This window comes from Salvelinus alpinus, chromosome 11, assembly GCF_045679555.1.
Source record: "Salvelinus alpinus chromosome 11, SLU_Salpinus.1, whole genome shotgun sequence".
NCBI classification, from domain to species: domain Eukaryota; kingdom Metazoa; phylum Chordata; class Actinopteri; order Salmoniformes; family Salmonidae; genus Salvelinus; species Salvelinus alpinus.
In genome coordinates this window covers 41014002-41302359 of record NC_092096.1, presented here as the reverse complement: position 1 = coordinate 41302359, position 288358 = coordinate 41014002, and the positions used below count along the sequence as shown (strand labels likewise).

Below are 288358 nucleotides of genomic sequence, written 5' to 3'. Positions count from 1 at the left end.
TGCGGTTCATATGATTTATACCGAACACTCCACAGCGCGCTATAATAAACAAATAAAGTCATCACCAGCCATCAACGCGGCTTGGGTATAAATAGGAGCTTATTAAAAGTTAATAACCACATACATAACCACATATTCTCCCTTTACAATAAATAACAAACTCAATTTCCTCACCGTTAATGGCGAGAGAGCGGCTCCTTAAGCAAGACAAATGAAGGGTTTGCAGCGCACAGTAACAACATTAACTGGCTAATTAAGCATCAATAGAGGGATGCTGCCACTTCTCACAATAATTACCCAATGTGGTTTAATGAAAAGGTTAACTATGTGGAAGGAATAGGACGTCTGAGATGTCTGTGTCTCTGTGCAAGGCGGGGACGGTTGGTTCCCAACAAACACCTTTCCCTATTTGTCTCCCTGTTAACCAGGCCCAGTTAGAGTTATATTATCCAGTATTTCTCCTATTGTATCTTTCTTAATGGATATTATATCCAATATCCACTTCACAGATGAGTGCACTATTACAATGGAGAGAGAAATAGAGTCTCTCTTACAGTATGTGTCCCCTAGCAGAGAAACTGGCCATAGGGCAGTTCTTGCATATTCCAGATGGGCTGGTCCATCTTTAGCCCAGTGGGCCTGACTAAATTGTGCAAAATGATCATTAATCAGTCCGGGCCATGAGAGGGAAAAAATTGGCCGCTGTGGGGGTCTCTAGGAAAAAAATGGGCCGGTGTCTTAGGAATGCCCGGACCGATTTCTGGTTTCAGTCTGTCCCAGGCCCCTAGTATCACTGAGACGTCTGGGATATTCACAGAAGCAAAACTAACATATAAGCTTGAACTCCAGTAAAACTCTAGCATAATATTATTCATACAATAACTCCAAAACCACAATATTACATACAGTGCTGAGCAACACGATTTCCCTCTTTTAGTTCGTGAGAAAGCCTTACTATGAATTCTCAGTTTGACTACCTAAATCTTAGAAACACATCAGAAACAGCACCCTTGATCTCTAGTCTAGACTAAAGTAACACGAGGTCTCTTGCTTCTAGTAACATCTATGTCCATAGGCTCCTCAGGCAATACCCTATTGGTCTTGACTCAATATCATCCTCATAAATGATTACATTAATACCCCAGGTAGACCAAAATAACCCGGGGCGACACATCACACCAAACCACACATACCCATTACATATGACCTGTTGGTCAGCTTATACATTCCGAATATACATCTTCTAGATCTGAATACTCATTGAGGGACTCATCTTAAAGCGAGAGTGAATGAGCTCTCAGCTCAACTCCTGTGTAACTGTGAAAGAGGCGTGTCAGGGCTGGACCAGAGAGTGGACATACACAGGGAACACAGACCGTTATAGTACTGTAGTAGCAACTCCTGCTGCTCTATGAAAATACCAATTAACTATAGGAACCATGCTGTGAGGTGTAGATGGATATCCTGTATGAGAACATTTGCATACACTAAGGCCTTAACTATTCCATTAATTGATCATGCAAATACCTTTGAGGGTGCCAAATCGCAGACATAATCTGGCAGGGTTGCTAGCTAGCTGCACTACCCTAGCGTTGTCCTTTCATATGTGACAGAGGAGACACAGAAACCTTACATCCATTCTGTTTCCTCACCCCGCGACCCCCAGAATGTGAGTGTACACATTTTGGGGTTTCATATGAAACCTGTTTTCTACATTTTCCCACGTTGCATCTGTGACATGCTTGTGAACAGGGTTTATATGAACAGAGGTCACCCTCCCTCTAGGTTATATGCTTCCCACAACCCCATTGGTCCTATGAAAGCTGGGGAATATGGGGAATATGGGATGGAGCACAGGTGGGTGGATGGTGATATAATCTAAAGGACAGGGAGACAGTGTGGTTGACCATCCGCCAATGTCCTATAAGCTAGTCAGTGTATCTCATCTTTATGGATCCCCAGCAATCAAAAGTATCATAACCGTTGTGAACGACATCAAAAGTAGTAGTCGATTTCAGGGGCAGTGTAACCTGTCTGTGTTCTAAGTCTAAATTCCCATTTCTGACGCTCTTTTAATTGGAAATGTCTTGAGATTTGAAGAATGAAAAACGAAATACATCTGAGATTACCTTTAGACTAAAGAAGTGTAAAATCCACAAATGCAATCAGAAACAGAGGATTATTTAAGAAACAAAGAGTATACCTGCCAACGGCAGATTTCAAAGACCTTTCTACATACACCCACTGTATGTGCCACAGTGTGCCAGGGCCACATTTTATTTATTTAAGAAACACTGCTACTGAAGAAGATCAAGATGTGAAAAACAAATCATAGTTTAATAATGCAACTCTTTGCATTTGTACATAATTGTATAAGAGTTAATTATTTAGTAAACGAACTGACAAAAAAGTCCATTAGTGTTTTTCAACAAGAAACAAGAAATTACTCTGAGCATACGGGTTAGTTTAGGGGTGATATTTTATTGGTGACGAGTTAAAAAATGTATGAAACAAAAATATTTATATTTTTTTCAAAGTCGGAGAGAATGCAAATCTTTGATGATGAGGCCTAAATGGATGGTGTCTTTTTAAAAATGGATGTGCTGCACAAAGCATTCCCTTAGCAAGTCTTTGAGAGCTTTTTGTCATGAATTTGTTATGAAAATGTTGGTTGACAAATAGGAAAACATAAATATTAAAAGCATTTACAACATTTTACTTTATGAGTTGACACATTTAATATGCTGACTAAAAGCTTGCCACGATTCTCAATTACTCTCCCTCCCTCGCTGTGTGTTAGCTAGAATCTTAAAGATGCATTCCGCGTGCACAGACTCACTCACTTTGAAAAACATTCTTGTAGCGTAAGGGTTCATAAATACGCTTGCATTACGTAGATAAGATGCTGCTTTGCATATAATACAGACTCAAAACATGCACTCACTGCGTTCATCAAACTGCACGGCTTATTAGCATGGAAGTAGCATTAAGCTTTAATACAGAGAACCCCTAAGAGGCCTAAACACAAACCAACGTCTAATTCCTCACAAACAGGCACAAAGCAAGACAGCACACAAAAGGCAGCCGACACACAAGATTACCATTCATATGCTCTCAAACGCTATACACACACACACATGCTACGCTTCTGACGGAAGAATAAGAAGAAATAAAGAAACTAAGCAGATGTTGACTGAAAATATTGATATGCAAATGTTGGTCTATTATTCTTCTGTATGTGCAATAATAAAAGAAAAACAGACTGAAGATAGAACTTTGTACAGTAAAATATGACAAAAATGTGTTGTTTTCTAAGAGTGTGTTCACAAAATTGCTGGGAAGTTCAGCATTATTTTATTATGTCTGAATTAAAATGTTCACTACGTTGCTCGTGTTATACTGGGAATACAGGAGCTTACATCTGAAACAGCAGGGAATTCCACCACCTGACTTTACTCTTTTACATTCTCGACACACTCAAAAACAAGCTACCACTTTACAGAAACAGAGGGCTTGTCAAAAAAGAGAGCGGGAACGATAAATAGCGGTGCGACCGCGGTGATTGAACGTTGTTTTCTGAAGATCATAGTCCCAAAATCACACCTGACATTTCAAACACTGAAAGCTACCCACATATAGTCAGTCTCTCTCTCTCCTCCGTCTCTCTCTCTCCAGGGTGCTGGGTTATTAATGAGTCAGACACATAAAAAGCATCTGTGTGGACTGGCAGTGTCAGCCATCAAAAAGTCTGTTTTGAACCATCTCTGTGCATGTTAGAGAATTATTCTCTTTTATAAGGACAAGAGACAATCAGTGATTGCCAGGGCTTTCAAATGACCAGACCTTGAAGCCTCATTCGCAGACACACTGTATGAATATTGTATGCAAAGTGTAGGAAGTTTGGTTGCCTACAGGGAGAGGCGTGAAGACTGGAAGACGTTGGTGTTCGTAATGACTGTTTGCTAAGAAAAGAGTGTGTGTTTTGTGGTACAGAGTGTGTGTGTGTGTGTGACATATTATATTTCCTGTAATTAATTGGATAGACCGATACAACAGCCACAGGTGAATTTTGTTTACGGTTGTTATCATATGTTTACCACCAGATTATACTGAAACACAGACAGTTAAGGAACTATACTTTTAAAAGGAGGCTCACACAATAGTAACAGAACTTTACCACAACAGGTGAGACTTTCCTGCCACCGACACAAACAGAGACACACATTACATTATACACAGACCTCTCGCTTTGTGATCTTCCCAGTGCCTCCCTGGACTGGTAACAAATAATTGGGGAACTCTGAAAAGGGTTTTGATGCACCTCTCCTGTCAGAGCAACAGTGACAGCGGCAGCCCAGCATCATCTCCCCTCCACCAAACACACAGACCTTTTCACCTCCAACACTCTAAAACAGCATACAGGAAACCCTTTGAATAAGTAATACTCCAGAGTTTCACACAACTTCCAGCAAGGTGTGCCAGCGGAAAAACCTATTGAGCAAACAATGTTGATGTGGGAGAGGATAGATACTATATGTGGAGGATGCCTTAGTGAATAACAGATGGAGCACAATGGCTTCAAGAAGAGAATATGCTGAGGCCTGCAACTCTAGCAGGTCAAATCTGTGTACAGTACTGTCAAGAGGGGTGTCTGCCTGTTGCACAAACAGTGTGAGATGTCCAGGCGGTGGTACAAGTGCCTCAAATTAAATTCAACACCATTTAGTTTCTGTCTTTCCCACTGAACCAAAGATAAATCCTCTGTAAGGCCATGCTATCATCTCTAGTCTACGATGATAAAGTAGATCCTACCTTGTCTCGATATATGCATGTTGCCAGAAATCCTCTTTCCCATCGTTAACATTAACATTATACCCTCTTGGAGGATGACCAATGACCAGAATGCGCCTAAAGTACACGCAACGTAGCGCAGGGGAGCAGATATTTCACTCCACTCCGAGACAGCTGTGAGCTTGATGGGCGCCGGGAATGGGGCCATTTTAGTAGTTGATGTGTCCATTGCTGGCCGATATGTAATACTCGGCTACAGTCGGGGCCCGAACATGACAGAAAATCATTAGCCTCTATAGGCTGTTAACTGTCACATGAATGATTGAAGAAGCAACGAGGCATCCAGTTTTGTGTGGCAGTTAAACGTCTGTCCTTCCAAAAGGGACCCCGCCGAGACCTATGACGAAGCAGCTTGGAGGAGGGCCACTCTCACCTTCAGACAGGGAAACCTGGTCTGCCATACTACATGGTGATCAGGGGGATCGAGAGGGTCAAGTAGAGCATATGGCATCTGGTTTATACATGAGCTTGAGTCTCTTTAAATACAAGCTGATGGGTAAAGCAAAAGGCCAGCCTGAGACAGTGAGACCAGACACCAGTGTCTGTTCAGTGATCAGAAAGCCTGGCCGGGTTGGTTTCTATGTACCATAACTGACATACATAGAATGGTAATTCACCAAACAAACATTCGACTCAATCTGATACCAACTGAACTGTAGAAAATGATTAAAATAAAAAAAGGGGCCCTCAACAGGAAAAACAGAATGTCTCATTTTCCACCTGGAAGGAGATAATAGGTTTGAATCAACGCTAAAAAGCAGAGCCTGTTTTTCTGCACTTGTCTCTATGTCTGAGATGGCAGGGCCAGGTTCCTGGGGTTCCAACCAGATTAAAATCTCCTCTGACATTGAGCACAGCCAGCTATCATTTCAATGCAGTCTCGGCCCTCAGTCCAGATGAGCTCCTCTGCTCTCAATGGTTTTATAAACCCCTTCAACTGAGATGACATTCATCACCTTGTTTAGCCACTATGTAACATATACTGTGGCGAACTGGCGGTGGGGCTATTTTCCACAGAGCAGAGTGAAGCACAATCTCCATAGGATTCCCCAGTGTCCTCTCAGCTCTCTGTGAGAAGGGCCTAGCTGCTTCACAGACATGCAGACTGAGGGTCTCTTGGGGAGGCCCAGCCTGTCAAAGAGGACTGACTACAGAGACCATTATTTAAGATAACTCTGCCTTTCCCTTTTCACCAGGCTCTCTCCATTCATTAAGGTCGTTACTGTTAAATGGTTTTTTTCTCACCCAAAGACTAAGAAATACAAGGAAGGGGAAAAGGTAGGAAATTGTCAAATTATAGATTAAGCCTCTGCTGCTTCAATTATTTGCTTCATTTCATAATAACATGTGGTTAATTATTCAAGGAGGTTAATTATAACTAGGTTAATGACATTCTAATAAAACGGACTGAGACATTTTGCTCTAGTTTATATTACACTTAGATAAATGAACTAAATATTTTCTGCAATTAAATCTTTAATTGTTATAAATATCTTACAACCGTGAAACTTGACAGCATGCATGCTGAAGCCACATGCCGAAGCCATTTGAAATGCCAATTTAAAAAAAGATATGTCTCTCAGGCATCTTTTAAAAGCCAACAACAATAGTAACAACAGATGCCTCTCTGGGAGTACAGTATACTCAGTCCCGCTCCCTCTGGTGTGTGGCCAATTCATTTCTAGAAGTGGATCTGAAATTACACACAATGCACTTGGGGTGGGTGGGTGGGTGTGTGTATGTATCTCTGTCTGTGTGACAAACAAGCGCTCGTTCGTTCAGTGTATTCGCGTGGCACTGCAGCCCTACGGGGCATGATTACCAGACCCAGAGTGATCTTTCAGTTCTCTGCCTGACACACTCCTGCCACCCCCCCCCCCCCCCCCCCTTCCTTCACAGTTTATTTTAATTTTATATTGCCAGTATGTTTTATTTACTCCTAGTGGCGCGTCCATCTCTGTAATGTATCTGCCTGCCAGGCAGATAAATAAAGCTGTTTTTCTTTTTACAGTGCCCGTGCCGTTTACAGCTAATGTGTCTTCATCCCCACTGCTATTTATCAGCATCTCTAGACGTCCGCTGACTGGATGAGAGGAGGCCCAATGCTCTATTTCATGACAACTATTTCTGCGCTGAGGTGAATATGGTGGATGTAGTGTTGTAGTGTCAGGGCAGTTTTCACTCTAGATCAGTACCTTCACAACAACGGACCAGGTTTGGAGCATTGGCTGTCATAGCTTCGGTGGCTAAAAGTTTGGCTTCTCCGCTGTGATAGTGGCTGAAGTTATGAACCAACTTGCTAAATTGAAACGTCTTTCTAAGTCGTATTACGTTATACCGTAAAGTCTAACTTCGTTTCCCCTGATAGAGGCACAGGAGACTAACCACACTGGGTAGAATATTCCTAATATTCCCCTCCCGCTGGAGTTCATGCAGACCTGGTTTCAACCACCTTATTAAAACAAAAAATGAGAGAGAGAAAACGTTACGTTGTAATTCATGACACTTGTGCGCGTCCTCGAATTCCTTCTTCAAACACTTGTCTTTCCTTGCCATAATGGATGTCAGATCCTCTGATGTAGCTCGAGTAGGAGCCTCTCACACCGAATAAGGTCTCACTCTTTCCCGCATTTGAAGCGATCACTCAATGCGATTCTGTGTTGTTTGACATCAAAAGGGGGAAGGAAGACACCGTCATCACCTGCCGAGAGCTCCAAACGGTTGAAGCTAAAATATCTTCAAATCACTTGTCCAAGACATTTCCCCCTATTAAAGCTGACTCCATGCAGGCTTAAAGACTGAGACAGGCCCTTTAGATGAGCTAACCAAGACGCAGTGTTACAGATGGGAGATCATACAGTAGGCCAGGCAATACTTTAGAACAGCCTGCAGTGGCACGATGCCATTTAAAGAGAAACAGTTATAATGCCAAGAAGAGGACCTGATGCTGCCGATACACAAGATGACAACAGAGCTCCTTATAAAATCCCCCATCACTGGAAAGCTGGGAGATGTCAAACTTAAAGTCAGGGAAATCACTGGCAATCAGGCTAAACCTGGGATAGAGAATCCCTGCTATGAAATCTCACTCTGTCAACCAAAGAGTGCAGATTGTTTGAGAACACAGGCAGATTGAAATATGTTATTGATGTCCAGTACATGGGCATTGTGTGATAAGATTAAACAAAATCGTTCTTGGTTTTATCAAGTAGTTCCACAGGAGAGATTAGAGAGATACTGTAGCACCACATACATACACGTACCAGTATTATATCATGTATCACACAGCTCCCAGTAAAAGGATGTGAACGATGATAACCAAGAGAACTCCTGTATATTTTAGTCTTTGTCTCATCTCCTCCCTGAGGTTCCCTCACCACCGTCTACCATGGGACACTGACTGCTCTGCTCTGTCTCTAGCTCTCCTAATGGAAGAATTAACACTTCTTGTTAAGGTTGGCTGTTAACATAACCAGCCGAGGTATTGTCGTCTTGTTCCCAAATTAGAGTCAGACAGAAATGCTTCAACATCCCGGCACTCTGAAGAGAGAGAGTGTGTATCTGTGCGTGTGTGTGTGTGTTATTCCTAACAATGCGGCTGTGGGACCCGGCAGGGGGATGCTGGAGTGCTTGCTAGGTGTTTTTTGGGGGTGAGTTTGTAATCTCGGCAGATCATGTTTTCCACCCCTCAGATGAAGCAAAGCAGCTTTGGCAGCGGCGCGTTTCATCTCAGACACTGGGGTCCAAAACAAAGAGAAAGTGATTGATTGGATGATGAATTATTTAGAGACAGAGGGCTGTGGAATGAACAGGCAGGAGCGTAGAGCAGGCAGGCAGACCGGTTCATCTCTCCTTAAAGATTGGATTACAACCAAAAGTTGGCCTTAATTGTACTAATGTGTGTCATCACAAATTTGCAGAAATCAAATATTGATGTGGACGTGGGGACACAGCTGTGGCTGTGCGGCGCTGGGCTGTGACAGGACTAGAGAGGCGTTGTCATGAGGATATGCTGTACCACAGAAATAGTGACACACATGCACACGCACACACCATCTTCTCCCAGCTATGCACACCTGCCTTCCCTCACTTTCACAACAGCACATATAAATAAATATTTGCCTGTAAACTTTTAGAAAGTGGAACGAAATATAAACCTCAACATTGTTGATGTGGTTTAATAACAGTAGAAAACAACTGACATCAAGCAAACATGAGAAAAGTACCATACCCCCACCACTGTTAATTCCTCGTTCAACCACAGGGGGCGCTGATGTAATGTGTTTGCCAAGAGAGAGAGAGGGAACAAGGACTACCAGGCATGGCTACTGAGATGAGCACAGCTTCCTTTTTTTTCAATATCCCCTCCTCATGAAATTTCATTTTGGATTGTAAATGTACAGTAATTTACTATCATAAATGTGTAATAGGCCCCTGAATCCAATGACATTGTGCTGGCTAATCAACTCATTTGAAAATGAATATAGATCTATTAAGTGGGAAGCTCAGCATTTCTGCGTAGTTAGAGAGAGTGGCGTGCCGTCAAACATGGGCACCACTTTTTAACTCTAATCTGTGGCCCCAATTCCATTCCTACAGATTTTTTTATACAGATGATGAATGAGATTAAATGTATTTTAAATACTGATTTGTTTTGTCATTCCGATCTGATCTGTAATTGACTTTAAGAATAGAGGAATTAGATGAGAGTGTAGATGAGGCTCATTTCAGCTCATTTACACAATATGAATGCAAGGGAAGTTAATGACACTTTTAGGAAAATTCATGTAGAAACAAGCAAGGGGAGGAAATAAATTAAATTGCGCCATGAAATTCAAACAATCTGAACCCGCTGAGCTTCTGAAATCCACAAAAACATACAACACACCACGATGTCTGCGTTTTATCTGTGAGAGACAGGGCCTGAGGCGCTACCTACAAACACTTAATCAAAGTTCAACTCATGTCAGAAAGTGACTCTAAGGGTGGGAAACGGATAGAGTACAGCATGCAAATGACAAATGCTGACACTGACTGTGTGTGCTCGCACTTGCCTGTGCACTTGCCTTTGTGCGTATGTGTGTGTGTGCTGTGTGTGCACCTGTACTGTCTCCACCTTCTAGATGGTAGCGGGGTGAACATGCCGTGGCACGGGTGGCTGAGGTCCTTGATGATCTTCTTGGCCTTCCAGTGACACCGGGTGCTGTAGATGTCCTGGAGGGCAGACAGTTTGGCCCCGGTGATGCGTTCGGCTGACTGCACCACCCTCTGGAGAACCCTGCGGTTGCGGACGGTGCAATTGCCCTACCAGGCGGTGATGCAGCCCAACAGGATGCTCTCAATGGTGCATCTGTAGAAATTTCTGAGGGTCTTAGGGGCCAAGTTGAATTTCTTTAACCTCTTGAGGTTGACCATTTCATGTTTCGATGTGGATGGACGCATGCTCTCTCTGCTGTCTCCTGTAGTCCACGATCAGCTCCTTCCTTTTGAGGATGTTGAGGGAGAGGTTATTTTCCTGGCACCACTCCGCCAGGGCTCTCACCTCCTCCCTGTAGGCTGTCTCGTCATTGTTGGTAATCAGGCCTACCACTGTAACGTCGTCAGCTAACTTGATGATTGAGTTGGAGACGTGTGTGGCCACGCAGTCATGGGTGAACAGGGAGTACAGAAGGGGGCTGACCTCACACCACACACACAGTGGTCTGAGCACCGTGCTTCGGCTCTGAGAATCACAAGTTCGCACCCAGTGCTGGGCAATCGTTTTATTTCTTCTCTTCTCTACTTCTGCTGCATTCCTTTTACACTCCCCTACATATGTATTTGGACAGTGAAGCTAAAACCTTTAATTTGGCTCTATACTCCGGCATTTTGGATTTGAGATCAAATGTTTTTTATGAGGCGACAGTACAGAATGTGACCTTTTATTTGAGGGGGTTTCCATACATTTGTTTTACTGTTTAGAAATGAATGCACTTTATGTATCTAGTCCACCCATTAGAAGGTGTCTTAAGTACTGTATCATTAAATTTAGTCAAAAGTTTAGTATTTGGTCCCATATTCATAGCACACAATAGGTAACAGATTTTACATGCGAATGTTCTAAAATTCGCATAAAGAAAATATGCGCATTTTCAAACCAGTGGTGTGTTTCCACCAAATGAACTTCTCGCGGATAAAACAAAATCAGTGAATGATGAAGTAGTGCACACAACATTTCCTTTTCCATCGCATTTTCTACTCTACCGATAGTTTTGTCACAAAAATTGTTGTGTTAAATAGCAATTGTGCCTATACGTACGCTTTAGCCAACAGCTCGCAGATACAGTGCAGGTAGGATGTGTGGGTAGGCTAGTTTACATGATGAGCCTATTATGGGTAAGAGTGAGTATATTTGTATTTGTTAAACGGCAGTCAAGCATCGATCACCATGTCACCAGAATAAGACCCTCAATATTTATTGGAAAGGAGCATCAAGATCACTGTGCACTTTCACCAACCTGTAATGTTCATCATAAAGTGCCTTCAGAAAGTATTCACACACCTTGACTTTTACCACATTTTGTTGTGTTACAGGCTGAATTTAAAATGGATTACATTGAGATTGTGTGTAGGCCAGTGACAATACCCCATAACCTCAAAGTCAAATTGTTTTAAGATTTTTTTCTTAAAAATTAATAAAAATGAAAAGTCACATAATAAATTACATGGACTCACTCTGCACAACATGATTTTTGAATGACAACTTCATCTCTGTACCCCACACATACCATGACCTGTAAGGTCCCTCAGTTGAGCAGTGAATTTCAAACACAGATTCAAGCACAAATACCAGGGAGGTTTCCCAATGCCTCGCAAAAGGCACCTATTGGGAGATGAAAAAAATAAATAAGCAGACATTGAATATCCCTTTGAACATGGTGAAGTTATTAATTACACTTTGGATGGTGTATCAATACACCCAGTCACTACAAAGATACAAGTGTCCTTCCTAACTCGTTGCCTGACAGGAAGGAAACACATCAGGGATTTCACCATGAGACTAATGGTGACTTTAAAACAGTTACATAGTTTAATGGCTGTGATAGGAGAAAACTGAGAATGGATCAACAACATTGTAGTCACTCCTCAATACTAACCTAAAAGAAGGAAGCCTGTACAGAATCCAAATATTTCAAAACATGCATCCTGTTTGCAATAAGGCACTAAAGTGAAACTGAAACAAATGTGGAAAACTTTATGTCCTGAATACAAAGTGTTATGTTTGGGGCAAAACCAACACAACACATCACTGAGTACCACTCTTCATAATTTCAAGCATGGTGGTGGCTGCATCCTAATAATGGTATGCTTTCATCGGCAACGACTTGGGAGGGTTTTTTTTGAAGAAAAAGAAACGGAATAGAGCTGAGCAAAGGCAAAATCATTGAGGAAAACCTTGTTCTGTCTGCTTTCCAACAGACACTGGGAGACAAATTCACCTTTACACAGGACAATAACCTAAAACACAAGGCCAAATATACACTGAGTGACAAAACATTAGAAACTGCTCTTTCCATGACATACTGTAGACTGATCAGGTGAATCCAGGTCAAAGCTATGATCCCGTATTGATGTCACTTGTTAAATCCAAGTGAAGGAGACAGGTTAAAGAAAGACTTGAGACAATAATTGAGACATGGATTGTGTACTGTATGTGTGCCATTCAGAGGGTGAATGGGCAAGCCAAAATATTGAAGTGCCTTTAAACAGGGTATGGCAGTAGGTGCCAGGCGTACAGGTATGAGTGTGTCAAGAACTGCAACGCTGCAGGGTTTTTCACGCTCAACAGTTTCCTGTGTGTATCACGAATGGTCCACGACCCAAAAAAACATCCAGCCACGAACACCCACTCAAACTACTCTGCACCCAGAACACCACCGACCCCAGCCCCTAGCACCGGAGCACGCGCTGCTTCAGGCTTTGGAGGGACCAAGAGAAGATAGATGTTGAAGATGGCCAGGAAGCCATTGGCAGCTTTCCACGACCCAATGAACATCCAGCCAACTTGACACAACTGTGGGAAGCATTGGAGTCAACATGGGCCAGCATCCCTGTGGAATGCTTTCAACACCTGCAGAGTCCATGCCTCGACAAATTGAGGCTGTTCTGAGGGAAAAGGGGGGTGCAACTCAATATTAGGAAGGTGTTCCTAATATTTTGTACACTCAGTGTACACTGGAGATGCTTACCAAGACGACATTGAATGTTCCCGAGTGGCCTAGTTACATTTTTGACTGAAAATCGGCTTGAAAATCTAGGGCAAGACTTGAAAATGGCTGTCTAGCAATGATCAACAACCAATTTGACAGAGCTTGAAGAATTAAAAAAATAATCATGTGCAAATATTGTACAATCCAGGTGTACAAAGCTCTTAAGAGACATACCCAGAAAGACTCATAGCTGTAATCACTGCCAAAGGTGATTCCAACATGTATTGACTCAGGGGTGTGAATACTTATTTAAATTCGTTTTTTCTGTATTTCATTTAAAATAAATTTGCTAAAATGGTAAATAAAAAATTGGTAATGGTAAATAATGCATCGTATCATTTTGGAGTCACTTTTATTGGAAATAAAAATAGAATATGTTTCTGAACCCTTCTACATTAGCCTAATGTGGATGCTACCATGATTACGGATAATCATACATGAATCATGAATAATGATGAGTGGGAAAGATGCACAAAGATCACGCCCCCAAAACATGTTAACCGCTCACCATTACCAATAACAGGGAGATTAGGATTTTCTTGGGGTGATGATATTTATGCATCTGTAACTTTCTCACGCATCATTATTCACGATTCATTCAGTATTATCCGTAATCATGGTAGCTTCCAAATGAATGTAGACGTGTTCAGAAAATCTTATTTACAATAAAAGTGACTCTAAAATTACATAATACATTCTTTACCATTCATTTCTATTAGGCACAACATAATCCGAAACACAACCAAAGCAAACTGCAAATGCCTCCAACCAGTTTGTAGAGTCACAAGCTTTATGTAGTCATTGCATGCTAGAAATATGGCACTAAATACAAAAAACATTTGACTAAATTGAAAAAACTATAAGTGAATTTTTCCAAATACTTATGATGCCTTCAAATGGGAAAACGAGATACATAGAGTGCTTTAATTTATAAACGGTAAGACAAATATGTAAAAGGTGACAGTCTGTACTGTCGCCTAATCAAACATTTGATTTCAAATCCAAAACGCTGGAGTATAGAGTAAAATTAAAGGGTTTAGCTTCACTGTCCACACAAATACGTAGGGGAGTGTATGTAATGTGCAGTTGCATGCAGTGGTAGCACTATACATGTCTCTATCTGTCCATCTCTCTCTCTCTCTCTCTGACTGGGTTTGAGGGAGAAGTAATTTATCAGGACTAGTGGCGGTGGGGACAGGGAAGGGGCGGAGTGGGTTGCTTGGCAGGGGGGCTGGCTGGCTCTGCCTGGATGGGAGGGAGAGAGGGAGGCTCAAGTCAAGCTGGATGTTGTAAAGTCATTGTAATTAAGTTCAAGCTCCAAGACAAACGTGCCTTTAAGGTTAGAATGTCTTTCCCCACTTTCTTCAAAAGTCCTTTTCAACTTGATTTGCTTGTGAAATCACATTCGACACCAAATATTATCCAATAACTGTCACGATCGTTGAAAAGAGTAGACCAAGGCACAGCGTGCTTAGAGTTCCACATCATTTTAATAAACTGAAACTCACTGAACAAAAACAACAAACAACCAACCAACCGAACCGTGAAGCTATACAACTAGCGCTGACAGGCAACTAAACATAGACAAGATCCCACAAACACAAATGAGGAAATGGCTACCTAAATATGAGCCCCAATCAGAGACAACGATAAACAGCTGTCTCTGATTGGGAACCATATCAGGCCAACATAGACATACAAAAAACCTAGATGACCCACCCTAGTCACTATCACGCCCCAACCAACACAGAGAATAAACAGCTTACTATGGTCAGGGCGTGACAATAACTATGAATATGGATTTAACAGTAAACTTAGACACCGGGAAAAGTGTGCAAGACTTCCGTACTCCCTTGCTTCCTGTATAATCTGATCAGTTAAATTCCTTTACGCAAACAAAAAAAAGCAATACATTCATAATTGAAGTCCCATCATTTTCGCTCTCTCTCTTCCTCCGTCCCTCCCTCTCTCCCACATGGTATTCCTCTCTGGCCATGATATGAGGTTGAGGTGTTGCGATAGCCTCCACCTCGGCCCTTCCACAGAGCTGGAGCAGGCTGGAGGCCCCTCCTCATGGAAACTCTGTCCAGACGTGGCCAGCCTCTGGCCGGGCTCCAGCGCAGGGCGGCCTGGCTTCTGTTGTGTGCGTCATTGTGCTGAGCATTCCCAGGTGTGTGGGGAATTTATACATCTCAACCCTGCCGTGCCCCATCGCTACAGTTCCCCTGCACCCTGTTTCCCACTCATGTATTTATGTTTAATTCAATAGGGACATAACGTCCAACACATTGACACATTGAATAAACAATCATCTGATGTGTTGCGCTTGCACCATAGCGCATAATCCCCGTGGGTGGAGTTTTTCCTGACCACACTATAGTCACTCAAGTTCTATGGCCTGTAGTTTCTCCTGGTCTGGTGATGTGTTCAGGGAAAACTCTAGGCTTTATCCATAAGAAGTGATGTAGCAGGGAAAGAAACAGAGCGTAGGCGCCAGTGAAGATGAACTACAGGAGTTAACCTTCCACTGCAGTGTGAATGACATGTCATCTACTCATCCAGACTGGAATGCCGCTGGCCAGATGCGGCAGGGTAGAGTCTTCCATGATCACGCTGGTTAGGAAGTTACTGGTCCCACAGGGAACAAAGACCAACAGATGATACTTGAGGGATGGAAAGCAGCAACCCCTGGGAACGTGTATGGTTGGACAAGCCAGTTGGTAATGGCTAAAGACAGTTTATGTACATGTCACGTAGCCAACATGTTTATGTAATGTTGAATCAATAAAGCTCCTGTTTGAAATGCATATTGCATTGTTTATTCTCATGACCAGATGTTGATGTTCTCACTGTAGTTATTGTTCTGTGTGCCCTTTGGGTGGTCAGGACTCCTATTGTTTATTAGCTGGTAGAAGTGGAGGGAAACACAAGTAAATGATTAGATGGGAGAAGAGAGTGTGTGTGTGTGTGTGTGTGTGTGTGTGTGTGTGTGTGTGTGTGTGTGTGTGTGTGTGTGTGTGTGTGTGTGTGTGTGTGTGTGTGTGTGTGTGTGTGTGTGTGTGTGTGTGTGTGTGTGTGTGGGTGTGTGTGTGTGAGTGAGTGAGTGAGTGTCTCCGTGTGAGAGAGAGCACGTACAGCTATGTTACAAATGAAAACATTTCAGATTTGCCTGTATATCATAAATATAGTAAACATAGCCAGCCTATAAATATGCTTACATAACAAGACTAAACCATAGATTTATTTTTGCTTCAAAATGTTCCTCACAATTGTTACAGCGAAGACTGCATTTCAACTAGGAGGGTACTGTACCATATCTTTGAACAACCAAACAAGTCAAGTGAAGTGCCTGCAGTATTTTAAGTACTTTATCCTTAGAGCTTCATTGGCCTCGAATACAAAAAAAGCCCTGACGAGAATGCAAATGAATTCTTCAACATGCCATTCAAATCACCTCAGAAAAGCAAAATACATTTAGCGGCCTTTTCAAAATGCCAGACTGGCAGCTGGTGGTTTATAACACTGTTAAAAGAAGAAAAAAAACATATTTTTTAAAGACAGAAGAGGGGAGATGTATTTTTGAAGCTCCTTGCTAAGGCACCACGTTGGGATTCCGTGCGCACATCATATTGTTTAGAGTGCATTAGCAGCCAGTGACACAGCCTCCTCGCTCTAGTTTTCTTGTTGTCGGGTGGAGTGTCCTGAGGCGATAACAGCAGCGATCCCCCCCACCCCTCTTCATTCAGCGATACGCGGGGGCCTAATTTTCCATCAGCAAAGCATGAAATCAGGGGAGAATGCCACACACACACAACAAGCCGCCTTTCGCAAGAGCCACTTCGCCTTCCTGACACGCACGCACACGCCGTACTCTCTAAATAAACTTGAATTCTTGCGTGTGGAAGTCAAGTGGGTGCGTGGCTGACAATCACAGTCTTACTACTGAAGAGCCATGTGTCGGGTTATGAAACAGGCTCTCCAGACTTTCTGTGTAATAGGCAATGCTGTCTCTACTGTATGTCTGTCTGTCGCTAGGTCTAAACAGACACAGTGAAACTACTGTACAACTATAGCATGAAACCTGTGAGTAGATATGATAAGGCCTCAACTGGGATTTTGAAGATGATAACGTCAGTCAAACAGACGGAAACTGAGGGACTAGCATCTATGGCTTTAATGCACAAACATGCACGAGCACACGCACGCACACACACACACACACACACTTCTCTTCAATCTAATGACAAACAAGACCTTTTGAGGACAGTTACTCATAACCGACAAACACTGCTGCAAAGAGTCTGTGGCAAGCGCACACACGCACACACACACACACACACAGATCTTACTGCATTGACTGACAAAGACACTCTGTAATATGGATGACAAGAACAAAGCACACATAACAAAACTCACGCCATGGTAAGACGATTTCCTGTTCAATAATGAATCGCCATCAGCATCAACACTCACTGCTGTGTGAAAAAAGAACCACCACGCTCTCTCTCTCTCAGAGAACAAAACTTCTATATTTAATCTGCACTGCGAACAGCACGCATGCAAAGTCAAAACAAAATGGTTGGCCAAGTTCTGTGGCATGCAAATCATCCAGCATCCGGACGACAGATACAAAAAGCTTATCCTCCTAGTCTTTCGTTTTATGATTGACAGGATTTCTAAAATGTGTAGATTATAAATATTTATAATTGAGTTGATATCTGCTGTATTTCTTCTTTTTTTCTCTTGTTTGATTGAACATGGTAGAAAAGGCATAGGAAAGCGCTTTAATTTATGGAGCACAATACTGATGCATGCAGTCTGTACTGTCTATCAGCACATAAATAAAACCATCCCTGAGTGCAGCCGTAGCTTAGTTCTTCACCACAGCTAATAAGGGATAGTTTATTTTAGTTGGTGGAGTTTGGAGTCCTCCCCCCTCCTCCTCCTCTCTCTCTCTCCATCCCTCCCTCCTTCCCAACAGCCTCCCTCTGTGGTAGTGTCCTGTACACTGAGGAGGTCACAGTGAAGTCACCAGGGGCTCTCAAAGTCCCTTTTATGGGAGGAGACAGTTGGGAACACTGGCCGGATCTCAGAGAATTACCCAGGAACACCAGTGAACTCAAGCATGTTTGGGACTGCGGCCCAGATACTAAACGGCAAACATGGACAGGACTGTAAAGTATTGTACGGTGAGCTAACTTAGCTATTCGCTACCACACACACAGCGAGGCATATTTACCACCAGTCTGTCCCCTTGGCCAGATGTGTTGCATAACTGGTGTGATTTAACAAGAAAACACACACACACACACACCACCACCATCCAACAACCGTTTCCAGTATCAGCCCCTACGTCCTCTCTCGCTCTACTTCCATTTCAGGAGCGTTATTCCCCAACAGTGGGCTCCATTCGCCTGAGAATGCTGCTGTGGGGTGAGGAATTTGGACGTGACCACAATGGCTTCATTATTCTGCTGCTGTGCATTTGGAGGTAGGAGAGGAGAGGCAGGAGTAGAGAGTTAGGAGAGTTGAGGGAGGAGAGGCATGAGCAGGTCTCATGTCAGCTGCTCTGTCTTGTTACACACCAAGACAGACCTCCAGATTGGGGATAAAATGGTGCCGCATGTCAGATGGAGAGCGTATGTGTGTGTGTTGGGGGGTGAGAGAGACACATCCTTGTCTCTTTGCTCAGATGAACAAATGTCACCACAAAAGTGCCCTCCACTTCTAAAAGCCACTACTTTGGGAAATGTCACATTTTGTAGTTATTGGCTTTATTCTGACTACCAGGTAACTATAGAAATTAAAATAGCACTAACAAAAGACAATACTATGGTATACTGTTGACTTTTGCTTTTGATCAATCTGTAAGGCTGTGGAGACTGCCATACTGAGACTGCCATACTGAGATTGTCATACTGAGATTGTCATACTGAGATTGTCATACTGAGACTGTCATACTGAGATTGTCATACTGAGACTGTCATACTGAGACTGTCATACTGAGACTGTCATACTGAGACTGTCATACTGAGATTGCCATACTGAGATTGCCATACTGAGACTGCCATACTGAGATTGCCATACTGAGACTGCCATACTGAGGCTGTTTAAGAGACCATGTGTAGAGTCTAGGACCAACTGGACCTCTCAGAATGTGAAATAACTTTATTTGGCCTTTGATTGCATTGCAACACATGAGCTCACCTCATTCTGTATCAATGCTGTCCCGTAACCTTCACATCAAAAAGGCCATCTAGAAAGATCAAGCCAGGCGGGCAACATACCATGTGATGCCTTCTAACTCCAAAAAGTCCCTAAAACCTAACCCAGACCAGACCTCCAACACCATCTCATCAATTTCACTCTTTGATATTTCATCGCGGGGTAAAACTGGAGTGGCTGCAGCGCTGAGTTGACTACAGACAAAACAAAAAGCCTTACAATTGATTGAAGTTCAGTCAGGCATTGTCAACATCATAAACCGCACTCTGATAGTAAAACAAAACAATAAAACAGATCTAGCTTGTGATGCCGACAAGAAAAGAAAAAATACCATATGATAAACCATGGAAATATAACACTGTAGGATTTATTTCATAGCCATACTGTAAACTCAATGCAATCCAACAGAGTATTAGAATTTAAAGCAAGCATGAAATACAAACCCTTCAAGCTGATGAAATTCTACAATCAAGCAGGCCAAGTAAATTATGTGGCGACAGGGGGCCCACAGCAATTAGCATGCAGGCTAGTGTTAGTGCAATTATGGAAAACAGACGGTTGGATCACAAGGGCCAGGGACAGGAAGGAAAGGACCACTATTTCCATATTATTCCAGGGGCCACAGTATGTGTAGGGATGTGTGTGTGTGTGTGTGTGTGTGTGTGTGTGTGTGTGTGTGTGTGTGTGTGTGTGTGTGTGTGTGTGTGTGTGTGTGTGTGTGTGTGTGTGTGTGTGTGTGTGTGTGTGTGTGTGTGTGTGTCTATACTAGGTGGCGGTCATGGAGGTGTCTAAGTGTGTTTTTTGCATTCATCTGTATGTGGGCTTCATGGGGATTTCAAGGTTAATAAGAACTCAACTTTGTATTTTGAGAGTGAGCCGTGGTGAGAAGGCTGGTGAGCTAGCCAAACCATTGAGAAGAAAATAAATAGAAAAAATGCAATGTTCCTCATAAAAACACTCGAGTTGCTTGGGGGAATCACAAAACATTTACGGGTAAACAACCCCAGAGCGAAAACACTTCTGGGAAAATATGAGACGAGACACATTTGGGCAAATCTCTCAGGTGTAGCCAAGCCATCAAAGCCTCCATGCCTGTATGTATGTTAGACATGGCAGAAGGACCACCTGGAGACGAGAAATGACACTCATTTGAGAGTAAATTACCCAAACAAGCATGCCAGGGACTGGCATTTAGTCTCTTGATGTTTCCCAGGGGAGTTAAATGTGAACGCCTCTAATTCAAAACAGGGAGGAAGGCAATACCAACACAGCACAACACAAACACATCAGCAGTACACACCAAGACAAGAAGAGAGGCCTATTGGGATACAGCAGAGAAAACAGCCTTGACTGTCAACTGGCTGCATGCTACACTGCTCAAAGAAGCGTCAGCCCCCCCCCCCCCCCCCGTATATAAAACAGGTATTTTGACATTACACTACAGTAGCTCTATATGAAGCCTAATCCACTTGTCCAGTACAAGTCTCTCCACTTGTACAGAACTGACAAGGCTTGGGTGACTTCCCCAGTAGTAGTACACAACAGCCTACAACCCTGCACTGTACATACTCATTGTGTCCAGCACATTAAGGTGGACAGGCGGCATATCTAAACCCTACACCCCCCGTTTGCCTGTTACTTGTGCCTTTGTCAGATCTCCCATCTGGCCGTGTGGGTTTAGACCTAGGGCTTCACACGCTGTTCGTGTTTCAGCATCCAGCAGCAGCTGGTAGATAGAGGTCTTGTACACACACACACTGGTTTTAATGGCATAAGCCGTTACAGAGAAAGGGCCCTACGCATCTAACGTCTAATCTTGTCACTCCTACTGTAGGAAGCCACTCATTTATCAGCTCTCTCTCACACACACACACACACATGACAAGACTAGCTCATTGTTATAAAAAAGTACTCATAGATGGCAGTGCAACAGAGAGGGGGCAAAGCAGGAGTGACACCTTGGCATTTTGTCACAGGATCAAATAGAGGAGAGAGATGTGACTGAGTCAGTGGCTCTGTCTGCTTTGAAAAGCTCCCATCAGACACACACAAACACAAGACAACAGTAGATCATTGTTATAAACAGATACCCTGGCAGGGCCACAAAGAAGAGCCAGGGGCAAAGCAGGAGTGACACCTTGGCATTCTGTCATAAGATCAAATGGAGGAGAAGGATGGGACTGTGACTCTTTGAAGATCTCCCATCAGCCACACACGTACACGTGAGCATGCAGTCAAGCATGCACGCACGCACACACACACACACACACACACGGGCGGGTGTGCGCGCGCAAACACATACACACTGGAACAGCTTAAGGTGTGTCACCTCGCCTGAACCTCTCCTGTTGTCTCCGTTCACAACAAAACAGCAGGCTCTCTGTGTGGAGAACAAACCCAGACATATGCTTCTCTGTTAGGGTGGATGAGCAATGGTGTCATGTGCAAGAGAAGGGGAGATTCAGAGAAGTGTAAAAAATAGATGCAGATGCATCATAAATGTACACTCATGTACAGTGCACAAATAAATACATTACTGTTTTGAAATAAATTTATTGTCAGATGAATGGATTTGCATATCCCTGTCAGATTTGCTAATTGTATCCTTTTACATGTATTTCTGATTTGAGCAACACCTTGTTAATTTGCTCACTTACCAATATTCTGACAACTGAAATCACTGAATTACTGGGTTCAAATTCAAAATCACCATATCAAATGCCTGTACTGGTATGTAATGGTACATACGGACCCACCATCACACCTCCTCCATGCTTCACGGTGGGAACTACACATGTGGAGATCATCCGTTGACCAACTCTGCGTCTCACAAAGATATGCCGGTTAGAACCAAAAATCTCAAATTTGGACTCATCAGACCAAAGGACAGATTTCCACCAGTCTAATGTCCATTGCTCGTGTTTCTTGGCCCAAGCAAGTCTCTTCTTATTATTGCTTCTCCTTTAGTAGTGGTTTCTTTGCAGCAATTTGACCACGAGGGCCTGATTCACGCAGTCTACTCTGAACAGTTGATGTTGAGATGTGTCTGTGAAGCATTTATTTGGGCTGCAATCTGAGGTGCAGTTAACTCTAATGCACTTATTCTCTGCAGCAGAGGTAGCTCTGGGTCTTCATTTCCTGTGGCGGTCCTCATTAGAGACAGTTTCATCATAGCGCTTGATGGATTTTGCAACTGCACTTGAAGAAAATGTCAAAGTTCTTGAAATGTTCTGCATTGACTGACCTTGATGTCTTAAAGTAATGATGGACTGCTGTTTCTCTTTGCTTATTTGAGCTGTTCTTGACATAATATGGCCAAATAGGGCTATCTTCTGTATACCACCCCTACCTTGTCACAACACAACTGATTGGCTCAAACGCATTAAGAAAGAAATACATTCCATAAATTAACTTTTAACAAGGCACAAATGCATCCCAGGTGACTATCTCATGAAGCTGGTTGAGAGAATGCTAAGAGTGTGCAAAGCTGTCAAGGCAAAGGGTGGCTACTTTGAAGAATCTCAAATAGAAAATATATTTTGAATTGTTTAACACTTTTTTGGTTACTACATGATTCCATATGTGTTATTTCATAGTTTTGATGGCTTCACTATTCTACAATGTAGAAAATAGTAAAAATGAGTGAGTAGGTGTGTCCAAACCTTTGACTGGTACTGTATACACACACACAGAGACAGAGACACACAGAGACAGAAGCACAGAGAGAGCGAGAGAGAGAGAGAGAGAGAGAGAGAGAGAGAGAGAGGAGAGAAGGGGGGAATGGGAGGGGTTTTTAGGAAGGACAGTAGGTTCATTAGCCGTAACCTCTCAGAGCCCCTCAGACAGAGATAAGGAAGGAGAGAACAGATGAAGTGTCACAAGATGAAAGAGCCTCCATGTCTCCTCTGACTGAAATAACACTCTTCAAAGTGACATGTTCCAGAGAGAGAGAGCGCGAGTGAGAGAGATGAGCTACAGTACCCACCCCACTGTTCTATTGAGCAATACAAATAAATTAAATTCGAAGGGCTTTATTGGTATGGGAAACATATGTTTACATTGCCAAAGCAAGTGAAATAGATAAACAACAAACATTACACTCAAAAAATGTCATTATGTCTATATACAGTGCCGTAACGATGTGCAAATTGTTAAAGTACTGTACAAAAGGGAAAATAAATAAACATAAATATAGGTTATATTTACAATGTTTGTTCTTCACTGGTTGCCCTTTTCTTGTGGCAACAGGTCAGAAATCTTGCTGCTGTGATGGCACACTGTGGTATTTCACCGAATAGATATGGAAGTTTAGCAAAATTTGATTTGTTTTCGAATTTCTTGTGGGTCTGTGTAATCTGAGGGAAATGTGTCTCTAATATGGTCATACATTTGGCAGGAGGTTAGGAAGTGCAGCTCAGCTTCCACCTCATTTTGTGGGCAGTGTGCACAGCCGGTCTTCTCTTGGGAGCCAGGTCTGCCTACGGCGGCCTCTCTCAATAGCTCACTGAGTCTGTACATAGACAAAGCTTTCCTTAATTTTGGGTCAGTCACAGTGGTCAGCTATTCCGCCACTGTGTACTCTCTGTTTAGGGCCAAATAGCATTCCAGTTTGCTCTGTTTTTTGGTAATTTCTTTCCAATGTGTCAAGTAATTATATTTCTGTTTTCTCATGATTTGGTTGGGTCTAATTCTGTTGCTGTCCTGGGCTCTGTGTGGTCTGTGTGTTTGTGACAGAGCGCCAGGACCAGCTTGGTTAGTGGACTCTTCCCCATTATCTCTATGTAGGTAATGGCTTTGTTATGAAAGGTTTGTAAATCACTTCCTTTTAGGTGGTTGTAGAATTGAACGACTCTTTTCTGGATTTTAATAATTAGTGGGTATCGGCCTAATTCTGCTCCGCATGCATTATTTGGTGTTTTACTGAGCATATTGGGGCGGCAGGTAGCCTAGTGGTTAGAGCGTTGGGCCAGTAACCGAAAGGTTGCTAGATTGAATCCCCGAGCTGGTAAAAATCTGTCGTTCTGCTCATGAACAAGGCAGTTAACCCACTGTGCCGTCATTGTAAATAAGAATTTGTTCTTAACTGACTTGCCTAGTTAAATAAAGGTTCAATAATTTTTTTAAATTCTAGCAGTCTCAATTTGGTGTTCGTCCCATTTTGTGAACTCTTGGTTGGTGAGCGTACCCCAGACCTCACAACCATAAAGGACAATGGGTTCTATAACTGATTCAATGTATTTTTTTGATGGATCCTATTTGGTATGTCAAATTTGATGTTCCTTTTGATGGCGTAGAAGGCCCTTCTTGCCTTGTCTCTCAGTTCAGAGGAAGTTACCTGTGGCACTGATACGTAGGCATTTGGAAAGTATTCAGACCCCTTGACTTTTTCCACATTTTGTTACGTTACAGACTTATTATAAAATTGATTAAATATTTCCCCCCCCCCTCATCCATCTACACACAATACCCCATAATGACAAAGCAAAAACAGGTTGGTAGAAATATTAGCAAATTTATAAAAAACTGAAATAGCACATTTAAATAGGTACTCAGACCCGTTACTCAGTACTTTGTTTGAAGCAACTTTGGCAGCGATTACAGCCTTGAGTCTTGGGTATGACACTACAAGCTCGGCACACCTGTATTTGGGGAGTTTCTTCCATTCTTCTCTGCAGATCCTCTCAAGCTCTGTCAGGTATTTTCAGGTTTCTGCAGAGATGTTCGATCAGGTTCAAGTCCGGGCTCTGGCTGGGCCACTGAAGGACATTGAGACTTGTTCCGAAGCCACTCCTGCGTTGTCATGGCTATGTGTTTAGGGTCGTTGTCCTGTTGTAAGGTGAACCTTTGTTCTTGGGGACCTTCAATGCTGCACACATTCTTTGGTACCCTTCCCCAGATCTGTGCCTCGACACAATCCTGTCTCGGAGCTCTAGAGACAATTCCTTCGACCTCATGGCTTCGTTTTTGCTCTGACATGTACTATCAACTGTGGGACCTAATGTAGACAGGTGTGTGCCTTTACAAATCATTTACAATCAATTGAATTTAACACAGGTGGACTCCAATGAAGTTGTAGAAACATCTCAAGGATGATCAATGGAAACAGGATGCAATTGTGCTCAATTTCAAGTCTCATAGCAAAGGGTCTGAATACTTATGGAAATAAGGTATCTTTTTTTTGCTAACATTTCTAAAAAAAACTGGTTTGCTTTGTCATTATGTGGTATTGTGTGTAGATTAATGAGGAAAAACTATTATTTAATACATTTTAGAATAAGGCTATAATGTAACAAAATGTGTAAAAAATTAATAGGTCTGAATACTTTCCGAATGCACTGTACAAAAGTACTCAGGCACTACATGCTAGTTTTTTGTGTGCTCTAGGGCAACGGTGTCTAGATGGAATTTGTATTTGTGGTCCTGGCAACTGGACCTTTTTGTAGAACACCATCGGTTGTGTCTTCCTGAGATTTACTCGGGAGCTTCCGAGTGGCGCAGCAGTCTAAGGCACTGCATCTCAGTACAAGAGGCGTCACTACAGTCCCTGGTTCGAATCCAGGCTGAATCACATCCGGCCATGATTGGGAGTCCCATAGGACAGGTTTGGCCAGGTTAGGCCGTCATTGTAAATAAGAATTTGTTCTTAACCAACTTTCCTCGTTAAATAAAAGGTGAAATAAATAAATACATTTACTGTCAGGGACCAGGTCTGATATAATCTGTGCAGAAGACCTAGGTGCTGATGTAGGTCCTCCTTGGTTGGGGACAGAAGCACCAGATCATCAGCAAAGAGTAGACATTTGACTTCAGATTTTCGTAGGGTGAGGCAATATCATACAACCTGATTTGTAGCCAAGGCAAATGTGACATCCAACTAGCCTTGTGACACTATGCCAGGAAAATAATAGCGGTCCATTCCAGATATTTGCAGCCTGTGCTTAAGTCTTCCCCACAGGAAAGATTACATTGACAATAAGACTCATCATCACAGAGATAGTCAGTGACAGGGCACAGGACCTGCTGTTGTAGCATGTATCTAGCGGTCTATTCTCCACTAGAGGAAAGACAACATGTGCAGTACTGTTGGCAGGCAAGTTCTTTTTATCTGGGCTGTATCATACTGTATTGAGGATCTTATTGTTTCAAGTGTTACGTAATATCATTAACAACTCTGTACTGCTTTTTCCAAAACAGGAAACAATTCCCCATGTACACACATGGGAAAAACAAAAAGTTGGTTTGGAGTCGACAATGACACAGGGGTGGTGTACGGATTATTTTGGAGAAATTCAATTGGACTTTGAGCATGAGAAGTCCCATGAAGATTGTAAACATTAGCGCTTTGGGATGGAAAAGTACATGAGTGTAAACAGATGACCAACTGAAAACTCAGAGGGATTATTTTGTGCCTTGGATCACTGCTTAACTACATGAACTTCCCTTCTTAAAAATGACTTTTTCCGTTTCAGGGTTTGGCCGAGGAAGCAAAGCGGTGGACTGCTCTCGCACATATTCTTCTCCCAGCTAGGATGAAGAAAGCAGCCCATTCACCCACTCAGAGTATTTTAATTAGACTAGAGTGCATGTGAACTGGAAAACGTCTAAGGTTACACCACAAACACAATACAGCGGGGTAAACACAGAGACAGGGCCGGACCACAGGGTGCTATTGTCAAATATAATTTGTATGAAATTAAACTATAATCAATATTGGATCAGGTACAGTGGGGTAGACTACTAGACAGTCATAATATGGCTATGTCCTTGAGTCCACATAACAACCCTTGTTTTCTTCCATCCAGACCAGCGTATCATAAACAACGCATGGGCATAGAAACAAAGGGTTTTCCACTAACAAATCTTTCCACCGAGACCTGACACTAGTGTTAGTAGCTATTTACATACTGAGAACGCACTGGCGGAGATTTGCATAATGTTTTTTGTAGCCGGGTGCTCAGGGGAGCAGCATTGTAACATATTGGTGCTTAATGAACTCTGAATTTTTTTTATTTTCCACATAGTAAATTAAGAAATGCATTATAGCTGTTAAAGCAATCTGGAGGGAAATCGGAAGCCTTCCACTGCTAAACTACGCTTGATCAGTAATAAATTACATTACACTTATTTGCTTTAATTCATGCTAATTTCACCCAATTAATGTATCACAGTGGTTCTGAGAGAAGGCCGCCACAAGAGGTTTAATTATTTATCCGATTTCTGTATGTTCATGTGTGTGTTTTCCTGTTTGCATATCTGTGTGTGTGTGTATGGCGGCTTCTTTCACTGAGTTTATGCATGACTGTCTGTGTGCTATTATGAATGTATACGTAGAAGTGAGTTTTATCCGTGCACAGGGCGTTTCTAGGATTAGAAGACATTGGGGATTTAGCCCAAAGCCAGTAGGGGGGTCCTGGGGCATTCTCCCACTGCAGAAAAACAGTATTTCTACTGCATGAATTTGGTGCACTTTGAGATGAACATTGAGAGACAATATCTACTAAGTTTTTTTTGGTGACCAACTTATTTTGTTTGTCAGTTTTACAATGGGGGGGTTAAACAGGTACAGGTATAATATTCAGACAAATATCAATTCATATCTTCAGTTATCATATTTCCACAAATATTATAATACAATACATTCAGGTAACTTACACCTTCCACAGCAGACACTGCCAGTATGTAATTACATTAGCTACTGTGGGAAAGGGGGATACCTAGTTAGTTGTCAACTGAATGTATTCAACTGAAATGTGTCTTCCCATTTAACCCAACCCCTCTGAATCAGAGAGGTGAGGGGGCTGCCTTAAATCGACATCCACATCTTCAGCACCGGGGAACAGTGGGTTAACTGCCTTGCTCAGGGGCAGAACGACAGATTTTTACCTTGTCAGCTCTGGGATTTGATCCAGCAACCTTCCGGTTACCGGCCCAACGCTCTAACCACTAGGATACCTACCGGGATCTCTACTCTAAAACACTCCATACTTCTGGAACACATAAATGCAGCAGAAAAAGAAACGGCCCTTTTTCAGGACCCTGTCTTACAAAGATAATTCGTAAATATCCAAATAACTTCACAGATCCTCATTGTAAAGGGTTTAAACACTGTTTCCCATGCTTGTTCAATGAACCATAAACAATTAATGAACATGCACCTGTAGAACGGTCGTTAACACACTAACAGCTCACAGACGGTAGGCAATTAAGGTCACAGTTATGAAAACTTAGGACACTGAAGAGGCCTTTCTACTGACTCTGAAAAACACCAAAAGAAAGATGCCCAGGGTCCCTGCTCATCTGCGTGAACGTGCCTTAGGCATGCTGCAAGGAAGCATGAGGACTGCAGATGTGGCCAGGGCAATAAATTGCCATGTCCGTACTGTGAGACGCTGAAGACAGCGCTACAGGACGGACAGCTGATCGTCCTCGCAGTGGCAGGTCACGTGTAACAACACCTGCACAGGATCGGTACATCCGAACATCACACCTGCGGGACAGGTACAGGATGGCAACAACAACTGCCCGAGTTACACCAGGAACGCACAATCCCTCCATCAGTGCTCAGACTGGGTGATGCCCACTCCCCTATAGGTTTAGGCTTCGTGCCATGGATCATCACTGGAGGCTTCGTGCCATGGATCATCACTGGAGGCTTCATGCCATGGATCATCACTGGAGTGGAGAGACACACAGGAGGCCTGGCTCTGGGAGAAGGCACAGGACTCACCAGGCTGGGAAGACATGCAGGAGGGTTAGGGCTTAACACAGGCACAGGACTCACCAGGCTGGGGAGACATGCAGGAGACCTCTTCCTTGGCCGAGGCACCGGATACACTGGGCCGTGGAGGCGCACTGGCGGTCTCGAGCGCAGAGCTAGCACAACTCGTCCTGGCTGGATACCCCCTGTAGCCCGGCAAGTGCGGGGAGCTGGAACGGGCCGCACTGGGCTGTGCTGGCGAACCAGGGACACCGTGCGTAGGGCTGGTGCAGTATAACCCGGGCCGAGGAGACGCACTGGAGGCCAGATGCGCTGAGCCGGCACCATCCCTCCTGGCTCGATGCCAACTCTAGCACGGCAACTGCGGGGAGCTTGCAGAGAGCGCACTGGGCTATGAGAGCGCACTGGAGACACACGGCGCAGAGCCGCATAACCTGGTGCCTGACTAGTCACTCTCTCCCCACGGTAAGCACGGGGAGTTGGCTCAGGTCTATAACCTGACTCGGCCAATCTCCCCGTGTGCCTCCCCCCCAAAAATTGGGGCTGCCTCTCGTGCACGCCTTGTTTAGCCAACTCCTCGTAGCGTCTCCGCTCCGCTTTAGCTGCCTCCAGCTCCTCCTTAGGACGACGATATTCTCCTGCATGTGCCCAGGGTCCCTTGCCATCCAAGATTTCCTCCCATGTCCACTCCTCCAAGAAACACTGCTTGGTCTTTTTGTGGTGGGATCTTCTGTAACGATCGTCCTGGGAAGAATGAGACCAAGGCGCAGCGTTCTTTGAGTTACACATAATTTTAATCACGATGTGAAACTACGATACAACAAAACAATAAAGAATACGACGACCGAACAGCTACGTCGTGCAACGTAGCGGCACACAAACAAAGAACAAGATCCCACACAGAAAGAGGGAAAAGGGCAGCCTAAGTATGGTTCTCAATCAGAGACAACGATAGACAGCTGCCTCTGATTGAGAACCACACCCGGCCAAACACATAGAAATAAACCACATAGAACCAAGACATAGAATGCCCACCCCAACTCACGCCCTGACCAAACCAAAATAGAGACATAAAAAGGATCTCTAAGGTCAGGGCGTGACAATGACTTATCAAGAACATCCTTACGTCAAAAGTTTGGACACACCTACTCATTCAAGGGTTTTTCTTTATTTTTACTATTTTATACATTGTACAACAATAGTGAAGACATCAAAACTATGAAATAAAACATATGGAATCATGTAGTAACCAAAAAAATGTTAAACAAATAAAAAAACATTTTAGATTCACTCTTCACTCTGCAGTCCAACTCATCCCAAACCATCTCAATTGGGTTGAGGTCGGGTGATTGTGGAGGTCAGGTGTGTCACGGCCGTCATAGGGAGGAGATCAAGGCCCAGCGTGGTATGCGTACATTCTCTTTATTATAAGAATGAACACTGAACAAAACTAACAAAACGAACCGTGAAGCTATACAAAGAGTGCTGAACAGGCAACTACACATAGACAAGAACCCACAAAACCAAAAGGGAAAATGGCAACCTAAATATGATCCCCAATCAGAGACAACGATAAACAGCTACCTCTGATTGGAAACCAATTCAGGCCACCATAGACCTACATATACCTAGACAAACCAAAACCATATACAAAACCCTAGACAATACAAAAACAAGCATACCCACCCTCGTCACACCCTGACCTAACCAAAATAATAAAGAAAACATAGATAACTAAGGTCAGGGCGTGACAAGGTGATTGATGCAGCACTCCATCACTCTACTTTTTGGTCAAATAGCCCTTACGCAGCCTGGAGGTGAGTTGGGTCATTGTCCTGTTGAAAAAGAAATGATAGTACCACTAAGCGCAAACCCGATGGGTTGGCGTATAGCTGCAGAATGCTCTGGTAGCCATGCTGGTTAAGTGTGCCTTGAATTCTAAACAAATCACAGACAGTGTCACCAGCCAAGCACCCCCACACCATCACACCACCTTCATGCTTCCCGGTGGGAACCACACATGCGGAGATCATCCGCTCACCTACTCTGTGTTTCACGAAGACACGGCGGTTGGAAACCAAAAATCTCACATTTGGAAAAGCAGACCAAAAGGACAGATTTCCACTGGTCTAATGTCCATTGCTCGTGTTTCCTGGCCCAAGCAAGTCTCTTCTTATTATTGGTGTCCTTTAGTAGTGGTTTCTTTGCAGCAATTCGACCATGAGGGCCTGATTCACGCAGTCTACTCTGAAAAGTTGATGTTGAGATGTGTCTGTTACTTGAACTCTGTGAAGCATTTATTTGGCCTACAATTTCTGAGGCTGGTAACTATAATGAACTAGGTAACTCTGGGTCTTCCTTTCCTGTGGCGTTCCTCATGAGATCCAGTTTAATCATTGATGGTTTTTGCAACTGCACTTGAAGAAATTTTCTGCATTGACTGACCTTCATGTCTTAAAGTAATGATGGACTGTCGTTTCTCTTTGCTTATTTGAGCTGTTCTTGCCATAATATGTACTTGGTCTTTTACCAAATAGAGCTATCTTCTGTATACCTTCTCTACCTTGTCAAAACACAACTGATTGGCTCAAATGCATTAAGGAAAGAAATTCCACAAATTAACTTTTAACAAGGCACACCTGTTAATTCAAATGCATTTCAGGTGACTACCTCATGAAGCTGGTTGAGAGAATGCCAAGCGTGTGCAAAGCTGTCATCAACACAAAGAGTGGCTACTTCAAAAATCACAAATATAAAATATATTATGACTTGTTTAAACATTTTTGGTTACTACATGATTCCATGTGTGTTATTTCATAGTTTTGATGTCTTCACTATTATTCTACAATGTAGAAAATAAGTATTACACATGCACTACATTACCAAAAGTATGTGGAAACCTGCTTGTCGAACATCTCATTCCAAAATTATGGGCATTAATAAGGAGTTGGTCCCCCTTTGTTGCTATGACAGCCTCCACTCTTCTGGGAAGGCGTTCCACTAGATGTTGGAATATTGCTGCGGTGACTTGCTTTCAGTCAGCCACAAGAGCATTAGTGAGGTCGGGCACTGATGTTGGGCGATCAGGCCTGGCTCGCAGTTGATGTTCCAATTCATCACATAGGTGTTCGGTGGGGTTGAGTTCAGGGCTTTGTTCAGGCTGGTCAAGTTCTTCCACATATCGATCTCGACAAACCATTTCTGTACGGATCTCGCTTTGTATACTTTTCGAATGCACTGTATATACTTATATGTACTTTCACTTAAGAAAAATATAAAAACGCAAGATGTAAAGTGTTGGTCCCATGTTTCATTGAGGTGAAATAAAATATCCCAGAAATGTTCCATATGCACAAAAAGTTGGCATGCGAGGCTGGTTGGACGTACTGACAAATTCTCTAAAACAACGTTGGAGGTGGCTTATGGTAGACACATGACCATAAAATTCTCTGGCAACAGCTCTGGAGAACATTCCTGCAGTCAGCATGCCAATTCCACGCTCCCTCAAAACTTGAGACATCTGCGGCATTGTGATGTGACAAATTGGACATTTTAGAATGGCCTTTATTGTCCCCAGCACGAGGTGCAATTGTGTAATGATCATGCTGTTTAATCAGCTTCTTGATATGCCACACCTGTCAGGTGGACATATTATCCTATAATGCTCACTAACAGGGATGTAATCACTTTTGTGCCATTTTGTTTTTAGAAATTAGCATTTTGTGCATATGGAACATTTCTGGGATCTTTTACTTCCTCTCATGAAACCAACCCTTTACATGTTGCGTTTATATTTTCATCCAGTGTAAATACTGCATTGTGCAAGTGATGTGCAGGTATGGAAGCTTGCATCAGACATACAGCCTGAAATAAAAATAACTACAATAATTATTGGGCCATCAAAACATCCGGGGATTCAGCCCCGAAAATCCCAGGCCTAACGACGCCACTGTCAGTGTATGAAAGTGTGTTAATGTGAATGTGTGTGTGTATGTGCGTCTGTGTATGTGTGTGAAAGAGACAGCTCAATCCCCTGGGTGACGGAGCCTTGTAAACAGAGTCCTGATTGTCTTTGTGTGGCCTGGCTTTGCTCTCCTGTACTCTGTGTGAGGACTGGAGGCTGCAGCAGCACAGACAGGAGATCTTCCTTCCTTCCCCAGCTAGCAGCAGCAGGATGAGTCATTGTTTACAGGCCTTTCCATTCTGCTATCCTATCAAACAACAGTGACGCCACTTTTCCATTGAATCACAACCTTTGCATGTCGCAACATGACACTAAGCCGGACCTACATTTCCTCTATAAAAGGAGACTGTCTCGCTCTCTCACGGGCCTCTCGACAATCCTGCTGTCCGCAGGAATCTGTCATTGGTATTTTTACCAGCTGCTGTATAATACAGTAGAAATATGCCAATAAAAGGGGAACATGTCAAGCACTTTAAAAGGTGAAGAAGAATATCAACAAAGTGTAAACACATTTTTTTAAATTATTTGACTTTTATTTAACTAGGCAAGTAAGTTAAGAACAAATTCTTATTTTCAATGACGGCCTAGGAACAGTGGGTTAACTGCCTTGTTCAGGGGCAGGACGACAGATTTTTACCTTGTCAGCTCGGGGATTTGATCTTGCAACCTTTCGGTTACTAGTCCAATGCTCTAACCACTTGGCTACCTGCCATCCCATAATATTTCAAACCGACAAAAAAACATTCAGAAATCAAAACATATTAGGGCAAAATGTTACAGGTCTTTCAGGACAAAACATTTTTACCACTTCAGAAAGCATCAAGTAAATAAAAACATACACCTCACTGGAACGTTAAATGGAATCACAGGTTGCCGGGTAATGTTCTCAGAGAATGTTGGCAACACCCCTGGAAAAAGTTACTACTGAATTAGCCTTTTGTTTCACTACCGGCCACAGAGAATACACTTCTACCTCAGAAAAATGCAATCTATGGCCTGATAGACTACAGACATACGTAGATAACTGGTAGGGGTAGGGATTTTTTATATATATATATAATAAAAAAAACATGTTTCCTTTTGTTATAATAGTTGTTATGGGGGAGGGGGGATTGTGGGTGAAAAATTGAAAGTTTGTTTCCTTTTCTATCTTTGTGTGTGCGGTGCCGTTTGGGGGGTGTTCACGTCCCCTGACTTTTTCCGCATTTTGTTGCGTTGCAGACTTGTTCTTGAATGGATTAGGTTGTTTTTTATTTGATCCGTCTTGGAGTGGGGCTGTGGCGTGGCGGGGAGCAGGGGGGCGGGGAGTCTGGGTGCTTTCCAGGTGCTCTGTATATTCATGTCTGTCAAGTTATTGTTTAATGCCAAATGTAATTCAATTGCATTGATGTTATATCGTAAAAGGAAACAATAAAAACTATAATAAAAACATTTAAATGCAATCCAACAAGGAACTGTATGGCTTACTACTGTATATCAGATTTTGACAAAACCACAACAGTGCAATATCAAGAATCTCAAGCACTGCATAGAACATTATTAAAAACTGCACAGGCATTTAAGAAAAGATGCCCAAGAATCACACCTAGGCCTTGTTAGCGGTCTGTGTCAGAAGTTTGATAAGGAATTAACTGTACTTTGTTTTCCCCCTGCTACAGTAGGCCTTCCCCTTTGGAGAGGCACCGGTAAGTATCCGTTCCCGCCATGCAGATATTAAAAAGCTTAACCAGAGATAGTTTTCAAGTAAATTAGAGAAAACAAAATCTCCTGATTAGTCAATTAAGTGGCACATTAGCCAGAGAGTTAATTAAAAGATAGGGCCATAGTCTTTAAGGATACGTCGCTAAGGCAAGAGGAGTGTTTAAACAGGAGATTGAACAAATGCTGCTTATTAAAAACTTACAGTGAATCACTTGACATCTAACACATCTTGCACCTAGAGCTACACAAACAGATTGTCACACGGTGCCAGTCCCTGGATTCCACTATGTAAATCTTTGGGACGGGAGAAAGCGAGGAGATGTAGAAGAGAAGTGCCATGCGTCACACCATGCTGGCACGTCAAGATGTTAAAGCCTCCTACAATCAGGGGCTTAGTGTGGCTGCCACAGCAACCGATGAGGAAAAACACCCAGCTCTTACTGTTCACTATGCGTTGACTCTTCTAATTGCTGAAATTAACGCTTGTAACATTAAGGAACACACAAACATATCTCTGGACTGGCGACAAATCTCAGCTGCAGATGCTTATCCAAAAGTATTTTGCTTTGCATAAAGGCATAGCTTGTGCATAAACAAGGCTGTGGGATGCTATGTTTGTAACCAGACAGAAGCATTCATAAGAACATTCAGAGAAAAGGGAATATTACACCCTCATACCTTCTTAAGCAATTCTTAATGCAAAAAGGCAGGAGTTGAGGCAGAGTGCCCCGAGAGTTAACAGTAAGGTACACTAAAACATCACAGTTCAGTGGGTGTATGTCTGTCAGAAAGACTGAGCCCTGAGAGTTAAGAGTTAGGTACACTAAAACATCACAGTTCACTGCACTGTGTTGCCGCCTCAGCATCACGTTCAATCCGGAACAATGCGACAGCTGACAGCTTGCGTCGGGGAGCATCACGCTAAAACTGAATTATTTCTGCCACGTGTTAATTTATTAACAACCACACATGCTCTAATGTAGGCAAATTTGAATATACATTTTTAACCTGGAAGTCGAATCATGAATATTCTTGCCAGGCAGACATGAGGAAAATTTCTCTTTGTTATGTGCGTTTGAATTTTGAAGGATGGGGTGAGGGAAAAAAGGGGAGAAAGACACACATTTGTGTGAATGTCCACAGGGCACATCTTCTTTAAGGGCACAACTTCTTTAAGGGCAGATATCAACACTTCATCACCTGGAACATATCTGAAACCTTCTCCGCCCCACAATACGGTCTCCGCAGCTGCAGCTTTTTGTCTAAAAGAAGCATGCACCAGGTTTTAAACTAACTGGTTTGTTTTGAAGGGTCAGGACTTTACAGCAAACATATAGAATACTTTAAGATGAGGTACTGATTAACAGATGATAAAATACACAGTTGAAAAAGAGATGACGGCATGAAAGACCAATATTTGAAGTATCTTAACGTAGAAACTAGTTTTAACGCTTGCAGAGCACTGACAAACAATCAAACAAGAGGCTGGGTCACAGAGTTCACATTAACATAATTATGATGCAGTACTACTAATGGGGGCCATAGAACACTGTATATATTCATCAAGTATGTTGTGACAAAAAGGTCTGTCCCAAGTGTGAAGGCAGCAGGTGTTTCGATACACATACACCTGCAAAGTTTCTTACATATTATTATTCCCCTAGGTTACACATGCATGAAACCTGCAGATTCCTTCTTCAGATTATGGGGCTGACTTCACCATCACAAACAAAGCCATTGTGTGTAACAGTGACAGGTTGTTACTGAATGGTTGGTAAACAAGGATGTAAACAGAGATGTACTGGTTGACTTCGGATGAGACAATTAAGAGGTTGACAAGGAAACAAACACATCAAGGCGATGCATCTGTGAGTTGAGCAAGAGTCTCAGGTATAGAATACTACCTGTGTGCCTACAGTAGGTGGTATCTGTGTTACAGCGAGACTGAAAGACTAGAAACACATTGTTAAAAGTGCTATATGAAACGACTCAATAGGTATACGCCGATTGATCAATTATCAATGAATCTCAACTAAAACCATAATAGGCATTTATTCATCTCTGTACTGCCTTTCTGAATGTGCAGCCACATTGCTGTGTGTGTGTGTGTGTGCTTTCCTCTGTGTATATGAGACTTCACTTGTCAGTCATGTTAACTCAATGCGAAGAGGGCTGCTCCAAGCGGAAATTTGAGTCCTATAGCAGCACAGAGCTGGTAGTATTAAGACCTTCTATCCATCCGCCCATGTTTTTTTCTGCATGGAAGGAGGTAAACTACGCTCTCTTAACTACCAGCCTGTGTATAGTCGCTCCGCTGGGCTTATTCGGGGGGGTTAACGCCAGCCTGGTGTGTATCTACGCAAGCACACACAAAAGTTTTTGTTATTACACACCATTAGATATGATGTTCCACCTCCTGTCAGGATTCTAAAAGCCTGATAGCATTGTTGCATAGTGATAATTATGTCTTCTCCCATATAAAACTAACATTCATGTTACTATGTAGATTCTTTGTAGAACCTACATAGTAACATGAACGTTAATTATTTCTACATTCTGCCTGTTTACTATTGAATAAAAACGTGAGCAAAGTAATGCGTGATCTGAATAGGCTACGTAATAAAGTGAAGATTGTATTTTTAAGAACAATCTTAAAAAGAAGCCATTGTCTGTGTTTAGTTTAGTTTATTAGGCTCCCCATTAGCTACTGCGCACGGAGCAGCTACTTTTCCTCGGGTCCACATAAAACATACATGACAAAGTACAGAAGAGTTATAGACAAGAACATCGTAAGATATTAAATTCAAAATAAAAAATAAAATACGAGTTCTATATTGGAAGGACACCAAGAGAAACTATTTTATTTTATTTTAAATTTTACACAATATGCATACACTACATGACCAAAAGTATGTGGACACCTCATTCCAAAATCATAGGCATTAATATGGAGTTTGTCCCTCCTTTGCTGCTATAACATTCCTCCACTCTTCCGAGAAGGCTTTCCACTAGATGTTGGAACATTGCTGCCGGGACTTGCTTCCATTCAGCCACAAGAGCATTAGTGAGGTCGGGCACTGATGTTGGGCGATTAGGCCTTGCTCGCAGTCGGCGTTCCAATTCATCCCAAAGGTGTTCGATGGGGTTGAAGTCGGGGCTCTGTGCAGGCCAGTCAACTTCTTCCACACCTTTCGACAAACCATTTTTGTATGGACCTCGCTTTGTACACGAGGGCATTGTCATGAAACAGGAAAGTGCCTTCCCCTGTTGCCACAAAGTTGGAAGCACAGAATCGTATAGAATGTCATTGTATGCTGTAGCGTTACAATTTCTCTTCACTGGAACTAAGGGGCCTAGCTCGAACCATGAAAAACACCCCAAGACCATTATTTCTCCTCCACCAAACTTTACAGTTGGCACTATGCATTGGAGCAGGTAGCGTTCTCCTGGAATCCGCCAGATTACTTTTTGTAAATCCTCAGCAATCTACACACAATACCGCATAATGACAAAGCAAAACCAGAAATACCTTAGTCATAAGTATTCAGACCCTTTGCTATGAGACTCGAAATTGAACTCAAGTGCATCCTGTTTCCATTGATCATCCATGAGATATTTCTACAACTTGATTAGAGTTCACCTGTGGTAAATTCTATTGTTTGGACATGATTTGGAAAGGCACACACCTGTATATATTAAGGTGCCCACAGTTGACAGTGCATGTCAGAACAAAAAACCAAGCCATGAGGTCTAAGAAATTGTCCGTAGATCTCAGAGACAGGATTGTTTCGAGGCACAGATCTGTGGAAGGTACCAAAAATGTCTGCTGCATTGAAGGTCCCCAAGAACACAGTGGCCTCCATCATTCTTAAATGGAAGAAATTTGGAACCACCAAGACTCTTCCTAGAGCCAAACTGAGCAATCGGGGGAGAAGGGACTTGGTCAGGGAGGTGACCAAGAACCCAATGGCTCTGACAGAGCTCTAGAGGTCCTCTGTGGAGATGGGAGAACCTTCCAGAAGGCCAACCATCTCTGTAGCACTCTACCAATCAGGCATTTATGGTTGAGTGGCCAGATGGAAGCCACTCCTCAGTAAAAGGCACATGACAGCCTGCTTGGAGTTTGCCAAAGTCTATATTTATTTACACATTTGCAAAAAAAGTTCAGCTTCTTCAACTTGTTCAATGGTCACACCCTTTACTCACAACTCCAGGTGAGGTTTAGGTCTAAGAGAATGCATTGAACCAAATACAATGCTTTTGGTTTTAGATGTATTTAAGACCAGTTTATTGTTCATTACCCATTTGGACACGGACTGTACCTCCTTGCTAAGAGTCTCAATGAATTCACTGGCTGTAGGTGCTGATGTGTAGAGTGTGCAATCAGTAGCATACATTACTGTAAAACTTCCATTAATAGCCAAGACATGGATTTGCTTAAATCATTGAACACAACAGGCGCTTAGAGACAGGCTTCTATTTAAGCCAGGCGTCTATTTCCTTAATGCACAAAGCTTTTGCTTATTTGCATAGTTCATTGTTGAATTCCAGCATTTTTATTTTACCAGGTAAATTCACTGAAAACACATTAATTTACAGCAACAACCTGGGGCATATTTACAGCAGAGAGGGGGAAGCTTAGGTGGCCATTATGGTATGAGGGCTAGATTGGGAATTTAGCCAGGACACCGGGGTTAACATCCCTACTCTTATGTTACGTGCCATGGGATTGTTAGTGACCACAGAGTGTCAGGACACCCGTTTAACGTCCCATCCGAAAGATGGCACCTTACAAAGGACAATGGCCCCCCAACACCACTTCCTGGTCTCCCATCAAGGTACCGACCAGGACCTACCCTGCTTACCTTCAGAGGAAAGCCAGCTGTGGGATGCAGGGTGGTATGCTGCTGACCTGACATCTTTGACTGTGCATTTAAGTTCTTACTTTCGCCACTAGAGGGCGATCTGATGATTTCTAGGGGTCTGTACTCCCCAGTTGACTGTTTTTGTGCTTGCCAGTGGGCTAGCAGTTCTCAGCTGTTAGCAGCCAATGGCTAGCAGTTTCTCACTGGCAAGAAAAACTGATTATTGCTGCCATTACTGAATGATTTAATGTAACAAATCAAACAAACTTTGTAACCATTTCATGGTAACATCGTAAACAATTAATTTAAACCCAGTGTTTATTTAAAACAGTCATTTATTACCTCAAACGTGGGCCAATACCGGGCTATTAGAAAGTAACTGGCAGCTATTTGAGACTGCGTTTAATTTACGTTTTACAGGTGTCATTTGTAAAAAGAGAGAACAGTGACGGCCCAAGGCAACTGCCCTGAGGGATACCGCACTGTACATATCTGATATTAGTGTCTGCATTAGTTAGTTACGTACCTTTGACAAGCATGGCAGCATTACCTGGTTGTAAATAACCTGAGTATAATGAAGCAAGCACTCAGCGTTCCAAACTGTCAATCCCAACGAGATGACTGGAGGCCAGTTGGAGCCGTTCATTTAAGTCATGTAAGAGCAAAAAAATCAAACCAGCGACCCGGGGAGAAAATACAACACATCCACATCAGTAAATGACAGGTAACAATGGTGACATCTAATTTATAGTTCAAGGACCGTGTACAAGCAAACAAACAGGCAGTTCTGTTCCACACGTCCTTCTCAATTTGCCTCTCCCACGGTCCATTACCTTTGGAAAGGAAAAAAAGTTGAAAGTGTACAACTTTAGTATGATGTCTCACTTGCAGTGCAGAGGCCTGAGCCTGCAGCCCACCAGTCTTAAACACCCCCCAAACAAAGGAAACAAGCTGACAGGTCTTGACACAAATGGTCCATTTACATGCATGCTTACTTACAGATACAACCCACAGAGGGTGGGGTGGGGGGCTAGAAGGCTGTAACGGGTGGGGGGCACTTTGTGCAATCGAGCGGAAATTATTTGAAAACATCTCAATGTGTCTACCCTATTTCCTTCCATCCCTCCTTGCTTTCTTTCCTTCATTTCAATCTCTCAGGCAGGTGTTGTCAGTCCCCACTTCACAGAGTCAAGTGGCAGAAACTTTGAACCTCTGCTCCCCATTCATCTGGCAGGTTTTGGGCTCAGCTCGTGATCTTTGTAAGCGCATGGCGCTTGTTGTCTTCAGCGCCTCCAGGTAACAGAAAGATTAAGCACAGTGAGATGCCCTCGTACAGCAGCAAAGCTTTAGTGAAGGGGGTCTTCAAATATTTAGGGTATGAGTGGAACGACACATTGCTGCGCAAAATTAAAAAAAAAGAATACAAATCTAACCATTTACATTTAATTCCTGGGTGTCTGTTTTGTAGTTAACTGTGGTTTAGAAAAATTGCATTTTTGTAAAAGATAATACATTTGTTTGTAAAGTATGACAGTGATATCCTGTGTGAGATGATGGTGGAATATTTAATGTTAAATATAAATATAAATTACATCATTAAATGCACATACATCAAATCGCTACTATATTAAAAAAGGTTCAGATATCTAGCCATTTTTTTTATAAATAATCATCCATCAAAATGATAATAAAAAAACGGCAAACTTTCTAATCTCAAACATCCCTTTAACGCGACTTCTCCACAATATTTTCATCAATATAATTTTCATGTGTGCAGACTCAAGCCATATTCTCAAGCATTTTCATAACAAGCAAATAAACATCACGTGGTTTCACCGTTCTGGCCCTGTGTCAGAGTCAATTAACTTCTCCAGGTAATGACCCCATTTGCATAGTAAACCGGGCCCGTGTGTGAACCCTAATGGGGCCAGTACCTGAGGAGATTAATTTAGAGTGACATGACTTGAACTCCATTCTTTTTTCCCCCCTCCATCTTGCTTACCCCCTCCGAAAGATCTGCCTCATATTATTTTTATACCGCGCTACAAGCCCAAATAGCGGGAGTCCTTCAAACTTTGACACAGGCTCTGAGAAGAAAGGACGTTGCTTGCATTATGCATCATCACATGTGATGTTCGGAGCAGGTGCATCACTGGGCTGCATGGTGTTCCTAGCCATGGCGGAGAATAAAAAAATACCCAAGCTTCATAAGTGAAATGGAACATGAGATGTGTCTTTTTACCAAACATGCTGCGTCTCTGTTCTAGGTAACGAGGTTTAATTCGCACGGGCTGAAAGGACAGCAGTACAAAAGCACAAACACACTAACGCTAAACATAATGAAGAGTACTATAACTGGACCATTTGGAAGACACGGTCCTATGCGGCAAATTGCCATGTAATGCAACCACCCTCTTGTTCCTATCAAATTACTTGTATTAGTTATAATTATCAGTATGGTTAATATTATCAATATGTGACTGAAGCCTACCTCTAATGTGAAAATGAGGCAACTAAACACCATTAAAAGCCCCATCCCTTTATGCAATAAAAAGTGACAGTATAAATTTGTTCTCATGGCTAAGGGCAGCAGACATTCATTTTCTGAGTGACAATTCCATCCCACCCAGAAAGAAGAGAGAAAGGAGACAGCGCAAGAGAGAGAGGAAGAGAAAGGAGGGGTGGTAAGGCACTTTGACTTATTTAATATTGAGAGATGACCCCAGGTCCAAGAAGCACCAAATTTCAAGACCGAAAACAGAAACAATGGATGTGTCTTAATTGTGACATTACAGGCACTCACACAGCCAGGAACAGAGGGGGACTGATTAAAAGGACGGGAAAGGTGGGTGACTTTGTGAAAAGGTCATCGCACACTTACACACCTGGGGTTTTCACATATTTTCCTCTCAAAAAAGAGAAAGAGAAAAAAAAAGAGTGAAAGAACTCCTATGTGATTATAGAGAAAGGAAAGGCGTTTCGGGGGCCGGGGACAATATTTTACAATGCATTAGTGAAATAAGATGGTAATTTCCTGGGCAGAGTGTATCCAGGCAGAAAATGACAAAAGGGAAGGATCCTCCCTATCTCTGTTAGCTTGCAGCCATCATCACCCAATCGCCAGGTGGGCTAGGCGCGGGGGTTAATTGAGAGGTTAACAGGAGGTTGTCAGTCAAAGGTCAGGGCATTGCTCTCCATGGTCCCTGCTGACCTCGCCGAGTGTTGGTGGCCGTGTTTCCGTGTACCCTCCGCTGCGTCGACGTGAGAGGCTCTCTAATAGAGAGTAGAGCAGAGGGGAGCCACACTGAGCCGTACTACATAGACGACCTATTGTCTATGAGTGATGAATTGTGGTGAAGATGAAAAAGGACGGTAGCGTAACAGGCAGTGTATCATAGGTTCTCTGGTCAGTGCTGTAGTCATACTACTGACCCCCCACATTACACACCGGTGTCATTTGTTACACTATACATTGATTAAACAAATATTCTAATATGCAATTTGAGGGATTATAGCACCTGCCAATTCATAAGTATTTTGGAAAGCAGACAGTACAATTACAGTACACCAGCTAATAGAGTTGGTCAAAGAGAGCACACACAAAGAGACCCCCACACATTGACTGCTGCCCACCAAAAAAGGATGTACATATGCCATATAGTGCAATTGGAAAGACACCTTGACTTTTCCCACATTAAGTTACAGCCATATTCTAAAATGGATTAAATTGTATTTTTCCTCAATCTACACACAATACCACAAAATGACAAAAAAAGTTTTTTATGCAAATGCATTTTAAAAATGAAACACCACATTTACATAAGTATTCAGACCCTTTACTCAGTACTTTCTTGAAGCACCTTTGGCAGCGATTACAGCCTCGAGTCTTCTTGGATATGACGCTACAAGTTGGTACACCTGTATTTGGGGATTTTCCCATTCTTCTCTGTAGATCCTCTCAAGCTCTGTCAGGTTGGACGGGGAGCGTCGCTGCACAGCTATTTTCAGGTCTCTGCAGAGATGTTCAATCGGGTTCAAGTCTGGGCTTTGGCTCGGCCACTCAAGGACATTGAGACTTGTCCCAAAGTCACTCCTGCGTTGTCTTGGCTGTGTGCTTAGAATCATTGTCCTGTTGGAAGGTGAACCTTCGCCCCAGTCTGAGGTCCTGAGCGCTCTGAAGCAGGTTTTCATCAAGGATCTCTGTACTTTGCTCTGTTCATCTTTGCCTCTATCCTGACTAGTCTCCCAGTCCCTGCTGCTGAAAAACATCCCCACAGCATGATGCTGCCACCACCATGCTTCACCTTAGGGATGGTGCCTTTTAGTGAGGCTTCCTTCTGGCCACTCTACCATAAAGGCCTACTTGGTGGAATGCTGCAGATATGGTTGTCCTTCTGGAAGGTTCACCCACTGACAGGAACTCTGGAGCTCTGTCAGTGACCATTGGGTTCTTGGTCACCTCCCTGACCAAGGGCCTTCTCCCCCAATTGCTCAGTTTGGCCAGGCGGTCAGCTCTAGGAGTCGTCTTGGTGGTTCCAAAGTCCTTTCATTTAATAATGGAGGCCAATGTAGTCTTGGGGACCTTCAATTCTGCATACATTTCTGTGACAACACAATCCTGTCTCGGAGCTTTACGGACAATGCCTTCGACCTCACGGCTTGGTTTTTGCTCTGACATGCACTGTAAACTGTGGGACCTTATATAGACTGGTGTGTGCCCTTCCAAATCATGTCCAATCAATTGAATTGACCATAGGTGAACTCTAATCAAGTTGTAGAAACATCAAGGATGATAATGGAAACAGGATGCACCTGAGCTCAATTGAGAGTCTCATAGCAAAGGGTCTGAATACTTACGTAAATAAGGTGTTTTTTTATTTTGAATACATTTGCAAAAAATTCTAAAAACCTGTTTTCGCTTTGTCATTAACATTTAACATTTAACATTTAAGTCATTTAGCAGACGCTCTTATCCAGAGCGACTTACAAATTGGTGCATTCACCTTATGATATCCAGTGGAACAACCACTTTACAATAGTGCATCTAACTCTTTTAAGGGGGGGGGGGTTAGAAGGATTACTTTATCCTATCCTAGGTATTCCTTAAAGAGGTGGGGTTTCAGGTGTCTCCGGAAGGTGGTGATTGACTCCGCTGACCTGGCGTCGTGAGGGAGTTTGTTCCACCATTGGGGTGCCAGAGCAGCGAACAGTTTTGACTGGGCTGAGCGGGAACTGTACTTCCTCAGAGGTAGGGAGGCGAGCAGGCCAGAGGTGGATGAACGCAGTGCCCTTGTTTGGGTGTAGGGCCTGATCAGAGCCTGAAGGTACGGAGGTGCCGTTCCCCTCACAGCTCCGTAGGCAAGCACCATGGTCTTGTAGCGGATGCGAGCTTCAACTGGAAGCCAGTGGAGAGAGCGGAGGAGCGGGGTGACGTGAGAGAACTTGGGAAAGTTGAACACCAGACGGGCTGCGGCGTTCTGGATGAGTTGTAGGGGTTTAATGGCACAGGCAGGGAGCCCAGCCAACAGCGAGTTGCAGTAATCCAGACGGGAGATGACAAGTGCCTGGATTAGGACCTGCGCCGCTTCCTGCGTGAGGCAGGGTCGTACTCTGCGAATGTTGTAGAGCATGAACCTACAGGAACGGGTCACCGCCTTGATGTTAGTTGAGAACGACAGGGTGTTGTCCAGGATCACGCCAAGGTTCTTAGCACTCTGGGAGGAGGACACAATGGAGTTGTCAACCGTGATGGCGAGATCATGGAACGGGCAGTCCTTCCCCGGGAGGAAGAGCAGCTCCGTCTTGCCGAGGTTCAGCTTGAGGTGGTGATCCGTCATCCACACTGATATGTCTGCCAGACATGCAGAGATGCGATTCACCACCTGGTTATCAGAGGGGGGAAAGGAGAAGATTAATTGTGTGTCGTCTGCATAGCAATGATAGGAGAGACCATGTGAGGATATGACAGAGCCAAGTGACTTGGTGTATAGCGAGAATAGGAGAGGGCCTAGAACAGAGCCCTGGGGGACACCAGTGGTGAGAGCACGTGGTGCGGAGACAGATTCTCGCCACGCCACCTGGTAGGAGCGACCTGTCAGGTAGGACGCAATCCAAGCGTGGGCCGCGCCGGAGATGCCCAGCTCGGAGAGGGTGGAGAGGAGGATCTGATGGTTCACAGTATCAAAGGCAGCCGATAAGTCTAGAAGGATGAGAGCAGAGGAGAGAGAGTTAGCTTTAGCAGTGCGGAGCGCCTCCGTGACACAGAGAAGAGCAGTCTCAGTTGAATGACTAGTCTTGAAACCTGACTGATTTGGATCAAGAAGGTCATTCTGAGAGAGATAGCAGGAGAGCTGGCCAAGGACGGCACGTTCAAGAGTTTTGGAGAGAAAAGAAAGAAGGGATACTGGTCTGTAGTTGTTGACATCGGAGGGATCGAGTGTAGGTTTTTTCAGAAGGGGTGCAACTCTCGCTCTCTTGAAGACGGAAGGGACGTAGCCAGCGGTCAAGGATGAGTTGATGAGCGAGGTGAGGTAAGGGAGAAGGTCTCCGGAAATGGTCTGGAGAAGAGAGGAGGGGATAGGGTCAAGCGGGCAGGTTGTTGGGCGGCCGGCCGTCACAAGACGCGAGATTTCATCTGGAATGATTTCAATCATTATGGGGTAGTGTGTGTAGATTGATGAGGAAAAACATTTAATCCATTTTAGAATAAGGCTGTAAAGTAACAAAATGTTAAAAAGTGAAGGTGTCTAAATGCACTGTATGTATTACATACTGGTAGCTTACGAGCAGATCGTTTTGTGCTTTAGCCATGTGTTCATCCTGTTAATCTCATGCCAATGCTATGTATGGCATGACAAGGAGTGCCAAAACAGTTGGCTAAAGCGCCAAAGGATCTGCTTCCATGCCAGGAATTGTTACAAAATGACTCATAGCAAATCTGAAGACAAGCGATAAAAAGTAAATTTACAATGTTCATACTTACTTTTATATTTTTTATTATTTCAGACATGATTCTGAATTAATGTACAACAACCTACAAACTGTGTTGTATGCTAAATGCAGTGAAAAGAGGTATTCTAGAAGATGGAAAAGGTGAAGACGGTACAGTATATCATATACACAACTAGTGGACAGAATATAAAAACATACTACAGTTAGAGAGAAAAAGATAAATACATGGAAATACTATGTCTTCACATTATCTATAGTGTTGTTCCTGTTCATAGGCCTGTATATCCAGAAGAAAATATCCAGAGAAAGACCGTGTTAGTTAATCATACGAATGTTAAGAGGTCTGCGGCTTAGTTTCATACAGAGTGCGACGGAACACTATCTGCTGCGGAGGTGTCCTTCCAACTCCTTTAAACATAATGACAATCCACCATTAGAGAAGCAGGCCTAAGATTTGACAGCACATTATCTTTGATGGTGTGAAGTGAAGGAACATTAGCATTTAGAAAAGCAACACACTAATGAGTCCCTGTGTTAAGTATCACTAAAACAACATCAAAGCAAATCTTTGAGAATGAGAAAATGATTCACCAAACTCAACTTGATACACAGAATTAAGAAGAGAAAAAATCTGCTGGGGAAAAAATGTTGTGCATTAGTTTAGGATTCCCTTCTCCTCTGAATCTGACAGTCCAGAATATTTCCTTATTGTGTTGCGAGTCATTCACTTGTAATCCAAAAGCCGCTTATGGCAAACAGGGTCAGCCATGTTTTAATTCCTTATCACTTTCTGTTACTAAAGAGTGCATTTGAACAAGTAATACTGAGGCAGTATCCCAAATACATGCTAAATAACATCACAACTAACAGTCGTACCGTACAGTATGTAATCAAAGTGGAGTGTAAGACTGAGCAAATAATTGATTGACAACAATATAAAACAATGATTGTAGGGAACAAAATGTTATGACAATGATACAATGTTGCGCAATTCACCAGTCGGAAAAATTTCTTATCGCTTGTATATTCCAGGAAGCCAGTATTCCAATGTATATCCAGTAAATTCACGGCTTGAAAGACTGACAGGTGAAAACCATGGTGAGAGTCTTCAGGATAGACTAAAACCATTATTTCCAACAATATGGCTTTAACATTGCGTGAGGGCACACGCTACAGTATAACTCAAATGTGCATTAATCATTAGTTATATCAGGCCAACAATCAGACAAGAATAATACTACTCATATCTGGAGTGAACTGCTGACGGTAGGCCTAAATCAAAATCTCCTCTGATCTAATAACAGCAATGGCAGCATACTCCAAAGCCTGACAACCCAGATGTCCTTGAACGCCATGTTAACCCTATAGTTAACCCTGCATGTCATCCATCAATTTTTCCCAAAAGAGATTTGTTGATACAGGTAGATATTTTGGTATTAGCAGAAGTCTCTCGTGGACAGACTACGTAACAGAAATGGTTCCGTAACATCTGCCAAAAGACACTGGGATGCGACGACAAGCAACAGAGATTTTAGTTGTGGGTGTCCGAGATTAGCATTGGTTATACATAATGGAGCTCCATTTGTGCAGTTTTGTAACTCAAGCACACTTGAATCCGAAAGACAACTAAAATGTGCCCTACAAAGCACGTACATTATTTACATAATATAAATGTTACAGACCAAAAACTGATATCTGGATTAAATACATTGTTAAACAGAAAAGGTATACACTAATCTACCCGATTTAGTGCTGATCTTCAAACTTTCTTTACATGAAGCTTTCCAATATTTCTTTACATGAAGCGTTTCAATACGTATCGTTTTGCAAACTACAGTAGATATGGACTATAACTACGGCTGTTCTGTTGTTACACATTGTTCACGAATGTGTGTCTCGTAGTTCTTATACCTCTAATTGAAGGGTTATTAATACGAGTAGGAAAAACACATCCCAAAAACATCAAAGTTATTACAGTGTCATACAGTACTGACTAAACACACTAAAAGGCTGCTAAATATCAAGGTAAAACATGTATTCCTTTGGTTTAGTGTCAGGAATTGACATTTTGGTAGTGAAAAAGAAGAAAACTTTCAAGGCAAAGATGTCAGTCGGACAGTATTCCTGAAATGATAGAGATGATCTTCCTATCCAATAAGGCATCTAAGATAATACTTTTTAAAGAGATGATTAACATATTGGTCAACATTAAACACACACTTTGGTAAATAAAAAAGTGTTCATATAGCATGGTTATACTTGTGGTACGTAACAAAAGCATTTATAAAACTATTTTTGGCCCCTGCTTGGCCATTTTGGCAGAGAGGCCCAGTGTAGATGAATAGATCTCTCTGTGTGGGCTTATCGAAGGCACGCACTTGTACACACCTATGCTAACACACACACCTAATTAGCACACACACACACTTTTCCGCTCTCCTTCCCTCTCTGCTGGAGCGTAAAGTACAGGTAGCAGTAGCACTACGGCCAACATTCCCAATCCCATCCCCATCATGGTCCTTCCTATGTGGGGAAGCAGATGCCGCAGCACTCCATGCAGATCTCCAGGCAGTCAGAGGACTCGCAGCAGGCGTCCATGATGCCACAGTCCATGTCGTCGCAGGGGCAGTTGCAGTCGTCTCCCATGTCCTCAGCGCAGCAGCAGCAGCAGCAGGTCTCCGAGGTGCAGGTGCCACAGCTAGCCTGGGCCACCACCATGTTGCACAGGGTCAGGAACTCACAGAACAGACAGGCCAGGATGCAGTGGACACAGCAGTCTGGGTCCAACACACACCATGTCCATAGAGACGGGTGGAGGATGAAGGATGATGAAAAAGGATGAAGGATGGATGAAAAACACAGAAAACCACACAAAGCATGATCAAATACAAAGAAAACAAACCGAAAACAAGAACAAAAGTCTTAAAAGCCAATGGGGGGAAAAAATCTGATTAAAACCCCTGCCTGGAACAGAGCGAGTTAATCCCTGGTCTTTTGTAATCAGAAGCCTTGAGCAGGGCTCAGGCAGTTATACAGTCACAAATCAGACTGGCCAATTACTTTGACACGTACAGTATGATAACGTCCTTACAGTAAATAAGTAAAGATAAGACTATCACTATTGACTGACAAAACAGATGAAACCACAGAATGAACTGGAACAACAGTAGTATATTCAATAGTAGAATATTGTATCTCCATGGATAAAACTGTGTGTGTGTGTGTGTGTGTGTGTGTGTGTGCGTGTATTCAGGTGCATAAGAGAGAGTGTAAGCTGAGTAGAAGTTGCAGACTAAGCAGGGAGGAGGAAGGAGAGCCAAATGGAATCAGGGAAAATTCCAAAGGGACTGAATTCCACTTTTGGGTTTTGATTAGCAGCTTTCTAAATAATTGGGGCATTATCATGCAAATGCACAGACTTGATTACGTAAAGCTGATTAGCAAAGTCCGAATTCTTCTCCCTGGCAAATTGTTGTGCTAATGCTGCCGTTTCTCTCGTCACTGATTAACATTTAACCTCTGTAGACCTTTTAACGTGTCTGGGGAGCATGACGCCAAATCACTGTTGTTTTCCAATGAACGGATGGAGAACCCTCTTCTCTATTTCACCAATAAGACAGCTGTTTTATTTTATGGAATTTATTATTACGTTTTTTTGTTCTGTGGTGTTAAAACATTTTACGGAATGTAAGTGATGTCATGCACTAACATCCGTTACATGAAAGTCAGGTGGTACACAGTAAAAAAATAAAATAAAATTAAAATTAAAAAAGTTTTTTAAGACAGATGGACAGATTTAGGCAAAACAATAAATAAGTAAAGAACAGGTAGAATTAAAATAATCAAAAGCACATGCAAGCATTTTAAACAATGTTAGTTGAAATGAATAGATAGACATCTTTGTAATAAGTCATGGGTACTAAATCACAGATCTCCTCTGCCATGCCGTTTTCTGGACCATGCAAGGAGCCGTGAAGGTTCTCCCCACCACACTAGAGGTCGACCGATTATGACTTTTCAACGCAGATTATTGGAGGACCAAAAAAAGCCGATACCGATTAAAATCGGCCAATTTCTACATATATATTTGTAATAATGACAATTACAACAATACTGAATGAACAATGAGTACTTATTTTAACTTAATATAATACATAAATCAAATCAATTTAATCTCAAATAAATAATGAAACACGTTCGTTTTGGTTTAAATAATGCAAAAACAAAGTGTTGGAGAAGAAAGCAAAAGTGCAATATGTGCCATGTAAAAAAGCTAAACGTTTAAGTTCCTTGCTCAGAACATGAGAACATATGAAAGTTGGTGGTTCCTTTTAACATGAGTCTTCAATATTCCCAGTTAAAAAGTTTTAGGTTGTAGTTATTATAGGACTACTTCTCTCTATACCATTTGTATTTCATAGACCTTTGACTATTGGATGTTCTTATAGGCACTATAGTATTGCCAGCCTAATCTCGGGCGTTGATAGGCTTGAAGTCATAAACAGAGCTGTGCTTCAAGCATTGCGAAAAGCTGCTGGAAAACGGAGGACAGTGCGGTTTGAATGAATGCTTGAGCCTGCTGCTGCCTACCACAGCTCAGTCAGACTGCTCTATCAAATATAAAATCATAGACTTAGTTATAATATAATAAACACACAGAAATACGAGCGTTAGGTCATTAATATGGTCAAATCCGGAAATTATCATTTCGAAAACCAAACGTTTATTCTTTCAGTGAAATACAGAACCGTTCCGTATTTTATCGAACGGGTGGCAACCCTAAGTCTAAATATTGCTGTTACATTGCACAACCTTCAATGTTATGTCATAATTATGTAAAATTCTGGCAAATTAATTACAGTCTTTGTTAGGAAGAAATGGTCTTCACACAGTGCGCAACGAGCCAGGCGGCCCAAACTGCTGCATATACCCGGACTCTGCTTACACTGAACGCAAGGGAAGTGACACAATTTCAGGCACCGCATTGATTATACGCAACGCAGGACAAGCTAGTTAAACTAGCAATATCATCAACCATGTGTAGTTAACTAGTGATTATATTAAGATTGATAGTTTTTTTTATAAGATAAGTGTAACGCTAGCTAGCAACTTACCATGGCTCCTTGCTGCCTGCACTCGCGTAACAGGTGGTCAGCCTACCATGCAGTCTCCTTGTGGATTGCAATACAATCGGCCATACTCTGCGTCCAAAAATGCAGATTATCGATTGCTATGAAAATGTGAAAAATCGTCCCTAATTAAATTGGCCATTCCGATTAATCGGTCGACCTCTACACCACACCCTCCGGCCAGAGCATGCACCTCTACCCACACTGTAGTCAAGGCCCAGCAGAGCTTTGGAGATGCAAGACATGGATATGGATAGAAAAATGCCAGTACAAACAGTGTCTTTGCATAACTTTCATCAGACGTTCTCAGCCTGTCAGAAAGACGGGGTTCCTTTTTGACTGGGTTTGAGGAAGAGAGCAGGAAGGGAAGGAGAAGGAAAAGAGGAAAGGATGGGACGGGCTGAGGAACGCTGAATGCTCATTTGATTAATCAAAGTTGGTTTTCTTCCCGTTCCCTCACACAGGCAGGCCATAAAGCTTGACCAGTAGCGCTGTATCGGACACAAATCAGAGAATGCCAACATGAAGCGATACAAGCGGGTTCCCCAAGATGTTTGAACGCTGATTATCATAGGAAACTACAACGGAGACACTTTAGAACAAATGTATCATATTTCCGCATTTGAAACGATGATTGTTATTGAAAAAAACATTCATATAATTATTGTGCACCGTATTCTAGAACTTAAAACTCTGTACTACTAGAGAAAGCGAAGAGCAGAACTTTGCCAATGTCAAATGATGAAACCTCAAAGCATCTAAAACCTTGAAAGACGCTTTACGATAATTAAGCTAGTACCAGCACAGTACACTATGTTCTGATACAAAATGATCTAAATAATGTCCATAGCATCAAGCAGTTGGGGCATCTTAGTTAGCGATTCACTTGGATGTATAATTCAACAGCAGCGATTAGTGAAAACCTTACAGAAGGGGGCGAGGGGGGCTGGGTCATGTACACAAGAACGCCAGACATCTCTCCTACCACAAAGAAAAATACGGCACAAATTGACACACACAGTGAGAGAGCGTTCATGTTTAATGTCAGGCCGCGGCGAAGATGCCCAGATTTTGGAGGGCCAAAAACAGCGGCGAGTGCCTCAGAGGAAATAGTTTGAGACATCTGGAAAAAACTCCAAAGGGAGCAGCATGACATAAAACAAGCTGGAATGGGTGCACACCATCGAGCCAAGCGAAAACATTCAAATGAAGAGAGACTGTTGGGTGAAGGGCCAGTATACTGCCTAGCTGCCTGCCAGGCACAGGGAGGGAGAGAGGGAGGGTGAGAGATAGCGATTGAGAGGAGAGGCCCACCCCATGCAGTAGTCTTTAGAGTGCAAGTCCATAATGCATGAATGAGGGTCAAACTTGTGGCTACGGGAAATATACAGACAAACCAAGATGTGAAGTTGGCGCAAAGAAAGCATTCCAAATTAGTCACCACAAAGGCCTTAAAAAGTATTGAATGTGCCTTAAAAAGGAGCTCAAATCATAATTGATTATACAACAAATAAAAACCACAAAAGGCCCCAACCGAACCCCAGCCTGACTAAAAGACGAGCGGTAAACGACTCTTCAGTCAGTAGCGTATACAGAACTGTTATCACAGCTTCATTTCAGTGCCAGAGAACATGTGCCAAGAATGCTCTGCTCTAGAATCCCCTGAGCTAGGTTCTCTTCCAGTGGAGCTTTATTCTTCTAGTGTTCATAGGGGCTGTTTAGTAGCTAATTTCACAGGCAAACAGATTATGGTAATCCATGTAAACATTAAAACACAACAGCTTGCAGTTTTCCGCCGGGAAATAAATACTTGAGTGTGAACATATTGATTTAGAAAACACAAGTCGAAAAATAACCAACACAAAAGCTGTAATGAGACTTATTGAACTGTTGCTGCTATTTTTCTTTGCCAATTAAGACGTGGAAGAAAAACATGACGCCTGTGGAATACATCATTGGTGAATATTTAACTTGTATCATACCTTTTATTTATAGGGAACTCTATAACTTGTTAGCCTTAGCCCTACCATCAATCTGCTGCATATTTCAAATAGCTTAACCTTGGTGAAGACAAACAATCTCAAATTCCCCAATTCATATAAAAACACACTTTACAGTGAGCTCCAAAAGTATTTTGTTGTTTTGGCTCTGTACTCCAGCACTTTGGATTTGAAACTATACAATGACTATGAGGTTAAAGTGCAGACTCAACTTTCATTTGAGGGTATCATTCTGGACTATCCATAATCATGGTAACCTCCACACTAATGAAGACATGTTTAGAAACATCATAGTCTTATTTACAATAAAAGTGACTCCAAAATAACAAAATACATTATTTACCATTAATTTCTATTGGGCACAAAACAATCTGAAACACAACCAAAACAAACAGCAAATGCATCAAGCAAGTCTGTAGGAGTCACAAGCTTGATGTAATCATTGCATGCTATGAATATGGGACCAAATACTAAACTTTTGACTACTTTAATACACATAGCTGAATTTTGTCCCAATACTTTTGGTCCCCTGCACAAAAAGTGCTGTAATTTCTAAACGGTTCACCAAATATGGACGAAAATACCCTCAAATTAAAGCTGGCAGTCTGCACTTTAACCCCAGCCATTATATCATTTGAAATCCAGAGTGCTGGAGTACAGAGCCAACATAATAAAAAATGTGTCACTGTCCCAATACTTTTAGAGCTCACTGTAATACATATTTCACACTAATCATATCTTATTTTTTCTCCCTCTTCCTCTATAAGACAAAGTAAAAGACAAAGCGAGCGGAGTCAGAGACGAGGCGATGATAAGCAGGGAGCAGCAGGCAGGTCAGATAATGGATAGCAGATAACAGATAGCAGACAGCTGTTACAAGGTAAAAAGAGGACGCGTGTGTGAATCCCAGACAGACGGAGCCAATGTTAATGAGGAGCCACAGTAAGGCTGGAGACTGGAGGACAGACATAGACCCATGCAGAGGGGAGGGAGGGAGGTATGGAAGGAGGGATGACACTTGGCAGGCACCCTGGGCGGCTCAGCCTCATTAGAAGGTCACACCTTACTGACCATTAGTCATTCAGAACACCAATCACCTTCATTACTGCACTCACCTCCGCACAACACCTGAGAAAACGATGGCTCCCCCTGAATTCTAAAATACATCCTTTCGGTTGTTGTTGAGGAAAATAAAGCCATAGGAAGCAGGTCTTGACCAAATGAAAGTACGCTTTCATCATTAAAATAAGAGAACCGAGAGAATCTGTCCATTTTTGACTGTCTATTCTGTCCTCTCGACAAATGGAATGTTAATGGTGGAAGACCTGCACTAAAGGTGTTGATGAAGTGCTAGCGGAAAGTCAAGCCAAGCAGATGAGGGATGTGTGTTCATTGTGTGATTATTAGTCTGTGAGTGACTCTAATGACCTTAAGTTGGAGCACAGTACTTACCTCCTAGTGAGAGAGTGTGTTCTATATAAGACAGAGTATGTGTGTGTACAGTCGGCGCCCAGTACTTATAACTCACCCTCTGGTAACGTCCCAGGCTTGTGAGATCCGGTGGAGCTTCCCTTACTCCGTCTGCTGCTGTCGCTGTTGACCGACAGGCTGGAACGAAGTTGGCTCTGCATCTTCTGGGAGACGCCGGGCGATGGGTGCTGCTTCCTGTGCTGCTCCGCCCCACAGGAACATTGCCGGCGGATTCCATTGCCGTTACTCAGGCCGGTGGAGGATTGGTGGCCATTTTGACTCCTGTCAGAAGCAGCATCTTCTCCCTCGTCGGGCTCTCCCTGCGCAGAGGCGGTTGGCTGGGGCAGCGGCTGAGGTTGAGCTGGATGGGAAAAGTTATTTTTAAAATGTCACACTCCTCTCTTTTCAGTTAGAGAGCACTTATTGTGCTTTCAGCATGTTTGACTGAGAACATGCCATTTATTCTCTACTAAGGTTTTACAGCTAGATTCTGGGTATGAGAAGGATGTTTAGAACGTTCAAGGTACTGACTGTCTTTGTTATGTTGGGTGCTCATGACAAGTATCAAATAAGTCACTTAAGATCACTTTTTTTGTAACCCTCAAGATTTCTTGTTTGATACCATCAGAACAGATACGGGAATCGAGGCTAAACCTTCAATAACTGTCCTTTTTTTGTACTGCCATCATGGAACCTTAACAAATAAAGGAGAACTGAAGAAGAGGATTACAACCCTCACACAGCCAAATGATCACACAGTACGGTATCCCTGTAGGTGAACAGTGAGTGAACAAGCATTTTCTTGGAGAAGCACCCAGGTGAGTTAAGAGAAAGACTGATGCTGCATTCCTGCCCCTGCTACAGTAGAGTAGTGATTTCCCTTCCCCATTCTCAAAGCTCTGGCTCTTTACATTCTTACAGTCGCTCCACGTGTGACAGGCAGCAGCCAGCCATGAAGAGTCAACCACCGAACGAATGAATGTCGTGCCATCTGATAAAATAAAGGGAGCGGTGACATTTCCAGAGGAAGAAGGGGAAGAGACTCCTGCACATCCAGCTCTACAGGGAGATAACTCCTGCATTACCTTCCATCTGCATCAGAAAGGAGAGAGAAGTAGCAGCACGGTGACTTATTGATCTCTGTTGAATTATTCATCTCTTTTTTTTCTTTTTCACTAACTCTGCATTTTAGGGTGCGAGTGCTGTACAAGCGGCGGCCCGTACGGCAATACGACGCTCACAGGGGAACTTTGTTGGTGACAGCCACACGATGTAGTGTTGATTTGTAGAGTGCTACTACTGTACCTGAACTTCTCCAAGTCAAAGTGGATGTGCCAAACAGCGATCTGCATACGCCTGTTCTTTCGTTCTTTCTTTCCTGTCTGCTCACCAACTAGTGCAATTATTGTTAACAAGAGAAAGGAAAATCGAGTTCTAGCCCACCTCTTTTTTACAACACACTCTCAGCACCCAGGGAGACCTCTCTGACGAGAATGTAGATGTAAAACAATGCAATTAAAAACAGACACTGCTTTGTCTCCTCGTACAGTGGTCCGCACGCCGCCTCTATAAACAAATATAGACTTTTGGGATCAGATTTCTATGCAATTTGAATTAGACAACTGGTTGGCACAAAGGAGAATTCATTATGCTCCGACTTAAACCCAGGTTGATGGATTTGACAGCTTTTTACGTGACATTGTTAGTAAACTATGGATGGCTTACAAGAAGATTCAACAATTGCTTATTTTCTTAAGCAAATATCCACATGTAACTTGTGAGATATCAACTTTGTTCTTATATAGTGAACATCAACAATCTATTCTGTAATAAGACACATTTTAACAGTGGAATTCAGAATCAGCAACAAACAAACCATACTATAACTAGTACAAAAGTTATCTTAATCTGGCCTCCCGAGTGGTGCAGCGGTCTAAGGCACTGCACCGCGTCACGACAGCCTCGGGTTTGATCCCAGGCTGTGTCACAGCCAGCCGTGACCGGGAGACCCATGAGGCAGCGCACATTTGGCCCAGCTTCGTCCGGTTTAGGGGAGGGTTTGGCCGGCCGGGATTTCCTTGTCTCATCGTGCTCTAGCAACTCCTTGTGGCGGGCCGAGCGCCTGCAAGCTGACCTTGGTCGTCAGTTGGACGGTGTTTCCTCCGACACATTGGTGCGGCTGAGTTAAGCGAGCAGTGTGTCAAGAAGCAGTGCGGCTTGGCAGGGTCGTGTTTCGGACGACTCATGGCTCTCGACCTGTGCATCTCCCAAGTCCGTAGGAGAATTGCAGCAAAGAGACAAGACTAACTACCAATTGGATACCACAAAACTGGAGGGTAAAAGTTTTATTTTTTTAATCATTAAAAAATATATAATAAGTTCTCTTAAGCTCAATACCCTTTACTGGCGTAGCCTACTGGGTAGGTACAAACACAGTATGTAGGCAGGACTATGTGCCTATGAAATAAATTACCCATAGCAGCTTGTGTAATAAAGCAGTCTCTTTTCTCATACAGAGGTCATGGAGGCATCCACAAACGACCAACCCACAGTCTGTCTATTCTCTGCCTCAGCCAGCATAATTACCTTCCCCTTTGAAGAAAGTCAAGCTTTCAATTTACAAAGTATAAATAGTTATTAGGAAACCACTGCATAAAAAAAGCAGCGGTTCGAATTTCCGACACACTAGAAAGCCTAGAAAGTGGTTCAAGTGTGAGCCTACGAAGACACATTTCCAGGGACAGGTTCCGAGTCTCTCGTGGAGACCGAGTTTTATTTTTTTCCAGTGAAAGCAATGGGAGACGAAGATGAATGGACAGGAACAGGGTAATATTCATAATCATTGATCACGGTAATGATGATCCTGCCAAAGATGATGGCATGATGAACCATGTAACCACACTGAACCAAGCCAGCTAGTAGAATGTAAAATATACTGTATAACTCCTTCTGGTAATAATAGAGAAATAGAACTAGCAGCAATAGACAATAACAGTTAAACATCAACTTGGATAACAACTGTATACTCTATAGATTGGGTATACAATATAAATGCCTATGTAATATAAATGCACTGCAAAGTCAGTGTTCCTATCCGGACAAGGAAACATATCTCCCATAAAAAAAAGGAACAACTCCCGCTAGTTGAAATAATCATAAGCGATTAAAATTGAACAGTTGTGTGGTTTACCACAAAAACTTGTTCGGAGCTGGTGGACGTACACAACCTGACAGATCGCATTAAAACACCATGTTTAGGAGAGGAGAAGAAAGAAAAAAACACTTCCAATTGGACTTCTAACCACCCTATTTCTAACACATCAACAACTGTTGAGAGTGTACATCTGTAGTTGAATAATACATGGAGTATTCCTCTACACAGGCTGTCAAACATATCAGATGGAACTGGGGGGTGAGTGGTTCTTGACTGTCTAAGCAGCATCCCAATTTGGTCCCTTGTATCTGACAGGCTCAAATATCTCGGGAGCATTTTTAAAAAGGCCAGTGTTTGATGGATTCATGAAGAACACACAAATATAATTGCCATTTGTCACCAAGTCTTCAGTGAGTAGTACGCGACGCCATGGGGACCGTAGCGCCATTGCGCCTAGAGAGCGCTACGGTCTGTGTGCGGGATCACTCTGTATGTAAAACTGTGTATAAACACCTACTTTTTTTTTTATGTGGCAGAAAATAGGTCCTATAGGAAGAATTCAAAATTGCACCCAGAAGACACAAGGAGTATATCACACGGACCCAACAGGAAGACAGAGGAATATGTATGAACATCAACTCAAATGTGCTGCATAAACAAGAATTCTAAAATAGTTCAGGTACCGGAAATATAACTAAGAGGTCAAAACAGGGCAGCTTTGAAATTGTAATTTGCACATTACTACACTATAAGTCATAGGTAAGGCAGGAGCTGGATAGGAGTGCAAAAACTAGAGCGGTGTTTCTATGGCTCAATCCTTTTTAATATTAATGGGGGGAGAGAGAGCAAGTTCTGTTTGCAGAGACCTATTAGGATGCCTATCATAAGTAACATACAGTTAGTTATTCAAATGTCACATGTCAGCAGGCTAAACAGATCCATCCAGCCCCATCTCCTAATAGCTAGCTAGATACACCATGCTTGTGGTTAGTGAGTCAAAATGCACTGTGGAAAGTGGAATACTCACAGGAAAAATAATACAAATATGATAAACAAGATGTAAACTAATCCAACAGGAGCATCTTTCAAAAACACTGAAAGACATTTAAAATGGTAATTCTTCCAGTCTTCCACTTGTTTGTTTATCTTTGTACTCTTTACATATGTACATATTATTAACATGTCTCCTGTACATGTTCTGGCCTTATACCTGGTTGATCAAAATGCTAATTTGTGAATGTGCCAATGACCTAGCAGCGGTCTCATCATCCCCTAAACAGCCTGGGGTGGCGTTTCCCCTCCTAACAAACACCCCTGTAATGTCTGGCTAGCTGGGCTGCTCAATCCAAAGGGATATATTTTCTCATTAGAAATTATACATCTCCCATTCCCATATTTATAGACGCAAAACCAGGGGAATTATATGTAGAGAAGGGGGGGGTAGCACCATGAACGTTATTACAAAGGCTCTGATTTAAATTTTCTTTCGGCATATCAAAGCTCATTTACAGTTTGACCTTCCAACTCTGTGACAAGGACTTCCTTTATTGTGTCGAAGGACAGGTTGCTGGAAGGGACAAGCAATGTCAGAATCATCATGAATTGTCCTTTCGACTATCCCAACTCAACACAACCCAGGCTGTGATCATTGTACATGCGAGTATCTGGAGTAAAAATAGCATTTTAATTGCATTCAAATTGATTAAATAAAAAAAATCTAGCGTGAAAATGTTGGAGTGTTAGGGTGCTGTAGCTTAGAATAGCCTGGATAAGCTAGTCCAACTAGCCTAGTCAAACTGTAATGGAGACTGACTAGCATTCACCAAAAAAATGTAGTATAGCAGGAAGACATTCAGGCTGTGATCGGCTTGTATAAACGCATCCTTAGTCGTCACAGCTCAAAGCTTGTAGACTGGATATGTCTTTTTGAGTGTAATTGTATCAGGGACTTCATTGGTTGATTATAATATAATATTTATAAAACAAAAACAAAACTTTTTAACTAAGAAGTAATTAGGGAAAATGTATCTTGCTTCAACAGAATAAAACATGTGACAATCACACAATGACTCTGTGGTGGTTGTCTTGGTAATGTCAGATCACTCCTATACTAAAAAAAGTAACCTTCCAACTGATCACAGCTCTATTCATCTTAGCCTAGTGGCGATGGGCCATCTGTGCCTGTTGAGGGAACTAAATTACTTTCTCTGATAGGATACTCTATCAGCAGGATGTGACATGTGATATGACAGAAGTGTTAACTCTATTAGCCCCCCTATCCCCTATTCTGATGGTATTGTATAATATAGAATCTAATTCCTGGAGAAACACCCATATCTACACTCATGTCTTATTTTCCTGCCGTTTTGAATGAGGAATAAGTCACTATTACTCAGCTCTTTTTCACCGTGGCACACTTAATTCTCTGTGACAAATTATCATTCAAATTTTGGTCTTCAAATGTAACCTGCTGTCGTGATCTGACACTTGAGTGTTTTAATATTCTGAGCCATCCTCTCTTTCCCTTGTTTCCAGTCTCTTTCCTTCCTTATTTTAGACTGCCTCGCTCTCACGCTCTTGATAACAATGGCAAGGAAAGCAGGGCGTCTGGGATTTACTAATTTCAAATTTGGTAATTTCGCCACTGATTGAGGGGAAAAAAAATAACCCCTTCGGACCTTGTTCTGCTTAATTACATTTTACAGTGGAGAAGGCAACTTGAAAGACAAGAGCTTGATTCGACGACCTGAACCTTTCAGGCGCTCTTGGGGGAGGTGGAGCCTATCATCAATTATCCTTCGATTTCAAAACGGAACATTTGGTGAGATGAATGTCTGACTGCTATCTAAATCATTAAAAACACCCAATGAGCTGCCTTTTTCTCTTAAATTAATCACATTCAGAGGAAAATCATTCACATTGTGCAAATGCCAAAAGTGTACAGGCATTGAAGTTCTTCTCTTTCCCCCTCTTGTGTTGTGTAGAATTTGGTGTGCTGCTAATTTGAGTGGTGCTAATGTAGCATAACAGAACAGATCAAGGGCATCCACCACAGCCTTAAAACCTGAGCGCAGCAGAATTACACTTTTCTCCCTCCTTTTCATCTAAGATAGAAAAAAAAGACCTGCGCTGTGATTCTGTCTTAAGCTTTATCAAATCCCCATTTTTTCCCCCAATCTGTTTCCATCTGAGAGCAAAAGAGGAATGTAGTAAAATCAAATGTAAAAAAGTCTTCACAAGTTTGAGAAAGTGCACATCTTGCACAGATTTAGGCTTTACACAGGCAGCTACCACATTTTCTAGAAAGAACAATGATGACGTGACTCAGAGCAGGCCTAGGGGAGCTGCCAGACTCCATAGTCGCAGAGTGCTCCACCCTCTCTCTGACGACTCAAAACCAAAACAAAGCAACAGAGAAGTGGAGTGAAGAGAGGGGGGGGGCAGGGGTGAGGAGAAGGGGGAGTATTTTCAATTTCAGTTGAAATCGATGACTCACAGATTCCACCAATTTCAAAATCTCTTTGCTGAAGTTAGCTACAAGTTCCACAGGAAACTGACTTGTTTGAAATTCAAAACGGGGCACAATGCATCTGGAGGGAGGGCATTACTGTACTAACAGCACCTGAGAGGACAAATCATTTTCAAATTAACACACAGTCGACAACAACAAAAAACTAGGCAAAACTGAGCAGTCCAAAACAGCCAGCCAGTATAGGGTCTGTATAGGGCAGTCAGTCTATAAAAAATATCTATAGACATGGTTCCTCTATTTGCTCAGTATCAATCTGAGCATTAACCAGAGCTAATGGGACAGCTGTGGGTCAATGGTCTTTGTCTTCATAGGTGCCAATCAGGGCCTTAAGCTGTGTGATCAGACTAGGGGACAGAGGTGCTAGTCTGCCTCTGAGTGGGTTTTTAACGGAGACGGCCGTATTGATTTCAGCTCTAGCCGGGGAGCGCCGTCTGCACTGTGTCTGAATGGAGCCAGCCCAGCCAGGTCCCCAGTCACAGTCCAGTGATCAGAGCCCTGACAGAATGACCTACCAGAGAGGTGGTGAACCTGCAAACACCGTGGGGGCAACATCACTCGAGATCTCTGTAATAGAAAAGGGTTTTAACCTTAATGTCGGAGCCAAAACCCTGTTAGAGGCCAAGTAATCCCCCCTGCACCGCTCTCATTTGAAGTGGGCCCCTGTGTGTGTGTGTGTGTGTGTGTGTGTGTGTGTGTGTGTGTGTGTGTGTGTGTGTGTGTGTGAGAGAGAGACTTTCCCTCTCTCTGCTCCAAGGCACTACCCCTGTGCTGTGTTGTGGGGTTGGTTTGGTTTGGGAGCCAACAGAGTGGAGCTGCACTAGGGCATTACTGTTCAGGGAATGCAGCAGAGCCTTTGTAGTAGAGTTGATACAGTGGAGCTCTGTGCACACCTGCTCTGACTGCTCCAAGAAGACAGGTAAACTAGGGAATGCGATCTAGGCCTGTGTGTTTTACTATTATTAGAAAAACTGACAATAATTTGAATTTGTTTGAATACTCAAATCCTCCCTCCAACAGTGCAAAACAATCAATCTTTCATTCTCCATAGTCTTTGTTTCTTTTGTTCTCCATAGCCAATAACCTTGTGTGTTTGAATTATGACGGTGATATCTGATATCCACACATTAGAAATACTTGTGTATGAAATTTCAGTACATAAATGGAGGTGTGCATACACTGCCTTCGGAAAGTATTCAGACCCCTTGACTTATTCCACTTTGTTACATTACAGCCTTAATTTAAAATGGATTAAATAAATAAAAATCCTCAGCAATCTACACACAATACCCCATGATGACAAAGCGAAAAGAGGTTGGTAGAATTTTTTGATAATTTATTACAAATAAAACAGAAATAGCTTATTTACATAAGTATTCAGAACCTTTGCTATGAGACTCGAAATTGAGCTCAGGTGCATCCTGTTTACATTGATCATCCTTGAGATGTGTCTACAACTTGGAGTCCACCTGTGGTAAATTCAATTGATCGGACATGATTTGGAAAGGCACACACACACCTGTCGATATAAAAGGTCCCACAGTTGACAGTGCATGTCACGGAGCAAAGTACAGAGAGATCCTTGATGAAAACCTGCTCCAGAGCACTCAGGACCTCAAGACTGGGACAAATGTTCACCTTCCAACAGGAAAACGACACTGAGCACACAGCCAAGACAACGCAGGAGTGGCTTCGGGACAAGTCTCTGAATGTCCTTGAGTGGCCCAGGCAGAGCCCGGACTTGAACCTGATCTAACATCTCTGAAGAGACCTGAAAATAGCTGTTCTGCAAACCTCCCCATCTAACCAGATAGCATGAGAGGATCTGCAGAGAAGAACGGGCGAAACTCCCCAAATACAGGTGTGCCAAGCTTCATACCCAAGATGACTCGAGGCTGTAATCGCTGCCAAAGGTGCTTCAACAAAGTACTGAGTAAAGGGTCTGAATACTTATGTAAATGTGATATTTTTTTTCCTTCATTTTATTATTAGCAAAAATGTCTACAAACTTGTTTTTGCTTTGTCATTATGGGGTATCGTGTGTAGATTGATGAGGGGGAAAAACAATGTACGCATTTTAGAATAAGGCTGTAACCTAACAAAATGTGGAAAAAGTCAAGGGGTCTTAATACTTTCCGAAGGCACTGTATCTAATCATTTCACTTAAGTATTTTCAATCTCTTTTTTTGTTTAAAACATCCACAATGAATAGGCTTCAACACTTCTGGAAACGCTAATTGGAATGCTTGAAATTTCCCAGATGAAATCCATCTACAGCAAGACAATGAGGAAATAATTACCACAGAGGTAGAATTACATTGGCCATTTTAATCAACCCGTGCTACCATTTCACCCTATTTATACTGTTTTTGATTCCATGACCCACTGGTAAGTAATCACTTGAAAATTACGCCTCTGTTTTTAAATGGGCTCTTGCTTTAGACACATTTTTTCAGTATAGACGGGGGTCTACTGGATTACAATAAAGATTTAGCTCTTGGATAACAACAACCATCACGCTGTTCTTTTTGGCAGAAATACTAGCACAAAAAAAAACTGATAGAGACTTTTTTTATTATATATATATAAACGTTTCTGAAGTTCACAGGACCTTACCCTGTATACTAACTAGGGTGTTACATTTTGCATGTGGGTCTAACTCATCTTTACACAACACTATTCAAAACAATGACGATACCTGTATGTCTCACTATTCTGCATTCATTTCATAGATGCTATATTGAGGCATCAATAAGCAAGAAGAGAGCTCTTCTGCGACATCCACCAGCGGAGCAATAATTCATCGACATATATCTAACATTGGAAGTGTCAAAAATTAAACTTCCTAAAGGTCATTTCTGCACCCGGGTAATAACCTTGAAGCTTCCAGAGTAAAAGCACAATCAGGGATTCACACAAAGGCCACACTAATGTCTTTCTTTTCAAGGCGACAGCCATGTCATTTGACCTCACGTCTCTTTATCCACGGCGAGAGCACTTCAACTATTTGACAATCACAGTGAATAATGTGTCGATTAAACACCTAAAACTGGCGTTAGATCATGGCAATTTATTTAAGGCCCGGGCCTGCAGAGCCAAAGCCCAGTCTGGAGGAGATATCAGCGGAGTGTATTCCTCTAGGGGCCGAGCCACACAAGACCCTGCTAGCTGCCACATACTGGGGACTTATAGTTGAAGGGCTCTAACAAGAAACAGTGACCTGAAGATACATGCCCTTTAAACTTTGCATATTAAAAAAGGTCAGAAATAACTTGAGCTAAATAAACACAAGTTTAACTGTTAAAGAGTAACTTTAATGAAATAACATTTTTTTCCAGCGAAAACCAGATGTTTCCGGCTAAGTTGTAGTGAAACACGTCAATTCCGGTCTTCATTTTAACAGTTTACTGCAAAAGTGATATTTTGGTCTTTTTAGTAGAAAATCTAGCTCTTTTTGCCCTTAGCGGATCAACTCTACCTTGAGAAGGTTCCAATATGTCATCTCAATGGAAGGGTTCAGTATGAAATACACTCCCTTCTAGATGTGCTGAGTGGTACCACCTCAAGGCTTACTGTAAAAGCAGATGACAGCGCGCCTTATTTGGCAATGGTCTTGGTAAGTGGAGTGTGCCAATATATCTTGCATGACGCTTCCTTGACTACTGACGTTACAAAATTCAAAAGGCAGTAAGGCACGTTTCCACATGACCAAATTCAACATTTCTGCTTACCGTTTCATACACATCTATGTGCTTTTACGAAAATAAAAAAAATGTAGGCTATGAGAATTATACGTTTATATTTGTAGCTACATCCACCGTCCAAAGACAGATGACAATGGTGGTCATGCCAACTATTTTCCCCAATCTCTATAACTGGCACAGTCTGCTTAAACAGCTCATAGTTAGTTCACTGGTTGTGAGTTCTAATCCCACAAGGGGCAGATATTTTTCCTGTGCCCAAACACTTTTAATTCTGAAAAGTGAAACCATACCTGTGAGGGGTCGCCCTGATAGTAGTTGTAGATTTTTATACAGTACCCAAGACCAATCTGAGAGTTAATTTGACCATTGGAAAAAGAGCTACTTCAATATTGCAAATTGTATTGAGACCCTAATTTTCACTTTGAAGGTGAGGATTGCACTTTTCTTCCCACAGCAAGAACGCAATAAATGTGAGTCCACGTTTCATAATTTTTTTTGTGCCCCATGGGGGATTTGAACTTACACCACAGGTGGCAATAGATAAAGAACTCAGCGCCTTACCACTGTGAGCCAACTGTCCAGAGGCTAATATACTCGCAATGCACAGAATTGTATTATCAGAGTTTGCCAGTGGACTTCTGGTAAGTATGTTTTAGTGAGAAAGTGTTGGGATCAGGTACAACTAAGTTTACCCACCCACAAAATTAATATTTAGGAGCATTCCCCCCCACCCACTTCTCGCCTGAATGCATTCTTTTTGGGGGGAAGGGGTTGGGCAAAGGTTGAAATTGGGGCTAAAGTTCCCCTTTAAGACAAAACGTTCAAATAACAAGCGCCAGCTTTTCTGTTTTGATTCAGGCTAATAAAAAACAACAGCCCAAGACAAATCACATGCAGCCTAGGGCACACAACAAGTTGGAAATCGGACAGAGGGATGAAAGAAAAAAGGAATAAATTGGCACTGTGTGGTCAGTCAGATGATTTCCTGTTTCAGTAAGTGAGGGCTTCATTAGAATCAACCAGACCAGTTCAGTGTTCATCAGCTCCTCGCCCTGGATATCCAACATTGCATTCTGTAAGCTAACTGTATATTCAAAAGATGTCCATTCAATCTGCTAAACAGAACCTCTATACACAGATTACGTTTTTATAATTATTTGAAGTGACTAAGACATGTTCCTGTACCTTTCCCTCAAAAGGAGATTTGTCGTGTCCCTCACTTTCATATTCCCCAAACACCCAGTCTGTGGGGGGTAACTACAACTACTACATTAAAACTGTTGTCACAGACTTCTTTATTTTTAGATGAAAGTGATGCATTTTACTTGCCAGTAGTGCATTACATACATTACATTAAAAAAAATTATTTCAGCTTTATTTAACCAGGTAGGCCAGCTGAGAACAAGTTCTCATTTACAACTGCGACCTGGCCAAGATAAAGCAAAGCAGTGCAACAAAAAACAACAGAGTTACACATAGGATAAACAAAAGTAGTCAATAACACAATATAGAAATCTATATAGTGTGTGCAAATGGACTAAGGAGGTGAGGCAATAAATAGGCCATAGTAGCGAAGTAATTACAATTTAGCAAATTAACACTGGAGTGATAGATGTTCAGATGATGATGTGCAAGTAGAAATACTGGTGTGCAAAAGAGCAAAACAATTAATAAAAACATGGGGATGAGGTAGGTAGTTTGGTGGGCTATTTACAGATGTGCTATGTACAGCTGCAGCGATCGGTAAACTGCTCAGATAGCTGATGCTTAAAGTTAGTGAGGGAGACATAAGTCTCTAACTTCAGCGATTTTTGCAATTCGTTCCAGTCATTGGAACAGGCAGCCAAAGGTGGTGTTGGCTTTGGGGATGACCAGTGAGATATACCTGCTGGATCGCGTGCTACGGGTGGGTGTTATGGTGACCAGCGAGCTGAGATAAGGCAGAGCTTCACCTAGCAAAGACATAGATGACCTGGAGCAGGTGGGTCTGACGACGAATATGTAGAGAGGGCCAGCCGACGAGAGCATGCAGGTCGCAGTGGTGGGTGGTACATGGGGCTTGTGACAAAACGGATGGCACTGTGAGAGACTGCATCCAATTTGTTGAGTAGAGTGTTGGAGGCTATTTTGTAAATGACATCGCCGAAGTCGAGGATCGGTAGGATGGTCAGTTTTACGAGGGTATGTTTGGCAGCGTGAGTGAAGGAGGCTTTGTTGTGAAATAGGAAGCCAATTCTAGATTTAATTTTGGATTGGAGATGCTTAATACGAGTCTGGAAGGAGAGTTTACGGTCTAGCCAGACACCTAAGAATATGTGGACAACTACAAATACCAAGTCAGAACCGTCCAGAGTAGTGATGCTAGTCAGGCGGGCGGGTGCGGGCAGCAATCGGTTGAAGAGCATGCATTTAGTTTCACTAGCGTTTAAGAGCAGTTGGAGGCCACGGAAGGAGTGTTGTATGGCATTGAAGCTCGTTTGGAAGTTTGTGAACTTTTTTGGGGTAGGGTGCAGCATTCGGAATTTTTGAAAAGAGTGCCCAAAGTAAACTGCCTGCTACTCCGGCCCACAAGCTAGGATATGCATATAATTACAGATAGATTTGGATAGAAAACTCGAAAGTTTCCAAAAAACTGTTAAAATAATGTCTGAGTATAACAGAACTGAAATTGCAGGCGAAAACCTGTGGAAAATCCATCCAGGAAGTGCTATTATTTTGAAATTGATGTTTTTCCATTGAAAGCCTATCCACCATTTAAAGGGATAGGACCCAGATTCCATTCCCTATGGCTTCCACTAGCTGTGAACTCTTTAGACATTGTTTCAGGCCTTTATTCTGAAAAATGAGGGAGAATGAGCAGTTTCAATGAGAGGCCAGTGGAATTTCCCAATTGGTGCGCAATCCCGAGAGCGCGCTTTCTTGTTTTTCTTTTATATTGACGACGCTATTGTCCGGTTGAAATATCGATTATTTAGGCTAAAAACAACAGAGGATTGATTATAAACATCGTTTGCTGATTTGTAGGGATCCAGATTCTGCAGCTCTTTCAGGACGTCAGCTGTCTGGATTTGGGTGAAGGAGAAGCAGGGGGGGGCTTGGGCCAGTTGCTGCGGGGGGTGCAGAGCTGTTGGCCAGGGTTGGGGTAGCCAGGTGGAAAGTGTGGCCAACCATCATCCAAAATTCCATAACCATCACAACCCTACCTACACCTGCTAGCTACAGTAGCTAACCTTGGTTTGACAAGTTCTTGCTTCGAAATCCTTTTTCGAAGCTGCTCCGGTAAACAAACCAATGGCAAGTCATTAGCGTAAGACCGAAAAGGCGCCCAGGAAAAGTTGAACATCCTAGAAACAAAGAGCTACTGTGTCAGAATGTAAACAATCCTCTAACCACAACTACATGGATGGAAGCTATCGGGTTGTTGTTGCTATTAGCGTTGCCGGAAACCACACTCTCCTTATGGAGTGGCAAACACAAGAGGGGTTTAGAGGAGTTAGAGTTGCTGCTTTTTCTGATTCTACTGCTGTACTATTCAGACCTGTAATGTGGATAATCAAGTCTGTTTCAAAACGGTAAATCTTCAGGTAATGAGATTTTCTTTTGCCAAGAGGCCAAAGCAGTGTGATTTAAGTGTAAAATATTGCTTCTGCAAACTCCGCAGGTTAAATGACAAGCAGTAAGAGGCATTGTGAGTGGGTTAATAGTGACACTTGAAGACAAGAGATTGGTTGGTAGTGAATTGGCAGAACATTCTGGATAGAACAGAACAGGTTGTTTCTATTATCACAGTTCTAACTCAGTAGGACTCAGAGTTGTAAATAGGGTGTGACATGTACTTTCCATTCCCCCCAAAAAAGTGAGAACTTTCCAATCAATTTATTTTAGTTTCCCCTATTATTTCTGCTGAACAAAAGGGCACAATGATGCATGAGGAAGCGTTTACATTGCTTAACCCTTTACACTCGTGGGAATTGAAATGTTTTACAGAAGAAATATGAAATGCATAACCATTGTAGCAGTTGAAAGGGAAGAGTTTGGCGATAATGGGACAATTATTACACTAAAAGGTGAGGATACAACAGTTCACCAGACAAGACTGAATCCAACCATTACACTTGATTTTCTATACATGTTGCCGCATTTTTTGATAATGAAATCGGAAAATACACTGGAGACATTCTGTAACATGATAAGACTATTCCTGGAAAATGTGGGGACGGTGCATCATAAGACAAACAAATGACAGGGGTTTGGTTGAGGACTAACTGGTGACCCCAAGTGGCCACACACACCTCTCCAAAGTGTGCCTAATTCCTAAGCAATTTCAATGCACTTCTAATGATTCAAAGAACAGCCTTCAACTCTTCTTGTCGAGCGCGGTGCTCAAGTTCAGAACGCCTGCCAGTCGAAATCCATACAGCGCTGTGAAGAACATAGCCAGAGCTCTGACGTCATGTATAGCATGTTACTGTACAGCCACTATGTTCCAATTAGATGCTTATTAGTGACATTTTCAACCCATTTACTGGTATGAGTGTAAAGGGTTAAGAAACAACCAAGTGTGTATCACCTTAACTGCAAAATAACCACAGATTGCTTTGCTGTTGCTATGGCCCCTTCTCTCCTTTCATTAGTAACTGAATCTTTCAGCCAGGTAGCATATTTACATTTTAGTCACTTAGTACAGGGTTTCCCAAACTCGGTCCTGGGGGCCCCCCTGGGTGCACATTTAGGTTTTTCCCTAGCACTACACAGTTGATTCAAATAACCAACTCATCATCAAGCTTGATTATTTGAATCAGGGCCCCCACCAGAGAGTTTGGGAAACCCTGATTTAGCAGACGCTCTAATCCAGAGCGACTTACAGTTAGTGCACTCATCTTAAGATAGCTAGGCGGGACAACCACATATCAGTCAATAGTACATTCTCCTCAAAGTAGCCATCAGCAAAGTCAGCGCTAGTAAGGGAGATTTCTTTTCACAAATAAGGAGAACTAAGCATGTTATCCGCTTCACTCTAAATATGGCTACAGTGCAAACACACTAAAACACTATACGTGCCTTCTAAAATGATTTAAGTGCACTGAAAGCTGAAACAAGTGGGCCTAGACAGTCAAAGCCAAACCACAACAGGATTTCCTCACTCACACTACAGAAAGCTGAAGGGTTAGAAGAGCAACCAGGAGGAAACATGCCAACTATTCGTCCTTATAGCAGAATGAGAGAACGTGCATGTTACTTCATCCCATGTTATTGTTATTTAATCCCACAAGCCATTGTATTAGACTTCAATACCATCTTGCCATTTCTCTCTGAAACTGGGAGGGTGACTTTTCAGAGGGACCATCTGTCAACGGGCATACGTCACTCTGCCACAGGGCCTAGCAGTGACAAGTGTTGATTGATGATGCCAGTTTATGACAAGTCCGAAGGTCCTGACAGAACATGGTCATGACAAAAACATTACTCAGGTAAGATAGCTGGGCTTGGCTACTGCACAAGGCTATACATGTTTAGAGTATTTCTGTCGCTATGTCATTGTTTCTGTCAATGTGTATAGTACAATTGTTAGGTATTGTGTTTTGTGTGGATCCCATTAAAGTAACAGATGAGGATCTGGGCAAACACGTAATAGCAGGATTTCCTGAGGTGCCCCTCATTGTAACACTTACTTCGAACAGGGTCAAAATAGGTAGGGTTTTCCCCCGTCACGTGACTTTGTACTTCAGTGGACGTGCCTCTGGGACACGATGTTCTGGATGGGTTTGTAGTTTCAGATGATTCGTTACTGCCACAAGCATCTAGGACAAAAGCACACAACATAAGAAATTGAACAACTGTTTAGCCTAAAAAGAAGGGGGGAGGGAGAGCACGACAAACAGATTGTTTGCATGCCCTCCCGTTGAACAACAACTGGTCAAAATAAAGTTGCATTATGTACCTCTACTCAGAAACAGATGTAAAAGGTGAGGAGAAGGTCAACTTCGGTGGACGTAATACTAATATCAGGGACAGAAGGACAAGCCAAGCCAGGGCTGCCTTATTTTTGCCAGAGAAAACATTGTCCCTTTCCTTTCCTTTGTCGAAAGGTTACACAACAGACTCGGGAGCAAGGCGGTTCAGGTAAAAGCCAATGCCAGATTTCTGGATCTAATTTTCTCTACTCCCGGCTGTGCACTACCTGCCAAGGTTGTTAGAACCATAAAAACAGCATTCATCTACATTGAAAAACGTATGTAGGTAAAAACCTGCTCCAATAATTATGCAAAAGGTCAGCCGTCTCTCCGAGTGACGTTATTAGTACTGTGTTCCCTCATAAAATACTGTACATTAAATGATCATTGCAAGAGTGCCGTCTCCATTCCTGCTATGTTTAGCCAATAGGGTACAACAACAAAAAACATCTACAATGGCTTTATGACATACAAAAGAAAGGAGGACCAAGGCACTCTTCATACAATTAATTAAAATGCCTTTATTTGTATGGCATGCTCAATGGAAACAAAGTTCTACATTTCTCATGCGTTTAGGCTGCATGGCTTTCGTCAGGGAATCTTTATGACATAGTTGAAAAAACAAATTCCCGTTTGCTTCAGACAGATCCTGTTTCTTTCTTCTTCATTTTATGTTTTGGTTGTAACCATAGCCCTTTTCATGTTGTTTTGTTCTGAAAAAGAAGGTGACGAATGGCTCAGCACAACATGGCAAATGTTATTTTCCTTGGCCGGATGATGTATTTGTTGCAGGTCTGTAATGCTGTCGCTCTGTTTAGTAAGCAATGGCAGATAGATAAATGAGCCACAGTGGCTCTAGAGATATGGCCCAATCTTAGCCAGAGGCAGGGGCTGATAGATGGCAAGTCTTTAGTCTTGGTGTGACTCCCTCCCTCTCAGATCGATGCACACTTACAGTAGCAGTGTGTGATGCATCGCTGTATTTAGTGATTACAGTTAGAAATAAATTAGCCTATTCTCAGAACATCTACAGCCTCCTGAGAGAGGGGAAATCCAGTCTTAACTGAGAAAGGCTTTGAAGGTCCAGCAAAAATCCATTTGCCACCCGTCCCTGTGATTGCTTACTCTGTCCTACTTTGCTATTTTTGACAGTGCTGTAATGATGCTTGGTATAAATAGGATGGGTAACGGTTCAGTGGCTGTTTGAAAGAAGAAGGGGGGAAAAAACGGGGCCAAGCTTATTTTACATGTGATAATCTTACGGGCAACTACAAAGTTAATTAAAAACTATAATTGGCTGTGGTTCCTGCTAATAGTCACCAAGGCGTTCCTTCAATCTTTATTGTGAAATAATGAAAACATTATCATGCCTAATGCTGGTGTATAGCTACTGATGTCTGGCAAAACGACAGGAATATAATTTAGAGGGAATGGGTTCATGTTGGTTGTTATTATTGTTCTGAGTGAACTGATGGATTCTGACATGCAAGGAAAACAAGATCATGATTTCAATGATGACTAATTTTCCATCTTGACCAAGTTATTATTGATGGAATATTCCATCAATGGTAAATTGACAACAGGGTTAATTGAAAGTGGAAGAGACATAGAGCACAAGTACAACACCTTCACCAAATAAATAAACAACAATTGCATAACAGCCATGTTGTCAGCCCTTATATGCAGTATAATGTCATACCGTGAGAGTTTGGGAGAAGAGGACTTGTCTCCTGTTGAATGTTCTTCCCTGGCCCAGCAGGCCCTTCCAGAGGTAAGACGGTCTCAGTGGACATGAGACAGTCCTCTTGGAGTGATACACGACAGATAAAGATGAGCCTCCTTTTCCTCCTTAGTCCTCAACCCTGGGGATTTGAATGTAGACTTGAGTAACAAACTACCACTCAAGTAAACGACAATGAGCAAGTTACTGGTTCTCTCTCATAGAGAGCAGAGTATGAGTGACGTCAAACCACAATATGTCGTTAAAAGTAAGTGGAATTTTCCCACTTTACTGCCTTACAGAAACTATAGAAACGGAAAGGAAATCTGCAACTAAGTCGTTTAAATGTATAAATATGGTTATTTATTATCGAATAAATCATAAGCAAAACTATGTAAACATGCATAATAAGTTTGTTGATAAGTACCTTACAAACATGACAACTCCCTGTCTCAAGTTTGACTTATTCCCATCCCTCCTCCACAGTGAAACGCCTTCTCGTTGAAAAATTCCGCACGAGTTGTAAATTCAAATATCTCCAAAGTTATCAATACGTTTCCAATGATTCCGTTTATCGCGCTATTCGCGCGGGAAAAGTTGAAATATTACTCCTAATGTCATCGACATTCTGCTGGTTCGCTTGAAAAAAGTTTGGACTAAAACATTTTCATCATATCCGGATTCCGAAAGCCACTCGCGCATGCTCGGCCAGCTGCAGAAATTAGAGAGCTCGCGTGCAGTGTGTCTAAGGACCATGGGAAAATGTTGGAGAAGTAAACTTTGACGTGTAAACTATTGCCACTTGACTGTATCCTAAACAAAGTGTCCTCGAAGTATAGCTGCTGCTTATTTGCTCTGAATAGTATTACCTATCATTATCTTGATATCCATCGATGCACCTTGTCCAATAATGTGGCAGAGCATCCTCCAACTCATCACACAACTCAAATAGTTTTTATCTAACTATTAGGCTGATCACTACTGAAGTTTAAAACTTATTGAAGAGTACTTAAAAAAATAAAAAAGTTGCATGGACTCTTAAATAGTGTTTAAGATGATTTTTGAATTACTACCTCATCTCTGTAACCCACACATACAAGTATCCGTAAGGTCCCTCAGTCGAGCAGTAAATTTCCAATAAAGATTCAACCAGAAAGATCTGGGAGATTTTCACAAAGAAGGGCACCTATTGTTAGATAAATATACAGTACCAGTCAAAAGTTTGGACACACCTACTTATTCCAGAGTTTTTCTTTATTTTCACTATTTTCTACATTGCAGAATAAAACTATGAAATAACACATATGGAATAATGTAGTAACCAAAAAAGTGTTAAACAAATCTAAATATTATATATTTGAGAATCTTCAAAGTAGGCATCCGTTGCCTTGAAGACAGCTTTGCACACTCTTGGCATTCTCTCAACCAGCTTCATGAGGTAGTCACCTGAAATGCATTTCAATTAACAGAGGTGCCTTGTTAAAAGTTAAATAGTGGAATTTATTTCCTTCTTAATGCATTTGAGCCAATCAGTTGTGTTGTGACTAGGTAGGGGTGGTATACAGAAGATAGCCCTATTTGGTAAAAGACCAAGTCCATATTATGGCAAGAATAGCTCAAATAAGCAAAGAGAAACGACACTCCATCATTACTTTAAGACATGAAGGTCAGTCAATGCGGAAAATTTCAAGAAAGTTTCAAGTGCAGTAGCAAAAACGGTTAAGTGCTATGATGAAACTGGCTCTCAAGAGGACCGCCACAGGAAAGGAAGACCCAGAGTTGCCTCTGCTGCAGAGGATAAGTTCATTAGAGTTACCAGTCTCAGAAATTGCTGCCCAAATAAATGCTTCACAGAGTTCAAGTAACAGACACATCTCAAGATCAACTGTTCAGAAAAGACTGCATGAATCAGGCCTTCATGGTCGAATTGCTGCGAAGAAACCACTACTAAAGGACACCAATAATAAGAAGAGACCTGCTTGGGCCAAGAAACACGAGCAATGGACATTAGACCAGTGGAAATCTGTCCTTTGGTCTGATGAGTCCAAATTTGAGATTTTTGGTTCCAACCGTCATGTCTTTGTTAGACGCAGAGTAGGTGAACGGATGATCTCCGCATGTGTGGTTCCCACTGTGAAGCATGGAGGAGGTGTGATGGTGTGGGGGTGCTTTGCTGGTGACACTGTCAGTGATTTATTTAGAATTCAAGGCACACTTAACCAGCATGGCTACCACAGCATTCTGCAGCAATACACCATCCCAGTTTGTGCTTAGTGGTACTATCATTTGTTTTTCAACAGTACAATGACCAAACACACCTCCAGGCTTTGTAAAGGATATTTGACCAAGAAGGAGAGTGGTGGAGTGCTGCATCAGATGACCTGGCCGCCACAATCACCCGACCTCAACCCAATTGAGATTGTTTGGGATGAGTTGGACAGCAGAGTGAAGGAAATGTGCTCAGCATATGTGGGAACTCCTTCAAGACTGTTGGAAAAGCATTCCAGATGAAGCTAGTTGAGAGAATGCCAAGAGTGTGCTAAGCTGTCATCAAGGCAAAGGGTGGCTACTTTGAAGAATCTCAAATATAAAATATATTTTGATTTGATTAACACTTTTTTAGTTACTAAAAAATTCCATATGTGTTATTTCATAGTTTTAATGTCTTCACTATTATTCTACAACATAGAAAATAGTACAAAATAAAGAAAAACCCTGGAATAAGTCGGTGTGTCCAAACTTTGACTGGTACTGTATATATATTTTTAAAGCAGATATTGAATATCTCTTTGAGCATGGTGACGTTATTAATTGATACACTTTGGATGGTGCGTCAATATGCCCAGTCACTACTAAGATAAAGGCATCCTTCCTAACTCAGTTGCTGGAGAGGAAGGAAACCGTCTTTCGGATGGGATGTTAAACGAGTGTCCTGACTCTCCGTGGTCACTAAAGATCCCATGGTACTTGTCGTAAGAGTAGGGCATAGGAGGCTGCTGAGGAGAGAATGGCTCATAATAATGGCTAGAACGGAGCAAATTACTTTTTTTTATGTATTTGAAACCATTCCACCTAATCGTCCCCAGCTTCCAATTTGCTCATTCATCCCCCTACTCTTCCCTGTAACTATTCCCCATGTCATTCCTGTAAATGAGAATGTGTTCTCAGTCAACTTACCTGGTAAAATATGGATAAAAAATTAAATAAAAACACTCAGGGATTTCACCATGAGGCCAACTTGAAAGAGCTTGAAGAATTAAAAAAATAATTATGTGTAAATATTGTACAATCCAGGTGTGCAAAGCTCTTAGAGACTTACCCAGAAAGACTCACAGCTGTAATCGCTGCCAAAGGTGATTCTAACATGTACCGAATACGTATCTAATCAAGATATATTAGTTACATAAAAAAAAAAAAATGTTTTTACAAATGTTATAATTTATCTTCCACTTTGACAGAGTATTTTGTATAGATCGTTGCCAAAAAAAAGTCAATAAAAATAACTATTTTAATCCCACCTGGTACATAACAAAATGTGGAAAAAGTCAAGGGGTGTGAATACTTTCTGAAGGTGCTGTATTCTCCTACTTTGAAGGGGTAAGAGGGGCAGGCTCTAGTTGAGATGATCATATCTGCCAATCAGAGCTGTGTATGTAAATATATTTAAATGTATATCAACAAGCCCACACAAAGGGCTTCCCGACTGGCGCAGCGGTCTAAGGCACTGCATCGCAGCGGTCTAAGGCACTGCATCGCAGCGGTCTAAGGCACTGCATCGCAGCGGTCTAAGGCACTGCATCGCAGCGGTCTAAGGCACTGCACCGCAGCGTTCTAAGGCACTGCATCGCAGTGCTTGAGGCGTCACAACAGACCTGGGTTTGATCTCATGCTGTGTTGCAGCTGGCCACGACGGGGAGACCCATTAGGCGGCGCACAATTGGCCCAGCGTTGTCCGGGTTAGGGGAAGGTTTGACCGGTTGAGATGTCCTTGTCCCATCACGCTCTATCGACTCTTTGCGGCGTGCCGGGCGCATACACGCTGACGTTGGGGTGTTTTCTCCAACACATTGGTGCGGCTGGCTTCCGGGTTAACTGAGCAGTGTGTCAAGAAGCAGTGCGGCTTGGCAGGGCCGTGTGGCTCTCGACCTTTGCCTCTCACGAGTCTGTACGGGAGTTGCAGCGATGGGACAAGACTGTAACTACAAATTGGGGAGAAAAAGGGGTAAAAAGTACTAAAATAAATAAAATACTAAAAACAAGCTCACGCAATCAGACTGAGCAATGGCAAAAGGAGGCTCAGGGAAATAAATTTAAAAAAATGTATGTTGCCTCCCAGGTGGCGCAGTGGCCTAAGGCAGGTAGCTGCGCCACCAGAGACTCTGGGTTTGAGCCCAGGCTCTGTCGCAGCCGGCCGCAACCGGGAGGCCCATAGGGCGGCGCACAATTGGCCTAGCGCTGTCTGGGTTAGGGAGGGTTTGGCCGGCAGGGATATCCTTGTCTCATTGCGCACTACGACTCCTGTGGCGGGCCGAGCGCAGTGCACGCTGACCAGGTCGCCAGGTGTACGGCGTTTCCTCCGACACATTGGTGCTATAATGTTCAAAGTAGTCCTGAAGAATAAAACAACAGACCACTTCAACTACAATAACATTCTCAGTAGCGGTTACAGAAAAAAACTAATCTTGCTATGACTTTGATATCTTGTTGTTTATCTACCTTGAACGCACTGTACGCCGCTCTGGATAAGATTGCCTGTTGAAAAACCAAATGTAAATGTAAAAAATAAACACTTACAAAGCATGTTGGGTATTATTATAATAAGCCCCGCCCCCAAACATGTCCACATTTTGTTGTTTCCGACCAGACCAAATCCGAACGAATCATAGACGCCTAGGCTATGTTTCACAAGTTTTAACAGTAGAGTACAGTACTGTACGGTATGGTACGGTACAGTAGAATTTTATCACTGGGGCCAATATCCCTGCAATCCAGGACCTCAATGTCAGGCAGAGTCAGAGAAAGGCCTAAAAAATTGTCAAAGACTCCAGCCACCCAAGCCATAGACTGTTCTCTTTGCTACCACACGGCAAGCTGTACCAGTGCACCAAGTCTGAACCCAACAGGAACCTGAACAGCTTCTACAGTCAAGCCATAAGACTGCTAAACAAGACTTTTAAATAGCTAATCAAGTGGATACGCGGACTACCTACACTAACTTTCTTGCACTGACTCTATGCACACACTGGACTCTACCCACACACTCAAACATACTTACACTGACACCCCAACACAAACTACAAACGGCCACACACAACATGTGCACACACGCATACTTACAAACACACACACACACACACACACACACACACACACACACACACACACACACACACACACACACACACACACACACACACACACACACACACACACACACACACACACACACACACACACACACTGCTGCTACTGTCTATTATCTATCCTGTTGCTTAGTCACTTTACCCCTAACCACAGTGCATTTGAAAAGTATTCAGACCCCTTGACTTTTTCCACATTGTTACGTTACAGCCTTATTCTAAATCATTTTTTCCCTCATCAATCTACACACAATGCCCCATATTGACAAAGTAAAAACAGGTTTAGATTTTTGCACATTTATTCAAAATAAAAAACGGAAAAATCAAGTTTACATAAGTATTCAGACCCTATACTCAGTACTTTGTTTAAACATCTTTGGCAGTGATTACAGCCTTGAGTCTGCTTGAGTATGACAATTTTGGCACACCTGTATTTGGGGAGTTTTTACAATTCTTCTCTGCAGATCCTCTCAAGCTCTGTCAGGTTGGATGGGGAGTGTCACTTCACAGCTTTTTTCAGGTCTCGCCAGTGATGTTCGATCGGGTTCAAGTCCGTGGTCTGGCTGGGCCACTCAAGGACATTCAAAGACTTGTCCCGAAGCCACTCCTGCGTTGTCTTGGCTATGTGCTAAGGGTCGTTGTCCTGTTGGAAGGTAAAACCTTCGTGCCAGTCTGATGTCCTGAACGCTCTGGAGCAGATTTTCATCAAGGATCTCTCTCTATACTTTGCTCCATTCATCTTTCCCTCAATCCTGACTAGTCTCCAGTCTTCTTTTACGGGCTCTGAAACAATTGTGTTTTTTCGCATTATTTGTAACTTATTTTGTACATAATGTTTCTGCCACTGTCTCTTATGATGAAAATAGCTTCTGGATATCAGGACAGCGATTACTCACCTTGTACTGGACAAAGATTCTTTCTTTAACGAGTTGGACGCAAAGGATTTGCTTCAGACACCTGACATGGCCCACATCCCCGTCATTCGCAGGAGAAAGTGACAGAGATATTAGGAACGTAGGTCGGGGTGCCTTGTAAGGATCCGACGGCGAGTGGGTAATCAGTCCTATTAGACAAAGTTCAATCATTAGATAACAAAATAGACAAGTTACGATCACGAATATCCTACCAACTGGACATTAAAAACTGTAATATCTTATATTTCACCGTGTAGTGGCTGAACGACGACATGGATAAAATATAGCTGGCGGGGTTTACACTGCATCGGAAAGACTTTAATTAAATGTTAAATGGTGTTGGTCTGTGTATATTTGTAAACAACAGCTGGTGCACAAAATCGAATATTAAGGAAGTCTCGAGATTTTGCTCGCCTGAGGTAGAGTATCTCCTGATAAGCTGTAGACCACACTATTTACCAAGAGAGTTTTCATCTATATTCTTCGGAGCTGTCTATTTACCACCACAAACCGATGCTGGCACTAAGTCCGTACTCAGTGAGCTGTATAAGGCCATAAGCAAACAGGAAAACCCTCATCCAAAGGTGGCGTTCCTAGTGGCCGGGGACTTTAATGCAGGGAAACTTAAATCCATATTACAATTTTTTTTTACCTAATCCCTCTGCCTCTATGTGGCAAATCTGACCATAGTTCCATCCTCCTGATTCCTGCTTACAAGCAAAAACTAAAGCAGGAAGCACCAGTGACTCGGTCAATAAAGAAGTGGTCAGATGACCTAGATGCTAAGCTACAGGACTGTTTTGCTAGCACAGACTGGAATAGGTTCCCGGGATTCTTCCGATGGCATTGAGGAGTACACAACATAAGTCACTGGTTTCATCAACAAGTGCATCGATTACGTCGTCCCCACAATGACCGTAAGTACATACCCCAACCAGAAGCCATGGATTACATTTGCACTGAGCTAAAGGGTAGAGCTGCCACTTTCAAGGAGCGGGACTCTAACCCGAACCCTTATAAGAAGTCCCGCTATGCCATAAGACAAACAAACAGTCAAAGCGTACAGGACTAAGATTGTATTGTACTACACAGGCTCCAACGCTCGTCGGATGTGGCAGGGCTTGCAAACTATTACAGACTACAAAGGGAAGCACAGCCACGAACTGGCTAGTGATACGAGCCTACCAGATGAGCTATATTACTTCTACGCTCGCGTCAAGGCAAGCAACAATGAAGCATGCATCAGCTGTTCCGGACGACTGTGTGATCACACTCACCGTAGCCGATGTGAGTAAGACCTTTAAATAGGTCAACATTCACAAGGCCGCGGGGCCAGACAGATTACCAGGACGTGTACTCCGAGCATGCGCTGACCAACTGGCAAGTGTCTTCCCTGACATTTTAAACCTGTGAACCATTTTCAACCAACATGTTTCAAGCAGACCACCGTAGTCCCTGTGCCCAAGAACACTAAGGTAACCTGCCTAAATGACTACCGACCCGTAGCACTCATGTCTGTAGACATGAAGTGGTTTGAAGGGTTGGTCATGGCTCACATCAACACCATTATCCCAGAAACCCTAGACCAACTCCAATCTGTATACCGCCCCAACAGATCCACAGATGATGCATCTCTATTGCACTCCACACTGCCCTTTCCCACCTGGACAAAATGAACACCTACGTGAGAACGCTATTCATTGACTGCAGCTCAGCGTTCAACACCATAGTGCCCTCAAAACTCATCACTAAGCTAAGGACCCTGGGACTAAACACCTCCCTCTGCAACTGGATCCTGGACTTCCTGACGGGCCACCCCCAGGTGGTAAGGGTAGGTGACAACACAGCTGCCACACTGATCCTCAACACGGGGGCCCCTCAGGGGTGCGTGCTCAGCCCCCTCCTGTACTTTGTGTTCACCCATGACTGCGTGGCCAGTCACTACTCCAACACCATCATTAAGTTTGCCAACACAACAGTGGTAGGCCTGATCACCGACAACGATAGACAACCTATAGGGAGGATGTCAGAGACTTGACAGTGTGGTGCCAGGACAACAACCTCTCCCTCAACGTGATCAAGACAAAGGAGATGATTGTGTACTACAGGAAAAGGAGGACTGAGCACACCCCCATTCTCATCGACAGGCCTGTAGTGGAGCAGTTTGAGAGCTTCAACTTCGTTGGTGTCCACATCACCAACAAACTATCGTGGTCCAAACACACCAAGACGAGGGCATGACAAAGCTTATTCCCCCTCAGGAGACTGAAAATATTTGGCATGGGTCCTTCTGACTGGTTGCATCACTGCCTGGTATGGCAACTGCTCTGCCTCCGACCGCAAGGCACTACAGAGGGTAGTGCGTACGGCCCAGTACAATACTGGGGCCAAGCTTCCTGCCATCCAGGAACCTCTATACCAGGCGGTGTCACCCTAGTCATAGACTGTTCTGTCTGCTACTGCATGGCAAGCGGTACCGGAGCGCCAAGTCTAGGTCCAAGAGGCTTCTAAATAGCTTCTATCCCCAAGCCATAAGACTCCTGAACAGCTAATCAAATGGCTACCCAGACTATTTGCATTGCCCACCCCTGTATATCGCCCCACTATTGTTATTTGCTGCTGCTCTTTAATTATTTGTTATTCTTATTTCTTTCTTTTGGGGGGGATTTTCTTAAAACTGCATTGATGGATAAGGAATTGTAAGTAAGCATTTCACCTGTTGTATTCGGCGCATGTGACAAATAAAATTTGATTTGTTTTCTGCAGCTGAAAAACATTCCCACTGCATGATGCTGCCACCACCATGCTTCACTGTAGGGATGGTGCCAGGTTTTCTCCAGACGTGACGCTTGGCATTCAGGCCAAACCATCTTGGTTTAATCAGACCAGAGAATCTTGTTTCTCATGGTCTGAGTCCTTTAGCTGCCTTTTGGCAAACTCCAAGTGGGCTGTCATGTGCCTTTTACTGGGGAGTGGCTTCCGCCTGGCCACGCTACCATAAAGGCCTGATTGGTGGAGAGCTGCAGAGATGGTCGTACTTCTGGAAGGTTCTCCCATCTCCACAGAGGAACTCCTAAGCTCTTTCAGAGTGACCATTGGGTTCTTGGTCACATCCCTGACCAAGGCCCTTCTCCCCCGATGCTCAGTTTGGCCAGGTAGCCAGCTCTAGGAAGAGTCTTGGTGGTTCCAAACTTCTTTCATTTAAGAATGATTGAGGCCCCTGTGTTCTTGGGGACCTTCAATGCTGCAGACATTTTTTTGTACCCTTTTTGGTGCCTCAACACAATCCTGTCTCGGAGCTCTAAGGACAATTCCTTCGACCTCATGGCTTGGTTTTTGCTTTGACATGCACTGTCAACTGTGGAACCTTTTATAGACAGGTGTGTGCCTTTCCAAATCATGTCCAATCAATTGAATTTACCACAGGTGGACTCCAATCAAGTTGTAGAAACATCTCAAGGACGATCAATGTAAACAGAATGCACCTGAGCTCAATTCCGAGTCACATCGCAAAGGGTAGTTATTTAATTAAGGTATTTCTGTTTTTCATTTTTACTAAATTTGCAAACATTTAAAAAAAACTGTTTTCGCTTTGTCATTATGAGGTATTGTGTGTAGTTTGATGAGGATTCTTTTTTTAAATCAATTTTAGAATAAGGCTGTAATGTAACAAAATATGGAATATGTCAAGGGGTTTGAATACTTTCCGAATGCACTGTATATGTAGATACAGTATCTACCTCAATTACCTCGTACCCCTGCACATCATCTCGGTACTGGTACTCCCTGTATATTATTTTTACTTTATAAGCCAGCATACCACAGCTGGCTTGCTTCTGAAGCTAAGCAGGGTTGGTCCTGGTCAGTCCCTGGATGGGAGACCAGATGCTGCTGGAAGTGGTGTTGGAGGGCCAGTAGGAGGCACTCTTTCCTCTGGTCTAAAAAATATCCCAATGCCCCAGGGCAGTGATTGGGGACACTGCCCTGTGTAGGGTGCTGTCTTCGGATGGGATGTTAAACGGGTGTCCTGACTCTCTGAGGTCATTAAAGATCCCATGGCACTTATCGTAAGAGTAGGGGTGTTAACCCCGGTGTCCTGGCTAAATTCCCAATCTGGGCCTCAAACCATCACGGTCACCTAATAATCCCCAGTTTTACAATTGGCTCTTTCATCCCCCTCCTCTCCCCTGTAACTATTCCCCAGGTCGTTGCTGTAAATGACAACGTGTTCTCAGTCAACTTACCTGGTATAAATAAATAAATCAATTCATTATTCACTGTATATTTATTCCTTGTGTTACTATTTCTATTATTATATATTTTTTCATCTTTATCTTTAATTATGCACTGTTGGAAAAGGACCTGTAAACATTTCACTGTTAGTCTACAACTGTTGTTTACGAAGCATGTGACAAATAACATTTGCTTTGATATTGATTCGATTTTTATTTGTATTCATTAGAGTAGAGTACAGTAGAGTACAGTACAATACGGTACAGTACAGTAGATTTTAATTCAGTAGAGTAGAGTACAGTATGGTACAGTAGTACAGACTAGTTTAATTCAGTAGAGTACATTATAGTAATATACTGTACTTTATTCTACTGTACTATACTCTAATGTACTGTACTGTGCTATAGTGTACTGTAATGAACTGAACTCTGCTGTGCTCTACTGTACTGTACTGTGATGTCCAAACTTGTGAAGCATAGATGTCTATGATTGGTTCAGATTTGGTCCGGACCAAATCTGAATCAATTATAGACGTCTATGTTTGGGCCAAATATAGGCTAGTCCGGACCAGACCAGACGTCTATAGATATTGAAATCAAGGCCAGTCCAGACCAAATCTGAACCACACATAAACGTCTAAGATTGGTTCGGATATGGTCCGGACCGGACCAAAAAGCAACATCCGTGGACATTGAAATCAAGGCCTGTCCGGACCACACCAAAAAAAGACCCCCAAAAAAAGATGGCAAGTCCGGACAGGACCAAAAAAATACGTCCAAAAGTCGTTCCGTGCTTAGTGGGAACTGTCCTCACAGCTCTGTGCCAAATGTCTTAAAAAGACAACACGCTGTTTTCGAAACGTTTACATTGGACATGCATTTATTTAGTTCAACATTAGTTTTAAAGTAAGATAGCATCCCATGCCGTGGCCCCTGTGCAGGATCCGTATAGGGCCTTTTGTTAGCGCAGTATCTTGCTGATTGCTATTATGTACCATGAACCCTTTTGGTAACAGAAGTGAAATGTAACATGAGAATGGGTCTGACTGATGTGAAATATGCCCTCCTCATTGACTGGGTGAACTCCATTTTCTGCTCCTAATGCAGAAATCACTCGCGGTCTCTGGCATAATGATTTACGATGAATCTGTGTCAATGTTGAACTCACAAACCCCACATAATCCATCTTGCAGATATCTACCCACCTTGCAGCCGGACTGGTGGAATGCAGCATTCTCTGTTTCTAAGTGTTGAATCTATTACTGGGCTCATCTGTAATCACAGTGGGCCTCTGTGCCCCACAGATGGTAATTACCTGGATACAGATACTCGGTTAAAGGTAAAAACTCGGCAAACCACGGTTGCTGTGCTTCCAAGCTATTGCCCCTGTCTGTTTGGGGTGTTTCAATGGTAACTGGGAACGGAAATGGCTAAAATCGCATTAAAGTAATAGGCCACTGATCTTGGTGGAATGGATATTGTACAAGTCAAAGATTGAATGCTGTGCACTACAAATAACTCAAATACTGTACCTCAGATGTATATCTTCTTGCGCAAGTTAAGCTTCTTCTTTGAGACAGTGATTTTTCACGCATTCAGACTACATTGCAAAATCTATTTTCCCCTGCCTTTTTTAGAGAGTGACACACACTGACAAACACTATCTTGTGTGTGATCATGTGCGGTATCAGCGCCTAAATAAGTCGAGGTGGAATCCTCTGTGTACACACTACATCACAGCAGGTTGTCACATTGTGTCAGTGTCGTGTCAGCGCCGTGTCAGCATTGTGCATCTGTTGCAGTCACATCTCAGAAGACACAGGAAATGTCTTTATTGACTTCATCTGTTTGTTTGGCAGCCTGCCTGATTGCTGGAGTAGAAAGGATCCAGACAAAGCCAGTCAGTAATCCCTATTCACTCTCTGAGTCCACTGTCCAAAACACATTACTTTACAGTGCAAAAAATGAAGCAAAACTATCTGTCACCACCGCCGCTACTCTAGTGACAAAAGGCCATCCGGTGTTATAATGTTACAACATACATACTGTGCAGCCCAGGCTCACTGTTTAGAGAAAGTTATAGAGTCCTGATATAGAAATGCAGTACCAGTCAAAAGTTTGGACACACCTGCTCATTCCAGTTTTTTTTTAAATTTGTACTATTTTCTACATTGTAGAGTAATAGTGAAGACATCAAAACTATGAAATAACACATATGGAATCATGTAGTAACCAGAAAAGTGTTAAACAAATCAAAATAGATTCTTCAAAGTAGCCACCCTTTGCCTTGATGACAGCTTTGCACACTCTTGGCATTCTCTCAACCAGCTTCATGAGGTAGTCACCTGGAATGCATTTCAATTAACAGGTGTGCCTTGTTAAAAGTTAATTTATGGAATATTTTTCCTTCTTAATGCGTTTGAGCCAATCAGTTGTGTTGTGACAACGTAGGGGTGGTACAGAAGATATCCATATTTGGTTAAAAAACAAAGTCCATACTATGGCAAGAACAGCTCAAATAAGCAAAGAGAAATGACAGTCCATCATTACTGTAAGATATGAAGGTAAGTCAATACGGAAAATGTAAAGAACTCTGAAAGTTTCTTCAAGTGCAGTCGCAAAAACCATCAAGCGCTGTGTTGAAACTGGCTCTCATGAGGACCGCCACAGGAAAGAAGATCCAGAGTTACTGTACCTCTGCTGCAGAGGATAAGTTAATTAAAGTTAACTGCACCTCAGATTGCTGCCCAAATATTCCCCCACTCTACTCCCACTCTTCCCCCCTGGCGCCCGAGGGCGATAGGCTGCCCTGCATTATGTACTCCTGCCACCATCATTACATTTACATTTACATTTAAGTCATTTAGCAGACGCTCTTATCCAGAGCGACTTACAAATTGGTGCATTCACCTTATGATATCCAGTGGAACAACCACTTTACAATAGTGCATCTAACTCTTTTAAGGGGGGGGGGGGGTTAGAAGGATTACTTTATCCTATCCTAGGTATTCCTTAAAGAGGTGGGGTTTCAGGTGTCTCCGGAAGGTGGTGATTGACTCCGCTGACCTGGCGTCGTGAGGGAGTTTGTTCCACCATTGGGGTGCCAGAGCAGCGAACAGTTTTGACTGGGCTGAGCGGGAACTGTACTTCCTCAGAGGTAGGGAGGCGAGCAGGCCAGAGGTGGATGAACGCAGTGCCCTTGTTTGGGTGTAGGGCCTGATCAGAGCCTGAAGGTACGGAGGTGCCGTTCCCCTCACAGCTCCGTAGGCAAGCACCATGGTCTTGTAGCGGTCTTGTATTACGCACACCTGCCTTACCTGTTTATTACCTCTACATTTGTTTCCCAGCTCTGTTCCCCGCTGCTGTATTGACTGTCATCTGTCTTTGTGTTTCCCAGTTCTGACGCTGTTCCTGTCCTGTTGCATGTCCGTTCCAAATTAAATGTCAACTCCCCGTACCTGCTTCTCTTCTGCAGCGTCGTTCCTTACAAAATAAATGCTTCACAGAGTTCAAGTAACACACACATCTCAAGATCAACTGATTCACGCAGAGGAGACTGCGTGAATCAGGCATTCATGGTCGAATTGCTGCAAAGAAGCCACTACTAAAGGACACCAATAATAAGAAGAGTCTTGCTTGGGCCAAGAAACACGAGCAACGGACATTAGACCGGTGGAAATCTGTACTTTGGTCTGATGAGTCCAAATGTGAGATTCTTGGTTCCAACCGCTGTGTCTTTGTGGGACGCAGAGTAGGTGAACGGATGATCTCCGCATGTGTGGTTCCCACCGTGAAGCATGGAGGAGGAGGTGTGATGGTGTTGGTGCTTTGCTGGTTACACTGTCAGTGATTTATTTAGAATTCAAGGCACATTTAACCAGCATTTTGCAGAAATACACCATTCCATCTGGTTTGCTCTTAGTGGGACTATCATTTGTTTTTCAAGAGTGTGCAAAGCTGTCATCAAGGCAAAGGGTGGCGACTTTGAAGAATGTCAAATATAAAATATATTGTGATTTGTTTAACACCTTTTTGGTTACTACATGATTCCATATGTGTTATTTCATAGTTGTGATGTCTTCACTATTATTCAACAATGCAGAAAATAGTACAAATTAAGAAAAAGTATTGAATGATAAGGTGTGGCCAAACTTTTGACTGGCACTATATGTATACATTGTATTTGCCACAGAGGCCCACTCTGTCTGAGAGTCAAGGCACGTGCTTCGCAACGTGTTCCTAACTGATAATCAATGACTATACAAGCCAAATGAGAAAAGTGTCACTTAATTACAGTAGGCTATGTGGGTGCTCCTAGGTAAGAACAAACTGTTCAAAGCTAGGGGATGGAAATATGTCAGTGGTATTCAGATCTGGGCCTCATGCTGTTTTTTTCTCTTCCTGGAAGTTCATGATTGGTTGATTAATGGATTAATATCATTGATTGCCCAGAAAGTCCACTCATTCTCAACTCTGAATCAGTCCCTGATTAGAGGGAAAGAAAGGAAACCCTGCAGTGCTGAGGAGAACTTCAAGGCCCAGAGTTGAATAGCCCTAAACTAGGACCTGCTGATGTACTTATAGTTAACTAAGAGGTACACCATGGTCCTTATGCATCGCTCTCACCAGCGGCCTGTGGTGGAAGCATTTGGTTTTTGTTATGGAATTAAAGTTTCACACCAAACGGCGTAAAAGAAAAGCAGTAGAACTGGAAACCTGTAATTATGCCTAATGAGCTTATTCTTCGGCGCTGTGATTGGAATCGAAATGTGAAGCTTACCTACGGACCCGGGTCCTCGTCTTGACTTTAATGGCCAAGCGAAATGACAAGGTGACACTTTGAATCACAACACCACGGCACAGCCACAATACACACCCGTAACTGATCAAACCTTCAAAGAAACTCACAAGGAAGTCAATGGCTAGAATGAGAGAAACTTAATACGTCGAGCTTTGATGCTAACAGAGGAAAAAATGCCAGCCATCCACAGACCAAGCTGACCGTGACATTGGGTGACCCTTGACGCCCTGCGTGATTAACAGCATTATGGTCATTTCTGACGGCTTTTGAAATACTCTCTGATCAACACTCTGCACCCTTTTATTGGTCTCACTGTCAGACACTGAGACAGACTTTGTTTTCACAGAGCAAGCCTAGTCTGGAGCTGTCTGCTTGAAACAAATATGACATGAATAGACATGAGACTCATTAAAAAGTTTCCTGGTGATCAGCACTGTTGGGTAATTGCTTTAATTGATTGGTGATTCAAATGCAAACAAACACCAGCTGCCTCAAGGGAAGGAAGAGAAGAAGAAGAAGAAGAAGAAGAAGAAGAAGAAGAAGAAGAAGAAGAAGAAGAAGAAGAAGAGGAAGAAGAAGAGAGCAGCTGAGTAATATTGCTCCTCCGCTTGCCTTGTACACATCTGGACTCAAACTTTGGAATGAGTGAAGAATGCACGTAATCCGTAGCAAATGTTCACACCGGGTCAGACTAGCCATGAGTTCATGAATATGTATCCCTCTCTCCAATAAAACAAAACAAAAGAATGGCCCTTGGTCTGAGCAAAAGAGAAGTTGATGGAAAACCAATGTTTAAAAAAACAAAAGACAGCTCGGCAGGTTTTCATGATGATAACTAAGGCCAGACAACTCATAGTCCACATGTACAGCAGCAGGACAACGTGACAGTTAGGCTAGAACAATATGGCTGACAGCTCCTGATGATGGGATCCAAAGATCAAAGTCGAGGCCCATCTGCTGCTAATTTAACCTTGTTGACATTCTACCCCAAGCCACAGATACATGTGTCATATAATCCAATCCATCGCAGTCCTGCACTAATTTTCTGCTGTTGATACAGATGAGCAGAGAGTAAGAGTGAAAAAGGAGTTAATATGAGTCAGAATTAGTTAGTTTTAAATGTGGAACTGGACCCCCTTGGGATCATTGCAACACTCATCAGCACCCCCAAACCCATGTACACACACACAAGCACACACACACGCGCACGCATGCACATGTACACTCACACACACACACACACTCAACCAACCCCCCTAACCCCTACCACCAGCAGCCTGTAGCTCTCATGCCAGTTTCTCCACTTTCACAGCTTCTGCAGAGTTATAGTACGTGAGACCAACAACATGTCAAATGACACCACAGTAAGTGAGGAATGTGTGACTACATGCTAAATACATGTCATTCTAGGTTACGGAAAGTTTGACACGTGAGGGGTTGTGTTGCTAATTCCCTTCGTGTTAACATTCTTTGATAAGCTACAGATTGCATGTTGATGTGGAAAGTGTGTCACAGCTGATGTGGTACGTGATGAAGGTACAGTACATGTAGTCTATGTTCAGTATGACTGTTGCGATGCAAACCAAAGATATGTAAAACCTCTTCTCTGCTTTGTTAATATAAAATATATGATTTGTTAACTTAAAGGGGCAATCTGCAATTCAAACAATAACAAAGCGACCTCTCCACCAATGTTTTGGTAAAGGGATGAGGGATGGGGCTGTTGAGATGTAAACACTTTCAAATGAATTGACAGAACTATGGATGCAAGGATTGACCATCCATGATATCAAACGTATAGTTTTAACCAGGTTTTGTATATTACTGTACTGTATATTATTTGCAAACAATGGAGGTTAACAAGCTTATATTTTGGGTTCTGATGGGGTATAGCAGTTGAACTAAACTCATAAGTTATATTTTTCAAGAATCAGTGGGTTTATATAAAAAAGTCCAAAAATTGATGTAGCAATCACAGATTGCCCCTTTAAAGTTTTGAGCAGTTTTTTTGCATTTCTTGTCCTTGGCTGGATCTGATTGACTTTGTTTTCAAAGCTGAACACCATCACAATATTTGGATCTTTCTGATTCATCAGAGACGTATCATTAGCATAAACCTAAGCCAAAGATATACAGTGGAGAGACTGGCTAAAAAAGCACAGTAGGTTACTTATTTGGGAAGGCGTGACGCCACACAGCCTGTGTGTCCAGCTTTGAGCCGTCTCACACAGTGCCAAACACATACCCCAGAGTCCTGTTAGTGTACCCCCCTGAGTGCAGCAGGGCAAGACTAGAGGCATATCATCACACACACACACGCATTCGTGCACACACACACATACACAACGCTGTGAAGCCGCCATAATATTCCACAAAACTACAATTTTGCCTATTTTTGATTAATTGAATGGCCCTGCATAAGCCTCAGATTAGACTTTGACATATATTATAATTAAATAAGGCAAATCTGGAAGTGAAGAAATATCACATTTTTAATAAATGTGGGTTTTAATTTACCTCATGTGGAGGACTGCGGTCACCTGCAAAGAAGCCAATCCACAGTGTCTAGGTTTGGCTGGCTGTGCAGATATAAAATAAACCCAATGCAATTTGTATGGAACAGCAGTCAAATATTTATCCAGTTGATGAGGTCTGGCTCTGTGTGCGGCTCTGACAATAATTAAAGACAAACCAAGCTAAAGGCGAGACACAATGACATCAATGTTGAAATGGTGTAACATCCAGACGGCTTGGTACGAATAGCTGGCACAATAGTGGACAGTGTAACAGTATTAGGGAATTTTAATTAGCTATCTCCTCTTTAGACTGTTTGATGTGTTCTGACGAGACATTTTAAGTGCCCGGATGGCTGTTTACCTTGATTGTAGAATCAGGTCAAGCACTTTGTTTAGACTAGAATCCCAAATAAACCCCAACCATGTCTTCCTTCTCAACTCATTACTATGCACGCCAGTCAAATACACCTTGCCGTAGTTTGTCATTGAAAAATATCAATTGACTTTGATGTACAGTGTATGTTCTTGACAAAACGGGTAGAATGGGTATTGTTAGTATAGTAAGGGGTGGCCTGTTGAGAAGGCATTGGTCTCACTGACATGGGATCACAGTCCGAGGTATGTGTCCGATGAGCACCACTCAGCACCCTCTGGGAAGAATAAGAGGAGCGCACCTAAAAATCAATAAAGTACTGGAGCTCTCTGTGGTCTCCTTCATCGAGTAGAAATGTATGTGTATGTATGTGTGTGTGTGTTCTCTCTCTGTGGATCATAGAGGACCCTGCTCCCAACATAGACTGACAACTCAGTTAAAGGGGAAATACGTCCACAGTCATCTTTATACCATTCAAAGCCGTCAGGCCCAGTGTTGTGATTATGTGTATTTGTGAGTATGTATTTTTTATGTGTGCTTGTGTGGGCCCTGACCTTAGAGAGCCTCTCTATTTTGTTTGGTCAGGGTGTGATTTGGGGTGGGCATTCTATGTTTTGTTTTCTATGATTTTGGTATTTCTATGTTTTGGCCGGGTATGCTTCTCAATCAGGGACAGCTGTCTATCGTTGTCTCTGATTGGGAACCATACTTAGATAGCCCTTTTCCCTCCTTTCAGTGTGGGAAGTTGACTTGTGTTTGTGGTACTTAGCCCTCGTGAGCGTCACGTTTGTGTTCTTCGTTTGTTGTTTTGTTGGCGTCATTTTCTGTAATAAAAGGATAATGTACGCTCACCACGCTGCGCTTTGGTCCACTTCCTTTGACGGCCGTGACAGCTTGTGTGCGCTTGAGTGTGTGCCTGTGTCACCTCACGTAAATACAAGCCTGAGTTGGCCTGTATCCATTCAGAATGTGATGATGCTATTTTTCTATTTTCATACAGTCAAACATGCCTTTTCAAATGTCAAATCTAAGCCAAGGACTCACAGAATTAATGTGAAGGTTGTGAGATGTGGAAGGAAACAAGGCAGGACGGGAGAAAGAGCGGATTTCACAAATCTCAGATCAAAGATGTCTAATTATGTAAATCAAGAATTCTCCAAATGTCAGCATTACTAAAGAGGATTAGGATTGAGAAGGTAAACGATAAATCACCAATCAGCTTGCCAAATCAATACAATAAATATGATATTAACCATAATGAAAAAATATACTTGCAAAATAACTTTGAGGTTTAATCATACATACGTGTTGAGCGCGAACTGAGAAATGTAACAACTCAATAAAGTAAATATGATCCTCGGCTGATTCAGAAAAAACATGTTTTTTGTTAATTACAGTACCTTGCTCACGTGTTCCTAGAAATGGAAGGATGCTAAACAGAACAGAACTGAAAAACAGTCTGGACAAATCTTATCAGAAGACAGAGGGGCCTCTGGAAAACATCCTCAATGACCACATTGACATTACAAATGACTGCTGGCTGATGCTATCTGCAGTGCTGCAACCATTCACACAGCTCATAGAGAAGAGTCTGTTCCAGGTTGTGTCTGAAATGGAATCCTACTCCCTATATCAGGGATGGGCAACTCCAGTCCTCGGGGGCCAGAGTGGTGTCACACTTTTTCCCATCCCTAGCAAACACAGCTCATTAAACTAACTGCATTCTAAACGGAATATCACGATTAGTTGATTATTGGAGTCAGGTGTGGTAGCTGGGGCTGGGCCAAAAGTGTGACACAAATTAGGCCCCCGAATACTGGCGTTTCCCCATCCCTGCCCTATTTAGTGCACTACTTTTCAAAAGTAGTGCACTATGTAGGGAATAGGGTGCCATTTTGGACAGAACAACAGAGAACAGAGTCTGTTCCAGCTCTGTTTCTGTTCGGTGTTTATCTCCTGCCAGTGTCATGGCGACAGAGGAATGTAGATGTGGCTAACCTGTGCTCCAGTAAAATAATCTGGTCCCAGATCTGTTTGTGCTGTCTTGTCAACTCCTATGGCCTTTTATTGGTCAGACAGCACAGACAGATCTGGGACCAGGCTGGGAAGCCAACATGGTGACCTGTTCTCACCTTGTCACATACTGTAGCTACTGCACTGTACACTAACACTACAACAGCTCAGTCTCACCAAGAGGACATTCATCACGGGCAGCACTCTAAGGCGATACTGTGTCCCACAAACTAATACCTATTCAACGTTCACAGTTTTAAACCCCTTTGATATTTTGATGTTTGACTTTGGAGCCAATAGCTTTTTTTTTTTTAATGATTATTATAATAACCCCCCTATGAAATTTGGATTTGAGAGCCTTGCATTTTAAAACGAACAACAACAACCTTAATTCACCAGGCGATGAATGCAGCATTACCTGTCTGAGACCCCCTGTGGTTTCCAGTTAAATGAAGATTAGATCCGATTAATTATATCTCCCTATGTGGCTAACCTGGGAGGGTTTGCTTCAGCATCCTGATGAGACTGTGCGCGTGTGCGTGCGCGTGCGCGTGCGTGTGTTATGACGCTGTTTCATATTAGAGGAGATAAGACAGCCCATCGATAAGAGACTTAATTACAGTCAATATAAAACACATTTAACTCACAAATTACAATTCAATATGTTCTTACTGTAGCTTTGCATTAGAAATGGTTGTTTTGCCATTTGCTTTGGTGAAGCTCCTTTGTGATTTCTAACTGCCCATTGCATCAAGTGTTCGTGGCGTTATTCGATAGGCCAGTCATCTAGTCATCTTCTGTCTGCTGTCTACCGTGTCACTCACAACCCCATTGAACACACTGGGATGAACTTGAGACAGAACAAAACATTAAGTATTACACCCCATTTGCATATCATTAGGAAGATGGGAGGCCACCACCCCTATGGGTTACTCCCTTATAAATATATTTAAATATATAAATATCATGAATACATTAATGGATCTTGCCCTCATATCATCTCTAAAAGCAAGCAGGCCTCTCGTCTATAGTGCAAGGCCGCCTTGTTTCTCTGGGGAGAGGACTCGCATGACACATGGAGACAGAAACACACAAATAACACACACAGACACGGAGACAAACAGACGCAGGCATGAACAGAGGCAGACACACACACGCACAGTTCTGTGTCTATCTGACTTTTCATTTTTCACAGTTCAACGAAAAGAGCAATTACATCAGCGTCTGCAAGCCTGAAGACGTGAGCGTCGCTGTGGGCCAACACCTGGCCGCGTTTAGTGGTGCAGGAGAACAGCGCTGCAGCCAGATGTGAGCCGCAGGTCTGGGGCACACGGAGCCTGTGTTCCAGCACTGACAATGACCCCTGGGTCCGAGCGGCGAGAGGAACCAGGGAAACCCCGAAAACACTTCCATCACAACCAGTTAATATTATTATCCTTCACGAACGTAGAGTCCAAGCATCAATGTTTAAGACTGCAACCATCCGTCGGCTATCCATTTAGCATGTGTCCGTATTTTCCTATTGAATCAGTGAGATTAGCATTACAAAGCAAGGGGTTTGAAATGTTGTCAAAACATATCACCACTGATATTGCTTCAAACATGCCAAGTGTAAGTAGTACACTGCACAACACACAACACATAACGTAAGAAGTTTGGGCAGGAATGAGAGAATGGTGTGATCTGCAGAGAGAGAGAGAGAGAGAGAGGCACAAACAGAGAGAGAAAAACATTTAGAGAAACAGAGAGAGAGAGAGATACATTGGAATTAAAACATTCATTCCCTGAAGTATTTACATTGCATATAACTTACAAGTAAAGCACAGTGCATCCATCATCCATGTACATTTTGTTGTTAACCTCATTGCATTGTACTGTATTTACTGAAATGCTGTACCACTATACTGCTTTGGCAATATCTACAAATTGTACTTTATGCCAAAAAAGCAACCTGAATCTGATAGAGAAAGAGAGGGAGAGAGAGAGAGAGAGAGAGAGAGAGAGAGAGAGAGAGAGAGAGAGAGAGAGAGAGAGAGAGAGAGAGAGAGAGAGAGAGAGAGAGAGAGAGAAGAAGAAGAAAGAGAGAGAGCCGTTATGGCATTCGACCCTCGTGTGACCTGCATGCCAACCCCTCACATGTGGTTCACATCTGTCCTCCCACTGCAATGCCTCTTCTGGCTCTGAGCCACTTGTTGCAGCAGAAGGCATGGAACATGGAGCCCCAGTCAGCCTCCATACGCCTGCTAGCCAATTAACAGCAAAATAAACCCAAACAGATTTCAATTGATAAATCTTTAATGATACGAGGGATTTTACACAAATGCACACTTGACAGTATTAATTTAAAGCAAATACCAAAGCTTGATTAAAAATTCCCCAAGCCAGGGAGAAGATAAATGTTTGAATAATTTATCAGATTTAATTGACACGACCGTGATGCTGTAAACAGAAATGTTTTGGTGTTCGTAACGCATTTTGACACGAAAGGAGTTTTTGGGACGGATCCAAAAAAGAGCACAACGGGACATGTGGGACAGGCAAGAGAGAGAGAGAGGGGGGGGGGGGGGGGGGGTCACAAGAGGAGGCCAACAAGGGCAGGCTCCCCTTCCTGATTTAGTAAGCTGTCTGCGAATGAACTAAATGAACTTTCAGTACTCTCTATTTACATATTATTCTAGATCTGCTCAGGCTGCAAGTGAGACCGCCATCGGGTATCTTATAATAACTCATTTGAAAAAAAATGACAGGATAGGAACCAGGCTGTGCGAACGTTCAGCAAACACAGTGGTACACAAACCTCGGAGCCAGCCCCAGGCAAAAGCACTTTATTTTGACCCTGGGAAGATGACACTAAACAAGGATGTAAATACACTGAGAGAGAGGGAAAGGAGGAAAGGGAGCCAATAATTCTCACACCGGGCACATCTGGTGTTTGTGACAGCCGTGCGTTTGGGCTATATTGTGGCTCTTGACACCGCGACACACACATACACACCAGCCTTTATGTGTTCAACCTGGCTCTACTGTCATGGCCTCTCTCAGGTGTGTGTGTGTGCTTATAGACAGGCCGCCACACAGATGGAGAGGGACAGACAGAGGGAAAGAGAGGGAGGGAGGGAGAGAGAGAGAGAGAGAGAGAGAGATAAAGAGAGGTAGAGTGAGAGAGCAAGAGCAAGAGAAAGAGAGAGAGAGAGAGAGAGAGAGAGAGAGAGAGAGAGAGAGAGAGAGAGAGAGAGAGAGAGAGAGAGAGAGAGGGAGAGCAAGAGAGAGAGTTAGAGAGAGAGAGAGGGGGGGAGAAAGAGAGAGAGAAAGAGACGAAGGAGAGCATTTGGAGAATGAGAATGTAGGAGTTGTGGAGACATACATACCGTACATAGGAGACTCGCCAGAAGACATATGACCTGCAGGTTTGTATATAGGCGACCACTTGTATGATAAGACACCTATTTGCATGTGTGTAGTCACTCCTTCCTGGCAGGTCTGGACCCGGTAAACATCACCGTTATCTGTAAACAAACAGACTTACTAGTGACTATAAATGAATACATCAAATTTTGATGGGAATCGCCGTGTTCGTCTCCCGAGCAACAGAACGGCCTACACCATGATACAATGTACACCTGAATACATGAATACAAAACCAGGAGCCTTGCTGTTTGTAGGGCTATGTTGACTGAATTTTTCAAGATGTTATTTTGATTTGACACGAGTCTGGGCTCAGTGGAGTGTAGAGACAGACAGACACAGAGAGAGAGGGTCGTATACAGTACAGGGCCTTTGTCTGTGGAGGCAGAGAGAGACGGAGGCACAAGCATGTCACTAAGGAGGATACCAAGGGGAAGACACACAACAAGATCATTTGTTTGGTCAGAGATCTGAATAGCAGACAGTTTGGCACAAGACACACACACACACACACACACACACACACACACACACACACACACACACACACACACACACACACACACACACACACACACACACACACACACACACACACACACACACACACACACACACACACACACACACACACACACACACACACACACACACACACACACACACACACACACACACAGACAGACAGGGTTTTGTCCCATTGATATTCTTGTTCATACAGTTGAAATGAGATCAGTCTGCAGTCAGAGAAAAAGCCTCTGTTGTGTGTCTGTACCCCACCAGCAGTGAACGATCACTCATTTCCAAGGTATAACACCAATCTCGGCATGGGGGGGCCTTGAAGCACAGCTGACATTATAACACACACCAGACGTTTACTTGCCGGGACAATGTATCACTTTCACATCAAAGGAAACGTCTCCTTTAAAATGAAGCGGTGGTGGAAGTCAGCTTGCTTGTGCTTTATTCACTTCCATCAATAAACATGCAGTCGGGGTATACGGTAATCAGGAAACATGGCCAAATAGGGCTGACAATGTATCAAAGCCTGCGCTCTGAGGCAACAGCAAAACCCTAACAAGCCAGTTTATTACCGGTAGCTGTTACTGACATTAGTCAAAACCAAAAGAAAGATAAAATAGAATAAGGAATGAACGCGACGCTGGAATAGCCCTCGGCAGCCTGTTCTCCTCACGCTTTTGATAACCACACGCCTCCTTCTTTGATATGATAACAAATATAAATTGTTTAAAAACATCAAATGCGAGGAGAGCTGTAGCTAGACCCGGACTGCTATGGTGTTAATCTAGACCCGGACTGCTATGGTGTTAATCTAGACCCGGACTGCTATGGTGTTAATCTAGACCCGGACTGCTATGGTGTTAATCTAGACCCGGACTGCTATGGTGTTAATCTAGACCCGGACTGCTATGGTGTTAATCTAGACCCGGACTGCTATGGTGTTAATCTAGACCCGGACTGCTATGGTGTTAATCTAGACCCGGACTGCTATGGTGTTAATCTAGACCCGGACTGCTATGGTGTTAATCTAGACCCGGACTGCTATGGTGTTAATCTAGACCCGGACTGCTATGGTGTTAATCTAGACCCGGACTGCTATGGTGTTAATCTAGACCCGGACTGCTATGGTGTTAATCTAGACCCGGACTGCTATGGTGTTAATCTAGACCCGGACTGCTATGGTGTTAATCTAGACCCGGACTGCTATGGTGTTAATCTAGAAGAGGATGACATACAGACACACAGAGCCAAGGCCGGATACAAAGACAGCAGGAGACACATACTCATTCATACCGAGAGACCTCGGCTCAGCTCGGCTCTGCCGGGCCCATTCTGCCGTAAAAAAAACAAAAATGGCAGCGCAGGCTTCCATAACCTCTATACCTGAATCACTCAGCCAAGGGTTACCCTCCTGCTCCCCTCCTCAGGGGGATCCATGTTGTCAGACTCCCTCTGGTCGTGCTCTGCTGTCTGGGAGGCTTGTACAGGATGCTCTGGGGTTCATGGAAGGTGAAGAGGGAAGATTGAATCCCTGCCTCCTCTTGTCCCCGGATTTGTTTGTTTCGATCCCGGGCTAAACTGAGAGAGTAGCCATTAAAGGGCGGATGGGGAGGGAGGAGAGAGAGAGAGAAGGAGGGAGAGAGGGATGACTACAAGCCACAGTAGGTACGCTGGGTGTGTTGAGGGTAAAGAAGAAAATCTCCTCCAAATAATTTTTGCCCCGTGGGCAGTAAAATGCAAATGATAGATCAAAGTGGTTTGGAAGGGAAAACTGGAGAGATTGGAGTGAATATCATCACAGCTCCTCGCCATGACACTTCACTGGGCTATGTATAATGGGTATGGGAGAGATACCTAACTCATAGCTGACCTGTGCTGGACCGGAGCTCCTTCTCCCTCCCTCTCTTTCTTTCTCTACCCGTCTCTCTCTCGTCACTGTGGTAAAAGCACTCCCCCTTTCATCACTCAGTACACACAGATCGTTTGCTTAGGTTACAAGAGCTCTTCACGAAGGAATGCCAAATTCCCCTGTTACTTGTTGGCATGACGATGATGTTTGATATTGGCAGCCTGATTCAATTGTACAGTACTCTACACTGTCTTCCCAACTTACTGTAGATAAAACATCAGAGTTCCTATCCGGTCATGAACACATAAACATCACATAGGAACCTCATGTTCTAAATAATCAATACCACTTTTTAACACATAAGGATGTGCTTCTCTTTTAAAGTCACTGTCCAGTGTTTCCAGATTTCTTTCAACTTTGACCTGTAATTAATTACAATATGAGTGAATTTGTAATTAAGTATGTTAAAAAGCAGCTTTTCTATGTTGGAATGGTTTGGGCGTACCCTAACAACAGAATGGTGTGGGCATATACCGGTCATAAAAAATATTCATGCAAGTAGACCGCTGATTGGCCAGCTTGTCCTCCTCAGGAGGATGACACCATGCTCTATGAGGAAATAGCAAGCATTTTTTATTTAGATACAAGTTTAGGGTGGGTTTTTTTGCGTTTTTTTTCTCTAATTTATGCTTTGGCCACAAATACAAGTATAAGATGAGTCAACAACATTATTTGGGTATGAGTTAACAGAATATGAGTTAACAGAATATGAACTTTTTTGACTGGACAGATACTTTAACACTCACTGTGTTCAATGTATAGGCCTATAGTCCATGAAACTAGCCTAGCAGTGCATTTCTCAAGTTTGGACCTCAAGGTCAGAAATACTGCAGATTTTTATACCCTCTAATCAGGAGCTGATTCAGACCTGGGACACCAGGTGAGTGGAAAATATGGCCAATCAGTGGGGTGATTAATCAATCTATTATAATGACCAGGGAGAAAATAAATCCAGCAATACTTCAGAATTCAGATCCTGCTAACCATCCCTGGCGTGTGCGTGTAGAGGTGAGATGAGCAGGTGAGAAGCCTCCTAGGTCTAAGTAGCAGACGAAGAACAGCTGAGAATGTGGCTCTGATTGGCTCAGCGTTGCCATGGCTACTATTAATGACCCGTGCCATCTGACCTGGAGGAGAAGCCAATCATATTGCTTTATAATGGTGACATCATAACAAACGCAACTGTGAAGTGTAGATAAGGGAAGTGTAGGTCAGTGACAATACTGTCAATATTTTGTATGTAAATACTGTGTTGTTTAAGAATTAGGAGTAACAAAATCATAAGAATTACTAAAGACAATTATTGGTGAGGCTTTATGATCAGATTGCATTTAGAATTGGTTAGATCTGAAAAATGGTAATGTGATTTATTCCAAAATAAGCATAATTTCCAATCTGAGGATATATGCCAAACGCATACAAAGCATTTTTATTGATGTGGATGACAAATAATAATGAGGGGTTAATCTCTCCAAAAATGCCTCTTTCTCTAATCTTCATAGTTCAGTCACAATAACCTGCCATTTCAAATCCTCCTCTGATTCACCCTGTGTGCCATCCAGATCAGCAGTGTTCTTCACTAATATAAAAGGCTTTGGCCCATCTGGATAACACTCTGAACAGGATGCATGACTGACAGAAGAATCTAAACACAGCTAGCTGTATTTTATGGTTGGTCAGCAGAACCTGTGTGGGAGGTTGACACAGTCTTCAGCCCACCTCAAAGCCAATGTTTCTTCCTTCCCAGGACAAAAGTATTTGCCATTAAATGTAAATCCTTAATCTTCCCTCTTTTCTACTCTTCCTCCTCTCCTGTCCTTCCCACATCCCTCCCATTTTCTTCCCCGTGTCCTCGCCCCATCCCTTCGTCTTTCCTCTATGCATGCACCTTTCTCATTCTCGTATTGCCAATCATTTGAATTCCAATGCCCAATGTCACCTGCTTTGTAATTTGATTACTTCATGTGAGGAATTAGTATGTGTATTTAATGTAATTTTTTCCCACTTTTTCTTTCTCAATTTTTTTGGGGGGGATAAATGTTGCAGAGGGAGGAACAGAGAGAAAGATAGAAGGGTTAGGGTTAGCATGTCTAGCGGATATGCCAGCATTGTGCTAATAAATGACAGCTGATTTATGCATCTGTATTCTTTTATTTATAAAAAATTGCAAGCAGGCCGATTTCTGATATGAATAATACAAGTGGATCCACTTTGATTAGGGCTTCAGTGGAGAGCTGTGCATATTCAGCATTACAATTAAATCTTCTGATGTGAAATGGGAATGACACGCTAATGAAGCGAGCCAGCGAGCCTGAACCGAGACTGTCCAACATCGTTATGGGATATCTTAGATGAAGAGTAATTATACGAGGAACACTGAAATGTCATTAAAAATCTTCAGTAAGTGATTTAACCCACTTTTCCCCACTAATGCTAGATTTGTCTTTTTTTACTCCTCTCCTCAGGTTTTTTTCATCCCCCTCTTCGTCAATTTTTTTGGGGGGGCCAAGACCGATCAGAAAGTTCCTCCTCAGAAGTTCCAGCAGAAAAATGCCAGACTTAAATACACTGGGTTTTAAAGACGGAGATACAATCGAGTGTCCTAATTTAATTTGGTGCATCAGAACTCAATGGTGGTGGTATGTAATTGAAATCGTTCCTTAATAAATTCATATGAATTGGCAATTAGGTCTTGATCTGATTCCCACCGAATGGATTGAAATTGATAGTGGAGGTCCTTGAGCCATATCACTCCAGCCACTTTCACATTATCAAGCTCAAATGTTGATATATTATAAGTAATAACGTGCAGTAAAATACTTATGTGGAAGGGATTGGATGTTGTTGATAAGCTGATTTAGTTAATCTGATTCTCATTCATTCATTCATTCATACATGTTTGATGTGTTCTCATTTTACAGTCTGAGATTTACCCACTGCCTCAATGTGTTTTCTCAATGTGTTGTTTTCTGAATAACCAGCTGTAAAACAATTACTGAACGATATCATGTTACCATATAATATTCATTACTGTCATTATGGAGTCTCACTATTTGTGCTTTGAGCATGTGTGTGTGTGTGTGTGTGTGTGTGTGTGTGTGTGTGTGTGTGTGTGTGTGTGTGTGTGTGTGTGTGTGTGTGTGTGTGTGTGTGTGTGTGTGTGTGTGTCTGTCTCGTGGGGCAGTGTGTGTGTGTGTGTGTGTGGTAGGTGCTGGATATGCCACAGGCAAGAATTCATGAATATCAGCAGTTTCTCACCACTTTGTTCGGTTAATCCCTTGTTTCAGTGGGAGAAATATGCATTTTTCCAGCATGCATTACTTCATTTACAGCCCATTATATCCACAGGAAGTAAAATGTACCTTTACCCCAGGACCCACTGATGTCATGATTTGTGAATGTCTATGGGCCACATAATTTTTGGCCCCACAGAGGCAACGCTGTATAACATTACGAGCAAATAGGATACTTCGTTTCAATAAAGGTTTGTTATGCATGTAAAATTAAAAACTGTTAATTGAATTGTCTTATTTAGTTTAAACAGTGAAACAAAAAGGGGTGAAAACTGTTATTTTTAAAGGGTATCTAATCAGTCTCAACTAAACTGATACCATTTTATATTGTTATCACATAATACTGCATCATGGCAAGACATTGTATCATTTGTATAGACTTCATTAATAAAAGCATTTGTCAGCCTAATATAACTGAAACAGTGCAGAGCCCTGTCTGGCTCTGTGCTGCTGATAGGACAAACATGTGAGTGGCGTGACCGCGTCCGTTACGGAACATGGAGTCATGGCATAAAACTGGCACCGCTAGAAAAACGAGTGCCGAACCCAAACGTGCCTCGAAGCTATGCAATTATTTTTGCACTGAGTCCAATATCAACTCGAGAGCAATGCAAATTATTTAAGACGCGCTTTTCAGGGCCCGCAATTATAATAATGATGATCTCAATTAGCGTCGCCATTGCCTCTGACTATTTAGCAGGCAATTTTGCAGCCTGGGGGTGAGGGTATTCTGGAGAGCTGACACACACTGTCAGACCAGGAGGAGGAGAGGAGGAGAGGGAGACGAGTCCTCGGACGGACGCTCAATCAATAAACGTGTGACTGGAGATATTTACTGCAACGTCCCAGGAGGAGACGGCCTAAATTGACCTAATTGGTCAGTGTTAGAAATTAAATTAAATGTAGCTGGATGGAGTTCATTTGCTAGGACTAATTCCGAAGCTCAAATGATACACAACCACTTGAAGGATAAAGTCAGTATCCTACAAGCGCTAAAAGGATCAAGTAACTTTTGAATTCAATAACAATGTTAACTGTTCTAATCTATTTTTTAAAAGATGATGAATACTAACAAATAAAAGCACTGAGAATAAAACAATCTCCATATAGGCTACATCAGCTTTTATGTGCATTTGAGTCAAAAATGTACTGTAGTTCAATAACAGATACACTTCCAGTGTGTGACTATATAGGTGTTGCTACATTCACCCAGTGCACCGCTCCTTCTAAAGGAGTTTCGAAATTAACTCTGACCTATTTAAGAGAGAATTCTCTCCTTTTCCTCTGGATATAAAAGGGACTTCTCTTCCCGGCGTTCATGTGGAAAAGGTTTGCACCACTACCCCTTTCTTTTATTCATCGCACTGTAAATAACTCCACTTTATGAAGAGCAGCCAGTGTGACTCACGGATACCTCTCTAACCACAACACATTATTATTTCATGGTCTTTGAAAGAGGGGTCTGTAACGTCGCCTCACACTTTAATGTGGGAGCTCTCTCTGATGTTGTGTAGTACACAGCCCCGTCCGTGTTGCAACTCCTCACTTGAATTCACAGACACTTCCAAGTGCATAAATAGCACGAGAGACGAGTGTGCCTCGCGAGGTAATGCTCTGGAACGCCGTTGAGGGAGATAACAGCAGGCATGGTTGCGGCTCAGGCTGTCATTGGGGGAGGGGGGGGGGGTTGTGTGTGTGTTCTCCAATTGACTTCTCATGGGACATCACATAGAGAAAATAACATACGGGTTGGAGTTGTCATTAAATGACCAGCGGACATGATTCAAAGCATCCCAGATAGAATGTCCCTGGCCACTCTTTGGAACGTGAACGAGCCCTTAGAATACAGAGGAGCTAATGGGGACCTATTGGTCATGGTGTATTCAGTGTGAATCTCAATGAGCGTGTCAGTAAGAGCGCTCCATGACCGACAAGGTGTAACCTAGCTGGGATGAGTTGAGCTATCCACTGTTTGTCATCCATACTGTTCCTTTTTCCATAGCATCAGTCAACACATCTCCATCGAGAATGGGTTTGAAGGAACATCAACATTGGAATATAACCATAAACAGCAATTTATAAAAAGCATGTTATATGCCCTTTCTCTTCTGAGTCTCTGTTGATCCCTACCGTATGCTATTCCCTGGATAAACTACCCCCAGTCAAGGCTTATGATAAACTCTCCAGTAACTACAGGCCTAATAGTGTACTGGGCCATGGTTGTACTTGATCAAAGGGTGGCTTGAACACGTGGCCCCTGAGCCATTACTGGGCCAGGGGGTTGGCTCCAGAGGGCTCTGCCAATGGATCCGCATGTCCCCATCCTCTAAACAAGACTCTAGGTGCTAGAATCTGGAACAAAGCCTTGTAACATACACATTAAAATTGAATTGTTTTTTCCCCCTTCTCATTCTCAGAAGTAGCACAGTCCTGAAACGTTAAAAGCGTAATGCCAGCTAGATGTTTCATGGTTGCGCCTTTGTAGAATAAAATGTATATGTGTACAAAAAAAGTAAGAACTCCCTGAAGTTGGAGGTAGACAGTTGCTTTTCAAAATCCTAGTTTTGGTCCTTTATTTTAGTCAGCAGTGAAAAGCCATGAATACAGAAAATAATAACGACTGTTACAATTCTCAACCATGACCTTCTAGTGTCAGAGAATCTTTAACGCATGGACACAGTACACGGTAATGAAGGTATCAAAAATGAGTTAACCTCGATCCTAAAGGAATAAAACAAAAAAACATAAAATGTATTCACCAATTACATAAACATATGTGTTTGCTACAGTCCCAATTTACTGTATACATAGAGGGATCATGTTCCCAATTATTAGAGAATGATAGTAGTAGAAAGTATACAGGACTCAACTGCCTGACATAATACTTCATAAAGTATGCACAGAGGTACAAGCAATAAATACACACATTAGGTTAAGCCTTACAGCTACGCAAAGCAGATGCAGAAAAAGCAGGTTTGCTATTCTTAGCGAGCAATGAGAGAACAGTAAAAAATCATGAAATTCAGAAAAGAAACACAGATTTTTTTTTTCTTCGCTTAGAAAAAAGTCTGGTAAATTTTATGGGTCCACCAACATTTTTACATAGTATGCACAGTTATCAAAATACAGACAAAATCATCCCAGAAAATCCAGACAATCCTAAAATCTAGTGGAGGAGCAGATTGCAGTTCTGGGATCTTTCTGGTATTATGTGCAAGCAACTATTTTAGACATTTTTATTTTTACAAAACCCATGCAAAATCTACAGGTAATATGCATTCTGTGGCTGACAGTTTTTTCCTTCCCAAACAGTATAGTTGAGGTACGCATTCTTATGCATTGTACTTACATTTAGGTCATCCTCCTGATCATTTGTATTTCTTATATTATTTTTATTTGTTAATGATTGTTTTCCTGTCCACCAAATTATTTTAGACATGCATTTTAAAACACAATATTCCCTTAAAGGTATTTTTACATTATCATTCTACAAATGTTTGAGGACAACCTATTACAATACTAATCTTCTTTCTGTATCTGATGTTGGGAATGTAAACTGTCCGTTGAGCCATGTCCATTGAGTAAAGTGTAACAGCTCTTGTGGCTTTCTAATAACTCAACGTGCAATCTGCCATTTAATTGTTCTGAATTGGTTGTGCAGAGGTAGAACCTTTTAGAAAGCCTTCATTTTTGGGGTTAAGTGGGAGAATCCTTTTTTTTTTTTTTTGAAAGACGCTGTGTCCTTATATTTGGTGTGATAAGAATATTATGAACGTTGTCTTCAAGTCATTTTGCTGACTCCATCAAAGTACATAAGGGAGAAGCTTTGTTCCTGGGCCCAGCACCCTCTTGAAGTGGAACTGGCATGACTGTGTGTGTAACGTGTGTTTGGTTATGCATGTGTGTTTGGTTATGTATGTAGTTGTGCGCTAAGCTCTAGCAGCCAACTTGTCTGGCTTGGCACAACACTCGAAAACAACATATATGCACAGTATGTTTCCATACATACGCACAAAGCAGACACACACTGATAGTTAAAATACAATACAACTCAGTCAGTTATTTGACAGTATCTGTTTTTCTGCATCTGAAGGTTACCATAACAAGGACCAGGAAAGCTGGCAGACCAAACACACAGGACTGTGTGTGTGTGTGTGTGTGCCTTTGAAAGGGTTTGTGTGTGTCATTTCTAGAGTGTCTATCCCATAACCAGAGGCAGAATCTTGTGTAACTTTGGTTTGACTGAAAACGGAAATGACCATTAAAGCAACAACATCCACTTTTCTAGATGACATTTAGCCTATACAGAATACAGTGCAGTTAAAGATAGCTTCTCCTATGCTACCACTGACTGTATCTATATAGTTAAGAAGCTATGGATTAGACAGTGAAGTATTTAAACTATAGAATAAAGCAAATATCACCTAGAAAAGGCTTCTTTTCACCTTTGATATCCCTCTTCTACAATGGCTATATTATTTGCTTTTACGTGATAACCAAGCCACATCATTTCATATCAACTTGAAATTATGACTTATTTGGCTTTACTAGATATTTTAAATGTTTGGTTACTATGTTTTCAGTTTCGGTTTCAAACGCGGCTCTAAACAAACCGCATGGAAATAAGACATGACACATTTGACAGTCCCACTAAACATGACATATTCACTAGATTAGAGAAAACAATGACATGATGGGTAACGGAAAAACAAAAACAAAGAAATCAAAAACAATCTTCACAACAACACAATTTTCTGCACTTCCATTGAACACACAAATGTTCATTTTGGTCATGATCCACTTTTACAGTAGAGCTGCTTTCTACCAGTCCCTATCACATAGCCTGTAGTTACATATCACATCACCTCTCCTCTCTCGCCCTAAACTCCAAGTGGACACTACAAGTTATCAAATTACACATCAAAATCTTGTATTTTTTTCTTGAATCATCTTTGTACAGGGCTAAATGAAACGATCCCAGAGGTTATTTAGAAGGTAGTTTGCGGAAAGCTTCTCTTTGTACTAGTTAAAGTCACAGAAGGCTGACCAAAGAGTCTGGTGGCTTCTGTCTAAGCTATTGGCCATTGATAGTGTTGGCTTTGGTTTCTAGCTGTTGCCTGTGACTGTTTGCAGGTAGACAAAGCTTTAGAACAAGGAGGTAAAAGAGAACAGCAGAAGAATATGCAGAAATGCATTTTCCCCCCCGTATTGGTTGGTGCTTACACAAACAGTTAAGTTACTCAAACTTAATGTCACGTTAATTACTTTTCATCACAAACAGGTTCAGACTGGAAGCCTACTTTTTTTGACAGCTGCAACAGTCTTGATACCGTGCTTCTGTTACTGTTGGGAAATAGGAAATGGCATTTACAGTTGGTGGTGCCAGAAATCAGAATACAAAAAGTAGAACGCAAAAAGAAGAAAAAAAAATACTGTTTTTTTTTTTTAGAATTTTTGCAACATACAGGCAGTGACACTAATTTCTGATACTACTCCTGTGCAAATGACGGACAGAGCAACAACGTTTGAATTGAACCAGCAATTGTTTCTAACATCAACAACTACTGTGAGGGTTTTTTGATATTCACAAAATTAAACATCTTTTTTTTTGGCAGTATATGAGGCCGTTAGCTTTCTACAGAACGGGTTTCCAGACTCGTGTTTTTGTCGTTTTCCGTCCATGAGCCTCTGTGTGTGTCTGTGTGTATGTAGTCGCCAAGCCATCTTAATGAAACAGGTCTGAAAGTCGTTTTAAAAACCAGACATCTCATGCCTGTCATGTTCAGTCAGGGATCCCATAGGGCTGCAACAAAGAGTCCCTTTGGGCCTGGTCTTCCGGATGCATGCTCAATAAATACTCCAGTCCGCGGGTCGGGAGGGAGGAGAGTCAGCTGTGGTCTGTTCTGTTGGTTCTGTTTGGTTCTGGGTGAGGAGTGGTTCTGGTTCTAGCAGGTTCTAGGAGGACAGCCTGTGAGGAAACAGGTAGGAGGACAGTGTGACGGAGGTGGAGGGAGGGGCCTGTAGTAGTGGGAGGGACTCCAGTAGTCACTCCAGGTCATCTGATAGGTTGCCCTCCTCCAGCTCCCGGTCGTCGTCTAGCTCTGGGCTGTGGTTGGCTGTCGTCACCAGTGACATCGGACAGTCGTCGTCGTCCATGTTCAATGGCTCCTCCTTGACGTGGATCGCTGACCTGGAAAGGAATTTATGAAATATGTTGTAAATTATTTTATACATAAAGACATATGATATCCGAGTAGGAAATTGATACTGTTCCACCAGTGTGCCTTAGTCCCATAGTCCACCCAGGTAGAAGCTACTGTCATACAGTGGTGAATGTGTGAACTCCCATACAATTAAACACAAAAAATATGATTGAAGAGAGAAGTTAGGCTGGTTACAATTCAAATGAGTGCCACAAGCCTGGATTTCACCCATGCACTTGTAACGGATGTGAAATGGCTAGCTAGTTAGCGGGTACGCGCTAATAGCATTTCAATCGGTTACGTCACTTGCTCTGAGACCTGAAGTAGGGTTTCCCCTTGCTCTGCAAGGGCCGCGGCCTTTGTGGAGCGATGGGTAACGATGCTTCGTGGGCGACCGTTGTTGATGTGTGCAGAGGGTCCCTGGTTCGCGCCCGTGTCGGGGCGAGGGGACGGTTTAAAGTAATACTGTTACATTGATGCTGTTGACCCGGATCACTGGTTGCTGCGGAAAAGGAGGAGGTTGAAAGGGGGGTGAGTGTAACGGATGTGAAATGGCTAGCTAGTTAGCGGGTACGCGCTAATAGCATTTCAATCGGTTACGTCACTTGCTCTGAGACCTGAAGTAGGGTTTCCCCTTGCTCTGCAAGGGCCGTGGCCTTTGTGGAGCGATGGGTAACGATGCTTCGTGGGCGACCGTTGTTGATGTGTGCAGAGGGTCCCTGGTTCGCGCCCGTGTCGGGGCGAGGGGACGGTTTAAAGTTATACTGTTACACACTACCAAGGTGTTTGAGCACACAGCTTTGAACTAAACCTGTCTCTCTGCCTGTCCGGTGGTTGGTCAGTGAGCTGCAGACAGGGGTCTACAGTGGCAGTGAAGTCAAAGAGATCCTCTTATGAATATCTGAGTTGTTTGCGTACAAGGCTCTAGGGTATCAACTCTTCGCCCTGGTCACATATTTTATCATGCTGCTATTTGTTAAAGGTAATTAGAAAGATTGTGAGGGAGAAGCTCCTCAGCACAATTAACAGGGGGTGAACCAGAAAAAAACAACAACTAATAAATAACTCAAATAGCCTCCCTCTTCTACAGAATGTATCCTCAATATTTATTTGTATTTCATTTAACCTTTATTTAACTAGGCAAGTCAGTTAGGAACAAATTGTTATTTACAATGACGGCCTAACCCTCCCCTAACCCGGACGACGCTGGGTTAATTGCGCGCCGCCCTATGGGATTCTCGATCGCGGCAGGTTGTGGTACAGCCCGGGATCGTACCCGGGTCCCCCAAAGATATTCCATATAATAAACCTACAGTATGTATTTTTCAGAGAAAACATAAAACATTTTGAATGCAATAATTGAAATCAGCCCGAATTATCATAAACATATCAAAGCTGGCATTACGTTGCTAACCAGCGTGTAACAACAACCATAGTATTTGTGAAACGATCACTTCCACTCTAAGCAATTGCATCAACATTTTTATGACAAAAATGTGAAAATGGCTTATACCCAGACATGGTTGGCCATCAAGAGTTTACTGATGACACCTGGTTGACTTAAAATATATATATATAAAACACACTGCATGCTAAATAATGGAGAATTTCTCATCCCCTCTAGTCCCCCGGAGCAAGGGGAGTCAAGCTTTTTTTTTATCTGGTTAATAGAAAGCGCAATGCGTCGTTAATATGCAGGGGCGTGCGTGTCGCTCCTCCAGAGGAAAAACCTGCAGCTAGTCTCCGCCATTAATCAGCTTCAGCCCGGCAGTTCAGTCGGACATACATGATACATGTTTTTAACTCTAAACGAATGAATATCTTTAGCCGCTGTCAATAAAGGCAGTGTGAAAACACTGAAACACCGGACTGAGTGAGGAAGTGGGGACGTTTCCCCTCCAGAACAACAGAGAGAGGATGGGAGGAAGTGTGGTTGGCTACTAACAAGAATAATAATGCTGTCACACACAAACAAGGCTTAACATGATCCGGGGCCCTACTCAGGGAAAGGGTTTGTGGTGCGATGATAAATCTGACAAAACCTAATTATTTTTGACACGTCAGATGCATCAGGGAATCCCTGTGGACTAACAGGAGGGAGAGAGAGAGAGAGAGAGAGAGAGAGAGAGAGAGAGAGAGAGAGAGAGAGAGAGAGAGAGAGAGAGAGAGAGAGAGAGAGAGAGAGAGAGGAGACAGAGAGAGAGAGCAAGAAAAATCCTTATCAAGTACTCTCTGTATTAGAATGTGTCTGGCAGCCATCTCCTGGGTTGCCTTCATCAATGGCAGGAGGAACTTTGAATTTGAAAATAATTTTAAAAGGTACAGATTACTTTAATATTTATAGCAAAATAAATTCATATTCAGATGTGGTAGCTAGAAGGAGAAGCTTTGCCTTTCCAAGATGCTCGGCGGTGTGATGAATATTTCTGTTTCCTTCTCAACCCACACACTCAAGAGGAGAAACCAGAATAAACAGAACTCTCCCCTCTAGGTGAGAAGAGGGGGATGAAACAATTATCTGGGATTCATTTCTATACACTCTTTCTAGTTATCTGGTAACACATTTATTGAATTTAATTTGTTGTCGTAAATAAAAACAATGAACAATATTCATATTCAGAGCTACCACTCTAATCAACAGACATATGTTTTGATATTTTGATATTAAGTATTTGATATCTCTCCCAATTCATATTTTTACAAAAAAACATGTACAGTGCCTTCAGAAAGTATTCACACCCCTTGACTTTTTACACATTTTGTTGTGTTACAGCCTGAATTTAAAATTGGCCTACACACAACACCCCATCATTTCAAAGTGGAATAATAATAAAAAGCTGAAATGTCTTGAGTCAATAAGTATTCAACACATTTCTTATGCTAAGCCTAAATAAGTTCAGGAGTAAAAATGTGTTTAACAAGTCACACAATAGGTTGCATGGACTCACTCTGTATGCAATAATAGTGTTTAACATGCTTTTTGATTGACTAGTTAATCTCTGTACCCCACACATACAATTATCTGTAAGGTCCCACAGTCGAGCAGTGAATTTAAAACACAGATTCAACCACAAAGACCAGGGAGTTTTTCCAATGCCTCGTAAAGAAGGCCACCTATTGGTAGATGGGTATAAAAAAAAGCAGACACTGAATATCCCTTTGAGCATGGTGAAGTTAATAATAACAGTTTGGATGGTGTAACAATACACCCAGTCATTACAAAGATACAGGCATCCTTCCTAACTTAGTTGTCGGAGAGGAACGAAACCGCGCAGGGATTTCACCATGAGGCCAATGGTGACTTTAAAACAGTTACATAGTTTAATGCCTGTGACATGAGAAAACTGAGGATGGATCAACAACATTGTAATTACTCCACAATACTAACGTAAATGACTGAGAGAAAAGAAGGAAGCCTGTACAGAATAACAATATTCCAAAACATGCATCCTGTTTGCAATAAGGCACTAAAGTAAAACTGAAAAAAATGTGGCAAAGGAATTAACTTTATGTCCTGAATACAAAGCGTTATGTTTGGGGCAAATCCAACACAACACATCACTGAGTACCGCTCTTCATATTCAAGCATGGTGGTGGCTGCACCATGTTATGGGTATGCTTGTCATCGGCAAGGACTAGGGAGTGTTTTAGGATAAAAATAAACGGAATAGAGCTAAGCACAGGCAAAATCTTCTTCCACTTTGACATTACAGAGTATTTTGTGTAGATCGTTGACAAGAAATGACAATGAAATCCATTTTAATCCCTCCTGGTAACACAACAAAATGTGGAAAATGTCAGGGGGTGTGAATACTTTCTGAAGTATATTGAAATCCTTGGTGATCTCCCTCAAGCTTTGTAATAAATCATTTGTATTTAACATGTTACAACAAACATGCTACATTGACGATATTCTTAACAGGAGATAAATGAGGCAGGACCAGATGGTGGTCAGAAGCACAGCCATTTTTTAAATATATATATATATTTTTAAATGTAAGCTTTATTTAACTAGGCAAGTCAATTAAGAACAAATTCTTATTTACAATGACGGCCTACCCCGGCCAAACCCGGACGACGCTGGGCCAATTGTGCGCCGCACTATGGGACTCCCAATCATGGACGGATGTGATACAGCCATTAGACACCCAGCAGCACAACCCTTTCTCCTCATCATCACAGGCATAGCTCATAGCTTTCATTTGTATTCATTATAAACCACTAACATGCTTGTGTGGTTGGAGAATGAAAAAAAGAAAGGAGAAAAATGATTAGTCCTCGTTGTGGCTTTACACTGTATTAGAGAACCATTGGATGAGTCATTTATTCGTTAATGGCTAGCTGGCATTATGAAGTCTGGACTAAATGCCTAGGCTCTGTGTCTGATAAATACCAGCTATGTGTGTGTGCGTGAAGTTCATGTGTGTGTGTGTGTGTGTGTGTGTGTGTGTGTGTTTGTGTGTGTGTGTGGTTCATAAGTGCATCTTGGACAGAGACTCATCACCATCACTGGCAGATTATGATCACTGGTAATCACGCTCTGTATGAGGCATGGCAGGGATGCAAATAACATCATTAGCTATGTGTCGTATGTTAACGAGGAGCGGGGGACGATCAGAGGACAGAGTGACACACATGATAGCATCTGAACATGGATCATTTACGGTTATCAAGGAGTGTGGAGTGATATAAAGTACATACAACAACGTAATGGCCTTACATAACAATGCAAAATCTAAAAAAACTAAGGATTTTGGGTCAATTTTTTCACAAATTTTACAATGTGATACTGTGGTCAATATGCGTACATTTTTGAAAGTCTAAATCTCTTTTATTCAAAGTGGAACTGTTTTTACTGAAGTCCTTAAGCAGCATCCTACTGTACTGTAATTCTAGCTGGCACATCTAGTTCCTGTCTTTTTTAGTCTTTTCTTCCTCTTAAGCATACCCTTGAGGGGACACACACACACATAAATGGTAACATGCCTGGAGCTATCTGAGTCGCTGTTTGGCTGATAGCATTAACCTCCAGAAGTGGGGGAAAAAGGTTTGTCTAATTGTTCGATTCACTTGGTTTCTGAAGTTTCCCTGCTCTCTCCTGAGGACCGGCTGGTACGCCGTGTACTCTTTAGTTAGTGTTACTCTCCCTTCATTATTAAGTGCATCCCAGAGAACCCACTCATAAAAACACATTTCTTCCATTTTGAGGATGTTGCGGCCGTGTAAAGGCGGAGAGCGGTAGTGGAGGCAGCCTCCACAGCACCCCCTCACACTGAGGCGAGGCCGTCTGAGAGAGAGAGTCTCCTGTTCTGTCCGTTATTAAAAGTTAAACAGCCTGGGGGAGTGGATACACAGGGATTCTGTCTGGCACTGCAGATATGCCCCACTTAACCCCCCCCCCCACTCTGGCCCATTTCCGAAAGGAATAAACACATCTAAACAAATGAATGTATGGGTTGGGCCAGCTCCTCTCAGAACAGTCAGTCCCCTTCTTCGATACGGAACTGGCCTAATTCCCGGTGCTACTTCAGAGATGGCTAGCAAGTTAGCTACTCTGGCTGGGCTTGCATCATTGATTTCAAATAGGGGGGCGGGGTGAGGAAGTGTGTGGGGGATGGAGGAAGTAGTAGCTTCACATACAGCGCCCTTGGTGTTCCATTTCCTATCTTTGGCTAGGTAAACATGGACTACAGTGACACGTGTGACATCACTGGTTAGAGGGAGAGCACATTTGTAACGTACACATTCCTGAAATCCACATGACATACATTTTTAATGGCCCTCTTTCTCTCTCTGGGCTCCATTAAAAAAGATAGAGAAGGCAAAGATTTTTAAGTAATTAATGATACAGTTAGCTGCTAAATATTAATATGGACGGTCTTGAATAAAATATGACATCTAAACCCCTACAATGCAGACATTGGAGTAATTCAAACCGAATGTGTAATTATCTTCTTTTTTATAGGTTATAACTGTTACAACTGACAACCATGTATGTAAAACTCACCTCAGGTGTGGCATAACATGTCGTTGAAATGAAGATCTCTTTGAACCGCCAAAATACGCTGTTAATTTAGTACTAAAATCAAATTAGTCCCCAAAAACCTCCCACTATGTTATAATCTAGTAAAGACTTTTAACAAGCTACGATGCTAACAAAAGACAGCTATGGGCAGAGTGGGGATCCACTGTTGCTACTGTATCATCTGGTACATGGAACAGAGGGGGAGGTCTGTCACCAACTCTCTCTCTGTGTTACAGTGAACTCACTGAGGTAGGTGTGTGTGTGCATGCGTTAATGTGTGTGTGTGCGTGCATCACCACCAACGAGAAGCCACTGAGTGCTACTTACATGTGTGCCTGTGGGGAGTATCCTCCAGGGCTGCTGTGGCCGTTGGTGTCCAGGTGATCCAGCGATCCGTTCAAGTCGGACTGGAGCAGGCTTGGGGGGCTGCTACCCATCATTCCTGGGGGGCTGCCACCCATCAACCCATGGGGGCTCCCGCCCATGAATCCATGTGGGCTACCACCCATCAACCCATGGGGGCTACCGCCGAGCATACCAGGGGGGCTCCCGCCCATTAGACCAGGAGGACTGCCTCCCATCAAGCCAGACGAACTGCTGTTCATCAGACCAGGGTTCCCCAGCAGAGGCAGGGAGGTCTCAGCCAGCGCCGCCTGGGAGGGAAGGAGGGAGGGAGGAAGAGGGGGGAGAGAGGGAGAGGAAGGGGAGAGGGAGGAAAAGAGTGGAAGAGAAAAGGGGGGTGGTTGATAGAGAGAGGGGGAGGGAGTGAGCGAAGGGGGAAAAAGGAAGAGAGAGAGAGAGAAAGTGATGGAAGTTAGAGACAAAAGGGTATTCAGATTATAGGCCATCATTGAGATAAACCTCACACTTTTAAGTTCCACACAAAGAAAATTCCACACAAAAACTATCTTTTCGTATTTGTTTCAATAGTCCATTGTTGATATTGTCCCAAAATGTTTTGCATGTCAGCAATCAAATTTCAAGATATATCACTTTCAAAATACAGATAACACTAGTAAAGACTGTTAACAAGTAATTATGCTGACAAAAACAGCTATGGGGAGCTGTATTTTGAAAGTTGTTTATCTTGAAAACTTGACTGTTGACATGCAAAACATTTTTGGGACTATATCAACAATGAACTAATGAAACAAATACCAAAAGAGAGTTTTTGGGTGGAGTTTTCCTTTAAGACATTTACTGGATGCTTTCTATAGGCTGTAAATGACTAATGATTGGATAGTTTACAACCATCATTGGACAGTTTTCACTGATGGTTTATTCGACTCAATATAACTCCACACAATGAAAGATCTTTGATGCCACTGATATCACCATGTTGGCTTTCGATGACTATTAAAACAGACCAAAAACTTTACCTCCAAAATAAGATAGAACTCCTGACACTTTTGCCTCCTGCGCATTAAAGTTATATTTGCGATTCAAATTTGACGTTTTGGCTATGAGCACCTTGCCGGCTGGCCCGAAAGTACAAAGCCAAATCATTTATGACAGCTTGGATAAATATTAATGCAAATGCTTTTGCATTTGCTGCGGCTGCTATCAATCTGTGCCTGTATTCAAGCTGGAGAGAGAGAAAGAGCTGGTGCCTGCTCTAACCACAGGGTGGCCTCCATTCTCACTGATCTCTACCAGACAGATGGAGAGAGAAGGAGAGAGATGGAGGGAGGGAGGGAGGGAGGAGAGAGGGAGAAGAGTGAGACCCTCCACTCAACTTTAGCCACTTTCTTCTGCATCTCCCTTGCTGACTATGAACATACAATACAGTAGGCTGAGGTCTTAAGAACTACTTCCATTTAACCACACAGAAACCCCACACATAGACAGCTGTAGGCTATAGTACCCTCAATACAATAGAGGGGAATCAGTCACATTTTGTCTAGCGTACAGGATCTGACAGAGCAATCGCAGGTTAATACTGGGTGTTTACCTGTAAGCTGGCGTTTAAAGCAGCTCCATAGCCCAGGCTGGAGGGAAGGTTCTTCACAAGCGTCGGGCTTCTACACCAGGAAACACAAATACACAAAACAGTTTGAAATAAACATTCTTATTTTTACAAAATGGCATATTCCAACATAAACAAATAAATATCTAACATCATTGTAAAATACCTATTTCTCCTAATAGCTGTGACATTAAATCACTTTGGAATGAACGGCAGCCCTTGAACAGACACCATATACTGTACTACAGTGATATTTAAAAATGGCTGATTATTAGTGGTAATACGGTACAGGGCCTAGGACTAGGTGGGGAGTTAGAGTGACAGCTCTGCTCTAACGTACCCTGTTATCTTCTGAGACCTGCGTTTCTGGTACTCCATCTCGTCCACCGTCCACACGGCCCCCTTCACGTTCTCCACACGCACAAAGCACTTGTGCAGACTGAGGTTGTGGCGAACGGCGTTCTACAGGCGGAAACAAGGAGAGAAAGGTTATGGAAAGAGTCCATTTTTTTATTTATTTTTATTATCCACCTAAGAAAGGAAGGAAAGAAAGAAAGGAAGCGAAATAGATTTTTTTTTGTTGAAATTCTTAACGTTCACGCACCATTGATTTAATTAGTAAAAGTGAGCGAGTACGAATGCACTTACAAGTCACACACAGTACATATCAATCAGAGTAAGTAGGCTGAAAGGAGGTAATCAGCATAGCGAATGGCTTTTGGTGACAGAAGTGGTAATGCTGTGGTGATAATGGTGATGTCAGTAGCAAGCAGCAGCCCTCAACCCTCTGCTCTAGTCTTAATGGCAGTATCTTAAGAAGATGACAGTATCACAGATTTGAGGCCCTTCCCATCCGGTGGCTAACCACTAACCCCGGTGACAATATGAGGTGTGGGGGGGGTAAGAGGAGGAGGGGGGTTGGTGTGAGAAGGTACGATTTGTGGGTGTGAGGTGGTTTTGGGGTAGGCTGACAAGGATGTCTACTATATCGAAATAGTCTGTGCATGCTGTTAAGATAGGAGTCACACGAATGATCAGATCTTGACACCTTTTTGTTGTAATATTGTCACATACCCTTAAAGCAAAGTGTTGCTATCAAAATGACCTGAGATACGCATTATTGCGTGCATATGCAAACATTAAATATATACAAAAAAGAAAATCAACAAAAGAAATACAATATTCTTCCCCAACATTCCAGATAAATCAATATTAAAACATGCATCAAAAAGCCTACAAATAACAACCTTTGCTTTAATATCGCCCGCTTTCACATGCATTCTTTTTCCAACGAGGTATACAGTTTTTTCCCTTTAAGAAAAGAGATTCAGAAAAGAGAAAAACAGCCCATAAGCAGATCTTCGCATCTGACCTGAAAATCCCAGGATTTGATTGATCTTAATGCCCATGGCTTTGAATATGATCATTTTAATATTAATGAGAAAATGAGCAGTTTTATTATGCATGCTATACAGTTAGATCTAATAAGCTGCTGAGGAGTGAGGAGCAGAGTGGAGGCTGGATCCTCCAGTCTCAGAGCTGATGAGACCAAGCTCAGATATTAAATCACCTTTCATTTCTTTCTTTTTTCTAAAGTTCTCTCAGTTAATCAAATGACAAGCCCGTCACGGATCATCCCTCTAACGCCTTACAAAAGAAATGTGGGAGCTCAACATGTAAATATATCACCTAGGTTATTGTGAAAGAGAGAGGGACTGAGATATTTCTAATGCCCATTGTGCCCACTTCTCTATATCATGACCGGGCCACGAAAAAAAGAAAATGTGTGTGTGTGTGTCAGAGAGAGAGAGAGTGTGTGCAATGTGTGTGCTAGTTAATGACCAGTTAGTGATAAAACAATTGACTAAACAAGTTAAAAAAAACACACAGGACTGTGTGACAATCCGGAAGAGTCCGGAGTCTTTTGCAGCACACCCTTGTGGATCAGTAATCACACGCCAACATCATTTGCATCCCAAATCCAAATTAATTCACTTTGCTAAACCTAGTGCTCTGATATGCTTTGCATGCTGATGAGAGGTGGATGTATCCTGATCTCCCCCCCCCCCCATCCTCTCCTCCTCCTGAGTATCCACAATGGCCACTGGCTCTTACTGGCTAACGAATTATGCTTAAGGTGGGTGAGAATAAAACACGGATAGGATACATGTAGTGTTGTGGTAGAGGGAGGGAATATACTTATCAGCAACACACACATTTCCCCCCAAAACAGATGCATCAAGAAGACATTTTTAACTGTGTTGGAGAGGCAGGCAATGAAAGTTGTATAGGACAGAGATACAAATGAGTCCTTTTGTCCTGGTAAATGAAGTGTGTTCTCTCCCTGACAGGCTAATTCTCACTTTGGGTCTCCTTTAGTTCCGGCTGAACGACCATAACCCCTCGGTCGGACACGCGGCCACCAGCCCGCCACTATGAGCTATGGTGTGTGTGTATAGGAGCACACGGGCCAGACACTAAACACAAAACCCCCTGCCACAGCCCCAGCCTCCCTAGGCAAACAGCCATCTTTCAGACTAATTAACCAATGATATGCAAGAGAGGCTGGGTGTGTGTGGGAGGAGGGATGGAGAGGGAGAGAGAGGAAGAGAGAGGAGAGAAAGATAGAGAAAGAGGAGAGCGAGATAGATATAGATATAGAGTGAGGGAAGGGACAGGAGGAGAAGTAATACGGTGCATGGTAACAAAAGGTGCTGATGATTGAGTGGCTGTATTGTAATTAGCGTGCCAGGCCCCACTCCTCCCCACTGCACCAAATTAGAAAATGATATCAGAGGCAGAATTATTCTTTCACTTGTCATCTGAGAGAAAGAGGTTGGAAAAATTCACTCTATTCAAGAGGTCAGGTTAAAGAGAGGGGAATGGGATACTAATCTGTTGGTGTCAAGTAAATAAATGTTCCTCCAAGCTTTTCTTACTGCAGGTATGGCACAAAGAGGTGTCTCTAAATGAGGAAGTAGTGTACTCTAAGGCTGTAAGAGTAGGTTTAGGGTAGGTACCTTCCAAGTAGCTGCGTTGCGTCTGAAGTAAGCAAATGTGCGCGTGAACCAGCTGTAGATTTCATTAAGCGTTAACTGCATGTCGCCCGACTCCATGATACCCTGAAATGAGATGACATCAAATAATGGTTTACTAACTAGGCAGCATGAGACACACTCTCAGAGCTGCCTGCGATTCAAGCAGCAATTAATTTACATCTAATCAGGCAAAGTTAATTTATTTTTTCTCCCACTCACCTGCCTTATGAGGGTTGCATAAGTAAATGGCGGTCTGACATCGGCATTCTTATAAAACTCATAGTTTGGGGCAATCTCTGGAAAAATAAATACTGTGTCACCACCTGAAATAATTGGTAAATTTTATTCTTCAAGGCATTGGAATTAGTTCAGGGTTTCATCAAATTAAAAGCGGGAGAGAAAGAGAAGAGAAGAGGGAGGGGCAGCACACATCAAATCAGCATTTTCCATGTCTAACAAAATATAATTTTTATTAATCTCTCTCATGAGAAATCTTAAACACTAATACATCCATATGAAATTAGATCAATGTAGATATTTTGTATGAACATGAATAATTCATGCACATTTGATACTAAATACCAGAGAGTAAATATAAACATCAAAGACAGATGCAAAGAGCTTAAAACATAGAACATCTAAACGTTCGAACTTAATTAACATTCATGTAATAATTACGCTCAGAAAAAAACATATAGATTGATTATACAGAGGCTTTTTTCCCTTTTAAATATAACATTCCATATTGGAACAAACACTGTGCGGTTGTACAACAACAACCAATAGTGACAATGCATTGAACGTCCAACACAGTATTCAATTCAATTCAATGAACCCAACTTTATTAATGATCCTAACTCTAGGTGACTGGGCTTAGTGTAGAGGTTCTTACCTGAAGACAGTTGCATGGAGTACTTGTCGGAGTGACGTCTGCGCATGGCGCCCATGCTGGGGACGTTGGCGGCGCTGAGCAGGGACGGCACCTGGGGCACCTGGGACATGGGTGTCACGGGGGCGCTGGGCGTGGTGGGGGTCTGAGGTACGTTCGGAGGGGACACCGACAGCAGGTTCTTCGACATGGTGACGCTCGATACCAAGTTCAGCTGAGTAAGGAGGAAAGGAGTGAGGGAGCGAGGAAAGGAAGGAGAGGGAGTGAAGGAGGGTGAGACAGGGTGGAGTGAAAGAGGGAGAGAGAGAGAAAGGGGGGGAGGAAGAGAGAACATGGGAAAGAGAGAGACAGACAGAGAGAAGACAGAGAGAAATATGATTGAGGGTGAGAAGGAGGAAGTAGAGGAGGGAGGGAGAAAGAAAGACGGTTTTACATCAGAAGGGGCTCTCTGACAAATGAGAGTGGATTCGCTCCACAGTTCTACAGCTGTGGATCCACTAATAAGCTGCGTTAGAGGAAGCAGCCAATCTCCACCAATTAAAGGATACAATTGTATCATAAGAATTCTTATTCGAGCACGCTGTTAAAGGTGATCTCATGATCAGCACTCCGTGTTATCCCAACCACCATCTCTAGCCCACATAGAGACAACTCACTATGTAGTGTGTACTAAACTGTGGTAGGGAGAGAGCCAGAGACAACCACCTCCACCACCTGGCTACAGATGGCTACAGCTGGCCGGGCCACAGCACAGGCAACCCTGACCTTTCCTGGATACAAAACAAAAGCGATGCGCCTGGTGGCCGCGGCTTCTTTCCTCTTTGAAACCCGACCAGAGAGTGTCACTTTACCTCGCCGCTAACGGTAACTGAAACCCATCACTAATCCACATAGCTTTTTGCCCTCTTTTTGTATTTCTTTTTTTACTTGGGCTCATGTGATGTGATTGTAGGGGTTCCAACCAACCGAGTGGAAATTTCCACGGTGACCTTTGCGTCTCTGTGCTAATTTAGGTGGAATGGAAATGTCATCATTACATATTCAAACCAAATTGGCTTAATTGCGAATGGGGTGAGTGGAATGCTTGTGAACGTTGTGAATTAAAAGTGTATGGAGATCACTTTGAAAGGGGAGCAAGGTTGTAAGAGAGAGAGAGAGAGAGAGAGCGAGAGGCCTCAACAATAATTTGCGACAGCGTGTGTTGATAAATGCAATGAGATGTCAGATTGGAAAGACTATGGTGCATCTATGGTTTTCAGCTGATCATTATAGCACCACTTAAAGCTAATGAGCTGATACTGGGAGGGACTGTCTGGGCTGAGATGACTGGCAGCTAGTTAACAGTATGGCCTGTACTGACATCAGTACTTCTGTATGTCAGTTGGGTAGAGCACGGTGCTTGCAACGGCAGGATAGTGGGTTTGATTCCCGGGACCATCCGTAAAAAAAATATATGGCTGCAAGTCGCTTTGGATAGAAGCCTCTGCTAAGTGACATACAGTGGGGAGAACAAGTATTTGATACACTGCCGATTTTGCAGGTTTTCCTACTTACAAAGCATGTAGAGGTCTGTAATTTTTATCATAGGTACACTTCAACTGTGAGAGACGGAATCTAAAACAAAAATCCAGAAAATCACATTGTATGATTTTTAAATAATTAATTTGCATTTTATTGCATGACATAAGTATTTGATCACCTACCAACCAGTAAGAATTCCGGCTCTCACAGACCTGTTAGTTTTTCTTTAAGAAGCCCTCCTGTTCTCCACTCATTACCTGTATTAACTGCACCTGTTTGAACTCGTTACCTGTATAAAAGACACCTGTCCACACACAATCAAACAGATTCCAACCTCTCCACAATGGCCAAGACCAGAGAGCTGTGTAAGGACATCAGGGATAAAATTGTAGACCTGCACAAGGCTGGGATGGGCTACAGGACAATAGGCAAGCAGCTTGGTGAGAAGGAAACAACTGTTGGCGCAATTATTAGAAAATGGAAGAAGTTCAAGATGACGGTCAATCACCCTCGGTCTGGGGCTCCATGCAAGATTTCACCTCGTGGGGCATCAATGATCATGAGGAAGGTGAGGGATCAGCCCAGAACTACACGGCAGGACCTGGTCAATGACCTGAAGAGAGCTGGGACCACAGTCTCAAAGAAAACCATTAGTAACACACTACGCCGTCATGGATTAAAATCCTGCAGCGCACGCAAGGTCCCCCTGCTTAAGCCAGTGCATGTCCAGGCCTGTCTGAAGTTTGCCAATGACCATCTGGATGATCCAGAGGAGGAATGGGAGAAGGTCATGTGGTCTGATGAGACAAAAATAGAGCTTTTTGGTCTAACTCCACTCGCCGTGTTTGGAGGAAGAAGAAGTATGAGTACAACCCCAAGAACACCATCCCAACCGTGAAGCATGGAGGTGGAAACATCATTCTTTGGGGATGCTTTTCTGCAAAGGGGACAGGACGACTGCACCGTATTGAGGGGAGGATGGATGGGGCCATGTATCGCGAGATCTTGGCCAACAACCTCCTTCCCTCAGTAAGAGCATTGAAGATGGGTCGTGGCTGGGTCTTCCAGCATGACAACGACACGAAGCACACAGCCATGGCAACTAAGGAGTGGCTCCGTAAGAAGCATCTCAAGGTCCTGGAGTGGCCTAGCCAGTCTCCAGACCTGAACCCAATAGAAAATCTTTGGAGGGAGCTGAAAGTCCGTATTGCCCAGCGACAGCCCCGAAACCTGAAGGATCTGGAGAAGATCTGTAGGGAGGAGTGGGCCAAAATCCCTGCTGCAGTGTGTGCAAACCTAGTCAAGAACTACAGGAAACGTATGATCTCTGTAATTGCAAACAAAGGTTTCTGTACCAAATATTAAGTTCTGCTTTTCTGATGTATCAAATACTTATGTCATGCAATAAAATGCAAATTAATTACTTAAAAATCATACAATGTGATTTTCTGGATTTTTGTTTTAGATTCCGTCTCTCATAGTTGAAGTGTACCTATGATAATAATTACAGACCTCTACATGCTTTGTAAGTAGGAAAACCTGCAAAATCGGCAGTGTATCAAATACTTGTTCTCCCCACTGTATATTGTTATGTATTACATCAACTCGAACTAGTCAGAAGAGAGAAGAACTTTCCATAGGACGGCAGAGTTACTGCGTAGGCTAGCTGTGGCCTTAGTACAAGTTTACTCTATCGCACAGTGGAAGCAGGAATGAATCTACGACTGACGAGTGTAAGTTTCAAAAACATGCACATCAGCCAATTTTTTTTAAAGGTGAAAAATATCAATTGCAAATGAATTCTAATTTTCATGTGCTAGTTATGTAATTGAATTACGGAATAATAAGGATGACGGACAAGTCATATCCATCATTGTCTGAGACAGAAAGGCTTTACTACTTTTGGGAGGAAAGTAGACTAGACGACAGCAACTGTCACTGTAGAACACAGTACAGCCAGTAAACTAGCATGACAATTGAAAAGGAAAATGTACATTGCTGTTTTTTCCCCCTACAACAGCTTACAAAAGAGTGTGTTGGATGTGTATAATACAGAAATCTCCATATAATTCATAACAGGTCAAGGCACCAAACCAACCAGGTCTTTAAAGTGTGTTCCTACTTAATCCCCCATTCACAGCATCAGACACGCGCACACACACACACACACACACACACACACACACACACACACACACACACACACACACACACACACACACACACACACACACACACACACACACACACACACACACACACACACACACACACACACGACACAGCTACACTGAACAGTCATTATGTGTTACATGTTCAACACAGGGACCCACAAAGGGTTTGGATACGCTGTCAAACACAGCAAAAATGCACTCCATAATAAATCCTATCAAGTGTGTGTGTGTGTGTAATCACATGTATATTTATAGTGTTAAGATCCCCCCCCCCCCTCCCTCCTCTCCCCCCACCAGGTACGGCAACAAGCGTAACATGTTTGCAGGCATACAATCCTAGTATTTGCAAAATGGAATTTATTAAAGCCCTAACTGAGAGGGAGAGTGAATGAGAGGCAGGGATGAGCACTTTGCCACCTCTCTGCTCATCTGAATATATATATTCAAGGTTGGGTCTGGGAGAGAGAAAAAAACTCATTATTCAGGGACCTGCAGCCTTGGTAACTTTGATTTTCATCCATCCATGGCATGGCCAAAAGGTAACATTTAATGAAGTGCCATTCAGAGAGTAAATGGGGTCATATAATAGACAGTGCGCCCAGCGCGAGGAACACCTTGTGTTGGGCTACTGATAGCTGTTAAGGGTTGCAGTGATGAACCAACAAGACTCATTTCAGCAGCCGGCAATAAATTCACACTATTAATATTTATCAAATATGTGGGCTGTTTCAACCCCAGCCATGTTCGGGCTGTAAACCCATGCTATGATGATATCTATTACCCATCTCCTATTGCGGTGGAACTATGCATTTTTTCACATATAACACATGTAGTCATTTTCACATGCCAAAATCTACAGTATAACTACAATTCTCTCTAGTTCTCCAAAGGGGGGAGCCTTAAAACTGAATTACCCATCATCAAATGCAATTAGCAGTTCTTTCATGTGCGGTTTATGTAACGCAGTACTTCATTAACATTATTCATTCATATGCAGTCTTGGATTACAGTCCTGAACATTCTTTATTAGACTAGATGTAACCAAGCTGCTGGAGTTTTGAAAATAAAAAAAATGGGGGGAAAAAGTGATTGAATAATAAATTGGAGGAAAGCAGACGATTCCTGACGGGTTTGCAGGATAATTATTCTATCTTGTGATTCTACTTTATATGATGGGAGGTGATGAGCAGGAATATTATCCCATTGAAATTAGACACTTACTAAGCAGCAGCAACATACTAACAATGTTTGTACTGTATTTTTTTTTAAACTGCTTTAAAATTTTGGTAAATAATACTAACAAAAATGATGCATTGTTTTTGCAAATGTAATACTTAAAATTGTGTGTATAATTTAAATATATTTGCATTGTGAGTGTATCCATATTCAATGCAAATATATATTAAAGTGAACAAGTGTCAAATAGATTTTAGGCAATTTTTAACCCATATTTGTAGGATTTTATATCCATTTTAAGCCCATTTTATTGCATACTTATTACTGGGCTATTTCATTGCTCATCATCTTTACCAGTACAGCTATCAGTTGAGATGTTTGTTGTCCAAATGAAACATCTTCTCATTTCTCCCACTCGACTTTAAGTGCTGCTTTGGACTGTGGTGCTAAGCAGCTATTGCGCTGCTAACAGGTTGTTTTGACCATTATATCTATCACAATGAAATGGCCCAGCGTTTTGGCAAAGGACTCAAGCCTGTGATTTAATACACGCCTGGCTCTATTGTCCTATCTGTCATAGACTGAGATGTATCTGATGGGAGATGTGTAACCTGGTATTGCCTTTCCATCCCACTATCAGCCCTCTATCCCTCCATCCATTTCAACTGCTGACGGTTAAACTGTCTCATTTCATCTGCTGGGGCTCATTCAGCCAAACCCTGTTTACTGTATATAGAGCAATATGCACTCACAGGTTTTGGAGATGGCTTGGGCTCCGAGGGCCGCATGTGCAAGTGGGCCATCATCGCCTGAAGACGCTCACGTTCTTTAGAAAGCTGTTAGCGGAGAGAGGGAGAGAAAATAAAACAGTTTTAGAAATGAGCGATTTTCCCCAGACTGCAACAGTAATACATCTTGTTATCGAGCTTGTCTCTCTTGTAATGAATCCTGCATATGCCCAGTCTGCGGCTCCTAGCTAAGTCTGCCTTGAAGACACAGACTTAAACCAAACCAGCGGAGGAGAGGAAGAGGAGAAGAGAAGAGAGAGACAAAATATTTCTGCTGCTGGTGGTGGGGTCGGGCAAGGGGGAGTTAGTGCGAAGAGGTCAGGGAAAACAAATAGCGCTTCATCTTTTTGTCAATAGCAGAATTTAGGTCACGGATGCTTTGACAGCAACAAGCTACTCAGGCTCTAAATTAGAGGGTCCTGAGTGCCTCCTCAAAGTCCTGTGGACACTGTTAGAGAGATGGACCCTAGCCAACAGCTGCCAAGAGGTGAAGGGGTCCTCCAAACAGAGTGCCAGCCAGGCCCGCCTCCATGCTCCCCCCTGTTCCCTTGGAGGTCCAGTTAGAGGCCCTGCGATCTGCTATCATCAATCTAACTCACTGGGAGTGACAGGGACCAGGTAGTGTGAACAGACTGAACTACACTCCTCGTGCGCTAGCTACAACACGAAGACAGCGGCAGCAGCATCCAGCAACACTGGACTAGACTGAACTGGGCCTCATTACCAGTGACGGCTCTCAGGGATGGAGTGAAGGGAAAAAAGGAGGAGAGGAAGGACATAAAACAGCACACGCCGACTGGTAATTGGTCACACTGTAAACACGAGGTTCGGTGGCTTTGGGTGTCAGCAACAAAAAAAAAAGAAAAGAAAAAAAACAATACTTTTTAGTTTTCTTTTACATATAAACAAGAATTATTCATTTTTTTGTTTCTAAGATCCTCCAAAACCCCAACAACATAAAAACGAAATGTTTGTCGGAGTGGAAAAAAACTTTATAGTGGAACGCTTGGGCAGCATTCAGATCAGCATCAAGCCAGCTTAGTGTGTGAGAGCGAGAGAGAGGGCGAGAGTGTGTGGGAACTTGGAACTCGAAGAGCATGTCTGTTTCTCCATGCTACCCCGGGCCTAAAGCAGGCCTGACTGTCAGTACCACAGTGTAAATCCAGTACAGAAAATAGACAGCCGTGGTGTAAATCCAGTGCATTGTGGGAATGCCGTGGATGCTGAGTAATAATGTCGTTCAATCACCGGACTCATTATCTCGACAGAGTGACACGCTAATAAGGTCACGCTCCACCTACTAAAAATAGTTCCCTTCTTCAGAAGATTTCTTCAGGTGCAAAGTGCATTTAATTAACATGCAGGGAAAGGGGAGAGATGCACTCCGTTATTAATTGGAAAGGATAGAAAATAAGCACATCCTTAATTCAATTAAAACAGTCACAATGGGTTTGGTGCGGGCCCAAGGATTCCTTTGTTTAGGTCTCGCTATATAAGCTTCTGTTAGGTGTGCTTGTGTCCACCTCTTAGTGTGCTGCATTTTGGTCTAGTCGGCCACACAAACAGGCACGTGGAAAAGAATTAGAAATCAACGACAATGTAATAATGCTAAAAGAGCCGTGCCTGTATCTCTAGCTGCTGTACCACCTGCATCTGGACTCGACACTGGGCCGTGCTCCTGTCGTCTAGAGCATGCTCATTGTTAAGGTGCCTGGAGACAGGGAGAGAGACAGGGAGAGAGACAGGGAGAGAGAGAGAGAGAGAGAGAGCGAGAGGGAGGGAGGGAGGGAGGGAGGGAGGGAGGGAGGGAAGTCGTTAATGATGTTATATGCATACAAATTCACAAAATCAGGCATTGTAATATAAATTATTAAAATGCAAAAATGTGATTATTTATTGTGATTATTTATTAGATGATGTATTATCATAACTTATTATTATTATTTTGTTGTTGTTGTTGTTGTCAACATCATTCTGAAATGATATGTAATACTGGTGCATGTTGTTCTGATATAAAACAGTGCAAGCATCTCCAATATGAGCATATCTTCCATGACAATAAGCCCTCTGTAGTGTGGATAGGAGTCAGTGACTACCCAGAGCACTAGTCTTTAGAGGATAAAAGATGCTGGTCTGGCACAATGGGTTTGTCTCCAATTCATTTACAGAAAACAATAAAGGCAATTTAACGTTGAGTAACATTTAAAAAATGCTCCCCTTACAAAGTGGGCATTTATTCAGCGGCAGACTTATTAAATGTATCTCCTTCATTAGAATTTTAAAAAATGCAGACAGCCATAACAGTTGATGACGGTTCGTCTTGATTGGATTTTGTCTGCAGGACACAAAAGAACCTCGCCATTAAAATAGACCTTTATTCCCTGCACCGCGCTACAAAGGCGAAAAAGGTTTTTTAAAGTGTTGTGATGTTCGGTAATGAGCCTCTATCTGAATTATCATTGGTGACAAACTCACAAAGCGGGCTTTGAGAAGACATGGTTATGAAATGCCAGAGCTGCCACTTTCTTTCCTGTAATTATAGGTTAGCTTGCAGACCCTTCAATGATCATTTACAGCACTGCCTCCAGTGCATTAGTGGGAGCTTAAATCGCTCTCTCTGACACACACACACGCACACCACACACACACACACACACACATACATGCACACACACAAGTTCCACCATATATTATATTTTATAGTCTTTTCCTATTTACTGTTTAACAGCAAAATGCTAAACAATACAAACGTATTCACCAGCCTGCCTTAGTATGCCAATCAAAGCATGGAATGGGAGATTTGTAATCACAATAGCCCAGTACCTTTCAATTATGGCCGGGCACATTTAAAACCATTCCAATTTCATTCCTGTTTTATGCTTTTGTAACCATTTCAGGTCTAATGCTCAGATATGTTCCATTATAAATCAGGAATGAGATAGCATTAAAAGGAGGGGGAGAGGCTGGACTGGTGGGTTTCTCCAGCCCGTGTCTAATTGCTGTTTCAGAATGCGCATGCAAAGGGGCATTTCATTAATCATTTAATCACGTCCCTCGCAGGAAGAGGGAACTAATGCTGCAAATACCCTTTTCATTTCAATGCTCATAATGCTATCTTATGCACTTGATGTATGGCGTGTGTCATAAATTACAGCTACTTCAAAAGCACCAAGTGGGCTGGCCCACTATCCCTGAAGATCCTTCATTACCAAATACAAAAAAAAAAAAAATCTTTATTAAGTTTCCCTCTCATCGACAGACAAGCAGCCGGTGTTTTTTTCTCTCTCCTGTTGGAGGGAGGAGGTTGTGATTTAGCTGCAGAAGGCCTCTCGATATTCCTCCGACCTTTTTTGTCTTCCTCTTCTTCTCCTGCTGGCCAGTTAGCAAGGCGATTACAAACAGATTACGGCCTGCATATGAAATATTCAAATGGCCAGCGCTGCTATTATGCATTCATAAGAAAGAGGGAAATAGAGAGAGAGTGTAAGAGAGGGAGAGAGAGTGAGAGAGACATAGAGAGACAGAAAGAGAGAGCGAAAGAGAGAGATGGCGTGAGGGAGAGAGATTGACAGCGAGAGAGACACAGAAAGAGTGAGAGAGAGAGAGTGAGAGACAACAAGCAATAGAAAGAGAAGGAGGGAGAGAGAAAGAGAAAGCGAGAGAGACAGGTTATCCGTCATCGTCACCAGAATATCCCCTAATGAGCCGGGCCCAGTCAGACTCAGAGCAGTTCAAACAGAGAGGTGAGCGAGGGAAGAGAGGCCGGACGCCTTCACAAAGACAGCTCTGAACAAACATTTCTGGAGCCACCACATAATTTATGGGTCACTTTACAGGCATATTGATTTTTGTTTTGAGAGGGGAATAACCAATGTGATGGGCCCAATAGCACAGGAAGGCAGAAAGAAAGAGGGAGAGCTGGGGAGATTGACAGATGGAGCGATTCAGAGACAGCGAGGCCACACTAATACAGTTGTGTGTTGAGTATAGCAGGGTTTTCTAGACAAAAACAAAGCAAAGGTTCCTAGTTTATGAGAAGTAGCTGTTATACACTTTGGGATAGTTATTCCTATGGAGTATCATATTATGTTGTCCATTTTGTATCCTCACCGACCACTAAGACAAATATATACACAATATACTGAAGTTATACACTGAGAGTGCTTAGAGCCTGCTAATATACCTTCAAGCACACGTACAGTATGCTGTGCCTAATTGTCCATGTGTCCCATCACAGCTTCGTCGACCCAGACCCTTCATGCTAGCTAGGCCGGGGCCTCCATCCTCCCTGACTGTCTAGCATGGCGCAGAGTAACACAAACACACATTGCAGACCCACACCAGACCAGACAGCAGCATATGCATAACTAATGTAATGCCCTCAGTTTTAAAGGTCTTGTCACACCCAGCCAGACGTCTGGCAGAGTAGCGCTAAGGGGGCCTATCCGGGGGCTTCTTACTGCCTTGTGGGTTTAATTAAGCAACGGTTAGAGACACTCGCGGTCAGGTTAACGTCTCTCTCTCTCTCTCTCTCTCCGCTTGCCATTTCTCTCTCTGATGCTACTGCCTGCTGGGTAAGGGGGAAGAGGGGGACATGGCGTTGGAGGGGGAGAGGGGAAGAGTTAAGTGAGGAGGCAGATAAATTGTCTGTGTAGACGGCGAGGTGCATCGATTTAGGGAGACCCTGCTCCGAGGGGTTGGCGGTCGGGGCATGCTGGAGGTTCGGATGGTGGGTATGAATATATATGGGCTGACGGGTTGAAGGATGTTTAATTGGAGATGATAATCAAACGGTAACTAACTCTTCTCGGATGGATGAGTGTGTGTGTGTGTGTGTGTGTGTGTGTGTGTGTGTGTGTGTGTGTGTGTGTGTGTGTGTGTGTGTGTGTGTGTGTGTGTGTGTGTGTGTGTGTGTGTGTGTGTGAGATCACAGATGGGAGAGTAAATCAATATAGAACTAGGGAACAGAGCAGGAAGCATTATATAATAATACTAAACAGAATGAGTATTAAAAGGTATGTGATGTGAATGAATCAAATATTTCTGCATTGATTGCACTGTACAGTACTGTACCATTCCCACAAATGTATACATATCACTGTAACACTAATCTAAAAGAACAAACCTGTGTGTGAAATTAGTTATTCTCATTCCTGTATAACCCTCCTTGAAAATACATGCGCCTCAAAACTATTTAGAAGCACATACACTTACATGCATCAACATGCACGCACAGGCCCACACACACGCCCCCCCCCCCGACACCCCCTCGAACACTCCCACGCTAATATTACATTTGAACTACAGAGCTAACACAACGTGCCAGCCAACCTCTAGGCTAGCTCTCCAGGTGAACACACATAAAAGAGACACTGAAGAGCTATTAAATGCTGATCTTGACAAGTTTCCTACCGCAACACAACAAACGATGACTAAACGCGCCCGCTGCATGAGATTTTGTTTCATACCTCCAGCAACCAACCATCAGGTTACCTAGGTTTCCCCCCTTCCTCGCATTCTCGTCTTAAAGTGCCATTTGATTCTGACACCTATTTTATGTAAACCTTTTTAAAGTGCGTGTGTACCTGGCTGTTGCCGAGGAGATGAGTGGCATCTCCGAAAACATTAAAAGGCTCTCCCTGACACAGACGATAGCTCCTCCAAGGCAAGGCAGACAAGCAGCCATCTTTGTTCTGCCAGGATCACGCTGTCTTCTGTTGCTGTCTGTTTTCATGTGCCGGTTACAGTACATGAACCTCTGACTCCTCGCAGGCTGGATGCAACGACGTGGAGTCTCACCCAGAATCTTTAAGGCTGTTTTGTAAAGACAGTTGTTTGAAGCAGGGTCCCTTCCATACTATACCAGTTGTCAGAGAATTACCTGCAACGCCTCTTTCTAGTCTACTACTGTAAAGTATATGCCTACTGTAAAGTATATCTGTGCAATCCTTTTTTCTACACTGTTCTTAAAGAATATATACAGTCACATGTTTTATAGCCTACTGTGTACCTATGCCCTAACCTAAATGAGAAACTAAGCTATAAAGATGTCCATACAGTAAACATACTTAGCCGTGTTTACATGGAAGGCCATTTACAGTAGCGGGTGGATTCAGTAAGACAAAGTGAACTGAGTGTATGACTATAGACCACTAATCCGCTATAGCCATGCAGTCTCACACACAGCCAACATCTTTCTCAAGCTGCAAGGTAAACTTCTCCTCTGCTCCAGGGCCTCCGCCAGAATATACTTAAGCAATAAGGGAGGTGCGGTATTTGGCCAATATACCACGGCTAAGGGCTGTTCTTAAAGCACGACACAATACGGAGTGCCTGGACACAGCCCTTGTACCACAGCCGTGGTATATTGGCCATATATCACAAACCCCCGAGGTGCCTTACTGCGATCATAATCTGCTTACCAACATAATTAGAGCACTAAAAATACGGTCTGATGTACCACGGCTGTCAGCCAATCAGCATTGAGTGCTCGATCCACCCAGTTTATAATGTAACCTTATAGTATTGACTATACTGCCTTCCCCCACATCCACCATGCTGCTCCACGCAGTGCATCTTCCCCTGGGGATAAGCACATCATATCCATTAAAATACACCTGGAAATAATGAATTCAAAGGTGCGTCTATTGTTGGCCTGTCCGTTGAACAGAGGCGTTGATATAATGCACATGAAATGTCTTGTCTGTCTCACTTGTGGGGTCTGTAGAGGTTTTGTATATTAAGCCAGTCTGGCTTTCAGTCATTTCTCTTTGCACAGACACACATTAGCCCTAATGCACATGCTGGTATAATTAACCAAGCTACTGCCTTTGGTTTTGCCTGACCTAAATCCTACAACTCTGGTTTGGCCCTGGTGGGCTTCCATGTCATCACAGAACCACGGTTATGGAGTTACAGCACTGTAATGTAAGGAAGAATCTGCCTCCCCAAAATAGAACAATATCCCAATTTCAAAAGAGTTTGTGTGGAATTTACATGAACATTTACACCCGTGAAAACGCTCGACGCGATCATTATTTCTCAGTTAATTACAAATCTAATTAGAATATTCCAATGAACGCTTCGGACCCTTTTTCTCTCTTTTCGAATGAAGAGAGAGAGAAAGAACCTCGCTACTCCAGAATGGCAACGTGATAACCTGTAATCTATGGCACGAGCGAACACCTTCCCCTTTTGATGTCCCCCACTAACATCCCAGACAACAAAGCAGACCAATTACAAATGAGCTAATTAACTAAATTGTTGATGGAGCATGAAGAGTTCATTCAGTCCGTCCGCAGGCGCCATGACAACACTGAATGCAGCCATTGTGGGGCCCCTTGCGCGTCCTTACAAGTTGCCATTCGTTTTTGAGGCTCTTCACACCAGCCTATCAGGCAACTCTGCGAGCTGAAGAGGAGATTTGGGTGTAAATCGGAGATCAATTACATCTAGAGTTAATGTAGCCAGCCGCCTGACAGTCTATACAATCTACACGTTCAAATATCCCCACTGAGATGCAAGCGTGTTTATCTCTTTGTTGGGCCCCCCTCGATTAAGCTCGCAAAGAGCCGCTCTGGTTCTGTGGAAAAATAACCCAGAATAGGCCTCTGCAGCTTCAATACTGAGAAACAAAAAATGTACAGCAGCTAAGCTCATCTTAGTTGATGAATGGCAACTTTTATACCATGGAACATAAGACGTCGTTTCTGCTGTGGGAAAGAGGCACGAGAGGCGCTTGGCTGGGTGACATGAAGCTTTATCGGATATCATGGGGGGCCGTTGTCTTGGCCCGTGGTTGTTAAACGCAACTGTCATCGAGCTTGTACTTTTTTTTTGTAGTATTAACACAGGAGACTGTAACGTAATGCACAGTCATGAAGTAAATTCACAGTGTAAGCTAAAACATGATGATATATGAGGTCGGTCAGTACAGGAAAGGGAAGGTGAGTATAAGACACAGCGTAGAGCACATTCTCAGAGTAAGACCTACTTCAAAAACTGTCCGAAGTCCTCACAGACGCTCTCGCAACCGGGCCACTTGCACACCCCATGACCATAGAGGGAGTGGGAGGCTCCGCTTTCCTCGTGTAATGAGCTGAGGGGAGAAGAGAGAGAGCGAGAGAGAGAGAGGGAGAGAGACAGCGGGAGAAAAGGAGAGAGAAGGAGGGAGCGATGGATAGAGAGAGCGAGATGAGAGAGAGAGGTGAGGAGAGGGAAAGAGAAGGGGGAGAAAGAGAGAGGGGGGATGGATAGAGAGAGAGAGAGCGAGAGAGAGAGACAAAGGGAGAGAGGGAGAAAGAAAGAGACAGAGAGAGACAGAGAGAGAAAAAAATGAAGGATCGGAGGTAGAGAGAAGGAGAGAGAGAAGGGTAGACTGGCGTCAGATTCATCAAAAAAGCCATAATGGCTTGAGGCTGCTGGTGGCTGTCAGGTTACCATCAGTGACAAGCAGGTCAAAACAGGTCAATTCAGCCCTGTTCTATTGAATAGTTCAACTGCCAAGGATGCTAGGAGGAGGAGGGAAGGAGCCTAATTAAGCCAAGGATGGAAGTTACTGTCTGCATCTGAAATAGCACCCTATTCCCTATATAGTGCACTACTTTTTGCCAGAGCCCATGAGACTCTTGCTACTCTGGCTAAAGGTAGTGCACTATAAAGGGACTAGGGTGTTCCTAATAACAGAAGGGAGAAAAGATGAGGGCGGGTGGCCTAGCAATATGGTTAACATCTGATTATTGATCTAGAGGTTTACCTATCCCCAGTGTTATTGCAAACCCCTAAACAATGTGTGAAAAAAACATCCAGCCAATCCATTCACAGATTGACCAATTTCCTTTTATTTTTTCCCCCGACCCCTACTTCTTCATCTTGTAAAGCGATCAACAGAGGGCTTTCAAGTAAACATGAAAAATCCAGACGGCCATATAATTTTCATCACGAGATTAATAATATTCTCCGTCATTTATGTTATTTTGAGGACAAGAGGGGGTTCTGCTTGGATAATGGCACCCAAATAAGTTATGACCCCGAGTAGACAGCACATCCTATTAAAAGTGACGGTTTAACCTTTCGGCTCCACTTGTTTCTGTATTTGGCGGGTTGGAGGGTGTGTGTGTGCTTGTGTGTCGGTGTGTGTGAGGGGGATTTTGTGTGTGTGTGTGTGTGTGTGAGAGCTCACACACGGTTTCTACAGGCAGGCTTTCCCTCCATCGATCCACTGTGTGTTAGTAAGCATCTCTCCTTGACAATACTCCGTGTTCGATCATTACGAGACGCCACACCCCCCCGGGGGACAATAACAGATAAAAAGTGCTTTCTCTTTCCCCTCCCGCCTCCTCCTGTTTTTGTTTCTCTTTTAGGGGAACATCTAAAGATATCTTTTTCAAGCCCCTTTTTAGTGGCGGTAGCAGATAGCATCTACTTTAAACCAATTACGCAACACATCCGCCTCCACTGAAGTCTCTCCACACCGCTACACTACGCCACATTCTTAATATATCGCAGGAAAGAGCCTTGAATAATGCATAGAACCAGATAGACAGATATGTGAACAGTGTTTTCTTACAGTCAGAACCACATATAAAGGCGGCATCACAAGGATAAACATTCTAAAATACCACCTTGGCATCACGTATTCTGTTTACATGACAAGCGGAGCAGCAAGGTAATTTCAAAAGATAGAGCCACTAAATACTTAATGTACGAGGTGGTTACCTTTGCTTTCTGCTCGCACAGCAGTGTATTGCTGCCGGTGTCTTCCTCTCCTTGCTTTTGATATGGTGTAAGTAACTGTGTTCAATAGCATCCTACGCTGTCCCTAGGGAGGCCGAGGCTGGTTTTTGAATATTACCAAGACACTAATAAACTATTGAACAAACAAACAAAACATCACGTTCAACCCGGCAGGAACAAATATGTTTTTTTCATTTTCTAAACGGGGGACAAATACTCTGATCGGGAGTTTCTATAGACAGATATCAAATGTATTTGTACATTATTAAAAGCCATCGAAACAACAAACAACTACCAGCCAACAACAAGCTTTTGGTGCGTCCTAACTTCTGTGTCTACAATGTGTTGTGTAGTGGGTGGCGGACGAGTAGCTCACTTTCCGTACCTCTCCCTTTCCCGTTCCCTCTCTCGCTCTCTCTCTCTTCTGGAATTGAGTGCGGGAGACTGGCCGTTGGCGATGGAGTGGTGCGAGATGGGAGGTGACGCTTTGGAAGGGGTAGAGGAGGTAGTCGAGGAAGAGTTGGTAGTGGTCAGGTCCAGGCCGCCGCCGCCGCCGCTGTGTTTGATGCCGTTGTCCTCCATGTTGTGGCCGACGCCGGTCACGTCCTTCCACAACTGTTGGAGCTCTGCTGGGCTCAGTCCAGCTGGAAGAGGGGAGAAACAGAGGACCAACACAGTTACAATCCATTTACACAATCACTACTATGCCCGGAGATGATGTATTGTAGACTACGTAAACACAGAGTCATCACAAACCAACACAAATAACTTCCTCCTGTTTACTGCCTACATACATCTCTATCTTACTTGTTGATACACCGCTCAGGCTTAGTATTTTAACCAAATGGCACACGGCTACACTGAGAGATTAACTGGGATGATCTCTTGTCAGCGGTTCTGCTTAATAAGAATGCAGTGTTCCAATGAAATCTACAGGGATCCACGGGCATCGATCCACAATGGCCGCCACTGGATTACATTCATAGAGGAAGCAGAATTCAGTTAGCACAAATGATATTATCTAGCTAGATCAACGGCGCGTTGCCCTTTTGTTTCAGCTCCACACTGGTAATTAACCCCCCTTCATTTTGTTTCTTCCTAGTTGTTGTTGTTGTTGTTGTTGTTGTTGTTGTTTTTTTAATCCCCTGCCATTTTGGTAAACACGTGTTTACTTCTTGGCGAGGCGAGAGAAAATGGAAGCGGCTCCTCTTGTCTCTTTTCTTTCGCTGCCTACTGTGAGGCAGGCAGTAAACAACAACAACAACAACAACAACAACAACAACAACCCAGAGAGGGAGGGGTGAGCAGGGAGCGAGGGAATAGAGGGAGAGAAAAAAAAAACACTCACAGACAACGGGAAGAGACAGAGAGACAGGCAGAGCTGAGGGAGAGCGAAAGAGGTAGAAACAAAAAGGGAAGAGAGCGAGAGAGAGAGAGAGATAGATTGGTGTGGCCGCCGGCAGTCACGTGCGCTACAGCCCCCCAGCCCCAGAAGCCCCAGGCTCTCTCCCCTTCCCCCTCCTCTCCCCCTTCACTCCCTTCAGCCACCCCTTTACCTGGTGGCATGGTCTGCCCGGGGAGGGCTGCCTGTCCTGGGGCCGGGGGCAGGGAGAGCAGGCCCTGGCGCTGCATGTTGAGCAGGTGCTGCTGCTGCTGGAGCTGTTGCATCTGGAGGAGTTGCTGCTGGAAGACGAGCTGCTGGGCGGCGAGCTGCTGCTGATGCTGCTGCTGCTGTTGTTGCTATAGTGAATAGGAGCAGGAGGAGGAGGAGGAGTGGAGGAGGAAAGGAGCACAGATGACACAAATGAACAAGGAAGTGGGCGCCCACACCGACGACGAGGATACTTCCATTGCCGATGCTGCCGGTGCTCCTTCCATGATCTTAACTACTGCCTGTCTCTCTTCTTCTCTCCTTTCTCTCTTTTTCCTCGCCTCTTTTTTGCCTAGTTCCTGTTCTATTCTGTCTCCTCCTCTTGCTGAACGAGGCATAGCTAGGCACACTGGGCTGATAGACTACACTCTCCCCTCCAGACTGCTATGAGATGAGTTTTCTGTGTGATATTAAGCCTTGGGTAATCCCTTCCCCCCCACAGCTGATAGTTAATTGTCTTCCATTTGCTGATGGTCTATTACAGCTTATGGGGCCGAGGGGAACTCGCTGGGAGATTTACAGCAACTGAGCACACCAGCGTTACGCCCACACCCCACCCACCCTCCCAACCCTGTTTACCACTGGGCCAGCCAGACAGCCCGAGCTAAACAATAACATCAACAACAACAACAACAAGAAACAACTGCCAAAGAAAGCAACCACAGAAAAACATGGGGAAAAAACGGCCAGACTTGTGTGGCTTAATCATAACAGTACTATCCCACAGACACAAACACAACTATAAACCAGAACTATAAGCTGATGTTATTGCAGATGTCGATCAGACAGGTAACTGTGTATCACCATGGTATAATCCGTTTCTATAACAGTAAACATGCCAAGAACTGAGCATTACTTCATTACCAGTTTAATGGCACCTCTTTTTCACAGCTAAACATGTTTAGTCCTCAGTGGGCTGTTGATGAGATCTCTGGTGGTCTATTAGGAAACATGGGAGGTACTGGAGCTATCATACAACTGGCTCTGTTAGCTCCACATCGCTCTCTCTCTCCTCTCTTTTTCTCTTTGTCTCTCTCTCACTCTCTCTTTCTGTCCGCCTCTCTTTTTCCCTCCACTATCTTTCTACTATCAGATTCCATTGCAATTTGTTTCAATTCGCTCAAGGAAAAGCTTGTTATTATAGGAGAGTCTAGGATAAATGTTTTGCTTTTCTTGACAAGAATTACAAGACCAAGGTGGCCATCAAGTTGTGGAGAGACACTCCCGAGGATATATGTGGAGGAAGTCACACTTCACAGAGAGACAAGCTGCAGTGGAAGACCCTTTCCTTTCTAGCCTGGGGGGTGGGATGGGGGGACAGACAAAACTTGTGATGCGCTCACTGGAAAACAGACTGCATAATGGAGCAAGTCATGTGGATTGGACCCACTGTCTCTGGAGAAATAAGGGAGCGATTTCTATTCCATATTTGATGGCGACGGAGGGCTGAAAATTCTATTCACAAATCCAAACAGAAACAAAGCCTCCGGGAGGTCAGTAGCAGCTTCCTGTATGGTCCACATAATGGGCCGCTTGAAGAGACAGAGAGAGAGCGAGATGGAGGGAGGGAGGAGGGGATAGAGAGAGAGGGAGAGAGGTAGAGAGATGTGTCTGGGAAAAAGGTGCCTGCGATACCTTTTCCTGATCAATTTAACTGCTTCCCCATGTTTTGTTTAGATTTGGCCCTGGCACAGCGCGTGGCGTGCTACGATGTTCGGCTCCTGTGACAGACTGCGAGCCTCGCCCGGTAGACTGGCGGGCTGTCAGTGTGATTTATGAGCGCGTCACACTCTAACTTTTCTGCTCCTCGCACTCGGCCCAAACCCACAGAAGCAGTTCATTAATCAGCAGACCCTGTGACTCGGTCCTCTCTCTCGGCTCAAACCGGGCTTTTTAGCTATTTAACGTCACGTCCATCCATTTACATGTTTTAGAAGGAGGGAGAGAACCCCGTCCCCCCCCCCGTCATTTCTCCCCAAGTCTCCCCCAGCGGCAGATAACAAGTGTCAGTGCTTTGTCCACCAAAGGCACATACTGTACACATCCAGTAACACTGGGAGAACCATTAACTGACATTAGAGAACACTGGCTTTGGATTAGCTAGCTTGGTCTGTGGAATCCCACAAAACCACGGCTGCTAACCTGAAGACTGAACTGAGTGAGACAGCCAGAACAGACATCCTCTAGACTTCTTCCCTGCTTGTCTTGCCTGTAATCCCATTCACACCCACTTCCACTGTCAGGCCATTCCGGGTCTAAACAGATACCCACCTCTTTCGCTTGCTTTCCAGGGTGCTGCTGTTGTAAAAGCTGCAGGTGTAGCTGCTCCTGCTGCTTCTTATAAAACTCCTGCAGATGTTGCTGGGAAGGGGAAGAAAGAGAGATAGATGATAAAAAAAATATTCCAGGTAACCTAGGAGAATGTCCATATTATCTTCTGGCTATGTAAATAGACATTGGCAAATGCTTTTTTTGCTGTTGGTTTCATTGGTACGGTGTGTGTCGTTTTGGGCAGTGGAAAGCCTCGATTTACTGAGACAGAGTATATTGATCATACGGTATGATACTGTAGCAATGTGTTTGTAAAGTTAATGAGGAATCTGTTTCCGTACCAGAGCAGCAAAAAGAGCACTCGCCAAGGTTCTGACATGTTGTAATTCATTTTGTTTGTCGTTGTTTTTTTGTTTTTTTGTTGCTGTTGTTGAAAATGAGGTGCCATGACAACACCGACACATGTTGGTTACGTATAACACATATTTGAAGTGCCATACATAATCTGATTCATTTTCTAGCAGGGGGGGAAGGGACACATACTGTAGTCTCGCTCTCCCGCCATGTCTTCTCCATATGGACTTTAAATGGCCTCGCACAGTACTGGAGGGGGCACAATTAATCATATTAACTAGTATACAGTTTTTGGTCTAATGTCTTGACAGGCACTGAAATGCTTTAAAGTGAATACAGCACACTCAAAGGAACGGATTCATCACTCTAAACGTAAGGCGTTTAACACACATCACACATCACATCCACTCTCTGCTGTCTATGCGACTCTCAGTGACTCCTGAAGATAGAGGAGGTACAGTAGGGTAAAGAAAGGTCTTATAAAGAATAGAAAATTGCAATCAGTTTCTAGCCTGCATGGGACATCTTCCTGAAACGTAATTCATTCATAAATTCCACTAAAGAGGGTAGTTCATGAAACAATAATTCCCTACTTAAAGCTTTCCTCACTGTAGTCTATCTAGGAAGTAATGATGAAATTACAAGTCAGCTCCTTCCACATATAACCCAGCCTGTCTCCCTTCCTGTACTGGCTCCACCCCTCTTTCATTGACTTCCTCATAACTACAGTAACTATGTCTTTATCCTGACACCTTTTACCTTTCCCAAGGGCTCCCAGGAAATAGACCCTCGGAGGGATACAGGTAATTGGTTGTGACGTGGTCAAGTGCGTCACTTCTAGTCTCTCTTTTTATAACTGTGTCAAGGGCGCAGCGGGCGTAGATGTACTGTACATTATGTGTATTGTGTATACAGTGCTACACAGGCAGTGTGTGTGTGTGTGTGTGTGTGTGTGTGTGTGTGTGTGTGTGTGTGTGTGTGTGTGTGTGTGTGTGTGTGTGTGTGTGTGTGTGTGTGTGTGTGTGTGTGTGTGTGTGTGGTTCAATGGGTGCAGGCATTATGTGACCATATGCATGTAACTGTGCGCGTATGACTATTTAACTATGTGTGTATATATCTAGGTGAATGTCTCTCGATGTGTATGTGATTGTGTGGGTGGGTGTGTTACTGTGAGTGTCTCTCTGTGTGTATCTACTAGGTGTGTGTGTATATGTTAGGTACCTGCTGCAGCATGACAGCCTGCTGCTGTTGGAGCAGGGCCTGGAGCTGCTGAGGGGATAGGACCTGCTGCTGGAGGATCTGCTGCATCTGCTGGGGGGTGATCACCTGGGGACTCATCATGGCCACCGACACCGGCACCTGGAGGGTGGGTGAGAGAGAGAGAGAGAGAGAGAGAGAGAGAGAGAGAGAGAGAGAGAGAGAGAAGGGGGGAGCAACGGAGATACATAGAGAGAGAAAGAGAGAGAAAGAGAGGGAGTGAAGGACAGAGACCAAGAGAGCGCGAGAGCGAGAGCGAGAGAGAGAGAGAGAGAGAGAGAGAGAGAGAGAGAGAGAGAGAGAGAATTCATCAGGTCTGGCCTCAGACCCCACTGGGAGCATGGTAATTGGGGACCAAAAGGTAGAGAAAGCATGTCTCCCGTCACCCTTGTGCTGTGGCACTCTGTGCTGAAGGATGGATGGGTGCTGTGCCTTTGTGTTTCCTTGCCTTATTTTTGACAGTCCGCCCGCTGGGAGAAGAGAGGGATTTAAATAGACGTATACCCTAATTAGCTGAACCCTTGAACCGCCTTAGGCATGCCTATCAGTGGCGGCCATTGTGAAACAGCAGGAAAATGCACAACTCCAAAGTTGATTAAAATAACACAGTTGAAGTGGACACTTGGTATGCACAATCAGCATGCAAGCACCCAGACAGACCCTGGGGTTGGAGATCACTCAGAAAGAGCCTTGGAGAGACAGAGAGGGAGATGATTCTTAGAGAAGCTTTCTCAGAGAGGAAAAGAGCGATTGGTGCTAGTAGACAATTCTGTTTATAGAGTGGAATTACCAGCTGCCTTTCTGCTGAAGTTCTGCTACTTCTTCATTCTCACGAAAAGCAGCCAGAGGTTTAATTCTTTCTCCTGACTGACGTGTCATTTTGAAAAACCTATGACACTTTTTTAGGTGATAAGAATCATTCGACTATGAGCTGCTGTCAACACTGCTCGAGAGAACTTCCCCAAAACAAAACAAAGACAGATTTTTCTCAGCCAAAGTCTTATAAGACAGTAGATAGTGACTTTCTAACACAACAGATCAATAACAAAGCAAGAAAGATCCAACTTTTCATTGCTTCTCACTTTGATTGCCTGCATGAGCACATAGCAAGGGGAATGTACCTCTAATGTCTCTATCACTTTATGTTCAATTCTTCATGCCTGGTATTTAAAAAAAAAAAAAATTTATACAATGACTGGAATGAAAACAAACGCTGGGACGAGTTTGTTTACTCCTCTACGCTGCAGTGAAGTTTGGAACAGAAACTCAAAACTGCTGAACGAAGGAATTTGAAACTCTCCCCAGAGTCTTTCACTTTCACCTGTTGGGGCCACGGTTTAATCTGAAAGTGTTATTTGACTGTAAGGGCTTTGGTCATTTTAATATTCTATTACACATCCAACCATTGCAGATGCAGAATAGTCTACCAAATAGTATCTTATGCTAAAATAAGATTGATTAAACCTCTTGCAGGCATCTTTAAAGAATGGGACTACACTGAATCTTTTAGTATGTAGTCGTGGCCATTCCATAGCCCTCGCTAATTGCGACATCGTTTAGCACATAGTCGCTATGAAAGTATACTACGACGGCATGACAAAAAGGGCCAATAAGACCCTCCTGTCCCCCTAACGTGCAACGCTGCTGTCTAATCAAGCTGCTTGATTACTTTCCATACATCTCTCCTTGTACCCCCCCCCCCCCCCATCTCTCTCAGGCCTTGACACGTCCTTGTTTTGCTCTTCCCTCCTCTCCTCTGCCCAGGTTCCCCTCTTTGATTAGCTGAGACATTTGCATGGTCACTACACATTTTTCATTTTAGAAGTCATTATGCATTAGCGCTCCTGATCGCCCAGCTTGACTAATCCTGATGAACTGAAAATCACAGCTGAAGGTCAAACTCCATCCCCAGCCCCATCCTCCTCCTCCTCCCCGCCGCACCGCCACATTCATATTCAAACAAATCTTAGTCTGGACACCATTGTTCATTAGGGTCTTAGAGAGGGTGTGTGTGTGTGTGTGTGTGTGTGTGTGTGTGTGTGTGTGTGTGTGTGTGTGTGTGTGTGTGTGTGTGTGTGTGTGTGTGTGTGTGTGTGTGTGTGTGTGTGTGTGTGTGTGTGTGTGTGTGTGTGTGGGCGTGAGTGAAGGCTGTTGTGGTATAGCAGCAGCCTCACTCTCTTCCGCACTTCGTTAAGCAGACACAAAAGAAAGAGGCCGAACAAAGCAACAAAAGTCACAAATGAAACATCTGCACGTAACTAAATGCGCTGTGCTTCCACCTTCAGTGTTATTAAACCTTAAGATACATCGGAGACTTGCAATTACCCTGGGGGCCACCCCGTTGAATTGTGGTGGACAGGATGACAATGCTTTCATTAAAACCCATTAATTGGCTGCTTGAATGAGGATCCTGCGGTTAATGGGGTTGACGAAAAGGGGAACCCGGTGTGAGTCTGGGTTTTTAAATGTAAACATGTAAATAGTGAATAGACATAACCATACAATATCATATAATGAATCACTACACCACTAAACACCATGTATTCTGTAAGAGGTATATATACATGCATTACTAGCCCAGTTGTACAGGATGAGGATAATACTGTATCTGAACAACAAGCCAGGGAAAAAGCCTACACATCCTGAGAAGGAAAACAAGGGGATTCAAAACCGAAAATTGAAAAACAGGCAACAAATGAAGTCACGGAAGTGGCTTTCCCGCTTTCATTAGCTTTTTAGCTAGCGAGTGATGGATGATAATCATCTTCATTTCATCGCTCTTCCCCAAACAAAAAGAGAGGCAGGCGAGGCGGAGGAGAGGAAGGCCCCGGCCCTCGGTTCATTGTTGAAGCCCCAGCACAATGCTAATTCCAGGCGTTTAACTGCACGCTTTTCTGCTTGACGTATCAGAGCCTCCAAGATGAAAGACGATAAGTAATTGCTCTCCTGGTTCTTATTCTTCACTGACAACCCATAAATTTAATTTTACACACGTTCATTTACATTTTCGAGTATATGACATGATAATTGCCGGAATATAACACCTCCATTCCGCAGGATACCGCAGCCCGGGCCGCTTGATTGACAAGAGCAGTGAATTGAAAGGAACAGAGGCTGAATTGCTTCTCCTCGAAATGATTTTGCCACGAAGGGACAAAATTAATGAGCATTTACAGGGACCGTCGCCGTCATAAACACGGGCAGACAATGAACGGTCCTCTCACACACAGGATCAGACAACCACCATGATATCCAACAACGCTAGGCTAGCTAGCTACAGTAGCTCCTCTGTCAGCCATTACCAATCTATTCTTAAATCATTTGAAAATTGGCTACATTTGAGGTTGGTAACTGGGGAGGACGGAAATAACAGAAATGGATGTATATAAATATATATTTGAGTTTTGAGTTTATTTGTATTTTTACAGGGACAGTGCACATTAATCAACGCTTCAGTAAAAGTGACGGTTTTAGCCAGCCGGCTAATTTTCAACCGCAGTCCCTGGGCAGGTTATTAAAAACAATTACAATAGCAATACAGACAAACAATGAGCAACACGTAGCATGCAGACAGAACAACATAGAACAAGCAACACGTAGCATGCAGACAGAGCAACATAGAACAAGCAACACGTAGCACGCAGACAGAGAAACATAGAACAAGCAACACGTAGCGTGCAGACAGAGCAACATAGAATAAGCAACACGTAGCACGCAGACAGAGAAACATAGAACAAGTAACACGTGGCACGCAGACAGAGAAACATAGAACAAGCAACACGTAGCACGCAGACAGAGCAATAGCGCAAAAAGCAACAAAACAAAATACATAAAAGCAACAGTGTTTCCACACCTCACGAGCTACATACAACATGGAAAGCGGCAATACACACCTAGGGATTATGTTCACAAGTCTGATTGGCCTTTGTGATGATGACTATTGGGCTTTCTATCAAGCACTTTGAGAGCTTGTTTGTAGACAGACTGAATGGGTTTTAATGTTGTACAGCAAGCTTGGGCCCAAATAGTCAAGCAGTATGTTAAGTGGGGGAGTATCATAGATTTGAAGTACAGTTTTGCTACCTCTGTGTATGTGCAAATTGTTCCCAAATGGGCGTGTTCCAAAATGATCCTACTCCAAATCCTCAAAAAGTAACACATCATGTCATTGGTATGTGGGTTAACATTCTAAACAAAATAATACACAGCATGGCAATCAAAGCAGTCTCGGGCGCTTTCTGTTTGCTCCCTATTTGTTTATTTCCTTTGCCTTAAGAAAGCGGAGGAAGGCATATAGGAAAGACGATGACTATCAACTTGAACTTTGGAGGCCGTGTGGTTTGCTGCTTAGGTCCAAAGTCTGAGTGCAGAACAAAAGGACCTTTAAATTGGATCCTGATGAGAAAACATTGGCTGCCCCTCACAAGAACAAGCACATCATTAAGGTGCTCTCTCTCTCGCTCGTCACACTCCGTGCCAGAGAACGAAACAAACCTCTTCACGGCTGCAAAAGGTCAACTTCTTCTCCGGAGAGAAGTGATCAGGTACCTCTAGACTCCGCCAAGGCAGCAGTTGCAGTTTATTTCCGGTGAGAGGCCTCGTATTTTGTTTGATTTGACTGAGAATTGTGCGATTAAAAACACACCGCCGCTCGGTGGCTCTCTGCATCGAACCGGACCAATGGGCAAATTAATGCACCTTCGGCGGTTATACGCAATTGGGCTTATCTTTAGGACAATGGATTTATGACCAAATCAAATTACACTAAAGGCCAGAGTAGGAGATATCCCACAGTATCAGAGTTAAAACTTAAACAATTAAGGGGTGAAAAGAAATACGTGAATTTCTCTCAATTTCCGTAGAATTCACTTAGCGGTAATAAGTGGGGGAAGTTCCCGATTAATGTGGGACCGAGGCATAAACAGGGCCGGAGATGGGATGGTGAATGGAGTGAATAACGTTAGGGTCTCTTCAGCACTAGCTAAACGGTCTCAGTGCTGCCACAGATACTGTTAAGATAAATAAAATGAGAAATGGAGGGGCGTAAGGTGGTAATTACTTGAGCTGCTTGGCAGAGACAAGCTTCAGTGTTAATTAAGGTGTTAGACCCATTTTAGCCCAGAGAAGAGAGAGAGATAGAGAGAGGAGCGAGAGAGAGAGGATGAAATTCCTCCAGTATCCCCTACTAATTCATCTCAATCCCGGGCTCCCCAGGGGCCATGGGCCCCAAACTACAGACTCCCTCTGAGCTGCTGAACTTCTGACCCCTCCAGTCCCTTTCAGCTGACACTGCTCATTTACTGGTAGGCTCAGTGGTCCTTCAAAACCTATCTATCTCTGTGTAGATAACCCTGATTACCTTTTCGTTGATAAAGCGGAGGACATGTACTGTGTAACTGTAATATGTCATTACAACAGTGTCTATAATAGTGTTTATAGCCTCCAGTGGCTAGTGGAGAGGAGCAGACACACTGTATTATCACACTAGCAGACTGTACTATCTTTCTCAGTTGATATTTCCCGAACGGGTCTCCTACCAGTTGTCTTGGTGTGTGCCGTAGTAGCTGGTACTCTTGGAGTAGCACGTCCGCCTCGTGATGTCCCAGGTACTACAGAGACCACTGGATCAGCCGCTTCATCAAATGACACGCTCTAAATTACAAGTGCTTCAAGCAGCTCAGTGAATTATAGTTCATCACTTGGAAAGGCTTCCCACCACCAGGGCTGCTACTCGTATCAGATCTGCCAGGTAGTATCCAATTAACACCCGGGCCAGAATAATCAGATTGCATGTGTAAGGGTCTGGTATAACTCGCTTATTGCTTCCATGCATCTTCTGTCAGAAGGTACATTTGTTGCTGCTACATCAAAGGTCTGGGGATGTAGCACTTTCTTCGTGTTTTTCTACTCTGCCGCCGCTTGCCTCGGGGTTATATTTCAACTTATTTTGCATCACAATGATGAACCTCCTCTGTCCTCGACAATTTAGCAATCTTGTCCTGTAGGTGTGTGTAACTAACACAGATGGGGGGAGAATAAAATCTTGTTTTCTTGTTACAAAAGCATGCAGTCACCGAGGGTGTTTGAGTAAAAATGTGCTGACACTTTTTTTTCTCCTCCTTCTCCAAGAGTCAACAGAAGGTTTCTTCATGAATAATAACAAAATGTTTTTCCGCTGTGATAATTTTTTCTCTCCTATTTTGAGATCCTACCACTACCAGGGGGAATGCAGAGCAGATAGATATTAATACATGTAAATGTAAAATACCATCCTCAGCCTACGTTTCCTACCTTATCCACCAATGTCTCTGTAGCCTTTTCTCAGTGTTCCGTGTTCCAGATGGAGGACTATAGTCAGATGAATGTTAAGAAAAGTGGCGTAGGGATATTTTACTGTGATGAGATGTATGGCGGCGACCTTTAAAACAGTGACACCCTCAGGATGGCCCAGTGCCCACAGTCTGATTGGGAGGCAGATCTGGAGTCACTAAACCACGAAGTAAGGCAAGAACCAACATCATATTTATAATACAGCTCCTCTCATCCATAAAACCAACCTGGAACAGTCAGTCATTTAACACGGTTCAGAGTTCAACCACTGTACTGTATGTTCATATCAGGTGGATTTGGTGGCATGATACTTGGTGTCATTACCGTTAAACTGCCTTAAAAACATGACATAGTGTTGGTTGACGCACTCCTTGACAACATTGCATAAAAGAGAAACTGCTATCGAAAACACCTGTCACGGCTCGGGTTTCGCATGGCTGATGGCTAACCGTCAACTACTAGAGAGTCAGGGAAAGTCAACGAGGGAGGGGCTAGAGAGTCTTCCTATGTCTTTTATGCTAATAGAGCTGAGGGGCAAATCCAATTTTAACCTCTGGCACTGATCTATTGTCTGGGTTGCATAATCTGAAGAGGCATGGAGGGTCTAGCTAGCTACTCCACCACGGGGTGTCTTTGACACACAGAGTGAAGACCTCCTTTGTTAATCTACAGTGCGGTGCGATCACCTCGTTAATGCGCCTCTCACACCGTGTGTGTGTGTGTGTGTGTGTGTGTGTGTGTGTGTGTGTGTGTGTGTGTGTGTGTGTGTGTGTGTGTGTGTGTGTGTGTGTGTGTGTGTGTGTGTGTGTGTGTGTGTGTGTTGGGCTCGATCAACCCTTTCCAACGGTCTTCAGAGGAGGTCATCGAATCACCCCCAGCTTCTTTATGCTGTGCTCATCAATGTGACATGTCCTACCACCACGGCAGCCCCTCACTCCCCGACACGCACACGCTAATCCAGCCCATATACAGCTGTTTACTCAACCCTTCCCCCCGAAAACACCTAACGTGCCTGCCACACGGCGCGGCGCCATCGTTATTCAGCGCACACGTTATACATGTGTCACCGTGCCAGGCTTTGTGGTGTACCCAGCGTGTTAAAAGGCACATACGTCCCAGGTGGAATGCTAAGGCTGCCAGGGACCAGCCCACATCAAGGGAGGAGGGAATCAGACAATAGAAAACAAACAAACTAACAAGAGCCTTATCGACGGCGTCTGACAACTTGAGATGGTGATTTGGTTCGGGAGAACAATTGTCAGACTGCAAAGGCCTCGGTAATCCTCCCTTCCCTATTCGTCATCTCGCCCGTCTCTTTATTTGTATTCCAAATGTCAGTGTATAAATGCGTTCGGGGAGATAGATATTGCCACAGTGAGAGGGAGGGTATAACAGTAGAACAGAGATGAGAGGGTGTTGTGTGCCTTGGGAAATCCTTGTAAGCAGCATGGCGAAGGCGAGGGGATTTACTGGGAGAAATAGGTGTTTATTGAGCGCTCCCATGGGCTTACCGGGTAATGATAGACCTGTCACATTACGCAAATGTGGAAAAGCAGCTTGTGTCGCCACGTCAACACCGCGATGAACCACCGGATAGAATTAGTCAGGCGCGAGCCTTTAGCCGTTAATACAAGTAATTAAAATTGCAAACTGATGCATTTATATGCTTGTGTACTAAATAACCTACAGTGTATTTGTCTAACCCTGCTCTTAAATACTGGAAAACGCTGGGATTTATCAGTAACTTAGAATCGTATAAGCAATAATGTTTCTAGCTGCTTTAATAAGACAAGGGGATCAATTTCTCTGATACATGCAGAGGAACACATGCAGTTAGTTTTGCTAGTGACTCAATCAAGACAGGTACTATTGAAGTGATGAAGATATGGAGCTTTTTGGCCTTGTAATCCAGCTAAATAAAGCTAGATTGTTGGGTAAACTCAATTGGAAGATCGGCGATACCGTCCCATAAAAGTGTTCCATATGAAAATGTGACAGTGTTATTGCGAATCTCTTGGGTGACATGGGCCCTGAATAGCATACACACTGTACTAATTATCGTGCGTTTTGAAACGATCCAAATATTCATTATTAACAATAGAAAGACAAGTCAAAATGGCGGACTCGGAAATAAAACCGTACAGCTTAAGCGACAATCAAAGCAACGTGGTGTCGAGTTGATATACACCTGAACACAACGGGCTAGCCTACTACCTCTCTACAAAGACTTTCTGTCCGGACAACTTAAAACAAAGAGGTGAAGACGTCAATAAAGGACGGATCAACAGATGGATTAACTAGAGTCACTACACGCTGCTCACACGGCGCCCGATTCATATTGATTCATATCGCTAACATGAGGAGAGGATGGGAGTAAGCAAATGTAAATATTCAATATTTACCATTCTCTGCTGTTATTAGAGCCCGTGGATCGGTCATGGACCTGCTGCTAGCGCTATCACAGAGACTTACCCCCCCATCTAATACTATTCCCCACTCCTCACAAGTATTGCACAAGTACAGCAATTTGCAGATCACTCACTGGGTTGTGAAACCCATTATTTTCTGTATGCAGTATACCCAACTGGTGAAATGCTATGGACCTAACAATACTGTATAGAAATAGAGAATAGAGTGCTTTTGTTTGATAAACAATTAATATCTTCAAACTGCCAGTAATGCTAATTTCTTTGCGTGAAACACGAAAGAAAAATGATCCATGAATGAATAAGCCTGATAATATTAACACTTCTCGACACAGGCACATTTCCTCGACTTGAATTATTTCAATGAAAAAGAAAGTGTGACGACGGGCGGCTTGAACCTTATCTTATCGCCACCATGTAATGAGGTACACAGGAGTGTGACTCCAATTGAAGGTGTCGCCATTGTTAGACTCTGTGAAAAATGTTAACGATGAGGTTAAAGCCAATTTTTCACCATCTCTCATTAAATGCACAGGGGTAGTAATGAGGTAAACCAGTGCTCCTTGATAGCACTTATTAGCCGAGTGGAGGGCACACACTCTCACACTTCAATTTTAACCCTCCCCGCCCCCAAAAAACGAAAACTTGAGAAGCAGTCGCAGATGTCAAGGGGCTTACATAACCATGAAGCTAGCATAGCAAATAACCGTCTCATTGTTGACTAAATGAGCGGAGTGATAGATCCTGTGTGACTGTGGATGGAGAGAAGGAATAAACAGGAATAAAGGAGAGAAGAAGAGGAGGAGTGAAGGAAGGACGGCGCAGATGACGCAGTGTGACCTGTGACCTTTATGCAAATCGCTGACAACCAAAATAGACAGTAGCTATGAATCAATAAGGCAAAATGAGCGTTGAGGAGTTCAAATGACAGCTACTTAAAAAGGAGTTGCCTTTAACAACCCCTGGATTCACCCGGACGTGTTGTGCAAACAAGTCCCCTCTGGATCTGGTGGCGTTGCAATAGTATGGATCAATTGTGGAAAAGTGTTGAGATCATCGACGTCGCACTTCCTACGTCTTCAACTTGCAAATATCGTTGCGTTCCATTCCATACAATAACCTTTATCTTCACACAAAGAAAAAATACTTCATAATACTTTATCGTCTTTAACACCCACCCTAATTCTATTACATCTGGTGAAAGATATAAAAAATAAAGACAATGTGTGGAGATTTGACCACCGAAAGTTGGAAAAACAGAGGCTGACAAATCGATTTGTTTCTTTGTGTATAAAACAGCTTGCTTTGCTCTGAGGACAGGCTGTCCCAGGTTTGCGAATTCCAATGACAGGTTCCAGAATTGCAATGCCAAATCAAACACACTTGTGGAGCAGAGGAAATCTTCTTTCCGAGACAGCATGTATTATGGATGGATTTAAGAGATTAGTGACCATGCTGCTCACCTGCAGTGGACGCTGTTTGTCGTTGTTCTTTGGAGATTTCAGGCCACTGCCTGGCTGTTGTAAGAGTAATTGCCTCGCTGCTTGTAGGGCCTGGAGAGGAAGAGAGAGAAGAAAACACGGATAGGGAGAGAGAGACAAGGGGGAGAGAGCAGGGAGAGATAGAGATGGGGGAGAGACAGGGGGGGGGACGAAGAGAGGGGGAGAATTACAGAAGAGAGAGACAAAGAGAGAAAAAAGAGAAACATTCGATTTCTTTGGGATGACAACCAACCACAACATCTGAAAATATTAATGAAAGCTATTAAACTAGCCAAAATCTGCCAAGAAATATTATCCAATATTTTTAGCGACACTCTCTGACATGGCTTACAGTACGCCAGAGATCCATTTTTGTGATAATTCACACAGAGCCATGATCAAGGATAAATACAGTTTGTCTAAAGCACCCTTGAAGAGGCGGTTGGAGAAAAAAAAAGCAAGGCATCAGTAGAATTGACCTGTCTAGTGTGTGCTCAACTGAAATACCCACTTCTCGGCAAATTACTAGACCATTTGCATATTCATAATATCAATTTGAAGTAGAGGCAGGCGATGTGGAGTGTTCCTAGAAGCCGTAATTAAAGTTGACAAAATCAACATCAGATTACCTTTGGAGTGAATTAACTAGGAGGCCAGGTTTAACACTATGCATTAACGCTGCTTATGCGCATGAAGGGAGAGAGAGAGAGAGAGAGAGAGAGAGAGAGAGAGAGAGAGAGAGAGAGAGAGAGAGAGAGAGAGAGAGAGAGAGAGAGAGAGAGAGAGAGAGAGAGAGAGAGAGAGAGAGAGAGAAGCCCTTTCTCTGCCAGATGAAATTGGCTCACATGCTGTTTACATATGGCAGAAAGAATTATAAAATCACACTCCGGAAATGTTAAACATCTATCATCAACACCTAGACATGACTGATAGATTTATAGACAGGCTTGATTTCCCAGACACTTTCAGGGTGCGATGAGAAGATAAAACCGAAGCCCGTGTAGTGTACTGTGTGTCTGACAAGTACAAAACTCATAGGTACGATGGCTACCTACTCCTCCACTGCATCAAGGCTACATCTGACGAAAGTCAATATGCCAGAAAGACCATTGAGAGCAGCTGGCAGCAGCATACTGTAGAATAAATATCCTTCCAACGAAAAAAAAACAGACGCATACAGTTAAAAACACAAAAACAACACAACACCTTCACAGGTGTTTATTTTTGAGTGAAGGAGAAGAAGAAGAAGAACGGGGGGAAAAAAACAAATCTCCTTCAGATGGAGAGTGACACTTCTTCCTCCCTGAGAATCATGGGGCCTTGTTTTATTTTCCTGCTGCTTGCCAGTATCCATGACAACAGCTGCTTTGACAGGATGTGCATATGGCACTGCACTGCCAGCTGGTGTGAACAATGTTTGAACTAGTACATTGAGATGCTGAGCAAACAGGGGGGAGAAGAGAGAGCGAGAGAGACAGACGAGAGAGGGAGAGAGCGCAAGAGAGAGAGAGAGAGAGAGAGAGAGAGAGAGAGAGAGAGAGAGAGAGAGGGACAAGAGTGAGATGGAGAGAGGGAGAGAGAAAGAGAGAGAAAGAGAAAGAGAGGGAAGAGCCAGAGAGAGAGAAAGAGAGAGGGAGCGAGGGTTGCCACGTCTTAACCCTCTGGGACGGCAGCCATCCCCCTGATCAATTATGAAAAGACAGAGCAAGGGGGCTGGGGCCGGGGAGGGCTGGGGCTGCCACAGTCTGTCTGCTGGAGGCTCACAGGAGCCAGACGCGCTGAACCAAAGTAAACAAACACGATGCAGTGGCGCTGGGTTCTAACTTGCATTGATCCGTCTACCTCAGAAAGACGAGCCTCAGATTCAGCCTCAGCTGAAACCCACCAGTTTGATGAGCCATGGCCTTAAACTTCACAAGAAAGAGACAGAAGAAAATCACCAACATCTACCAGGGCTGGCAGTACTACCTCTGTCACTGTTTGTCGGTCTTTCTACGCTTTGCTTGGGCTTTTAGAATGAGGAGAAATTCAGATTTTGTTTTCCGATTTCAAATGATGTTCGCATTTGTGTGACGGAGCAACTTTCCCGGCTTCGAGACTTCCAAGAAATCAGTGTAGTACTGAAATGTGGCTCCAACGAATCTAAATTTGACAGTGAATTGGGCGACTTTCTGAAACCCAAGTCCAGCAATGATGCCTGATTCACAATACAGTGCCAAACAGAACCACTACCGAGTGGCTTGGGTTGGTGTGCCCTCTGTAGTGTGAATCAGGCAGCCTGGGAAGGCTAGGTAAATGGCTGATGGATGCCGCACAACAATTGGCAGCAGGAGGAAATGTTTCTCTGTCCTTGGAATCAATACGGACTGTTTTCTGCTGAACTGTAGAAAAACAAAGACAAGAAAGTCACTCAATACAAGACACGGGTCAGAAGTAAAGAGGAGGAGAACAGGACAGGGAATGAGCCATTTTAATGGCGCTTCCGATATCGGCCCTGACAGCGTTGCGACTGGGAGTGTACAGCTCAACTCCATTCAAGCTTATTAGAGGAGAACTCTGGTCACAATCTAGAATTGTACTTTTCTCACGCACTCCGTATCAACACAGCCCCGCTTTCGGAAGCAGCGCGGGAGTTTGCGATGCCTTAAAACTGACAGGAAAGTCATCGGTGTAGCCGAGGTTACGTTTCTCCTACTGTCAGTATTTCTGAATATTCAGTCGTTACTGGGGGGAAAGCAGCCATCCGATTTCACCATCCATATATACTTGGCCTAACTCCACACACACAGAGCTCTCTCCCCCCTCTCTTCTCCGCCTGACTATACAAAGCAGGCATACCAAGAAAAGTCATCAAAAGTTTTTGCTGAGGATTCGTGACGGCGCGCAGACAAAACATACAGAGCTGTCCTCCTATTTAACCTGGGTTGCTATGCACGGAAAATGACATCTCCTGTCTGTTAATGCACACACTGTATAAACAGAACAATGTCGCGCATTCTTGAGACAGCTGTAAGGGGCCTGCGAAAAGAGCTCTGGCTCTAACATAAATAACAAGGCACTCAGAACGGCATATTTGATGTTGATATCCATCGCTGGGGATAGAAGACAAAAAAAATAAACACACACACACACACACACAAGGCTACGGCTCCACCAACTGATCCTTAGGAAAATAAGATTCAGCCCAAATGGATGTGGTGTAATTGGTTTCAGATAGCCAGGTCAGGAGAAATGAATTCAGGCAACTATTATGCGAAACGGAGGGAGAAACTAGAATGTTTACACAGGCGCTCCCCCCTGCTACATGAATAGGCGTGCAGAGATCACTGCAAAGAGGAGAGAGACAGACTATAGAAACATATGTCAGCCATATCTCCCACCCCCCCCCACCCCCCCTCATTCCACAGCCTGTGTTTAGACTTAATGCAGAGAGGTAATAAGGAACACATCACAATGCACCTTTGTGAGGGGTGGGGGGGGGGCATTCCAACATCTTAAACAAGCATGAAATACATTAGCGGCTCGCCATGACTGGCCACACCATTACAAATCGACAGATTGCTTATGGTGGCTGTGTTTTATGTTAGGCCAGGGAGAAATAAGTCATCTGAAGGAATGCCACACGTTCCAATACGTATACTAGTGACTGTATGAAATGCACCCTGAAATCAGAATTACGGTATGTCAAAAGGAACCGTGACATTGTGTTTGGATTGGGTATGTCACTTCCTGAACTGCACAGGTGGTGGACGTTCTAGTCATTAAAGAATGTAGAGTACCTGTATGATGCTACTTCCTTAGTGTGTGTGTGTGTGTGTGTGTGTGTGTGTGTGTGTGTGTGTGTGTGTGTGTGTGTGTGTGTGTGTGTGTGTGTGTGTGTGTGTGTGTGTGTGTGTGTGTGTGCGTGTGTGTGTGTGCATGTGTTAACAGTAGGCCCCATCCTCTGTGCAGAGCAGAGGGCTGCTGTTCAACAAGACTCTGTCATCCAGAACATCTCCAAGCAGACATGTCCAACTAGACACCAGACCGTGGGCTTATCTCCACTTACCCTCCCTTCACTGCTACCGGGAGACACAACTAGAAAACAGACAAAGGGGGAGGACCGAAAAAGACGAGGGCAACACTTTTTCAAGCCAGTGGAGAGAGGGGAGTCACATGCCATGGAAAACGAGGCACAAACAGTTTAAGCTGAACAAACAAACAGGGGCTGATTGGATTGTGGCCTGCTGGCGGTATGGCTGCAGGAGATAGCATAGGAGGGCCTGACACTACACAGCAAAATATTGACACCACATTGCGTTATGTAAGTGGATTCAGGGTAGAACAGAGGCTTAGGCTTCCTTGGAGGGGCTGGCGGGATGAAGGGGGGGGGATAAAACATTGTACACAGTTCATGAATGCAGAAGTGGATGGACTTTCATGAAAACAAGCAAAGTGTGACCTGGTACCGTTGTAACGATGGAATTGGAATCTTGTTGAAGTCTTTCACTGGATCAAACAGGAAAACAGACGCATGAATGACATCTGCATACAAAGTGTGTTGTATATTCTGTACACAAAATCGTCCAATTAGTCTGACACAGGACCAAAGCCTCTGTCTGGTTGTCTGGTGTATCCTCCTATTGATTCCCCTAACTGAAGTGACTTACTAGCAGGAGTAGAAAGATTTGTATCCCTTTCATAAAAGGTCACCCAGAACAGTAATGCACCAGTGGCTTCAACAATACCTGGCAGTGGTTCCCTTATCACCCCCAGCTCCACAAAGCCATTCCAACACAATACAGGGGGATTCGCCTGCACTCTGCTTGACTGGCTCCTCAGAATAGAAACCATTACGGGAAAATAACGACACCCTTTCAGACTGGAGTTACAGAAACAAATTGTCGCAGAGTCAGAGTACACAGAAGCATGGAGCGGAGAGCTCGACTAAGGCCCAACAAACAAGAGGTAAACAAAACAAAGTGAGTTGGTGGATCAGCATCGGAGGGAGGGGAGAGAGAGTTCACACAAATAAATCATGCCATTATCTCATACTTGGGAAAAACAGCTTGTTGTGGAATCAGAGGATAGTGTTTTTCTATGGTTATTGTGGACACACACACACACACACACACACACACACACACACACACACACACACACACACACACACACACACACACACACACACACACACACACACACACACACACACACACACACACACACACACACACACACACACACACACACACACACACACACCTGAGCAGTAGAGGAGAGGGAGAGGATGTGGGAGTAATGAGCATTTTTATGTACGAGTCAATAAATCAACAGAGTCTGCAAAGGTGGAAGGAGCTAGAGAGCAGTCCGTTGAGAATCTGCTTCAGCCACAGGACGGAGAGGCGAGCTAACCAGCAGAACAATGGGCTTCTGTGTGCTGCTCTGCTCTGCTTCCTCCGTCTGGTGCCACGACTCACTACTAACAGAGCTAAAGTCTCTCTCTCTCTCTATTTCTACGTTCGTTTCTCTCTCTCTCGTTCTACGTCTGTTTCTTCCTCTCCCTCCCTCTCTATCTTTAACCCCCCTCTATCTCTCACTCGGTAATTCTCTCTCTAAGAATTCCTTCAATTTATTTCTTCTTTCTTTCTTTCCTTCTTTCTCTCTCCTCCTCCCTCTCTCTCCTTGTTTATTGATCCTCTAGATTAAGAATCCCAGGGCGAGGGATTGTAACACACAAACAATGGAAATGATTTTGGGGTGTGCTTATTTGCCTTCCCCTTGCATCTATTTGGCCTGTGTCTGTAGACAATTATGCTTCCTCAGCCCCAGACTCAGGTGCTAATAACGAAGGACAAATAGAATCATATGTGTAAACTTCCCCCTCTGATGAAAATTTATATTAACTTTCTGCCACTGTAAACAGAGCCGGCATAGCTCAGCCCTCCCCGGTGAATTGGAAGATGAATTCAGTCATTGCTACCCCAGGAAGCTGTGCACTTATAGGGGAAGGGAGGGGGGTAGAAAATATGGAATCCTGCTCCATTGTGCAGCCTCACACTTATTTTTCCAGCTCGGGAGAAAGACAAAACATGGCTCTGCTCAGCCCATCAGCAGAGAGAGAGAGAGAGAGAGAGAGAGAGAGAGAGAGAGAGAGAGAGAGCGAGAGAGAGAGTATTCTATTATATTCTATCCATCCGCCCTGGCGGAGAGAGAAACGGTGCCAGCAATAACACACCAAACAAAGCGAGCCTGCCATCGTTCACTGCAACCACAAACATTCATACACTTCCCACCTCCTGCAGATACTGTCATGGATATTCTGTGCAAATACAAGGAAATCTTGTCTATGGAGCGAGCATAATAGTTTACAGTTTGCCAGCAACCTGTGAGGTGAACTTATACACCACATAAAACACACTGCTGGGAGCGAGTCAGAGAACCACCTGACATTGTCTCGATGCATCTCTTCCCTGTTTCTTCCCTTATGAAATTCTATTTATCCCGCTTCTCTTCTGGTGGCTTTAGTAAAGCCTTCACTTTCAACTGCAGTATATCACTGGCTTTAGATACGGTGACTCACGGGCCATTCACAGCTCTTTTATCTGCTCGTCTTAGGGAAGTCCTTTACAGCTGAACAACTGAAAGCTACCACAATCTACTATGAAAAAGAGAAGAGACTGCCTTTCACTTACACCTGAGGGAGGTGTGTGGCGAGAGAGTGTATGTGTCAGTGTACGTGCGTGCGTGCATGCCTAGTGTGTGTGTATACAGCAGGGGTGGGCAAACTTTTTGGCTTGAGGGCCACATCGGGATTTTGAAATTCAACGGAGGGCTGCATTTTATGGGGGACCAATTAATTGTTAAAATCTATTTGCTGGGGCCTCCGAGTGGCACAGCGGTCTAAGACACTCCATCCCATTGCTTGAAGCTTCACTACAGACCCGGGTTCGATCCCAGGCTGTGTCACAGCTGGCCGTGACCCATGAGGTGGTGCACAATTGGCCCAGCATCGTCCGGGTTAGGAGAGGGTTTGGCAGTCTGAGATTTCCTTGTGCCATCGAGCTCTAGCGCACGCTGACACGGTCGCCAGATGTATGGTGTTTCCTACGACACATTGGTGCGGCTGGCTTCCGGGTTAAGCGGGCATTGTGTCAAGAAGCAGTGTGGCTTGGCTGGGTCGTGTTTCGGAGGACGCACGGCTCTCGACCTTCGCCTCTCCCGAGTCCGTACGGGAGTTGCAGCGATGGGACAAGACTGTAACTATGTCACGTTGTTCGTAATAATGAGGGTCGCACCAAGGCGCAGCGTATGTTGAGTTCCACATATTTTAATGAAAGTAAAACTTAAGCAAATACAATACAAAACAAAATAAAGAATAAACAAACTTTGACGACAACGCAGTGCTAACCAGCAACTAAACATAAACAATATCCCATAACCCACAGGTGGAAAAAATCCTACTTAAGTATGATCCCCAATTAGAGACAATGATAACCAGCTGCCTCTAATTGGGAATCATACAAATCACCAACATAGAAAATGAACCTAGAACCCCACATAGAAAATATAAACTAGAACAACCCCCCCAGTCACGCCCTGACCTACTCTACCATAGAAAATAAAAGCTTTCTATGGTCAGGACGTGACAAACTACCAATTGGATACCTAGAAATTGGGGGGGAAAAAGTTATTATTAGTTTTTTTTTATGTCTTGCAAGCTGTACTTTGCCCCTCCTTGGTATACAGTATATGTGTTGGGGTGTGTGTGTATGTGCATGCCTGTGTGTTTGTCTGCACCCTACCACTTCTTAATGGTTCAGGCACACACTTGACTCACTTGATTCCCCCTTCAAGTGATTATGATCCATCTCCTTTTCACAGTTCCAGATGGCTGAACGTCACACCGTTGGAAGAATACCTACTATTAAACGTTGCATTAAAAGCATCTACAGTTCATTTAGAGCAGGGCCGACCAGTGGAAGAAGCAGTGCTTGGAAAGCAATGGATTGTAGCTAAAACGTGTGTGTTTCTGAGCGCTAGGGGAAGGCAGAATGAAGTTGTTTCCCACAACTTGTGTCTGTCTTTAATGACGGGGAGTTACTAAGAGGTTCACACACCAAAGTGGACGGCCGGAGGCTACGAGCTTTCTGACTACGGCACAGGAGTGCAGGGAACCTTTCAACGGCATCGACGGAAGATGATGTGTTTGTGCAGGATGTCAATAAGAATACGCATGCCTAAAATGATAAACACACACACACACAAAAGTGCATGCACACACATGCGGACATGCATGCACACACACGCACACGCACACACACACACACACACACACACACACACACACACACACACACACACACACACACACACACACACACACACACACACACACACACACACACTACACTGCCAAAACCCTAACCCTAACCTTCGAGTCATAATAGGACTGTAAACAAAATCTTACTGAAATGAAAATATGAAATATGAGAGTAAAGCTTCATCATATCCAACTCATTATTACCAATGACAAAAACAGGCCTGGGCCCATATCTGAATGTTTAATTAACTAACTATCCTTGAGCTTGTTTGCGTGTTTAATCTCACCCATTAACACCCATCATTACCAAATCACCTTGATGCACCCCTATTGCTTATCATTGCTTATCAACCAAAGTGGACTTAACCAGGAATCATATACTGTCCATGAATGACAAGAGCGTCTTTCGTTGGCATTAAGTAGATTGAAACCTTGACTCTTCCCTTCCACAGAAATGGAGCTTTTAGATAACGGGGATAATCAGCTCCAGTGTGCTTTGCTGTAGCCAGTTGATCACACCCCCTCAGAGGCTCTCATGCTGCAGGTCAATAGAGAGCGTCGGGACCTGGCTGGGGCTCAGGTTGTGTGGTAAGTGTCACCTCCAGGGTCGATTAAATGCAACTCTGACCTTAGTTGTAAATGACTTAACCTTAATGACTGCATGTCTAACCCAATAGCCATTGGGCTGAGTGTGGAGCTAGGCTAGTACCGTGTGTGGGCTGGAATATAGAGCGCACACAGCAGTTGTTTGGGCTAGGCTGTTTCTCATGTTTGTAGCCAATTCAATTGGCAGCGCGAGGAGGAATAACGCAGTCCTAAACTTGATTAATCTAGCTTTCCTGACACTACCAACAATGCCGCCTCAAACAACAAAATAATTAATAAGACAACACTGTGCACTGATTCGCTCAGCACACCTTCCACCTACTGTAGGTGACCAGAAAGTGGTTGTTTTCTGTTCGATTACCCGGGTCCTGTGTTGTCATTAGCCTCTATGGGAAGAGCCTCCGGCCCATCCAAGATGCCAGGGTGATGGATCTCCGGGGCCCAATCTCAATGAACGCCCGGTTCCACCAAAGATCACTGAAGTTAATGGCCACTACATCTAGCCGTGGAGGGCCAATGCATCTCCGTCAACTGTTTCCCTGCTTATGGAGTTTACGCTTTCAACACCTCCTTCTCTGCACGTACCATCCCCACCACTCTATCTCATCCAGTTGTCTTGTGAATATTCCAATTACTCCGTGTGTCTGACCTTTAAGTGAGCTGCGATAGATACAGTTATCTTCTCCTCTCTGACACGCCGCGTCTATCAATCAGTGTCTTGCCTGCCTGCCTGCCTGCGGTGGAGGGAGGCTGGGAAGAGGAGGAAGGCTGGGAGGGAGAGAGGAGGAGAGGAGCTATGGCTCTGGAAGCGCTATCACCACACTGCTCTGTCTAGCGAGTTGTGCATGGTTAAGGTGGGAAATGAGAGGAGCACAAGCCCCATTGATAAAGACGTACACACACACCAGTGGACACATCTGCAGGCATAGACACAAGCTGTCACAAACACACACATGCGCGTACGCAAACACACACACACACTGGTGGAAAAAACAACGTGAAATATATTTGTTTCGGACCACTACCTGGCTGACTATACCCTTGCTTCCATAAACAAAAGCCCTTTTTCACCGGCATCCTATAACACGCTTATAGGAATAACCTCCTAGCGTGAAAAAAGTCATACTTCTTTAGTTTCATTCTTTTCCTCCCCTATCCAAAGGGCTAATCTACATCTTTCATTGAATCAAGAATGGAGATTCAGGAGAAATGCTTCTTTTTCAATTTCATGCTGAAGTAACTCAAGTTAGTGGATGTAATTTCTCCTAACAAGAAAATGTATCACTGTGTCGCTCACTTAGTGTGTCCATGTGAGAAGCGGGGGCTTTTTGCGTTTTCTATTTTTTTTTTAAGGCTTTGATAAATGTGCCAAAAGCATGATCACTCCCTCCACAGCACTCCACACAAGGCCCGGCACAATTACACTGGTTATTAAAAAAACCTCTGACTTGAATCTACATCAAAAAGAAATGACAGATAATTTATAGCGAAGGAAGGAGCTACTGCATAGAAATATAAAAAAGAGGAAGGGGGGATGATTTCATACTGTAAGAGTCTCAATCCTCAACATTGTTCAGATGATCATGCATTGTATATCTTTGATGCTATTGAACCTATAATGTCGTTACAATTCGTACAGAAAGTGATAAACATGCTGTAATGTTGAAGTCTGAAATATAGGAAATCGACTGTGAAATTATGCGGATGATAAAAACTTGTACCAAAGAAGCAATATTTCTGCACTCTAACAACATTGACAAAAGCCCATGGTTGACAAACGACAGAAACTCGTTTGGGGTAAAAATGTGACATTCGTGCAAATTATGATTATCATTTTCATAGGGAATTGGATGATGAAGTCCAAACAGGTGAAAGTGAACGCATAAAGCAGCAATATCACTGAAACAATCCCACGCATGGCCAAGTCACTCAGCTAATGTATATTTATCATGTAAACTTCTGATAAATGCATATGCAGAAACAATCAAATCTTCCCATTTTCATTGGTGCCTCGTGCACAAAGACTCAAGCGTGAAACCCAATATCAGCTTAGTGTCTACTCGAGCTTGAAGCGCCGCTACGCATACCACAAAGCATGTTCTGCATATGCTCATAGCCTTCCCTTATCAGGCTGAAACAACGAAGCAGCTTTCCACTGCTATCACTGATCAATTCAACCCCAGTTAAGTTGTCCCAGTGCGGGTAAATAACCAGTGGTTAGGGCCTTGATGAGGATTGGCAGGCTGCTGGGGATGGGGAACAGAGAACAGCTTCATTTAGAGGGTCTGGCTGGTCTGCAAGGCTGGGGTCCTTTGCTGTAGGTCTTCTACTCTTACCTCCATGTGGCCTCCCTTAAACTGGGGTGAGGCCAGACGAGAGGAGACGAGAGAGAAACACCCAGAATGGCTGATGGAAGTGATGAAGACGTCCGGGCCAGAATGACAGGAGAGGAAATGGAACAGGAACGTCAGCGGCTAAGGCCTCTGGACCAATAAGGGGCGCTTCAAACGAAAGCCCGCTCGTGAGAAAGGCAGACCGTAAAGCCAGAGCTAAGTGACATGTATGTCTGTTTGAAAAGCCTCTTGTGTATTTGGCGAGGTGAGGCCCGGGCTTATTTACTGCAGTTGTTCGAAAGCCCTGAAGAGGAGAAGAGCAGCCAGTTGAGAGAGTAAAAAGGCCCCTACTACATATGTATACAGCGTTGGTTGGGAGGCTGTGGGTGGATGATGAGCATCCCTTCCCTAAGCAGGCTTCCAGCCACAGCTTTCAGGGGGAAATAGACCATTCACATATTCAGGAGGAAGATTCTGTTTGGAGACACCTGATAGTGTTCGTACATAAGAAGTAGAGACTGCTAGCTGACATCTGGTGTTTGGTCAATGGATTGTGGAAACTATTGGGGTTAAGAAAAGGGCTAAGGACCGTGGACACTGGAGCCGCCTACTTCTAGTCATCCCCTTTAACAAGATTTGGATCCTTTTAATATTTGTTACGGGAGGGAAGGAAAAACAACAACTGCAAGGCAGGCGTTTCGGAGGCTGATTTGTGACTATTCATGACTAAAGCGGAGAGAAACTGTAATACTAGACATGCTTGTTAAATTCACAACGCTCCAAAGCTGCCTTCTAGCAAATCCTGCCTCTTGGTTGTCGGCTTAAGACGTAGGGCATATGCATATGTGTTATATTTAAGCTCTGTTAAATGGATAGTGGTGTCGCAGGCTATCAAACGTCTAAGCCACTTGCTCTGTGGAATCGCTTGCGTAAGGCAAGCAGCAAACGCATTACTCTCTACAACTGCATCTTTAAGGATGTTTTTTTACTTCCTTCCCCCCCAGCAAACTCTACATCACGAACCCAGGCATTATGTATGCACCTTTAGTGACTGGCCACTCCACCTCGCCGTATTAACGACCTGCTATTCTATTGTTAGTCAATGACAGGGGAGTGGCAACAAACAATGACAGAATGCCTGTTTCAATACAATTATTGTTAAGGGGTTGAAAAATCTGCGATGCATTCTTAGAGAGACGAAAAAAAGCCATCTGCAAATAAATGATTGTTGGGCATTGAGCTGTAGCAATAGCCGGGGGCTTTACGGATCCAGGACTATGGATCGAGCACTATTTATTTCCCGGTCGTAGGGAGCGGAGCAGGGCGGTTTAGGAGGCATAAAAGGAAATGAGTTGTGAAGTGGCCATTGATCCTGACCTGCACTGGCTGGCTGGGTCTTATTTATAAAGAGAGGTTAACCCTGGCTCTAATCACTGGCTCTAACCTACAGCAGTCCTAGCAGTATTCTAGCACTATGGAGTAAGATGAATGCTGCACTACTACTGTTTTGGATGTAGCCTACACTTACTCTCATCTTGCTAATGCTAAGTACCATAACATCACATAATAATATGGCACCTTCAGAAATATAATGCTAACTCTTCTGGACCTCATCGCCACGTGTTCTCTGAGAGAGTGGCAGCTTGTCATGAGTGTGCATGTGGGCAGTGACACCGTCGGTGACACAGTGAACACACTCTCCTGCCACCAGGTCCCCCCTTCCTCCCACCTGCCCCTAACCTGCTGTGTTCCACCCATGATGCACCTCAACCCACACGCGCACCGCTCACACGCGCACCGCTCACACGCGCCCCGCTCGCACGCAACTCCCCTCACAATTGCACCCAGCTGCTCAAGCATAAAATGCTCATAAGTGTTTGTTTCCAGCAGATTTCACTCCTCTCCCTTTCTGTCTCTCTCCTCTCCCCCGCTCCTCCATCCCCATTCCTCTCTCCTCCTCGTCTCTCTTTCAAAGCCTTGCAGCTTGACATTTCCGTGGGTCTCAGGAGACCAGGACGTGAAATGGAGTTACTGCGGGAGCCACACTGTAAATTCCATGAAGCCACATGTAACGTGTCTTAAACACAGATGGACACTCCAGGTTTAAAGCAGGAAAAAAAAGAAGAAGAAGCGAGGGGTGACTAGAAAGATAAAAGAATAATACTCCTGTTTTGTCTGGGGAGGGGAGCAAACAGCAGCAACGTTGTCCTGTCTGTCATTCACATCCTATATCTTGAGTGTCATCGACATAGAGGGGAGAAGGACGAGTCTATATGTCAGGCTGTATGTGCAGTACTTAAGGGACCGTCTGGGAGATAGTAGTGAAATATTCTAAATGAAATGTATAGTGGGGCATGGAGCAGGGAGGCACGGGCCATCCTTCGACTGTGGACACAGTGATGGAGAGAAAAAAAAGAAATACGTAAGACATAAACTGTGGGTTCCTGTCACTTTCTGCCTTTCAAACCGACACTCTTATCTCCATTTAGAACGATGACTACATACAACAGCCTTCTCTTTCCAACTGTCCATTTTCAAGAAGAAACCCTTTATCATAACCTGACGGAAAGCACAGTGCAGTCTATGGTAGACTGACGGCGAGGTGTGTTATTTACACACTCGAGTCGGGCCAGTCTGTAAAGATAAACCTAATGAGGTTCTTTGTGTAAGAGTGCAAATGAGAGTCACCTCCCTCACCGGGCTCCAGAGGGGAGAGAACCAGGGTGATTAGGCCTTTCAATTATGCTCAAGGGCAAAGCCCAGATTTGCATCTGAGGGGGGGGGGGAGAATCCTTCTTTTTGTTTGTCCTGATGAGCTGGGATGGAGTAGATATATACAGCATCCAGCATCACATCAGTGATTTTAATGTAGCATTGCCACCTCCACCTCCACCATTTTCCCTATAGGCAAAGACCCAGAATATGGATTGTGAGGAAAACAGAAGCCCTGGCAAGCTGTTGTGTACAAGCGTCTCGAGCCTGCATCCTCCTGACTGACAGTAATTAAAACTCCCAGTGGCCCCCTGCACACCTGACACACACACACACACACACACACACACACACACACACACACACACACACACACACACACACACACACACACACACACACACACACACACACACACACACACACACACACACACACACACACACACAGAGGTCTGTTTGTTAGGTGCTGATGGGGGAGCTCTCTGTCATTAGTATTGCAGCAGTAGATGGAGAGTGTTTACTTGTGAAAACCAACAAGCCGAGGCCAGACACACTAAGTGACTGTTTAAACTCTGTTCTCAGTAAGGAACGTGCTGATGTTCCCATAATGTATATAACACACACACACATGTTCACAAACACAGTGGCACTGGAACCGCAGATGGAACCACAGATGTGAAAAGACACCGTGTGTTATTTTGTGTTATGGGATTTTTTTAAACAATTGGCCAAATAAACATTTCACAAATATGGAAATGCACAACTTTAAATAGCTCAAACAAGAGTGATTATTTTCAAATAAGCCATTAAATCCATTGAGAAAGTGTGGAATCCTTAAATTTCGCAGAGCATCAGGTACTGGTGACAGATAAACTGGTATGGGACAGCCAGGGGACTAGAGCTGAGGTGAATGGTCCTGGCCTCCGTACATAACAGGACAGTTCATCTGAATAAAATAAATATTCCTTTCCTTCCTCTACAGTCATCCATTTTCCTGATAAGGTCCATATAGATTATAGGCCACTGCAATCAACTAACAGCTCCATTAAAGTACATTATGGTATGGATCCAGCAGATCAATGCAGAGCACCACGTATACTCATTTTTATCGCATATTAATACACTTGTACGACCACTGCCGTATAGGTTGATTTAATTCATTTAAAAAACACGAGAGCAACATTTCTGAGTGCTTTTATCATCATGGTTTTGCATAGTAATTAGGCTAGGCTGTATGTAACATGTATCAGTGTGTGGCTACCTGGGACTAACTGGCAAATTGCAATCAGATACACAGAACATCTAATCTACAATCTGAAATCAAATTAGGCCTATTTAGGGGAGACCTTGGGAATATGGTGATGAGAGGATGACATAATGTGTGATTGAAATTCAGCTGTGACACGGACGTATTTATTATTCAGAAAGGCTTATTACGTGGCAATGACATTGACCTTAGCGATCCACCTGTTTAGTGAAATGTTTTTAATCCCTTCCTATTAATGCAAACGCAAGCATGGTAATTATCTCAAGGCTATCGTGTTTTTGATTGAGGAAGAAAAGTTAAAAAAAAAAAAAAAAAAATGTACACATAAAAATATGTTTTTTCCTTCTCCACCCTCCTTTTGGCCAAAAAGTTAAAAAGCTCTCGTGTACATGCTGATTTGCGTCCTTCAAGAAAATCAACACACAAAAAAGAGAAAATGCTAAAATGCCGTCTTTCTAATTATAGCTGTAGGTGGTGTGTTGCGATGACCGCAAAACAGCTGAACCCAAAGGGACAGTGGAGAATTCATCAGTGCTTATTAATCATCCTCTCTAGCACCATGATGAGAGAGTGGAGATTCTATCAGCTCCCTTTATGCCCACTGGAACACTCAATGTCATTCCAAATACAGTATGTCAGAGAATTAAACTCAGGCTCTCTTCAAAAGTGCTGGAATACACTTAGATAAGCATTCTCATGCACATACGGTATAGTACAATCCGTGCTGCATGTACGGATAAAAATCAGCACATACCTAAATCACGTTAAAACACACACACACACACACACACACACACACACACACACACACACACACACACACACACACACACACACACACACACACACACACACACACACACACACACACACACACACACACACACACGCGCACACAAAACAACCCTTTATACCAATCCACCAACCACTCATGAACAACTGTAAGCTTATGCTAACCAATGCTAACCAAGATAGAGGTATCCTCTCCATACGGACAGACCAGACCAGAGGGAGAGCGATGTGAGCCCAGCGCCCAGAACAGGAAGTGTGGGAAGTTAACAGCACAAGGGACTCTGTTTAAAAAAGGCCTCGGGAGACCTGTTAGCTGGACCACTCATTTCAATGTGTCTGTCTCGCCGACGAAATAAAGCTGCTCTTTACAGGAGAAGATTGTCACATCGCTCCACATTTCCCCTTCACAATGTGTCCGTCTCAACGACTTAACTAGATACTTTATGCCTGCGTTGCTCTTTCCCTCCGTGGCTCTCTTTTATGGCTTCCGACTTCCTTTGTCAGTAAATGAGTTTCTGACTAAAGTTAGAAGATCTGCTCTCGCGTTTTAGATTGAAGCGATTTAACCTTCATCATGGTGAAATAATAACATGAAACATCATTATAATATAATAATATATTTTTGAAAATAATAATAGTACGTCTGTAAAATGGCAGTGAAAAAAATAAAAATTACAAATAGATGACTATTGTTTCTACTCTTTTGACTTATTTTTTTAAATAAATGTGTCCCAGCACCTCTATTCTACTCCACACACCCGACACTAGTGAATGAGCGCAGATAGATTTCCAGCCCTATAGCACACAGGGCCCTATGGTGAGAAATACGGTCAGTTTGTATCTGCAGTCCTCCACAGTAGGTTAAAACATAAAGAATAATGAGAGAAGGAGAGAACTGACCCCAATCAGCCGTCTGCAGGGAGAGAGACAGGCAGTGTGATGATGAATAGGGGGTGAGGCGATGGTGTCGTGATGCTGTTGTAATCACCAGCTGGAGCATCGGGGGTGGTGCGGGGCTGGGGCAGGGGGGTTAGGCGGGGTGTAGGGGGGGGGGGGCCGGGGGAGGACTGCAGGACATGCCTCATTCTGCTACACTGGCTGCCCCCCACACACACACACACACCATCAGACACACACACACACCGGCACGACTTAACCACAGGGCTTCAGCTGCCTCCACCAGCATGCGCGTACACACACACTAACACGGGCACACACAGACACAAACTCACACATGTAAAAATATAGAAACATTCTCACAGCAACAAAAAATAAAACACAGTTACAAGTAGACAACACACACACAATAAACACACTCGCAGGGTTCCAAACACAAAAGCAACACGCATTGTTCAAACCCGCGGCGTTGGCCTCCTTAAGCACAGCCCGACCTCTACCGCTGCTCTTTTGGCAAACTGTCAAAGCCATCATTCACCATGAAACGACACGAGCACTTGACTCCTCTCCCCAGCAGCGCCTGACTCTCACAGCTCCCACACAACAGCCCCAGTCACATCTAAATATCCCACAGCAATCAATCAAATCAACACCCTCAACAGAACAGAAAATAAAAACGCACCTACATTTACACAACAGAAACGTATGAATTCTTTGTTAATTCCACAGGCCAGATGAGAGACAGCAGTCAGAACAGAGATCATGCAGATTGGTTCTTTTAAAGAAGTGGGTCCGGTCAAAGGTTTGCCTCCCGGGGATGTGGCAGAGTAGAGTGGACGGCTATAGGACCGAGTTAGGAGGCCCTCTGGTGGCTACAGCTGAGCCACGGCTCTCACAACCACACACACACACACAACGGCAGCGGCAGCCGGCTCTGTACGTCGCTCCCTCTCTCTCTCTCACACACACACACACACACACACACACACACACACACACACACACACACACACACACACACACACACACACACACACACACACACACACACACACACACACACACACACACACACACACACACACACACACACACACACACACACACACACGGCCTCGGCTGAAGTGTGCTCTCAACACAGCACACACACACACACACACACACACACACAAATATCAATAAAAACAGCAAAAAACACAATAAAACACCAGCAACAACTACACTACACAACCTCCAGACTAGTACTCCTCAACAGCAACATGACAAAATCAAACACATAAAATGCCCAACCACACAATCAACAACTATCAATAAAAACAGTCATAAACACACACAAAAATCCATCAAACAAAAACACAACCTTATTTCTATACTAAATACACAGTGTCATCTCCATAAAAAGAGTGCCTGTCCCCTGTGCTAAGCAGTAGGGCATTGTGATGTGCAGGAGAAACACAACTTACCTGCTGTTGTTGGAGATGCAGCAGCTCGACTGTGCTTACTTCGCTGCTCGTGTCACCGCTTGATCTTCCATCTCTACTGCCAGCATCTAATTGGCTGCATAGGCTGCTCAGGCTGCTCATTCCATTTTGACTCATTGAACTGTTGCTTATTGTCTCTGTGGCCGACTCCTGCATCATGACTTAAAACCTAGAAGTGATTAAGAGGCACCAGTTAAGGCTCTTGTTACAACCCTTTTTTCCTTCTCTTTTCATTTTTTCCCCTCTTTTTTTTTTATTTTTTTTTTGAAGCTCCCATTATTATCAACGCCGGTCCCTCTGCAAATTAAAGCATTTAAGAGGGGGAGGGGGTGATGCAGGAAGAATTATGCATTCATTGTGTAAATGAAGCAATACAAAGAGATGCACGTCCTCTTGGTCTCTTTGTAAAGGAGGTGTAGAGTCTAAACGTGATAAGTGTTTTAATCACTAGAATTTCGGGCACAAATAGGGCCTCTGCTGCATTACGCACACGTTGGGAATATATGTGTATGGGACACTTAATGTATGACTGTATTATAAAAATAAAAAAAATACAGAAATACTTTTTCTAAGGGAAGCATAAAAATATATACAAATACACACGCAGTCAGACACACACACACATGCCCACACACTTCTTTTTTTACATGCTCGCTCACTTGATATATCCTCACCCTGTCTAGGCACACACAGACACAGACCCTCCTAAACTATTCCCCGTCTTGATTCTGTCAGGATTTTAGTGCGAGTCTCGTCTGAACGAAGTTGCTTAATGACGCACAGCTAATCATGCAAAATTAAAATGTGCTAGAGGAGGAGGTGGGATCCAAATCACATGGTATCACCCGGTGATAAATGATATAATAGGCTTCCTCTCCCTTAGCTGTGTCTAAATAAAATGTGCCTCCGAGGCTTCCATAGAGAAAAAGCTCATATGTCACATATTGGCTAGATTTTTTTTCTTTTTTAATCAAACCTCAAATATTAATTTATTTTGGTGACATTTAAAACATTTACTGCTGTTCTCCACGGGACACAATTAAACTGGTCCGTGAACTGCAATCAAACCATACAGTGGGAGACGACGAGACGAAGACTTAAGCCTCCAATTTTAACATGGGCAAATAAATGTAAGATATTGAACTAATTTCACCGGCAATCTATTAGATATGAAAAGCTGAGATGAAGGAGAGAAAAAAAAAAATAGATCACGAATATCACTAATGATTGTGCTAAAAACAGCATCAATTATGCATATTACCTCCTCTCCTGTAATACATTTATTTTTTTCTCGTTTAAAATAATTTTCCCTGCATAAATTGGAGCAATGTGGAGTCTTGCCCAGGATCAGTGGAAATCCTCACAATAAATAAAATAAGTCAGATCACACTGACTGGCCCAACACAACACACTGTTCGAGGTGTGTTCTGCATCTCTAATGCCACTCTGACGGGGCCCCTCTACTTGACAGCCTCTCCCTAATTAGCATATTAATTAAGGTAGTACCTAATAATTCAAATGTATCATTTTTGCGGATTAATATTTCAGTTTCGCTTCAATAAAATATAATGTCTATACCATTAATGTAGTCTGTATGCAATAATTATATTTCAAATCGTTATGTATGGTTATTCATATTCAAATAATATCCATTTTTATATCTGCGGTGGTACAGTACTGCCCTCCCTCCCTTTCTGAGATTAAATACACCAATTGTGTCACATGCTTAGGCTGAGAAATTAATACTATGTTTTGATTCAGAGCATCCTGTACCATGACTGATTTTGGATTGAGAGATAATGCTGATAAAGAAATGCTATACTCACTCACTCAATTACTCACTCACAAGCACATACACACATCCCTGCACATGCACAAACGTACGTGCTCGTGCACAGTGCACACACAGACACACACACATGCACAAACACGTACATGTGCACGCACACACACACACACACACACACACACACACACACACACACACACACACACACACACACACACACACACACACACACACACACACACACACACACACACACACACACACACACACACACACACACACACACACACACACACACACACACTACACATTGACCTTAGAAGGGATACTCTAACAGCCCCTAATGTTTCCTCATTAACTAACATGTCTCCCTCTTCATCATGCAGCAAACACACAACACTGGCCATCTCTATCTGGTGGGAATATAGATTTCCTCTGTTATACTGTCAATAACGGGACACATACAGGTTCAAATGCCCCCAAACTGACTGCTGAGGAGGCACGATGGGGTGTCATTTGAGATTTGCCCATAGACTGTACGCCACTCTGCAGTCTGTCTTTCTTGAGTCGAAACACAGATCCCATCTCCATGTATGATCTAGTGAGCTCCAAAAGTATTGGGACAGTGAATTTTGTTGTGGTTTTGGCTCTGTACTCCCAGCACTTCGATTTGAAATGATTCAATGACTATGAGGTTAAAGTGCAGACTGTCAACTTTCATTTGAGGGTATTTTTATCCATATTGGGTGAACCATTTCGAAGTTTAAGGAAACCAAAAGTATTGGGACAAATTCACTTATATGTGTATAAAAGCAGTCAAAAGTGTAGTAGTTGGTCGATTATTTTGTGCCCAATAGAAATTAATGTTAAATAATGTATTGTGTCATTTTGGAGTCACTTTTATTGTAAATAAGAATAAAATATGTTTCTAAACACTTCTACATTAATGTGGATACTACCATGATTAAGGATAATCCTGAATGAATCGTGAATAATGACGAGAGGTTAGCATGTCTTGGGGAATGATATTTGTGCGTCACTGTATCATTTAAAATCCAAAGTACTAGAACAAAAAAATGTGTCACTGTCCCAATACTTTCGGAGCTCATTGTATATAAAACATCAGCACACTAGTCTTCAAAAGCCTGATAACTATTTCAGAAATCAAACGTGACCACCAACTCTGACGCCAATTCATTATCAATTCACAGTTCAGGTAACAAAACAGATTCTGCTTCTAACATAACCGCATTCTCACATCAGTAAATGCCATTCGAATGACAGGGCCAGGCTGTGTAACTGTGTGATGAGGGGCAGACCCAGCCACAAAGCCAGCTAACAGCAGACAGTCTTTAAAGGATGTCCAGGGTGCAGGATAAACAGGATACAGGCAGAACAAACAGGAGCGGGAGTTACACAGAGCAGGGTGACAGCTGCTCCGGCCACAGTAAATAAGCAGTGAACAAGACGTGCTTATGAACAAACACTCCCTGTTAAAACAGGGCACAGCCACATTAGTGGTGAGAGAGAGGGAGAGGGAGGGAGAGAGGGAGAGATGGGGGGGCAGAGAGAGACAGGGGGAGGGAGAGATGGGGGACAGAGAGAGACATAAAAGGAGAGACCATGAAAGGGGGGCAGATACAGGGGGAGAGAGAAAAAGAGAGTTAGAGAGCACGCACGAGAGAGCGAGAGAGCGAGAGAGAGAGCGCGAGAGAGAGAGACAGAGAGAGAGAGAGAGAGAGAGAGAGAGAGAGAGAGAGAGAGAGAGAGAGAGAGAGAGAGAGAGAGAGAGAGAGAGAGAGAGAGAGAGAGAGAGAGAGAGAGAGGAGAAGGACATAGCGAGAGGGTAAGACTGGCACAATGTGTGACACCCAAACCAGTGATGAATCTCAGCCCAAGAAGCACAAAGCAGCAGCCGAGATCATGCGGCTAATAAGTATTCAAATTAGGCATACATTTTACATGCCCAATGTTTAAAATATTCAGAGAAAGACTGCCTGATTGCCTTTACTAGGATTTTATGAAAATTCTAATGGAGATTTTTTTGGGGAAGGGCGATGGATGCGAGGAAAACTTGAAGATATATGAGGGAAAAATAAGGATATTTTAATGACATGTTAATACAATGTGAAGCATTACCTAACTCAACTTAAAATAAGGGATTTTGAAATTAAACCGATTCGATTTTTAATAACCCACAAGACAGGTTCAATTTACTATATGTAATTTACTTGAAAATGATTCATAAATCATAAAACAAACTGAACTGGAATGAGAAATATGGTTAAAAGAAGGTGAATCCTCTTCCACCTATCAAATGTTGCTTAAACGAGAAACAAGGGAGAATCATATTGTCATTTCAATCAAGGAAATGCAAAACATTAATACAATATCCATCTTAATCATGAAAATGGTAGAATATCTCCCTCCTCCACAAAAATCTGTGCATGTGTCTAACCGATGATAATGATAATAATGACAATGCAGATATATGCTAATCATATTCCGAGAGATCAGATGGTGCTTTAACCTTAATGACAGCGGTGAGACAAATTAATTAGCCATCTAAAGGCAGCATTCAAATCTGCCAATTAGAATGTCAATTAGATCCACCCTGGCTGCAGACCACAGAGAGAGGATCTGACTGTGGTGGTGACTGCCGGAGTGTCAGGGCTCACTGTACACATTGAGAGAGATGGATAGTGACAATGTACGGCCCCAGAGGGTAAGTGTGTATCGGTGTGTGTGTCGTGTGTGTCTGACACGCTTACGCGCGCGTGCGTGTGTGTGTGTGTGTGTGTGTGTGTGTGTGTGTGTGTGTGTGTGTGTGTGTGTGTGTGTGTGTGTGTGTGTGTGTGTGTGTGTGTCTGTGTGTGCTTGTGCATTAGGCGTACATGTGTGTATGTGAGTGTATGTCTATCGCAGGTCTTCTCCCATGTTCTGTACCCCTCGGGGGTACCAACCAGTCTGCCCTGGGATCAGCCTGTCCTAGAATCAACTAGACCGGAAGCATCTAGTCCTCCACCCAGAGTAACAATATTTACTGGACTAGCGCTATCCAGAGTCTATGGGCTATGGAGGAGTTGAACAGTGCATGAGTGAGTGAATAAGGCTCGGGGATGTCTGCCTTGCCTGTGTGTTTGACATCCCTTAAATTGGTAGTGTCCTGCATTTTAACACACCAGCTATTTGACGCCATTTCCTCAAGCCATAATCTTCCAATGAGGAGTACCAGACCACATATTATATGAATCAGTTACACAGACACAGACTGTTATTGCCAGCGTAATTCACTGGTAATACTATAGGTGTACGGCTAGGGAGGGAAAATAATAGTCATACAAAGTGTTTAAGGGGAGATAGTGAGAGAAAACGGAACTCTTTATTTTATCCGTCTGCGGGTCAAAGATCACGGATGACTCCAACGCTCCTATTACGGGGTCTGATAGAAAGAGAATCATTTCAGATACAGTGAGAGAGACACACTATTTGCGGATCTTTAAAGTCACTTCTCTTTTTTTTGTCTATTTCCCCCTGTAACGGTGACTTGCTTGCTACTCCTCTACGGCTGAGTAAATGTTTGCTCTTGAATTTTACGCCGCGCAAATCTGTCTTTTCCATCAGGTGAAGAATCCCAGACAGAATCCTGACAACGCATTCCGGGCTGAGATTGTGAATGTGTAGTGAGACTACTGATGTGGGAGGACAGAGACAATTCATGCACACACACACGCATGCGCGCACGCACGCACGCACGCGCACACACACGCGCACACACACACACGCACACACACACACACACACACACACACACACACACACACACACACACACACACACACACACACACACACACACACACACACACACACACACACACACACACACACACACACACACACACACACACACACACACACACACACACACACACACACACACATTTACCTTGCTTTAACAGCCCCTAATGTTTCCTCATTAACTAACATGTCTCCCTCTTCATCAGGTACCAAACACACAACACAGGCCATCTATCTAGATGTACTGTGTTATACTGTCCCCTATTTGACACATAAAGGTCTCCATCTGCCCCAAAAGTGAACTGAGGTGGCAGGGTGTCACATAGGCTGCATCTCTTATGAAATCCTGTTCCTTATATAGTGCACTACTTCGTAGTGGACTTTGTCGTGCACTATAGGGAATAGGGTGTCATTTGAGATTTGCCCAGGATTCAAATAGCCTGAGTGTACAGGATTCCACTCTGCAGTGTCTTTCTGCAGTCAGGAACCCTGATCCATTCTCATTGTGACTGCATGATACTGTATATGAAACAGCACTCCAGTCTAAATAAGCCTGATGACCATTTCAGAAACCAAACGTGACCACTAACGCCGTGATCCAAGAAGTCTATTCATTATCAGTTCACAGTTCAGGTAGTAGGAATTCTTAACGTTACTTTCACTGGAAGAATAATACAAAAATGACATTTCACCGTCTGCTGACTCCTTCAGTTCAGATCAAGTCAAGACATGGATACCGTTTTAAATAATCACATATTCTGTGCTCCAGTGAAATTAATTAATCATTGCCATAAGTTACAACGCATTCAAAATAAAGAAGTGCCGGGCCCTGGCTATGCTCAAATATTTAACACTTAAGATTGCTTAATAAATCAAAATGACAGATATCAACCACTTAAAACACTGGCTTTGAGCTGGCACTTAGAAAATGATAACACCAACCCCGAGTTGAAATAACAATGTAAAAAAAGAAGTAAAAAAAACAACAATTTTATTTCATTTGAATGTTACCACTCAGCTCGTTGCTTACATAAACCCTTACACGTGACCAAGATGCTTGTTTGTACTTGAGGTGTAATTCGCTAGCGAAGCTCCTCGCTCCTCGCAGCCCAAGGAAGTCACTGTGGTTTATTGCTACCTCTCCCGGAGCCCTAAGCAGTGAGCCAGGATCAGGGAGAGAACAGCCACTGCTGAAGTTCTGTTCAACACAGCTACACTAGTGGAGATTAAGTATAGGCAAGTCAGAGCAGATCTAGCCGTTTCAGAAAATACAAGCTTCCTTTTTGGCACTGAAGGGACACCATAAAGAGCATTAATGACTATTTCTAAAACCTGTGTATAATGGTAAGGGTTTCTCTTTCAGATAAAGGGATTTCAAAGTGACTCACAACGGAACGAGAAGATGAGATTGCTTCAGGGGGAGAAATCATATTTACAAAATCAGGGGTTGGAGGAAAAAAATGGAAAAGGGATGAATATGAATGAATAACAGACTTAGCTTTTTTTGGATTAACATTATTCTCCAGAAACGGTATCACACGTCATTATCGGCAGCACAATGAGACCGTGCTCAGAAAACCTCAGTCATATTTCAATTCATCATTTTAGCTGACGATAAATAGTCGTTCCCAGTCATTCTGTGGAGAGAATGTTCCCGAACTTAATTCTATTCTGTTTACATTAAGAAGACGAGACAGAAAGAATGAGATAAAGGGGAGAGTACGCAAGTGTGTATAAGTGTCTGGGAGCATGTGTGTGTGTGTTTTGTGTGTGTGTGTGTGTGTGTATTCTGCCACCGTAACCAAGGAAGTCTGCACTGTATTAAATGTCCTAAAGTACATTTAAATAATTTATATTACACAGTGTCTTACTCTGCAGTTTCATTCTCCATTAAGACAGTGTGTTTTAATATACAAAACAATGGCGAACTGTTCCAGTTAATTATCCAATTGGTTACAAATCACCTTAAATATGAAAACACTCGATACAAATCGATGATAATGCATAAAAAGGTCCGGGGAAATAAATATTCAACTTGGTCTTTAATTATATCTGAGATGAAAATCCACGACGTTCTTTGGGTTTCCGGACGTCAGTGGAGATTTACACCTGTCTGTGTATGGAGAGTGTCTTCTCTCTCTATCTCCCTCTGGGTCTGTAGTACACAGTAGCAGAGCACTGATGGGAGGAGGAGATTCTAAGTCCTCATGTGTGGTTAGTGCGTAAGTTCTCCTCTTAAGCTTTTCCCATATCATTTACATTTTACCCATCAAGCACCTCCTTCTGCGAGGAGGAGGAGGTGGCACCAAAGTGGGCGACCACAAGCAGACAGTGACGAAAGCTCATCAAGCTAGGCCCTCGTTTGCGTTTTTGGGAAATTCCCATTAATTAACTTAGCCCACCTAATCACGAGTAATTGACCTATAAAAGAGAAGGCCCCATTGTCTGCTCCAATCATATCTACAGAGAGGACGCAGCAGCGTTGTGAAGCAGGGAAGAAATAACTTTCTTCAGTGGCTGGAGACCTGTACATCCATCTATCTACCAGGGACTATTTACCCAACTCCTCCGACGCATATTTCATCTCTCATTGCATTTTTCTGATGTAATTATCTGTCGTGACATGGTCTGCTTTTGTTGCTGGGGCCATGAGATAAAACAAGCTGTGAGGTGAGATGGACTTCCTGACTGATGCACGCAACAGAGAGGTGCTTACGGCTTCTTCTGAGGGAAGGTGAGGGGGGAACAGAGGAGCTAATGACGGTAAAGCGGACGGAGGGACAGCGGGCAGAGCTGCAGCGAGGAGAGAGGGATCCAGTCAGAGTGATACAGAGACATAGCTCATTGTGACGTTTCCAGTTATTTCTGGCTGATTAGGGTCATTATGTCCCCGGCCTGATTTATGTTGTCATTCCCCCTCACCAGTCCTGCATCAATAGATCTTAATGAATTGGTAAATAAGGGTGAAGATTACACTTGACAAGACCCCAACATTTCTCATTCATACCGAGACAAGATTTATGTAACCAATTAGGTCCATAACAGGGGAGATTGGTCAGGAGAAAAATCATCTTTTCAGAAGAAAATGACCAGTCTAACCCTGGACAAAACAGATAAAAGGGAGTCTTTAACAGTGGCTTAGTCACACACCAAGCAGCCAGCTGGAGGTTTCCAAACGGAGATCACTCCTGCCCCTCTCAGGATTTTAGGAATTGATTTAAAAATACTACCAGCTATAGCTACCCGCCCCACTACAGTACCAGCTACAGCTACTTTCCATTTTAAACACAGCCAGCTAATCACTCTAGACCCCATCTGCATAATGTCCAAACCATGGATGATGGAATCAATAGATACAAAATTAAGCTCTCGCCCAACAAAGGATCCACTTTGATGTGCAAATGTGAATTCAAGGAGGTACTTTCCCCCCCCCTCCCTCCCTCTGCCCCCCCCCCCCCCCCAAAAAAAGAAGAAGAAAAATAAATACAAATCAATCGCTTCTACGGAGACTTCACTTAACGTTTGATACGTCGATTGAGGAATAATTTGCATTTTTTCAATTATTTAATTTCCACATCCTACAATTCTTGGAATCAGTTGGCACCCTCTTTTGCCATTAAAAAATATAAAACTCTGATACAAGTGCTGATCATCAATAGCCAACGACAGCCCGGGACGATCCAAAGGGCGGGAGTGAACAGAGGTGGAAAATTACAGCAAAGTGATACCGGAGCCGCTTCGTTTCCGCTCTCCCCTTCAAGCACATGCAAATGAGCGTGGTGCTGCTTAACTGCATCATTTATGTGGATAATAGCGGCATCATCATTACGGGACTCAAATTAAATTACATCACAATTAGCATAACAAAGTGATTGGTTAAACTTTCAAAACAAATACTCAGTTCTGCTAATGAACAGTGTTAATTGGCCACGGTGCATTCTAAATAAAACATGTAGGTAAACATGTGTTTTATTTAAACAATTTCAAAATTCATTGTTTCTGAGAGACACAAAGAGAGAGAGAGAGAGAGAGAGATAGACAGATAGAATAAGGAGAGGGAGAAAAAAAGCTCCAAAACAGAATATCGCCAGGGGGATTTGTAAGCTGAAATATAAAACGTGTAGCATTTAATTTTATTGCACTAAATAACCTATTATATTCAGGACTCTGGAGAACAATGTAAATTATCTGCCTTCAAAATGGAGTTGGGCCAATTCTCCACGTGAACTAATCACATAGCTCATTATGCATCTGGGTATTAAATTATGACGAGGAAGCCAATCCGCATTCCAGCACAAAGACCTATGAAATGTTAATAATATGCTCACAATAGCCCAATACCATGCTTTACTCCATGTCATGAATATTTAAGTAAACAAATTATTCACCCGCCTTTGATAAAGATAATTAGTATTTCACCCGCTTATAATTTCAGTGACCCTCCCTCTCTCTCCTTTCTTAAAGGATTTTCTCTATATGGATATGCTGTTCTGAGATATACCCTATAAAGTTCGGGATCCTTCCTTGCACATTTTATTTTATTTTATCTAGCTAAATAACTCCAAATAAAAGACTCACCCTAGTAAAACAAATATCTGCAACTCGTTCACCTTTGATCTTTATTAGCTTATAAAGAATCACGGTGGAGGGGAACCCCTTTTTTCTTTAATCACCACTAGACCAGTAAAATCTCATCCGGAAAAAAAAACATTACTTTCACCTCTTGATTTTAATTGTCAATAATTTGCCCATTAGTAACACAGCAAACTCCACATCAACACAACATCCTAAACAGCGCCCTAAACTGCACACATCAAATAAAGAAGCCGACACAAAACTAAAACGGCTAAGAGCTCCGTAAAAGCAGCATGTTCAGGTCCACAGTCAAACACTAATCACCAGCCCGACCATTCATTCATCAAGAGCAATTAACCACCAGCACGTGAACGCACAGCCCACAGAAACACACAGAACACAACCCGAGCCACAGTACAGCAGCTAAATACTGGACGAGCAGCCCGCCTTCCTGCCGATAAAAACATAGCCATTAATACAGCGAGAGGTGAGCGGTACAGAGAGCGGAGAGAGAGAGAGAGAGAGAGAGGTGCGTGGAGAGGAGGATGAGAAAGGATGGATGAAGTTGGAGTTGCTTGGCTTTATTACCTGAAGGCGAGGAGTAGTGTCAGAGACAGTGTCTGGTGGCCAGAGAAGGAAAGCTGTTGGTGTTGTTTGCAGTGGTGAGGAGCAGACTGGGGTGTCACAGGGGGAGAGGGGCTTCTATCTGTGTCATCACTCCAACTGTGTTTATAGAGGCTCGCATCATAAACAAGACAACGCCGCCACTGCTCTTCCCTGCCTCTCTCGAAGCCCTGTTCATGCATACTTAAATCACCCCGTCGCCCATTAAAAAACGGCCCTCCTGACAATTATTCTATCATTTCCAGTTGTCACCGGGCAATTACCAACAGGCAGCCCCTCTCAGACAGGCCCAATAGGAGCTGATCAGAAGGAGAGCGAGAGAGAGGAGAGAGGGGGGCTGCTGCCTGCCTTCTCAGGCAGAGAGAGAGAGGAGAGAGAGGGAGTGAAAAAAGTGCACAACATGGAAATGTATAGCCTAGACACAGTGCCTTCTCTCTCCTGACACACAGGACATAATTAGACCATCATACACCTGGCCTGCCGACCGCTGATGAAATATATCACAATTACTTGAAAACACTACTTATCATTTCATTCTCCTTTTTTATTGCCTTTGAAGACATTTCAATTATTACGGCTTGGTCTCTGATCTGAGAGTGACCTTCAAAAACAATTAAAAAATAATAATAATAATTTTTACTACTGCTTTTGGCTAGTGAGTGAGAGGGTAAGTGAGTGAGTGTGTGAGAGTGAGTGCAGCGTGTGTGTGTGTGCGTGTGTGCGTGTGGGGACCTTTACACGCGTACATGTAGAGCGTCTGACTCCTCACAGGATGCGAGCCGGGTCTCCCCTCGTGCCTCGTCTGCACGCTTGCCAGGCGACTCTCTCTCACACCGCTCGCTCTCAACGCACATCTGCTACTTGCAGGAGCTCTCCTTCTCTCTCTCTCTCTCTCACACACACACACACACACACACACACACACACACACACACACACACACACACACACACACACACACACACACACACACACACACACACACACACACACACACACACACACACACACACACACACACACACACACACGAGCGAGCTGCCTCGGCTCTCGCCGGCACAGCCTGCATCCCTACCTGGCGGCGCGTCGAGGGGAACTAACTAACCAGTTGAGGGAGAACCGCAGCTGAAAGGGAGCGTTTTCGGACACCCTGGGAGAGAGGTATGTGTGCCTGGCTTTATTTCTAGCACAGCTCAGTGCCTTTCTCAGCGTCTCTGTCTCTGTGTCGCTGTCTAAACAGGAATAGGATTAGTGGGAGAGAGCGAGTATAGCAGAGCAGCCTGTAGCCTCGGCTCGGTGCACTGTGCTCCGGGAGAGAGAGAGAGTAGCAGAGCTCTTAAAAACAATTAGACACGTCGCTCTATCTATTACTGGATAACTGCCCTCAGACCACACCACACAGAACTACGAATGCACACAGATATGTTCACAAACACAAATCATCGAGACAAACTGCTAATAATGTGAAGTAGAGAGAGAAAGTAACCAACCTTTGAAACAATGACAAGAGAGAACTCCACTCCCCCGCGTAAGAGTCATTTGAAGATATTCTTAGACGCCTCGGAGCATTAACAACGGCGCATCAAGGGGGGAAAAATGCCACTGGTAGAAAACAGCTTCAGGGAGAGGGAGAATGAGAGAGAAAAAAGGAGGAAAGAAAAACTAGCTGACGGTAACTGTCAAAGACATCATCAAAAAGGTATTTCCAGCAGTATTGACACTACTGTGAGAGAGCACCTCTGCCTGCTCACGTCCAAGACCCATTGCACTTCAACATCTGGTAATTAAAACAAGTCAAGCATCCCCTCTGATTGTTTTGGCACCCGAGGACCAATCGTACACAAAAATCAGCGGTTTGATTGCAAGGGTAGGGGGAAGTAGGGGGTGGTAGGAGTTGGCAGGGGGGTGGGAGGGGGTAAGTGTGCGGGGGGGGGGGGGTCGAGGGGGTGTTTTTCTTTCTGCGTAGCAAGCGTGAGGAGTGACAAAGGTTCAGGAGCGAACCAGGCGTGATCTCCAAACAGTGAGTGCCTTTCTCACTTATTTTCTCAGGAAAACACCAGTTACAGAAGAGTGTCGGCCACTTCTGCCATGCGGCTCTCACGACTCCGATTAATATGCTTCTGTATTCCCTTTTCAGGGCAATGTGCTGTAAGCCTGGCGAAACTCGAAAAAGTCCTCTTTTCAGAGGAAGTATTCGAGCGGAGGGGAAGAGAGACAAGGGGGGAAAAGAACAGCAGACAAGCTTTTCACAGCTTTTCCTCCATCCGCATTAGATAAAGCTTCGCAACCACTTCACAAAAGACACATTTGTCTTTACAGATGCTCATCGAGCCTCAAGTCTTTTGCACAAGTGCATTTCATCATTTAACGATGGTTAACCGGAGCCAAAGAACAACCGTCCCCTCTGTCTGCCAGCTACAGCGTCGCCACATATTTGCTGTACTGTAAACAACACACACCGGCAGAAACGAGACGGAACATTTTGAACTAATGCTGCAATTTTCACTTAAAAAAAAAAAAAATCTCTCTCTCTCTCTCTCTCTCTCTCTCTCTCTTTCTTTCTCCTGCATGCCACAGATGTTTTCCTTAGCTGTTCCAGCAGACAGGAATCTACTAGTAGAGAAGAAAGCCTCGGTATCCCCCAAGAGAACAGTACAAAGCCCAGTTTGCACACAGCAGATGCAAAAGCAAGTCCATCTGCTACCAGCTCACAACACCACATGGACGTGGGAGATTTAATCCTAGGCTTCGTCTGGCTGGCTGTGTTTGTGTAGACACCACTGAAACAAGAGGAGGGGAGGCTGATGTGGAGGAAAGGCTTGGTACAACTCACACAGGCTTCCCCAGACCAGAAACACACGTGTCCCCACAAGTGTGTGTGCTAGTGTGTGTGTGTGCGCACAGGCGTAAGTGCGTGTGTGTTTAAGTCTGGTGGATGAATGTGTACTCACGAAATTCAAGAAACTCTCCTTACAGCGTAAGCAAAGATAAACAGATACAAATTCGCACGCACGCGTGCATACATGCACGCATAGACAGTGAGAGTATGCAAAGGAAGAACGTTCATGCTCCGAGAGATGCACCCAAGGCAGGCATGACAGATTTTTTTTGTAAAAGATCCAGCCTCTAACTCGGGGTATAAGACCACTTGAACTCACAGCTCGGAGCAGTGCGTTGGCATGATTTAACATGCTCTGAATAGCACATTATATACCAACCAGCAGATTTTAGCTGTATGATATCATTATTAAAACAGCAAACAGCGGCCAAAAAGATTTAGCATTTTCATTTGCCTTCACTGTCTGAAGCAGCGTGGTAAACACTTAACAAGATCAAGGGGGTGTTGTGCCTGAGAAACAGCTCGCTACACACAACTGTCTCAATGCTCTGAATTGCTTTAAGCGCAAACATTAGGCCGAGCAATTACACCCATTTTACTTTCAACACGTCGAGCCACGTGGCTACGATGCTCCTTCAACACCCCATAAACCACTTGGAGGGCCATCCTTAAAAAGACAAAACACGAGACAGTGGTCTGGGCGTTGAAAAGCCACCCGGCCACCACTTCTTGACATTGTCAGCCAGAGAACAACAAGACATTGTGCATCACTAACACTTCACTGTGTGTTTTCTGCCTGTATTTTCTTCCAGGCCTTCACACCACCAAGGTCAATAAGGACAAACAACGCCACTAGCGTCCCTTCCCCGTGGCAGAAGAAGAGACGTGGGTAGCAGGGGGGTAGAGAGGAGGGTAGTGCCGGGGTGGGGGATGGTAATAACTATGGCAGTTGCAGTGGTGGTGTAGGTTTCTATCTCGAAGCGATGGCATCATTTCCATAGCAACCCTCTAACTATTAATTTTCAATTAAAGCAGACACAAAGCTCGTTGCCCGGGGCCATCAGACAGTGTCAAGAGCCTCATCTCTACATTCCACACTTCCATGCTGGAGACTGAGACCATGGCCGCTGCCACCACCACCATCACCACTAGCGCCATTGGGCTAGTCAATCTCACAGGCAGCTGTCTGGGCTCAGGGCTGACACAGAGATACCCAAAGCCTATTTCACCTTACCCACCATTAGAATGATTTATTATGGCCAAAACACTTCAACGCTGAAACAAATGGAAATTAAGAGGAAGGGGAAAACACTGGTGTGGAACTGCCACTTAGAGGTGCTGCGTTTGAAAAATGCATTAAAAAGGGGCCCAGCAATGGAATGAGTCTGGAGTAGAGAGAGAGTGAGAGAGAGAGAGAGCGAGAGAAAGGAAGATGGAGAGAGAGTGAGAAAGGGAAAGATAGAAAGAGAGACCCTATGGCAAGGTTCCCCAACTGGCGGCCCATGGGCCAAATTTGGCCCATGGGTGGTTTAATTTGGCCCTCCAAGTTTTCTGAGTAAAAATATATTTATATAAAAAGAAAATTGTCGTTAGAATTTTCATTGTTGGACTGTAAAAACAACAGGAACACAGCTGATTTGTGATTTTAATTTTGGAAATCCGTTCCCAAGTATTCCCACGCGTAATAGAGAGACACGTGATCACATACAAATGTAAGCAAGGTTCGTAATGATTATGTTTTAGTCAAATATTATATCTGTTTGGGCTTCTTGCGGTCTACAAATTATTTGTAATTATATTCCGCCTCCCCCGACCATCCACTCAAGAAAGAAATAAGTCGGCGGTTGAATCTATTTTATGATCCCTGCCCTATGGCTTGTGTGTGCAGTGACTGAGAGAGTGTGTATTTGTTTCAGCCCTTTGCCCAAACGCCATGATGTTCACTTTGCATGGAGGGTTATCCACATGAATTCACTCCTCCTCTCCCCTCCCCTTTAAACCAGACCAGACCAGAGCTACAATATGCAGTGAACAGCTGAATAGACGGTACCTCTCAATATCCTGAACACCGAACACACTGCACTGGTACTGACAGTTGGACTTCATACAGACAGACACCTGCAGTATGTCAATAGAATGAGCATCCCTCCTAGTATATCTACAAACAGACCACCTTCATGTCACTATGATACGTTTACAAAAGCAAAACTGAATAACACAGTTATACTGCATGTAAACACAAACACAAACACATTAACAAGACATAATGATCTTAAGCCTTTTTATCCCCCCCCACAACAAGTTGAATGTGGCTAAAATGGACCATTAGAGCTCAGTGATTATATTAGAGGCTGAATATTTTTAATATACTGTACTTAAGCACTGGAGTATCCATGGCAACTTCCCTGTGCCTTGCTAAGAACGATCCCTAATGAAATCCATATTAAGTAGCCTATAATGACAGTGTCCAAACATATTTGCATAGATATTTCAGATGAAGGGAGAAGTGGGAGAAAGGGAGAGACAGAGAGCAGCTGCCACAGTCACAACAGCGAGAATATGTTTTTAATCAGTCATTCATCTAAAAAAAGAAGCAGGAGCCGGCCGCGACTGAGTCAAGCAGCTGTATTGAGAAAAAAGAAGTACAATTCAGATTCACGGCGACGTAGCCTAACAGATCAAGACAGCAACTCAGTGTATTAATCAAGATTTACAGTATGCCACTTCCATCCAGTGGTTAAAAATTAGCTGTTAAGTGAATAGTTTAAACTGGTGGTCACTGGGCAGCTCACCAACCCTAACCCTCTAGGCTGGCTGCTTGCCTTTCTTTAGGCTCCCTCCCTCCCTACATAGGAGTCTCACATTTGACTTCCATTTGCGACTTTGGCCCGGTGCCCAACAGGACATCCCAGAGTGAGTGTTTGCTTGACTCAATATCAACAGGCCGAATAAGCAGCTTGAGGTGGAACTGCCCAGGCTTCAGTTCCTATTGAAAATAAACCCGGCTGCACATTCATAAGGACAGAAATATCAACATGCGCCACGAGGAGCCACGTATAGCACTCGCTCAGCGCCGTTCCACTGGCTTCAGCTCTCTCCTCTCGCTGCTTAATGATACCTGCCTGCCTAGCTGCACCCTTTCCTTTCTCTTCCCTTCCACCAGCCCCCAGCTGCAGGCAGGGGAACTGAAGTATATATGTTACTGCTGCAGCGGAGAAAAATAAAAGAGATCGAAATGACAGAAGTCAGACAGTTCAAGCTGACCGGGCACTTCAAACAGAAAAACTGGGGGAGAATGCGACAGACACTCCAGGTTAAATTGGCTCTTCTGCGCTCCGCTCTCCTCTCTCCCTTTAAAATGTAGGTTTTCTTCAAAAGGACGTATTTGAATTAGACGCGTTGATGAAATCAAAGGCTCGGCTGTGCGGGTAAATTTAAACAAGCAAGTGCACCTCACAGCAGTTTACCTATTATACAGCAGATTGGCGACAGATGAAAGTCTAGGAGCATAGCATAGCAGACAACTTCCCCTTTTTTTCACCGTAGATATTATCATATTGTAAAGGCTGCAGTTTAAATTAGATTCGTACTCATAGAAAAATACATGGATATTGGGTTTTAATGTTCCTGGCCGGCAAGGTGTCATCAGATGAAAGAGAACGGTTAAGGATTCATACAATAGCCCGCTTCCACAGATGTATTTCCTGTTAAAGATAAACAGGAAAGCCATTTCTGACCTTCGTACACTGTGTGCTGAGGATCCCACGGTTTCCCATAGTCTTCACATAACCATAGCTACGCTGTTAAATGAGAGTTAAGACAAAGTCCAGTGAAAATCAAAAGACCGCTAGCACATGTATTTTAACACACCACAAACTGCTTCTACTATGTCAACAACATCCTGGCTATACATTTGCAGGTACCAGGTGCCATTGTAGATTCCATATGGTGGAGTTAGTTTGATAACATAGATACACACTGAGTGCTCTTTCCATGACATAGACTGACCAGGTGAATCCAGGTGAAAGCTATGATCCCTTATTGAAGTCACTTGTTAAATCCACTTCAAATCAGTGTAGATGAAGTGGAGGAGACAGGTTAAAGAAGGATTTTTAAGCCTTGAGACAATTAAGACATGGATTGTGTATGTGTGCCATTCAAGAGGGTGAATGGGCATGAGTAAAGATTTAAGTGCCTTTGAACGGGGTATGGAAATAGGTGCCAGGCGCACCGGTTTGAGTGTGTCAAGAACTGCAATGCTTCTGGGTTCTTCACACTCAACAGTTTCGCGTGTGTATCAAGAATGGTCCACCACCCAAAGGACATCCAGCCAACTTGACACAACTTTGGGAAGCATTTGACTCAACATGGGCCATCATCCCTGTGGAATGCTTTCAACACCTTGTAGAGTCCATGCCCTGACGAACTGAGAATGTTCTGAGGGCAGAACAGGGTGCAACTCAAAACTAAGAAGGTGTTCCTATTGTTTGGTACACTCAGTGTATATAGACAGTAGATTAGATGGTGTTTAAAAGGCCAGTGCTATCAGCAGCAGTTCAGTGGTACATAGATCTGTCCTGTCTGGTACTGGAGTTCCACTTACCTCACTGTTCTGAACTACCACTGACACACAGAGGCCATCCATTCATGACAGTAATACCATTCAACCAGACACCAATTACATAAAAGAAAACCTCAATTAATTCGGGAAAAATGGCATCTCACCAAAGAATAATAATATCATTATATGGACATTTCTAACTTAACCGTTCTCCACACCGCCGCTAATTTAAACCTAATTTTTACTAGCCACTAATTCGGCGAGGGCGGGATAGGAATTACATCTGGAGGTAATTCTCAGAATGGAACGGAGCCCAGTGGAGGCTACCCAAATAAAAAAGGGGAACTATTCAGGAGAGTGGGAGTTCCGGGCTCTGAAACTGCACTTCTCGCAAAAAAAATGTTTTCATCGTGCTGTCATCAGTCTAGGCTTAAAGAAGACGTAGGTGTTGCAGGCGGAGAAAGATGATTTCTGGAGATGGAGGTGTGGAAGGGAAGGAGGGAGGGACAGAGAGGGAGCAAGAGAGAGAAAGAGAGAGAGATAGAGAGAAGGAGAGAGAGGCAGGAAAGGGAGAGAGCTACTCCAGCTGGACATGCGGGGGGGTTTGTGTAAAAGGCAAGGGGGTCAGAGAGGACCTGCAAGCTGGTGGGATGCCAGCTCTGTTAAGTCTTGGTTTATAATAAGCTCTACACTCAGGCTGGTGGCAAACACACACCTGAGGTTCTGGAACTGAGATGCTGGACCAGCTCTCTCTATTTTACCGCACCTGGTGGTCAACTTTTGGTCAACAGTCTCAAAGAATTTACTCAATGAAGGTACAGTAGTTGCTTGTCTGGAAACTTTTGCGGAATGTCATTTTTTAAATCATGAAGTTAAGCTCCGTGGAGGTAGACTCCTAAAACTCTGCATTCACAAGGGAGGAAGTGAGGGAGAGGAAGAAGGAGGAGATAGGGATTAAATTGTGAGCGTGGCAAAACACACCAATCAAGCTTCTTTCTCCGTCTGGTTTGGTTTCCAACAATCCAATAGAGTGAAAAGGCTCTCTGTAAACGGGACGTTTACATTCATAACAGAAACTTGCAGTTCCAAGATATACGCCTCAACCACCCCCTCCACCTCCTCTTCAGCAGAAAATTTGTTTTCCAAATGAAAATAAACTGAGGCCGGCTGGTTTGAGGCAGTTAAACTCAGGAATATGAGATCAAATAAAGGCTCCCGTGGAGGCTGAAAGGAGAAATGAAATCACTTCTGAGAGGGAGATGTACCTCGTAATAAAATTACTTCTTTATATCTTTCTAAACGGCACATTTTCCTCAGGAGTGGTTAAGGCTTTCCTCGGTCAAAGACAGTATGCAAGTGGCAATTTTTACTTCTGGTAGATGATTCTGTGACACACTTCTCGAGACTCGGTGTGATGCTCTGCAATTTGCCTCGGAAAACTAAAAAAGTCTTTCAGCAACAAGTTTTTGGCTGAACTTTGGTGGAATTTAGAAGTTACTTTGATGGTTTTCCCGGAACATGTCAATGTCAATGAAAACTCCAATGTTCCATCCAATTGAAAATACCGGGATTGGCAATAAGCTTCACATTGCTTTTCAATGACTACCCGTTCGTTCCAGTGCACTCTTGTATGGTGGGCTCAAGTATGTAGTAGATTGACAACCATCCATGGGCATGTACCACAAACAAATACAGACTCATCTTGCAGAGTGGGACAGTGAATGAAGAAGAACATCAGTTTGAAAATAGTTACCTACTGCAATTATTCCACGGCCATTCCATTTGGCATTGGGAAAATTGACTGAACACAGAGTGACCGGCTTAACTACCTAAACAACATGTAATTGATTTGGTGTTTTTTTAAAAGGTACAGTCACAATAACTTTCAGACCACATTTTAGCCATAGCCAGGCGGCCAACGTATGAGAGGACATTTGCAATCTGGAGGAATACATTATAGTTTATTATAAAGCGACTATTAAAGTTGCAATAAAAAGACATTAGCCGGAGAAATGAGCCACTTACCAGTTTTCTTCCTCACTACCTTAAAAGCTGTCCACATTCAGGGCTTTGAGTGGAGGGAAAAGCAGACTGCGATGGCATTAAAAGCGGGACTAGGCGCACAATTGATCAAAACAGAATGGTGGGCTTGAGAGTGGCGTACACGTTGTAATATGGCTGATTCAAAATGACAAGGAGAAAGGTCATATTTTCGAAATTTGTTGGATACATTTTGAGTGGCTAAAACTCAAGTAGTAAAAAAATTTTTAAAAAAAAGCTGTCCTGTGCAGTGTAGGCTACAATGGACATAACTTAGTGAACACCCTCATTTTGTAGAAATTGCCGACAAATGAAAGAAACCACCTCTTGTAGTCAACTCTTGACTCGTGTAGAGAACACGTGTTTCTCTATCACTTTTGATGTATTTTTAAATGGGGGGCTGTGAAGGTTAATCTAAGAAAACCCAACACTTAATTAAAGCAATTACCTTAAGTCGTTCCCAAGTCCCCAACAGTTACAACAAACGTGTGATGTGTTCTGTGTTTCTCCTACAGGCTTGTTTTTACTCTCTTGGCATGCAATTAAATGGTTTACGACAAGTTGATGATATTTTGCTGAGACAGAATTCAACTCTGCGTAATAGGGAACACCGTTTTCTGTGACAATCCGGGAGTGTGTTTACAAACATTAGATTAATGAGTTAGTTTACATGCATTTAGACAGCATTCTCACTACAGATCCTTTCACATCAGATCCCAAAATAGTTATTGGATTGTGCATCTAACGCAGTTTACAGTCATATACTGGGAAGATGTTGTGAAGTTATTGTCTGGGTGGGTTTTAATTTACAACACAGACACCCAATTACACTGTATTTAGAGGGCGTACTAACTTGGGAGAACGTTCTGACATCATTAAACTTTCTATCCCCTTTCCATTTTGCCCTGCCCCGTCGAAGCCTGTTCCTATCTATTGAGAAAGACGGATGGCAGATGGGGCTGTTTCTGACAGCTTAAAAGTGCCCATCAGCTGCTTGCGAGATGTTTCACAGCACATCCCACCATCCCATCCACCCTGCACCTCCCCAAACAAACAGCAGACTCGACTTCAAATACATACCGGGACTATTAGGTAATCCCTCCTTTGTTCAGACCCACTGAGCCTCACTGACTAACCAACCTCACTCCATCTTCTGGGTAATCCTCTCAAATGGCACTCTATTCCCTTTATAGTGCACTACCTTTGACCAGAGCCAATACGGTCTCTGGAAGTAGTGTGCTATAATAAGGAATAGGGTGCCATTTGGTACGCGGCCATCTTTGCTGTTCCAAACTCCTTCCCCTGTTCCAAACTGACAACGGAACACTTCACGCTGACACACACACATAGGGGGAGTGTTTGATGATGAATGATAGTAGGAATTATCTGGGAAAATATGCACATGGTATCTTCTTATGGCATTGAGGTAAAGCATGTGTTGTGTCATGATGACGATGACAGTTCTCTGGTTTAAAGAGATGATGGGGGTGTGGGGTGTGGGGGGGGGGGGGGGGGGGGGTGACACAAGGGCTCTTTGTTTGGACTGGACAAATCTGGGGTTTCTTTTTTGGATATTCAATATCCTGCAAGGTACCCAACAGAGTTACAGTAGTCGAGTGTCTGGAAGTTTAGCTAGGAGGAGAGAGCACAGAGAGCAGAGGTTCACTAAGTGAGTCTGTTGTATTGTCGAATGGCTTTTTTTAGAGCAATTGCGGAGTGGTTCGCGTGAGTCGCTTCCAACAAAGCCTGGCAAATCAATCTGTGAAGAAATGCTACACAGGCCAGATGTGCCACTACTCCACAAAAAGAAACAACACAACCCACTTGTACAAGAAGACCATGTAGAGCCTAAAGTACTTAAAGTACACAAAATAATACGGTTCAATGCCAAAATGCTGACAGCCTAGTTTCTGTTGAATACCTGCTTGTTATTTTAGGTGGCTTCTCCGACGTACAATACGTCAAAGTGTGCGTGGAAACGTCTTGCTTTGAAATGTATCTTCTTCCCTGTTGACTTTACAAGATGCCGGGAAGAATGAAAGACAAATGTGTCATTAATAGATGTTTTTTATTTATTTACAGTAGTTCTGTTTCTAAACACAGACCACACACTTATAAATGCAAGGCTTGCTTTAAGGAGCTAAACTTTTCACACCTTTCAAAGCCACAAAATGTGATGTTTTTGGGGGGTTTCTGCAGCTGCTGCTATGCACTAATGCAAGACGGTATCATATGAAAGATTTTCCTCTCCCCCCAAACCACAGGCCTGGTCATTAATGAAATACAGGCCGTGCAGTGAGGTCATACAAAGTCTAGATTTCAGCAGCCACACTTAAAAACCGCTCAGAAAGAATAGAGAAACATGAACACAAATCAGATGTCCAAGCTCCAAGGACAGGGAAAAATAAATAAATATAAGAGAAAGCGCAGCACAGCCCCTGCCCTCCTCTCACATTTTCCTAGCACTTTGCAAACAACCGTCAACTGCTGCTCAGAAACAGCTCACAATGAGAGCAGACTAAACAATCAGATCCCAGCCAAGGAAAATGCTAAGCAACTCTGCACACAGGATGTCTCACCCTAATTGCCAACTATCAAATCTCACAATGGAATCTGTCCATTTGGCAAAAGCCTTATAGCAAAACCTGGTGAAATGTCGTTTTAAAAAGTGTAAACTTTTTACCGGGGAAAAAAGGGAGACGAACAGTTTTGAAAGGAATTCGTTTTTTTTTTTTTTTTTTTTACATTTGGCTTCGTATGATTTATTTTTCAGGGGGTTTATAAGCCTTACAGGAAGCTATGCAGACTGTGTGAGTGTTACAAAGAAAGCATTATTAGACAAAGGGTGTTTGGGGTCTTGTAAACTAATGATTAAAATCCCAAGCAGTTAGATAAACACACTAAATGGGTCCCTGAAGACACTAAGACTCAGAGAGAAAGAGAGAAGAGAGATAGAGAGTGGTAGAGAGAGAGAGGGAGGAGAAAGGGAGAGAGAGACGGGGGGGTGGGGGTTACTGGGGAGGAGAGACAGTGTAACTGGGATCAGGGGACAGACGGGTAGGAGGGAGACTGGAAGGAGGCACTGGGACTTGAAAAAGAGGGCTAACCGGACTGTCACTCCACGTGGCGCTCTGTTTTTCCCCGTTTCCCCCCCCCCCTTCAGTCAGAGTTGTGCTCTGAGATCCCCAAACTTCAAACAACCAAAATACCAGCACATTCATAAAACAGAACAGAACTACTGGGAATTAAAGAAGGCAGGGGGAAAAAACACCAAACAGGTAGCAGGCCTCAACAGCAGATGGTAAAATTAACATTTCAACAGTTCCTTCCTTTCATGTAGGTCTCGGCAGTGCTGCCGCTGTTTTTTTCTGGGAAAAAATGTAAGGGCTAGGTTTGGAAAGATGCAGGGGTGGAAAAAGCATCTGGAAAAGGGGGGGGGAAGAGGAATATTGGCTTATTGCTCCTGATGGTCCTCTTCTATGAAAAATTAAATAGGTCTGTTTTGCAGGTTTCCCTCTCCGGAGTGCTCTAAGCTGTGTTATGGAAACATCATCTCGGTAATTTATACGCGAAAGAACACCTGGCGATGAAAGAAAATACACTCAAACCCAATACGTTGACTCTTTCACCTCTCTTTAATCGCATTCATTCACGGGTTCCCAATGAGTGCCAATCATTGAGATGAAGACACATACACACAGTTTCATAGAGTTCAATTTTGATTTAGCGTAAATAAATATCTAGACGTATTTGTCAAAAGATGCCCTTGAGACGTTATCAGAAAGACACTTATATTACAGTGAAGCATCTCGAAATAAAATGAAGACGCATAACAGCCTGTCTCATTTTAGCCCATCCAACGGAACGGCTCTGTAGTGCCCATTAATTTGGACACAGTTATGGCTAAATTACATGTGTTCCACCTCTGTGACATTTTAAATGCAATTAAAAGCTGGTTATGAAAGTGTGCGGACTTCCTCGCGGTGAAGGGAAAGGGAATCACTCCCGTGATTAACATGCAAACGAGCTCACGCTGGCAGAGTAGATTGGGGTTTGAAAACCTCAATTACTTTTGTGTGATTATCTATTTACCAGTACACAGATTTCCATTTTTCATCTCCACCATGGGGAGACACCCCCCCACGCAATAATTCGGGCTCAATTATACTCCCACCTTGATTTATGATGCAGATATTACTGACATACCTGGTTATTTTTCACTATGATATATCGCCTTTATACAGGGTATTTGTACACATGGAGGAGCATTAGAAGACCAACACCTATGAATGCTATGCTTAACCATTTAGTTTGGAGCACATAATATCTTCTCTCCCCCCGCCCCAAACCACCACCCCATCTTTAAACTCAGTTTGATTCATACAGGAAAACGAGGTGCCCTCACTTTATTTCAGACAGGATCAGGAGTAATTAAAAAAAAGGTCAATAGCTCTCTTCTTGAACACCTTCTCTTTCTCAGCCGTTATGCTTTAGCATTTTAGACTTTTAAGTCCGGGAAAGAACAAAGAATTAGAGGCTTTTAAAACGCGCGGAGGCCATTACTGAAACACTACCGACAGATAGTTACCAGTATATCAAGTGTGGTGGCGAAGGTAGGTAAAGATGTGGATTTAAATGAACTGCTGCAGCCATAGAAACACTCTCAGCCTTATTATGTACCGCCTGGTTGATGCAATTATCAACGGAACGCCTGGCAGCATCAGAGGAATCTAATTTAATTAATTTAAACGGGTGAATAACTACGGAATTCCTGTTGTAAGAGATTTATATTGAAAATTAACATTCCTGGAATTCAGGAATTGGCAATGCTTGGGAAATACTAAACAATAGGGAAGGCTATGCTCCGTCTTTGAAGAGGTACAGACGGATAAGAGGTCAGCTAAGGAAACAATGTTTGTATCAGCGTTTCAGATATATCATTAAGACTTTTTAAGAACATTATGCCCAAAATATCCCCCAATAAATAAATAAATTGTTAATTTATACTCAATAAGGCACCTGAAATAAGACAAGCCTTAGGCCATAACTATACTGTACTGGTTTGTAGTAATATAATAACCTACTTTTTAACAAATTCAATTATTGTTTTGTTTGTGAGGGTTCATCCTTAACTTGTTTCCCTGAGCCATAGATAAAGATAGGGAAAGCCACTCTGTCTCAGTAGTAGAAGAGGGATCCAGGCTTTTGGAGCGTGCGGAACATACATAAAACATCCCCTGTTGCTTTGGCCTGGGGGCGCAGAGGAGGAAAAAGGAAACAGTGCCATCAAGTGAAATTTCTGAGGATTCCTCAAGTGCTAAGACAGACAGATCCCTCTTCCGATTAGGGCTCTGACAGTAACAGTAATAGATACTTAAGCCTTCACTGTAGTGATCGGTGTTTGTGTTAACAACAATAGATATTTACCACTGACTAACTTGCACATATTTACAGGTATTCAAAGGTTGTTCAAATAGATATCTTCATAAATCCGACGAAAGATAGAAGACAGATATAGCCAGTACAGTGTGTAGGCGATGGGTTGTTCAGTAAACCGTGAAGGTGTTAATACAGAAGATGAAGGCACAAGATATTTCTACTCAATGTATTGTCAATGAGCGCTGTTGAAGATTTCATCAGAAGTGCATAACAGTGGCTTGGAAATACAATGACATTTCAAACGGAGGAAAATCATTTTTAGGAAAACCTTTTGTCTCGTGTTTATGTCGCCAGATTGACTTTAGTTGCAGTATAAATGTGAGGCCATCTGATTTTTAGTTAGCTAACGTTGGCATTGCTAGCATTTTTTTTTTTACAAACTTTGCTAGCTAATGACAACCGGAGCGTCAAGTCTAGGTCCGAAAAGCTTCTGAACCAGCTACTACCCCCAAGCCATAAGACTCCTGAACAGCTAATCAAATGGCTACCCAGACTACTTGCATTGTCCCCACCCCACCACCCATTTTTACACTGCTTCTACTCTGTTTATTATCCATGCAGAGTCACTTGACCTCTACCTACATGTACATATTACCTCAATTACCTCAACTAACCGGTGCCCCCGCACATTGACTCTGTACCGGTACACCCTGTATATAGCCTCGCTACTGTTCTCTTATTGTTGCTCCTTAATTATTTGTTATTTAAAAAAATATATGTTTACTTCAGTTTATTTTAGTAAATACTTTCGTAAACACTTGTTTTTTTCTTAAAACTGCATTGTTGGTTAAGGGCTTGTAAGTAAGCATTTCACTGTAAGGTCTACCTACACATGTTGTATTCGGCGCATGTGACAAATTACATTTGATTTGATTGACATCGGTCTGAAGTAAATTTGACAACATGACAATGACGGCAAAGTTGTTTCCTACTAAATATTTTGCCTACTTTAGCAATGTCATCGTATTTCCAAGCACTGTAGTGTGATTTAGATGAAACAGTCATCAGCCTCTGTTCAGAATGCCTGGGCTTATTACGATTCTTGAGCACCACTGTGGTGGAGGGCGGCTTGAGAACGTTCATAACAACGGCATGGCGTAACCAAGTGACAGAGGTGCAACCAAACGAATAGGTCCCCAGTCTACCAAGGTCCCCAATCTACCAGATTCACACTGGTTTATGCTCACTATCTAACTGTAAGCGTTTCTTAGCACCTCTTGGGGACACAGATAATTAAGAATCATGAAATGCCTTCAAAACAATGCTCATATCAATTGTATTGTGTGTACAGTGCAATGTAAAAACTCCAACTAACAAGAGAATAAAATGTTTTCATGAAAATCCATAACCTTGCCCATTGTTACACGTCCTTACACCCGGAAAAATATGCACTCGAGGATGTATAGACCGTGGAAAACGAGGTGTGGACACTCCCGCCATCCCCGAGTGTGGAATGACAATTTGCATAATTAAACCTATATAAAAGCTAATTACATAAATAAATGAGTGAGGGTATCACAGAGAGAAAGAGTGTCTGTTCATATCCAGTGTTTAAATCTCCCCTCCCTTCCAGCCCTGTCTAAATCTATTGATCTGTGAAACACAGTACTCAGGGGAGGCGATTCACTTAATATCATACATCTAATGATGAGATGAATAACGATTATACCATTTGGTAATTAAACGTCTTACAAACCATTTAACTGACTGTGCGTCAAAAAGGGTCGCCAGAGGTCAGAATGATTGTTTTTCATTTTCCCTGCTTCGGCGCGAAGGAAGGGGTGGGGGGGGGGGGGGGGGGGGAGAAACACAGAGAAACACTGTGTGACACAATGGTGAAAATACTTAATGGTTGTTAGCAGCTATACTGTAGTGCTAATCTTTAATGCTGTCAAGACTCTTGAAGGGAAAACAATTTATGGGAAAAAAAAGCGAAAAAAGAACACGCCAAGACAAACATCTGGCCTTCATCACACTGTAGGAGTCTGAGCAAATCTTTATATTTAGAAACCTCATTAGCTCACTTATAATGCACAATCTCACAAACAGAAAGAGACATGACAATGCGGCGGGTGAAAAAAATAAAGACTCCTTTTGTGGTGATCTGTAAAAATGGAGGAAGGGGCGGGGGGAGGGACACTGGTGGTGAGACTTACTCTAGTATGTGCCTGCAGACACTTTGCCTGTGTGCATTAGTGTGTCTGATCCACACAAAGGTGCATTAAACACACATGCGGAGGGCCAATTTACTGTCAACATCTACAATCTAATCCCTACTTACAGGCAATAATTACCTAATGTTGTGATGTCAGTTTGTTGTTCCGTAGACAGACACCTTTCCAAAGGGCCTGTACAGGTTAATCTCTAGCTAATGCCAGAAACATACGCTGCTGTCTAGCCTACGTGGAACTACACACTCTTAGAAAAAAAAGGTGCTGTCAAGAACCAAAAAGGGCACGCACGCACGCACGCACGCACGCACGCACGCACGCACGCACGCACGCACGCACGCACGCACGCACGCACGCACGCACGCACGCACGCACGCACGCACGCACGCACGCACGCACGCACGCACGCACGCACGCACGCACACACACACACACACACACACACACACACACACACACACACACACACACACACACACACACACACACACACATCAAACTAACCTTTCCTTTCAACCTTATCCTCATACCGCTAACAATCCCTTTCTTCTGTGGCTGGCTCGGGTGCATTCATGTAGCATTTACTTACAAAGGCAATTGTGCGCTTCTTGGTCTCTTATTGAATGATAGGTGGTAAACATTGTCATTGGAAAGGCAGGTTGGATTAAAGCCTGGTACAGCCATTGAGAGGAACAGTAAGAGGGGAGAAACGCGAACAATGGTAAAAATGGAGGGCAGTATCACAGGGTCCAATGTCTGCTATGATGAATACATGTGAGATTATGAGACCCATTCCATCATTTACATAATGTAAAAACTATTTCTCTCTCTCCACCCCCAACTATTCACTAAATAAATGAGAAAACTATCACAGCACAGAAATATTTGACAAAAGCAAGAGAGACTGAATTCCCAATGACCTCGCCGCCTTGCGACAATGCACACACAGTCCAAACGCTCTTTCGTGAGCAGCCAACTGAGTAAGACCTGGAAGAATATTTATTATTGAGCACAATGGCAAAAGTATTACCTTGTCACCTATACCACTTTCCAATGCAGAAAGGAATCGTATCAAACACAAGGGGAATTTTACATAATTCTGGTTGAGAATATGAAAGGTAGCCAGGTTCTTTAAACGAGGGGTCCATAGTGGTCTACAAGAAGTTTAAGAAATGAACACAATGATAATTTTTATGTGATTTGGTTAAACCTGAAGTAACAATGACTGGGTCAGGGATTCAACCAACACACTTAGTCCATCTATTCAGAAAATATATTGAAATATTAATGGGAAAGAAAAGGCAAGGAGGTTTAAAGTTCAACAGAAAAAAATGATATGAACTTCTTTGGCTGACGTGCACCCTTCGGGCTGTTTGTGTAGGCACAAGTTGAAGAGTAATGGAAAAACTCTGTATTTACAGTCAATAAGAGTTTTACGACACAGTTGAGACTGTCGTCAGGGGCTATTTGGTTTGGGACAGTTTCCTACCACTAACCAACAAAATACAAATAGATGAGAGCCCTGAGGACGTTTTCCTATTTCATGCAAATACTGTAAGCAACTTTTCAGATGCTAACTTCTGCAATACACGGGTCATCTACCCTAAGCATACAATGATTTAGGATAGTCATTCGTCCACATACCATACATTCATACGTATGTACACTACCTCATCACAAAAGTATGGGCTAGACAAGGACGCTGTACCGTACAATCTATAGATTGTGAATGTATAGGTGGCATACCCTGGAACAGGCTTTAAATCAAACTGTTAGCTTTCTGCAAAGCTTCTTAAAAAACATTGGACTTGTGAAATTCCTGAGCCATAGAGAATACCTCTCTCTCCCTCATACCTCCTGATCACCACCCCACCTCCACCACCCAGTCCATCAACAAAACTCCATGAGCCAATAGGAATTGTACCCCTTCACACTCCGTGCGTGTGAGTGTTTGTGTGCGTGTACGTGTATGCGGTCGTGTGTGCATCCGTGCGTGTGTGCCTGTCGGCCGGCCTGCCTGTGAGTGAGTGTGTTTTACCTGCCAGATCATTCCAGTCTATTCCAGAGAATTCTCATATGGCAACCTATTTTATTTACTTTATCTTCAATAAAATGGTTCAGTGAGCATTAGCAACTTTGAGACACGAATTTCAATCAGTCCTATGGCAGCGGCGTCAGTCTGCGTTAAAGCCAGCGCAGCAGTGTGTGTGCTCTGCGAGGTGCAGCGGAGGGAGCAACGCTGCAGACAGGCTGAGCTGCAAGCAACCGAGTGCAGTGAGAGGGCTCTAATAACACAAAGGGAGGGAGAGCAGGAGGGATGGAGAAGGGGACAGAGGGAGGAGAGTGAAGGGAAGAAGGGAGACTAGAGATGGATAGAGGGAGGGAGAGGGAGGGAAGAGAGAAGGGGTGGGGGTAAAGGAAAAGAGAGGAAGAGTGGGTAAAATGGAGAGAGAGGATGAGATAAGCGCGGGAGAGAGAGCGAGATAGAGAGAGAGAGAAAGAAAGAAAGAAACAAGTAAGGTCAAGAAAGTGTACAATAAACACAGGTGAGCAGCTCTACACCCCAGGACCTCTTCAGGATGACTGACAAGTGAAAGCTCTCACTGACCGGGACCTTCATTTTACATGACATGAGAAGGAGTGGAACTCAACTGCTGCGGCAGAGTATAACTGAGAGGCTCTCTAGGGGGGAAAGTTGGAAAAACACACAAGTACACACACACACAAGTACACACACACACACACACACACACACACACACACACACACACACACACACACACACACACACACACACACACACACACACACACACACACACACACACACACACACACACACACACACACACACACACACACCATTTCCCTTCACAGGTGAGCAGGACCAACAGACAGCCTGGTGCTTCATTCACTTAACTGGAGAGGTGCTGCAGACAGGATGTATGTATGCAGACCGAATCTTTTCCACATGATGTGCCTCAGGCTGTTTTTGTCAACTGCACTCTGAGCAGCAGAGAGTCAGGTAGTATGACCACATGATTGCCCGAGAGGCACCTCTCGGAGAGGGCTGGGGACACACTGAAATTCCCACGCATGATGAGGTGTAATCAGAAACCCCATTCAGAGGGGTAGCCAAGTTTGTCAACATATATAGATTCCACATTCCAACTCCTGTCAGGGTTTTGACCCAAATCAAGCGAGTTGTCGGCTTGTCGTCTCGACACATAGACAGATGCTTTCTTCTCATTCTGGGAAAAGCAGGTAGCAAGTGACATTTTGTCTAGGATTGTGGTTTGTGGACAGGGAAGTGGGATTCGAGGCGCTTGTAGTATTTCCTCCCCTCCGCGTCTCTTTTCAAGCCCCGATCAAATGATCATAATGAACAAAGCAGTTGGCTTGTTGCCTCTGTAGTAAAAGCTTTTGCAATGGCTGTGACTGGGGCTTGATTTTGATTTTGAAGCAAGGAAAAATAGCTTGTGAAATAGCATTATCTACAGGATCTTAACTTGAAGAGCAAACACAGCGCTACATTTTGATGCCAAATTCGCAATCTTAATAATCTCAGTTAAGTTTTCTTTAATGTTTCAAAACAAAAACGTGTTACACTTTGGACTGCTACTGACGTATACGATCAAAATGAAAGATGTAAACCTGGTGGTGTTGGTGAATAATTACTCTATTTGGATTAGTATAAAAAAAAGTTTGCATAATATACAACATGTGAAACTGAGCACATGTATTATCATTTACATTTATATGAACCTTCTTTGTGGCCAATTATTCCAATAATCGGAGAGTCTTATAACACCGCAGGAGGCCGGAATCCTTCAGACTCCATTGCTTCAAAGGTTTAAAAATGTATGATTCTTAGAAACCAATAGCTGCTAATAGCGTATTTATTTTATTGACATCATTTACACAATGTTTTCACTTTGGTTCAACTCCCACATAGGATTCAGCCACAGTTCATTCAAAATGGGTCATGGGTATTCTTTTCTGCGCTGCACATATATTGATTTATGACGATATTTAAGGAGCTAGGGAGGGCACATATATTCATAACACACATACATTCTATCAACATGATTGGTAAACATTGTGTTGACAAATCCCCACCTATCTTAATCCAAAGGAAGCAGATAGCAAAAGATAACAACAGAGGCTTTGTGTACGTTTAGAAAAATGACCGTGTTTCCTGAATGCTGCGACGATAACGCACAGGTTCAAACTGTCGAGATAATCAACATTAGACCTGCCGCAAAGAACGGGAAACTATGTGAAACCAATTCATTGGACACGATCACCTGCAACTGTAGCGGCTCGTAACTCTTCCCACCTGAAATAACGAGTTCAAACCGATGTCAAGCCGCTCTGATGTCATGCCTTTTGAGGGCCGCTCTGATGTCATGCCTTTTGAGGGCCGCTCTGATGTCATGCCTTTTGAGGCTTTTGTTTCACAATAATCTCATGCACTAGGAAACATGCCATCAGTCTGGGCTTCCGCACCAAGGCTCTTCCCAAATTGAGTCAGAGGGAAAGAATGACATGTGAAACACTAGATGTGTCTCGTTTATAAAAAATTAAGATTGTGCATACAGTATCCGCAATCAGTCATGTCCAAAGTACTTAGCAAGCAGGGACCAATGCATGCTGAATGGGGAGGTGGACTTAAGTCCTATAGTTTATCCTATGAGTAGTTTATAAGGGGCCACAACCCCCAGTGTGATCTGCTCAGCCTTTGAGACATTTAGAGAGATACTGACTGGCTGACTGACCAGCCGCCCGCCAGGACTGCATCCATGGCCATTCACACTGTTGATTAGCATACCCCCTTCCTCTCCTCTCTGGATCAATAATCTCATTGAGTCAGTGTGTCTTCTCCATCAGGAGTGATGGCAGCTAGGTAGAGACACCCCCTTTTGTAACTCTATTCTCATGGCAACTGTCCACTCCAGACAAACACTCCTCTACACTCTATCTATTCCAGACTCCTCTTCTTCTTTTCTTTCTGGGTCCTCATTACTCCTCTTCTGAACAGGCAGGAGGAGAGGCGAATAAACCTTGTAACAACTAAAACGGATCGAAAAGGTAAAGAGACAACAAATCAGCGCCAAGGTCTTTCTTGATAAAAAAAGATTTGAAGTTTTTTTTTAAAAGTCTACCTTGTTAGACTTTGGAAACTGAAGGGACATACTGTGGAGAAGAAATAGGCTACACATGGTGTGCTTGCGCCAAGTGAAGGACACGGGGAAGGTTGAAAATATATGCATCAGGTGTGAATATATATTTCCTGTGAGGCAAAGTACAATTCCAGAATCTTATTTAAAAAACTCCAACTTCTAATCCAACCAAAAGAGTTGTAAAGAGTAGGACGCGGGTCCACTCTTGGTCCAATTTGCTCACAGCATGACACTATCAGACCCCAAACCAAACCTCATTAAACTGGAATATGGAAACTTGGGGAAGTTCCAAAACTTTTTCCCCCTCCAAGTGGGAAGACAAAACAGTGGACCATAAAGAGGAATATAAGAAGGAAGGGAAGAAGGGGAGGCAGGCAGATCCTTGGGAGGACTGGAGAGTGAGAAAGTGAACGTTTGATGAGTAATACTTTTTTGTTGTAGACGGGGCTTAACTTTGAAATATTCCGGGGTGTTTCTGAATGGGGGATTGACCAATGACCTGATCCCAGCCGCACACTGGGCGCCGGGGTTAATGGTGGATAAAGATTAGAAAAATGGGCGCTAGCCTGATCTCCATCCCCATCCCCTCCAATCCCAAATCAGACCCACAATGGAGCCTGCCAACAGGGACGACTCAAGTCCCTTTGATTCTTCTCCCTCCCCAGTAGTGGAGGTTACCCTCTCCTACTCAGGGGGAAGCCAGCCGGGCTCCTTGGCTCAGAAAACCCTTTAGGGTTTTGGAAATGAAATGACAGAAGCTCTGATCTATAACAAGAAATCAATTCCAAATTGGAAGTCTGAGGAAAAGCCATCCGTCTGTGGCCTGCTTCTTTAAACTAGCCAGAGATATGCTTTAATTGCTGTAGATTGTATATATGTGTACATTCACAGTAATGCGAAAGTTAGGTCAATTCTACTTCTTTGGGATGATTAGAGTACTTCTGTTCCAGAACAGATATACTTTAAGAGTTCATCTTTGAAGATTTAAATGGGATACTCAACAAATTAAAAACTAATATTCAAATCTCTTTTAGGCGGAAGAGGGAAGGGAATCTCGGTTCTGCTTAGTCTTGTGAAGATGACTCTTGGGATGTGGGCCGGGGCTGAGGCCTACAGCTGAGCTGAGCCACCCTAACCCAGCCTCTCGCCCCGCTTGGCTCCTAGCTGCCTCGCTTGAATCATACTTGGACCTCAAAAGGCAAAACTCTGCAGCTGAATACAGAGACAAATAGACGTTCTTCCTCAGACGGGGTCAAAATATCAAATTAAACCAGTGGCCTGAGTTCAGGAATGAACCTGACAAAGAGTAGTTCTCCTCTGCAACATTGAAAAACAGATCAACGCAAGCCCTGACTTTTTTTCACAGAATTATTCAAATTCGAAAGTTTATGGGGTGACTTCTATGAAAAATACTTGAGAAATACCTGCAACATACATTTAATTACACTAATAATTGATAGTGGAGACGTTATGGAGGACTACAAACACAGAAGCCAGTACCTTTACACTTGATTTTAGCTGCAAAGCAATTCACTTCAACTGTTCTGTGCTCACTGAACAATCACCCATTGTCAAGTTATCATTCGATATCTATCTCCCATCCAATTACGGCTAAATTCCATTCCCTCATTCCCCTCACGATGATGAGGCTTCTCCTCCCCATCGCTACTGCAGTTTACCGTCTGGCAATGTTCTGTTCAGTCTGAGACACCACCTGTGTGTCTGTCTCAGTCTGGCTGCTGTGGGGACACATTAGTAATGACGGCAGGCCTCCGCCGTAGTAGCAGTCACATAATCAGTGTGTGTCACACTTACTGTGCTGGTTGGGATTCTTTAGGCTCGTTTTGTACTGACTTGGTGACGACAAACTGCCTCGGTTATCACCGCTGGATGTCTCATAGAGAATCTCATTGGGAATCTAAGGGGCTACAGATACAGAAGCTGAGCGTCTCATAGAGGGGAATCGAAGGGGACTACAGAAGCTTTGAGTTGTGCAAACTGTGTGTGTGTGTTGCCACTGGGTCTCCCGATGATTCAGGCATCGACGCTTCTCAGTTTGAAATTTTGAATGAGCTTTATCACTTTATAGGAGTTGTCTTGTCTTGTACCTCAAGCCTCAAAAGACCAGTGTATGTGAATCCCTCGAGCTGATCTCAACATGAATTGGCAGTGGATGTGACTCTTCTGATCGGACAATAATCAGAACAAACACACAACACAGGGCATGCAAAAGATCAGTGTAAAAGACAGTGTGACTCACCACTTTGGACTTCAGAATGTGGATGCTCTTCTCACAGCCGTTGCATATTTCATCCTAAACAAATGAACATTGGTTATGAGCAAACATTCTGGTGTATATTCAACACCACCTTCCTGCATGTACACATAATACATTCCAACACGTCAAGCTTCTCGGTGTTAATAACCTCTGTTTATTGTGATGTGTTCGGACAGATCATTCTCAATTAAATATGGGCGTCTAGAAAACTTTCCCCAACATTCACTAAGAAGACTTTCAGATATCCTTCCTCCCAGTCCACATTGGTTGAATCTAATACATATCATAACTTCAAAGCTACAGTAGATTGGAAGGCTATGAAGTGTGAAGACCAAACAGGCGCAACCTGAAAGGTTTCATTGCAGAGGTGGAATTCTATCATGGTGGACAGATGAAGATTTGTTATATTCTATGGTGGTAACTGTGCCTCAGCTGGGCTATAGCAGTAACACTCCTGCCCAGGTACAAGTAAAAAAACAACAAAAAAATTAAACACCTTTGTCCTTAAGATTAAAGGTGTCATGCCCATTGAAAATAAGGAGGCAGAGGCAAGTTTCGTCCATTTGTACACTGAAAATTGAGAAATGATAGTTTATTTTATGCATAAGTCAAAGATTTGGCCATCAGTGCACCCTCGCAAAAAAAGTAATGCATGACGCCTCTGAGATTAATGATTTTGGATGGAAATATTAAGTATAGTTACTAGGGATGCACGATATATATCGATGAGCATATCGGAATCGGACGATATTAGCTAAAAATGCCAACATCGGTATCGGCCCGATGTCTAGTTTAACAGCGATGTCAAAAACCAATATCAAAGGTGACGTGCATACCTATATAACGTAATGACGCCACGTACAATTTTGCGCTACAACTGCAACACAGCATTCCTAACCTAGCCCACAATGTCTGCTGTGTGGATCGAGCAGTCAACAAGTCGAGCAGTCATTTGAAAGAGTAAAAAAATCCAGCGAGTTAACTCAAAGGCGAAATCCATTAACGGCAAGATAATGGAATTCATTGCCCTTGACAATCAACCGTTCTCTGTCGTGGGTGATGTTGGCTTTCGCGACTGGTCGAGCACCGGTACACACTAACGTTACCAAGTGCGCTATTGTTCAGATGTTTCCCTACCGGAGTTACACAGTAATAGCGTCACTGCTATTAGCTTCACGACATACTATGGAACGCCGTTTGGGTCTTTGCGTGTCAAAAAAGATCCGCGTCAAATAACCCTATTTGACAATAACACTATTTGACCCGTTAAATAAGCTTTTAATTTGACAAGTCAAATAACACAGTTCCATTATAGAATGTTGTGTGTTCTGAATTTGCACGTGCAAGCCAAGCGCCACCACTACTATCAGTAGCACTGTCAAGCTGTACAAAAAAGTCTGCAAACAAGCAAACACCGGCCACGAATGACGTGTTTACAATACTGCGTTGGTAATAAAGCATTATTTGTTTGACCGCAACTTCTGGGGAAGCTAGCTAGCCCCAATACAACCAGCCTGAAAACAATGACCAGTTGAAACTGCAGACAATTTCACTACTCTTAGCAATGATTTAGGAATCCTTGTGTGTATTAGCTAGGTAGCCACTTGATTTTCGCCTTTTGAAATTGAACTTCAGTTGATGGAAATAAATAGCTAGCCAGCTACTTAACACTGTTGCCCAAAGCTAACGGTATAAGCAGCCAGCTAGCTTCATATGTCAAGGTAGGCTCGAGCTGACCAGGTTATGTGTTGTGAAGCTAGCCACAATAAGGATTAGGCACAATAGTGGAATTTGCTGTTTTCCTTCAAAATAAAAGTACATTTTTGAAAGTGATGCAGAAGGTTACAATTGCTAGCATCATGCCATATTTAGACTAGATAATGTTAAATAAGGTTGGAATGTGAAGCAATGAAATGGGGTACCAGTCTACTCGGTGACACCCACAGAACACAACTGTGAAGAGTTTATGCAAATATTAGTGTTGTAGCTCTTATCGCAGTACTGTGACTGTGTGAAATCACCTCCCCAGTCAGCCTATTGTGTGTATTGACATTCCTATTGCACTCTACAGCTTTACCTAAGGATTAGGGATCAATGAAATGGGGTAACAGTCTACTCAATACCCAAGATATTTTACCCCTACGTCCTCCTCAGAGTTATCAGACTCCAAAACATCCACGCAGTATTGTTTTTCCTCGAGAATAGTGTTCAATACACATAGCTTGACAATAAATGTGGCTCAACTCACAGTTGTTTCAGAGACTCGCAATAATAGCTACGGTGCTAATGTTCTCTGGGTGTCACTGAGTAGACAGACCCCATGTCATTGATCCACAATCCATAGGTAAGGCTGTACAGTGAAATAAGTATGCCCCAATGCAATTCTAAAGTATAATACATCCAGTGTGATTTCAACAGATTTTTGTCAAATTAACAAATGATTGTCTTTTGTTCATTTTATATAACAATATTCCAACCTCGTTTAGCATGATCTATTCAATTATGACATAATTCTACTATTTGTATGCATTTGCATCACTGTCAATAACATACTTTTATTTTGAAGGGTAACCGCAAAGTCCACTATAGTGGCTAATCCTTATTGTGGCTAGCTACACATAGATGGGTCCGACCACCATTAATCAAATAAGAACTGTCTTATAAATTAGGGTTATTTTAGATGATGACACCTAGCTATATAGTTAGCTAGCTAACTATAGCTACTGAAACAGATTGTGTAGTTTGGATATGTTTTTGGGGAAGAACATTGTTTGCATCCATTAATAGTTACACAGTTACACACAGCATTTATCAGTCCAAAGGCAGAAAACCTTTGACAGGACATGAAAGGTTGTGCTATAGTACTTACCCTGAGGGTGAAAACGTGTGGTTGTTGTCCGTCTCTTCCAGGAGGGGAAGGACTCCAGTCCAGAGATGTCTGTAGAGGATCTGCAGAGGGAGAGCAGATTAGAGAGAAACCATTACTCAAAAGCATGTTCCCATACAGTAGAACATTATCAACCAAGTTTCCAATTCAAATAGTAAATTGTAAATGCCCCCCCCCCCCCCCCGATGGTGCTGCCGCAAACATCTATAGGATAAACGTGGGTAGGTTTTCTTTCACATGAGTGTTATTAGTATGGCTTTTAGGGGAAAGCAATAAACTTGGGAACAACAAAGTACAACTGGATTTGCCTGTTAGATGACTGTATGCATGTGAGTGAATATGTACCTGTGTGTACATGTTAGAGCTGAGACGATAAACCGAAAATGATCAACACCGACCATACCTATCACTTATCGCAGGCCTCTTGCAGATATCGTTCATTATGATAAGTAGCCTATACTAGGGAAATGTGAAGTTTGCAAAAAAAAGGAGGGGTGTACTTGTGGGTGCATGCGAGTGTATGTGTGTGTGTGTGTGTGTGTGTGTGTGTGTGTGTGTGTGTGTGTGTGTGTGTGTGTGTGTGTGTGTGTGTGTGTGTGTGTGTGTGTGTGTGTGTGTGTGTGTGTGTGTGTGTGTGTGTGTGCAAGAAAGATGAGGGCTGATCTTCTGAATTTAGGTAATGTACAGTACACATGAAAGAAATATATGTGAAGTGTTTTTTCCCCAAGCGAAAGGTTGCAGTGCCTTGAAGGCTCAAATGATCAACCAGTAAATGACAGATTTTAACGACAATAATGACATGTTCCATGTCCTTATAATACACCTAACTGCAATTCTGTATCAAACAATGCTCAATCCTCCTTATTTTCACATGCATCTTTCTAAAGTTTGCTATATTTTATTACATTACGGTAAAAATTACAAACTGCAGCCACATAACCTCTCAGAAGCTTTTAATGCCTATACATCGTGTTTAAGCGCTTGACCCCTCGCAACATTTGAATTCCCCTCGTCGTTGAGCGAGTGTTTTACAGGCAGCCTCTCTCTCTGATACTTAAGACACATGGACCAATGGCCCAGCCTGGACGTTCCTGTAGAATTTGTCTTTCTTTTTTTTCTTCCCAAATTCCAATGACCCCTGTAGGCAACCAGCAACTGCTGAATCCTGTGGAATGTGCTCTCTGAACTGTACAAAAAGCCCTCAGCCCAAAGAGCACCGTGGAAAACAAAACCTGCCAAGTGTCATTATTTTTACTGTTTGAGTTTGGGGAAAGAAGTGTTGCACAGTGCACACACAGATTTCCGTGTAACATTTGTGCAGTGGGAAAAGGATACACATCTCCCCTTCCATCTACTGTACTGTCTATTGCGAAAAGAGGCATGGTGATGTTTCTGTTAGCGTACACAATCATCTATTCTAGTACTGATGTACTTCAAACGAAAATACTATACTGTTTAGTACTAGCATGAAGGCTAAGTAAACATGTAATAAAGGACTAATAACACACCACCAAATCTGCATCAAACTACTTAACACTTAGCTATATTTGTGTGAATAAACGTTCAAGTAAAATGCCTTATAAGTTGGATAAAAACATAATTTTGAGTTAATGTTCCATTCATCCAAAATTACTTGCTGAGTTTACTTCAATACAGCGGTGGTCTGTGAAGATGTAATACTCTATTCAGAGGAAAAGCAACAAGAATGCTATTAGTCTGTGTGACCTCCAATTCAAGAGATTTACAAATATCACACATATCTTTATGCTTAGCCTAAATACAAAAAAAATGATCTTTAAATTCTATCAACGTATAAATACAGGCTGCATTCAAGCATTCAAGGGGCCTAATAATACCATAGGCTGTTATTTACATAAAGCGCTGCACTTAGTCAAGATAAACTATTTAAAATGGAGGGCAGAAATACCTCCACAGCAGCTATAGAAGGGTCTGGGGATGAAAGAGGGACATTATGCTAACAAGTCAGATTACTGTACACAATAATTTTATCTTTAACGTAAATACCATCCTTGTGTTACGGCGGTGGGGGGGGGCATTATAGCAAAGTCACCGGCAATAATATTTTCTACAGGGAACCAAATGGTCCTTATCGGTGTTAGGCGAGCAATTCAGGCCCCCGAACAAAGATGAGTCTTCAAACTCATTCTATTCATCACCGGACGTGTAATTACCCTGGGCTCGCAGTCTAGACGTTACCGCTTTCACAGAATTTAAGACCCCATCTCTCTGCAACGCCACCGCCACAGCGCACGCCGCTCTCTCTCCTCTCCTCCCCGAGCACCGGCGAACGTTAAATCTGCCAGCAGATAAATTAACGAAGAACGCAATAAAACGGACACAATGGGAAGAACTTTATCCTCCCCGCTGCTAAATGAGATTTCTTTGAAATGCAGATCAGTGGAGCTAGATTAGTGAGTTTTAGCTGCTGTCAACATCATAACAAAATACAAATGTGATTGTTCGGGCCGGGGCCTTATCTCCTTGCTTCCATCTGCTGCCTCGTTATTTACTCTCCTTGATTTACTATGCAGATCTAAATAAGTCGCATCAAAAGGAGGGCTTACTGCACAATGGATTCTTAAGCTTCTACATCAAGGTATTTGAAACCCGTAGTCACATAAAAAGGCTGCCCATCAAAGGCCCATCTCTAATGAACTCCTGTATCAGAGGGGGATTGTGCCTGTTTTTAATGCTGCCTGTCTGGCTGCTTGTGTGAAGGGAAAGAGGAAGTGCTACAAATCAGAACAACCCACAGCTATTGGAGGAGTGGCTCTGTAGGGCCACATTAGACCAGCTCACTGCATGGGGCCAATACAACCCCAGGTCTGTCAAGACTACTGAAGACAGTGGAATAGAGTGGGATAGAATAGAATATATGCTATTACACATTGGCTTCACAGTATCAACATCAGCAACACTTCAACATTAAGTGCCTCAAATACCTCATTATCACCAGAGAATGGAGGACAGATGGAAAGACAAGGCAATAAACATTGTTTCTGGACGCATGTCAGTCCATTTCTCTCAAGGAGCATAACATCCAAATGCAAGAACGAGCCATATCAAGTTCCCTGCTCTAATTCTGCACAGAGAAACACTAATCTTCCAAGCTTTCGAACAACGTTCAGGCAATAACCTTTAATTTCATGGTGCATTTGTTACATTCAGCTACACAGACCAGATTATAAACGAAACCTTCAAGACTTCATGAAAAATAACTGCATTAGAAAGATCACGATCTTCCTTCCCGTCTCGGTTTTAATGTCGGGATCCAACAAGCATGCCGTTAGGTTTACCAAAGAACAATTAGCCCCTGAGTCCAAGCAGACCCTGGCACATGTGGTTGAGAGGCAAGAGCCACAGGGGCACACCAGATGATGGGTGGGTTGGGAGGGAAGCGTGTGGCGCGTGGCAGCCACGCGTGTGCCAGTCATTGGCTCCTGGGCATGTCCTGCCTCACCGCTACTCTCACAGGGAGAGAGAGCGACAGAGACAGAGAAAGAGAGAGAGAGAGAGAGAACGCCTTCTCTTCCCTGTCCAGTAGTCTCGGGGACCCACTCCATTCTCTTCAGAATTGCAGGCAACCTTCCAGATAGAGAACTTAAAACAGAGGAGGCATCCTATGGCTTCCCTACAGAAACGCTCCATCCCTCGTTCTCTCTCTAAGGTATTTTCCCTTTTGTCTTTGTACCGTGCCAAGTGGGCCCAGTGCCAGTCGCGTTTGCAACCACGAGGGACCTCTACCTTTTTTTCTTGTCTAATGAAATGACAAAACAACAGATTTACATATGCAGAAACAGGTGTTGTAACAGGTTTGACTCCTATTGACCTAAGCCATGTTAGAAGGAAAAAAATGCACAAAAAAAAAGTTTATTAGCAACAGCTGCCCGAAGGTATTTAGGCTCTGATGGGCACTCAAGTCTACACCATCTGCCTTGCTGGTTGCCAGAAGTGACAATCTAAATCAAAAACCACCCATCAAATATCATAAAAATAAACCATTGTGTTGCTGCGCCCATATGTTGTGGCCATTTCTTTTATAAAAGTGGCTGAATGAAGGCTCATGGCCCTGTCATCCAGGGAAACCCTACAAGCCACACAGTAGCCTGTAATTACTCTCAACCAATCCCCTCTGTTCTAACCAGAGCACTGCGTCAGCATCTCACTTCATCATGTCCAAGTACATCCCTCTGAAATTACAGGAAATAAAACTATGGCCCTATGACAAAAGGACTACTGTCCAAGTACAGGTTTGAGGAAACTCTATAGCGGGCACAATGTTGGTATGAAGTGTTACTAATAGCTAGCTAGTAAATAGCTTATAAGCGTGTAATGTCACCTCTGTGTTATACATTGGCAAATCATTAAAGTATTCAAAGTATTAGAATGTGCTAATAGGACTCTTAGAGACATTTATGGTCTAATCAACTAGCCAACGTGCAGTAGATATTATAATGTGGCCATGATATCAAAAACACAACAACAAATAGCTAGGCATATTTCAGAAAATGGCCTCCCTTTTATATCACTGTAAAATAGCATGGCCAAGAATGTCATTTTTGTCCTTTAAAGTGTGTCCATGTCTTTCTGAAAGACAAAAGCTGTAAAAGCCTTATTGTTTTTTTCCCTGGTTGTTTTGATTTTGACGAGCCAGCGAGACAGAAGGAACAAACCTGAGACAGTCGTGACCCTGCCAGAGTGTTGTAACTTGTTCTAGTGCAACGCCGGCAGAAGGCAGCACCATATGCCCCCAGCCCCGAGCTCGATGCTCTTTCTGCAGCCTAATGTGCCTGTCAAAAAGCATTACCCTCACAAATCCTGTGTTTTTACAACATGTTTGAAATAAACAGTTTTTTTTGCCATCTCTCTCTCTCCAACAGAATTGTCCACAGAGACACACAGCACCAGTGAGAGGAAGGTCAGTGTTTGTTTGTGTTCCTGCTGTTTGAGCAGCACATGCCTGCTTCAAATCAATACTAGCCATTCCCTCCCTTTTTCCTAGAACTTCAATGAGCCCCAGATGTTTCAAAAGCCATGTTAATTTGACCAACAATATAATCAGATTGTAAGATGAAGCTAGCACTCAGATTTAGACATGACTTATTCCACAATTTTGTGAATGTGACCTGTTTCTTAATTAACCGTTTAACAATTGTAGAGTTAGGACAATAGGCCTGTTATTTCTCAATCTGTCTGAAGTGAGTAGTTGTTTACGGTGATACAGACAGTCTTGTGGCAGATTTCGCCTGAGTGATGGCGACCTTGCCGTTCACTATGAGTGACCATCCATCTTTGATTCAGGGCAAGACCCTGCAACCAACACATTCTTTCACACCAGCCCAGTACACTGTCCCTTCTTTCTCCATCCAACCGTGACTTAAAGAAACGCAAAAGCTGTCATTCTTTTACACTGCTGTGACCATAGCATAGAGCAGGGATGGGCAACTCCAGTCCTCGGGGGCATGATTGGTGTCACACTTTTGCCCCAGCCCCGCTAACACACCAGACTCCGATAATCAACAAATCATGATCTTCGGTTTAAAATGCAATTTGTTTAATCAGTTGTGTTTGCTAGGGATGGGGAAAAAGTGTGACACTACTCCGGGCCACTGAGGACTGTTATCCCTGTCATGTAGAGTAAACAAGTGTTGGCTGCACAAAACAGGGGAAAATGTGAACAAGAAGTGATCCAAAACGATCAAATCTATTCTCGTTTGGCAATCAAACCACTAAAAGAGACATCGCACAATTTCATAGATAATGCAGGTTGAAACGCAGCAAGTGCACGTAACAGGTAGAACTAATGGCCTTTTAAAGGGTCAACCGGTGGTTCAATTGTCAAGGTCTATAGGTCATGATCAAGCATCTACTGCTAGACCTTAGCCGATACAGCGGGACTGCATTGGTAGACTGCAATGGTAACAATGCTATGTTGGTTAGTGGTAAAGCAAGTTTGTTTACATCAGTCACAAGTCTGGCTGCAGTTTGCAGGTTCTATTCTTTGTCAAAGTACAGGAGTCGTTATGAGGTTTTGGGAACCCGCTGAACCTGCAGCTCACATGTTATTGGTCATATGTTTGTAGTGCAACAACCCTGAGATCGTGGCACGGTGACGTACAAGGTGATATTTAGATGCCTATCTTAGAAACACGGGCATTTAGGACTGTTATACATAAATATAAATATTGGCAAGTGTTTCAAACTGACAAGTGAGAACGGTTATCAGCACCCCATCGTTCTAAAATGAGTCATAACGCAATGAGCAATGAGACACTCCTCCAAACTAGTCCGGAAAGTCAAACAAATGCTCAGTGTAAAATAAACACGTCGGTGTTGAGACTTGTTTCAAAGACAACACTTAATGCAGCCTTAAGTCTTGAGTCAGACTGCAATCTCCGTTTAATCCATATCCCCTGACCCCACCCAATACATCTTTCCTTGGCCAAAAGTCACAGTGTTTCTTACCCACAACAGCAGAAAGTCCAGCTTATAGAAGTGACCCGGAGCGTAACTAAAAAAGTCTGAGCTCTCGGCCTCTTAGTTACTGTGGCACACAAAACACCATTACCATTATGTGGATTATTACAGTGCCTGGGGGCCTCTTAAGCATGTTATATACTCTTTTATCTTAAGAAGTCAATCTCTTCTAGGCTGACAGATAGCAGCATATGATCCTGGTAAACAAATACTTTCACGCAGCACAAAAGTGCCATTAAAGGCCAAAACTGTCAAAACAAATTCCATTCTTACTGAAGGGAGGGAGGGAGGGAGGGAGAAAAAAAAGACTTGATCACCTCTGGTTGCTTTAACTTGCATGGAGGTTGTCATGGAAACATTTCTATGAAGTTAACGGGGATAAAAACAGAAAGCTTTCCAGTTTAATTGCCATTAGACTTAGAGAGCAGAGTTGACTTGCCCATACATTAAAACACAGACAGGGTACAGGGCTCATATTTAGACAAATGAAACTAATGGGAGCTCCACCCTTTGTTGTTCCTATTCCCCCCAAAACAGAGCAACACCTCTAAGGTTGAGCAAGCAGACAGTTTAATAAAAAATAAAATGTTGGGGGATGGGTGGTGGTATGATACAAAAGCTAAGAGAGAGGCTAGAGTTCAGTTAAATGAAGAATTAGGTATTTGTTTCAAAGTTGCTATGTAATAAATGAAAAGAAAACAATATGTACTTTATTCAAAATACAGACTGCACTACATGACATGTCCTTTGAATTATTTAAATTAAGACTCAATATACATGCAAAACAGAACAAGTCATCTACTATTTCTCAGTTACTAGCATACATCATGCATTAACCTGTGACTGGTTGGCTGAAATCTTAAACTTAAAGGTGCAATATGCAGAAATCGCTCCGCCATTTCCTGTTTGCTAAAATTCGAATAGTTCGCCTAATTAGAGCTTATGTGACAAAGCAACAATGTATACTTTAGATTGTAGAGAACCATTGTACCATCTAAACAGCTATGGAAAATATTTTCAATAACCAAAAATATTGTATTTTCAGCTATTTGAAGTTGGTGTACAAAACCGAAAGTAAAAGATGCAAACACGAAATTTAAGAACGGAAGCATAGAACTAGTGCACATAGAACAGATCTACCGCTTTTTAGACTTGCTTTCAATGAGAATGACAGATCTATAACTCAAATTTCTATGTGATTTATGTCAGTTTGCCCAAAAAAGTTATATATGGCAGCTTCAATTTTGATAAATGATTAAAAGGTATGATAAACGTATACTTATTCATCCTTGGGAGGACATTCATTTTCATATTACCATAATGTAGCAGCAAACCACAAAATGATAAATGCAGCAATCAGAAAATGGATGCAGAGTGGCACAATAATAAGTGCACCGCGCTATTAATGCTGGTCAGATACCATTTGTCCACATTCAACCATATAGCCTTGACGCAGACAGCAGAGTGAAATATTAGGTTACTTTCCCAAAAGTAAACTTCAACAACAAACTAAAAAGCACTGAAACAGGGCCTCTATAGCTACAGACTTATATAGTTCCTACCAGTTAATGATTGCAGAGGTTCCAAACAAGGGGCTGATAGGGTATGGTCCTAAAATATTTCACAACAGGCGTTGGAAGGGCAAAAGTGTTGAGTGATGAAACAGTGGAGCACACCTGCATTTCAGGCTGGGGAACACCTGTGCACCCACGGCTTGAACAAAAGGGTCCAGTCCTGTTAAGCCACCAGGGGTGAAAACTGATCCAAGGGCATGCGTAGGGGTGCAGCACTGAGGGAACCTTGTTAGCGTTTCTATAAGAAAAAAAGCTACACCTAGGCTATCGATTTAGGTGCAGTGCTAACTAAAGTAGTGGGTTACTTTAGAGTGTTTTTAGGGAGGCCCATAACCGATGTGTAGAAACCCATCGTCCAAACTACAAGTCCATCATGCTCATTTAGAACTATGAGGATAATGCTGAAACTGGTCTCTCATTTTATACCTGGGCTATGAAGATATGGAATATGCTGTAGCTAGGAATGGAGCAAGAATGTAAACGGTAAGCTGTTAAACATTGATCTTCATCATCATCCCCATCAACAGCTAGTTATACTATTATACGTTTGCTTTCATTTGAAGCATTGGTAGTCTGAGCAGCAACAGTAGTAATGTAGTAACTGTAGTGTAAAAGGGACATCGGATAATAGTAATGTAGTGAAGTAAGTTACTGTAGTAGTACTATAGTAGTATTAGGCATAGGTGATGATAATAGTAAGAATTGTGGCACAACTGATAACGACACTACAAAAAAATTCTCATTACCACAGATAGTAAACTAGATTGTAATACATTATTATCAATGGATCAGTTATAATAGCTCAACTTTTAGTTTTAGAGAAAATACTTCCCCAATAATTGCATATTAATATGATAGTGGTGAATGCTGTACTTTCCCAATTATAATTGGAACAATGGCCAAAAATAAATGTATCTGCATTTCAAACTTTCATTGTTACATTTAAATGAGAATACTTTGAGATTCCATTCCAGTGAATGAATGTGACTTTGAATATTACATATATTTTTTAATTAATTCGCCTAACCTATAGGATATTTTACGAGTAGATCAAAAACATCAGAATAAGTTAATGCATCTCTGAATTGGTAGGCTACTTTCAACTGGTTGCCTACAACTATTCTATCTGACTTTTCAACCTACGCAACAACAAAAAATTCATAACGTTTTATTGTATTTAGTGCTAATGGCAATACGTAGTTCCATCTCTGATATACTGAAATGAAAGATGGGTAGGATACATTGTTGAATATCGGCTTCAGCGAGTCAGTGGTCATCTATAGAAGAGTTCTATCCTCCCTATTGGCTGCACACGCCGGACAGTGTTGCATGAGGGTCATTGGCAACGAAAAAGCACAGTCGACTATTGTGTGACGTACACGACAAGAAACAAACATGAAATATGTAATATATATATATATATATATATATATATATACATATACATATGCAATATATAGTTGTTGGGATGATTTGAAGTTGTTCACAATCATCCGCACAAACTATGGCATCATAATTTCAGTTAGTAGACAGCAATAATCGATAAAGAGAATCAGTGAAACTCAAGAGGGTGGAAAGAAATAAACACGTTGGTTCAAACTTACCAAAACGCAGCGTTATTTCCTATAGGAAAACAAGAGCCTCCAGGTGAGAAGAAGTCGGTGTACGTTCAGCTTCAAGAAATCTTCACACGTGACTGTACAAGTAACCATAAAGCAGAAAAAAATGAACAACAAGCCGTAGAGTAAATAAAAGCTCAAATATTCCTCCGTTGGCGCTGCACTCAGAGATACAAGCGTTGTCTTGCGCTCCTGCTGTCTTCAGTCAATGCTGCTGTTATTACTAATGTAACAGAAAAAGCAGTACACTGAGTCCTGTTTGAATGCTCTCGCATGACGCGTGATGCGAAGAAGTAGCTTGTTTTTGCAATGCGATTCAATACATCAAGATGTATTCCACGAACTATTTTGGACTAGCTTATTAGAATGCAGTCCCAGGGGAGGCACTTACCCGGAGTTAAATCTTGTTATTTTTCGGAGTGCTACGGTCCCATGTGACGTCATGTCCACCTGCTATGTAAACAAAAAACTATTTGCAAGTTATATATATATTCATATATATATATGTTCCTTTTTGGAAGTCAACGATAAGCAAACAGTCCCATTTCCATGTAAATCTTGTTCCAGATGAAGCCAGCCCCGAGATCTATACACAGTTGGCCACAGGAGAAAGACAATAGTTTGAAAAATGAAATATTTAAATATCCTAATAAGGTGTAATCTATTCTATAATAAACATATACATTGTTACTTGTAGACTAACCTACTGATCTTAAACAGATATGAATCAATGTGAGCATCAACACGGATATTTATTTGGAAGGTATGTGCACACCATGGAAATAAATTATGTAGACACCAAAACAGCAATTACTAAAACGTTTAGTGCACATTTACTAACTAATCAGTCCCAAATAAGGGTGTATATTGGTAATGTCAGCGCAAAGAAAATGCATTAGCAGAAATATGTAGCCTAACGGTTTGTTATAATATTTTTGTTCATTTAACTCTTTTGAAAAGAGAATTTATATAGGCCCACTGTTTACTATATTTTCATGTGCAGAATAAATATGTTAAAATAGGCTATGATTCATGATGAGATTAGATAAACACACAAACTCATCAGAATAAGCTATACATACGGCTAACGTTGGAATGTAAATGGTGATGACGTTTGATCGTTTGATCTATTGATGTGTGATCAATATACTTAATAGTCATCTTTGTGCCATTGCAGTTTGATCAGTCTTGTCTGTAAACATTTAAAATTGGACCAGTGCTAGACATCAATATATTAATAAATATCTTAATCTTTTAAACCTTTATATATGTTAAAGCTATTTGCTATAACGCATTGTCTGCTCCTCACTGCAATGAACCTACATTGACCGGTGTGGACCGGAGAGATTGACGTGCAAGGTCTGACCTGTTGTATGTTACGTTTATTTACTCTTCCTATAGATAAAATATTGGGTGAAAATTGTTTGTTTTACCTATACAGGAAAAACACATTTTCCTTAATGCACGTATATATATTTTAAATTATAAAGTCGGCGTAATGAAACTGAAACAAATTTGTATTGATTAAAAGCTTGATTGAAATAATTTGCATCCGTTTTTATGTGTAAAAAAAAGGTACATTAATTTCAATGTGACGTTCAAACCTCTGCTTTGTTTAAATGTTAGGGATATGCTTTTAGTATTTTATTGTTCCGTTTTGTTATGCACAACAAATGAACAATACTCTTACTTTAAAAACAAATATTACATATCATTGTCAAACTTGTAAACAATTTCAAACTTGCAATTCACACCAGTTAATCTGTATGTGCAGATATGATAAATATATAAAAGGGAATAGTGTACATTCAAAATGAAATAAATTCATATAGATTTTATAAACGGCATCAACGATTAAGATTAAAATCTTTAAAGTGTTTAAAATACAATATATTTTTCGTAAAAGATCCAATTCCATGACATTTTTGAAGATTCTAAGTGAGATTGAGCATTCCATCATAATTTCTATAAATAGGAGGAAAGATCATTTTGGATGTCATGAAGTATAAAAAAAACGTATACGTAAATGTATTTGTGGAAAATGGTGCTTTGCTGCCACCTACTGGTAATTTAGTGTATTCCATTCACACGGGTCACAGGTATGTACTGCATGTCTTATAATAGGTTTATAAATGTGTGTTGTTTATCTAGCTATTATTGACTTTACCTAACCTAATGCATTTGATGATGTTGAAATGCATATCAGCGATAAAAAGTAATATATGTTGAGGTCAAACATGGTGTGCTGAATAGATGACCTCATGCTGTATCAAAGTACTTGGGCATGGATGAAATCCGCTTTGGTCATACACTGCCATCTACTGATCTGATTATTCAGTACAGTAAATATCATACTCATGTCAGTTTCATTACATTTTATGTAGAAATAACAATGCACTGTTTTGTTGTAATGTTGAAAACAAAACCTGCAAATTCAAGACAAAAAAAAATCCATCTAGCCCCAGTAACAACCTTGCACAAAGAATCCATTGAGAGTGAAACCGGTCTACATACCTGGGCTGTATTGTATAACTAGGCCTACAGCCTGTTGAAAGGGGTGTGTTAGATTTACAGGTATTCTTACATCTCCTATCTGACCAGATTCAAGGAATGAAAATGTCATTTTACAAAGTAGATGTTACTCTTACGTCAAAATCAGAGAGGTGATTGTTTGAGAGCCAGGGAGAGCTTGGCTACTGTACAATAATTTACCCTGAATTTGCTTTCTAAGTCCTATCTCCTTGTCCTCGCTAACCTGAGACTTGGGGAATTATAGTAATATGATGGCAAGAGGGTATAGGACAGATGAGGAATCCATTGTTGAGGATTGAGACTTGGCCCTGGCTCCACTTTTGATCCATGACTGGAGGACTTTATCGACACTTGCAAGTGACCCGCACGCAACATTTGCGGTCTGAGGAACCATAAACACCGTCCACGATCGGTAATTGAAAACAAATTCATCTTATTCTGTCATTTAATATATCTGCACAGATGAGTTCAATATACATTTTTGCCTCTGTCTTAAATTTGTTATATATCTTTTGTTATTACTGGTATATTTCTTTACTGCAACAGATATGAGAGACGTTATGTTGTGACAGATGACTGCAGGGGCCAGACTAGCATATTATATGAGACCTATTAATAGGCCTGGCTTACACCACAATATTCAGCTGTAACTGGACCCCATATGTCAAGTCACGTCCTCTCGAGTGTCGTCACAGTGCTCTGGTTCTGTCCTCCCTTCCCAATGTAGACAGACAGCCAGCCCACTGTTGTCTGCAGACGACCCAAGGCCTCTCGGGCCCTCAAACTTCATGGAGACTCCAGACACCAGAACCTGGGGCAGCGGGGATATTAAAGAGGGGGGAGTGAGGGAGGAAGAGGAGCGAGGAAGCCTCCCCCCACAGAAAAGCGCCATGGACGAATCGGACGAGTCAGATGGTTCGGAGCCCGAGCCCCCGGCCGTCATCTGTAGGAAGGTGTCCTTTGCTGACGCCTTCGGTCTAGATCTGGTGTACGTCAAGGAGTTTGACAGTACAGACCTGACGGGGGCAGAGGTCGCTGACCCCCCAGAGCCCGAGGTCAAAGTTAAAGAACCGGACGAGTATTTCCTGTCATCTTTGTTTACCGTGCCCTCGTCTCCGGAGGAACTCGAACAGAGACTCCAGGATCAGAAGCTGGAGCTGGAGAGCATTGAGTTACTTCCTGGCACCACCGCGCTCAGGGGTATTATCAGGGTGGTGAACCTGTGCTACAATAAATCCCTTTATATCCGGATCACTCTGGATAGCTGGAAGACCAACTTTGACCTGCTGGCTGAGTACGTCCCGGGCTCCAGCGCTGGAACAACGGACAGGTTTGCGTTCAGGCTTACCCTCGTGCCTCCCTTTGAGATGGAGGGCACCAAAGTGGAGTTCTGCCTCAGATACGAGACATCGGTGGGAACTTTCTGGGCAAACAACAGTGACATGAACTATGTGCTGTTCTGCCACAAAAAGGGAGGCAGAGACCTGATAGCGATGGAGCCTCAGCTAGAGGAAGTAAATAACTGGAGAGAGAAGAGAAGCTGTCTGAAAGTCAACAGGTGAGGAGTCATCCCGGTCCTATTCTTGTTCCCGCTGCTGACAGTAAACGGTAGAAACACACTATCACTGAAGTATTAAAGAACTGTATTGAATTATTAATCACTATAGCATAGATTACAAACAAATAGTAGTTCTGCCAGCAAATTGAGTAATAGCCTTAAAGCATATTATTATCTCTTAGTGAAATAGGAAAATATTTGATTATTAGTGTGACATATTTATATATATATATATATAAATAAATAAAATGTCTTCTCCATAATTCTAGATGGATCACCTGTGCATGATTGTTGGATTGTTGGAGTTAGCTTTATCAGAGATTTCCATTGTGCTAGGCTACTGTATCAAATAGCTCCCCATGTGATCCAGTGTCGGGGATCTACTGTCACTCCATCTTTCCATTACGTCTGATATTGACTGGGGGAAAAAAATATGTTTCCTTTTTTTTCTTCTTTTTTTTAACTTTAGGACCAAAAGCTTAACTACCTCTGTGTTTTGATTCTTGACGAACACTATTCCTTTTTTTGCCCCATAACACTTAATGTAATTTGATCTCTCCTCTGTGTTGACAGTAAGATGTACAGCGCTGAGGAGAACTCTTTGGAGACCACTACAGACTCTCCAGGTGTGTATCGCTCATATTATGTCTGTGAATTCTGAACACCATGCTTGTGGATCTGAGTCTTTGAGCCATTTATTTTCCAGATTCAGCTACACATAGAGCAGAGGGGGCTGGCAGGAAAACCGTGGACAACGCAGAGCATCTACTCTCTAATTTGCATCATGAGGATTACCATCACAAACATTTGGTGAGGTCAATAATTTGTACTAAAGGGCTGACAAACATTTTGATATGTCCTGGGTGGGGTGCTATGCTACTTTCTCATACACATTTGACAGAAAACAATATTTAACACATTTCTCACCATAAAATACATATAGTTAATTCATGTTTGAACATTATTACCAACCATGCTCTTTCTGCAGTAAGGTATGTCTGTACTTCAGCTAGTTACGCGTGAGTCGGTGTAACCTACTGTACGTGAGGAGGCTGTGAGGCATTTTACATGATACTTCAGAGCATACCATACGTTCTTTTATTGCAGTCATGCAAAAAAATGGTATTGCACCCTAAGTTCCAATCTCATTGCAATATTCTACAAAAGTTACATATTTGATTTATTGCAATAAGTTAAAATATGTTTTATATTAGTCCTTGTTAGATCAGATGTTAAAACACATTTTAGTGTAGGCAACTAATTAAGTCCAAACCTAAATATGCCCTTTTCCTTCTCTTGGTGACTGACAGGGGGATAGTCAGAGGAGCAGACGAAGGGCGGCCCGTTCAGCACGAGTGCAGGAATGCTTTTCCCAGCGAGAGCAGGCAGCAAGACGGGAACACATTTCCAATGGGCTACCACATAATGGACTGGAGAAACCCCCTTCACTGCCTGACATCAGCATCAAACCCCTAAGGGACAGCGCCTCCAGTCTCCTACGATTACGCCAGAAGAAACAAACCAATGATACCCCTCAAATAATGACATACCACCAGATACCCCTACTATCCCTGGACTGGGGCAAAGAGAAAGTGTGGGCGGGGACTCCAGATGAGGATGACATCTGGATTAGAACGAGGACCACAGCTCAGCTCACATCAGACAAGTCCGAGGACAATCTGGGAGAACAACCCTCTGTTTGTGATCTGTGGGAAGCCTTCCTCAATGGCACAGACTCCAAAGATACCACCAGTGTGCCAGAGTCTGAATGGCTACAGTCAGCAACTTCAGTTTGCCCGTCAATTGAAACGGAGGATTTTGAGACATCCTCAAAAGTCGAGAACCAACAGGAGGATGACTTGGACTCAAATACACGAAGGTACACACACTGCACGGTAGATGAACTGCCGTTGGGGGCTCACAATCATGTGATGCCTGTGGTCATTGCCAAGGAGCCACTGTCAAGCTCGGGTGTCACCGTCTCCAGAGACGACAAAGCGTTGGTTTATGATCCTTCCCAAAGGTCAGAGGCCATCCCTGTAACAGACACTCTACAGGAACCCATTCCCTCGGGTGCTGCAAGGGTGGTCGGGGGCTCTGTTGACAGCACGGCTCAGTGTTACAAGCATGTGGAGGGGGGGAGAAGAAGAGAAGAGGAGCCTTTCACACCATATAAAGCAGAGCCGGTAACAAGCTCTGGGGAGACCGAGACAACAGATATGACAGCAATGGCGGAATCTCAGAATGCCAATGCAGTAGATAGAATCTGGCAGGGAGAAAGGCAAGACAAGACGCTTTCTTCCGATGTGGAAGCAGAGGTTAAAGGCAACGTGCACAAAGCAGCTGATGATACTGTGACATTTAGCGAGACAGTCGGAGAGAGGACGGAGGATAAAACAAACACACAGAGCTATGGAGTGGAGGAGGGATTTACACAGGCTTACAAAGAGGATGAGCTATTCAGGCCGAACCAACCAGAGGAAAAAGAATTCACACAAGACCTCACAGAAGAAGTTTTGCATAAACAGAGTCAAGCAGTGGAAGATGAATTCAGAATTAACCGAAGAGAGAAAATGTATTTAGAACTGAACCTAACAGAGTTTGAAGAATTCAGGCCGAGTCGAACATATGAAGAGGAATTCAGGCTCAATCAAACAGAAAAAGAAGAATCAAGCCTGAAACAAACACACAAAGAGGAACTCAGTCCAAACAAATCAGACGAAGTTGGAATCAGACCATTTAATACAGTGGAAGATGAATCAAAACCGAATCAATCAGAGGCAGAGAAATTCAGATCAAATCAAAGAGATGAAGAGGAATCTAGACTGAACCAAACATTCGGTGATGAATTCAGCTGGAACCAAACTGAGTTAGAGGAATTAACACCGAACAAAATTGAGATGGAAGAGGAATTCTCCCCAAGCCATCAAGGCGAAGAAGATGACAGACGGAGCGACACAGACAAAGAATTGCGCCTGAATCATGAGGAGGAAGAGATAGACAGAGAGAACCGGACATTTGCCGAAAAATTCAGACCGAACCAAACACCCAATGAAGAATTCGGATCAAACGAATTAGAGGCATTCAGACGGAGTCAGTTTGATGAAGAACAGAGAGACCGAGACAACCTAGAAGAGGTTGAAGAATTCAGATCCAACCAAACACACGAAGAGGGATTCTGGTCCAATAAAATGCAAGAAGAAGATATCTATCAGAGCCTAAATGAAGAGGAGCTATACAGAGACACTGATATGGATGAAGAATCATCAACACACAACCTAACAGAGCCTGAAGTATTCAGGGAAAAGACCACGGGAGAAGTGGAAACGACAGGGAATGTCATGCTCGAAATGTCCAGACAGAGAGACACAGAACAGATACGTGAAGAAATAAGTTTCGAAACTCCAGTAAAGGAGGAAGTTGAGGACTTAACGGACGATACAGCAAACACCCGAAATGAGAGTGAGGACGTGTCAACAGAAAAGGAAGAAGAGCATGAGGTGACAATGGAAAACGTTGAATGCCCAAGACAAGATGAAAATGGAAAGTTGTCAGAAGGGTCAAAAGAACTTATTATGAAGGATGATAAAGAATCATTTCAAAAAGAGGTAGAGTTAGGTGGAGATGATTATTTCGGAGAACAGAAAGGTTTGAATGAGGAAACGTTAGAAGAGGTGTTATATTTGCAGTCGGTTGATAATAGTCCTTTAGCCGAGCAAGACAATGAGAAGGAGGAGAAACTGTCAGATGTGCCGATCCATCAGACAAAACGTCTCACTCAGAAAGTGGTGACAGACATAGACTCCGAGGTAGATTCTCTCATGAAGGCATGTACAGCTCCCGGTTTGACCTTTAAACCGAGACGAGGCCTTAGCCAAACTACACCCAGTAGCAATGCAGAGCCCTCTATGGGAGATGTACCTCTTTCAAACAGAGGTACAACTGTCTTCTCTCATTCATCGTCTCTAAGCACAAGATTTAACACAGTGAGCAGTGAAGGGAGTGAGTCAGGGGTCAGTCAGGGGTCAACCCAAAACCCATCGTCATTAGGGGAGGGTCAGGAGACCCTCAGCAGCCGTACGAGCCCTCCTCCCTCAGAGAAAGTGGAGGATGCTGCCAGCAGCGTCTTGGCATGGTTGAGGGTGTTCTTCTCTCTCAGTAGCGTAACCCGAGCATTGGTCTATGCCCTTTTGGTAGCAGTGTTTGTCTTTACCACTCTTGTGTATAATTTCCCAGTGTGCTTTGGTCTCTACTTGTTTTCACTGTATTGGTGGTGCCGTGTGGCAGATAGGCAACGCGTGACAGGGACTGACAGAATAGATGGAGAGAGGTAAAGTGTTTGTGTGTAAAAAAATATATATATATATTGTGCACATACGCATGTGTGTGTATGATTTGGGTAACACTTTACATGAAGTTGCTCTTAGACCTGTGTAGTAACACTGTAATTTCCACTGTAGCAACATTGTTGTTACTGTACATAGTACTTCAGTATTAGCTATTGTAATTATAATGCAGTTGTTAATACAATGTTGTTACCAGCGTAATGGCAGTGTTACTACAGAGGTATGGGAGCAACTCAATATAAAGAGTTACCATGATTTGTTTGAGTTTGTTGGCGTGTTTTATGGGCCCAATATCAAAAGTGAAAATGTACCAAAGTATTAAAGGGGAATGAAATCCATTATTCCAATAGAGGACAAAAAAGGGTTAGCTAAACCGAGTGGGGCATTGGAGTTTTGAAAGTGAAGTTTCTTTATTTAAAAAAAAAAAAAAAAAAATCCTTCTCAACAACAATAACGTACGAGCTTCAAGAAAAATCTTTCCAGATTTCCCTCAGAAGCTGACTAAAGAGTGCCTTGCATAGTCATTGCTGCACAGTAGTTCAAATGTTTTTATTTAGACGAGCTGATGTGTATGGTCATCATACCGCTCCTCTGTAGTGAACTTGAAATGTATAAGTCGCACATCCACGTGAGCAGCAGTTGACTGGACTGAAGCATACTTTAGGCAGACATATATTACAATGTCTCTGTGATCCTGCGAGATCACTTACTTGCCCCTATTTGACCTATCTTTCTCAGACTTGCAGCCTACAGACAGTAAGGTCAAATGGATTGCACTTTTTCATCATTTAATCATTGTAAGGATTGATGATGATGATGATGATGATGATCATGATGATATAAGTTGTGTGATTTCTGTGGCTTTGTCTTTCCATTAAAAGTCCTGTATTTAACTTTGACAGACTACATTTTTCTGGGATATTTTTGCCTCCTTACGTTAGACAATGCAAACGTTTTCAGAAACTCCACTAAAGTTTCACAAAAAACGTATTATTAATCATGATATGAAGAAACAGAAAGTACACTGCAATAGCTTCTTGTAAAGTGGTGGACGTGATATGTCTTCCGTTGCCCAAGTGCTTGCTGTCCTCAGACGAACCACAGAGGGCCGGTAGTGCTACATCACAGGAGAGTTAGCAGGTGATGTACTGTAAGTGAATTCATCATGACTTACTTGAGGGTTGGGTTTTGATTTCGAATAATGCTCACTTGCCCACTAACACGGGATACACAGCTGCGGCGATTGCGCTTTAACCAATCGTACTGCAGACAGTGGCCGCAATCCCCTGCTCAGACATTGCATGCATCAACCAATGGTTGCGTGCCACGTCATCAACTGTGTCATCGACTGACAGATTGCTATAAAATACATTATGATGTGGTTATCTGATTCGTAAATATACCTATCAAGGCGTTGAAAGATCTGGCAGGCGTCAGCAACACCTGGGCAAAGAAACATCCCCAGTGACACAGACCTGCCTATCAGCGCAGGTGATCTGACTTTGTTTACTTAAGTTTACGTAAGACAAAACGTCACACATTTTCTTACTTGTGAAATACTGCACCAAACACCTTAGCCAGACGTAAGATTGTGTGAATAAATCCTCCTCTTCAAAAACCTAAAAATGTTTAACACATTTTTTTTATTATCTTAAATTCATTCTGACTATTTTGAGGAAGTAATTCTGGCTTTGTTCCTATGGTGTCTCATGGGGGACAAACATCAGTAACTGCCATGTGGAACCACATCCCAAAGACTGGAATCTTCCAATTCCGAAATGTCAGATTCCGTCACATGCGGAATCGGGGTGTTCAGTCGCTTTTTAAAATGCATGCAGGTCATGCACATACAATTAGGTATGCCTATTGTTGACTCAGCATTCCCATCATCCACCTTCGTGACCTCGTTTAATGAACTGATAAATCACACTGACATCCTTCAGAGTTCAGAAGGAAGTATTCTATGTGCAACTATGTGAATGTAGGTGTGTGTGTGAGAGAGAGCAAGAGAGAGAGAGACATAGAAAGAGAAGGAGAGAGTGTGAAAGATAGTGTGTGTGTGTGTGTGTGTGTGTGTGTGTGTGTGTGTGTGTGTGTGTGTGTGTGTGTGTGTGTGTGTGTGTGTGTGTGTGTGTGTGTGTGTGTGTGTGTGTGTGTTTGTGTGTGTGTGTATGCATTAGTGCGTGTGCACGTACTCACCTTTGAGTGTTAGATAAAGCAGTGGTTTGACTGATACTGCAGTAAGGACAGTCACTTGATCCAGTCTGCTGCATTGTGACTGCTGACCTTTGGTGGGCTGGCGTCGATCCGAGTCCAGGGCCGGCATAGTTGGAGCTGCTCGTCAGGAAACTGCTTGGAGGAATCACAGAGTTGCCCGAGCCCCTGCTAGTCCAACCCAGCCTGGTTCTGCCTACAGGAGAACAAGGAGGACAGATTCAGAATCTGGAAAGCACAGTGGCACTGGCTGCAAGGGGTTCACACAGCACAGCTGACCAGAGCATAGGTGACTACAGCACAGCTGACTACACTCTACACACACAGCTAACTACACTCTACACACATAGCTGACTACACTCTACACACACAGCTGACTACACTCTAACCCGGAAGCCAGCCGCACCAAAGTGTCGGAGGAAACACAATCAAACTGACGACCGAAGTCGGCCTGCAGGCGCCCGGCCCGCCACAAGGAGTCGTTATAGCACGATGAGACTCCCCTAACCCGGACGATGCTTGGCCATTGGTGCGCCGTCCCATACGTTTCCTGGTTGCCAGTAGATTGTCGACTTGATGATGACTGCTTTTGTCTAGCTTGCTAGCTAAGATTTTGAATGTATGATGTTAACATGATCAGTCCAATCAAAGCTACGGTAGATATAGCGTGATTTGACATCTTTTTATCTGTGGCCAATGACCTCGAGCCTTCTTGGATGGGCACTTCTAATGTAAGTCTATGGCAGCACCCAAGGGGCTTGAATTTCCGAGCTCTACCCGTAGATTTTGAGGTGACGTAGTGTCCCCATGAGTGACAGAACACTGAGCCAATCACGGCGCAACTTGAGAACATTACTAACCCTTAAGCTCCGTATTTTCTGCTGGCTGCCCCTCCACCACAGAAAGCACTGAGCTAGGCTGAAATACCTGCATTTTGGAGCTGCCTTACTCAAGAAATCAAAAAAGAGATCATGTTTCCTTTATTAACTCAATGATTAATTTGATATGTGACACGTATTGCTTGCGCATCTAGTTTAGGCTACAAATGTTTGAATTCTCTTTCAAAAACCATTTGTTCCTAAGTATGACCTGTCCATTTCTTATTTATCTGTCTGTGTTACTGATAGGGCCTACTGTGCAGCATCACTAGGCCTACTTGTATTTACAAGTTTGTCTATACATCTGTTTTGTTTATGTTTTAGCGTTTATCAGCATTTGTTACAGTTTATAAATTATTTGCTCACTATGCTACAACCATAGCCCGTGGCAGAGGTAACGTTGCCTACCATCACCACCTGGGGCCCCAGAGACACTGAGCTGTAGTCAATGAACAGCGTTCGCACATAGGTATTCCTCTTATCTAGGTGAGTGAGGACAGTGTGGAGTGCAATTGAGATTGCATCGTCTATGGATCTGTTGAGCGGTGTGCAAATTGTGGGTCTAGAGTGTCTGGAATGATGGAGTTGATGTGTGCCATAACCAGCCTTTCAAAGCACTTCATGATTAAAGATGTGAGTGCTACAGGGTGGTAGTCATTGTGGCAGGTAGCCTAAGAGTTCTTGGGAACAGGAATGATGGTGGTCAGTTTGAGACATGTGGGGATTACAGACTGGGTCAAGGAGAGGTTGAAAATGACCATGAATATGCCTGCCAGCTGTTGTGCGTATGCTCTGAGAACGTTCCCAGGAATACCGTCCGACCCCGCGGCCTTACGAGTGTTGACCTGATTATGGTTCACGTCGTCCTCGGAGAGCGAGATCACCCAGTCCCATGGGTCAGCGGGGGCTCCCGTGCGCGGCTCTGTGTTCTTATTATCGAAGCGTGCATAAAATGCATTCAGTTCGTTTGGTAGAGAGGCATCGTTGGGTAGATCATGGCTGGGTCTTCCTTTGTAATCCGGAATGGACTATAGCCCCTGCCACATGCGACGGGCGTCGGGCGTCGGAGCCTGTGTAATACGATTCCACCTTGTTCCTATATTGTCCTTTTGCTTGTTTGATGGCTCTGCAGAGGTCATAGTCCAAATGCATGTTTGATTACCTTGACCCACGCTTGGATGCCATTTTGGCCACAAACAGAGACACCAAAAGATGAGCCACCATTGGAAGAAAAATTGTCTTTGACCAAAGGTTGTTGGCTTTGACCCAAATCATATGATAGATATAATGACTAGGCTGAAATACAGTGTAAAATGTGGGTCGATGCTGTTGTTAATTTGAAGTGCTTTTAATGTTAGAATGATTGAAAAGTACGGTTTGCTTCATTCAACCTATTCTATAAAATTTGTCTGAAATCAAATAAATTCGAAACATCAATGTGCTTGCTTTCAACACCCTTTGTGCATTGGATAGTGGTGGGGGCAATGTAGTGACGGCAGCCTATCAGGAGTGTTGGGGACGTGGCTTAATGGTGCGTGGCTTTCAGTTTGTTATTTTTACCCACCCATGAGCGTGATTGTCGTCTATTGCCTTCCTCATTCACATTTTAAACTATATTGGCCATTTCATAAGTGCATGTGATACTAATTAGCCTTATATGTTAAGCTAGCCAGTGCTTGGTTTCAATATTGTCGCTACTAAATGTCTTATGTTTGGAAACATTATTTCAAGTTATTGAACCAGCTTCATTTCTTGATCTACAGGGAATGTATTTAATTGTTTGTAACCAAATTTAAGAAACGTGGATAGGTAATTACAAATTAAAAGTGAACTTGGAACAATATGGGTTGAATTTACATAAAAAATGACTTTGTATTTGTTATGTATTAGGTTTAACCGAAGGGGAAAAGTAAGTTGAGTGTTGAAAGAAATAGGTTGCATCTTCAAATATAGGTTTGGTAAAAATCAAATAAAACTGTTGAATTTAATTATATATTTGGTTTCAAAATATTTCGATTTTTTTCAATTGAATATACCTAATACTTGTAACCAGTTGAATATTTTAATTTTTAGGTTGATCCAAGGAGTCATTTTTTTACAGAACCATCCCACCTCACACGCCCTCAGCTGCAGCTATTAGAAAGGACATGTGTGAAAGAGATTGGCCTATAATTGGACAGTAGTTGCCATCATGTGAGAGATATTTTCAGGGATACGTTCCTGTAAAGATTTGGCAAAGGCTTCTTGTCTCGACCCCAAATGCTCTCTCACTCTCTCTTGCTCTCATGTCTGTGTCACGAGGAATTTCCCCAAAAGGATCCTAGAGTAAATTCATGGTTTTGGGTAGTCCATTCCTGCTAAGTTGTTCCCCTAGTCAAGGTTTTGTATGATATTTTTAGATCGATCATGTCAGGTTTTGCCATTTGCCATTTATAGGACTAGGCCTACTTCACACAGCTTTAAGTGGATTTATTGAGTTTATAGTATACAAGCATAATTATATATCTATATATTTTATTATAATACATATATATACAGTTGAAGTCAGAAGTTTACATACACTTAGGTTGGAGTCATTAAAATTTGTTTTTCAACCACTACACATATTTCTTGTTAAAAAAGTATAGTTTTGGCAAGTCAGTTAGGACATCTACTTTGTGCATGACACAGATATTTTTTCCAACAATTGTTTACAGACAGATTATTTAACTTATAATTTCACTGTATCACAATTCCAGTGGGTCAGAAGTTTACATACACTAGGTTGACTGTGCCTTTAAACAGCTTGGAAAATTCCAGAAAATTATGTCATGGCTTTAGAAGCTTCTGATAGGCTAATTGACATAATTTGAGTCAATTGGAGGTGTACCTGTGGATGTATTTCAAGGCCTACCTTCAAACTCAGTGCCTCTTTGGGAAAATCAAAAGAAATCAGTCAAAACCTTAGAAAAAAATTTGCAGATCTCCACAAGTCTGGTTCATCCTTGGGTGCAATTTCCAAATGCCTGAAGGTACCATGTTCATCTGTACAAACAATAGTACGCAAGTATCAACACCATGGGACCACGCAGCCGTCATACCGCTCAGGAAGGAGACGCGTTCTGTCTCCTAGAGATGAACGTACTTTGGTGCAAAAAGTGCAAATCAGTCCCAGAACAACAGCAAAGGACCTTGTGAAGATGCTGGAGGAAACGGGTACAAAAGTATCTATATCCACAGTAAAACGAGTCCTATATCGACATAAGCTGAAAGGCCGCTCAGCAAGGAAGAAGCCACTGCTCCAAAACCGCCATAAAAAAGCCAGACTACGGTTTGCAACTGCACATGGGAACAAAGATCGTACTTTTTGGAGAAATGTCCTTTGGTCTGATGAAACAAAAATATAACTGTTTGGCCATAATGACCATCGTTATGTTTGGAGGAAAAAGGGGGACGCTTGCAAGCCGAAGAACACCATCCCAACCGTGAAGCACGGGGTGGCAGCATCATGTTATGGGGGTGCTTTTCTGCAGGAGGGACTGGTGCACTTCACAAAATAGATGGCATCATGAGGATGGAACATTATGTGGATATATTGAAGCAACATCTCAAGACATCAGTTAGGAAGTTAAAGCTTGGTCGCAAATGGGTCTTCCAAATGGACAATGACCCCAAGCATACTTCCAAAGTTGTGGCAAAATGGCTTAAGGACAACAAAGTCAAGGTATTGGAGTGGCCATCACAAAGCCCTGACCTCAATCCTATGGAACATTTGTGGGCAGAATAAAAAAGCATGTGCGAGCAAGACGGCCTACAAACCTGACTCGGTTACACCAGCTCTGTCAGGAGAAATGGGCCAAAATTCACCCAACTTATCGTGGGAAGCTTGTGGAAGGCTACCCGAAACGTTTGAACCAAGTTAAACAATTTAAAGGTAATGCTACCAAATACTAATTGAGTGTATGATAACTTCTGACCCACTGGGAATGTGATGAAAGAAACAAAAGCTGAAATAAATAATTCTCTCTACTATTTTTCTGACATTTCACATTCTTAAAATTAAGTGGTGATCCTAACTGACTTAAGACAGGGAATTTTTACTGGGATTAAATGTCAGGAATTGTGAAAAAACTGAGTTTAAATCTATTTGGCTAAGGTGTATGTAAACTTCTGACTTCAACTGTATAAACTCAGCAAAAAAAAGAAACGGCCCTTTTTCAGGGCCCTGTCTTTCAACGATCATTCGAAAAAAATCCAAATAACTTAACGGATCTTCATTGTAAAGGGTTTATACACTGTTTCCCATGCTTTTTCAATGAACCATAAACAATTCATGAACATGCACCTGTGGAACAGTCGTTAATACACTAACAGCTTACAGACGGTAGGCAATTAAGGTCACAGTTATGAAAACTTAGGACACTAAAAGGCCTTTCTACTGACTCTGAAAAACACCAAAAGAAAGATGCTCATCTGTGTGAACGTGCCTTAGGCATGCTGCAAGGAGGCAATGTCCGTACTGTGAGACACCTAAGACAGAGCTACAGGGAGACAGGACGGACAGCTGATCGTCCTCGCAGTGGCAGGCCACGTGTAACAACACCTGCACAGGATCGGTACATCCGAACATCACACCTGTGGGACAGGTACAGGATGGCAACAACAACTGCCCGAGTTACACCAGGAACGCACAATCCCTCCATCAGTACTCAGACTGTCCGCAATAGGCTGAGAGAGGCTGGACTGAGGGCTTGTAGGCCTGTTGTAAGGCAGGTCCTCACCAGACATCACCGGCAACAACGTTGCCTATGGGCACAAACACACCGTCGCTGGACCAGACAGGACTGGCAAAAAGTGCTCTTCACTGACTAGTCGCGGTTTTGTCTCACAAGGGGTGATGGTTGGATTCGCGTTTATCGTCGATGGAATGAGCATTACACCGAGGCCTGTACTCTGGAGCGGGATCGATTTGGAGGTGGAGGGTCCCACAGCAAGAACTGGCAAATCTGGTGCAGTCCATGAGGAGGAGATGCACTGCAGTACTTATTGCAGCTGGTGGCCACACCAGATACTGTCTGTTACTTTTGATTTTGACCCCCCCTTTGTTCAGGGACACATTATTCCGTTTCTGTTAGTCACATGTCTGTGGAACTTGTTCAGTTTATGTCTCAGTTATTGAATCGTCTTATGTTCATACAAAAATTTACACACGTTAAGTTTGCTGAAAATAAACGCAGTTGACAGTGAGAGGACGTTTCTTTTTTTGCTGAGTTTATATATATATATATATATATATATATATATATATATATACAAAAAATATCTCAATTAGTGACATCTGCACACAATTACACAATGCAAGCAAAAGCCATATTCATCCAAATAAAAGTGCAATTCACCCTTACCACCAGCAGATGGCACTGCAGCACAAGTTTTTAATCAGCGGTAAAAGCGTCAGAAATCTTCCCAATGCAAATATATATTATGTAATATGAGCATAACACACTAACCTCATGTGAACTGAAATCATTGACACGAATAATCATGAGGCTTATTTAAAGACATAAAGACCTATTTGAACTATAATATAACTATCCGGCGTGTTGTTAGGTATATGTGAGTGATAAAGTACTTTTGAGGACACGATGCTGCATAAGAGACAGACAGACAGGGGCTTGTTTGTCAAGCTCTCTGGGCAGACCGATGATCTCCTGACAGACTGGGGACCAACACACCTCTCTCTCTCTCTCTCTCTCTCTCTCTCTCTCTCTCTCTCTCTCTCTCTCTCTCTCTCTCTCTCTCTCTCACACACTATATCCCCCCTCTCTCCCTCTACAGTACCTTTCTTCATCCCTCTCTCTCTCTTTCACCATCTTTCTCCATCTTTCTCCTTCTTTCTCCATATTTCTCTCTCTCTTTCTCTCGCTCTCTCTCTCTCTCTTTCTCTATCTTTCTCTCTCTTGTCTCACTTTGTCCCCCTCTGAATCAACACTGCACAGGATTTGGCTGCACATCAGAGAAACAGCTAGGGCTTCTGCTTTTGCTTTTGCCACTTGGCATTTAATACTGTTTGCGTGGGACCACTTTCACTGATAATTAGCCTAAGCCAACACCGTGTGAGATGATTTGTCTAAAAATATGCTTGTGGACAAAGCGCATGAGACCAGTATGTCCTGAAAGCCCAGGGTATACCCCAGAAGACAGCCTGCCTGCCTCCATATATGTATGTATGTATGTATGTATGTATGTATAGCACTCATCATGATGCTTCAAGCTGCTTTGCATGTATCTTCAGCAGGCATCACAGTGATCCAATGTTGTTTATGTCATCCTTAGTAGTGTCAAGTGTGTTTGTTTCATGTCACGACGATAAGGTATAAGAAGGAGAGGAAGCAGAGGGATGAGGGGAGGAGGTGGAGGATGTGTGAGGGGGAAATGAGGTGGGTTTGTTGGTGAGCAGCATTTTGGATGAGCTTCGAGGAAGCATGGTGGTAGGGAGGGAGGCGGGAGAGGAAGGGTTTGAGCCGAGGTCCCCCGAGGTTCTCAATGGCAGCAGCGGCTCCAGCAAGTGAGTGAATATATGATGAGTTGTTTTTGTGAGCCACGGCTTAGCCAGGGCTCCTAATGCAAGGAGACAAGCCATTCCTGAGGAAATGTCCCGCGGGACACTTGCCCTGGCCCGGCCTGAACTCTTCATAAAACCCCTGTACGGCCCTGGCTATCCTGCCTGTCCTTTTGTCATCAAGTCCAGTTTGACAGCCACAGAGCCACCATAAATCACCCAGGCCCTAGATTAATCAGAGATCCACTGGGACCGCACGACTCCAACACCGTCATCAAGTTTGCTAACGATACGACAGTGGTAGGCCTGATCACCGGCGACGATGAGACAGCCTACAGGAAGGAGGTCAATGACATTACAGTGTGGTGCTGGGACAACAACCCACCCCTTGACGTGAGTAAGACCAAGGAGCTGAAACACGCGCCCATCCACATCAACGGAGCTGCAGTGGAGCGGGTCGAGAGCTTCAAGTTCCTTGGGGTCCAAATCACTAAGAACTTAAAATGGTCTACACACACACGCACAGGCCCAGAAAATTGTTAAACACTCCAGCCACCCAAGCTATAGACTGTTCTCTATGCATCCCCACAGCAAGCGGTACCAGTGCATCAAGTCTGACACCAACAGGCTTCTGAACAGTTTATATCCCCAAGCTATAAGACTGCTAAGTAGCTAACAAAATGGCTAAACGGACTGAGGTGACCTTTGTATTTACACTCTCTATGCACACTCACAGGACTCGACACACTCACACACACTGACACTACAACACACACATAACATGCACACACATTTATCTACACACACGAACACACTCACATACAATCTTAATTTACGCTGCTGTTTATCATACATCCTGATGTTTAGTCACCTTTCCCCTATACATACAGCGCATTCGGAAAGTATTCAGACCCCTTGACTTTTTCCACATTTTGCAAACCTGGTCAAGAACTACAGGAAAAGTATGATCTCTGTAATTGCAAACAAAGGTTTCTGTACCAAATATTAAGTTCTGCTTTTCTGATGTATCAAATACTTATGTCATGCAATAAAATGCAAATTAATTACTTAAAAATCATACAATGTGATTTTCTGGATTTTTGTTTTAGATTCCGTCTCTCACAGTTGAAGTGTACCTATGATAAAAATTACAGACCTCTACATGCTTTGTAAGTAGGAAAACCTGCAAAATCGGCAGTGTATCAAATACTTGTTCTCCCCACTGTATCAGGATTTTTTATTAGAATAAGGCTGTAACATAACAGAAATGTGGAAAAAGGGTCTGAATACTTTCCGAATGCTCTGTATCTACTCACTGTCTATCACTCCAGTATCCCTGCACATTGCAAATATGGTATTGGAACTGACCCTATATATACAGTGGCTTCTTACTTTCTCGTGTTCTTCTCATGTGTTTATGTTCTACCTCGTGTTATTTTTAGTACTACATTGATCACTGCATTGTTGGGTTTGAAACTTGAAAAACCAACCAACTCAGTCAACCACAATCTAAGGGAAAGGCAGAGGTAATGTTTACTATTGGTAACTAATACATTTTTATTTATTTTACCTTTATTTTACAAGGCAAGTCAGTTAAGAACAAATTCTTAGGAACAGTGGGTTAACTGCCTTGTTCAGGGGCAGAACGACAGATTTTTACCTTGTCAGCTCGGGGATTTTATCTTGCAACCTTTCGGTTACTAGTCCAACGCTCTAACCACTAGGTTGCCTGCCTGTAACGATCGTCTAAGGGAGGAGACCAAAACGCAGCGTGGTAAGTGTTCATTTTAATTAAATAAATAAACTGAACACTGAAACAACAAAAAACAACAAAGAGAGTGAACGAAACGAAACAGTCCTGTCTGGTGCAGACACAAAACAGAAAACAACTACCCACAAAACCCATGTGGGCAAGAGCTACCTAAGTATGGTTCTCAATCAGAGACAACGATAGACAGCTGCCTCTGATTGAGAACCACACAGGCCAACCAACAAAGAAATACAAAACATAGAACACAGAACATAGAATGCCCACCCTAACTCACGCGCTGACCAAACCAAAATAGAGACATAAAAAGGATCTCTAAGGTCAGTGCGTGACACTGTCGCCCCAATGGTTAACGTATGGTTACTGTAAGAAGAGGGTGTTCTCTTGAGGATGACCCCAAAGCCCATAACAATGTGTAGATAATCTTACAGCCTTTTGTAGAAATGTAACCCCTAGATCTGTCTAAAAACCAGAAGTTACATAGAAGCCAGATTGAGCTAAATGCCAGAGTAACATGTAACAGTGAGGGCACTGGGTTGGCAGTAATGGCTGCTGTCCTACACTTCTTCATGGACAGCTGTGCACTGGTGTTGGCATGGCGTTCAGGTGACAGAAGGGTTCAATCACAGAGACTTTGCTCCTAATGCACTGAGGCAGATATATGAGCCTGGCTTCAAAACAGTTTTGTTCTGTTTTTATGCAAAATATGTTAATAGCTTTCGTTAATCCCTTTGTGAATTGAAAAACAGTATTATTTCAATTATGTTTATTACGTAATTAATTTTAATATTGTAACGGCTTTCCTCTTCCTCCTCTGAGGATGAAGAGTAACAAGGATCGGAGAACCAATGCGCAGCGTGGTAAGTGTTCATGATGAATTTTAATAGAACAAAACTGAACACTGAAATACAAAACAATAAAGTAACGACCGAAAAACGAAACAGTTCTGTGTGGAACATACAGACACGGAAGACAACCACCCACAAAACACAACAGAAAACAGGCTACCTAAATATGGTTCCCAATCAGAGACAATGACTAACACCTGCCTCTGATTGAGAACCATATCAGGCCAAACGAGAAACTCAACATAGAAACACAAAACATAGAATACCCACCCAACTCACGTCCTGACCAACTAAAACAAAGAAATAACACAAGAACTAGGGTCAGAACGTGACAAATATTTGCTTTTTCAAGATTAAAGTAGAATTGACACACCATTAACCACAATAACATAAAGCCTTTTAATTGAAATTTTCAAAGGACACATTTAGTATGCAATATTGGGTACAATATACAGCACAGTAGGATTGCGAGATTGAGAATCTTGGACAGAAAGGGGTGATTTCTGGGTGATTCATCCAAAGTTCAGAGATGAAGTGAAACTGTGTGTGTGTGCGTGTATATGTGAGTTAATGTGGATAAGGGTGTGTGTGTGTGTTTGTGTGCTAGATCAATCCTCTGCACCTGCCTGTCTGTGTGTGAGTGTGCCCTGTGGAAGTTCACACAGAGCGAAGACCCATATTGAGACACAACACAATACTGACCGCTTCACCTGAATGGATTTCATTTGGGATGCGACGCTGTGTCTCTCTCTCCTGAAGGGGAAGGTCATTAGCAGCAGCACTGCCCCTCTCTATCAGCTCCCTCCATCTCTCTCTCCCCTCACTCACTCCTTGGCATTAATCCTTCTGGGTCAGAGATAGCTTGGGCTGTCGTGTCCCCCTCTTTCGTCTTTCCCCCTCACCACTAGGCCCAGAGCAGCAGATGACAGAGGGAGGAAGAAGGGATGGTGAAAGTGGGGTAGTAAGGAGATGGGAATAGATAAGAAGGAGAGAAAGGAGGAAGGAGGAAGAGAAGAGATAGAAGGAAAGATCGAGTGAGGGATAGAGTGAGGGATAGGAGGAAAAGACTGTTGTGTTCCCTGCCTGGCGACTAGGAGGTGACCCTGGGTCTGATCGATTTTCTGTGGAACAGCTACACAACCCTAAATCACCTGTGTCCCATCCGCACAATGTTTCAGTGCTCAGCGCAGGTGCCACCGAATAATGCTTTGTTATCGCTGCCTCACAAAACACGGCCCCCGTCATGAAATCCATCTTCCTTCTCCTTCTTTTCACCCCCAAACACAATCCCCAGGACCTGAGTGACTGAAACATGACCGTACATTAAAACCTCTAAACATCTTGTATTGTAAAACACTGTAACTCGTAGGACAAGCACTAGGTAATGCTATCAATTTCCAATTCCAAGAGAGAGACGGGAGAGAGAGAGAGAGAGCGAGAGCGAGAGAGAGAGAGAGAGAGAGAGAGTGAGAAAAGACAGAGTGTATGGTTGGTGGGGATGTTGTGCCATACGGTGCTCCATCAGTTCTCATCAGCCTGTCAGGTAGTCAGTGTGGCAGTGTTGGGGCCCAGGCCCCCTGTGTAGTGGGCCCTGTCAATGAGAGGGGCCCTGGTGGGCCTGATTAATGCTCTCTCCACAGTGCTCCCAATGGGAGACCACTTCCAGCACACACTCCATCTCCAACCAACACACACGCTGCACAGTTCTTGGTCTGCGTGCCATAGCTACTGCCATCACTCTGTGACAGGCAGAAACCCACTGACAATGTCCCTGGACTGGGGATGGTGTGGTTATTGGCCAAGACAGGTAATGTCATGACAGTATGTATGTAAGGGTTTCGTGTGTAGGGTGTGTGTGTGTGTGTGTGTGTGCTTCTATGTCTGGTGAGTACAGCACATAAATTATGTTTTTTAATTGTGTCTTTATTATGCAACACACACACAATTACACATAGACATCATAAACATGTACACACATACCATCATGGGCTCTGAAGGCTGGATGATAATGAGCCCAGACACACTGCGTGTTTAACGCCCCAAACATCTGTGTTGTCTCACAACATCAGCCGATAAGAGCTCAAGCAGCAAGGCTAGCAGGGCCTGTTGGTCTGGTTCTTCTGTATGTGTGTGTGTGTTCTTGTCCTTTTTATGTGTGCGCACGCTCATCAGCTGATCCCAGACAGGCAGCCCAAAAAAGAGAGAGACAGTGGGAAGGCCCAAGATTAACTCGGGAGGAGACGTGGGCTTAGTGGGAACATGTTACTGTCATGTTGCACTGCATCGTGAGAGAGAAAAGGGGGGGGTGGAGAAAAAGAGAATGTAGGGAAGGGAGGGAGAGAGAGTGAGAGAGGGGGAGGGAAGGAAGGAAGGAAGGAAGGAAGGAAGGAAGGAAGGAAGGAAGGAAGGAAGGAAGGAAGGAAGGAAGGAAGGAAGGAAGGAAGGAAGGAAGGAAGGAAGGAAGGAAGGAAGGAAGGAAGGAAGGAAGGAAGGAAGGAAGGAAGGAAGGAAGGAAGGAAGGAAGGAAGGAAGGAAGGAAGGAGAGAATGCTTGAGGGAAATAGTGCCATGGGAACAATTTAGATCTACCAGACTGAAATGAAGAAGTAGGATAAAGATCTGAAGGCAGAAAATATAGTTTATGAAGTAGAAATGCGTAGTCAGCAGAGAAAGTAAGGGTGGCTCTGGGTTACTAAAACGAGCAGTAGATTGGTGTACATTTAACAATGGTTTATATGATATGATTTGTGTGAATCTGTATCATGGAACAGTAACATATACAACTAAAATACAATGATGAACTATCAAAAAACCTTATTCAACCGGTCATGTAAGCCATGATAGTCAAGCCAAGCTCTGAGCCATCTTTCAGCCTCACCTCTGCCCTCTGAGCATGCTAAAAGTCTGACCTGTACTGTATACCCTAGGCCAGGTATTCACAAACTGGGGCTATACATTTGGGTGAGGTTTTTTTCTCGCCTGAGTAGCCTTGTTTCACTGCCAAAAATAGAATTAAACCATCTAGTGTTCAGCGAAATATCAACACAATGTCAAATACAGGTAGCCTAGTCAAATAATGAACATCCAATCACATTAACCGTTACTCTCTCGCGGGAAACCTTCCCCCTTGCGCAGACATTTAGAAACGAAACATGGTAATTTGAAAAATAAGCCACAGAATTTTTTTGAGCGAGAATAAAGATGACTTTCGAGTAGTAAGACATGAATAAAAGCGACGGATACCATTCATAAGAAGGGGCTAGAAGCGTCTTATATGGTGAGCTACCGAGTGGCTTGGACAGGCAAGCCCCATACTATTGTGGAGGACTTAATTCTTCCTGCTGCTGCGGATATGGCTGGGACAATGATGGGGAAAAAGGCTCAAAAAACTATACAGACAATGCCTTCATTAAACAACACTGTTTCACGACGCATCAGTGACATGGCAGGAGATGTTTTGAAACAATTACTGCTTCGCATACAAGCCAGTGAATTCTATGCGTTACAGCAGGATGAGTCAACAGATGTGGCGGGCCTGTCACAGCTCCTGGTATATGTCCGTTACGTTTATGGGGGGTCAATTAAGGAATACATCCGAATTCTGCAAACCACTGGAAACCAGGACAACATCAGGGGATATTTGTTTAAGTACTGGATAGCTTTGTGATATCAAATGGACTTTGGTGGTCAAGATGTGTTGGTATCTGTACTGATGGCGCAAAAGCCATGGCAGGGAGACATAGTGGAGTGGTAACGCGATTGCAAGTAGTTGCTCCTGATGCCACTTGGGTACACTGCAGCATCCACGGAGGCTCTTGCTGCCAAGGGAATGCCTGACAGCTTGAAAGACATTTTGGACATTACAGTGAAAATGGTTAACTTTGTTAAAGCAAGGCCCCTGAACTCTTATGTATTTTCTGCATTATGCAATGATATGGGCAGCGACCATGTAACGCTTTTACAACATACAGAAGTGCGCTGGTTATCAAGGGGAAAAGTGTTGACACGTTTTTTCGAACTGAGAGACGAGCTTAAAATTTTCTTTACTGACCATAATTTTCACTTATCTGACCGCTTGCATGATGACAAGTTTCTCACACGACTGGCCTATCTGGGGGATGTTTTTTCTAGCCTGAATGATCTGAATCTAGGATTACAGGGACTCTCCGCAACTATATTCAATGTGCGGGACAAAATTGAGGCTATGATTAAGAAGTTGGAGCTCTTCTCTGACTGCATTAACAAGGACAATGCACAGGTCTTTCCATCAATGTATGATTTTTATTGTGCAAATGAACTCCAGCTTTTGGACAATGTCAAACGTGTTATAGAGAAGCAACTGAGGGAGTTGGGTGCACAATTACGCAGGTACTTTCCCCGAAACGGATGACACAAACAACTGGATTCGTTATCCCTTTCATGCCCTGCCTCCAAATCCACTTACCGATATCTGAACAAGAGAGCCTCAACGAAATTGCAACAGGCGGTTCTGTGAAATTGAATTTAATCAGAAGCCACTGACAGATTTCTGGATTGGGCTGCGCTCAGAGTATCCTGCCTTGGCAAATTGAGCTGTTAAGACACTGATGCCCTTTGAAACCACGTACCTACAGTGGGGAGAACAAGTATTTGATACACTGCCGATTTTGCAGGTTTTCCTACTTACAAAGCATGTAGAGGTCTGTAATTTTTATCATAGGTACACTTCAACTATGAGAGACGGAATCTAAAACAAAAATCCAGAAAATCACATTGTATGATTTTTAAGTAATTAATTTGCATTTTATTGCATGCAGAGACTGTGTGTGGAAAATGACTGAGACTCTCTCCAATACACCCTTCTCATTAACCTGTGGTGAGTTATTCACAATTTTTTGATGAACAAATAAGGTTTAATATGTTAGATGGTTAAGTAAAGAGCAAAATTATTGATTATTATTATATAATAATTTGTGCCCTGGTCCTATAAGAGCTCTTTGTCACTTCCCACGAGCCGGGTTGTGACAAACTCACGCTCATTCTTATGTTTAATAAATGTATAGTATAATGTGTGTGTGGCAGGCTTACAATGATGTAAAAAAAACTACATTTGAGAGTGTGCTGACCCTGGTTCTAGAGGGGGTACGCAGTTGGAGGTTGAAGGTTTGAAGGGTTATGGGACTTTAAAAGTTTTGGAACCATGACTCCATGACTAGCCATGACTCTCAGAGATCTTTCTAACAAGGAGACAGTCAGAGAACGGGTTGGGCTCGGATCTCTAGGCACTGGCTACTGTGTGATGGGGATGTGAGGAGTAGATCAAGGTTTCTGGATGTGCAGTTTTCCTCGTTGCTTTACACCAATTGATTTCAGACTTGAGTGACAGGCCAGGGGAAACAAGACCTCACTCACTCACTCACTCACTCACTCACTCACTCACTCACTCACTCACTCACTCACTCACTCACTCACTCACTCACTCACTCACTCACTCACTCACTCACTCACTCACTCACTCACTCACTCACTCACTCACTCATTCACTCACTCATTCACTCACTCATTCACTCACTCTAGTGATGGGTCGTTTGGGAACGAGCTGTAGCGGAGCTTCAAGAAACTAGCGGGCCTGCTAGTGACAGTGGTGGAGCCAGTACCTCCACACGTGGAGATGTATCCACTCAGTTAAGTAGGCATATTCCGCGACTCACAACAACGCAGTCTTCTTATGGACCAGTTTATGCCAATGTCTGTAGCAAAATATAACCAAATTGGTATTGCATTGGCTAAAATGATTGCCACCAATTTCCAGCCATTTTCGATCGTGGAGGACAGAGGTTTTAGAAATTATAGCAATAGTCTAAATCCAATGTACACAATTCCAAGCAGGAAAACCTTTTCAAAATCACTTACTCCACCGCTGTATGAGAGCACACAGGCTTCAGTGTGGGAAAGAGTCCAAAAAGCTACTGCAGTTTGCCTTACCACTGACTGCTGGACATCAAGGGTAACCACTTCTTACATGTCGGTTACATGTCACTTCATTGAAAATTTTCCGATGTCTAGCTGTCTTCTGGACTGCTTTGAGTTCAGCGACAGACACACCTCAGAGAACTTGGCAGAGGAACTGTTGAGAGTGGCCAGAGAATGGCAAGTAGATGGAAAAGTGGTCTGTTGTGTTAGCGACAATGCAGCTAACATAACCAAAGCCATGAAAATGTTTAAATGGACCCATCATTAATGTCTTGCCAACACAATCAACCTGATTGTAAGAGGTGCTCTGAAGGTGATGAAGCCCACTGAGGACAAAGTGAAAGCAGCTGTGGAAGACTTCCACAGGAGCACAGTAGGTGCTGAAAAACTAAAGTCTACACAACGCCAGATGGGGATGCCTGAGCTGAGGCTTAAACAAGTCTGCACTACAAGGTGGAATTCAACATTTTATATGTTGATGCGGTTTCTTAAGTCAACTGATGCCATCCTCTCTACCCTGGCCTTTGTCAATGCACCTGTTGATGCTCTGACCCAAGAGGAATGGGAGGTAGTGGAGGAGATGTGGAGAGTCCTGGAACCCAGTTATTACTACATCATTATTTAACCCAGTGTTATATATGTATATAATCAGTAGATGAGAATGTAGTATCAGTAGACAAAACATGAACCTGAACTAATAAGTTACTGTTCTCTCTTTTCAGCTATGTGACAGCCTCAAAAATTATACTCCTATGTAAGGGTCTGCAGCGAATCACAGCCAGCCACCAGAGAGAAGCAAATGTTACCACCGGACATGTGACAGAGTTGATGGACACCCTATGTTCCTCAACGGGCAGAAAGTTCCACAGAATGGAATATAATCACGTGCTATCAGAAACTGCTGCACTTGACCCCAGGTTCAAGAAGTTAGCCTTCAGGTGATGCCAGAGCGATTGATGAGGCTCTTTAAAGAATAACCTCAGCAGCAGGGAGGGACAGCCCCAGCAGTCAGCTGGCTCAGGCACCAGGGCAACAGGAAGAAGAGGGATCAGATGGAGCAGAAGCACCAGCAGTAGTGCCACAAATGTCTGCTGTTTAGATGCTGTTTGACGAGAGAGTAACTGGGGATGCATCACGAAGGAATCCCTCAGCAGATGCCATAATGGAGGTCAGATCATATTTGGAGGAGCCCCAAATCTGCAGATCCTCTGAGCTGGTGGAAGAACAAGGCCTCTGTGTACCCACGGCTTACTAAAGTCATGACAGGGAGACTGCCTAGCGGCCACATCCGTTCCCTCAGAGAGGGTCTTCTCGAAAACGGGACAAATAATTACTGAGAGAAGAAACCGCATCAACTCGAAAGTGAGGCAGCTTGCATTTCTGAATGCAAATCTCTCATAAAAGCAAAACATGGTCAGCATTGCTGTGTGCTGCTGGTTATAACATAGCAATAAAGAAGAGCGAGAAAAGAGGGACCAGTTTAATGTTTTAAGTGGGATGCTGCAGTTTTGCACATTGTTATTTGTTTTTCTTTGATATGGTGCAATATTCTATTATTATGTTGTTCAGATTGTATTCGTTTTGAATTGTTACATTTATATGCACTTTGTTTATATACATTAAAAAAGTTATACTTTAAATGCACATGTGTAATAGCATACTTCTTTTTTACATTTATTTCAATTTGTGGGATTTTTCAGGGAGAGAGAGCATGAGACCTAGGGGTGACAGGTAGCCTAGTGGTTAGAGTGTTGGACTAGTAACCAAAAGGTTGCAAGATCAAATCCCCGACCTGACAAGGTAAATATCTGTTTTTCTGCCCCTGAACACTGCTCCTAGGCTGTCATTGATAATAAGAATTTGTTCTTAACTGACCTCCCTAGTTAAATAAAGGTAAAAAAACAAACCAATGCATTTTTAAATACATTGTGGTTAAGGTAGAGTATGATTTCATGTAATAATTTAATTAGAATTGCTTTAACACCAATCATAGTCAAACTATCGCAAACTGTTTGACTTGAAAAAAGCTCTTTTTTTTAAAGAGCCGTTTGGGAGCCAAAAGAGCCGGCTCTTTTTGGTGAGCTGAGCCGAATGAATGCCCATCACTAATTCACTTATTCACACTCACTCACAATACAGAGGAAGCATCTTGTCCCAAGTAAGCCATCATTAGAACACATGGCTGTGCCTTTTAGGAGTATCTCTATACCAATCTTCAACTTCAACACACCTCATTGAAACCTATTTAAAGCCTTGAATGGTTTCATAACTCCCAAATGAAGAAGCAATAGCATTGAGACAGTCTAGGAAATGAGTTGCCTCTCTCCCAACTGCCACTAAGCTATGGAAAGGCAAACATATCACAAAGCATACAGCGACCCTATACCTCGTCTAGGAGCAGCGCTAGGGGTCCGGAAACGCTCTAAAGGCAGGACTGATGTGTTGCCATAGTGACCGTCTTTGCATTGAATCGGTGTAAAAGCTAGCGATTAGGTCGCTCCACGGGGCTGCATGCGATCTGCTTCGACATAGACGGAACGTTTGAGTTGGCAAGACATAGAGCTGTGTCTCATTCACTTCCGCCATGTGATCTGATGAATTATGCACAGAAGATATTAGACACATTAAAAGAGCATTACATATCGGAAATGATTTGCATTAATGTCAATGGGCTCAGGTGTAGTCCCATTGAGATGAAAAGAGTTTGACGAGAGAAAGATGGAATAACCCCTGTGGTGCTGCTAGGAGGAGGAGGAAAGGTGGGGAGGTCTTTCATCTTGGCCGGTAGCCATTTTTGAAGATTAGTTGAGAAAGTGGGGACCTACTGTATATAACTCACTCTAAAATCAATGAAGTCCTCAGTTCGCTTATACTGCATGTTGTTCTTCGGTCCGTTGCAGGTTTGAGGATGGTGTCAACACACACTAAAAAAACAGACAAACATCCGTCTACTTTTCTTGCGCTCTGTAGCGCCCACACACAGACGCACATCCATGCATACACAAATAGATGCATAGCTACACACATACACACATACAGACAAACTCTCTCTCTCTCTCTCTCTCTCTCTCTCTCTCTCTCTCTCTCTCTCTCTCTCTCTCTCTCTCTCTCTCTCTCTCTCTCTCTCTCTCTCTCTCTCTCTCTCTCTCTCTCTCTCTCTCTCTCTCTCTCTCTCTCTCTCTCTCTCAATTCAATTCAATTCAAGGGGCTTTATTGGCATGGGAAACATGTGTTAACATTGCCAAAGCAAGTGAGGTAGGTAATATACAAAAGTCAAATAAACAATAAAAATGAACAGTAAACATTACACATACAGAAGTTTCAAAACAATAAAGACATTACAAATGTCATATTATATATATGCAGTGTTGTAACAATGTACAAATGGTTAAAGCACACAAGTTAAAATAAATAAACATAAATATGGGTTGTATTTACAGTGGTGTTTGTTCTTCACTGGTTGCCCTTTTCTTGTGGCAACAGGTCACAAATCTTGCTGCTGTGATGGCACACTGTGGAATTTCACCCAGTAGATATGGGAGTTTATCAAAATTGGATTTGTTTTCGAATTCTTTGTGGATCTGTGTAATCTGAGGGAAATATGTCTCTCTAATATGGTCATACATTGGGCAGGAGGTTAGGAAGTGCAGCTCAGTTTCCACCTCATTTTGTGGGCAGTGTGCACATAGCCTGTCTTCTCTTGAGAGCCATGTCTGCCTACGGCGGCCTTTCTCAATAGCAAGGCTATGCTCACTGAGTCTGTACATAGTCAAAGCTTTCCTTAAGTTTGGGTCAGTCACAGTGGTCAGGTATTCTGCCACTGTGTACTCTCTGTTTAGGGCCAAATAGCATTCTAGTTTGCTCTGTTTTTTTGTTAATTCTTTCCAATGTGTCAAGTAATTATCTTTTTGTTTTCTCATGATTTGGTTGGGTCTAATTGTGCTGTTGTCCTGGGGCTCTGTGGGGTGTGTTTGTGTTTGTGAACAGAGCCCTAGGACCAGCTTGCTTAGGGGACTCTTCTCCAGGTTCATCTCTCTGTAGGTGATGGCTTTGTTATGGAAGGTTTGGGAATCGCTTCCTTTTAGGTGGTTGTAGAATTTAACGGCTCTTTTCTGGATTTTGATAATTAGTGGGTATCGGCCTAATTCTGCTCTGCATGCATTATTTGGTGTTCTACGTTGTACACGGAGGATATTTTTGCAGAATTCTGCATGCAGAGTCTCAATTTGGTGTTTGTCCCATTTTGTGAAATCTTGGTTGGTGAGCGGACCCCAGACCTCACAACCATAAAGGGCAATGGGCTCTATGACTGATTCAAGTATTTTTAGCCAGATCCTAATTGGTATGTTGAAATTTATGTTCCTTTTGATGGCATAGAAGGCCCTTCTTGCCTTGTCTCTCAGATCGTTCACAGCTTTGTGGAAGTTACCTGTGGTGCTGATGTTTAGGCCGAGGTATGTATAGTTTTTTGTGTGCTCTAGGGCAACGGTGTCTAGATGGAATTTGTGGTCCTGGTGACTGGACCTTTTTTGGAACACCATTATTTTGGTCTTACTGAGATTTACTGTCAGGGCCCAGGTCTGACAGAATCTGTGCAGAAGATCTAGGTGCTGCTGTAGGCCCTCCTTGGTTGGTGACAGAAGCACCAGATCATCAGCAAACAGTAGACATTTGACTTCGGATTCTAGTAGGGTGAGACCGGGTGCTGCAGACTGTTCTAGTGCCCGCGCCAATTCGTTGATATATATGTTGAAGAGGGTGGGGCTTAAGCTGCATCCCTGTCTCACCCCACGACCCTGTGTGAAGAAATGTGTGTGTTTTTTGCCAATTTTAACCGCACACTTGTTGTTTGTGTACATGGATTTTATAATGTCGTATGTTTTACCCCCAACACCACTTTCCATCAATTTGTATAGCAGACCCTCATGCCAAATTGAGTCGAAGGCTTTTTTGAAATCAACAAAGCATGAGAAGACTTTGCCTTTGTTTTGGTTTGTTTGGTTGTCAATTAGGGTGTGTAGGGTGAATACATGGTCTGTTGTACGGTAATTTGGTAAAAAGCCAATTTGACATTTGCTCAGTACATTGTTTTCATTGAGGAAATGTACGAGTCTGCTGTTAATGATAATGCAGAGTATTTTCCCAAGGTTACTGTTGACGCATATTCCACGGTAGTTATTGGGGTCAAATTTGTCTCCACTTTTGTGGATTGGGGTGATCAGTCCTTGGTTCCAAATATTGGGGAAGATGCCAGAGCTAAGGACGATGTTAAAGAGTTTTAGTATAGCCAATTGGAATTTGTTGTCTGTATATTTGATCATTTCATTAAGGATACCATCAACACCACAGGCCTTTTTGGGTTTGAGGGTTTTTATTTTGTCCTGTAACTCATTCAAGGTAATTGGAGAATCCAATGGGTTCTGGTAGTCTTTAATAGTTGATTCTAGGATTTGTATTTGATCATGTATATGTTTTTGTTCTTTATTCTTTGTTATAGAGCCAAAAAGATTGGAGAAGTGGTTTACCCATACATCTCCATTTTGGATAGATAATTCTTCGTGTTGTTGTTTGTTTAGTGTTTTCCAATTTTCCCAGAATTGGTTAGAGTCTATGGAGTCTTCAATTACATTGAGCTGATTTCTGACGTGCTGTTCCTTCTTTTTCCGTAGTGTATTTCTGTATTGTCTCTCTCTCTCTCTCTCTCTCACACACACACACACCTCACAAGACCTACTGCGGTTCATGGCATGATCTACAACCAAAGAGGAGAGTGATAGAGATCACATTAATCTCAGTGTGAAGTAGACCTGCCAAATCCAGTGAGAATTGAGTGCCACACAAATGATGATAAAACTGAAAGACATTCCTTTACTATCCCAATGGCACAGAAAACATGGGGACGGCTGACAAGAAATATATTAAAGAAACTGCCCCTTTTCCAAGCCCATCTTCCAGCTCTCTCTCCATTTGTGAATTACCAGAAATGAACCTGCCCTCGTTTTGAAAGGGGGATGTGGATTCCTATTTGAACAGGCAGGCACACTAAGGCTCAAGGGAGAGAGGGAGGGAGAGAGAGAGTGAGACCTAGAGACAGAGGAGAATGAAAGATAGCGAGGGGAGCAGAACAGAGGCATCCTCTCTCCATGTTTTTATTTTTTTATTTAACTAGGCAAGTCAGTTAAGAACAAATTCTTATATGACGGCCTACCCAGGCCAAACCCGGACGGCGTTGGGCCAACTGTGCGCCGCCCTATGGGACTCCCAATCACAGCTGGATGTGATACAGCCTGGAATCAAACCAGGCACTGTAGTGACACCTCTTGCACTGAGATGCAGTGACTTAGACGTTGCGCCACTCGGGAGCCATCTGCAGACTATGAAATCCTTATCAGGAACACAGAGACCGTTCCACCAATGGCAGCTAGCACATGCAGTGCGAGTCTGAGGGTTTCAAAGGCTACCCCTCTCTCCCCCGCCTCCCTTCATCCCTCCCTCCCTCCATCCCTCTCCCCTCTCCCCTCTCCTCCGCCCCTGTCTGAATGTCAAATAGCTAATAAACGCAACAGGACTGGTTGTGTGTGCATGGGGGCTCACTGAGAACGCTCGTTCCAAACGACCGGCACACTCACAATGTGTCTGGGTTTAGCAGCCAATCCTTCTGGCTACTACACATACACTATATAACACCAGCCCCTCTCTGATCTCTGCTGTTTATTCTGCTAACGTTTTCAATGGAGGGAATCTTCACCACCTCTTCTCTGACATTAGGCTGATTGTTGCTTCAGGATGTGAATGTTATTTTTATGTGACTGATGTCCATCTCCAGTCAGCTAGAAAATAGAACATGTACACCGAGGATAATGTTGGTCAGTATATCATATTGAAACTAATTAGAGAAGTACTAGACCATAGCAAATAAAGACCTCAAAATAGCTTCTATGCTATTTGCAATGCCATTTCGGACAAAATCATGATTGGCATGTGTACACTTGATAATCTTTGAAATATCATAGGTGTCACGCCCTGACCGTAGAGAGCTTTTTATGTCTCTATTTTGGTTTGGCCAGGGTGTGATTTGGGTGGGCATTCTATGTTCCTTTTTCTATGATTTGTATTTCTGTGTGTTTGGCCGGGTGTGGTTCTCAATCAGAGGCAGCTGTCTATCGTTGTCTCTGATTGAGAACCATACTTAGGTAGTTTTTTCCCACATGGTTTTTGTGGGTAGTTATTTTCTGTTTAGCTGTTTTGTTTACCTGACAGAACTGTTCGCTTTCGTTCTCCTGTTTGTTGTTTTTGTTCGATTGTTTTTTTGGATTAAATCATGAACACTTTAAACGCTGCACCTTGGTCCACTCTTCCTTCAGCCCACGAGAAGCGTGACAATAGGCTCTTTGTTGTGTTACATCACTCATCAATTCAGTCTTAAGAACCAGAGTAAACGGAAAACTACAGCCATTTGGTGTCTGGCAGAACCCTTGGATAACACCACAGCTATTGAGTGAAGATGTCTTTAAGAAAGCTTATGATTACATGTGAAATAATGTAGCCCTGGGCATTGATGGAGCAGGTGCAGGAGCAAGAGTGGGAGGAGTGGGTGGATTGGTGTGTGTCTGTGTGTGTGTGTGTGTGACTGTGTTGTGAGCTAGCTGTGCTGAGAGGCTTAGAGAGGTGGTGGCACACATAGATCATTAATCAGGTTTGGCTGTGTGGCGGGGGCGGGTAGACCACGGTAGATCGCTAATGCATGCAAATGTATACCCGTTTTGGGGCAGGTTGAGCCAAGGACAAAGCCAAACCCACATTTTAGCTACTGTACAGCTTTTGGGGTGTAGGCCAATTCCCCAATACTCCAATATACACCAGTGCACCTCTACCCCAGGTTGTTGTTGGAAATGTTGCATAAATCTAGGCTACTATTCTGATGGAATGAAGGTAAATGGAACGTTAATATGGAACAGTAAGTTGGAGCTGATCATCAGGTTGAGAAAAGCATCGGCTTCTTGATTTCCTCAGCAAGATCTCATAGTTTCCCTTTTAAATTCGACGTGTTACGGATGAACGTCTATTTTTTTTCATCACTCAGCACTGTGGTTTGGGGAAGGGTGAAAACGAAATGATAAAAGAAAAACGCACTGTTTACATCAACTATCATCAAGTATTCTCACAGCTTACATTGTGAACTGCGGTGGTGCAGTGGTCTAAGAAGCGTGCTACTGCTCCGAGCATCACCCTTTTTTTGGGGGGGGGGGCACAGAGGAAGGCATATATCGACGTTCTGGGGACATTTTCAAACGGCCGAAATCGAAGTCTCCTTCTTGTGACCAGGCTAGATTTCCTTTTTTGACTGTAAGAGAAAAAGGTGCAGGTCTATCGAGCAGGAGTGTCTTGTGTTTGAATAAGTTCTCCAACCATGGGTTGTCGTTGGTCTTGTCAAACATCAGAAAGTCAACACCATCCATTGCCGTGTCATGTCATTCCTTCCAGGACATCATCTTTCTGTGGAGAAAATGGACTGTGAATGAGGGTGTCATTCCTCCCTTACATTGGAACGAAGGACCATTGAAGAGTTGAAGGATTGTTCAAGCTTACTCAAGCAGGCAATTCAGGGAGTGAGCTCCCTCAGGTCTTCTACATTTCAAGGTTGAGTCCTTCCCCACGTCCTATACCTCTTGGTTAATTTACGCATGCACTGTATGTGTGTGGGGGTGTGTGTATATGTATGTGTGAATGCATGCGTGTGTGTGTGTGTGTGTGTGTGTGTGTGTGTGTGCGTGCGTGCGTGCGTGCGTGCGTGTGTGTGTGTGTGCGTTTCAGGGGCGCAGCCCTCAAGGTCAAGCCCAGAGCATGTAACTTGGGCCTTGACTTGGGCCAAAGCCAGGATTTCCCCCTGGGGACCCGAGGTCAAACACAAGGCTAAACAGCTGTTGTTGGCTCATCGTAATGTTCTCAGTTTAGATTTGAGTATTGATTTAAAGGGCAATCTGAAGTTCATTCTATTTATTTTATTTATTTTTTATTTAACCTTTATTTAGCTTGGCAAGTCAGTTAAGAACAAATTCTTATTTACAATGACAGTTTCTACATCAATGTGTTATAAATCAATGATATGTACTCGTTGATTAATGAAGAATATAACTTGTAAATGAGCTTAGTTCAACTGTTGAGCTTAGTTCAACTGTTGTACCCCATCAGAACCCAAAATCTAAGTTTTGTAAAAAATAAAAAATGTAAACAAACACTTTATAGGCTCAAAACATGGTTAAACTATCATTTTGACATCATGAATGGTCAGTCCTTGAATCCACAGCTCTGTCTATGAATTTGAGAGTGGTTCAATTTATCCCTCAGCGTTTTATCGAAACAGGGGTGGGGAGAACGCTTTCTCATCGTTTCAACTGCTTATTGCTCCTTAAAAGTGTTCAAGATTCTAATCTTGAATCAAATCGATGAAAAGAATGATACTGTAAAAACATTTCTCTTTCCAACTTGTCTCAGGTTCATTAATTATTATTGTTTTCTTTCAAACTGTTTGTAATTTTAAAGCAAAAACTGTGAACAATAATTTTTTTCTCCATTGTTTCGCATTTTTTGACATACATAGAAAGAAAATGTTGAAAATAGCCCAAAGGTTTTCAGAGGTTGTAAATTACAAGCAAAATCAATGGCAAAGCTCTGGAAATCTATGCAAGCCTTGTGTATGAAATCATGTTTTTATAGATTTAAGCCAGAGCCTAACAAACAGATAAATCCAAATCTCTGTTGTATTTCATTTTCATGAATGAATGATATTCCAAACATATCCCCCAGGTGAAGGACGGCGTTGCCATACAAATCAAGGTACAACAGAAGAAAATCAATTAGAGAAAGGGAAAATTATAGTTTTCTGTTGGTTGCGTGACTTTAAATTAGAAACCAAAGAGAACTTCTCCTCCACTCTGCTCCTGAGGTGGTTAGGATTATGTTATTAAATCCCGGAGATTGCTTCGCTCCCATGTCCCCATCTGACATCTGACACACATCACCATCAAAGAGAACCTTAGCGTATTCACCCACACAAACACACACACAATGACAGCTGGCCTGGTCGGCCCCTTCCTCCCCTGCCCGCTTTGACCAATGGGAGGCGAGGATACTGAGAGGGCCATTACATAACACTTTGCCCTAAACCACAGAGAGTAACCGAGTGAAGGCGGATGCCCTGTGCCAATTGCCCTTCTTCTTCCATGAAATTCTATTCTTATGCACCTTCCAGGCAAAGATGAGCCTGACCTCAAAGATGAGGGAAATTCTCTGCTGTTAAAGAACTGCTCTATTATACTATTCATTATTTCCCTATGTGGCATATTTCATTTTTTGCCTCTCCCATAAGAAATTATGAGGCTGCCGAACATTGCCACGGTGTTTGTTGTGTGCGTGGCAATTTGCAGTGTGAAGCGAACGAGCCTAATGGCATTCAGAAAATAGGAGCCAGAGTGGGATTTCAACCAATGGAAATATGCCATTTATTCGGTTTGGTATTCACACGGAAATGGGCATCGCCTCAAATACAGTACAAGGCTGCCTGGCGTTCTTGTAAACACATACACTCAATTGGGCTCACAATAACGGCCTGAGCTGAACTGATGAAATCCTATCCTGGCATGACATCAAAACAATAGAACACAGGCTAATAAAGTAAGTTGGTTCCGCATTCCCTGCGTCAATTAAGTGGGAAATACAACTTCAAACATAATCATTCTCAGAACTTGACATAAAAAAAAGAAACGTCACAGTGAACTGGGCCTATTTCCTCCATGATGGTTTGGAAAACAGCATTTGGTTTGATTAGCTTCTCTCTCCCATTGTGTAAGCCTCTTCAGTGGGACCAGTCAGTCCAGAATGGATGGTGACATCATCACAGCATGTAGCCTATCAGAGGAGAGAGACAGACAGACAGACAGACAGACAGACAGAGAGAGAGAGAGAGAGAGAGAGAGAGAGAAAGAGCTGAGTCATACTCATCTATGTCCACTGTCCATTTGACAATAAGATGGATGTCATTCATTGCTCAACCCCCTCTTTCCTCCCTCTCCCCACTCCCTACACTTAATATCTAATCAGAGCTCTGCCTCTTGTTAGGACCATTCAGAATGCCATTTGTCAAACACATCACCCAAGGTTTTACTGCAGTAGAAGCTGCTCAGAATGAACAATCCCTACAAAGAACTCGTGATCCAAACAGGACAACATGTACTGTATGTAGGATGTACTGAATTGATTGGTTCTGTCTGACACTGAGGATGATCTTTGGGTTTACACAACAACAACAAAAAATCTTTACAGTACACGCAAACTTGGAAATTGTGAAGTCGGTCGAAATCACAAATAAATAGCCTAGGTGCAGTTCCTTTAGAAGTTGAAGAACGAAAAATAATAAAAGGTGAAGACAGAATGAAGAATAAATGAAAAATAATGATTGAACACTGTGCAATGAATAGTGAATGTAAAAATTAATAAAAAACTGTCAGAGAAATAGAAAGGTCTTTAACAACATCAAACAACCTACTCTCCAATTTCTAACCTCGCCTTCTCCAGTCCCCAACTATAATCTGCTATGCTGATAGAGTCCCAGTCATGTGGGTGTCTCTAAACCCGGTTCAGTTTTCTGAGACACAATCTATTGGGAATCACGAACACTGCAGTGTGCCCTCTGATGACGACAAAGCTTGAAATTCTCCGATCTCCCAAGTTTTCCAAACCGTCACGTCCTACTGCCTTATTGATTACCTCGCTTTGATTTGTTGTTCTTGTTTTTCTGACCCCCCCTTCACCCGAACGTCCTTGTTGCCAAGGCCAACAGAGCACTGACAGAATTCGAATGACCACATCACAGCTGTTCCTCCTGACTTGTAATGGTATCTTTGAAGTATACTGAGCCATTGACAAGTTGAGGACATCTAATGAACCATGATACTAGAGAGCATCATTCTATCAAATGTATTCACACTCAAATAACAACGATAACACCCTATTGGCCCTGTCCGGGGGTATCGTCGGACGGGGCCACAGTTGTCAGGACCCGGTGCGAGAAACAGTCACTAATAATCGTCAGAACCCAGAAGATGAGGCAGACACAGCAGTACTAGAGATGGTGGTTTAATTAAAGAACAAAAGCTTCAGGCAAAGAAACTAAATCCACAATGTCCAAAAATAAAGCCAAGAGGCACAAAATGGAAATCCTCCAAAATACAAAAGAAACTCCACAAAGTGGTAAAAAACAGCAGGGAAAAAAACAAACCTCAAAAGACTACTCAAAATATACACAAGAACTAAACCAGAGAACCTCTGGAAAATCCAATAAAAGAAATATCTGTAAAGAACAAGGCTTGGGCTGAGGCTGGGTGCTAACTTACAAACACTGAGCAAGGAACTGAGGAACACACAGGGTTTAAATACTAACAAGGGAATGACCTACAGGTGCAAACAATAATTAGAGCAAGAAAAACAAAAGGTACAAAAAAGGTGCAATGGGGACATCTAGTGACCAAAACCCGAACAGTCTTGGCCAAAACCTGACAACAGTGTCTCCCTTTCTTTCTTTCTTTCTTTCTTTCTTTCTTTCTTTCTTTCTTTCTTTCTTTCTTTCTTTCTTTCTTTCCTTTCTTTTCTTTCTTTTCTTTCTTTTCTTTCTTTTCTTTTCTTTTCTTTTCTTTTCTTTTCTTTCTTTCTCTCTCTCGGAGGACCTGAGCCCTAGGACCATGCCTCAGGACTACCTGGCCTGATGACTCCTTGCTGTCCCCAGTCCACCTGGTCGTGCTGCCGCTCCAGTTTCAACTATTCTGCCTTCGGCTATGGAACCCTGACTTGTTCACTGGATGTGCTACCTGTCCCAGACCTGCTGTTTTCAACTCTCTAGAGACAGCAGGAGCGGTAGAGATACTCTGAATGATCGACTATGAAAAGCCAACTGACATTTACTCCTGAGGTGCTGACCTGTTGCACCCTCTACGACCACTGTGATTATTATTATTATTATTCTTTCTAGGTTCTGGCCTTTCTAGGGAGTTTTCCTAGCCACCGTGCTTCTACACCTGCATTGCTTGCTGTTTGGGGTTTTAGGCTGGGTTTCTGTACAGCACTTTGTGACATCAGCTGATGTAAGAAGGGCTTTATAAATACATTTGATTGATTGATTGATTAATAAACAAAGGTCCAAATGGATTCCAAATATTGAATTCTTTGCCTACCTGTGCTTAACTAATCTCAGCCTATATCTGCCATTTTCAGGTTATAGCCAAAGGAACTCCCAATCCCAAGTCATGTCTCCACTCCAGTAGCCTATACCTCTGGGCCAATCATTCACCCAAGTGGACACTTTGATCCTTGTTGATCCTTTGGCAGTGCATTAGCTGTACCAGGTCATTGGGAGAAAGAGTAGACGTAAGCTTCAAAAATAACTCCCAGCTTTGACACAGCAGTGCTTTGGCCGCACTCTGTAATTACCAGCAGTGTAATCAGCAGCATCGTTAATTTCCCACCACTGACAACTGCTGATGGCTCATTTGCAGGAAATGCACTGCTACAACTTCATAAGTAAATGGAACTGACATCCGTGCACATTCCTCATCTCACAGCTCACACTAGATCCCCTACAAATATATGTCGGTGGCCTATGTCGTCACTGCGACATCTTTATGTGCGGAAAAATAACAGAGAATAGTTTTGCTAAGGAGAGAAAAGAGAAGGAAAGGACGAAAGAACCATGGCTTTTGGAAAAAAGCCACAATGCAATGCTCATCTCTTTTTCTCCCAAATTACCTTTTGCAAACTAGATATTATTGTAAAGTAATCATAACCCATTCATCTTGTGTGGGGAGGGAGAGAATGGGGGATTCCTGCAAAGTCATCGATTAAGCAACAAACCGAACAGAAGCATTCCTGAGCACAGGCATCCAGGCAAAGTAATTGAGGTGAGTGAGCCAGCAGAATTGGCCCAGATCAAATGGTCTCCTAATACGTTGTTTACTGCGTGATCGGACACTATGCATGGGAAAGGGAGGGGGGGGGGGGGGGGGCTGCTCGTGCTCTGCCAACCGCCATGGCTGTAATGGCTGATTTCCTCCTCTTCGTCTGAAGAGTAGCAGGGAAATAACAAAATAACAAAGAGAATCTAACCGAAAAACAGTCCCGTGTGGCACAAACACTGACACGGAAGACAAACACCCACAAACCAACAGTGAAAACAAGCAACCTAAATATGGTTCCCAATCAGAGACAATGCAAAACACCTGCCTCTGATTGAGAACCATATCAGGCCAAATGACAACCCTAAACATAGAAACACATAACATAGACTGCCCACCCCAACTCACGCCCTGACCATACTAACTAAAGACAAAACAAAGGAAAATAAAGGTCAGAACGTGACAATGGCAGAACGATTACTAAAATAGAGCGAGTAGAGACCAGAGATCTCCATCTCTAAAAGCGGGGACCATTGAGCTTTGGTTAAAATGGAATGCATTAGCAAGTGGTGTGGCGAGAAACAAGAAATTCTCACCAACGCCCCAGACACAACATTGTGAGGAGAGCAGGTTAGGCTCTCCTAGTCCAAGTAATAGATATTTCAACAGCTGCATCTCAGCTTTTTATGACCACATTGACCTTCTTTGACATTCTGTGTCTTCTATTTGGCTCACATGCCCATATGGTGAGTACTGAGTCAGGATAAATCTTTTTGGGTGAAAATAAAAAAGTAATATTATTATTATAATAATAATAATAATAATTATTATTATTATTATCATATTAAGTCATATATTTTGTTCTCTATAAAGGAGTCATATTGAATCATTGTGTATGGCATAATTCTTTAAATAAAGCAGCTATATTGGGTTGTTACGCACGGTATCGTTTTCTAGATAAAAAAACAACAATTGTTTAGATCCACAGCCAAGGGCATTCAGTACGAGTCACGTTTGATAACCATGATATTCTTATTACCACATGCAGTGAACTTTAAAAGGGGTCAGCACGGGCCCACGCGTTCCACTAGTGAGAGACAAGTGAAACTGGGTCACCATGGATACAGAAATATCACAGAGATGGTGCCCTTTCTCTACACTTTACCAAACCATTTAACACAGAAGAATCAACGATGGCAATCATTTTCCTAATTCAAATTTGACTTGGATACAATATAGATATGCAAACACAAATAATGTTGGAATTACAAGCAAATCGTGAAGGTGAGGATTTAAGCCAGGTGAATTTGATCCACCTGTTTACACAAGAAGCTCATTGAGTGACTGGAGATAATATTGCGTAATTATCTTATGTTATGTAACTGATCAAACTGTCAGCTACACTATTAGCATGTTAGCATGCACGTCAACTGAAAGACGGCAGTAATCTCTCTGTAGGTATTTATTTCATTTATGGAAAGTGGACTAAATGGAAGGCAAGACTGAGGCTAGACGCAGATGGAAGTGTCCATGCATTTACTGTATCTTAGAGAGAGGAATCTGAGCCAGTCCAGTGGAATAGTGAATATTCTCTGACCCAGCACACTTGGGGAGCACAATCTATCTCCAGCAGCATCTGTCTCTTTGTGCATCCGCTCTCTCTCTCCGAAATCCCATTCCACCTCGCAGCTCCCACTCTCCCCTAGCAGGGGCACTGTAGCCATTAACCCAGAGAGTGAAGACTGTTCCCCACCTCCAAATCCCTCAAGCCTCATTCCCCCAAAAATGACTGAAAAGAAGCAGTAAGGAATATCAAATGGGTTCTGATACTTCAACGGTACTACCCATGGATGGTATGAAGTACATCATGCTACGCTAATAATTTGTTAATTCATATTTAAAAAAAATCTGAATTAGCTCCAATCTGTCATTGATGTTCTTGGGCATCCATTGTTTGTCCATTCATTTATTAACTTAACTTTTAAACAAAGAAACCAACTGTTCAAAACATAACAACATATGACATTTGAGAATAATCAGGATTATCCAGCTATAAAGCCATTCTGACATTAGATTACATTTCCAGATGAGGAGGAGAGCCTGCTGTCTGTCTGACTTTTAATTTTTTCCCCCCATGGAGATAGACAGATGCAGATGCAACTCATGGTTGTGCTCACTCATCATGCCATGTCATTTAGGCTACGGCAGGAAACATGATGAGGTATCCATCCCACAAACACAGTACCAGTCAAAAGTTTGGACACACCTAGTCATTCAAGGGTTTTTCCCTATCTTTACTATTTTCTACACTGTAGAATAATAGTGATGACATCAAAACAAACAACAACAAAAAAGCAGCCAACAAGTCCTCAGCGTATGTGGGAACTCCTTCAAGACTGTTGGAAAAGCATTCCTCATGAAGCTGGTTGAGAGAATGCCAAGAGTGTGCAAAGCTGTCATCAAGGCAAAGGGTGGCTACTTTGAAGAATATAAAATCTAAAATTTATTTTGATTTATTTAACACTTTTTTGGTTACTACATGATTAAATTTGTGTTATTTCATAGTTTTGATGTCTTCACTATTATTCTGCAATGTAGAAAATAGTACAAATAAAGAAAAAACCTTGAGTGAGTAGGTGTGTCCAAACTTTTGACTCGTACTGTATGTATATATATTCACACACACACACACACACACACACACACACACACACACACACACACAGGGACACTCACACACATACTCACACTCACACACACCCACGAGGGCACACATACACACGGTAGTCTACTGAAGAAACACTATCCCTCCAGCGCCTATAGCCGACTTATAAAACAACACACTTAACTCGCATCACTTGCTTTTAGAACATGTCCATCAATAAAAGTAAAGGGCTCTCTGTGCATCTGTTTCTAGCATGTCATTTATTTTCCTTTGAAGAAAAAATACATATCGTCCAGAATACGACCAAAAACAAGAAAATAAAGTGGTTTGGATTGAAAAAATCCCATAAATTCCATAAAGAGTTCACACTTACTCCACCAACTTGGGAACTGAACGCCATTTCGTTGTAACCTGGAAAATAGGAGGCAATGAAAAAATCTAGTTTGTTGTTTGATCATTTGATATTGTAATTAAACGAACTGATTACCCTTTGAGTGCTATTCAACTGTCAAGGATTGCTAGGAGGATGGTTTATTGGTGAGCAGTGAGCATCCTCACAGGCAGCATAAACAGATAGTGTGTGACGAGATAATTAGCATGTCTCAGTCTGTTTCAGAGGTTTGTGATGCATGGTTTCAGATCCACCGTCCCTGCATGATTCAAAGTCTTACATCCCTTACATCAGTGTCCATGCATGGTGTAATTCAGAAGGACCATAGGACCAGTTGCCCTTCTTTAATTCCGAGCCAATGATTCAGGCCCTGTTAAGTATTTAACATCTAACACATTAGAACAAAAACCACAGGACAATCCATTTGTCATGTCCGCCTACACAGGAATTCATTAGGGCCGTTCCAAAGGCCACTACAAAAGCACCAATCACTTTGAAGAGTCCTTTCCTACCTCTTTTCTAAAAAAACTATTTTGGTGTATAATTCATCTTCAGAAAATATGTTTTTATGCTATTTAGTGAAGGTGGATGACACTGTCGCCACATTTGGAGAAGGTAATTGCAAAGTGATGCCACTCACTAAAACCCTGGGGTTCTAAAATGTGTCTTATATTTTCTCTATCTTGAACCACAGTTAAAAACAGATAACCTTAGCCAGCCTATTTCTGACAAAATCTCAGTGGTTTGGGCAGTGGCGGATTCTATGACTAAATATGCATTCCAATCACAGCCATGGCGCCCAGTGACACACACACACATGCACGTATGACTACGCAAGTACTTAAATCCGTGCAGACAGACAGATGACCATGAAGGATTTCTGCATTGTCTGGAGCTTTATCAGTTCCGGGGGACAAGTGCCCATCTGAAGGCCGTCGGAGAGCTGGTCAGCTGGGACAGGAAAGACAGGACTAGGGGCCTGACACAATTACCACAATGCAGTACCACCTCCACCCTGCCAGCCTTCACACCACCCCAGATCCCACACCACTCACTCCAGCCTTCAGCCTCCAGCCTCCCAGGCTCTCACTGGGGCTGGTAATTGATCAGCACCGGGGATGAGCGAATATATAGAAATTAGAGTGTTTGTCTAACGGGTCAGGACAGTACCATTAATCTCTCTGGGAGTGTGTTCTGCATTGTAATGTCCTCATCAGTACGCTATACCAGGCTCACCATTCCACATGGGTTATTAATTCTGCATGCCCTGTGTGCTGCTGGTATGTGTGTATGTGTGTGTGTGTGTGTGTGTGTTTGTTTAACTATCCTTGTGGGTACCAGAAGTCCTCACAAGGATAGTAAAACAAGGAACATTTGGACAAGTGGGGACATTTTTCCGGTCCCCACGAGAACAAATGCTAATTTAGGTTTAGGGGTTAGGTTTAGGGTTAGGGTTACAACTAGGGTTAGGGATTACGGTTAGGTTTAGGGTTAGGAGTTAGGGTTAGGTATAGTTTTAGGGTTAGGAGTTTGGCGTTAAGGTTAGGCTTAAGGTTAGGCTTAGTGTTAGATTTAGAGTTAGGTGTTAGGGAAAATAGGAATCAATTATTTTGTCCCCACAAGGATAGCAATACAAACTGTGTATATGTGTGTGTTTGTGTGTATGTGTGTGGCATGCTGCTGGGGTGTCACAGAGAGAGGGGTGAGGTGGAGGGGAGAGGGAAGCGGGGGTGGAACAGGTCAAGTAATGTGGCACGGCAAAGGTCGATATTTTAGCTTGGCTGGTGCATCCTAATTAAATTACTAGAACTCCGCAGCATGGCATCGCACGTGAGCAAGCACAGAGATATGCAAACTCCCGCACCATCGTCGTACCATATGCCAATTAATTTGTGGCATGAGGTGAAACGTAGCACAGCGTGTCAGTTAGGGGAAACATGACTGATTTGGATGAGTTTCAATGCATTTCATCTAACAAGAATAGGCTACAGAGCAGGGGATGGGGGCATGTTCGAAATTAGCATAACTAGGCTGGCTGCCCATTGATCAAATACAAAGTCCAGTGTGTTAGTGTGTGTGGATTTCCTGTTAGCCATTTTGATTTCAATAGTAGGGCCTCGCGTTTGTTCAATATCAACAACATAACATGTGTAGTCTATTTGTGGTCAACAGGAAAAGTATTAGCTACACAAACAGGGTTTAAAAAGGCATACATTTTTTAATGCCCTCATGACCAAAGAGGTAGACATATTGTTACAGATACAAACCACATGCCTTTTAGAAGATCAGGCCATAATTCAAGATTGTCAAGAAACATCAGAAGGCTTCACCCAGGTCCTACTTGACACATCTCCTCTGATGATGTCATCTCTAGGTCCATCCTTTTTCCACAGAGGAGTTAATATTGTACACATGGCTGTCATTCTCCCCCTTAGCCTTGAAAACTTCAATGTAGCCAACTCCTTTGACTATTTCTCCCTCAGAACTATGAAACAACATAGGAAAACTCACAAACATTGACGCACATCCAACGTATAGTGCAGAGTGCATTTCTTAATCTCCACTTTACATAGGCCTATCTAATTGAGGTTTTCAGTTCAAACAAAACTAGCTAATGAGCTTGGTTTACTGTGTGATGAGATGAATATTGAAAGACTATAAGCAAAGGAATAAGGTAAAAAAAAAAATTACAAAAAATTCGCTGAATAAGCATAGTCGGTGAAAAATAAAATAATTATTGTAACGGCTTTCGTTGGTGGAAGGAGAGGAGGACCAAAATGCAGCGTGGTACGTATCCATAATATCATTTAATCGAAAATGAATACAAAATACAAGAGAATAAATGAAAACAGTACCGTATGGTACTAACACAGGAAACAACCACCCACAAAACACAATAGAAAGGCTACCTAAATATGGCTCCCAATCAGAGACAACGACTGACACCTGCCTCTGATTGAGAACCATACTAGGCCAAACACATAGAAATAGAAATACAGAACAAAACATAGAAAAACAACATAGAATGGCCACCCCAACTCACGCCCTGACCAAACTAAAATAAAGACATAAAAAAGGAACTAAGGTCAGAACGTGACAATTATAGATTTATTATAAGAATAGAAATTGTGTATGGTGATGGAACAGGTATTTTACATGACAAAAGTTGTTAAATGAAACAATAAAGCTATGAGTAGTCTACCATAACAGAAGTAGAACGAATGCCATAGCAACAGCATGTCGCTGCAAAATGTTCATCCGAAGATAAAGGAACACACAAAAGCTAAACTAATATCGAAAAACATCAATTCAAATCAGTTATCTCTGCTGCAGAGGATAAGTTCATTAGAGTTACCAGCCTCAGAAATTGCAGCCCAAATAAATGCTCCACAGAGTTCAGGTAACAGACACACATCAACTGTTCAAAGGAGACTGCGTGAATCAGGCCTTCATGGTCGATTTGCTGCAAAGAAACCACCACTAAAGGACACCAATAATAAGAAGAGGCTTGCTTGGGCCAAGAGACACGAACAATGGACATTAGACCGGTGGAAATCTGTCCTTTGGTCTGATGAGTCCAAATTTGCGATTTTTTGGGTTCCAACCCCCATGTCTTTGTGAGATGCAGAGTAGGTGAAGGGATGATCTCCGCATGTGTGGTTCCCACCGTGAAGCATGGAGGAGGAGGTGTGATGGTGTGGGTGTGCTTTGCTGGTGACACTGTCATGATTTATTTAGAATTCAAGGCACACTTAACCAAAATCAAATCAAATGTTATTTGTCACATGCGCCGAACACAACCGGTTGTAGAGATTTCAGTGAAATGCTTACTTACAAGCCCTTAACCAAGAATGCAGTTTTAAGAAAATACCTGAAAAAAAGAAGTAAGAGATAAGAATAACAAATAATTAAAGAGCAGCAGTAAATAACAATAGAGGGGCTATATACAGGGGGTACCGGTACAGAGTCAGTGTACGGGGCACCGGTGTCGAGGTAATTGAGGTAATATGTACATGTAGGTCGAGTTATTAAAGTGACTATGCATAGATAATAACAGAGAGTAGCAGCAGTGTAGAAGAGGGGGGGTGGGCAATGAAAATAGTCTGAGTAGCCATTTGATTAGCTGTTCAGGAGTCTTACGGCTTGGGGGTAGAAGCTGTTAAGAAGCCTTTTGGACCTAGACTTGGAGCTCCGGTACCTCTTGCCATGCGGTAGCAGAGAGAACAGTCTATGACTTAGGTGGCTGGAGTCTTTGACAATTTTTAGGGCCTTCCTCTGACACCGCCTGGTATACAGGTCCTGGATGGCAGGGAGCTTGGCCCTGCTGATGTACTGGGCCGCACGCACTGCCCTCTGTAGTGAGCATGGCTACCACAGCATTCTGCAGCGATACGCCATCCCATCTGGTTCAGGCTTAGTGGGACTATCATTTGTTTTTCATGTAAGGGCTATTTGACCAAGAAGGAGAGTGATGGAGTGCTGCATCAGATGACCTGGCCTCTACAATCACCTGACCTCAACCCAATTGAGATGGTTTGGGATTAGTTAGATCGCAGAGCGAAGGAAATGCAGCCGACAAATGCACAGCATATGTGGGAACTCCTTCAAGAAAAGCATTCCAGGTGAAGCAGGTTGAGAGAATGCCAAGAGTGTGCATAGCTGTCATCAAGGCAAAGGGTGGCAACCTTTTGGGGGTGGTTACTACATGATTCCATATGTGTTATATCATAGTTTCGATGTCTTCCCTATTATTCTAAAATGTAAAAAATCGTAAAAAATCTAGAAAAACCCATGAATGAGTAGTTGTGTCCAAACTTCTGACTGGTGCTGTATTTACAAAAGTATGTGGACACCCCTTCAAATTAGTGGATTTGGCTATTTCAGCCACACCCGTTGCTGACAGATGTATAGAATTGACCACACAGCCATGCAATCTCCAAAGACAAACATTGGCAGTGGGAATGGTCTTACTGAAGAGCTCAGTGACTTTCGTCATGGCACTGTCATAGGATGCCACCTTTCCAATAAGTCAGTTTGTCAAATTTCTGCCCTGCTAGAGCTGCCCCAGTCAACAGTAAGCGCTGTTACTGTGAAGTGAAAACATCTAGGAGCAACAAGGGATCAGCCACGAAGTGGTAGGCCACTTAAGCTCACAGAACAGGACCGCCGAGTGCTGAAGCGCGTAGCGCGTAAATATCACCTGTCCTCGGTTGCAACACTCAGTACTGAGTTCCAAACAGCATCTGGAAGCAACGTCAGCACAAGAACTGCATATCAGGAGCTTCATGAAATGGGTTTCCATGGCCGAGCAGCCTCACACAAGCCAAAGATCACCATGAGCAATGCCAAGCGTCGGCTGGAGTGGTGTAAAGCTCACCGCCATTGGACTCTGTAGCAGTGGAAACACATTATCTGGAGTGATGAATTACACTTTGTCATTTGGCAGTCCGACGGAAGAATCTGGGTTTGGCGGATGCTAGGAGAATGCTACCTGCCCCAATGTATAGTGCCAACTGTAAAGTTTGGCGGAGGAGGAATAATGGTCTGGGGTTGTTTTTAATGGTTCAGACTAGGCCCTTGTGTTCCAGTGAAGGGAAATATTAACGCTACAGCATACAATGGCATTCTAGACGATTCTGTGCTTCCAACTTTTTGGCAACAGTTTGGGGAAGGCCCTTTCCTGTTTCAGCATGACGATGCCCCCATGCACAAAGCGAGGCCCATACAGAAATGGTTTGTCGAGATCGGTGTGGAAGAACTTGACTGTCCTGCAAAGAGCCCTGACCTCAACCCTATTGAACACCTTTGGTATGAATTAGAATGTCGACTGCGAGCCATGCCTAATCGCCCAATATCAGTGCCCGACCTTACTAATGCTCTTGTGGTTGAATGGAAGCAAGTCCCTGCAGTAATGTTCCAACATCTAGTGGAAAGCCTTCCCAGAAGAGTGGAGGCTTTTATAGCAGCAAACGAGGGACCAACTCCATATTAATGCCATGATTTTGGAATGAGATGTTTGACGAGCAGGTGTCCACATACTTTGTAGTGTATCTAAAGGGTAGAGCTACCGCTTTCAAGGAGCGGACTCTCTCCCGGACGCTTATAAGAACTCTTGCTATGCCCGCCGATGAACCATCAAACAGGCAAAGCATCAATACAGGACTAAGATTGAATCGTACTACATCGGCTCCGAAGCTCGTCGGATGTGGCAGGGCTTGCAAACTATTACAGACTACAAGGGAAGTACAGCCGCAAGCTGCCCAGTGACACGAGCCTACCTGACGAGCTAAATCTCTTCTATAACCATGCTTCAAGGCAAGCAACACTGAAGCATGCATGAGAGCATAAGCTGTTCTGGACAACGAGGTGATTACGCTCTCCGTATCCGATGTAAGACCTTTAAACAGGCCAACATTCACAAGGCCACAGGGCCAGACGGATTACCAGGACGTGTACTCCGAGCATGCGCTGACCAACTGGAAAGTGTCTATAATACCAACATTACAGACTGAGTCTGTAATACCAACATGTTTCAAGCAGACCACCATTGTCCCTCTGCCAAAGAACACTACGGTAACCTGCCTAAATGACTACCGACCCGTAGCACTCACGCCTTTATCCATGAAGTGCTTTGAAAGGCTGGTCATGGCTCACATCAACACCATTATCCCAGAAACCCTAGACCCACTCCAATTTGCATACCACCCCAACAGATCCAAAGATGATGCAATCTCTATTGCACTCCACACTGCCCTTTCACACCTGGACAAAAGGAACACCTATGTGAGAATGCTATTCTTTGACTACAGCTCAGCGTTCAACACCATAGTGCCCTCAAAGCTCATCACTAAGCTAAGGACTCTGGGACTAAACACCTCCCTCTGCAACTGGATCCTGGACTTCCTGATGGGCTGCCCCCAGGTGGTAAGGGTAGATAAACAACACATCTGCCACGCTGATCCTCAACACGGGGCCCCCTCAGGGGTGCGTGCTCAGTCCCCTCCTGTACTCCCTGTTCACCCATGACTGCATGGCCAGGCACGACTCCAACACCATCATTAAGTTTGCCGACAACACAACAGATCCAGCCTGATCACCAACAACGATGAATGAGCCTATAGGGAGGAGGTCAGAGACCTGACCGTGTGGTGCAAACATAACAACCTCTCCCTCAACGTGATCAAGACAAAGGAGATGATTATGGACTACAGGAAAAGGGGCTGTGGAGGAGCAGGTTGAGAGCTTCAAGATCCTTGGTGTCCACATCACCAACAAGCTATCATGGTCCAAACGCACCAAGACAAGTAGAGGGCATGACAAAGCCTATTCCCCCTCAGGAGACTGAAAAGATTTGGCATGGGTTCTCAGATCTTCAAAAAGTTTGACAGCTGCACCATCGTGAGCAACCTAACTGGTTGTATCACCGCCTGGAATGACAACTGCTCGGCATCCGACTGCAAGATACTACAGAGTGTAGTGCGTGCGGCCCAGTACATCAGTGGGGTCAAGCTTCTGACATCCAGGACCTCTATACCAGGCGGTGTCAGAGGAAGGCCCTAAAAATTGTCAAAGACTCCAGCCACCCTAGTCATAAACTGTTCTCTCTGCTACCGCACAGCAAGCGATACCGGAGCGCCAAGTCTAGGCTCCTCAACAGCTTCTATCCCCAAGCCATAAGACTCCTGAACAGCTAATCAAATGGCTACTCAGACTATTTTCATTGCCCACCCCCCCTCTTCTACACTGCTGCTACTCTCTGTTATTGTCTATGCATAGTCACTTTAATAACTCTACCTACATGTACATATTACCTCAATTACCTCGACACCGGTTCCCCCGCAGACTGACTCTGTACCGGTACCCCCTGTATATAGCCCCTCTATTGTTATTTACTGCTGCTCTTTAATTATTTGTTATTCTTATCTCTTACTTCTTTTTTTCAGGTATTTTCTTAAAACTGCATTCTTGGTTAAGGGCTTGTAAGTAAGCTTTTCACTGAAATCTCTACAACCGGTTGTGTTCGGCGCATGTGACAAATAACATTTGATTTGATTTTGGTTAAGTGTGCCTTGAATTCTAAATAAATCATGACAGTGTCACCAGCAAAGCACACCCACACCATCACACCTCCTCCTCCATGCTTCACGGTGGGAACCACACATGCGGAGATCATCCCTTCACCTACTCTGCATCTCACAATGACATGGCGGTTGGAACTAAAAATTGCACATTTGGACTCATCAGACCAAAGGACAGATTTCCACCGGTCTAATGTCCATTGCTCGTGTCTCTTGGCCCAAGCAAGTCTCTTCTTATTATTGGTGTCCAGATGATATGATATGTGGTGGTTTCTTTGAAGTAAATCGACCACGAAGGCCTGATTCACGCAGTCTCCTCTGAACAGTTGATGTTGAGATTTATCTGTTACCTGAACTCTGTGAAGCATTTATTTGGACTGGAATTTCTGAGGCTGGTAACTCTAATGAACTTATCCTCTGCAGCAGAGATAACTCTGGGTCTTCCTTTCCTGTGGCGGTGAGAACGAGTTTCATCTTTGCGCTTGATGGTTTTTACGACTGCACTTGGAAAAACTTTTAAAGTTCTTGACATTTTCCGCATTGACTGACCTTCATGACTTAAAGTAATGATGGAGTGTCGTTTCTCTTTGCTTATTTGAGCTGTTCTTGGAATAATATGGACTTGGTCTTTTACCAAATAGGGCTATGTTATGTATACCACTCCTACCTTGTCACAACACAACTGATTGGCTCAAACACATTAAGAGGGAAAGGAATTCCGCAAATGGTATTTTAACAAGGCACACCTCTTAATTTAAACACATTCCTGGTGACTACCTCATGAAGCTGATTGAGAGAATGCCAAGAGTGTGCAAAGCTGTCAAGGCAAAGGGTACTTTGAAGAATCTAAAATCTAAAATCTATGTTGATTTCTTTAAACCTGTTTTGATTACTACATTATTCCATATGTGCTATTTCATAGTTTTGATGTCTCCACTATTATTCTACAATGTAGAAAATAGTAAAAATAAAGAAAACCCCTAAAATGAGTAGGTGTGTCCAAACTTTTGGTTGGTACGTATAGTGTAAATGTGTAACAAAACTATACAAATCCCGTATGACAGTGAAAACGAGCGGCAAAACAATTTGATAATGCAGCAATTTAATTGGTCGACAGACGAATGAGGAAATGCGCCCATATCATCTGACTACGTCGTGCGTCACAACAATCATCTGAGCCGCACTGGAAGTAACATGGTTCCCATGCCCGAGCTCCCTAAAGTTCTAGCGATGTTGTTGGTGATGTTTATTTCGCTCATTCCCTCCGCGGAGGCATTTGACGGAGGGGACGCCGTTGCACTTCTGCTCGGGGTTACCATATCGGTGGTGGGCATTTGCGCGTGCATCGGCTGGTACACACGACAGAGAAATGGACAGTTCTGAGAAAACAAAACGGCTCGAGGGACTGGCTGCTGGCCTGTATCCGGAAATGTTTCTACGCGGTCTACAGTATCTTGACTATCCTGGGTCATTTTCGACTGACGGAACAAGAGTCGTGTGCCTTATTTTGCTGAAATGTACGAAGTTGCCTGAATGAAGAAGACAAACAATGAACTACAAAACCAGGAATTTGAGAACAGGAACTGGGAGCATGCGCACTGTTGGATTTGCAGGACCAAATAACATACCTGTACCTGTAGGTTACTTCCTATCACAATAAGACCAAGGCCCTGAGACATGACACATTTTGGACTATACATAGTAGGCTATGTTACCTTAATATGACAACAACATTTGATTTTGCTTGGACTTGAATATCTTCAGATACTGTACCTCTAAATAATGTATGTCCCTCCAAAGAGAGTGTGATGATTGTCTGTCCTTTCACGAAATATTGACATTGCCATGCCAGGTGAATTGCCATCTGTCAACTGTTACAAGCACAGTAGCTAAAGTTTGTTCTGCTTTCACTGCTAACAATGTTATAACATCCGCTTGATAGAAAATAAATACCTTTGTTAATTGCGTCACGGGTCCTTCATTTCACACATACATGTAAATGACCAGTGTCCTTTACTATATTGCTCACAAAAGGGAATTTGTAGCCTTCTAATATTTAAACCATCAGTGTAATGTCCTTAGCTTCTATGCTGTAAAACAATTGACAGTGCAGACAGTGTAAAGATTGAACACTGGTCTAGTATTGAGTTTCTCCATACCAAAAAACCTTCTCCATGACCCCCCTGAGCATAAGATATAGCTCAGGGGGGTCATGGAGAGATGCAGGCTTTTGTTTCAGTCCAGCACAAACACCGCTGCCAATTAAAATAATTAGACCACAGTCATTTGAAGCAGATGTGTTGGAGCTGAGCTGGAACAACATCCTCGACACACTGCGGCTCTCCATGACCCGTTGGTGACCCCTGAACTAGACTATAGAAAAGCCTACACAACACTGTTCATAAAATAGCAACAATCCATAAACAATGAAAGATTTACAATATTTCAGCGGTTGCATGGATGTTGCCAGTCAATATTCTTTCGCAATAGTCTGTAGCCTGTGGGTGTGGGGTATGACATCACTGTATTCTACTGACATAACCTTGAAATGAAAAGCACTACAATTATAACGAAGATGCTATTTGCATGCACACCAACACACATACTGTATAAAGTGCGTGTTAATTATACGTATGAGAAGTCAGTCTAGCCTGAGGTGAACCATCACCTAGTTTAACCCCTCAGTTACTGTTACATATTAATTTATGACATGATACATGTAGCAATGTAATATAGCATTATCTAAAAACCACATTTTACATCTACTGGATTTGATTGTTGTTAATCCTTGCTTCTGAATTAGTGTTGGGTGTAGGTCTAGTGCATAGGAACGTGGGAGCCGCCTATAGGCTTAGTAGAATTGATAAGCTATATAGGTCGACTATAACCTAAACGCATATTATGCAGAAATGGGAATCTATTGCAATGAATCTCAGAATGAGTGATCCAGTCGCACTCTCTCCCACTGTAGGCTATAATGACTGACGAAGGTAACGAGGGACTTGTGATGCTGCACCCATTGAGACGATGTTGCCACGAGAGACTATAGTGCTGCAACAAGAGACAAGACACGTCTTGGATCACAAATAGGATCAGTGCGCATGCTCCGTCTGTTCCGTTTACTGTATATTCACTGTGGTAAAAGGGCAGGCAGGCAACAAACCAAGCTTTTTACAGAAAAGTGGCTTCTACAATGTAAATACGCTCCAGGGAAACCAAAAGGAATATCAACAGGTATGCTTTTAATTGATATCTTAGCAGTTATTTCGATTTTTATTGGCTTATTTTCTGTGGTTTTGGATTCCCTTCAATTCATAGCGGGTTCTTGGAAATGATTCTGCCTAATGGACGTGCGGATTCGCTACACTGTAATGTTCAATCCAACAGTGAACGGTGAGAAATATATATTGTAATCGAATGAATTCCAACCTAAATGCATGGGAACCGCTCGTATAACGCTCACCCGAAGGATAGATAATGCTTAAAAGTGCATCTCTGCTATAATGACAGAATTCGGAAAATAACCGCCACGAATAGCCTTTGTTTGATATATATATATAAAAAATTTAAAGGAATATGCCAAGTTTTTGCATAGCTATCTAGTATTGAATTGTTTATTTAATTCGTGATTTATTTGCATCGAAATCCCGAACTGGATTTATCACCTCATTGTTATAAGCATCAGTAAACTATTCATAGGGTATCAAATATAATTTCCACTAGACGGTGTTCTTTGTTAATATGCTCGTGAGATTCGATAGTCTATCGCCTAAAATCAAAGCTGAGCTGGGAAATAGATAAAAGCCCAGGTCAATAAACCGCCTTAATCAGGTGAATAGTTTATTATAACGTCTGCCGTGTAATTCCAGTCAACGGTTAACCAGACAAAAACATGGATGCTTTTTATTCTGTATGCAACATCCGTTAATTTTCAACAAATCATGAAGGCACAGGCAGAGTTTATTGTAAGCATCCCCTGGTCAGATCAATTCTGCAGGGTCTTTGGGTGTGATCAACAGCTTTCTTGCTGCATAATGTTAAACACGTTTTACGACATAATAAAACGGACTAACATCGAAACCCTTTTGTTTACCCCCTTTCCTACCAGACATAAGATGATATGCATTTCCCCTTTAATAGTGACTTAAAACGTTGTCTTATCATAATATTGCTTGTATTTTCTAAAAGGGTTTCTAAAAGGGTGGCCCATAAAAGAAAGTCTATTATTGTAACCAGGATTAATGCTTGTGTTTTATTAAGCTCATCTGTAGACTTAAGTTTTCTAGCTAGGGCACTGCTCTGTACTGACTGCATACCATTATAAATGCAATGAGCAAGTCAACTGAAAATGGAAAATAAATGACAATGGCTCGGGGGAATTGTAGTTTATCATACACCCAGATACAGGCTCGAGGGTGCAATGCAATGTAAAAAGAATATGAGTGAATCCTGATCGGTGGCTGGTATTTTTCAGGTATTTTTAGGTGTGATGAGACAAAAGAACAAAGGATGCCGTAGAAGAGAGGCTGCTTACAAGCCGGGAATCTGCTTCAAAGCACAACAAATGGATCTATCGCCTCCCCCTGCCGCCTCTAGATAATGATACTTGGCTGAAGCTACTACATCTTTATGATCCCTCCTCCATCTATGGCGAACTATAGCCATGCAGGGGACCACAACATCTTGCAGAATGTCTCTCCTCTCGCCACGTTTCTTAAACTGACATCCCTGGGTTTTATCATTGGAGTCGGCGTCGTTGGCAACCTCCTGATCTCCATCCTACTGGTCAAAGACAAGAGCCTGCACCGTGCACCGTACTACTTCCTGCTGGACCTGTGCGCCTCGGACATTCTGCGCTCCGCCATCTGCTTCCCCTTTGTTTTCACCTCCGTCAAGAATGGTTCCACCTGGACGTACGGCACGCTTACCTGCAAAGTGATAGCCTTCCTGGGGGTGCTGTCCTGCTTTCACACAGCGTTCATGCTCTTCTGTGTGAGTGTGACACGCTACCTGGCCATAGCCCACCACCGCTTCTACACCAAGAGGCTCACCTTCTGGACGTGTCTGGCAGTTATCTGCATGGTGTGGACGTTGTCGGTGGCCATGGCCTTTCCCCCGGTGCTGGACGTGGGGACGTACTCCTTCATAAGGGAGGAGGACCAGTGTACGTTCCAGCACCGCTCGTTCAGAGCCAACGACTCCCTGGGCTTCATGCTGCTCCTCGCCCTGATCCTTCTGGCCACCCAGCTTGTCTACCTCAAGCTAATCTTCTTCGTCCATGACCGACGGAAGATGAAACCGGTCCAGTTCGTGCCTGCCGTCAGCCAGAACTGGACCTTCCATGGCCCCGGGGCCAGCGGCCAAGCAGCGGCTAACTGGCTGGCGGGGTTCGGCAGGGGCCCCACCCCGCCCACCCTGCTGGGGATCAGGCAGAACAGCAATGCAGTGGGCCGGCGACGCCTGCTGGTGCTGGACGAGTTTAAGACTGAAAAGAGGATAAGTAGGATGTACTTCATCATGACCTTCTTCTTTCTCACGCTCTGGGGCCCCTACCTAGTGGCCTGCTATTGGAGGGTGTTTGCCAGGGGCCCCGCGGTACCAGGGGGGTACCTGACCGCGGCGGTGTGGATGAGCTTCGCCCAGGCGGGAGTCAACCCCTTTATCTGCATCTTCTCCAACAGGGAGCTCCGGCGCTGCTTCAGCACCACTCTCCTTTACTGCAGAAAATCCAGGTTACCTAGGGAACCTTACTGCGTTATATGAAGGCTTGGGTTGTTTTTTTCCTTCCACTCCTCCACTGATTGACATCAATTTGGGTTTTGTCCCATTGTACAGCTCTCTTTCTCTTCATCCTCCTGTTCCTCCTCCTCCTCCCCTCTCTTCTGAGGCAGAAGTTGGACTGTCAATCACTCCCTTGGTTCTGTGATTGAACATCATACATGGAGGTTGAAGGGAATGAAATAAGCAGGTAGCTGAGAACCCTTCCTATGTTTATGTTCTAGTAAACAACTGCTGTGGAAGGTAATTTAGAAGCAGAGAAGAAAAAAAAATGGTGAAACTACAAAAACAAAGGACTGACCCCTTGCTTTGGATATTTTGAAGATAATTCAGTGAGGTAAAAGATTACGGTGAAAATCCCCCAGAAAACTAAGAAACGATTTCCTCTAAGGAGTCACTGGAATTGTTTTACATTTAAAAGTTGCACTAAAAAGAAGATGTAAAGATGCTTTTTTTGATCAACGGTTGCATTGCAAGGTGCAAGGACAACTTGTTTTTCCCTCTAACTAAACAATGAATGCTTTAATTTGCAACAGACACCCCATTCGCTGTATGTAAAGCAAAACAATGTTGGGTGACTAACTGTTGGAATACACCTTCACAAGAGGATTAAATTGGTTTTAATGTAAGTGATATCTTTTTTTTATTTTGGGGGGTGAGGGGGGCAGGGGTGGGGGGCTTAAATGAAGGGAATAATGATGTGTGGTTTTGAAGTTGCAACTTAAATCTAGAAATTATTTCTTGTAGTTTTATGATCCATAAGTCCCTATTGTCTGGAATAGTTATTTTTCTGAATCTGCTCACATTTGAAAAAAAAACTAAACAGATTAAATGATGTTTGGATAAAAACCTTGCTTTTTGAGAACAAACGAACCTTAAAAAAGACAGTGAAGATATACTTAAATGTGTCACATCCATGTTACCTAAACACTGAAATATTGTTACAGTATTGCTGAAGCCACTCCAGGTGTTCTTGCCTTAATGGTTCTGATATTGTTCTGTTTTTCAGTTGTTGGGTTTTCTTATCCACTCCTGAAAAGTCCTTGATTCGTTTCACATCCATGTGAAGTGTATGTTCATTTGAAAAAGCTGGTCCACTCTCATAAGCATCACAGGTCATATACTCAGCAGAGCAGCCCATTGTTTATTCTGCAAAGGTTTGCTATGTACACCCCACAGAGTGCTCAGAGCACAGGGAGCGTGTGTGTGTGTGGGCACGTGTGTGTGAATCTTCAGACAACTGTCACTTCAAGACCAGAGCCTTAGTATGAAATCTTGCACAATTTGTAAAAAGTGTTAAAGGAAAAAAACATTTAAGGCATACCGTCATGTTTATACTTTCCCTACATTTGCTCTCTACGGATTGTTTTCAATAACTTACGTTTTCTCTTGTGGCCATTTTAATATTTATTCTGTATTATTTTTTGTATATTATAGATAGATTGTGTGTAAGTATGTGAGTCTTTCATTTTGAAGTACCGAATGTGAGTACAGTTTAAATTAGGATTGCATTTGCTGAAAGTTAACTGTGTAATCTGTTGCTTAAATTTTTGAAAATAAAATTTTACATTTTGCAAACTTGTTTTTTTCCTTTCACTGACAGAGATTTCATGTTCAATCTGGCCTTCATGTTTGACCAAGTCAAGAGATTTGATCACTGTTCAAAAATCCAAAACTTTAATCTGATGTTTTGTAACACTTGTTTAGATTTTTTTGATTCCATCCCATCTGATAATCTATGTTGTATCAAAAGAAATAAACTATAAATCCTCTTCCCTAGTTACAGTTTCATAGTACTTCCCCAATACAGTGGGTATTATAAGTATTCACCCCTCTTGGATTTCTTGTCACAAAGTGGGATTAAAATAGATTTTTTTGTAAATGATCTACACAAAATACTCTTTAACGTCAAAATGGGGGGAAAAAATCTAAGATTTCTTTATAAATTGTGAAAAATGAAACACTAATATACCTTGATTAGATAAGTATTCACTCCCCTGAGTCAATATATGTCACAAACACCTTTACCACTGATTACGGCTGTGAGGCTTCTTGGGTTAGTCTCTAAGAGCATTGCACACCTGGATTGTACAATATTTTCCCATTATTATTTTCAAAACTCTTCAAGCTCTGTCAAGGTGTTTGGGGTCATGGCTAGACAGCAATTTTCAAGTTTTGCCATAGATTTTCAAGCAGGTTTAAGTCAAAACTGTAACTTGGCCACTCAGGAACATTCACTGTCTTCTTGGTAATCAACTCCAGTGTAGATTTGGCCTTGTGTTGTAGGTTATTGTCCCTATGAAAGGTGAATTCCTCTCCCAGTGTCTGGTGTAAAGCAGACTGAAGCAGGTTTTCCTCTAGGATTATGCCTGTACTTAGCTCCACCCCGTTTCTCTTTTTATCCTGAATTATTCACCAGTCTTTGCCGATGTCAAGCGCACTCATAACATGATGCAGCCACCACCATGCTTATAAAAAGGGAGGCAGTTATTCAGTAATGTGTTGTGTTGGATTTGCCCTAAACATAAGGCTTTGCATTTAGGCCAAAAAGTGTATTCCTTTGCCATGTTTTCTTGCAGTATAACTTTAATGCCTTGTTGCATACATGATGCATTCTGTATATTTGTATTCTTCTTTTCACTATGTCATTTAGGTCATTATTGTGAAATAACTACAATGTTGCCATTGAACTCTGTAGCTGTTTTAAAATCCCCAATCAGGGGCGGACTGGGATCAGAAATCGGCCCTGGCATACTGTCAAGCCCTCACCACAGAGAGCTGCTTATTCTCTATGTTGGTTGGGGCGTGACAGTGACTAGGGTGGGTTATCTAGGTGAATAATGATCTATGTTGGCCTGGTATGGTTCCCAATCAGAGGCAGCTGTTTATCGTTGTCTCTGATTGGGGATCATATTTAGGCAGCCATTTCCCCTTTGTGCTTGGTGGGATCTTGACTATGTATAGTTGCTTGTGAGCACTATAGCAGCTTCACGTTTCGTTTTGCATTTATTGTTTTCTTTGAGTTTCACTTCAAAATAAAGAGGATGGAACCATACCACGCTGCATCTTGGTCCACTCATTATAACGAGCGTGACACATACCTAACACACCGGTCCATTATTTTCCTCAAATGACCCAACAACGGACCATTTTAGTCCTTCAGGCCCCCATTATTATCCAGATAATTATTATTTTGTACAAAAACCCAAGTTAGACAGGTCCACTGGGCTAACAATGGACATGGGCTTAGCGACTAGTCTGCCCCGGTCACCAATGGCCTCATGGTGACATTCCCTAGCAGTTTCCTTCCTGTGCTGCAGCTCAGTTCAGAAGGAAGACTATCTTTGTTTTATCTGGGTGGCCTAATACATCATCCACAGCATAATTATTAACTTGACCATGCTTAAAGAGATATTTCATGTCTGATTTGTTATTGTTACCCATCTACCAATCACTGCCCTTCTTTATGAGGCTTTTGAAAAATTCCCTGGTCTTTGTAGTTTAATCTGTGCTTGAAATTCAATACTTGACTGAGGGACCTTACATACTGTATGTTGTATGTATGGGGGACAGAGGAAGGAGTAGTCATGAACAAATAATGTCAATCCCTATTATTTATTATGTGATTTGTTATGTCAAAATGTATTCCTGAACTAATTTAGGCTTGCCTAAACAAAGGGGGTGAATGCAACAACTATATTTTAGTTATTCAATTTGTATTCATTTCTAATTGCCAATCTGCTTCTCTTTTGTCTAGATGTATTGATAGTGAATTGAGTTTTATGCTGTATTTGTGTTGAAGGCTTCCCATTCATTCACTGTTTTATCTTCTGCTTTTGTGGAACATGTATTTAAGCGTCTTCGTTTCTATGCCAGTCTCAAAAAATTATTAAATGACCTTAGCCCAGTTGCTTGCGAACACAAAATATGATGCTGGAATCATGGAAAGCTTGCTTGTAAACAAGACAGCCAAATTGCGAAGATGCAGTTGACCTGAAAATCTTTTTAAGGGCCTTTTTGCATAGCAAGGTAAGCAACTAATTATGTCGGAGATGTCATTAGTACACCCCAAAAGGTCTGTCAGTTACTATATGGGTCTTGCAATCTATTTGCATTTGTCAGTTTTCTCTGGATGCAATCATTACAGACCATTTTATGTTGATAATGGGAGGTTGTCAGGAATAGATCATGGCCAGAAATGACATCGGCCCTAGTTTGTATCTAACACTGTGTTTGTTTGCTTTCAGTAACAGCAGTCTTGTTTTGTTTAGTGTTTAATGAAATGTTATGACATTTTGACAGGAGTGAGAGGACTAAAATGAGGCAAACCCAACCTTGTCTTATATGGAGCTAGGATTGAAGTGGTTGCTCTGTGGCTGTGGGATTTTAACTGGGACATTTTGCATGAGTTAAATGCAGTGTATGATATACTATTAAACCATTTTGTAGCTCTGAGTCTCTAATTTTATCCAATGTAAAAAATAAAAAAATAATTTAAATCAAATTTTGCTACTTAAGACCGATTTGAGCCGGTCAGTCACATTTAGCTATGGGCCAGGGATGACTGCAATGGTTATCATCTATCACATGAGGTTCATTTAGTAACATGCCGTTTGTGATCATGAAAGTAATGGGACTATTTCATCACATTGTCTATTGGGTCTTCTTGAATTTGTTTTCACCTATCTGTAAAAGGTATTGACTGAACGTCTGCTATATGGTGGTGGTTTCACAAGAAACTGTGTAGCACAGAATACAAAGAATACTTTGGCCCAAGTATTTACCGGCAGTATAAAATATTACAATCAAACCTTTCTTTTACCCATGTATCACTGTGAATGTATATTTTACATTGAATGTTACTTTGAAAAGCATTTTCCCATTGATTTTGTTGATGGTGGAAAGGAATTCATCTCAGATCTGAGAACTTCTCTTGGGTCTACCCTTAAAATGACAGTGATCTTCTAATGAAGAATCAAAGTCTTTGTATATCTCAGTGGTATTAAGTATAATTTTCATGGACTGCCCAATGGATGTGAAAACATAGTCTCCCCCAGATCCTCAGTTGATAATCTGACTCTGACACATTTGCTTTTTGGTGGGGAATAATTCATCTGAGGCAGCCTTTTTGCAAACGTTAGTGTTTTAAAAAAATAATGCAAGCCAGCTCTTAATTAAAGCTTGGTTAAAGGGTCTTTATCAACAAGCGCTCGGAAATGGAAAACTGCCTAGAAATGGAGTGGACGACTCAGCCCATGACAAGACAAACTACTCGGCGCAGGAAAGTGAAGGGAGAATACTTCTTTGCTTTTCATGACTCCACATATCACACATACAGCCATGTGTGGCTCTGCTAGAAGCTAGAAGTGCCATTGTGTTGTTCTTTGTGGCCTTTCTGTGTTACTGTACCCTCCCCAATGCATCACGCAGGCCGTACAAAGCAGTAGGGAGCTAGGCCACTCCATTACTGGCCTGTTAGAACACGCTATAAAGCACGACAGGGGCCTCAACGTCCCTGATTCCATCAGCCTCCTTTGTAAAATATCACATACATGTCTAAGAGTTATCGATGTTTCCAGGGATAGAGCTGCAGCAATTTTGTTTCTACCAGGGTCTAGCATCCAGAGGGTTATTATTTTCCTTTACGAGGATGCACCCTATAGCCTACTGTCTTGTATGACTAATGTGTAAACTGCTAATCAATACTGTAAGTGAATGATAATGTGGGGATCATTGCATCCTACTGTGTGTAATGTGTGTGTTATAAACACTGTGTGAAGGGGAAATAATGCATCGGGTTTCACACCAGAGGCTTTGCCTGCCTTTCTAAAAATTAATGTAGGTTTAAAGTGTAAGGTTCTTTCTGCTCTTTATGTCCATTCATAATTCATTGTCATTTTTCTTTAAGCTACTATGGTATTAAACCAGCCAAGTTCAGCTGTTGTGATCTGATAACAAAACAGCTGGACAGATGCTGTTCAAATCCGTTTAGAGACAAGCTGGCCCTAAAAATATGTGTGGTTGAATATAAATGTAACATATTGTCTAATATGATGTATAATATGTATAGCGGGTGGTTGATGGAAAGGGAAATATGGTAGATGGAGATGCTGGAATGAAAGTGAGCTATAAAATACAAGATGATGATTATCATTCCCTAGGGGCCGGCCTTGAAAATGTGTTGCTGTATTTATCGTCTGACAAGCTGATATCTATTATGGGGAACTCAGGCCTTTGAATACAAATGATAAAGCAGATGTTTTTTCCAATAGATGTGCATGTGGGCGTGATGGATAGAGAAGATATCTGTCTATAATGACCAACTAAACACTCTTTATTTTCCCCAGGCCACCATGCCACCATGCTTCTGGCTTAAAGAAAGAATATCTCCGCTTTAAATATTAACTGATTAAATTGTGGATGATGCTTCAAAGGTTTCGCCTTGCATATTTAATATTTAAACAGCATTTTTTTTCTCTAATGTAGGATTTAGAGGAGCACAAGGATCATTTTTTTTCAGGAGATACATTACACAAACTTGCAGGGGATTTAGGCTGGGCAGAATCACTCACTTCTCACCTGGTAAAGGCAGAGGATATTTCTGGGGTTGCTGTATTTTCTTGACAACACTTTGACAGGCAGGAGGGCGACTTTATTTATTTATTTACCCACAGTATTTGTGTATCTGTCTATTTACTTGGCTTGTTATTTATTTACTTGCTGTGGTGGTGTGCAGACATGGACTTCAATGGCAACCTGGGGAGGGATGCCACTGTCAGGGTGATGTGTTTTCTCTGTCCTCCTCACCTGCAAGCTGGATTAGGGTGCCATGTATCAGTTTGGGGGGTGAGCTATGGTGCTATGGGGCTATGGGGCTATGGAGACTGTGTATCAGTCTTGTCTTGTCCCAGCGGTCAAAACTGGTTGAAATGACATCATTACAACCATTTTGATCATGCCACCATTTCAACCAGTTTGGCCCCATTTTGTGGTGTTTTACCTTACTTCATGATCCCACCAGCCATAGTGGATGGTCAGTGCAAACACACTGTGTATACTCAGGCACAGTCAAGGGTAGGCTAGCTTGGTAGAGTCAATTCGTGGTTCAGCCAATGTTGTGTTCCTTGTCGTAGGTTATGATATGTCAGCAAATGATAGAGGAGTTGACTAAAATACAAACAGATTTGGGACTAGGCTAGGGGTATGCAGAATATCATAGACCCTGAAAACTGAGGTTGTGGGTGGATATTGGTCAGAGAATGGTGGACAAGCCCATGCTGTCTTACCATGTTCTAAAGTTACATGCTGACTACACTGCCATACGCACGCGTGTGCATGTTGATTTTGTCTATACGTAGCAGACACGATCAGGTTAAAATATCAAAAACAATTATTCATCTATATTAATTTAGGGGCAGGTCGAAACACACATGAGACATTGATGGACATTTAGCTAGCTAGCTGTTCCTAGCTAGTTTGTCCTGGGAGATGAACATTGAGTTGTTGTTTTATCTGACATGCATATGGTCCTCTTTTTAGCTGGTTCTTTGTAGAATTTTGGACCTGGAGTCATGCAAAATCTTGTGTTTCTCTACTCTGACGATTAATCCACAGATAAAAAGGGAAACCTAGTTTGTTTTTTGTTACTTATCTTTAATTAATCTCTCCTCGTTTGTCTTTCAAGCGTCCACGTGGGCTTGTATCTTCCTGATATCCAGAGCGTGGCGCGTCTCAAATAGAAACAAGTTCTACTTTAGTTCTACTCGTTCACACGTGCGAGCGGTGTGTGTGAAATGATTGAATAACATGTATGTGTAAAAAAAATACTAAAGCTTGCGCAGGCAAACGTGTCCGGTGAGGTTTGCATGTTAGAATAAGTGGAGAATGCTGGCTTAGCTTGGTTTGGTATAATCCGCACAAGGATTACTTGCATCTTTCATGCTAGATTAAAGTCTCCCATGATACACATCGTGCTGTTCAAATCTTGATGGGGAAATCAATGGGTCTGATACAAAATGTCACCATCGTCACGATCATTGTTATCGTAGTCATCTCCGTCATCATCGTCATCATCTTCACTGAATGTGTTTCTGACTCAGATCCTAATGATAGCCTTGTCTTTTTTCCCAATAGATTAAACATCCAGAGACCAGTGAGTCGTCTTTCTGTCTGTATAGATTATCATCTTCACTGTAACTTGGGTTACGGAGATGAATTTCGTCTAACACACAGTAGATGTGCTGGTGTGAAATGTGGAGAAATGTGGAAAATATCTAGTCAGCAGATGAAAAGGAATATTTAGGTCACATGAAAATTGAATGGGTATCCCTGATTGTGGGTTATATAGTGAAAGAAAACCTCCCTGCAAGCAACAAGTGTACGTGCTGTACGTGCTCCCTATTTCACTGTCACTAACGTACTAAAAACATATCAAATCTGGAAGGAGATACATTACTACAGTTCAAGAACTACTGCAAACATTTTATCTAACTGTTTTGAAATATTTAGAGGTTTTCCCTGCCCATGGAGTATTATTGACTTTGGGGAAGGAGAAACATCATACTCCTTAAAACCAGCTTTGCGGAGGGCAAGTGACATGCTAAAAGCAAAAATATATGCATTACCGCGTCTATTTACAACATGTAAACCATTCATATTGCGTAACAGGAGTGTATCTATTTGAAGGACAAATTGAATGTATTATAATATTAAAGAGATAGTCCTGCATTTATGCATGTATTCACATGTAAACCCAGTGAACGCAAATAATATTTTTTTTTGCTTTGTGCATGCGTATCTTTTGCATATTTTCCGCAAAACACAGGCCTATAGAGTCGTGTCCTTATATGAGAAAGCAATTCTATCCAGTTTGCTTCACTGTTTTGATTTTGATCTATTGCTAATGTAATATGATGTTTTTTAGTAGCTACTACATTGTGGTGAAAATATGCATCCCTGTTTATACATGCTTTTTGATCCTGTTAATTCTGCATGTGTTGTCGTGAATCACTGGGCTTTGGAGGGTTTTTAATCTCGTTTCTTCTTGTTCAGCACATTCTGTTTCTCTCTCTCTCTCTCTCTCCTTTTGTTTTGGGAAATATCTCATTTTCGTGAGTCAGGCCTGTCACGCTCGGCTCGGGTCTAGGGCCCGGATCTATAGCTGCGAGCTGAGCTTGTCTCCTCATCCTCATCTACTCGTGAAATTAGCAAAGACCAGAACTGGGAGCTTTCCCGCTTCCCCCTCAACTGACACAAACATTAAACAATTACCACCATGTGACTTCATCATAATTCGCCATAATTATAGCACACAACCTTTGTCATGCTAGGTGATTAGTGAATGGAAACTTGCTAGCTTGCATTGAGAGGTGAATGGGAGAATATAGCTGTATATAGCTATGCTGATGAGTTGAGTTCCTTGGCAGGCCTGCCTGTGCTAAAGCAAGCGCTACTGTTTCTGTGTCTTCCAGCACATCCTCATTAGAATGTTTGAGTGTGCATGGAAATGAAACCAATCTCCCTGGATACGGATGAGCTGTCAGGATCAAACATCATGTGACTTGAACGACTGTGCTGATCATGTTGGATGATGTTTGGCGTGGAAGACAGCATTTGCAGGGCTTTCTTTCTTTGTCTTCCTGCCCATACATATGCTGTACATGTGTGTTGACAAATGAACACAAGCAACGGTGAACATTTTCATGAAATTGAAATGAAATGACTCAAGTGAGCTAATATATACAGATGACAACGTACTGTATATTTGTCATCTATCTATTACAAAATAAGAGCGTTCACAACTTGCCTTGTTGGCGTTGACGTTGACATTGAAGGATGACACCTACATTGATTCATTGTCATGCCACTCACGTTTCTATCATGTTTTATGTGCACCAGAATATGTGAAACACCTAGCCTCTGTGCACGTTTTGTTCAGTCGTAGCAATTACATTATTTCAAAGTGTCGTAGCCTCTGTTATTAAAGTGTGTGGTTACTGAATGATTCATCTTTTTGGCTAATGAAAAAGATAACCTGCTGTAACGAATCAAACATTTTCTGCACTCTACTAAAAAACCTTAATGAGGATTTGCGTAATATTTGATGAGGAATAATCATGCCTAAGGCTAATGAATAGAGTTTTGTACAAACAGTGTGTTCGTTGTTATGCAATATTCTGCAATTGTATTTTGAAGTGCTATTGTCCGTTTTTGGAGCTACTGTTTCTGAATAGGGAGCTATGGCACAGCTGAGCATTGGTTCTCTTTTCAAAGCTGTTGAATTGATATATGAGGTTCTGTGCAGTTCTGTGCATCCTAGCTCTTTTTATCATTAGAAGCACTTCAACAAATTGTGCACATCAATCTCTGGCATTGGATTACGTGAGGGCAAAACATTCATTAGCCCTATGACTTTTCCGTTGGAGTTTGTACATTCGCCAAAATACCAGCTTGCAAATGCTCTTCACTTTATTTCGGAAATGTTTGATTTTACGGGCTATTCCGTGGTTGTAGGAAGTCAAGACTTGCTTTACATTATGTACCCGATGCTGGATACTTATAGACATTTCTTGAAAAAGATGTGTTTTGGCTTGGGATACAATGGATACATACCATGCTATCATCACTGATGCACCACTGAATGTTTGATAAGTACTGCATATCCTAAACTAATTCTGCCTATGCATTGGGAAACATAAATACGGGTGAAAACACGTTTGTTTATGAGTATGATGGAGAGGAGGAGAGTGATACAGTCAGTCCTGCTGTCTGTAACACAATGTCCCCGGAGCTAAGCAGTAAGCACCAGGGCCATGATGAGTCATCCTGCCCATGGCTCCTCTATGCATGCAGTACAAACCACCCAGTTGAGTTCTGAATCAACTGCATCCCAAATGGCACCCTATTCCATTCATAGTGCACTACTTTTGACCAGGGCCCATAGTGAATATACAGTATATAGGGAATAGTGTGTCATATGGGACACAGTATTACTGTAGGTTTCTGGCAAATGTTTTAAAACAATACAGATTATGTAACGACCTCATAGGCCAAATACATTTTAGCCTATTGAAATGCAGTGCGGTGTGGGGGGAGTCGTGTGTGTCCATGATATACAATTAATATTGATTCCAGAACATGATCCCTTTAAGACCTATTGCTCTCTTATGGGTTTTGTGCAGCTAGTACACACTACACTAGCTAGCACACACTAGCTACCTAGATAGTACACACTAGGCTATGAAAAGCCAACTGACATTTATTCCTGATTATTATTTGACCATGCTTGTCATTTATGAACATTTTGAACATCTTGGCCATGTTCTGTTATAATCTCCACCCGGCACAGCCAGAAGAGGACTGGCCACCCCTCATAGCCTGGTTCCTCTCTAGGTTTCTTCCTAGGTTTTGGCCTTTCTAGGGAGTTTTTCCTAGCCACCGTGCTTCTACACCTGCATTGCTTGCTGTTTGGGGTTTTAGGCTGGGTTTCTGTACAGCACTTCGAGATATTAGCTGATGTACGAAGGGCTATATAAAATAAACTTGATTGATTGATAGTACACACTAGTTAGCGAGTACAACACTTGCTAGCTAGTACAACACTTGCTAGCTTAGTACACACTAGCTAGTACCTAGCTTCTAATTCTAAATGTAAGTTGACCACCCTTGCTATTGGTGGCGATAACGGACCATCCTCTCTGGCACTATTCGACATCCTGTCTCATCTGGTATGTCTCACAGTGTCTGTAGCATGAGAAAGTATCTGCTGGAGCCGGACCCTATTTGGTTTTCCTGCAGTTCTTACCACTGTAGGCTATGAATTCACACAGCTATGTGCACAGTGCTGTATGGTGGCGTTGCAATATAGCTTATAGTTTTTTATTAACACGCTCATGAATGTTATGTCCATAGAATTCAAGCTTTGTATACTTATTTTTTCCCCATTGTTTTTGGACTGTAGTGTTTAAATTATTCCTATTGAATTTATCATAAAACATTTACTATCATTATCGCAGACTCATTCATGATTCAGTATGTACTGTATACACATAACAATGTAATGTTACACAATGTAAATGTTTGTGTGAGTCTTCCGCTTCCTCCTTGGCAGCTCAGTGTCAGCCCATGGTGTTCAAGCCTCCGACTCTTGTTTTATAACAGTGGATGTTTGTATCATGGCCATACCGAGCAGACAAGAGACGGCCCAGTCCACAGGATATCCACTGTTCCATGTACATATGGATATATGCACTGAATTAAGGAAAATGAAAGCCTTGGAAATGACATAACAGCAATTCGGTACTTGAGATACTTGACAGTGTATTCAAAGTGCTGTGTTGAAATATCAAGTAGCAAAAAGAGTGACGCTCAGGTTCATTATCAGGAGCAATAAAGTAAAGAAAACTAGAAAGAAGGAGGACGGGGTTTGGGGAATTTGGAGAAAGCATTTCCTCCTTCCTTCTCTAAACCGATTTCAGTCCTTAGGCCGCAACCCTAGAAGAAGAAGCGAAACGTTGAAAACAGATATGTTGTTGTGTTTTTGTGGAAAGAAGCGGTTCATTGGCCTCCAGCCTCTGAGATTAGTTGTGCAGAACAGTAAGAGGAGTCAGACAAATCTGGGCCAGTGAGACCTCGGGATCCAGTGTTGTTCAAAACACACAGGCTGAGTGTAACAGTCCTGACCTGTTTTATGTTGTTTTTTATGTGTTTATGGTCAGGGCATGTGTTTTGGGTGGGCAGTCTATGTTATCTGTTTCTATGTTGGTTTTGGGTGACCTGGTATGGCTCTTGATT

The 288358-nt window shown here is 42.9% G+C and overlaps 5 protein-coding genes and 1 long non-coding RNA gene across 24 annotated transcripts in view; 3 read left to right on the top strand and 3 right to left on the bottom strand.

Annotated features, from left to right (window-relative positions):
- Window positions 1-14574: 14574 nt before the first annotated feature.
- LOC139534174 (uncharacterized) lies at window positions 14575-17649 on the bottom strand. The gene is made up of 2 exons (XR_011666917.1): window positions 17517-17649; window positions 14575-16005 (listed from the first exon to the last, which is right to left on the bottom strand). It is a non-coding gene; the product is annotated as an uncharacterized lncRNA (long non-coding RNA).
- A 21437-nt stretch (window positions 17650-39086) lies between these two features.
- LOC139534173 (myoD family inhibitor domain-containing protein-like) lies at window positions 39087-73885 on the bottom strand. Of its 2 annotated transcripts, none has more exons than XM_071333033.1 (5): window positions 73612-73885; window positions 73164-73326; window positions 71183-71311; window positions 55182-55484; window positions 39087-40406 (listed from the first exon to the last, which is right to left on the bottom strand). In XM_071333033.1, the coding sequence occupies exons 2-5, from the start codon at window positions 73255-73257 to the stop codon at window positions 40225-40227; spliced, it is 708 nt and encodes a 235-aa protein (XP_071189134.1). In that variant the 5' UTR covers window positions 73258-73326; window positions 73612-73885; the 3' UTR covers window positions 39087-40224. The 2 variants fall into 2 exon arrangements, with proteins under 2 accessions (XP_071189134.1, XP_071189133.1); XM_071333032.1 differs by lacking the exon at window positions 39087-40406 and adding an exon at window positions 46545-49301 and having other exon boundaries at window positions 73612-73871.
- A 31180-nt stretch (window positions 73886-105065) lies between these two features.
- On the bottom strand, window positions 105066-218480 carry LOC139534171 (forkhead box protein P2-like). Of its 17 annotated transcripts, none has more exons than XM_071333021.1 (20): window positions 218061-218480; window positions 208367-208446; window positions 205480-205533; window positions 170182-170368; window positions 151790-151879; window positions 141535-141672; window positions 140503-140562; window positions 139960-140049; window positions 137594-137777; window positions 136414-136681; window positions 134296-134400; window positions 127926-128013; window positions 126267-126350; window positions 120647-120857; window positions 119974-120050; window positions 119737-119838; window positions 117057-117178; window positions 116702-116771; window positions 115078-115403; window positions 105066-108712 (listed from the first exon to the last, which is right to left on the bottom strand). In XM_071333021.1, exons 4-20 carry the CDS (start codon window positions 170356-170358, stop codon window positions 108568-108570), a joined length of 2337 nt encoding a protein of 778 aa, XP_071189122.1. In that variant the 5' UTR covers window positions 170359-170368; window positions 205480-205533; window positions 208367-208446; window positions 218061-218480; the 3' UTR covers window positions 105066-108567. The 17 variants fall into 17 exon arrangements, with proteins under 17 accessions (XP_071189122.1, XP_071189121.1, XP_071189118.1 ...); XM_071333020.1 differs by having other exon boundaries at window positions 116702-116778; window positions 117058-117178; XM_071333017.1 differs by having other exon boundaries at window positions 119974-120077; window positions 218061-218479.
- Window positions 218481-221304: 2824 nt separating this feature from the next.
- On the top strand, window positions 221305-226619 carry LOC139534170 (uro-adherence factor A-like). The gene is made up of 4 exons (XM_071333012.1): window positions 221305-222165; window positions 222739-222791; window positions 222872-222975; window positions 223476-226619. Exons 1-4 carry the CDS (start codon window positions 221396-221398, stop codon window positions 226497-226499), a joined length of 3951 nt encoding a protein of 1316 aa, XP_071189113.1. The 5' UTR covers window positions 221305-221395; the 3' UTR covers window positions 226500-226619.
- A 46150-nt stretch (window positions 226620-272769) lies between these two features.
- LOC139534169 (probable G protein-coupled receptor 85) lies at window positions 272770-278621 on the top strand. Of its 2 annotated transcripts, none has more exons than XM_071333011.1 (2): window positions 272770-273181; window positions 274263-278621. In XM_071333011.1, exon 2 carries the CDS (start codon window positions 274418-274420, stop codon window positions 275549-275551), a length of 1134 nt encoding a protein of 377 aa, XP_071189112.1. In that variant the 5' UTR covers window positions 272770-273181; window positions 274263-274417; the 3' UTR covers window positions 275552-278621. The 2 variants fall into 2 exon arrangements, with proteins under 2 accessions (XP_071189112.1, XP_071189111.1); XM_071333010.1 differs by having other exon boundaries at window positions 272772-273022.
- Window positions 278622-288083: 9462 nt separating this feature from the next.
- LOC139534167 (sporozoite surface protein 2-like) overlaps window positions 288084-288358 on the top strand; it is a 3266-nt gene continuing 2991 nt past the window's right edge. The window contains exon 1 of the mRNA XM_071333009.1: window positions 288084-288358. This exon is cut by the window's right edge and continues 582 nt beyond it. The gene's annotated coding sequence lies outside the window, so the exon portion shown is untranslated.

Coding starts and splice junctions, on each gene's coding strand:
- LOC139534173 (XM_071333032.1), bottom strand. CDS start 73,257: ATGTCCACTGAGACCGTCTTACCTCTGGAAGGGCCTGCTGGGCCAGGG. Junction 71,312..73,163: donor TCTTCTCCCAAACTCTCACG/GTATGACATTAT, acceptor CTTTTGTCCTAG/ATGCTTGTGGCAGTAACGAA. Junction 55,485..71,182: donor CTATTTTGACCCTGTTCGAA/GTAAGTGTTACA, acceptor TTTCCCATCCAG/CTCAACCTCAGCCGCTGCCC.
- LOC139534171 (XM_071333014.1), bottom strand. CDS start 170,358: ATGATGCAGGAGTCGGCCACAGAGACAATAAGCAACAGTTCAATGAGT. Junction 128,014..134,295: donor GACTTCGGACAGTTTTTGAA/GTAGGTCTTACT, acceptor CCCTGTCTCCAG/GCACCTTAACAATGAGCATG. Junction 108,713..115,077: donor TACTCCCCACAGGCACACAT/GTAAGTAGCACT, acceptor ATTCCTTTCCAG/GTCAGCGATCCACGTCAAGG.
- LOC139534170 (XM_071333012.1), top strand. CDS start 221,396: ATGGAGACTCCAGACACCAGAACCTGGGGCAGCGGGGATATTAAAGAG. Junction 222,166..222,738: donor AGCTGTCTGAAAGTCAACAG/GTGAGGAGTCAT, acceptor CTGTGTTGACAG/TAAGATGTACAGCGCTGAGG. Junction 222,792..222,871: donor GACCACTACAGACTCTCCAG/GTGTGTATCGCT, acceptor TTTATTTTCCAG/ATTCAGCTACACATAGAGCA.
- LOC139534169 (XM_071333011.1), top strand. CDS start 274,418: ATGATCCCTCCTCCATCTATGGCGAACTATAGCCATGCAGGGGACCAC.